This window comes from Euleptes europaea, chromosome 3 (assembly GCF_029931775.1).
Source record: "Euleptes europaea isolate rEulEur1 chromosome 3, rEulEur1.hap1, whole genome shotgun sequence".
NCBI classification, from domain to species: domain Eukaryota; kingdom Metazoa; phylum Chordata; class Lepidosauria; order Squamata; family Sphaerodactylidae; genus Euleptes; species Euleptes europaea.
This window is the reverse complement of record NC_079314.1, coordinates 54,771,590-55,059,947: the sequence shown is the minus strand read 5'-3', so window position 1 is coordinate 55,059,947 and position 288,358 is coordinate 54,771,590. Positions and strand designations below refer to the sequence as shown.

Here is a 288,358-nt window from a genome sequence, read left to right as displayed (position 1 = left end):
CTTTATGATTTATCTATTGCTATGTTTTAAAATGTTGTGTTTGGTTAATGAATTGTGTGCTACCTTGGCTGAGTGGTTTGGCATTGGGCTATCCTTAACCTAAGTATACCTTCTCCTGAACAATAGCTGTTAGAATCCAGCACTGTACTCCACTGATCTTGGAAAGCACAGACTTCAGGATTTAACTAACCCAAATTAAGTGATTGATTGAGGCACTGTGCATATTGTGTGTGTGTACACGCGCTTGCATCGTCAAGTCACAGCTGACTTATGGCGACCCTGTAGGGTTTTCAAGGCAAGATGTTCGGAGGTGGTTTGCCATTGCCTGCCTCTGTGTCATAATACACTATACTACATGTGTGGTAAATGTAGAAATGATATAAGCCTAGGAAATAGAAAGCACAGAAAGATATGAGTGGCTACAGAGAATAGCGTGGGAATTAATAGTGAACACACAAACCTGTTACAAGCTCTCAGAGGGCATGGTGGGACAGTGAAAGAAATACATGTGAAGTGTTCTGTGTTGCAAAGACAATGATAAAATAGTACAAGCAGTTTAAAAATAAGAGTAAGGGTAACATCCATTCACCGGGACTCAGTAGGAATCCATTTTGTTTAAAGATGAAGAACTGAACTCAGGGCAATTTGGGGATTTGTGAGGCCAGATTCACAATAGCTGTCGCATCCTGAAATGGCTGCCAATATGTTTTTTTTAAAAAAAACCTGCAAAGGCCAAAGCGTCCCCTAATTTGGCTGCTGCATCACCACAGAGCTAGCAATCATCAAAATGTCTTCCCTACTGACAGGCCTGTCATTAGGCCACAAACATGCTTCAAAGTAGCTGCCGCCTCCACAGTGCCAGGTAGTCCTCACCTGAGAACTGGCCAAATGGCCACTTCACCCAGCCAGACATCAGTAGTGGCGCTCACTTGTACCTCGCTTGGTTGGTTTTGCAAAGCAAAGGTTGGCCAGAAGCAGTTAGAACAAAGCCTCACCCTAGGCTGCCCACCCACAGGGCTCAGAGTTATACAGAAGCTTGAATGTTTCTTGTGGAGGGGGAGACCCTGCAAAGGGATCTGAAGACCCTTGGGGTTGTTCAGCCAACAGGCTAGGCAGTAATCAAGCATGACAGCTGCTGCTAGTGGCAAGTAAAGAGAGCTTCTCTTTTTCAGATATTCATAAAATATGCATAGTTTTACAATATGTATACATATAGTATACATGTGTGTTTTATCTCATGTGCATCACAGATAACAAGTGCCTGAAGAAAACTCTGTTATCTCTGTTTACCCTATTTCTCATCAGTTTACTAGTCTATAGGAGAATGTTTTCTTCTAAAAAGCTTTTGGTTGGAGTGCACGAAGTATATCCAGCGTGATGTAGTGGTTAAGAGCTAGTGTGGTGTAGTGGTTAAGAGTGGTGGTTTGGAGCAGTGGACTCTAATCTGGAGAACTGGGTTTGATTCCCCCCTCTTCCACATGAGCGGCGGACACTGATCTGGTGAACTGGGTTGGTTTCCCCATTTCTACACATGACGCCAGCTGGGTGACCTTGGGCTAGTCACATTCTCTCAGCCTGTCCTACCTCACAGGGTGTCTGTTGTGGGAAAGGGAAGGGGATTGTAAGCTGTTTTGATTTTTCCCTAAGTGGTAGAGAAAGTCAGCATATAAAAACCAACTCTTCTTCTTCTACATGATTTGTGTGTGTGTGAATGTTTTAAGTACGCTGCGTCACCCACAGTTATATGCTTGCAAACCCTCTTTAAGTGTGTTTATATTTCTTTCTAACATATCTGTGATTCGATTATCTGTGAACCAATGCTACATACAATCTTAAATGCAGTAATAAATGGAATCAAAGCAGTCATGGTTAAAGCTTAATAGATACATGGCAAGAGGGAGACCCCGATCTCGTCAGATCTCAGAAGCTAAGCAGGGTCAGCCCTGGTTAGTATTTGGATGGGAGACCACCAAGGAATACCAGAGCTGATATGCAGAGGAAGGCACTGGCAAACCACCTCTGTTCGTCTCTTGCCTTGAAAACCCCTTAAGGGGTCGCCATAAGTCGGCTGTGACTTGACGGCACTTTACACACACACAAGAGGGAGAATGCTTGCCCTCTTTACCTCAGAGTAGAAGGGAACTTCATGGCAAGTAATCAAGGTTGTGCTCTAATAGCTCCGAGAGGGCAACTTTAGCTCAGTAATTCATCCTAAGGCTTCCCTTTCCCAAAACAAAGCTTTTCTATTCATTGAGCTATTTCTGTGGTGCCCTCCCAGGGAGGTGTCTTCCTTTTTGAAATAAGAATCTGTAGCATACAGCAAGCATCCTCAATAGCCTGATCTCATAGGAGCTTGGAACCTAAGCAGAATCAGCCATGGTTAGTACTTGGATTGAAGACCACCAAGGAAGATTGGGGTTGCTGTGCAGTCAAAAACAATGGCAAACCACCTCTACTGATCTCTTGTCTTGAAACCCCTAAGGGGTCACCATAAATCAGTTGCAACTGGATGGCAAAAAAGCAAAATAAAATAAAAACTTGCCCTTAATTTTCAGATTTATATAACCACCAAATTTATATCATCACCTAATCAACAGGATATTGGACAAGTCTGAATGATAGTTCCAGGTAGTTAACAAAGCTCAAAACTGGATATTCAAGCTGGAAAAAATGTCTTCTCAAAACTGCCTACCTTGCAGTAGTGGTTATATATTTGAACTAGATTTTGGGAACCCCGGTTGAAATCGCCACTCTGCCATGGAAGTTTGCTGGGTGGCCTTGGGTCAGTCCCATGCTTTTATCTATATCCCACCTTTCTGTCCAGTCAGGGCCACCAATACGTATAGCAATGGCCACAAGTCTTCTTAACAAACCTGGGTTTTCCATGCCTCTGTGTTTATTTTGTTGATTTCACGAGTCAGAAGAAGCTAACAAATTTACTTCCTTAATGTTACTCCCAGTCTTGGAAGTTAATTTATTTTTGTATTGGCTATCCTGACCTGCCTCCAGAATTCTTGGCACATATCATCTCTCACTAAAGGATATGGTTGTCATCTCCCCCAGCACTGTTACTTAGATCAAAGGATGTAGTGGTTATTCATGAACATTGTATATATTCTTCATAGTCAAGCTCTTGGCTGCTAGGTTGGCTGCGACTTGACGGCACTTTACACACACACACACACAGACTTATAATTATCACTTAACTGTTTCATCTGAAAGAATGTTTTATGTATCTAGCGCAGAGTTTTGCGCAGTTTATTAGATGGTTGAAGGCAGTACATTAATCCTGTGCAGATGGTTCATGGCTGCAGATACTTTGGAAGAGTAAGAGAACATTTTTCGTAGGCTGGAAATACTTGCAGAAAGATGAGGTCATCCTTGGGTTTCAAGGATGCTAAACCTTTAGTGCTAGCACTAACACTGTGATCCAAAATTGTTACTTTGGGGGAATTAGTTGGTTGCTGAGGAAATCCTTTGTACAATTAATGCAGAAATAACAGCTTTCACTTATGTAAGTGTTGCTGGCAAGCTACGTAGTGTCATGTTGAAGTACAGGTGGTAGTCGTGAGTATCAGCAATAAAAAGAATAGTGAGTGAGCGGATTTTGGGTACAATTAATGAAGTATGTTGAAAATTTAACGTAGGTTCAGCCAATAAGCCATATCAACATGAGACATTCTTGATATATGACGGCTCATAAACTGAATACAATTTAAAATGTCAGCTTCCACTGGTTCTCAAAAATGCAACTGGGTATCAGTGATTTTCCCCCCACATGTGGTGGCTTTGCCCCACATTACAAAGTTTTTTAAAGGAAGTTTTCAGTGAAATTAATAAAACGTTAGGTTGTGAGCTGCCTACAATTTTAAAAATTAATTTTTTTGGGGGGGATTCAGTGTTATCAGATCTGTTGAAATCGGGGGGGGGGGGGAGATTATCACAAGCAGTTGGCATTAAAGAATGAATAAACAACATCTGGCAAAACTTAGCATTGCCAGTTGTGAGATACATCTAGCAAAATTGAAAGTTATCAGTTAAGTAAGACACGGGAAAGGCTTTGTTATCCGGCAGTATCCAGAAAATTCAGTCAAGTGGCATCACCCAAAGGACAAGCTCCCCCTTCCAGCCTCATGTCTTTAGCCAAGCATTCCCTGCCTCTGTTGGCTGACATTCATTCTCAAGCCACTTCCTTTCCCCTAAGCCTGACTTGAGCTGTCAGGAGCTGGCTCTACCAGAGGACCACGAGCAACTGGCTTGGTCATCTGCCTAATCAAACCAACGTTAGGGTAACAATAATTGTACATATAAATGAAAGAGCTGTATTCTGTACAGAAATAAACTGTTAAAAATTAAGCTGTATATTTCTCATGCTCTTTCTCTTTAACTTATTCTGTCTCCAGCTGAGTTTTAAGCATATTAAGCGTTTAGTTTAAGAAAACAGTATTGCCCTTGATTATACTGCAGTGCCATCAAAATGCTGCTTCAATAAAACAAATGGGATATATTTGTATATATCTCACATGTGCCGTGAGCCGTGGATTTTAATTACTTATGTTGGCTTATTGTGAGAGCTGGATTTGGTGCAATGCATTTCTTCTTGTTGCTAAAAATGTTGGACCTGTTTCCACAGGTGTGTTGAATTTGTTCTTCAGAGGTACTTAGCTCATTCCAGTCATTTGAGTATTGGGAGATGTTGGTGGGCTTTAGAAGGAAATACAAGATCAATTTCCGCATGCCATTGAGAGCCCCAGAATGAGATGAATGCTGCATTGGGCAGCCTGGGAAATCAAGCATGTGCATAAGTATAGTATAAAGGCTTGTCATCTGTCAAGAGGAAAAGAACAGTTCTGCAACTGGGCTTGTGATTTGAATGCTTACTGTATCTGCATTCTTATTTGAAGTATGATCTAAATGGTGTGAAGTAGCCATGAACCAAATAGAATAAAAGCTATATGCACAGACCTTCTGGCGTCATCTTATTTCTGTCTTGCGCATAAGCTTGTGTGACATTTTAATTGACAAATCTTGTGTATCAGTTTTTTGTCTGCGTCTGTAAGTGGAGGTGCTAATAAATATATTCTCCACTTCCAGTATAGAAAGACACCCCTATAATATTACCTATTTAAATCTGTGTAAAAGGTATTAAAATCCTGCTCCATGCTATTGGAACCCATGCATAGCATCATTAATACCTAATTTGTTGACGACACAAGGTTATTTCTCAGACATGGTGTTCTCTTACATGGATGGGATCAGCAGGGAAGGACATATTTCTTAAGTGGCATGGTATAAAATATTTATGCTCATCATGATGGTTATGGAGCCCTAACTTCATATCAGGCTTCTCTCTGTAAAGTGGCCCTTGAAACATTGATTCAGCCAGCAGCTTTCACAATAATGCACTGAGGAATATTGATTCTTACATTTCTGCCTTTCCTCCCACTCCCTCCATATTATGTTTGAATCATGGCTAGTCTCTTTAGGCATGCATATTTTAAATCTTGCTTTTAATCTAGCACCCTCTTTCGCTCAAGCTTTTTTTAGTTGATTTAGAGAGAAAGTTTCACCTGTTCAGTGGGTATTAGATCCCCCTCCCTCTGTTGAATTCCTGAATAGAGCTTTAGGAAGCAGAACTATCTAGTGACCTTTTCTTTAACTAGCTTCTGTGGTTCATTGCATTAAACGTATTTTAAGATATGTTTTAATTTAGTTAGTAGGTAAAGCTTTCTGGGTGTGTGAATCTATAGAGATGTATCTTGGTCTCCTAAAGATGGTACATTGGAAAATTAAGTTGGTATGTCATTATGATTTAATATTAGAAATTTTTAGAGTACCTGTTTCATAAAGAATGTTATATGACATCAGGGCTGATCTACACACTAAACTCCTCACTGTGCTTGTGGACTGAGCCAACCGCAATGTTTGCATATAACAGAGCCACAGAGAAGTCATCTTGGCCTCATGGCTAAACATAGCCTTGGGGTCCTAGTCCTGTGTGTGTGCACACTTGCGCACGCACGCTGTCTATAGATTGCAAAATATGTAAATTTGTGGACTTACTATGTAGCTACTTGGTAGGCAAGCAGGCCTTCCATTGACTCTTTAAGCCATGGCTCTGGAGGTCAAATATTCATTTGATTAAAACATGTTATCCTACTTTTCTCCTGCATAGTGACACTCTGACCGATTCCCCAGAATGCAAGCAAGCAAAGGACAAATGTCTGACAAGTGTTTCCTTTCTCCCCACTGTACAGTACATTAGGGACTCTCAGCTTTATGGGGGGCCCAAGGCATTTTGTCCTTTTTTTGTCCCCCTGCTACTCTGGTATGTACCTGAAAGCCTCATAGACGACATACTGTGTCATCTGGCAGGGCCCAAGATACAGCTGTAGTTTACTGGGTTTAAGTGCTATAACTGACAGAATGCTTCCAAGTGGCTACATGTTCATTTGGGGATATGTCCGGTCACACAAGGCCCACGCCTGTTTTTCCCCTTGGAGTTGAGAAGCTTAGACCAATTCATATGGTTTATAATTACTAGAGAATTGCAGTGAGGGCTGCTTCTTTATTGTAAGCTTGAAGTTCTTTTCCTTACTATCCCATAAGAATACAGAACAGTTGGGAGAAAATGTATTCTGCCAACTAATTTGGCTATCAGCAGGGGATATGCAATAGGTTTTTGTTTTGTTGCTTTATATAAGTGATCACATAAAAGCAGACACATCTCTTGTAAAGTCAGCCTAATTTCACCTTGAAATTACCTGACTGAACATGGCCCCTGACGGGCATAAAGTAGTATGCCACCTTTGTTGTTTTTGTGTTGCACTCATTATGTCGAACCACTGAAAACAGTATTGATCTTCCGAAACTGCTTCTTTTTCATCAACTGGGAAGTTTCTCATTAAGACTTTTAAAAGAAGGAGCCTCTTTCATAGGATTAATTTCACTTTATGAACTAATTTTAATCATAAAGTTTAGTTTAGGGATTCATGGAATCATAGAGTTGGAAGGGACCACTAGGGACATCTAATCCAACTCCCTGCACAATGCAGGAGATTCAGAACTATCTCTCCCCCACACCTCCAGTACTCCATGCCCAGAAAATGGCCATCCCTCTCATGATCTGTCTAAGGTCATTGAATCATAAATTCCAAACCTGTTTTCTGTTGAGGCTGCAGTGTAAAAGTGGAACATGAAGCTCCTCAAAGCTATTGACAGTGTTCCCCCCCCCATTGACCTCTCTTGCCCTTGAGACAAAACCCAGCCCCTTGGTTTACCACAGAGCGGAATGATGTGAAAATGGTTGGGAGGTGTCTAGAAAGGTGCTGGCAGAGAACTCCTACTGAATGTGACAGATCATGCTATAGAGCTCACTGTAAGTCCTATGAAGTGATGATGATGGTGGCAAAGAGAGATTATTTCTCTTCTATTATAGCATCAGCTAGTTCACAGTCATCCCAATTGTTCAAGGCAGCTCAGCATTTTCTGATGCCTAAATCTGGACCTCTAATGTCCCAGGAACAGACAGTTAGCTATGATACTTTTGCCATGGTTTTGCTGGTAAAATATCGAAAATATGTTCTGTTCAGGATGTCAGTTATAACATAGGTATACCTGAAAAAAGGTCTAATATACTGCCTGGGCAATTTTTGGATCATTTTGACCCAGTTTCCATGATGGATGTTGACATGATCCTGGGATCTGTGAAGGCCACCCCTTGTACTCTGGATCTTTGCCCATCCTGGCTGCTAAAATCATGTAAGGGCCATATCAGCAAACCCTTAGTATCTATTAGAAATCACTCACTAACTCATAGCACCTTCCCTCAGCCACTCAAAGTGGTGGTTTTCCACATGCTACTTAAAAAACCATCCCTACATAAAAATGATGTGGCCAATTATTGCCTGGTCTCTAACCTGCCCCTTCCTGGCAAATGATTTAAGAGAACAGTAGCAGACCAACTCAAGGTCTTCTTGGATAACTCTTCTGCTCTAGACCCTTTTAAGTCTGACTTCAGTCCAGGCTATGGCACAGAGACAGCTCTGCTAGCTTTAGTTGATGGCCTCTGTCTGAGTGTAGACAAAGGCCAAGCCTCTCTGTTGCTCTTGTTGGATTTATCTGCAGCCTTTGATCATGCCATCTTGAGGTGCCTGGAGGCAGAAGTAGGTATCAGGATGTGTGTGTGTGTTGAACAGGTTCAAATCATTCCTCATGGATCGGACTCAAAGGATTGTTGTTGGAAACCAGTTATCATTGGTGTGGGACCTATCTGGTGGGATTCCAAAGAGTGCATTTCTATCCCCCATGGTTTTTAATCTCTATGTAAAGCCCTTAGGACAAATCATTCATAGTTTTGGGGTTGGTAATCATCAATATGCTGATGATACTCAGCTCTGCATGTTCTTATCCAAATCTCCTGGTGATGTGGTAGAGGTTCTGAATAGCTGCTTGGCTGTGGTGATTAACTGGTAAAAGTGAACAAATTGAAATGAAACCCTGAAAAGGCAGAGGTAATGCTGGTTGGGAAGGAGGAGGTCTTGAAGTACATTGTTCTCCCCACTTTTGACTGAGTTCAATGGACCCTTGCTGACAGTTAAAAGGCCTTGGGGTCGTACTGGGTTCAGCTTTCTACCAACTCAGCCTAGCCCATAAGATAGCCCCTTAACCTTGATACAGCTGTCCAGCGTGGTGTAGTCTGATCTGGAGAACCGGGTTTGATTCCCCGCTCCTCCACATGAGCGGTGGAGGCTAATCTAGTGAACTGGATTTGTTTCCCACTCCTACACATGAAGCTAGCTGGGTGACCTTGGGCTAGTCACACTCTCTCAGCCTCACCTACCTCACAAGGTGTCTGTTGTGGGGAGGGGAAGGGAAGGTGATTGTAAGCTAGTTTGATTATCCCTTAAGTGGCAGAGAAAGTTGGCATATAAAAACCAACTCTTCTTCTTCTTCTTTGTCACCTGGATCCGCATCATAGTAACATCGAAACTAGACTACTGTAATGCACTGTACCTTGGTCTCCCCTCAAAATCAACTCAGATACTCCAACTAGTCTATAATGATGCAGCTCAGCTATTAACAAAAGCTAGATGGAGCATGCATATTACTCCCGTTACGCATATTACTGCCATTATGCAAATGCTCCATTGGCTGCCCATCTGTTACTGGGCTCAGTTTAAGGTACTGGCTATCGCATACAAAGCACTTCATGGCCTTGGCCCCTATTATGTGCTTTCTTCTTTTGGCTCCCGCCTTGTAGAATGGCCTCTGCCCAAAGAGGTCAGGAAAGCTCCCACTCGCCTGGTTTTCTGCAAACTATGCAAAACTGAACTATTCCAGAGGGCTTTTCTGCACAGGTAATAGGGTTACACTGCACAAAATGGTTAGCAAACTTACTTGGATAAATGATTGGGATTGTGGTCAATACCAAAGCTTCTTAAACTGTGGTTCGCAACCCCATATGGGGTCACGTAACTGATTGTGGGGGTGGCGAAAAATTTGGCAACAGTAAAAGGTTTCTTTATGATCAGTAAATGTTTGATTTGTATACCTATATACCTGGGTCACATAAAAATTTCTTGGGTGAAAAAGGATTGCGAGTGGAAAAAGTTTAAGAAGCCCTGGTCTATACTGCTGTGCATAGCTTATTGTAAGTAGGATCCTATTATGTAATCTCTGTACCGCTTAATGTGTCAGGTCAATACTTTATGCTATGCTTCGGTTCTATCTGGTGGTTCCAGACTTCTAAAATCCTAATGCCTTGGTTATTGAATGTCCCATTTTGTTGATTGTACTGACTCACTATGTGTAATCCTCCTTGAGTCCAAATGAGAAAGGCAGACTTTAAATAATGTAAACTAAACAAACAAATAAATAAAAATAATACAGTCTTGCATAAGAAATGTTCTATGTAAAATAGGAGTGGGGCATCCTTTGTCTCCTGTTACTCAAAGGTTGTTTACAGAGGCTCTAGAAATGTTGAAGCATATCTTTAGTAAAGAAACATGCACTTGGTGGTTAACCCACAAGATCAAATTGGGGTTATGAATCATCCTTTTGGTTAGCATCAATCATGGTTAACATGGGTTCAGACATAGTCGGAACCTTAGTTGAAAGTATTGGTGTATGTGAGGTGGAGATGTACGGTAAATTTTGTTTCAAAAAACTACCATTTAAACTCATACACTGTATCCTTTAAATGTTAAAAAGGGCACACCTGTCACTTCCAGTGGTTCCCAACTATAGTGGATATTTTGTCCTGAGTTTCCACATAGCTTCATTGCCCATCTGCTTTGTGTGTGTGGTACCACAAAATTAAAATAAATCATACTTAGGCTTCGTAGAAGTTCAGAAATAATCTGCTGCAGTTGGAAGCCCAAACCAGAGCAAAAAGCCATATGGCACTGATCAATCTGTCTAGCCCTCCCTCATACATATTGTTATGGGAGGGGGGGAGAAAGAGAAGTAAATCCATAATAATCCAAGGACACCAGCTAAATATGAATCAAGTTAACTTAATTATTTTAGGATATTTCAAAACTTGCATTGATTTATTGATCTCATTCTTAGCCACTGGCATTCAATGCACATTTGTTTGGAAGGAAGTACAATGGAAATCTGGAACTTAATTCCATATAAACACATCAACAACAGACTTGTGGACGGGGAGGAGAAGATAATTCACAAACACCCAAGGAACCCTAATGGAAATTCATTGGATTTATTTTTGTGTAAACATGGTTTACCTTCAGCAACAGACTAGGGAAGGGAAGAAACAGACTCCTCTTTTCTTATGCTTGCTGAGAATGAGAGAGCGGCATGCTGCTGTGCTCTGAGCAAGCCATTGCGAGCAAGTGCCCATGCTGCAGCCGCAACTATTTCCCTTTCCTTTCCATGAAGAGAACAGCTGGGGACAGGTAACATGCTTCACTGATTGTCTACATTTCCTTTCACTGTGAGGGGTAATCTCTGATAATTTCATCCCAATTGGATGGAGAAATACCTAGAATTTGAAATGAATCTCCTGTCTAAACTAGTGGGGGAGAAATTACGAATCTGAGCATGTGTAATAACAAAACAACAAGAATGAGTAAAATCATTAATTAATAAAAAACACCGGAATAGTTTGGAGCATGACCTGATTGATTGTGTGTTGAATTTTAACTTCATTGCAAGTTGCACTCAGAATGGTATTAAGTTATTAGAAGTTCTTCTGGGGTGAAAGAAGGGGAGGGTTCTGCCTCCCCATTGGTGCTTCATATTTTGTTCTCCATATTAGGGTCGCCAGCTCTGTCTTTGGGAATTCCTAGAGATTTGGGGGTGGTATCTGAGGAAGGTTGAGTTTGGGGAAGGGAGGGAGCTCAGTGGAGATGTAATGACATAAATTCTACTTTCCAAAGCTGCCATTTCTTTGGGGATCTCTGGAGATTGGCTGTAATTCCCGGAGAACTCTAGACCCCCACCTAGAAGTTGGTAACCCTACTTCAGCTAATGATACACTTGAAGAAATAATGTGGTTTATGAGGAGTAACTGAATATAAGGAATAACTGAAAAAACAGCAGGATTTATAAGGAAACTCAATAAGGCAATATTGTCATAGGAAATGCAGTTAATGGGTTAAAAAGTTGACTACTGGCTATCTTCATTTCAAAGTCTTTTTTCCATATATTATTGTGGGAATCATAATAGCCCTTACAGATATTGTTCCAATGTCTGGCTTCCTCCTACCCTTCTCTTCCCGTGTTTTCAATTGAGTAATTTACTGCTTTTTCAAGTTGAAAATAATAATTTTCTTGTATTTTCATATGATAGACAAGAGACTCTCTGAAGTGGGTTCAGACATAAACAACAAATTATGGTTTACCACTCTGCGAATGAGCTTGTGAGATAGTTGTGATTACCTTCTTCCTCTCCCCTACCCTTTTCCCTTCAATGCGTATCTCATGCATAGCAAGGTAAACAGCTGTCTCTGCATTTGTAGCATACACTGCCATTTGTATCCACTGACAAATTATAACTTAAGCTTGTCCAGCAAACCTAGACTCTGTGATGAGAACAAACCACTATGGTTTACTGGTTTGCTGGTAGAACACTATAGCCATACTTTTATGCTAATTTGTGAACTGAAAGTACCTGTAAGAGGGAAAGAAGGCAAAAGTCACTATCTTCAAGCATGCTGGAAAGTAAGTTCAAATAAGCAATTGCAGAAGTTTAAGTATACCATTAATCTGACCTGGCTAGCCCTGAGTAGCGCTATCCTGTCAGATCTCAGTGGCTAAGCAGGGTCAGCCATGGTTAGTATTTGGATGGGAGGCCACCATGCAGAGGTGGACAACGACAAACCACCTCAGAACATTTCTTGCCTTGAAAACCCCACCGGGTTGCCGTAAGTCGGCTGCGACTTGATGGCCAAAAATAAAATAAAATAAAAATTACCAGTTGGGAAAGATCCACATGAATTGCAGTTGCATAATTTATTCTTGAGACTAGATCTTGTGTTCATTGATGAGCTGCAAAGTAACACTTTGGTTTTCCGGACCTTTTGGCCTCACTCTGTAATAACCCCCCCCCCCATATTTGCACATATCCTTTTGCTCTCTGCAAAGTGGGCTCTTGCTCATAAAAGCTTATGTTATAGAAAGTTTCAGAGGGTAGCTGTATTGGTCTGCAGTAGAACATCTAGATTTGAGTCCAGTAGCACCTTAGAAACCAACAACATTTTGGGGGTACAAGTTTTAGAGAGTCAAAGTTCCTTTCATCATATATGAGTGGAATCTGAGTCCTTATATCACAGCCAGAAGGTGGAAGGGGTGTTGCAAAGAAGGAACATAGGATGCAGAGGTACAATGTGCCAAGTGATTAGCTTGATTAGAGCACATTTTCTAGTTGGGGCAGAAAATAACATCTCCCCCACTTGAAGCTTCTCTGTTTGAGGACTCCCACTCTTAGGTCAGATTAAAATGTTGACCCATTAATGTAGGAGGCTATCCCTTGGTATCATTCTGGTTTTAATGAAAGTCAGAAAGGGCCACAAGACTTGTTTGGTTTGACTGCAACAGACTGACATGGACACCCCTCTGAAAGAGAGAGAGGTTTTTCTTCCTAGTTTTATACACAGAAAAAAGCTTATAAAACTCAGATATGAGGCCATGTAACATTCCACCTTCCTAAATGCCGAGTGGTGTTTCTCTTTCAGCCCATAAATACTTGCTTTCCTTGTGTGTGACACTGTACAACTTAATAGTCTCCATAGTGTGTTCGCTTACAGCTTTTATGGCTTTCCCCACATTAGGCTCTCTGTTGGAGTGTGAACTCATTTTCCCAGTGATTTGCAAGTTATATTGATTAAATTTAAAGTGGGTGCACTTATCCAAATCAGCATTATTATTATTAATAATAATAATGCTTAGTTACTTGCACAGCTTTCAGATATTCACAGTCGTTTGCAGGGTTTAATTTGTTAGCACGGTCTCCCAGCTGCATGATAGAAGACTACATTGTTTTACTGAAAAGTGTGGGGAAACATGGTTAGCATTAAAAATACAAAAGTTAAAGGTGGTGAAAATAGAAACCTTTCCCCTCTGTGTGGTTAGGCTGGAATAACTTCGTGAGAAAGCTGGAATTTGAAAATGTTGTGTAGGGCATCATTTTGAGGAGTAACAAATGCAAAGAAAGCCACATGCTACATTGAATTGACTGGGACTGTCAAGTATGTACAGTGGGAAGGGAATGAGTGTTCTGCCTATTATGAACTTGGAGGACCAGACTGAAGGTGCTATTGCTATGCTAGTAACTCTACGTATGCTTTGTTCCTGAGATCCTACTTCCACCAGTTATTTTTTTAGAACACCAGTTTTAAAGAATTCAAACACATTATTTTCATCTTATGTGCATGACATCAAAGTGGTTTTTCTCATTATTTTTAAAAATAATCTAGTGCAAACTTTACTCTGGAAACAAATGGATTTCTAGTAATTAATCAGTGCACAGCTGCAATAAAATGGTACACTAGCCATATTTATATAGCTTTTGTTCCCTGAGAGCCAAGCACTTCACAAATATTCCTCGGTAACATTATCAAACACTGTACAGGAAGGCAAAATTGGGGCCAGCTGGGTTGAACCTGAGAGAGAAGTATGGTCAAAATCCAAGCAGTGAGCTATTCAGCTAAGCTGTGAGTTGAACTAAGGAGTTCTGACTCATCTATATAACAGCTGTGGTGATGAGTCTATCCCAAGAAACTCCAAACGTTGTCATGTGAGAACAAGGGGGAACATAACCTGAGAATTCTCAGCAGCTGCATACAGCCAATCCCTGCCATTGTCCATTCTTTGAAGAAGCTACTGATGAGCAGATGTTAGTGTACATGTACCCACAGTTGAGAGCCCGCTTTGACTGTAGGAGATTTTTCTTCTACAGTTGACCTGTGTAGACATGATCAAATAATCCTTCTCAAACTAGCTGAGAACCAGTGTAAGGAAGTGTGAAGAACAATGGATTTGTGAACACACTTTCTTGCTTGAAAATGCTGTGTAATCATGATAACGGGTCTCCTTATGTGAAGCAACCAGTAGAACACACCATGTTAAAACCATTGTTAAAATAAAGTCTCTTTATTCTGAACATTTTAAAAATTTTGTTCTGCTTATTGCTGTTTTTGTTTTTAAATTTTCTTATATGGTGTCCACTTTAGCCGTGCTGTGAGAAAATTGATAGCTAAATTTTCAAACAGCACTGTGTTGCACTATAAACAACATACTCTTTTGAGTTAGATGACATTGCCTGTCCTACTGTGCCACTTCATTGTGAGTTTTAAATGGCCAATGGCTTTGATAAATGTCAAAGTGTCATCGATGGTTCTGCTCAGGAGGTAGATCAATCCATGGCCTTTTCGATGGCTGCTGTAGTTTAGTAAAGGTGAGCCTCCCAGAGTCTCAAACAAGGAAGAGAGAACTACCCACAGGAAATGTTGTGGTCTGTGAAAGTAATTCACCAAATGACAGCTTGCCTACCTCTTTATAGCAGGGCTGAACAAAATGCCTCTTCAGTTAAATACATTCCAAAGAAGAGTTCTCTGCCTAAGCAAATGTTACCTTGCAAGTGCTTGCTCTTAAACTTCAGTTTTAGCAAACAGAGCTGTCCCATAAAAATGTGAAATATGTGGAGGCAGGATTTCCCTTGCAATATACACTTGAATATAGAATTACTGTGGCATGAGGTACGAAAGTAACGCCTGCCCACTGCCTTCATACTTTGTCCAACAGTCAGCCTGTAATCTGCTGTCCATACCATACCTGCTTGTGTAGGTTTATGCCAATTGTCCTTCGTTACAGTTTATGCTTACTGCACTGGACACCACCTCCAGCCAGGAGATAGAATCCATTTTTTTTCTAGAAAAGTCAAGCCAAACTTAATAGGTAGAAAGCCAAGGTAAGGCACCTCAGATTCAGGCTTGGAATCTTAATAAAGGCAAAAGCATCACACACAAGACTTAGAAGCATTTAAGGAAATTTAATTCATAACAAGAATTGCAAATCAATAATACCTTGGCAAAGTGGAGAGATTCCCAAAACAAAACTAATCAAAAAGGCTAACTCAGTCAACCAAAGACACATAGGCAAGGTTTAACAAAATGCAGAGATTTGTTACCAAAGTCCATAGGTTCAGGCTGCAAAACAAAATTCTAGCTTTAGCCTTTCTTCGCCAAGGAAACCGAAACCAACAAAAATGAGCAGAGCCTCTCTCAGACTGCCTGGGAGAGGTTGCTAATTCCTAGAATGGAAAAGCAGATTTTATACACTTAATTTCCAGCAGGTGTGGCCAGTACCTAATTAGGAAGCTAAGATAGGTTTAGTGGTTAACTACCAACATCTGAAACACTAACCAAAAAGGTCACTCTAATCTACTCCAGGAGATTATCTGCAGCCAGGCATCTCCTAAGTAAAGCAGTCAACAACCTCAACTAATTAACCAGTTGGAATGCCCACCCAATAAGGCACAAAATTCTTAAAAGGACCCAGAATCTTAAAACAGCAATTCATGGTTATTAAAACAAAAGAATTCAACACTCTTCTTTACACTTACTTTCATTTTGAATTTGCTTTTTATTTTTGTATCCTCCTTACTGCTGTTTGAATGTTTTCTGTTGACACATATCTCCTCATTTTGGAGCTGCAGGCTGTTGTGTTGATTCAGATTTATGTTTAAAATCACTGGATGTATGCCAGTAGATGTGTGAGCACTTACGTGCATAGTGTGCTTACTGTCCCTGTGTATATCCCTCTCATGGTTTCACATTCCAAGCACCTTTCTCACTACTAGCTTCACGGGAATGTGATGAGAAGGTAACTTCTTGAGAGCCAGCATGGTGTTGTGGTTAAGAACGGTGGTTTGGAGTGGTGGAGTCTGATCTGGAGAACCAGGTTTGATTCCGCACTCCTCCACGTGAGCGGCGGAGGCTAATCTGGTGAACTGGATTTGTTTCCCCACTGCTATACATGAAGCCAGCTGGGTGACCTTGGGCTAATCACACTCTCTCAGCCCCACCTAAATCACAGGGTGTCTGTTGTGGGGGAGGGGAAGGTGATCGAAAGCCGGTTTGATTCTTCCTTAAGTGGTAGAGAAAGTCGGCATATAAAAACCAACTCTTCTTCTCCTCCTCTTTACAAAGAGGTGGAACTGAAGCCCCAAACTGAAAATTACTTGGCTTTTGCTGGAAATGAATGAATAAACAACATTGTGTATAATCAGCATGAGTGTAAACAACACATTCTCCCTGAGGTGAAGGGCATCTTGTGGATAGATGGGTGTTTCCGTTCCTGGTGCATAGATAGGCAGGAAGTACAAAAAGATTGATCCCACTTCCTGTCCCCTGGTTGGAAATGCCCCTTCGTCTCCACTTTCTTTCCTGCCTCGCTCAGATAGGCAGCTTCTCCGGTTGCTCTGTTAGCAACTGACTGCATCAAAAATTTTCCTGTTTTTCAGGGCCTCGTTCTTTTTATTCCTTTTATTCTTTTGGCATCCCGGGCAACCCCTAAGCCTTGAGGATGGCTTCACAGCCCGGCACCAGGGTGGATGGGTTCCTCCGGCCGAACACCAGGCAGGGGACCTCGGGCACCCGAGCTCCCGCGGATGCGGTTGAGCAGGGCAGCAGTAAGGCGGCCGGCAGGACGTCCGCGGAGGCGGCACAGCCCACGAACAAGGACTCCGGCGGACTCCCTGCGGCGGCGGAGTCCAGCGATGGCATGGCGCACGACCCGCTCCCCGCGGAAGCGGCGGATCCTCCAAACCAGCTGGCAAGCGGGCGCGCAAGGCGGAGCCGCCCGGGACGAACTCCTCAGCCGGCAAGACCGGCACTGGCAGCAGGCGCAAAAGGAAGCATGCCGACAAGGAGGAGACGGTGAAGACGTCCCACCAGCGCGGCTCGAAGGCGCCCAAGGCCCCTCTCGGCCCGAGAAGCCGTATGAGGACCGGGGCAGGGAGCAACGCTCCCCGGAGCGGCGGCAGCACGAATTGGCTCCTTGCGAGGAATCCCTATTGGCCCACGCTTCCAGCAGGAGTCCACACCAGGCCCCGCAGCACGCGGCTCCCTCTTCATACCACCAACAGACCCTTCGACTACCGAGTGAGCTACAAGGGCCCTATTTGTCGGGGGGGGGCAGAGGGCGGAAGGCCTAATGGCCCTTATGAGGCAGGTTCTCCGGGAGGAGTTCCCGTTTTTGCAGGCAGCTTCCCTCAACCCCTCCACGCGGGGGAGGCTCTGAGGCCTCGCATCGTGAGCCCTCCCCAGAATCAGAGAGCCCCGGGAACGAGAGCCATGCCCGCCGCCCCGTGGAAATCCCGCCCCCCTGGCCCACCAAGGCTGCGAGGAAGGCCTGGCCCCCTCGGAGCCCTAGTCACAGGGAGGAATCCCCAGACCCCTCGAGTGACTCAGACCCAGAGGGAAGGGAGGAGGGGGAGCTCTCCAATGAGGAAGAGACCCAAACCCCTACTGAGCATAACTCCAGGCTCTTTGCCGGGGGAGGACTTCCAGCACCTCCTCTCCAAGGCCATCATGGCTCTGGACCTTACTGATAATGAGCCAGCTGAAGAGGGCAAGGCCCACGCTCGCCCCAGGGGGCCCCAAGACCTCTTTCCCAGGTCCCAACCATCCACCAGGTCCGTCCCATTCCCCGAATTCTTCGAAGACATAGTCAAGCGGGAATGGGAAAGACCGACCTTACATAAGCAGCTTCCAAGAAACGTGAGGGCCTTATACAACCTGGCCCCCCATGCCATGGACTTGCTCAAGCCCCCACTGGTGGATGCACCAGTGGGAGCTCTACATTCCTCAGGGCTTCTATCCGAGGATGGCATGGGCTCCCTGAAGGATCCCCTAGACAGACAAGTGGACCAAACCGCCAAGAAGGCGTACGAGACTCTCACCATGGCCATACAGGCCTCCGCCACTGCATCCCTTATCTCCAGAGCAGCCATAGTCTGGGCTAGAAAATGGGCAACCTTCATCCCTCCTGATAACAAGCAAGCCACGGAGGGCATGAACAGGGTGCAGAGGGCAATCACCTTCTTGGCAGACGCTACCTTAGACTCCCTGACCCTCAGCGCCAGGGCAGCGGCGGCTACTACGGTCACCAGGCGGGCACTGTGGATACGCCCATGGGCTGCAGATTTTTCATCCAAGGCCATGCTCCTAGCCTACCCCTGCCAGGGAGGCCGGCTGTTTGGGGAAAGGCTGAACCAGATCCTCATCGAGACAAAGGATAAAAAGAAAGCGCTGCCTCATAATTTCAGAAAGGACAACAGAGGACGACCCTCCTCTTCCTACCCCTCCTTTCAGTCCTTTCATTCCCTGCCACGCCCAAGACAAGAGGGCAGGCGCCAAGCGTGGCAGAGCAACAGGGGCGCAGCAAGGGGAGGCAGCAGGCCCAGCAGAGGTTTCCAGACCTACAGAGGCGACAGTACGGGTCGCTTCAACAAACCAAAAAGGCAGTGACTCCAGGCACGCCCCAGTGGGGGGAAGTCTGAGCCAATTCAGTCACCAGTGGGCTCTAGCCTACCCTGACCGCTGGGTGGAGCAGATAATCCGCAAGGGTTATCTGATCGAATTCCGACTTCTCTCTCCCGACCGGTTCATTCAATCACCAAGGTCGTCCAACCGCGACAAGCACACAAGGACCCGGGCGGCCATCAATCACCTACTACACATCGAGGCTATCAAAACCGTGCCGGCTCCAGAGAGATCCTCCGGAGTCTATTACATCTTCTTCACCGTTCCCAAAAGGAACGTAGACTGGCGAGCCATTCTGGACTTAAAACATGTCAACAGATTCATCTGAGCCAAACGATTACGGATGGAGACTCTCCACTCCATCATGGAGGTGCTCCGGCCAAACGACTTCATGTCCTTCATAGACCTGACGGAAGCGTATCTACACATACCCATTTGTGACGCCCACCGACACTTCCTGCGCTTCAACTACATGGACCGCCACTTCCAATTCAGGGTGCTCCAATGGTTTCTCAAGCCATACCAGCAGCTCATCCTGAAGAAGAGGAACATTCGCTTGACCCTGTCTCAAGAGGTAAAACACAGCTTCCGATGGTGGCTGAACCCCGACAACCTGCAGAAGGGCCATCAGTATTGGCACCAGACAACCTTACAGATCTTCACCGACGCCAGCCTGGAGGGTTGAGGCACCACAGTGAACCACCAGGTGGCACAGGGCACCTGGACGGAGAGGGAACGGTCCCTCCACATCAATCAGCTCGAGCTCCGAGCCATCTACCGAGCACTCAGATCCTTCAAGCAGACAATATCCTCTCGCCACATCCTCATCTGGACAGACAACATGGCTGCAAAGGCCCACCTGAACAAACAAGGTGGGTCCAGATCATCAGCTCTTCACCAGGAAGCCAGCTGGATCCTACGGTGGGTGGTGAGGCACCTGCGTTCCCTTAAGGCAGAACACATCCAGGGCAAGCTGAACACACAGGCAGATTGGTTGAGCAGAAAGAAGGTGGGCGAGGGGGAATAGTCACTGCAGCCACGAGTATTCCACACGCTCTCCGCTTGCTTCGGCCGACCGACAGTAGACCTTTTCGCGTCGCCGTCCAACAGTCAGCTACCTTGATTCTTCTCACGCTACTTGCATCCTCAGGCAGAGCAGATGGATGCCCTGCTGGCCCCTTGGCCGCCGGGGCTACTCTATGCCTTCCCTCCTCTTCCCATCATCCCAAAAGCCCTGCGGAGGCTACGACAAGAGGGGGCAACAGTCTTGTTCGTGGCTCCAGACTGGCCACGCAGGCCCTGATACCCCACTCTCCAGGAGCTGTCCATTCAGCCGCCATGGAGGATACCAGTATCCAGGGACTTGCTACACCAGGGGCCGATTCTACATCTGGATCCAGATTGGTTTTGCTTGACCGTCTGGGTATTGAGAGGAGAAGGCTCCTCGATCTAGGCTACACTCCTGAGATGGTCACCACTATGCTGGCTGCCAGACAGCCTTCTACCCAGCGCATCTACAATTCCGCATGGAAGGCGTTCGTATGTTGGTGTAGGCGCAAGGGATTCGAACTGCTGCAACCTACCACGGCCGCACTACTGACCTTACTGCAGGAGGGGGCACAACAGGGATTACGGCCCTCCACCTTGCATAAACAACTAGCAGCCATCACCACCGTAGTTCCCCACTTGGGAGACTACACCACCTCCAGACATCCGCACGTTCTCACCTTCCTGAGGGGCCTTTCACTGCTTTCACCCCCTGTCGTCCACAGATTTCCAACCTGGCGACTGCATGTGGTACTCACAGCACTCACCCAGTCGCCCTTTGAGCCTCTGGCCGAGGCACCCCTGAAGTCCCTTCTCATGAAAACTCTCTTCCTCACGGCGGTCACATCAGCCCGCAGGGTCTCTGAGCTCGCCGCCCTGTCCTCCCGCCCAGGTCTCTGCATCTTTCACAAGGACAAGGTGGTCCTAAGGCCGGACCCCACCTTCATTCCAAAAGTCAATACGATCTTCCACAGGCAGCAGGAGATTCACCTTCCCTCCTTTGCACTACGCCCGCAACACCGACGGGAGAAGGAATGGCACACCCTTGACCTACGGCGAGCCCTACACATATACATCACTTGCACTGCGCCATTCCGGCAGGTCGACCCTCTGTTAGTCTCCGTGGTCGCTCCCAACAAGGGAAGACCGCTCTCTAAGCCTGCCATCAGCAGGACACTGCATAAGTGCATTGAGGAAGCATACAGGCTCAGCGACAGGCCTGTCCCGCCTGGCATCACTGCACACTCAATCCGCAGCACTGCCACCTCAGCGGTGTTCGACAACAGGGCATCCGTCGAGGAGATCTGCAAGGTAGCCACCTGGTCATCAGTTTCGACCTTCGTGCGTCACTTCCGGCTGAACCAGTTTTCCTCGGCGGATGCTGCCTTCGGACGTCGGGTGCTCCAACACGTTCTTTCAGAAGATGACTCCCACCCTTCGACAGCTTAGCTCTTGGACATCTCGTCTATCCGCAAGATGCCCTTCACCTCAGGGAGAACGGGACCTTGATTACTTACCGAGAAGTTTCCTTCTCCTCTGAGGTACGAAGGGCATCTTGGCCCCACCCTGGGGCAGAGACTGGAGCACCTTGACGCTACCTGTTCGACGATTGACACGTGAAATGCGTGAACAAAAATAGATAAGACTAAATAGAAATACAAGTTTAAGGTTTGTTTGATAGCGGACCCAAGTTCAGGGTACCGCCGGCTACTCCAGTTTTAATCCTCATTAAAGTTTACAACATTCCAGCGCCTGAAAATTTGCCTGTGTTGTCCTTTCCTAATTACCCTTACAGCTTCCTGTCCACGGATACTCCTGGAATACGACATAGCTCTGGAAGTCTCAAGTGAAGACGAAGGGGCGTTTCCGGCCAGGGGACAGGAAGTGGGATCAATCTTTTTGTACTTCCTGCCTATCTATGCACCAGGAACGGAAACACCCGTCTAGCTGCAAGATGCCCTTTGTACCTCAGAGGAGAAGGAACCTTCTCGGTAAGTAATCAAGGTCCCGGTTTAATGCTGCTTGGTTTTAACTTTGGTAAAATTTGTATGAGAAATTGATATTTCTCTGTCTGCAAGGAAAATTGTGGACTCCCATTTATTTTCACCTGTGTAGATGCTTGTATGTTGAGGAGATGAGCCTGAAAGCACACTTCTTTGATGACTTGCATCCTGCTCTTACACAGTGGGCCAGATTGCCTTCTTTCCATATGCACTTAGTGTGAGTGGAGATCCCAGACAATGCCTACTCAGTGCGGCTGCCGTACAGATCCTCCCTTCTTAGATTCCAGTAGCAGCCAGCCATTCTGCAGCTCAGTAGAATCACAGAGTTGGAAGGGACCACCAGGGTCATCTATTCCAACCCCCTGCACAATGCAGGAAAAAAGAAGTTGAGGAGGGAACAAGACTGCCTTCCCCTGGCTTGCCTGATCCAGGTGCCAATCAACCGTAGTCTAGAGATGGAAAGGGGTCTTACAGGCCTCCTAGTTCAACTCCTTCCTCAGTACAGGAAATTCAAAGGTAGAGCATTCCTGACAGATGACTGTCCAGCCTCTGCTTGAAAATAAGTAATTGGTTCAATTGTCAAACTGCTCTTACTGTTAAGAAGTTTCTCCTAATGTTCTGTAGAGATTTACCCTCCTGTAACTTTAGCCCATTTGGTCTAGTTTTGCTTTCTGGAGCAGCAGAGAACAAATCTTTGCTCTCTTCCATGTAACAGCCCTTAAAGTAGTTTTCATTTAAAATTTTATACTCCCACCTTTTCAACACTCAAGGCAGGTATAAAAGGCATTAAAATGGTTAGGAACAATCACAGTTTTTAATAGAATAAAAAAGAATCTGCATTACCACTTATCACTGAAAGCTCTGCAAAACAACACAGTCATTCCATGCAGTGTGAAATGCTAATGGAGTAGGTACTTTCCATACCTCTTCCAGATGGTCTTTCCACAAAATGACATAGACAGAAGGCACAACTGAGAATGTGTGACATTGAAATACAGATGAGGGGAATTGAGTGTGTTGTCAGAAGAGACTATGGATATGCCAGTCAGGCATGTTGGTACCAAGTCATGAAGGCCCTTGAGGTTAGGAAGAACCAGCACATTGAAGTGAACATGTAAACAAATTGACATCAGGTTGCAGTTGTTTCAAAATGGGCGGAATCTCTATGCGTTGCCCAGCTAACAAACAGGGAGCTTTTGCACTTGAAGCTTCCACGTCATTTACGAGGGAAGCCCCGCACAGAGTATGTTGCAGTAGTCTAACGAGGAAGTTACAATGATTTGGATCCACATGGCCAGATCAGCTGAGTCTAGAAAGGAGGGAAATTTGAGCCAAGTCCAGTAGATAGGGGAACTTTTAGCAACACAGCTGACTTCTCCAGTAGTAAGGCTTGGTCCAAGAGAGAAGCTCCAAGCCGTTTGCAATTTTGACTGAAGCACTTACATTTTGAGAAATATAATCAATAACTGTAACTTTGTTAGCTCTGTTTCCTTCTTGCCTCCCTTTCCTCCTCCCATTCAATCTCATTCGCTTGCCACTTTCTTTCTCTCCTGTCTATATTTCTTGTGCTTATCCGAACATAACTCTTTCATTTACTTCTTGGTGTGTCAGCATCGCTCAAGCTCTTAATGCAATCTATGGTAGATTCATTTAATGCAGCGTATATAATGGATGGAATGGGAAGCTTGTCTTCTAAAAGGACTGTGAAATTAATAGTGGGTCATTTTCTGCTGTCTCTGGATGACGGATAACAGGCTGTTTAATCAAACAGTCACCTAATTTATGTTTCAAGTCCAGGTGCTATAGTTTTCTCAAGTTTTGACTATGGAAAGAGGGAACGTGGACTTGATTTTTGGGGATGACACCAGCTTTGATAACTGCATATATTATTTTGTTGAAGTAAACAAATATATGTAAAAACGCACAGTTAATCTCTCACCTTATTGATGTTGCTGTGTAATAAGCATGGGTGACTATGCAGGAGCTGAATGGATGGGTTAATTTGGAACCAGGCAATTTCATGGTTTGTTCACTTGTTTACGGAGTGGAAGAAGGGAATGAAAGAGGGTGAAAACAGCATTGATGTGCTTCAAAATAGTTTTTAACTTTCCCTTTAAATAATGTTGTGAAGGCATTATGTTGGAATAGAAATGCATGAAGCTAGTTAAGTTAAGACATGGGAATTATGTGTTGTATTGTTTGAGACATTTGGGACCCAGTTTGTTTACCTTGTTTTTGGAAGGTGCATATTTGTTTTTGTAGTTATGCACAGTGCTCAACAAATAACACTAAAACTTTGCTTTCAAATATGTTTCCAATCAGTGTGTGCGTGCGTGCGCGCGCGCATGTGTTTAGGTTTATAAGAAAAATGGTGGAACTATAATTTGTATATATTTTTGTCAAGGTTTAGTTAAGGTTCCTTACAAAAGAGATTTATTTATGAACAATAATTGCCCAGTACCTCAGCATTTTATTTAGTGTTAAAGTTGGACTCAAAGTAAACAATGCTTGTTTATAAAATTGTGAATGGTCTCCCCTCTCAGAATTCTAGAACAGTGGAACATCCAGTGACATTAATTTGATGTAGACTTAATGCAAGCATAAGGCAGTATTTATCACCTGATACTGTGATGACTGCTAACACAGATGGATTCTAGAAGAATGAGGGAAATTCCAGAGGGTAGATTTATCAGTGGTAAAACCTTCCTGTTCAGAGGCAGGGTGTATCTGATTACCACATGCTGGAGTCAGGTCAGTTGGGTATCTTGATCATGCCCTGCCTGCAGAGTGACAAGGGTCATCTAGGCAACTAAGGTTCAACAGAGAGTGCTGGACTAGACTGAGCTTTGCTTTGATCCAGCCAGTGTAATTCGTAAGCTGTTCTATTTACCAAGCATCCATAACACATTATGACATGTTCTTGGAGAATAGCCAGTCTATTCAAGTGGCAAATATTAAGCTAGGGACTTGGGTAGATTAGTAGTAGCTATATCATCCCAAAGCAACTTTTATTTTGAGGAACAAAGCGCTAGTGTGGTTAAAAAAAAAAACTTGTTCCCAGCAGCATTCCGATTCAAGTGTAAAATGACCTTTCAAGCCCTTGGTGACCTGGGGACCAGACCCACATATCTGAAGAGCTTATCCCTTGCATGTCCCCAATGCAGCAGTGTCACTCATTCCAGCAGCATCTGTTATCTGTGTGTCTTTGACCGGGGGCTTATTTTGCAGCCTTGTTTGCTGGCTGACCCACAGCTGCTGAACAGCCTCCTGGAGGCTTCTACCCTCATGGCTTTTTCACAAGGATGTAAATGGAAGTGTTCCATATTGCTTTTGGTACTGCGTGAATCTGGGCAAAAAGGGAGAATGTCTTCCAGGCTGTGAAAATGGTGCTCCTATATTGGTTGTTTTAATACATTTGCTGTTTATTGATATTTTGTTATCTGGTTAACCACCTTGGGTCCTGAATTGTCAGGAGAAAGGCATGTTTGTATTTTAAATAACCTGATTTAGATTAATGTTTTTTATTGTTTTATCTTGCTTCATTTCTGCTCTTAGGCCATCCTATAAGTGTTGAATAGACTCAACATAGCAATTCCTGCTGCAATCCCACGCCCCCTACAAATATCGGGCATATATTTATTGAAGGATGCAGCATTCCTTCCTTATCTGAACCCATTTCCTATCAAAACAGATGTTTTCAGTAATAAGTTTTTTAATTGTCAGTAGCAACATAAAATATAAATACGAAGTAATAGAGCCAAGACTAATCTCCCAATCATGCATTTCATCTGCATTCCATTATGATCATATGACCTGCACATATGCCTCAGTGACAGATAATTAACTTCCTAGCAAGTGTAAAAATACTACATTGTATGGGCACAGAGGTTTTCAGCAGTCAACTTTGGCAAGATCCTTACAAGGGATTACTGTCATTAGGCTCAGCATCTTACCGTCAAAATGCTTTTGCACAAACTTGACTGGTTACAATCTAAACACTGTTTTTAACATAACCAATTCAGTCATTCACATAGCCAAACATAGTGACACTAGGGAAGCTGCATCAGTAGCTTCTCCGTGATCTTAATTCCCGATATAGGCAATAAGGGAGGAATTATGAAGGTTAGTTTATTTTTCCTGCCTCATCTATACCTCCACTACACATTATCGTAGGCCCCCTCTCATATATTGAGTGGGTGCCTCACGCTGGGATTATTTTTAAAAAATAAATGATTTTATTCTTTTGTGGGTTGTTGTTTTTTTGTTTGTTTGTTTTCACTCTTGCTTTCATATGCATAAAAGATTTACACAACAGTTTCAGAAAGGAAGCTTTTCCTCTTTGGAACCATATGCCAAGAAAGCTTTAAATGAACATACAGAGGATTTGTGATCTGTGTTCAGGATTACAGCCGTGAGCGGCTTTATCTGGCCAAAGAGGAGGAAACACAAATCTGACAGTTTTCTAAACAACCTGAACAAACTTGTTTGGCTGCTTAAGAACTGCATTGCGCTGCCCATCCTTCAGATTGAAAAGACAGCATGTAAATTCACAGAGAAATTCATTTCTCAACAGAAAGATGGGCTATCTTCAGCTATCTTCTTTTGTCCTGCCAGGACTGATAGATTTAATAAAGGAGGTAAGTCAATAACATTGATTTATAATATCTCTCTTGCCATTTCTTGTATGCTTACCTTTTTGCTCACTTTGCATTCTGGTGGTGTTGGAAACGTTTGTGCAGTGATTCATAAGAGATGTGTTTTTCTTCCAGTCACCATTGTGTTCAACCAAGTGATGGACATGTAAGTTGGAATGCACCAGGGCTAGGTCTTGTCCACTCTTGGTAATGAAAGTGAAATAGACAAATTGAAATTTCTCTAAGGTTAGATCGCTATCCAGATATTGACAGGTAACCATATTAATGGTGAATGCTTTGTTCAACACCCTTTAAAGCTGAAGCAAAAAAAAAAAAAGAGCCCTTGGTTAATTCAGTGGGTTTTAATTTATTTAGAATATTTCTATGCCACCTCTTCAGGGTCCTGCTCGTTCACTGACCAGGGCTTGAATCACCTTTGTTTCCTTTCTGGAGTAATGACTGTGCAAACAATTGGAATGTGTGTTGGTGGGTATTTAAGAGAAGAAGAGTTGGTTTTTTATATGCCGACTTTCTCTACCTCTTAAGGGAGAAATAAACTGGTTTACAATCACTTTCCCTTCCCCTCCCCACAACAGACACCCTGTAAGGTAGGTGGGGCTGAGAGAGCTCTAAGAGATGTGTGACTAGCCCAAGGTCACTAAGCTGGCCTTATGTGCAGGAGTGGGGAAACCAACCCGGTTCACCAGATTAGCGTCCGCCGTTCATGTGGAGGAGTGGGGAATCAAATCCGGTTCTCCAGATCAGACTCCACTGCTCCAAACCACCGCTCTTAACTACTACACTGTCTGGTTTTACAGAGGTGAACAGGAACTGCATAAATAACTTAAAGCAGTCTGTCTTGACCTAGGTCATCTAGCTACCTTTATGGCAGAATGACCTCTCTGGCCTTCTCATCACCACGCCAAACTGGCTGTCCTCTGGAAGTGATGGGCAGTGGCAAGTGGTTTAAATACACTGGAATTTGCTGGCCGTGTAGGAAAAGGTTACGTTGGGAAAACAACTCTGAACTCTAGCAATCTGTAAAACCATTTCAGGTATCCTCAGTTGTATAAGCCAACCCCCTCAAAGGAAGCCAGTATATCCAGACAGGCGACAGGTTTAATCAGCTGAGCCAGCTACTGCCTTTTTTGAAAAACTAGCCCAACTGCCTTGTAACAATAATTCCCCTCCCGAGCATTCTCATATTGTGAGTGAACAGATTTCCCCACCCCAAACTTGTTGCGACACATCTGTTTTATATTGTGCATGCCGGTTTTGCTCTAAACCCTCCAGCACCAAGCAGTCTCAGTTTCTCCCTCTCTGAATCATTTATTCTGCATTCCAGAGCTGAGTTATGTGCTAGGGGAAGAGAAGAATAGTGTGCTCCAGTACTTTGGGCATTAAAAGCTGCTTTTAAAGAAGCACATGTGAAATCTGCAAGATGTAAGTATGACTGTGAAGCTAGTTAGAAACTGGAGGCAGCACATGGCAGTTTGATCGATAAAAACTTTCCAAGGGTTTCCCCCCCTTTCTTATTGCTGAGGGCTTTTCATTGATTGTAGCTGGCTAACTTGGAGCACAGACTTCCTAGGTTATCTTCAGTAAGGTATAGCCCGTGCCTGCAATAGATGGCTTTGTGTGTGTTTTAATATGATAATGATGGATGATCGCATAATTTGCTTTCGAAAGGGTGAGTGTAGTTCTGTAGGAGTGTAAACTTTTAATGTGGAAAGCTTGCATTGATCAGTCTTGCTCAGTGTTCCTCATAAATCATTTGCAAACGAATGGCAATATATTTTATAAATGATACAAGCTTACTGCTTTGTAAAATAAAATGTAATCTTAGCAATTCTAGCATTGATCAATATCAGAGCAGGAAATTCTCCCCCATCCCTGTTGCTTTTTTTCATCCTCCAGTACTATTGTGCTTCCCACTGCATCAAACACGTTGCTCTTTGGAAAACACTTTGGGCACTGATTTGAAAATTTTGAATTGCAGTGCAGCTAAAATGATTGCAAATTCTTTTTAAAAATGTATAATTCTAAGAAACCCTGAAGATACCAGTGCAACATAAGCAGAGGAGAGTAAATGTTCAGTTTGAATTCTCTGAAACAAATTATAATTTGTTGTACTATGCACTAAATTAGCTCGGTTAACATTGCTTGCTTCATATGTGTGTTCTCCCACTGAGCTCGGAGGACATTCAGTTTAATTTAAGCTTTTTTTTTTAATCCCTTTAATTTACTTTGTTTCAGTTTAGTGGCAAATATACCAAAATATAAATGACACCTTCCTGCCTTACGTAATTAGTTTTGCTTGAAACTGGGAGACACAAACAATGTTGTATGCTTGTGAAATATTTATCCATGTGTTTCTTGATCATGAAAGTATAACTTCAGCAGTAAAAGGCAACACTGCTAGAGTGCCCGACATGAAAGATCAGAAGTGGGTTGCTTTTAACTCTGTCAAAAGAACTTGTGTGCTCTTGTGTTTTTTCTAAATTGTGTTTTGTTTAATGAAAGCCACAGAGGCTTATTTGCCTGTGTAAACGATCTGTAGAATGTAACAGCAGCAGGGAGGCCTCAGTGAGAGTGCCTGCTGATCACATGTGTGAGCAGCACTGAGTCGTCCCCCCCCCACCGGTTCCCCCATTGATTCTCTACTGAGGGCTTTAGGGATCCTTTGTGATATCTTTGCAAGCGTCCATGTTGTTGAGTAAGGTTGATTCTGCCTTCAGTGACGGTTTTTAAAAATCCTCTTAGGTGGTTATAACTTTTCCTTTGATGTCAGTTGATATTTCCAGTTTTTCGCTTTTACAGAAGCAAGCACCATTTGTTTACATGAATGCACTCTGTTTGGAGCGGCCCTTGAAGAGTGTCTAGAAACTACAGTTGGTGCAGAATGCTGTAGCAAGAATGCTAGGTGGAGTGGGTCATAGGGACCATATAACTCGAGTCCTGTTCCATCTGTACTAGCATCCAGTGCATGTAGGGACCTGCTTTGTTTTCCTTGAGAGTTTAAGGTCTCCCCCCCACACACACTGATGCAATGAAGTAGTGCATAGTGTGCTCAGAGTATCCTGTGCATATTATTTATTTATATATTGGTACCCTGTTTTTCTCCTCAGGGAGTACGAAGACAGCTTACATCATTCTCCCGTCCTCCATTTATCTTCATAACAGCAATCCTGTGAGATAGGTTTGGCTGAGATTGTGTGCGACTGGCTCAAGGTCACCCATCAAGCATCCATGTAGGGTTGCCTGATTCCTCATGGCAACCGGTGGGATCTTTTAGAGAAGCAGGTTTGGGGGCGGCAATGTGCGTCCCCTGTATGTTGGCATCACTTCTGGTTTGATGCGGAAGCTCTGGCATTGCACCAGAGGGATGCTGTAGCACTTGCCTCAAACGCTATAGTTTCCATAGAGTTTTTGGGGAGAGTGCTCGAGTGTCCCCTCAGTGCGATGCCAGCTCTTCCGCATCAAACCATGATGTCATCTCGCAGGGGACACAGATCACTCCCCTTCTTCCGCCACTGCCCATTAGTGATCTTTCTTATAACAAGAAGGAACATGGAGGTAGGTACTTAAATTTGTAATTCAGATCCCTCTTCTGTAGCAAAAACCCTCCTCTGAAATAACTGGAAACCATTTAATTTATCCGTTCACTGAAGCTTGTTAGTATGCATAAAGTAATAGTCAGAGGTAGTCCATATTATCTCCTTTTAAAAATAAGCATCCAGAAAGGTCTGTTGAGTTCATGTGTGCTAATATTAGGTGTTGAATGTCACTGTGAGAATACTAGACAATGCAGCTCTATCCAAGTAAAATTTGAATTTCTTTCAGTAGAAGCAGTTGACCGTTGTAAACATGGCTGAGATGTGGTGTTCTCTGCAACTATTATAAAAATTTAAGCAGGGCTGAGTTTGGGTGAAGCTAGATTCTGACAAATGAGGTGCATAAAATTTATATCTAGATTTGTTCCATTGCCAGCTGTAGATGTTCATTTTGACATTCCTCCAAAAATGTTGTTTGACTTCATTGATCAATAATTCTTTTTCTGAAAGCATCTCCCCCCCCCCCACTTTGGTCTACTAGAAATATTCAAATGCACTCTGACCGGGAGGACTTTGCAATATTGAAAAACTCATTATTTTTACATTTAGAGCAATGCTGACATGTTTCCAATATGCTCTAGAATCACTCAAAATTTGTTAAAAATGAGGAGATGGCTGTAATATAATCTATTAATGTATCTCTTTGAGATGTTATATTGGTAACTGGTCCCATGTAGTTGGAAATGAGCTAGTTCCTTCCTGTGGTGACTACAGTGCAGTAATGCAGGTAAGCTGAAAGAATTATGCTTGGTGACCTTCCCAGGGCATCACTTCAAAGTTCTCTATAATGTTCCTCAGACAAGTATCTTGGGGCTAATGTGTCTGTGGAGATTGGGACCAGAGCTCCTCTCTGGTCTGCCATGATCCATGACCTTGACTAGAGATAAAAATCTCATGTCAAACATCTGTTTAGTTTTTGGAAAGGAGGAGCCTTAATAGTGTGGAAGATGATTCAGAGGCTCTGATTTTAAGGATACTCAAGACGAGGAGAGCTCACTCTTACATCCCACTAACTTAACGGGTCGGAAACCTTTCTGAGCTCTCAGATACCTTCGTAATTTTGAGGGGGTGGTGGGTACCAACCCAAATGGTTGCCACAGAAGGTAGAGACAAACACTATACCTTCCAAAGAACTGCATAGCAACCACACTAAACACATGAAGCTGCCTTATTCAGAGTCTGGCCATTGTTCTGTCAAGGTTAAAATTTGTACTTTGGCTAGAAGCATGGTCCAGCCGCTGGGAGGACAGCAAGCTTGGAGAAAGAAGGAGTGCGCTTCTACTCCTAAACACCTATCTCCCTTCAGCTTGGTGTAGTGGTTAAATGCAGTGGCTTGGAGGGGTGGACTCTGATCTGGAGAACCGGGTTTGATTCCCCACTCCTCCACATGAGCGGCGGAGGCTAATCTGGTGAACTGGATTTGTTTCCCCACTTCTACACCTGAAGCCAGCCTGGTAACCTTAGGCTAGTCATAGCTCTTAGAGCTCTCTCAGCCCCACCTACCTCACAGGGTGTCTGTTGTGGAGAGGGAAGGAAAGATTATTGTAAGCTGGTTTGATTCTTCCTTAAGTGGTAGAGAAAATAGACATATAAAAACCAACAATTCTTCTTCTTCCTCCTCCTCCTCCTTGCAACAACCCAGCTTCCTGGACTTGAAGACGAAAACAAAGCTCCCTCTCTGCTTTGCAAAAGGAGCTCTATTGGTCAGGCATCAAAGGGGAATGGAACCGCTCAAGAAAGCCCAGGTGCTTACTTGTTGTCCTTATCCTCCCATGGTTACAGCTCTGCTTTTTCAGCCATGGAAAACCCTTTCATTTGAATGAGGGCAGCCAAAAACACACACAGACTTACAGTGGCCCTACTCACTTTCTGAAAAGCTTGGCATGTGCCAAGAAAGTATTGGCAGGTACCAAGGCAGCCAATGGATGCCACATTGGGACATGCTGCATTAACTGTGCAATACTGAGGAGAGTTACTCCAGTCTAAGCCCATTCATTTCCTTGAGCTTAGACTGGAGTAACTCTGCATAGAATTGCACTGTAAGTTATTACTGATTTGTACTGAAGCTGAATTATTCATTATACTGCTTATCCCAAATCCTTTGTATTTAATAAAGTTGTAGCCCATTAATCATGAAGAAACCAGCGTCAACTTTCTTTATTCTGTGTCAGTTTGCAATTAGTTTGCTTACTGTCATATTGGCCCATCTTGTCACACAAGTTTTAAACAAAAAAACCTTGAGCATCTTTACATAGCTAAGAAAAAGCTGTATTGATTTTGGAAATTTAGTTGAACTTTGTGACCTGCCTATCTACTTTTCCACTTGAGTATTTCTAGTTCTCAGAAGGTATTATTTCTTATTTATATCTATGTTGTCCAGATGGGAATAGAATAGAGAGGCTTTCCTTGGTCTTGCATGAAAAGTTGACATCTGTTGCACTTTAAAGCAGATTTCTAAGTGAATCTGTAATCCTAATAAGAGGATGAACTTGGAATAATGACTTCATTTTTTAAAAATAAGCATTTTTCAATTTATTTTGAAACAAGTTAGGGAAAGGAGGCTTACATAGGTAAGGAAAGAGTAAGCATAGCTTAGTGGCCTGTTAATTTTCTTCTCTGTAACATGCTAGGAATTTTTTAGTATTGTGAAACCACATTTTGTACAAATTGTGGCATGCTTTGGAGCGTGAGTTTCACTGAAACATTCTGGGAGTTTCCTGTAGCTAATGAAGTTTGAGAAAATTGAAACTTTCAAAGGTGACATTTCTTTTGAATGTGTTTTGTTTTGAAGGGGAAAATGAATACTAGTTCTTGTTTATGTCTGAGGATAGCAATTGACAGCTGGCAAAAAGCAATTATTGGTAGTGATACGGAAAAGAAAAAGGAATGGTGGTAGACATTTCCCACATCTTAGTAACAGACCTTTAATCAAACAAAATTTTGGATCCTAAGTAGCATGAGCAGAGTTGTGTTAGATGGAAGCCACTTCCTTTACCTTGCCTTTGCCACTGCAGCTTTCTCCTGAAGGTCACTGGAGTCCCAGGAACAGTGGGTGGCACAAAGTGGGAGCCTGCAGTGGGAGGGGAGGACATCCTAAATAGCCCATGCCTCCTTTGACAAGAGAAATGCTATTCTACTGCTCTGATGCTTATGGTTGCCAGGTCCCTCTTTGAAACTGGCGGGAGATTTTTGGGGGCAGAGCCTAAGGAGGGTGGGGTTTGGGGAGGGGAGGGACTTCAATGCCATAGAGTCCAATCTCCAGAGTGACCATTTTCTCCAGGGGAACTGATCTCTATCGGCTGGCGATCCATTGTAATAGCAGGAGATCTCCAGTTACTACCTGGAGGTTAGCAACCCTACTGATGCTGCTGGAATGAAAACTTATAATGCAACCCAACGTGGCTTCGTACCTTCTACCTGTGTCCAGCCTTTTGCATTTTTTAAAAAAAGCCAAGCAACAGCTAATGTTGGGAACTATCCCTATGGAGTTTATGCAACATGATCGCCTTCGATTTTTTTCAGACCAGGTAATCATGTGCATTTTTGCAATTTTTAGGGAAGCAGTATTGAAACAAATGTACTATGCTACATGAAATGGTCATAAGAACATAAGAGAAGCCATGCTAGATCAGACTAAGGGCCATCGAGCCCACCAGTCTGTTCACACAGTGGCCAACCAGGTCCATACTCTGAACTCTCCGAAAAGACTTTATGTAACAGTATTTTCCAGCTCCATTATAATGAACATACTTGCTTGCATTAGTAAAAGTTACACATCTCAGGAATATGCAGTTGGAAATTTATTAATTAAGGTCTGACCCAGTTTCCAGTTATAAGTATAGCAAATGTTTGTATGTGAACAGAAATATTTCTGATATTCAGGAGTGGTCAGACCTCTAGACCTGACCATTTATTTTAGTGCCCCACAGTCTGATTTCAGTTCCCAGGGCAGTGGAAGGAGCTGGGGCAGTTAGGGGAGAGAGAAAGATTTGGCATGAGCAGATACATGCATGACAGGGACATCAATGAATTAGATGAGTGACTATCAAATAGGATCATTTTCCAAGCTGCGCTACAAGTAACTTTGGGAAGGCTTTGAACGTTGACATTAAGTTCCTGTGATAACATGATTTTTCTTTCCCCCCCCCCACTGCTGCTACGCTTATTACGTATTCACTTAGTACAGGTTCTAGAGCTTGCTTGGATTAACACAATTGCTGGTGACTGAACTATGTGCGTGTGAGAGAAAGCGAAAGAGATCAGACTGATTGTGCGATTTTCTTTTGCTTCTCCTTTCTCCTTACTGTTATTGCTACTAATTCTAGTATAATTTGTGTTGCACTGTTCAATTATTTGTAATTAATGTGGTACAGTATGATATACGTGTGTTCCTTTCACAGAACCTGAGTGGTGTGTGCGCACATTAGCTTTGGGGTAATGGGTCCAAGTTCTGAGAATTCTGTCCCAAAGAGGTAGGAAAAAGAGGTTAAACTTGAAAGTGTTTGCTGTTGAGACCTATGGAAACAATACCAAGTAAAAAATAATAATGGAAGATAGTAATTTAAAAATTATTTTTCACACTTATCTGAACTTTTATAAGCTATGAAGATATTAAGCATACAAAATACAGATTGCCAATTAACAAATGGAATTTTGAGCGGATTCCCAAATATATATGCACATTTGTGAATTGTCGCTACTTAGAGAAATCATACCTTTTAAGTGCAACATACCTATGTGTTTTGTTCTCGGTCATGATTGGCAAGGTTTTCCAGCCTCGATTTGGAACAGAAGCTAAAGAGAGCTAACAGGCTCCTTTTTGGTGGCCAAAGCTACCTAATTTTAGGCTCTGACCCATTTCCCAAGAGTCCAAGCACCCAGTGTGCCACTGTCAAGTGAAGGCTGGAACAGTTGTTTTCTGAAGCCACACCAGGAAAGTTTCAGCTGGAATGGCAAAGAGTGGTTATGATGGGAAGGACCGAGGCTGTGTTAGGGTCAGGTTTATTGCAGTTTCTTCATGAGTAAGGGGTTAAGAGTAAACACATTCTGAGCGTGTTCTCACAGGACAGCTGCCTTTCAAGACAGGCACAGAATCTAATTTTCTGTTCTCAGCCAGAATGTATCTGACCAGTACAGGCTGAAAGAACTCATCTGTCAAGATTGGTATTCTGAATTTTGCCAGTTTCTGGTTCCTAAGCATTGGTTCCAGAATACATAATGAACCTTACAATCCGAGTGGCACCTACAATTTTTATGTTGTAGTAAAATACTCACTGGAGGTGAGTGGGTTCTTCAAACTGTGGACATGCCGGTCCAGTTTGGTTACATTTTATCTAGGTCCTGTACTTTCAAAATCACTTGGCTAAATACAGCTCTAAGACTTGTATTCCTTTTGTATCTTAAAATAAAAAGGGTGGGGAACTGTTTCATATTTCAGGCATGCACTTTTCTGCTTTGTTTTCTCTAAAAACAATACATAAATAAAGGGCCTATCACCATTTTTACAAAAGGGATCAGATGGTGATATTCACTAAACATGTTTCTTGGGGAGACAACTGGGACAAGTCTTTTAATTAGCTGTTTCCCCCTCCCAAACACTAGCTGTCACTTTCTGCATTACATTTCCAAGCAGAACATGTATCGTTTAGTAAACTGCTTGCTTGAATGAGTTGCTTTGTCATTAGTTATTCCCATCTTTTACATATGTCTCATAATATCTTATTTGATTATGTTTGGGGCACCACCATCTTCCTACAATTGTTAGCTATGCATGGAAAGATCCAATAAACAGACAATTTAATTGATTGAAAGCATCACTCATAAGTAGTTTTGAGTTCTTGGGCTTTCTGGGTATACTTTTGCTGGGAATTACTTGGGACTGGAGGGTAAGGGTTGGAGGGTGGGAGAAAATGAAACTGCGAATGGCACCAGGACTGCCTGTTTCTGTACCCCTTTCATTTAATTTCAGCCTATTCATTTGTAGATACCTTTTAAAAACAATGTATACATAGTTGTTCCACCCTCCAGAATCCGTTCTGAAAAACATTCCCTAAACATCCCAACATTTACAATATAGTATCTCCAGGTACACCAAAGAACCAGAAGTATAACCAAAGGTCAACACATCCTGTGTATGAGCATAGCATAAATAATGGGGAGACCAAACAAGACTCACTAGAAAAGACAATAATGCTTGGAAATGTTGAAGACTAGGAAAAGAGGAAGACCCAACATGAGATGGATTGACTCAATAAAGGAAGTCATGGCCTTCAGTTTGCAAGACTGGACAAGGGTGTCAATGGTAGGGTGTTTTGGAGGTCATTCATCTAGAGGGTTGCCATATGTCACAAGGGAGTTGATGGCACATAACACACAAAGGAGAAGTGCAGCGGGGACAAACATCAGAGATTGTTGCAAAAGACTGATGGGATGACAGAAAAATGGTGACTTTGATCAAGGTATAATACTGTTTCTTATCACATCTCTTGCAATTAGAATCTTTAACTACTTCTGTTGTAGTAGCAGTCATGATTTTTAGATAGTTTTGTGTTCAGAAAGCTGATACTGTATAGACAGAATGCCTATTGGCTTAAAGGCCCTACTGGATCAGACCAAGGCCCATCAAGTCCAGCAGTCTGTTCACACAGTGGCCAACTAGGTGCCTCTAGGAAGCCCACAAACAAGACAACTGCAGCAGCATTATCTTGCCTGTGTTCCACAGCACCCAATATAAGAGGCATGCTCCTCTGATACTAGAGAGAATAGGTATGCAGCATGACTAGTATCCATTTTAACTAATAGCCATGAATACCCCTTTCCTCCATGAATATGTCTACTCCCCTCTTAAAGCCTTCCTAGTTGGCAGCCATCACCACATCCTGGGGCAGGGAGTTCCACAATTTAACTATGTGTTGTGTGAAAAAATACTTTTATCTGTTTTGAATCTCTCACCCTCCAGCTTCAACAGATGACCTCGTGTTCTAGTATTATGGGACACTCTCTCCAAACCATGCATAATTTTATAGACCTCTATCATATCACCCCTTAGCCACCTTCTTTCTAAGCTAAACAGCCCTAAGGGTCTTAACCGCTCCCCATAGGACAGTTGCTCTAGTCCCCTAATCATTTTGGTTGCTCTTTTCTGCACCTTCTCACGCTCTGTAATATCCTTTTTTAGGTGCGGTGACCAGAACTGTACACAGTATTCCAAGTGTGTTATCACCATAGATTTGTACAAGGGCAGTATGATATCAGCAGTTTTATTCTCTATTCCTCGTCTAATTATGGCCAGCATGGAATTTGCCTTTTTTACAGCAGCTGCACACTGGGTTGACATCTTCATTGAGCTATCCACTACCACCCCAAGATCCCTTTCTTGGTCTGTTGTTGTTAGCACAGATCCCATCAGTGTATATGGGAAGTTGGGATTTTTTGTCCCAATGTGTATCACTTTACACTTGCTCACATTGAATCTCGTTTGCCATTTTAATGCCCATTCTTCCAGTATGTAGAGATCCTTCTGGAGCTCTTCACAGTCCGATTTTGTTTTAACCACCCTAAATAATTTGGTGTCATTTGCAAACTTGGCTACTTCACTGTTTAAACCCAACTCCAGGTCATTGATGAACAGGTTGAAAAGCACCGGTCCCAACACAGATCCCTGAGGGATCCCATTGCTCACATCCCGCCATTGTGAGAACTGACCATTGATTCCTACTCTCTGCTTCCTATTTTTCAGCCAGCTCTCAATCCATAAGAGGACTTGTCCTCTTATCCCATGACTATGAAGTTTGCTTAGTAGTCTTTGGCCTTCTAGTGCATCTTATAGGCATCTACATGATGCTTGCCAAATAAGCAGATTTGCAAAATGCTTGAAGGTGTTCTTGGTTCTGGTTTAAAATTAGCTAAAGGTGTGGTGGCATAATCTTTTCATTTCACTTCATTCCAAGGCATCATATATCAGCATAAACTCCTGATTCTGACTTTCCCATCCTATACCGAATTATGTATTTCTCTCTGTGTGTGTGAGTGAGTGAAGTGGAATGGTATCTAGTTTAATGAAGTTTGTAATTATACATTATTTGTCCTCAGAGAATATCCTGAGTGTTGCCACCACAGGTTTAGCTCCTCCTTACCCCTGGTATGGAATAAGCTTAAAAGATGAAAAGTAGAATTACAAGTTTTTTATTACAACAAATAGACTGCTGTTGGTGCAAGCAGTGAGTTTCTTAATGGAAGCATAGTCAGGCCAAGACCAAACATTTGGAGCTTTAGACTGGATTATAAGTGGCTACTTGCCCATTTGCCTTTGAGTAAGAAAGGCCGAGGAGCTATTTTCCTTTCATCTGAGGACAGAATTGCCTCTAGGAGACAGGGAAGGACATTTTTGAAAACTGGGCAGGGTTTATGTCTTTTATTTTTGTTTCAAGCAATTCTTGTGCCACAAATGACTAACAAGTATTTGTGTGCACGTGAATAAGATGATGCCCTGGTCTTCCCAAGGCTTCAGCCCTAGAGGCACAGTTAACAAGGGTGCAAGCCCGAATTGGCATGGCTGGAGCATTGCATTTGCCCAACTGCAAAGATTGCAGCCTTTTATCAATAAGCGTGCATGACAGGATTGGCGTTAATTGAACAATTTACCATTCTGTCATTTTTAATTGCTTTCAAGGGGGATGACTCTTCTTGATTTAATGAGTGGATGCTTGTTGCACTTTTTGCCTTGTTGAATAGATAATTAAGACCTATTGAATATTCATGCCTGTTCATTGACTGCAGCATCCTACAGTATCAGTGAAGTGGGAGCACCAAACCACTATCATCTTACAAATTGGAAAGAATGGTGGAATGAAGCTGTCGCTTGCTATTTGGTCCTAATACTTTTTTCTGATTGTTGTGTTTACTTTTAACTAGGCACAGAAGAACAGGTGTTCTTAATAAGAGGTATACATTGTTCTATATGAGGAAAGATAACCGGTTGTAATAACACAACTTAAGTCTATATTTTCCCATTCACTGTGTCAGCGAAAAACTGCAGGCTTCTGAAGTTTTATGAACACCATGGGGTATAATGGATTTTGCTAAAAAAAAAAAAAATGGTTCTGTGGAGGGTTAAATGACAGTTTCTACTGTCATTGTCCGCCAGTGGTGAAAATAAATGTAATATGTTTGTAGTACTTGGGACAAAATCCAAGAAGTCTGTTCAATCACACACCAATTAACATTCTAACAGAACTTTGATTTTATTGGTAAATGATTTATCATCATTTGATAAAATTCAACTTAATGTGTAAAAATAATCCATAGAAATGCTCATAGTGACCCAGAGTAATCAGATGATTTATTATGTAGCAGACCTAGTGATCCCAAGCTGCTATCATGTGCAGAAACGCAAGTAATAATGCCAGCTGCTAAAGAATATCAGAAAAGCTCAATTTGCTATTCTGCTTTTTAATTTCTGGTACTGTTTTTTGCCCTATTGTTTGAGGACAAACTAGGCTTAGCAACTGAATCTACAAATACAAATACAAAAACCTTTAATGAGATAAATACAGTGTTTCTACTTAAAATTCCTAAACAGTAGGTAGCAAAAGCCAAAATATATCTTCATCCAGTGCTGCATGTAAAGTGCAGGGTACCATTTAGTGCGGCATGCTTAGCGAGGTTACAAGGAATACAACTGAATCTTCTCTTGATCATCACTGTCTGGACTAAGTGGGAATACCAAGCACCTAACCAAATGCAGCAGATTTCTTGAAGAGCTGATGACAAATTAAAATGTGTTGAACAGTACAGTCCCACGTAAAGGTTGGAGAAAATCTGCGTTTGTAGCACTGTAAATCTGTATACAGTTTAATCTGTATAGTTTGACAACTGCTTGCTGAAGTAGACATGGGCCAGTGTGGTTACATGGTTCTTTTGATTGCTTTCTTTCTTTCTAGTTGCTTTGAGTAGATATAATACTAGCCAGTTAGCTAACTGGGAATCTGTGGGCTCATGTATATTCCTTTTCTCAGAAGGGTATTCCTGACTTTAAGTTTCGGAGTTAACTTTGATGGGTGCTATGTCTGGACTGGTCTTAATGCACAGACAGAAACACAGTCTGTGACTGATGTATATGTAAGGGTGAAAGGGAGGAAAGAATGCTCATACAGAAGGGGCCTGTAAATTGCTTCTGATAGCCTAGCCATGGTTAAAGCATTCAGGCAAAGTTACATCCCAGTAGCAGCATTTGTGTCACTTAAAATGCAAGTGCAAAACAGATAAGCTGTTCTCTTGGTACCTGGGTTTTATATATTAATAGAAATTTGAGTGCAGTTGCTAACTGTGCTACTAGTAGGCAGAAGGTCTGACCTGGGATTTAATGTGTCATCTGTTCTAGATGGGGTTACACTCTCCTTGAAGAAACAGGTCCGTAATCGGTGTGTGTGTGTTCTTGTACAAAGGCCTACTGCTGGACCAGCTGGTGGCAGCTGTACCTTTTACCAGCTTTGAATAGCTAGCCAGCTGGGCAGGAAAGATCTGCCCACTGTGCTGCATGCCCTGGGTTAGATTAGATTACTGCAATGAGCTCTACATGGAGATTCTCTTGAGAAGTGTATGGAAACTTCAATTGGTACAGAATGCTGCACCCAGGATATTGACTGGAGTGGGTTATAAAGACCATATCAGTCCAGTCTTGGCCCACCTACATTGCCTCCCAGTTTGTTTCTGGCCCCATCTGAAGGAGCTCGTTTTGACCTTCAAAGCCCTGTATGGCTTGGGACCAGCATACCTGAAGGGTTGCCTACTTCCTTATGAACCCGCCTGACCATTACAATCATCTTTGCAAGCCCTGTTTTGCATGCCCCCAGTTTCTGAGGGTGGATGATTGACAACCCAGGAAACGCCCTTCTTGGTCATGGTACCAAAGCTCTGGAACTCTCTCCCCGGGGAGATTTGTCTCTCCCCTGTTGCCATCTTCTGTCAGCAGGCGAAGCCTTTTTTGTTTCGCTTGGCACTCTCTCCGTGATCCCTTCTTCCTGATCAATGTTTAAATTGCTGCTTTTATGTCTTTGGAAGTATTTCAAGTTTTTAATTTGTTTCAATGATATGTTTTGAAACATATCATTGAAAAGGTTGATTTTAATATTTTTAAAATGTGATTTTATCAGGTGTGTTTCAAATGGTTAGCTGCTGTGGCGGCCCCTGTCAAGGCAGAAAGGTGGGATGAAAAATAGGAAATAAATAATAGAAGCAAAATAATGTAAGGCTGCTTTATGGACTTACCCCAGCTGAGCACCTCATATGCATCAAAGCAGAGCAGGGTCATAAACATACACAAGGGAGCATGCCCGACCCTATTGTACATAAAGGCTTTGCATGCAGGAGCTAAACATTGGGAACATTTCAGAAATAAGGCCTAAATATGTATGATCACCTATATTGCCTTCAAATGTACATTGCTCATAATGCAAAGAATGCATCCTGAACCAAATGTTCATATCATGATTTGCCTCTTATACCTGAAAAAGTGAGTTTGTGGGAGTACATCTGCTATAACAAGACCAATTTTACATTTTTGTTTTACTGCATTTGGTACAAAGTGAAAGCAATAACATTTATACTTTGCAATTGAGTTAGGGTAGTTTGCTTTGTCAAGTTTTATTTGTCGTTACTTGGTATTGTAAGTAGCCCATCAAACTCAGATGGAAGAACATCACAAGAGCAAAAGCAAGAAGGCAATGTAATGGTGCTGTGTGCAGGAAACAGCTTGAATCAAAGGACAAGTCAGCAGAAAAGCCTGAAGATGGTGGAGCTAGGAGAGATGGAAGTGGGCTGTAATTCATAGGCTCAAATCAGCGTAGCAAACCTCCAAACTATAGTTTCAAAGGCTAGGAACGTGCTGGAGCCTTGTACATATATCCTTCCTGCTCCTCCTGTCGGCCTCTTCCACACAGATTCCCTCTTCTCTTTTGAATCATAGATTTGGAAGGGACAGCCAGGGTCATCTAGTCCAACCCCCTGCACAATGCAGGAAATTCACCACTACCTTCCCCCCACACCCCCAGTGACCCCTACTCCACACCCAGAAGATGTTAAAAAAAAATAATAACCCTCCAGGATCTCTGCCCAATTTGGCCTGGAGGAAAATTGCTTCCAGACTAAAGTGGCGTGCAAGAAAGGGTCCTGAGAGCCAAACACTGATTCAAACCTTCCTGCCCTCCCTCATATGATCTGCCTAAGGTCAGCATTGCTGACAGATGGTCATCTAGCATCTGCTTAAAAACCTCCAGTGAAGGGCTGTGGCCCTTCCCTAATGTTGCCTCCAGAATTGATAACTGCTTCTTCCCACCACCCTCCAAAACGCCTTCAAGTGGAGATTCACCAGGGCTTGAAAAGCTAAAAGCATTTGGTCACTCACTGCTTACATTCCAGGCCATTGTCCTTACTCTGATTTGTCATCTTAGGTTGCATCCAAACTCTGCAGCTTGGAATCTGGAAGTAATCTTGGGGAAGGGGAGAGCTACCTCATTCTTATGACCAGCCTACCTGCAAAGGATATTGTGGTCAGTAGTCTCAAAAGCCATTGAGAGGTGCAGGAGAAGCAAAAGGAGCACACTCCCACTGTCAATTTGCTGGCAAAGGTAATCAATCAGGGCAACCAAGGCCATTTCCATCCCAAACCTAGGCCTGAATCTGGGCTGAAATGATTTGGAAAGTCTTTTGTGGAACAAAATCTCTGGGCAAGGCTTTATTTTGTTTATGCAGCTTGCTATCACAAATCACTCAGGTAAAGACAAGGCCTTAGCATCACTTCTCTGACTATGGAATCATTTTTAATATGGATCTCTCTCACACATATTTACACTTCTGTGGGGGGAAAAACTTATTTCATTTCTGAAATGACAATGATGGACTATACGGCCTGAACTAGGGTACTCTTGGATTCCAGGACCCCCACTCCCCATGCTCGAGCCCTGTAAAAATCCCATCAGTAGTAGATACTTACTACAACCACAGTTGGGACCCGGCTACTTTGGAAATGCAGCCTTACCTAAGTTATGTCTAAGAACCATTTAAGAAAGGTATAAAGTGATGAAAATTTGATGAGTATGCAGCAGCTGAGGAAGACTTGTCTGCTTCTTAAATACAAAGTTCCCAGCCTTATAAGTGTGCATAGGTATCCTGGATGCCACACCAAAACTGCTGCTATATTTGGTACATAGGACAGCTCTGCCCTGCTGCGCTTATCTCATTTATTTTGGGATTATTGTTTTCATAATGAGGTTGTCTGTTGGTGAAACTAGATATGGTTATGGGTGGGGAGAAAACTAAGTGATTAGCAAGATTTATTTAATGAGTTATTCTTAGCTATACAGACTTTGGGTATGAAACTTGTCAAAAAGTTGCTAATCCCTGTACAGAAAGCTGGGTACTGTCAGGCTTCCATACCAGTTTTGTGGGCATGAAAGATCCATGTGACCACTATACTTTTGCAACACAGTAAGACACATGGCTGCTTCTATATTAGCAGTAAATCTATGAGATTGATCCAGCGCGTTCATGAGGCCACCGGGCATGCCTTCGTGCCCATGATTGGACATTAGTGCACAAGGATCTGAACACCAGGGCTCACTTAGCTGCTCATAGTTCAGCATCGGGAGTTTTGCAACAAAGAGAAATTATTTGGGCACATTTCTTCTACAAGTGAAACTCCACAGAACAGTCTAGGTATCTGTAATTTAAGGGGTGGGAAATGGTGTTAATTCTTACATAAGGGAATGCATATATTTTGTTTCTGACAACTGTAAAGCTAGTTTGGGGTGATGATTAACTCATATTAACTCTGACAGTAAAAGGTATTATACTGACATGTAACATTTTGAAGAGTGTTCAAAGAAAATGAAGACGCAGCACAATTGTCAAGTTGCAAGGAACTGACAGAGCTGTTAGGAGTTTGATGCCTGCTCTGCTTATTAGCAGCACCTCGTTCTACTTGTTTCATAGTCCTCTCAAAATGAAAGCATGAAATAATCATCATCCCAAACACATTGTATGTCTTTTTTTTTCCACACAAAACTAAACCCTCAAGGGTTTCCCCCACATTTTGGGTAGACTACTTTGAGCAGATTAACTGATTATGAGTCCAGCCAGAATTATCTAAATCTCGCAAATGTATCCAAGAACCATAAAACAGGATTGAAAGCTGTTTTGGTGGTCAAGAAGCCATTCAGTCTTGCTTTAAATTATCCTGTTTTGAGATGGAAAACAGGATTAATATTAACTTTAGAAATCTTATAACATTTCAGTCGCTTGCTCCCCCTCCCCACTTTTAGAGGAAGACGAGGCATTAAATTTAAGTCTCTCTGTAGGACATAGAATTTCAAAGACATAGAGTTCCGAAAGAAGGAAAAATCAACTCTGAATTTTAAGATGTCTAAAACTTGTGATTACAGCTGAAATTTTGATTTTAGTCCTATTGTCCTTGCCATGTGACATGTTTCTGCCAGTGTGCCAGCTTCAAAGTCTCTTAGCATTATGTAAGTGAAATGGAAACCATGGGAATGAACAGTCTTAGTGTATTATGTGCCTATAGCCATTAGACAAGGGTAATTTAGCTTGAGCATTATTTGGTGTCAAAATACTGTATCTGAATGGATTATTTTATTACACAAAAACATCTGTAGTTAATATAATCCCCAGGGTTGATCATGTGATGTGATCTGTGGGGGGGGGGGAATGTGCCAGTTTTGGGAGGCTTATTCAGAAGAAATCGTATTTTTGTGCTTCTGTCATGTCATAGTCTTGGAATTTTCTCTAGTGCATGGCTCTGAAAATTAATGAAGTGTAGTGGTAGGAATTAAGTGAATTGAAGTCAGGTATTTTCTGTAGACTAGAGTTTGGCTGTTTGCAGCCTTTAGGCGAAGCCTAGTTTCCGTACGGGCATTCAGCTTCCCCAGTTACCAAATGTGTATGACAAAGAGTGCTGGCTGTGGCACTGGGGCTTAACAGCAATTCTCTTTGATGCCTACCTGTGCCTCACTTCTGGTTTCAAACAGGAAGTGACATAGATGTGCCAGCGTGATGCCAGCATGCCAGGCCCTGCCCCTAATTGTTCCAGGGGTGTTGAGGGTGCAGCCTGTCAGCCCTAGTGTTTGTGGAGAACTGGGCTGCACCTCTTTCCCTCCTCTTTGAAGTGGCCTGCTGAATATACCACTGAAATATCAGCAACTAAAGGCATGGCTGAGTCAAATTTCCTATGTTGGAAAGAGAGTTCTAGTAACTTACCTAGATCTTCTGCTAATGTGTCCAAACCAAGGAAGTGGCTAAACTGAGTATTTCTTGCTGACTTAAGAACAAAATGCCTGTGTTTTGATTCTAGTTCGTTCTCCTTCCTTGCCACCTTTAGCACAAACCTATGGCTATGCCCCTCCAGGCCTCTATCTAGTGAAGCTGTTGTGGGCTTTCTAATATTCACAGGACTTTTCTCTCTTCCCCTTCCCCAACCTTGCAATTTGTATTAGAACTGCCAGATCCCAGGGAATGGAGCCTGGGGGGGGGGGGTGAAGGGTATGATTTAGCAAGTCAAGGAATGGAACCTGTTGGGATATGACTAAACCCAGTGGACAAAGAGGATGGCATTTGTGTTGGGGGAACAGTCTGTCTTTTCCTAGTGCCTTGGTGTAGAGCCTGATGGACACAGGGACCAAAGCAAATAACTGAAGTCTTAGAATGTTCTCTAGTCCATGGCTCTGAAAATAAATAAATTGTAGTGGTAGGAATTACATTTCTTGAAGTCAGGTTTATTCTTACTGATGGATAGGGGATACACTTCTGGGTAACAGTGTGTGTGAACAAGATCTTGGGGTATGGGTGGACTGTAAGTTAAATATGAGCAGCCAGTGTGATACAGCGACAAAAAAAGCTAATGTGATCTTGGAGTGCATCAACAGAGGCATAACATCCAAATCGCAAGATGTCATAGTTCTGCTGTATACAGTATTGGTGAGGCCACACCTGGAATATTGTGTGCAGTTCTGGAGGCCTCACTTCAAAAATGATGTGGACAAAATGGTCCAGAGGAGAGCGACAAGGATGATCAGGGTTCTGGAAACCAAGCCCTATGAGGAAAGGCTGAGGGAATGTTGAGAATGTTTAGTCTGAAGAAAAGGAGGTTGAGGGGGAAACGTAATTGCTCTCTTTAAGAATTTGAAGGGCTGTCACTTAGAGGAGGGAAGGGAGCTGTTCCTGTTGGCATAGAAGATAGGACTCGCAATAATGGTTTAAATTACAAGCTGTCACAGGAAGGCAGGGAGCTGTTTCTGCTGGCAGCAGAGGGTAGGACTTGAAATAATGGGTTTAAATTGCGGGCGGAGAGGTACTGTCAGGATATTAGGGAATTTTTTTTACAGTAAGAATTGTTTAACAGTGGAATCAGCTATTTAGGGAGGTGGCAAGCTCCCCCTCACTGGCAGCCTTTAAGCAGAGGCCTGGACAAACACTTTTCAGGGATGCTTTAGGCTGATCCTGCATTGAGCAGGGGGTTGGACAAGATGGCCTGTATGGCCCCTTCCAACTCTATGATTCTATTCTATGAAAGACAACATATAGTTTAAAAAATAATATAATAAATAACAGCAGAGCTTTGTTGAATGCTGCCAGACATGAGGGTGGAAGGGATTTATAAAAAGGTTTTTCTGGTGATTTCCCCCTTGTTGTGAAACTTCCTTCCTATAGAGTTGTCTTCCTTGATAGCCTTCAGTAGAAATTTTCAAACTCATTCATTTGAGAAGGCCTTTGAAATTGACTGATCATTTTATATTACCCTGGTGTTCTTGTCCTGTACACCTGTTATGAATTTTAATCTGCAGCTGTTTGGAAACTCTGGGATTATGAACATTTTTATAGATGCGTTCTCTTTTAAAGTTTTAATTTGTTAATGTTCTTTTATCTTAGTGTTTTATATTTTATATTGAGATCATTTAAATTTCATTTGGGCTTTTTTCTTCCTGTCTTCATGTTTTTGTGATGTAGGGTGTTTTGAATGCCGAGTATATTCTTAAATAGGAAAGCAGGATCTAACAGTGCAATCCTGAAAACACGTTCCTGGGGCAAGCCCCATTGAATAGTCCTGAGGAGATCCACTTACAATTGCTCTCTTAAAGTCTCCAGAATGTGACTACAGTAGTCTTGATCAGTAAGAATTGCACTGGCTTTGTTTGAAACACAAACTTGTTTTAGTCAAGTAAGCATGGGTCAGATATGACATGTAAAAATGTACTGTGCTTCTGACTATAACTCTTTGAGAATGTACAAGGCTGGATCTATTTAACTTCAATAAATATTCCATTAATGGAAGAATGTCTCTTTGCAGTTTCTCATTCATCTTCATTAGCACAACAAGGAACTCGGAAAGGAGAATTCATATGTCACCCCACTTTAAGGGTAGTGTACGTGAAAACAAGATACTCTTAAAAGGAGGCATAGAGAATTCTAGTTGTATGCAATTATTTAGCTGCATATGGGAAGTAGTAGTTGGGTGTTTTAGGCATGGTTTATGCTGTTCTCATAATTTGGTATGTATTTTGTGCAACTGTTAGTCCCCCCAGAGTATTGATTGTCTGTCTTCAAGGCCTAACTTGCATTTTGTCCTGTGCCCTTTCAGAGTGCAGATTGCGGGAGGGGGATTATGTATACCATCATGCGGCCTCATATAAAACATTAGAAACAGAACATGACAAGAATGAGACACTGGCTGCACTGCCATTGCCCTATTACTTCCAGATTGTCTTGTCCACACAGTGAAATCCAGTTATGACCAATTGGAATAGTGCAACAGTGTGTTGATGCAGTTTTGCCTGATGTTCAGTTCTGTGTAAAGGGTTTTTCTTTTAATTTTAGGGCAGAGCATTTCCTCATGTGAGCCCCTCTCTGTAGTCTGAAGTGGTACATTCCTGACAGGTTAGCCTCCTCAGCTGCTCCTTATGAAAACTAGGTCTTAGAGACAAACTGTACAGTCAGAGTAGGTTTTTCTGGGCTGTACCATTTTAAACTGCATGTTGATTTACAAAACTGGCATGCCAGGTAGAAAGCTCCTTCCTGCTTCCTGGCACACTTGTTTTTGTATGTTTGTGTGGGTCTGTTTGTTTTGCTGCATTGAAACACATTTCTGCCTTCTGGATAGGGTTGCCAACTTCCAGGTACTAGCTGGAGATCTCCTGCTATTACAACTGATCTCCAGCCAATAGAGATCAGTTCACCTGGAGAAAATGGCTGCTTTGGTAATTGGACTCTATGACATTGAAGTCCCACCCCTCCCCAAACTCTGCCCTCTTCAGGCTCTGCCCCAAAAACCTCTCGCCAGTGGCGAAGAAGAACCTGGCAACCCTACTTCTGGACGGTGCATCTTAGAAAGTAGTACGGCAGTTGAGGTTGCTGATTGTTTATTTTGCTTAGTTGATATATTCCCAGGCTGCTGAAAGATAGAACACTCCCCTGCCCTCCAACTAACCTTGTCCTGTAACATGTGAAGATGGGGGCTTTGAGCATAAATCCATTAGTACAGCAGCTCGATTTTTGTGGTTGCTACCTCCAAAGGGTGTGATTGCACAATAGCCATCTCACATATTATGGTATGTGCATTGTAAAGATGAGTGCTGTGGTCAAGCGGCTGTGGGAAAACAAGTTGAAGCTGAATCCTGGTAAGATAAATGCGGTGCTGACTGATAAGGCAGATGTGGTGGAGGGGTTTGTGCTGTCCACTCTGGGCTGCCCTTCAAGACAACTCAGCTGCTGCAGTTGGTCCATAATGTGGCAACCCAATTACCAATTAGGACTAGTAACTTTGTGTGTGTTACACTTTGGAGTTTTTACATTGGCTCGCTGCTGAACTCCTAGGAGTACAGTTCAAAGTGCTGGTTCTTCCCTTGTATAAGACTCTCATGACATGACTTGTCACTCTATTACCTGAAAGACCATCTTTCCCTGTATGAACCTTGTGATTTTACTGTAGCTACTCCATAATACAGAGTTTTTAGATAGAGGTGGAAAATGGAACTATTCAAGAGGGCATTTTACAGCACAACATTAATTTTATTTGGTACATGTCAGCAAGAAAAAAATCATGACACAAAAGAGGTTGATTTTATCTTGTTATGGTAATTTTAAGTGTTTGTAATTTGAACCAGAATTTTTCTTTTGTAAGCCATTTTGAATCCTTTCAAGAACAAAAATGGTATAAACTTTTTAAAATAAATAAAATAAAAAATATGAAAATACAGTCATTCTAAAAAGTCAAAAATCCAGATTCCCAGTTTTTTTAAAAAAAGCCTGGCAATAAAAACTGGTTTCATGCTAATGCTCTGGTGAAACAACATTTTTTTTAGGCTTTGCAAATATTTGGTGAAACAGAATAGTTTTGTAGGCTCTGCAATGCCACACATCCTTTGGAAACCCATTCCTAGTACTGGAAAATAACACATCAGGACATTTCTGCAGAAATTATGGCTTTTTGGAGATGCTCTCTGACTTTCTGTCTGTGCTATGATAACCATTTTACCTCTGTATTAACTGTGCAGTGCCTTTCATTCAGGAGCTCATATTATTCTCTTCTCCTATTCAGGAGCTTATATTATACTGACAGGAGAAACAAGATGTTGCCTCTACAGAATATTAGTCAAAATATGTAATTTTTTTCCGTTTGAGGCAGGAGGTGGTACAAAAAATTGATAGCTTATTGCTCCTATTTCTTGAGGTAAAATGACTATTGACATTTTGAGAATCTGCGTTAATGCTTTCAGTTGCCGTTTTACACTCAGAGATGAATTGCCAGCTATGCAAAACACTTGGCCTTCTATTTTGCTTTTGGGCACTGGCAAGGCTTAGAATCAGAGGAAACTGTACAATCTGATAAAGATGTGGAGATGAACTAAATCGTAGAATTAACTCTGCTTATCCAGATCAACCATGTGCACAATTAAGTATAATTTTTGTTGACCTTTCATAATCACACCTTTATGGAATTCAAAACAGAAAAAAAATGCATATTTACCAATGATTTTGTTAAGGCAGGTAGAAATTGTTCGCTGGTTTGAACTTTTTCATCTGTATGTAAAATGTTTCCTAGTCATATCAGGCTGTATTCTAAACGGTTACATCTTAGGAGGAGTGGTCATTTTTTGCTGTGCCGGTTCATGTTGCTGACAGAACCATGTCATTTTGGTATGCCTATTTGTATCTGAAATTTTTTCTGAATCAAGATGAAGGGAGTATCAAGATACAGGCTTTGCTTGCTGAGAGGCGCATCTTGAAAGCTTATTCATAAATCTCCATTCATGTATTATATCTTTGCCTTCATCGTCTGCAGCATGGGGAACGTGGCGTTACAATCTGCAGGCAATCATTACTTGACTGAGAAACTTAATGTACAACTTCAATTTGTTTTTGCTCCACTGAGATAAGTAGGACTGATGATTCAAACTCACATGTACGTGAAACCTGCATTACACTACAAATAGTTTCATTTACTACAAACCACTACACATTTGTATTTTTGTGAAAGGAAATTGGGAAGATTAAACATGTTTACAAGTAAAAGGTCATGTTTTTGTTGATGGGGAATCCTCCAAAACTGTCCATCTTTTCTATGCTTTCATAGTCTAGAATCTTATCCTAACATTCCCAAATTCTGCCTTTGCAGTAATGTTACTCAAAAATCCTGTTTTGTGAGCAGTTATACAAGCTTGAATCATTGAAACCTTAGTTTTGAGACAGAAAAGTCCTGGGGAAAAGGTCTATAATCACAAAGAAAAATGAATTGAAGACTGAAGGGGGATGTCTGAGGAGGTAAGGCAGGGTATAAATATTTTGTCCAGGGTCGATGCCTCTGCCCCCATACTTAACTCCAGGGGACTGCAACTTGGCAGAGTCTACTTGGGAGTCAGCCAGCTTGAAGGAGCCGTGCTGGCTATCAGCAGCATGCTCAGCAGCAGAAGCTCACCCACCTGAGTTCCTACCAGAGAAGACCCTGGCACTGAGACCCAGGGGAGCTCTTACAAAGGGGCAGGGAGAACAGGCAGCACTGACCTTCTTAGAGGAGGTCAGGTGGGACAGCCTTCCAGGGGGAAGGGCCAGTGAGCTCACCACTCCAATGCCAGTATCCGTTGGCCCAGGGGCTTGTCACTCCCTACAGCTGAATTGGGGAGGGAGGACTGGCTGAGCCCAAGGTTGGCCCTCCCTTGTGGAAGCGTGTGAAGGGCATGCCTAGAAGCAGCCAGGGAATAGGTATATGGCAGAGCAGAGTGGGGAAATTGGATGAAAAGAGGAACCCCATCCTCTTGCTTTTCTTTGTACAATGTGTATTTATTTATCGATTTTATTTTACAAAATGTATACTCCTTGCTGCCTTCATAAGGCCCACCAATGTGGCTAGCAAATTAAAGCATACATTATAAAACTACATCTTAAAAACCATTAAAAAAATTAAAACCAGAGCTAAAATACATACAAAAATATTGAAACAAAACATTGGCAGGAAGGAGGGGGTCACAAAACATGTTCACCTGCTGCTAGAAGATGGCAGCAGAGGGGACATATGAGCTTCACTGGGGAGAGAGTTCCAGGGTTTGGGTGCTATGACTGAGAAGGCCCGGGGCTGGGCTGCCACCTGCCTAATTTCAGATGGCAGGGGCACCCAGGAGCAGGGCCTCAGAAGATGACCACAGTGGTTGGGTAGGTTCATGTGTGTAAGAAAGGATTAATTTTTCATTGCTTCAAAAACTAGTGGGGGACAGTGTGCCAATTTTTCTCAGTGGTGCAGGCTACACTTGAGGAGAATTCCTTTAGTGAGTTAAAGTTCAGAGTGATGGTAGAAACAAGCCTCACTGTGAAAACTGCCAAATTTTCTTTATGGTTTGAAAAAAAGAAAGTAACAAAACCTGGGGGGTGGGGGCTAGAATGGAGTTGTTGTTTTTTTCATCCATATAGTTTGAGGTATCCTTCACATGGGAAAATCATGTTACCGCACTGGTGAGAAAGAAAATCCAATTACAATGCCAGTTTAGCATTACAATGCAACTAATTATACTCCTTGTGCTTGTTTTCATAATGGGAGTCACCTTGGTCACCTGGGCAACTGTTCAGAATAGGTGCATGAAATCTCCCAATCCAACCTGAGTGTTCCAAATAAACTAAACTTGAAGGGACTATTAGACAGACTCCTAGAAATTAATGATTTCATTAATTTCATTAATTCCAATGATGTGGAGATCAAATTATGATTTCTATTGTAGTACTGTTTTCTAAATTAATTTTCTAAAATAAATAAATATTCGTTAGTGAAATCTTTTGCAGCCTTTCTGGCTTCTCAGCAGCATCTTTTCTGTTCTTGCAAGTAAAGTGTTTTTTCATTAACAGGGTAAGAAAGAAATATTTATGAAAATGAATATTTATACATCTTGCTCTGTTTAAAAACCACACAATGTGAGCAACATCCTGAAATATAATGTTGCTCTCTATGAGAAATAACAACCAGGCTTTGTCCAATATTGGTAACTGTTGATATATAACAAACACAGTTTACTGTAACTAGTGTGTGTGTGCACACATGCACATAATTTTGTGCATGAGTTGGCAACACAGTGAAATTATGTCACTGCTGGCAATTCACATTTTCACAAATTGTTTATCCAATTTGATATTAGAGCTGAAAAAATAGTGACACTCCATTATATTTAAGATGTCTTCTACTTTCCACTGTAAGCCATTCTTATGGCCATAATTTGTGAAGGTTTCTCACATCTGTTGTTTGCAGCTGCCCTTTCAGTGCCAAGAAAGCCCTGGGGTAAAATATGCCTTCCCCATTCTTTCACTTGTATTCCTGATGGTTTTGGAAGGAAGCCAAGAAAAAAATATCCTGAGGCACAGTCCAGGGAATCAAGCCTTCTCTTTCCCTTAGCACCTGCAAAGCAGGAATAGTAGCTGCGGCTGAGAAATACTGATCATAAGTAGAAGTTTAAAAAAAGAAAAGATTTGGTGGACAAGGACCATTGTTGATTTTGGACTTTACCTTCTGAATAAGGAAGACACATGGCAAAGTAAGTCTTCATTCGTCAGTCCCAGGAGGTTTACAGTCAACTGAGTGGAAAGACAGAAAAGGAATGTGTCATTTTCACACACATTCCTTGGACTTGAGAGACCTATCAGCTTGTTCCCTTCCCGGCCTCACTGGCAGACTTTTCTGTTGATGATATAGGCTGCAAATCCCAATTATCTGTAGTCTTGGTTATTCTTATTCCTACCTTCCTTTCTTTGGTGAAGGTAAAAGCAACCAGAAAGGTGGAGTTGTGAAATAACCCCATTTTGCTCAGTGACCATTAAATGTATCTAATTATGACATTTATGCGAAGCAAGAAATAATTGGTGAAGCTGTCTTGGATTATTCCAGTTGTTCCTCTTGCAAGATAGTTTGATATTATTATTATTATTATAGTTTGATAGTTTGACATAGTGAAGGGTTTTGAGAAACAGGGTAACTGCCTTCTCATACCAAAACAAGCCTTGATGTAAGGCAAATTTTTCAGTAACAGGATGTCTTTCCCCTAGCTTTGCATATTTTATCTAAGCTTCTTAAAGCAGCCTTCAAAAATAATGTAAAGGAATTGACCTTCTCTGTTAATTAGATTCTAGCTGTCACCTTTGAAAGTTGGCAATTGCCTGCCAAAATGAATCCTAGAGTCAGTGTTTCATTATACTACCATCCTATCAATTATAGCATGTACTTTAGCACATAGAAAAGGGAATGGATTAAAACAATAACTGTCTGTTTCCTCTGGCTTTGTAACTCGGCTAAGTTTTGTAAAAAAAAAAAAAAAATTACATCAATATATCTAATTCTCAACAGGGCCAGATTGTGAATGTTTAAATGTGGAAACTGGAGCAATGAACAAACATGACAAAACTTTCTACTAAGAAAGAAAAAAGCCCCGGGTTTGCAAAAAAAAATCTGAAATTTAAAAAACAATAAAGGAGGGGGGTATTAAACTCTCCAAAATGATAGAAGCAGCTCCTATAGCTTTAAAAAACAAATGCCATCAGTGGCTTTCGCTAAGCAACCACACAGCCTTCAAGTTTTGGTTTCTGTCAGTAAAAGGTATGGGAGAGGGGGCAGGGCCATATCCTAGGCTGTTTTGTCCTTTGAGGGAGGACTTATTGGGCCAGGCCTGGCAACAACCACTGCTACAACTAAACTTCCATGACTCACCCAGGCCCAGCTGCTTGCTGCTGTTCAACTGCAGGCACCCCATAATAGCCAGTGTGGTGTAGTGCTTAGAGTTTCAGATTAGGATCTGGGAGAACCCAGGTTTGAATCCCTACTCTGCCATGGAAGATGGCTGGGTGCGTTTAGGCCAGTCACACTCTCTCAGCCTAATTGATCACACAAGGCTGTTGTAAAGTGGAAGGAAGAATGCTTTGAGTCCCCATTGGGGAGAAAGGTGGGGCACAAGTAAAGTAAATAAATAATAAATATAGCTGAAGATGGGGGTCAGAATAGGGTTGTAACCAATTCTGCTAGCCATCGTTGCAAAGAGCTTTTCCGTGGGTAGTCTAAGATCCAGTATGGTGTAGTAAGGAGAATACTGAACTAGAAGTCCCCAGCATGGTGCCCATGACCACCATGATACTCGCCGACACCTTTTCTGGTGCCTGCTAAGTGTTTTTAGGAAGAAGGTGGGGCTAGGTAGGGTTTTTGTCCAGCAAGACTTCTGGTTGACTATTGTGGCCTTGCAGATTTTTTAAAATGTCGCTTTGGCAGCAGCTGCCACCACAGCACAAGTATCTGCACTGTGTTACTGAAGTTAGGCAGTGGCAATCATTTTGTGGCTGGCTCCGCCTCCTGCAGCAGCCATTTTGTTGCTGCTCTCACCATGCTGTGTCAGAATTCCAAATGTGCCCACAGGCACAAAAAGGTTGGAGACCCCTGAACTATAATATGAGAGACCTGTTTCCAGATTTCTACCGTAGAGACATAGAATTACTACAGAATTCTAGTGAAACAGCAAAATGCAGTTGCTAACTAGATCTACTTACAATGTCTAAACTTCTGTTCCTTCTTTAGAAAGGCCAAAGTTCTGCACCTTGTTGGAAATTTTTATGAGACTTGTATGAGGAGTTGCTGGAGACTTGACAAAAAACTTTATCCCAGCCTTCCCTACCTCTGGGATTCCCTCTAGTTTGGGAGCTCCCTTCCTGAGCCAATCAGAACTTGGTGTACAGATTCAGAATTCCATCCAAGAAGACTTTTGACCACTCAGTTCAAAAGTACAGATTAAAGAAGTTTTGTGCCCCTCACAAAAATTAGTGTTTTGTGCAAAATTGGAGTGCAAGATACAGCAAAATGTAGACCAGCAGTACTTTATCAGTAGCCAAATGGGTAGAATGCAGCTTGGGATCTTATCGCCCACTTCAAACAGATACATCTGTATTATCCTAAAATTATATTAATCCATCTGTAACAAGCCCCTCCCCCAGACTTTAAATCTGCATGAAAGTTTAAGATTTGTATAAGGGATTATGGCATTTCCTAACTGTCCTCTCAGATATAGTTAAATTGTGTTTTGAAAATATTTGTGTGTTAATTTGTTGTTACCTATATTATGGAGAAAGAGGGGCTTACAAATATTTTAATAAAAAATAAATTGCTTTGAAATCTCATTATAATTTCCTCCTAGAGATGAGACATCCTAGGGTAAGCATGGCATAAAGATGGGTGTGCATGTTTTTTTAATGGAATCTTACTCACTGAACTAGTTGGCTGCTTTGTTTGTGTTCTTGGTGCTACGTTTTAGGCTTGGGCTCAGCTCACATGTCACGCAAAGCCATTACTTACTTAAACTAACTATGGGTAGTGTGATTGTTCAGATATGGGCCACTCCTCTAGAAGTGGTAGCTAAGGTGTGCGAAACCAGAATGGTCTGAAACCAAGGTTTGACGTAGATTTGTCAGCTATACCTGTCCTCCGTATGGCTTCATGTGATGTAACATCACAAACAAACAGACTTAATTCTGGTTTCTTCTCTGGCACTGCCTTTGTTGCAGTGGAGACTGAGGTACCAGCCAGGTCTCTCCAAGGGGTACTGGGAACAGGGATGAAACCAGCATTTATTTTTTGGGGGGAGATGGTGGCCCTGTGGAAGTTTTGTCCATTTTTAGTTTTATTTTAAAAATGAAATTAGTCAATTGTTGAGTTCTTGTCCTGTAAATTTTAAAACTTTTGTTGCCCTTCTGCTATTTAAATTGTTGTGGCATGACTTTATTTTGAATCCAATGCGTTTTTGCATTTATGCATACATAGTAGAGTTTACTTTTTCCTTAGGTAATTAATGGTAGCTTCATAGTCTAGCTGTTTGACACTGTGTTCATATGGTAGCTAATCTACATGATTGTCCACTTTGTTAGTACCCAAATGCCATGAGATTGGCCTCCACTGTGTGTTGTGTCTAGATTGCCACAAAGAACATCACTGCGGACAGGGGTGCTTAGTGAACATGAGTGCTCATGAAATGGCTTGCTATATGGTACAACCACCACGTGAAGTCAATTTTGAGTAGATTACACATCAAGGTATTTAGGGAATTTCCTAATATAATTCTTGTGTCGGGAAGTAACTGGTCTTTCCACTGGCTGCCTTAAAAAGAAGGAAAACAAACCTTGGTTAGAGTATAAACATAAGACCTGTCAGTTTCCTTGAATTGCTTTGAACTTCCTGTAGGTCCTTGATGAAACTGGAGTTCTTTGCTTTGATCTTTTTGCTTCATTAAAAAGATAGTGACATAAGATCAGAAACTATGCAATATGCGTAAGCTATTAATAACACTTTCGGTACCTGTAACTCTGAGGTAGAGGAGAGAGCTATAGTTACTCTGAAAACTCCAGGCCAAGGCCAAACAAGCCTAAAACAGATATTGAATTGCCTTTTCCTGTTCCTTCTGGTACAGATTCCTGTTGTTGTTTGGTCAACTTGTGGCTTACCAAAACAATTTTTTGTTGCAGATGGGAGTACTTTTATTACATATCATTGGTGCCAAAGCATCTTTAATGTATAAATAATGAGAAGCAACAGTAGCTTGCAAGGAATGGCATGCATGGAGAGCTATTATTAGTTGCCAGTGATTTTTCCAGCATTGCTCATCTTTGAAACCCTTCAGACACTAGTGGGGGTGGAATTAATTGTGTTACAGGTTGCCTTTCCATGAGTGAGGCTTGCTGAAAATCTCGGTTAAGAATTCTCCAAACCATCTGGCCTTCTTGTCCTACTGACAGTGAGATATGATGTCGGGGTGCTGGGGTGCACGGGGAGTTGTTGGGATTGATGCTATTCAGCACTGTCAATCTCCCTTGTGAACAGAGGTGTGGCACAGTAGCTGAATAAAGGCACAGCCCCTTTTAAAACATGTTACTTGGACAGAAACTGCACTAATGTGAACTATCCCTACAGGGCAGACGTTTGTAATACTTCCGTGGGGCTCTGTTGTCATAGTTAGAGATGAGAAGGTCACCTTTTGCCTGAATTATACTATTTTCATCCAACAAATAGAAACTCATATGACTGATGTTCTTCTATGTACATACATGGTCTGCAGTCACGTATCATTGCCTACTGTGTTATCTTAATCATTTACCTCCCGACTGTCTTTTCCACACAGGAAAATCCAGGAGGTGAATTATTAGAATAGTACAATGATAGTGCAGTATTTAGCAGTTTGTGGATCAAGACATATATATACATTCACATTCTCCCCACCCCCCAATACTGGCATATAGAAAACAGTAATCTTGGGGAGAAGGCTGTCCTGTCTTATGGGAATTCATTATCTAGGGCCCATTCAGTGATATGGGTTCCCACTGGCAGTTTGAAATGCTGCAGTTGGAAGAAGGCTTTACTGCCTTATTTGCTATTTGAGTACCGGGTCTATAATTCCTGTCCATACCCTTCAAGACTATCATTCTACGCTTGTTATTTCATCAGTTTCTTAAATGTTAAAACTAAAATCTTTATGTAGAACACACACACATAACTTATTTGTAAATTGCCAGCCTAGGAAACTGGGAATTTCTACTGCACTTTGGTTATGTTTTGTCATATATGTTGCACTTGGCTCAAGCATTTTGGGTTTGTGTGTCCTTTCAATCCTCCTGCTACACACACTATGAAAAGCTATGGATCAGGTTTTATTATGTGGGTTTGGCAAGTTTATAGACCTGTGTCACAGGACAGAAAGATTTCTTCTCCGGAGCCTTTCAATGCAATAACTGCTGGCTCTGTAAATTGCATATAATGCTGTTCCAGTTGATTTTCGGTAGTAGTAAATTGATGACTAATGTGTTCCTTGTTAGCTGCTAAACGTTATGCAGAGAAGCACAGTGTGAACAAAAAAGGACTTGTGAACTGAAAGTGGAAAATCGGGAAGTAAAGAATGAAATACAAGTCTGCAAGGAAGAAGAGTTCTCAGCGTTTCGGTGGAGCCACTTTTTGGAACTGTTTTTATTGTTTGTGGTTTGGATCACTTTGGTTGGCCATGAACATCCATTTCACAAAGGACATCATTGAAATGAGTAAGGAATGTCTGTGGCCACTGTGGATTTCCTTCATGCCTACAGGAAGACTGAATTAGTTACGAGAATTTGACAAGCTGTTCCCAGTGAGTTAATCCTTTGCTCTGAGGAACCATCTCATCCTTGTCCTTTCTCTTTTGGGCAGGAAACGGTGCCAAAGTGCTGTTTTTTTTCCCCTGAGGAGTTATTCATGTAAGTGAGGGAAGAAAAATAGGAATGCTTGGCTGGTACATGAAAGGAATTTAAGGGCAATTGCATGATTGGATTTTTTTCTATTCTTAATTCTAATAGTCAAAACTTGATACTGCAAAGTCAAACTAGCTATTTAAAAGCTTGCACTTTTTCAAGCGGTGTCTATAATTTCTCTTGGAAAATAATGAACGGCAGTTCAAAAAGTGTTCTTTGCCTGTGGTTGCTTTTGTATCATTGCACAAACCCAAAAGTGTTCTTTGCCTGTGGTTCCTATTGCACAAACCCAAACAGTACTGGGCTAGAGCACCATCTGAGTGGTAATATTCAATTACATAAAGGATCTCGACTTCTTTTAAATAAGGAACAGCTTACTTGTGAGCTAGGGTTACCAACCTCCTGCTATTACAAGTGATCTCCAGCCGATAGAGATCAGTTCCCCTGGAGAAAATGTCTTCTTTGGCCACTGGACTCTATGGCATTGAAGTCCCACCCCTCCCCAAACCCCGCCCACCTCAGGTTCCACCCCAAAAACCTCCCACCGGTGGCAGAGAGGGACCTGGCAACCCTATTTGTTAGCCCATGTCCTAAAATGAGGATATTCCTTTTTTATGAGAAGTATATGCAAAGAGAGGCCTATCAGATACTAGCACAGGTAAAATTCTGAATTATGCCAAGAAAAAAAGGCCAGCAGTTGTTTCTGGCATAGTGTATATTTAAACATGTGTACTGCTGCATAATAGAACTGACAATCTACCCAAAACTGGCAAGACCTAAAATTAGTAACAGCCAAGCAGGTTTTATCATTATAGGAACAAACCCAGGACAGCCTGTGGGATTCTGCACTCTCTCCCTTCATGTTCATCTCAATAAAGGAAGAGTTCTGATTTCACAGGAAAACATTGGGGGTTACCGCACTAGGTATTCCCAGCGATGTATTAAGAGTTTGAAAATGTTATAAAAAATACTGTTCGCACTTTCTATGTATTCCCACCAATGTATTAAGAGTTTGAAAACGTTATTAAAAATAATGTTTGCACTTTGTTTGGCCCCTTTAGCTGTGAAGACGTCTTCCAACCATTTTTTAGCTGTGGTATCCAAAAACACTTTTAAAGCGATGTTTTTAATAACATTTTTAAACTCCTAATACATCGCTGGGAATACAAAGTGCGGTAACCCCCATTGTTTGTGTTAGGTTCAGACCAAGAATGGTGGTTTGTTCTTCTCCCTACAAGCCAGCATTCAACTTTGTGTGTAGTTCAGAAGTAATGACAAGCTATGATGGTTTGCAACAAGAGCAGAAGTCTTCAGGACTTCCGGTGGCCGAGCTGATCCCGGCGCTTGTCTCTTGAGAAGCTCTCAAGAGAATCCAAGATACGCTCTAATTGGAGTGATTTATTTCACTCCAACCCAGCCCTAATTAGTGGATTGGGATACAGGAATTCCTCTGCAGCCCGAAGATAGCAATTTGACGCCCATACTCTCCGAGGGAGTTTTTTAAGTCCCCCGGAGGTGTGGAGACTGTCCTGCTTGGCATTGAGAGGAGAAGCATCACTGTGAGCGTTTTCTTTGGCATCTGGCCAGGATCTCCACCACCTATTACCAACTTATCAACTGATTAATGAACAAATACCTCACTATCTGAAGTCTATGTGAGTAACAAGAATACTTTCGCTTTTACTGGGAATAGAAGAGCAGCCTGGCTGTTAGAAATAACTGGGAACTTCGCACTCTCGCCCCCCCCCAATCAAAAACTGACTGGCTGAGATAAGACATTGGATAAAGCAGTAAAGAAGTTATAAATTTGGGTAGACTAAACAATTGACTTTTTGATGGACATGACAAATACAAATTAGACTCTGTGACGTTTGAGGGAAAGGGAGCACTAAAACCCTCCCTTCCCTTGATCACAATACCTTTCCGGGTTAGGAAGATCAGCCTGCCACGTACTCAAAATTGAAATGTCTGTCGACTCTGCAGAAGGGAAGTAGAGAACTACGCATGACCAGAAACTCCCCCGGTGCATCCAATAAAAGGCTTATACTAAAAACTACGATGAAGGGAAAGAAGGAAGGTCCGTAGCTGCATCATATCTGGCTGACTTCCTGTTCACAGTGAGTTATTAGTCTACCCATATCCTGGAGAAAATGGAAAAAATCTAAGATCTGTTCACCCAGCAGTACGAGGCCTCTGCCAGATGGTATGAACAAATGTTAAAAAAAAACAGGAGCATCTGGCAAAGCAGATAGAATGGATGGCTGTTACAATGAATGTTGATATCCAGTCACCTACCCAAAAAAATAAATGAGGAAGACCTTAACGGATCTATAGAATTGCCACTTGATGACAAGAAAGAAGAAACACAGAGGAAATACTCGGATGAAATGGGAAATTTCAATAAGCAAAGTGTGATAATCCTGCTACCAACAATGGATTTGACAGTGAAGGACTTGGATTTGTGTCTCTATAACCTGCCTGAGGAAATCTTTAATATACGTTTGGAGTACCTAATGAGCAAGACAAGTGGAACAGACACATCAAGAACCACCTCTGTGATGGGAAAAAGTGGATGAAGGGGAGTTTAATGAAGCGACAGCTTACTAAAAAGGTGGAGACACCTTTTATTTGAATGTGGGATGGAACAGACTACAACCTGGATTTACTATGAAGACCATCAGTATGCAGAAGAGACTTCAATAATGACTTCCAAGGATGATTTTCGATGCCTATTGCTATTGGAGGCAAGAAGGAAATGCTGGAAATTCCGAGAGAAGAGACTAATATAAAAGAGGGGTCTTTCTTGGTGACATGATTAAAGGGAATGGGTTAAAGGGACTGGTTTAAATGGAAAGAGAATCATAATTGATATTGAATTATTAGAATATTAATGCTTAAAATAAAGAATGGGCGAATCTTGTTGGAAATTATATACTTTTAATGAATAGAAAGAGATGTTGGGTAATTTATTATTATTGTTGTTGTTGTTGTTATATAAACACCTAGTGATAATCTATAATTTTTGGGGGGTAAGGAGGTGTGGAGAACTTATTGTGAAAATTATTTTCTGATGGATCAACTTAAAGGATAAATTTTGATTTAATCCCATGTATGTATTTTGTATAATGGCTAACTAGGATATCATAACATTTGTATTAGATAAAACAGGAAAAGGATAATTTTTTTATATAGATGGGGATTACGCTGTTAGCAAAAGTACTTACAATTTATTTTCAGACGGAAGAAAGTGAAGGGGGAGTCATTTTTATTTGTATTAGACATTCTATTAGACTTTAATTTACATTTACTATTTTTTTAACACTTAGTAGTGATGTATGTATGTGGTATTAAATGAGAAAATAATAAAAAATCTTTAAAAAAAAAGAGCAGAAGTCTTTAGTAGGTTCACCACGTGTAGGAAGGAAGGAACACTGAAGTAGCAAAATTTCAATGTTTACTTCCATCTTCAAAAAGAATGTGTGATACAAAATCACAGGTGTCTCCACCTCTTTAGTAAGCTGTCGCTTCATTAAACTCCCCTTCATCCACTTTTTCCCATCACAGAGGTGGTTCTTGATGTGTCTGTCACTGACTGTCATTTTACCCATTATTTGAACTTTATCTCCTTTTCACAGTGTTCGTTACTATAAATCACTCTTTTCCTCTCTTCCGTGAATGCTGTCCTTAAATGGTCCCTATATACCCTTCCTCTCTACCCTTTGCTGTCCTGTATTACATACCACAAATTTTTGAATGCACAAATGTTTCTAATGCTTTGACACTGGAATTGGAACTTTGCCATTAACAGCTTCAGATCTTTAAAAAAACAATACTGTAACCAGAATATAATATTCTCAATACATAAATCTTACAGTGTTCAGTTGTATGTAGAAATAAGCCCAAAGGTTGGTACAGAAGTGGCTGCAGAGACCTGGGTGCATAGTGCATTATGCTGTTCTCCCACCATTCTATTAAGGAGCTTTGGAAAGCCTATCTGGTCTCCCATGCTCTATTTTATCCTCATAACAACCATGTGAAGTAGGTTAGTCTCTGTGTATTTTTTATGTGTTTGGAGAGTATTTGTTATGTTTAGATCCTGGTGGGAATTGTTGCAGAGCGACCCCCACTGATCTGCTTGATTGGTCTTGGCCAGCTAAAGAAATTTACATCACTAAACATCACTTGAAAGTAGTTAATTAGATGGAGGAAAAAACGATTCCTCTCCTTTTGCTTGCTGCTTGTGACAGTAGAACTTTTAAAACCAGTTTGCAGCTCCAAACATCCAAATTTTGGGGCAAACCTTTGAGCATTTTTTCACAGGGACAGTATGGCAGTTCTCATGTATGTGCATGCCAAGTCCCTATTCTACTGCATGCACAACAAAGAGAAAAATACAGGGATTGGCTCTGTGACACCACTGATGACAACAAAACCCTAGCTCCAAATTCCTAATTTTTAAAGCATGATTGTAAGAAAATAAACTGACGTAGCAACAGGAAGACTGCAGAGGAAGGGAAGATGTGTGGAACCCCTGTGCTCAATGTGATTCCAGTGTTAGCAGATTTACTGCTAAGAAAAGCAGGAGTAAGTGGCATGTATGGAAAACCCTTTAGTTGCCATGATGTTAATGGAGTAGACCGGTTTGATCATATAACACTAACTTTGGGGAAATGTGACTGGTTTCCAGTTCATAGTATTGGTTTTGACATTTAAATCTCTAAATTATTTGGATCTAAGGTATCTCAAGGACTACACTCTCATACAAACCTACTGTTATTCTTAAGTTTCCAACAGTGGCTGTGTTGTATCCTGCAATTAGACACGTGGCAGTCATACAGGGCAGAACATTATTGATAGTGGCATAAAGAATTTTGTTTCAAGGTAGGTTGTTCTTGTTCTATCCTTGGTGGCTGGTAAAATATTGCTAAAACGGCTATGTGTTTTTGAGAAATTTTGAGATCAATTGCTATTTTGTCTGAAATGATAGTTTTAATATTGGTTGGTTGTATCAGAAAAATCCTAAACAGGTCTATTCAGAATCCTTTTCAACTCTAGTCAATAAGACTTACTCCCAGGGAAGTGTCCTTAGTATTGCACTATTTGTTCACCTCTTATTCTATTGTGAAATTTAGGATACTGGTTTTATCTTTTGTTGATGGCCACTTTGGGTCAAAAAACAGGATAAAATATGTTGAATAAAGCAATTAAAATGAAAGTAAGAAGAAAATGTGGTTGGTATATTAAGTCTCAGAAAGTCATCTTAGAATTCCTAAATGACCAAAATGTGGGTTGACAGAAATGGCGCTCTGCAGTGCAATTACTCCTAACAGAAAAATGTTCAGTTCTCCAAAATTGTGAGAATAATTTGATGTGAAGAGTGACTCAGAGATATATGGCTCAAGGCAGTAATGGGACTGACATTTCAGCAAATCAGGAGTCAATTTCCCTGATAAAAAAGGACATACATCTTTAGACTAGGAGAGCATGCATGCCACCAGCACATATAAGTGGAAGAAACAGATGTCTGTTTAAACCTCTTAATTTCATGTGAGACACAAGTGCTTATTTTATTTGATGTTGGTTGATGTTTCATTTATCCCCCAAAGTTCCATCCTGATAGTTCCCCAGGATAGCTTACGACATCTTTAAAACAGTATAAAGCAAATAATGCTAAAAGCATCGTATGAACAAATCCTAAATACAAGAACCGGCCAGAAAGTAGCCTTTTCCTAAACCCTGAAATCACACCAAAAAATCCCTAATCAGCAATTAAAACTAAACAACAAATGAACAAAAGCTATTACAAAGCAGCTGCTGGTCAAAAAGCCCCACCCAATTAAAAAGAAATACTGGGTGAGTGCCAGGAAAGGTGGATGCCGTGGCGGCTGCCATGTTGGAGACCACTGAAACAGCTGGTGCTTTTATGAAACCAGATTTTCTACTGTGCAAATAAATGGGGAGAATGTTCAGCAAAAGAGTAAACAAAAATTAATTATTTTTCTCTAATATTTTCAACGTATTGTATAAGTAGTTTGTATAAGTAGATTGTATAAGTAGTTTGCTGTGCCAGCTGCTCTTGCAGTTCTTCTGTGAAGACAGGGCCATTATTCTTCTTGAACAGAAACTGGTTGGGCCAAATAAGAAACTACTTTTAAAACTCAGAGGTGTGTTTTTTTCCTCCAAAAGAAGCGTATTGTGAAAGAAGCTAAACGTGTTAAAACAAACAAAAATCAAAACACAAATTGGGCAGGCCCATATGCTTCACAGACAGTAGTAGTGAGTAGAAACGAGCAAGAGTCCAGTAGCACCTTAAAGACAAAATATCTGGCAGGGTATAAGGTTTCGTGAATCACAGCTCACTTCTTCAGTATACTTGCTCTTTTCTACTGCTACGGACAAACAGTGCATTCCTAAGGAGAGTTACTCCAGTCTAAGCCCATTCATTTCAATTGGCTTAGACTGGAGTAACTCTCCTTAGGAATGTACTGTAACACAGCTACCCATTGTGAGACAGTAGGGAGGGAAGCCATTTGCTTGTGAGAATCAGCCCTAAATACACACAGAAAATGAGGAATTTTCTGGGCAGTTCTATAGAACATGGTCCATGTCCTTAAGAATATAGGGTGTGCTGTATGTTCCTGTTGTGCTTAGTTACATGATGAAATGCTTGGGAAGGTTCATATGTCATGTAAAAGACCCTGTGAAGCTATATCCTCCAGCCTGCTCACTTAAAAAAAGAAAAAAAGGCAGATGCTATTCAGCTTCCAGTAAAGCTTGAACATGTCTGGGACTGCAATGATACCATTTCACTTTGGATCCTTTTTCAAATCCCAACTCTCCCAGATAGATTTTTTTTTGAGGGGCGAGAATCCGGGATTAATATTATTCTTGTGATAACCTTTCACCTTCAGGAAGATGAAAGTGAGTATAATAAAGTAAATGCCAGTATCCTTTCAGGTAAAAGCTCTCAAACACTACCTGTGATCTGAAAATAATGATCATAGCACAGTTTTGGTATGGATTCTATCTCTCAGGTAGAAGTTAATGGTTCTAGTTTTATATTTTAAAAAATTGCAGGAGCTGGAAAATATTTCATAAAAGGAACAGATGCTTGTAAGTCAGAAGAGAGATTTCTGCGGATGTCTGCAATCTCTCAAGTGCGTGTATGAAGTGATTTTATCATTTTTGCAACATTCAATGTAAACTTGCCTGCATTTTGATTCATACTAATATCTGTTCCTTTATGTGCTGATGTGAAATTTTTGGGCAGCACCAGCTTTCAACAGTGCCTTTAGTTAAAGTCACACAATAATGCAGAATTGCTTTTGTAGACTTCCCAGAGAAAAACAGAACTTGCATATTAAGCTCTTCTCCATATAGAATGACCATTTGTGCCTCCCCATTACGCATCAAGATTTCTTAACACTGGCTACATTCTGACATCATAGTAAAATGGTTTGCTTAAGCCATAGTTTCCTGCAAAATCCTTGTTAATCAACCAGATTTACTTTACAGATTACAGTTTGGTCATAGAGAGCCCAATTAGTCTGCTCCTTATCACCTTTTCCCATCATCAACCAGATTCCTCTGATACTACCCCAGGTTCTTTTATACTGTCTGATTTGCTGGCAAAGCGTCATCACATATGTAGCCTGCTTGATATTGGCCAGCTGCAGTAAATAGGAGGAGAGGAACTATGAACTCTTAATTAAGTATCATCAGTCTCCCCATCCTCTGTCACTGGTCACTTCATTGCATTTCTAAACTTCTTTTTACTAGGACACAAAATTAATCTTTTTACAACCTCCATTCTTGCTAGCCACCAGCCCCTTCTCTCTTCGTATCCAGCCACTTAACTGGATTCCCTAAAATGATGAGCAGTAGATTCAGGACAGACAACAGGAAATATTTTGTTACTCAAAGAGTAACTCATTGCCACTGGGTATTGTGATGGCCAGTAGGGTAGTAGGCAGTTAGTGGAGAATAGGGCCATCAGTAGCTATTTAGACACAGTGAAAGGATTGAACATCAAATTTTGGGAACAGTGACATACTTGGGGATTAGCAGTGGGGGAGGACTTGGTATCTGTGCCCTTTTTGTAGGCCTTACAGGAGCACCTAGTTGTTTATTTTGTGAAATGGGATGCAGGACTAGAGGGACCATTTGTTTGATCCAGTACGGCTGTATGTATGTTCTTGGTTTCCAAGTGTTTTTACACTAATGCCCTTAGATTTTGTCAGGAGTTTACAAGTGTGCTGTATCACGAATTCATGGAACTTGATCAGATGACAATGAAAACTCAAAGCTGTATGACTGCATGATTCCTTATGTTTTCTGTTTGAGTTTGCATTCCTAGTGTGCAACTTGACTTTATCCATCATCAATTCCTTCAGAGGCAGAAATTTTTTTTATTAAGAGAATTATAGAATGTTTAACTGGCTTGATTCCTTACATGCTTCCTTACATTCTCATATTGAAAGCAAACTGAACATAGTCATCTGAAACAGAATTTAAATAGTGTAAGTCTCACTAGAAGTCACAGAAGCAACAGATTACAAGGACTTGAGAAAATGGCTTTGCTGACACCTTTAGAATTACCCAGTAGGCCAAAAATTATCTGAACACAAAATTATGAGGCTTCCGTATTTGAAGAAGCTTGGCAAACTAATGTATAGCCCTAAGAGGATAAGAGCATTCAGATATTGCTCGTCAAGGTTCTGTGTTACTCGCTCATTCACGTAATTAAGCTGAATATATTGCTTGCCTTTGCAAAGCCCTTTCACCAGAATTAGACTGTGAACCCTTGTGTGAGGCTTCCCCTTATGCTGTACTGGCTCGCTCAATCTCTGCCAGCCTCAGAATGGGAAGGAGAGGGAGTTCAGGCACCCTGATTCTCGTCCTTCCCTCCAAGTGAGTATACCTTTGTCTCTCTCTTACTCTCTGGCCCTGTGTACTCCACCTGGTTTTTCCTGGTTTTTTGGGGAGGGGCTCAGTGGTAGAGCATCTGCTTAGCATGCAGATATCCAGGTTCAATCCCTGATACCTCCAGTTAAAGGGATTAGGCAAGTAGGTGATGTGAAAGACTTCTGCCTGAGACCCTGGAGAGCTGCTACAGGTCTGAGTAGGCAATACTGACTTTGATGGACCAAGGGTCTGATTCAGCATAAGGCAGCTTCATGTGTTCATGTGTTCCTCTTTGGCTTGGAAGACTCCCTTGGTCCCACCCCTGGGCCTTGGCTTCAATCAGGGTTTGGCCCCACCTCTTCCTGGAAGTGATAAATGGAGGGTGGATACCCACTCTCGGGGCTATCTATCCTTTCTGGGCTTTAAAGGTATGAGGCCCAGCCTCCCTCCTCCATCTTCTAATTACCCCAGCCCTTCCTGGCTATCAGCCTTTACCCCTACAGTCTGCCACTGGGCTATCCAGGTCTCCAGTGAGAGCTACTGCCTGGTTGGGACCTGGCACTACCTAGTCATCCACTGCTCCTTGGTTCCCTGCAGCCTTCCTCTCTGGGTAAAGGGCTTCAGGGCATTGGGTTGTTCATGGCATACTTGGTGGGAGGGAGGTTAACTTGGGAATGGGAATCAGTCCCTGGCATGTTGTGCAACCATGTGAGCTTTATATAAAAATGTGCATCTCTTAAAAAAATCACCCACCCCAACTTTAAAAAACAACAACACTTGGCCTTTAATTGAGGGCTGACTCTCACTTGACGTGTTAATCATGTTTTGACACCTGCATGGGTAAATGGCAATATGGATGGAAAATGCAAATATATAAAGTTTAAGAACATACAGTGCACATTTGGGGGACCCATGGTTGCCTGTGATTCCCTGGCAGACGTGTGTCCATGCATTTGTTGTATGTGGCTAGAAAAATGCAGCTGCTGCTTAGTGAAAAGCGGCTATGAAGCAATCTGACTTCACTGTGCCTTAAAAAAAAATACTACATCTCTTCTCCTAGAATGTATCTAAGTATTGGTAATGCCCAAATCCTGCATGTAGCACCTACATAAAAACTAAAACCAAAATCTCATAAGCAGAATTCCATTAGGCTTTTGAAATCAATTAGTTGCTCTTCTTTTGGAGATGTCTTTGGAAAAGCCATCTGTGATTTGACAGTCCAGCAGCTTAATTTTGGCTGATTTGTGTCTCCCACTGATGGAATGAAATACTCTTGGCCATAGTGTATGCCTTGTACCTTACAACAAGAAATAACTTCGAAGTCATTTGCCGAGTGCAAGCGTTTCAGCTACCAAGGTCCTTGAAACTTGCTGGGCTGCTTGTACATTTAAATTTTCCTTATTATAGTGTCGTCTGTGTTTTTGCTCTCAAGAAATCTATAATGAAAGAATGTGATGGTGCTCTCTAAAACATAGTGTTTTGAATATTTGAATATGTCAGTGCAGCTGGCTTGACTGTCGCTCTTGTATAGTAAGGTCAAGCTTGTGCTGAGCTACATGGAAAGACCTCTCAGTCAAGGTTGTTCACTCCATTCTGAAGGCCCGGAGACAGAAGAGAGCCCTGTGCTATCACTGTCACATCACTTAGCTGAGTGCAGACATAACTGCACCTCCGATAACCCTCTAGCTTGAAGTAAAACAAGAGCTATTGTGACCAAACCCAGAAGTATTCAAACATGTACATTCAATTGCTTATAGAGAGTGGAATATATGGAAGGAACTAGGATGGGGATGGACCATGGCTCAGTGGCATAACATCTGCTTTGCATTAAGACAGTACCAAGTTCAATCCCTGGCATCTCCAGTTAAAAGGACCAGGCAGTAGGTGATGTGAAAGCAGAGACGGATCTACTGCGAAACTAATGAAGCTTAAGCTTCAGGGCCCCTAATCCCAGAGGGCCCCCCCGAAAGCAACTTTTTTTAATGAGTGAATTTCTCAACACAATCGGTGGAGTTTTTTAGTGATAGAATCATAAGCCAATGGGTTGAAGTACTCTATATTGACTTTAGAATATGCTCTAATACCCATTTCACAGGGCCTCAAAATGTCCCTGTAATTGGTCAAATTTCAAAACTTTCTCGGGGGCTTGCAGCACACCAACCCCCAGCTGTAACGGCTCACTGAGCTCACCAGAATCTATTCACAGCCTACATTTGGGCAGCTGGATCCTCAAATCCTTTGTTGGTGCAAGGCCCTTTGGACTTTGTTGGATGTTGCCCTATTGTTGCTGGTTGCAAAGGGGCCCCCATAACAGTTCGAGCTTCAGTGCCCCAAAAATGTAGGTCCGCCACTGTGTAAAAGACCTCTGCTCAAGATCCTGGAGTAGACAATACTGATTGTGATGAACCAAGGGTCTGATTCAGTATAAGGCAGCTTTGTTTGTGTACTAGATGCTGGGTAAATAATTGTGGCTTAAGCACCAAGTCTGTTATGACTCAAATATCTTTCTCAGGAAGGTATTATCAGATTATGTGTTTTCTTAACATTTGTAGTAGTTAATCCAGCACTCCACATGAGTAACAGTCTAAAGTTATACTTGCATGCCTCATGGAAAGCAACGCAGGATAATTATGTGTGTGTTTAGGACCAGGGAGTAAAAGTTCAAAACACTGACTTTCCCTATATAGCAGTTCAAAATAAATGGTTTCCTAAAGGTTGTATAATTATTTTCCCCCCAATAAGTGTCTGATGCATGATTTAATGCTTTTGTTATTACTCTTTTTTTTTCTTTAATAGGTAAACAGCAGAAAAGAGGTCTGTGGAAACTTAGTGAAGTGAAGGAAGAACAAGTGAACGTATGTATTTCTACTACAGAAAACTTAGATTGGTTCACTTAATGTCATGTTTATTTTTAAAAACTGAAAACAGTGGAGAAACATTTTTTGTTGTAGATGGTTCTAAATTGCCTAGGCAAAACAGTTTGGCAAAAGTACTCCAGGCATCTTTAGGGTTTTACTGAAATGCTAGGAATGTATTGATTTTTTAAAACATCTAAGAATCCAATTGAAATAGGTAAAAACGCTCTGGTGTGCCAGATTTCTTGGCTCTTTCTGTTACCGATGTGTAAGAGACCTCTGCTAAAAACCACACAGCAAATCTTTTGGAGTATGAAGACTAGATATTAAGTTTGGTTTTCTGTTCAGGGAGGGATCCCAACCGTGTATGCAGTGGGCCTGTTAATCCAAGTTTTGCAGTTTCTGTTTTTTGTTTGTTTTAAATCAAGACAACCCAAATTCTGTACTAGATTAAAAATAAATTCTGAGACCAGAGTAAACTATAAAATTAAGCAGGTATACTTATGGGCTTACTTTGCAGAATTCTGCAGTTTATAATGTATCACAGGGCATATCTATGAGAGTGCCTTCTCTCTCACAGAAAAACTATATAATCAGGACTGCTAAAAAAAGGTTAGAACAACTGTGTGCTCCTTTCTGTAGTAATTTAATGCTATTGTCCCAGATACATGATCATAGGGAGCACAGCGCCTTTATTTTTCAGTAACTATTAGCTATGGAGTCTACATAGCTCATTAATTCTGTCTTTGTACTTATTTTACCATGGTTCTCTGCCATTTTATATTCCGCTGGCATTTTGCATCATCCTTTCAATAAGCATCAAATTGCCCATTCCATACTCTGGCATTCATTAATTTGACTATACAAACTTCCAGCTGTAAACCCAGGAGAATTTGAGTCCCTGCCTCTAAAGTGCAGGTAGGAGCCATCTCTGCAGAGGGCCACAGCTAACTTGATATCATGTTTGGGTTCCTGCCGTTTGCTTGAATTGCATAGAAATCCAAATGGTGAAAACACACACACAGTGGCTTGGATTCAACAGCGGATTTCTGTGCTTGGGAGGAGAGGGTGGTTTTTATTTTTTGTGTGTGCTGATCTCTCCTTCCCACTGCATGTTGGCGTATGTTAGGAAGCGTTGCAGCTCAACAGACGAGTAAGCACAGAAGACTCAGCACATATAAATAAGTGCTCTTTTATTCACAGTGTCAAAATGCTCCGCTTGGTCACCAATTCTCCACAACCCACATCTATACAAGTACTGTACAATATATATACACTTCTGGCCCTGTCCAGCAGCCAATCATCAGTTAGCCACCCAGTGGTCAGATACCATCCTGCTAGAACCAGTTCAGTCCAGCTTTTCTGCCAAGTCATAAGCAGTCATGTGACTCCAGCTGTCATCTGGCTGTCACTTAGATTACAGCAATCTACCTGCTTGCTATGTTCAGTCTTAAGTTCCAACACTGCATACTTCCTATTTTCCCTCATGATGTTCTGAGGGTTCTCTGTCCACAAGGAGCTGCATTTTGGGCAGCAGCCAGGAGGAGGCAAGGAAGCAATAGTCTCTAAATGGAAACCCTTTCTATCGAAATTACCAGTGGATCCCTCACATTAATTCTTGTAGGTTATCCGGGCTGTGTGACCGTGGTCTTGGTATTTTCTTTCCTGACGTTTCGCCAGCAGCTGTGGCAGGCATCTTCAGAGGAGTAACTCCTCTGAAGATGCCTGCCACAGCTGCTGGCGAAACGTCAGGAAAGAAAATACCAAGACCACGGTCACGCAGCCCGGATAACCTACAAGAACCAATGAACTCTGACCATGAAAGCCTTCGACAATATTTTGAACCCCTCACATTAACTTTGCAAATATGTAATTGAGTTGTGCCATAGCACAAGATTTCTAGGCAACATACATGACTGCCTTGGAGCCGTCGATCACAGGGCTCACTAGAGGTATAGTGACTCTGGATTTGGTTCTCAGAGGGGCTCAAGACTTGGTGCCAGATGTAGATGCTGTTGTACCAATTGGGAACAGAGACCATAGTGCTATTACGTTTAGTATTCATGTCTCTGGCAAGTTGCCACCAAGTTTAAAACAGTCACATTTGATTTCAAAAGAATGAACTTTACATAAATGCAGGGACTAATCCAAAGTATGTTAAATGGGAGAATTAAGAGAGTCCTATCCCTCCAGGATGTCTGGAAACTATTTAAAATTACACTAGTTAGGCCCAGATATTATGCATCTCTCAGGTTATGAAACGTACCACCTAGTCTAAAAAGATCCTTGCATGGTTAACAACCCAAGTCGATGACAAAGGAGTGAAAGACTTGCTTAAGAAAGAGGGGACATGACATAAATTCTGTGTTTCTTTTCACTGTGGAAAATGTAGGGCATGAACCCACGCAGGAGCAGTTTTTTTCAGGAAGGGTGTCTAAAGAATTGAGTCAAATTGTGTTGATGAGAGATGAAGATTTAGGTCTACTAGGCAAACTGAAAACTAGTAAGTCTCCATGACCAGATGGCATACCCGGGAGGGTTCTTAAGGAACTCACATGTGGAATTGTGGATCTGCTAACTGTGTAACTATGTAATATGTAACACTAAAATCAGCCTCTGTGCCAGAGGACTGGAAGGTAGCAAATGTCACACCAATTTTTAAAATGGGTTCCAGAGGGGATCCAGGAAATTACAAGCCAGTTATCCTAATATCTGTTCCTATTAGAAATTGTTACGAAGGAAGGAATTATTAAGCACATAGAGGAGGAACAAAGCTTCTGCAAAGGGATGTCCTGCCTCACCAACCTTTTGGCATTCTTTGTGCAGATTAACAAGCATGTGGATAAGAGTGATCTGGTAGACATTATATACTTGGGACTTCCAAAAGGTTTTTGACGAGGTTCTCTTGCAAAGACTCTTGAATAAGTTTAGTAGTTATGGGATGATTAGGAAAGGGAATGAAAATAAAACAGCCTTGTATAGAGCTGAGGTGCGGCTCCTTTTGGAATACTGTGTATAGTTCTGATAGCTTTATCTCAAAAAGAATATTGCAAAGCTGGAAAAAGTGCAGAAGAGGACAACCAAAATGATAAAGAGGTTGGAACTCCTTCCTACCGTATATACCCGTGTATAAGCCGACCCGCGTATAAGCCGAGGTGCCTAATTTCTCCCCAAAAATGGGGAAAAATTAGGCACCCGCGTATAAGCCGAGGGTCGGCTTATAACCCCTCCCCCCCCCCCGCAGACTTACCTGATGGGCTCCCGGGAGCAAGCGGTGCGGCCCTGGTGGCGGCGGTGGTGCACCCGGCAGGGGCTGGGGCAGCCTCCCTGCAGTTGCAGGAAGCGGCGGCGCGGCCAGGCGGGGGCCGGGGCAGCCTCTGCGCCGCCGCAGGAGGCCGCTCCCGGCCCCAGGAAGCGGCGGCGCGGCCGGGTGGGGGCCGGGGCAGCCTCTGCGCCGCCGCAGGAGGCCGCTCCTGGCCCCAGGAAGCGGCGGTGCGGCCGGGCGGGGGCCGGGGCAGCCTCTGCACCGCCGCAGGAGGTCGCCCCCGGCCCCAGGAAGCAGCGGCGCGGCCGGGCGGGGGCCGGGGCAGCCTCCGCGCAGCTGCAGGAGGCCGCTCCCGGCGGCAGGAAACGACGCGGGCCCAGCTGCGGCGGCGGCGGTAAGTTCCCTCCTCCCTCCCTCCTCCCTCCCTCCCTCCCCCGTCTACCGTATTGACCCGCGTATAAGCCGAGGCCGGCTTTTTCAGCCCTTTTTTTGGGCTGAAAAACTCGGCTTATACGTGAGTATATACGGTATACAGAATCTGGGACTTTTCCCTTTAGAACAAAGTTACTAAGGGGGGAAGTTTATCAAATTATGCATGGGGTGGAGAAAAGAGAGCTTGTCCTCCCTTTTCCATAATACTAGAACTTCCGGGCACCCAATTAAGTTGATGGATAGCAGATTCAGGACAGACAAAAATTAGTAGTTAGATTTCGAATTCACTGTCAGTGGATGTAGTGATGGTAACAAGCATAGATGGCTTTAAGAGGGAATTAGATTCATGGAGAATAGGTCTGTCAGTGGCTGCTAGCCATGGTGAATAAAGAAAACCTCCATATACAGAGGCAGTAAACCGCTGAATACCATTGTTAGGAGGCAGCAGGAGAAGGCCTTGGCCTTTACGTTGTGTTTGGCCCTCCAGGGTAACTGGTTGGCCACAATGTGAAACAGGATGTTAGGCTAGATCAGGGGTGTCCAAACTTTTTTCAAAGAGAGCCAGATTTGATGAAGTGAACATGCGCGAGGGCCAACCATTTTGCCTGACATTCTTAATTAAATTAATTAAATGCAAATTAACTATTTTATGCAAACGGCATACTTATTATGACCATAACTACAGACTGCACCACAAAAACCATGGCTACATTCCTTCCTTTCCCCAAAGCCCCTTTCAGCTCACCGGAAGCCCCCCAGCTTCTAAATCTCCAACCTTCCTTCTGTAGGGAGGGAGCAGGAACTCTTTTTCCCCCCTCTCCCCCCCACTCATGTGCCTCTTTGGGACTGTCGACTCTCTCTCTTCAACCATGCTGGGGGTATTCTGTCCTCCCCTCATCTGAGCCAGGAAATACACTGGTTTTCATTCTCATGGAGTCCAAGATTCAAACACTCTGACATCTCCCGTGCAGGGAGGAATGTGGAGTTTTTCTCCCCATGGGAGCCAGCGTGGTGTAATGGTTAAGAGCGGTGGTTTGGAGCGGTGGAGTCTGATCTGGAGAACCGGGTCTGATTCCCCCACTCCTCCACATGAGCGGTGGAGGCTAATCTGGTGAGCTGGATTTGTTTCTCCCACTCCTACACACGAAGCCAGCTGGGTGAACTTGGGCTAGTCACAGCTCTCTTAGCCTTACCTACCTCACAGGGTATCTGTTTTGGGGAGGGGAAGGCGATTGTAAGCCACCCTTAAGTGGTAGAGAAAGTGGGCATATAAAAACCAACTCTTCCCTTCTTCTTTCCTTCTGACCTCTTTGCTCTCTGCTCAGGGCTTTGACCTCCGGAATGAACACGGGTGTCCTCTGCAGACTCGGCCCCTTCTGAACGCACCTCATTTCCAAACACGATACATGCCAGGAGTCATTTATTTCCCCCACCCCATCCCTTCTTTCGAAGCAGCCACTTGCCTTGGAGAGAACCTGCTGGGGGGTCTGACTCGAAACACTCCCCGCCCCCAAATCCAGCCCCCTCTCCCCCTGCTTTTCCTTGACTCACAATCCCCCCACTCAAGACCCATCCAATCTCTCCCCTCCTCCCTCCCACCCACCCTGCAAATCTGGATCCCTCGCGAGGCCTCTGAAATGCAGGGAAGGGGCTGCATCTCCCCCCACCCCATCCTTCTGCAGAGAGGAAGGAGGAAAGAGGAGAGCCAGACGGAGCAGCCCCCCCACTCCCAGGCTTTTCGGTGTTTGTGTGTGTGTGTGTGGGGGGGTGTCTTTCCTCTCCCGGATTGGGGCCAGCCTCTGACCTCCTTTGCATTTCCCTTCCCCCCCGCCACCACCTTTCCCACCCTCGAGTCCCCCCTAACCCATCCTCAGGATCCCCCTTGACCCACTCAGGAGGAGCTGCTGCTGCTTTTCCATGCGTCAGAACAACAAAGGCCACGTCCCCCCGCGCGGGCTCTGGGTAAGAAGGAAGTGGCCTCTCTAGGGTTTCAGACTCGCTGGCCTTCATTCCGGGGGGTGGGGCTGAGACAGCCAATCGAGGCGACCCTCCGCCCAAGCATTGCCCCCTCGTCGGGGATGCAAAGCACAGGCGCAGCCCCCACGCGCCCCCTTTTCTCTCTCTGCAAAACAGGCTGGGGGCCGTATTAAACCGGCCCAGGGGCCGCAATTGGCCCCCGGGCTGGACTTTGGACATGACTGGGCTAGATGGACCATTGATCAGATCCAGCAGGGCTGATCTTATTTTCTTACGATCCAAGCCACTGTTATACAACCCAGTGCCGTCTTATTTTCTGTTTCTGCTTCGGCCTCTTCTGGATGTTATCAATGCCACAATAGAGAAGGTGGGAAGCTACTAACCATGGTTGTCCTAAATCTGTAATTAACATCTTCACGATATTGGGGGAGGGGAAGACAAGTAATGAATTAACCCTTTTTGATAAATGAGAGGAAGCTATCCGAGCTTTATTTATTTATCTGGGTTTTTTGCTTCCTTCTCTGTTCACAGTGTTCACCATTATATTTACTAATATATTCCATCCACTACCATGAAGCTATGTCCCACATACACTAAAATGGCTTTCCTGGGAACTTGTAGTGCATGAAAGTGACTTGGTACCATATGGTGTCTGCTGCATTCTAAAGCATATCAAGCTCAGTATACAAGCTTGCATAAAGACTCAGTAAAAATTCTATTGTTGTCATTGGCAGTTTTGAAAAGCATTGCCTCACTATTGTTCTTACAATGATTGGGACTGGTTATCAAGATGCCTTCAGCCAAAGTTATACCAAAACAAAAATCATATCTATGGGGAGGAATACTTGCTAGGTTTTGCACAGAGTCACAGTTATGTGAATTGGAAAAATCCAATTGAGCTATATTAAATATTGTTAGCTGTGTATTCTGACTCTTCAAAGCCTTTTGAGAATAGGAAGAAGAGAAGGAACCTCAGTGTGCACATATTTTGATCCTATTTCCAGCAACATGATGCATGGCTGATTGAATTTTTAATCGTGTTTATCACGTTGCTGCACTGTTTTTATATAACAACAGAGATGATTTTGAACCATAGCACCTTGTTTGATTTTCTAGTTTCTTTTTGACATGTTCACACAAGTAAAGTCTTTCAAGGTAGACAATTTGATTGGGAAGGGGTTTTTAATTTTAAGCTGGTTTGAAGAGCTGTCATATTGCAAGATCTGTTTTTTATTGTAACTTGTATTTAGGTATGGCCAGAAAAACTGTAAGCCTCACTTATGCGGTTTTCACAGATTCCTGATGAATCTACATCAGGTCTAGGCCAAACACACGCACAGGCGAACTAATATATATTAACTTCTTTTGTTCGCATTGTTGAAGAATTAATAGATATGTTCCTTGCAGTTGTCTTAGCTAGGGCTAGCCCCCAAATGGAAAGTGTTTTCAAGCTGTGTGTCTTAATACATTAAAACTTAATGTTTTTTCTTCTTGAAAGCATAATAATTAAGCAATTCTGTAATGTGTTTAAACAAGATTTTAATGCCACAGCAACAGTAAGATGGTGACTTCTTGAATCAACTGTCTTTGTTGTTCCTTTGAGTTATAGAAACTGACAAGCTCTGTTGTATTATGGAAGGCATACATGCGTACACTCACTCACTCTCCACTGAAGATCTTATGTTCTCTGTAGAAAAACTGTGAGAAGGTGAAGTGCCTAATGGCTATCTGGTCCAAAGTTACATAGTTCAGAAGCCATAACCTTGGTCTCTTCTTGCATGTCTGTAATTTGGTGTCTCAGGAAGGTGTAACTGGCATGTTAATTTAACATTCAGATACTGCCCTATCCTGCCAGTCATCCTGTATATATCTGTGGTTATCTGGACTGCTGGTCATTTGCCGTGGCGCAGAGTGGTAAAGCTGCAGTACTGCAGTCAAAAGCTCTGCTCACGACCTGAGTTCGATCCCAGTGGAAGTTGGTTTCAGGTAGCCGGCTCAAGGTTGACTCAGCCTTCCATCCTTCCGAGGTCGGTAAAATGAGTACCCAGCTTGCTGGGGGTAAAGGGAAGATGACTGGGGAAGGCACTGGCAAACCACCCCGCAAAAAGTCTGCCTAGAAAACGTCGGGATGTGACGTCGCCCCATGGGTCAGGAATGACCTGGTGCTTGCACAGGGGACCTTTACCTTTTTAATGTTTGTGCTCAGATCAAAATCTTAGGATAGACAAAATTAGTTTTCAGTAGTGCATCCAGGATAAAATGAGGTTCCTTAGGCTAGAGCATTGTTTCCTAAAGTGGGCAGTATCGTCCCCTGGAGGGCGGTGAGATTACCTAGGGGGGCACTAAGAGGCAAGGGGGCTGCAGGGGGGTGCTAGAGGTAGGCCCCTTCAACTGTGTTGTTGGATAGGGTAGGGGGCGCTGGGATTGAGTTTGTGGAACTAAGGGGGTGGTGGCCCAAAAAGTTTGGGAACCACTGGGTTAGAGGAAGGCTTTGGACTTTACTGAGCAGAGTGGCTGTACAGACCATTACTTTCAACCTTAGAACCCTAATCCAGTACTCGGTCCATCCTGTCGGTATTTCAATGTCACTGAGCAGCTGTACACTCATGTTAAAGAGGTATCTGTGCTTATCCCTCTGCCTGTACAGAGCACAGACCCTGTCTTAAAGGATCTTTCAGTGGTTCTGTCATCCCTTCAATTTCATTGTACATTTGTCAGTGTACAAAGGGTCAGAACTTTGAAACCAGTCTAGTTTTTCAGATGCGTAAATGCTGGAATTCATTTTATTTACACAATTTTTGTTCAGCGATAGAATATGTAAATATGGGTCATATTTTGTGAACTTATCCGTAGCGCTATAAAGACTATGGCGAACAGTGCTGAAATATAGTTTCACTTTCAAGGTTAAGAGAGCAGGTGAAAAGAACTGCAGCTAAAAACCTAAGAGGGCTTTTAAAAAACGTGGTGGCGTTCAAGTCCCTGGAGCACACCCTTCAATATCTGTGGGCAGGAAATGATTTCTTGTCGGTATAGCAAAGAGGCATGATGGCTGCTAATATAGACAGGACCTGAAAAGACCTTCTGTGGAGAGTTTTTTGGCAATGAGATGTGTGTATGTAAAGAGAGCTTAGAAGACAAAAATAGATATATTGACAGATCATTTATCTATCTCATACTGTTGGCAACAGTTATAAATGCTAGCTGTTACCTTGCAGTTTCTGCTGCATTTCCTGCCCTCTCAGCACAGTTCAATTGCGTCGTCAGCACAATCCGGCTGGATGTAGGTGGCTTTTTTATTTTACCTTTTTTGCTTTGCTGTATTGCTTTAGCAAATCTAACGAGTTGTGATATTTATTAAGTAATTGGGCACGTTCAATATGCAGTTTACTAAAATGGCCTGTAGTAACGTATTAAATGTGTGTCTCTAAAAGTACCCTGATGCCTTGTAAATAGGAATTGTAGCCTGCTTTTCGAGATGAAATTGGGCTGTTGGTTTTTCATGCTGTGCTCACCGCTGTATGGCTCTTCGAAATGAAAGAGGAGCAGGTGGGAAACGGTAAACAAAATTGAAGCGGAAAAGTATTTTGGCTGAACGGGCTGCCACTTTTGACAAGGGGGGAAACTTGGATACAAAAGGCATCTCAGCTTAATTGAATGGTGCAGCTGAAGTAGTGGTTGAGATTTGTCTGGATTTCAAATTTAGAGGCATCTCATGGCGCTCCATCCCATCTTGGAATGAATCAGGTTTAGAGCTGGTAACAAAGACGCAAACCAGAGGGGAGGAGGAAAGAAAAGACTGAGGATGAGAAAGTGATGATTCAACACAATCCAGTCCTCAATTAGCTGATGTGTTAACCACAGCTCTAGTAGGAAATGGAATTTTGTTCTCGCTCTGGAAGAGGAGGTCATCTGTAAAGTGGGTGTTTCCGTTCCTCTTGCTTCTGGGAGGCAGGACTAAAAACTTTAACTTCCTGTCTCTGGGGAAACGCCCCCTCATTTCCAGTTCTTTCCTGCCTCGCTTTGGGAGAGCAGGCTTTATCAGCAGCTCTCTGCTAACTCTTCTTAGAAGGCTAGTTTTCTAACTTTTCTTGCTCTTTCTTTTCTCAGGTCTATTTTCTAATCTGTACTATTTCTCTTTCTGTCCTCCTGCTGCACAGTATAGACCCTTTTTTAGTCAGGTTGTGGCTTTCCTGCCAAATCAAAATGGCGGACGCCCCTCCTGATGCCTTTATCGCACAGGAAGATTTGGACCCCGGCTTGCTTGTTCCAGCCCCACAAGCCCAACTAAAACCCCCTGGCAGCCACTCCGGTGGTTCTAAGGGGAAGAGCAAGAAGAAGCGGGGAGACGGTTCCATTAAGAGGAAGGGAACCGATGCAGCCCATGTTAAAGGTAACAAAAGGGCTCGCGCAACTTCTGTTCCCCGCTCTCTTGCCGTGCCGCGCAGGCTCCCGCCCGCGGCGACAGGGACGGAAAACCAGACGGCTACAGCTGCGCCACAAGCCACAACCTCGGAGAACCCTCCAGATGGTAAGGCGCCGACTCCCTCCTCGGAGGGTAACGCGCCCCCTCCCCTAGCCGCCATAGAAGCGATGGGACTGCTTTCTCTTAAGGCGGAACTCTCGGCACTAATTAAGGAGGCCTTTGCAGAAGGCATCAGGGCGGTGCAGCTCGCTTCCCCTACCTCCTCAGTCCATGGTTCCTCAGAACTTAGCGACCCGGGGGAGGGCCCCAGTTCCCAACCACCCCAAAGGAAGGAGGGAGCCAGTGGCCTACCAAGGCAGCCCTTAAGGCCCCTCCGACCAAGTCAGTCACCACCACGGTCACCTTTTCCCCTGCCTCCTCTGATGATGAGAGGGAAGAAGGCGAGTTCTCCTCCGAAGGAGAGGACCTCGCTCCAGAGGAAAAGCAACTCAGGTTGTTTAGTCCCGATGACTATCAATCACTACTTTCCAAGACCCTAGCAGCCCTTGACTTGAATGCAGCCCCTGACTCCCATCCTCAAGAAAAGCAGTTAGGGACCAAAGAGTTCTTCCATATGCACCACGCTACCCCACGTGTCGCCCCCGTCCCTGATTATTTTTTAACCCTTATTAATGCAGAGTGGGATAAACCCCTGGCTTCTCGCCAACCTCCAGCAGTAGTTAAGAAGCTTTATAACATAGCCAATAGCTCTGCTGATATATTCAAGGTCTCCCTAGTGGAACCCGCAGTTACTGCTCTCCATACCTCTGACCTAGTCACAGAGGAGGGCCAGGGCCTCATTAGGGATCCCGTTGACCGCAAAGCCGACTTGGCCTGCAAAAAGTCCCACGATGCAGCAGCCTGGGCCATCCAAGCTTCTTTTAAGTCGATGGATGTGAGCAAGTCCTGTGGTCGTAGAGCCTCTGTGATTGAACGCAGGGTTTCCATCCTGAAGCGTCTTCTGAGGATGTGTCTGTTGAGGAACTTGAGGTCGAGGATAGCCCTCCAATCTCCGTTTCTCTTTGGCACTGTAAAGAAATAGGAGTAGACTCCCGATGAGTGCTCCTGTGGATTGACTGCTTCGATGGCTTGGATGTCGAGTAGGTGGCGGATGGCTTCTGCTGTTCTGAACTGCTTTTCTTTGTTTAAGGGGCAAGTTGATGCTACCAGACGGTCTGGGGGAGTGGAAACCAATGTGGCAGCGAAAGCGCACATCAACAAACAGGGGGGTTCTCGGTCCTTGAACCTGCACAGAGAGGCCAAGCTCATTCTGTCATGGGAGGAAATCCATCTCGCCTCCATTTCAGCGGAACACATACAGGGGACAGTCAACACCCAAGCGGACTGGCTGAGCAGGCGGACTCTGGACGAGTCAGAATGGTCCCTACATCCGGAAACCTTCCTTCTCCTCTCCCAGCACCTGGGCTTCCCGCAGGTAGACCTTTTCGCGTCAGCTTCAAACCACCTGCTCCCAAGATTCTTTACCCGTTACCATCATCCTCAGGCGGAAATGACGGGCGCCTTACTGTCTCCGTGGCCGAAGGTTCTTCTCTACGCCTTCCCTCCTCTTCCACTCATCCCCAGAGTTCTGAGACGGGTAAGGACCCTGAAAGCGTCAATCATTCTAATCGCACCTTTTTGGCCGAGACGCCCCTGGTTTCCAACCCTGGTGGAGATGTCAATCTGCGATCCCTGGAGACTCCCAGTGCGACACGATCTACTCAAACAGGGCCCTATTTGCCACCCAGACCCGGGGTGGTACCGCTTGACCGCATGGCTGTTGAAAGGGACCGGCTCTTAGCCTTAGGCTACAATCCAGACATCGCGGACACCATCGTTGCGTCCCGGCGCCCTTCCACGCGTCGCATCTACGGCACGACCTGGAAGACCTTCGCGAGGTGGTGCACCCGCAAACACGTGAACCCGTTAAAACCTCGAGTTTCTCACCTGCTGTCCTTTCTCCAGGATGGACGACTCAAGGGTCTCAAGCCAGCCACCCTTCGCCGACAACTTGCCGCAATAGCCACCTTGGTCCCAAAGATCTCAGGCTTCCAGATAACTAAACATCCTCATATAAAGGCCTTCCTTAGAGGGGTCAGTCTTTCCTCCCCAGCAGTAGCCCATAGATTCCCCACATGGAGTCTCCATACAGTTTTGTCCGCCCTCACCAAGGCACCTTTCGAACCTTTACGCTCTACCGACCTAAGACACCTGAGAATGAAGGTTTTGTTCCTAACGGCCGTTACCTCAGCTCGAAGGGTCTCAGAGTTGGGGGTCCTTTCGGTCAGACCAGAACTATGTACCTTTCACAGGGATAAGGTAGTCCTCCGCCCAGACCCGTCCTTCCTCCCTAAGGTTAACACCAAATTCCATAGGGACCAGGAGTTAGTGCTCCCCTCCTTCTTCCCCAACCCACAGCATCCCAAGGAGAGAGAATGGCACACTTTAGACCTCAGGAGGGCTCTCAAGATCTACATCTCACGCACCGAGGGCATCAGGACCTCTGAAGCTTTGTTTATCAATTTGTCAGCCCCGAATAAAGGCAAGCCCATGTCTCGCACGGCAATAAGCCGCACCATCAGATCTTGCATTTCCCAGGCCTATAGCTCCAGCAAGTTGGTCGTGCCACAAGGCATCATGGCCCATTCTGTCAGGAGTGCTGCTACCACAGGCGCCCTCCACCGACAGGCTTCCCTAGAGGAAATCTGCAAGGCGGCGACCTGGTCTTCCATCTCCATCTTTATCCGTCATTATAAATTGAATCTGTTCGCTTCTGCGGACGCTGCCTTTGGCCGCAGAGTCCTCCAGAGCGTTCTGCAAAATTCTTAACCCACCCGGGCCAGGGACAGCTCTTGTAAGTCCCACTTTACAGATGACCTCCTCTTCCAGAGCGAGAACGAGCCTTGGATACTCACTGTGAAGGCTCCTTCTGCTCTGGAATACGGAGGTCATCTGGCCCACCTCTCAGGAATTTAGCATTTGTTCGGGATTAGCTAGTTCGTTTGGGGATCTAGCAAATTCCTGCCTTATCCACAACGGAGCCATGGCTCTTAATTGAGTTGCTGTTACTAACACTTGTTGTTTCTTCTCACAGTTACTGTTGTTCTTTCTATTTACACCTTCCTGTTCCAAAAAATAAATAAATAAGGGGGCGGAATCTAAGTGTTCTTGTGCCCTATAGCTCGGAAAGTTTTCAAACTGGAAATGAGGGGGCGTTTCCCCAGAGACAGGAAGTTAAAGTTTTTAGTCCTGCCTCCCAGAAGCAAGAGGAACGGAAACACCCACTTTACAGATGACCTCCGTATTCCAGAGCAGAAGGAGCCTTCACAGTGAGTATCCAAGGCTCGTTTCCTTTTGCTCTGTGTTACAGTCAATGGGAATAAAATGGACATATACTGTAGAGTGAAACTGTATAAATGTAAGGTCAGAGGCAGCATCTGAAATGCATTTTTTTGTTGGTCAAGAAGGCAAAGGTCTGTGGAGAGTAATCAGCCAGGAATAAAGGCCAAATTAAATCTTCTGAGTCTGAAAACCTGTAGGTGGTGGCAAGAATCCAGGTTATCCGGTTTAAAGGAAAGGTGAGAAGTGGTTTTCACACTTTTTTAATGAGGTCCCTGAGGTGTGTTCTCTACCTTGAACTGCTGGATTGTTCCTGGCAAACATCCTGTTGTGTCTCATTAGGCTTCTTCATCTAGTTAGATGTGAGGCTTTGTAAAGGTTTACCTTTTAGAGCCATTTTGATAGTTAGAATGCCAGATTGGATGTCTACAAACCCACTTCTGATCTAATATGTACAGTGCAAACTTTTGTGTTTCTCTTGCAGTGAAAATATGAGCACCCTCCATAATCCCAGGCTAGCCTTGATTTAAACATGATGCCAGTTGTGTGAAATAATGTATCTGTGTTGAATTTCATGTGGCTGGTTTTGTGTTAAAACGTAGTCACTAGCCTGTATTTATGACGAGTTAACTCACCAGTACACTATTTGTTTATACGTTTTGAACATGAAGCTGACCATGCGGAGTGAAGTGCTCGTGTGGGCATTAATGCAAGCTGTGTCATGATTTAATCAGGCCTTATATCACATTCTATAGGAATCTTTCAGATGTTTCTTCAAATGAAACATATTACTTTTATTGGCCAGAAAAAAATTTTGGTTGGTATTGCTTCCATTGATTCTGTTTTTTTAAGCTCTACCAGTGGGGTGATCATTTGCTGACCCTTTTATGCAGAGAGAGCGAGAGCTGATAACGGTTCAAGAGGTTGGATTAGACTGCTTCAAAGTGCCTCCTACTGCACAATTTTTATGGACATGGTAGGCTCTCTCTTGTGGGCCATGAGCCTTTTGATTTCTTCTTTGATGGAGCCATTTAATCTGTTGTTTGATGTGAGCAGGTGTGGACTTGAAGCATTCTAGAGCAAAAGGATCAGAATGGATTATATTAACGTGTTAGTTTGTTTTGAATGTACCACCTCCTCATTTCCTTTCCTTTTGCTTCAGCTTGCTGTTAAATAAGAAAAATGCCTAGGGCTTAAAACTGTCGCTTTTATGCTGTCCTGATGAACAACATTTTACAAAAGAAAAAATGTCTTGTTTTTACTTGATGAGCATTTCAAGATTAATGTGTGTACTAAACTGACAACGCAAACTAGAGGCATATGCAATACCCCCCCCCCCCGATTAGGATAAAAATGTTTAATGAATAATTTACATGTTATCATTGCAAAGCTTTCTTTGGGGAAAGTGTGTTTATAATGATGTCCCAGAATCCAGTGAATTTTTCTTCCTTCACTACTTAAACTGTTTGGCTAATTCAGACAAAAATTTACCACCTGAAACATAAGGTGTAAAAAAATCAAGAGGCAGTATTTGTGTGTGTAAGGTGCCATCAAGTCACAGCTGACTTATGGTGACCCCTTATGGCATTTTCAAGGCAAGAGACTAATAGAGGTGGTTTGCCAATCTCTTCCTCTGCATGGCAACCCTGGTATTCCTTGGTGGTCTTCCATCCAAATCCTAATGAGGACTGGCCCTGCTTAGCTTCCAGGAGCTGGCAAAACTGGGCTGGCCTGGGCCATCCAGGTCAGGGAGGTACCTTCAATCTGTCATCCCTGAAAGAAGCCCCACAAATTACCCTTTCTCTGGATCTGCACTGGGTAACATCACTGCTTTTCCCTCCTCTACAGAGGCATCAGTCTGCTTCTGACCTCAGCAGCCTCTGTCTCAGTAGCCACCTCAGATTTCATTGCATGCCTTGCAGCTGCCCCCTTTCCTGAGTAATAAATACTGCCATATTAAACAGTGCTAGGGGTAAACACTTAAGAATAAAATGGGTGCATAAGGATGAGCAATTTACAGCATGGCCCACTATCCTGAAACAAAACATAGCGAAAATTCAGCGCTTAAGCAAAGCAGAGACCCATTTTCTGAGATTCCAGGAAGCAAAATAAAAACAAAAAATAAATTTTGCTTCTTATGCAAGTATGCAGTTATCTCTAGGACATATTTCTATATGCATTCCTGCCACAGTTTGCTGTGTTCATTTCCTAAGAGGAATTCTGGGAACATAATACAGTATTTTTGCCTGCTTGTTTGCTGTAAGATGAGAAATCTGTTCCATTTATAGTTAGATGAGTGCCAAGTTGAGTAATAGTCTACAAGAACATTTCTGGTTTCAGGGTTATGTTATGCACTGTTTATGAAACATTTTTTAAAAAACCATACCAAAGTGTAAAGCACTGTTCAGTCAGATGGCTGAAAAATATTGTGTCCCCGTTTGTGCCAGGCTATTCTTGAATCTAGCAGGAGAAATGTGTGTTTGGTGCAGGAATAGTAAAAAACGATTGACTGTGATTTTATTTTTGGTCTTACAAATGGCTAGTCCAATTCAACATACTTTCTCTTTTCCAAAAGAATGTAAAATGTATGTTGAGTCATGCTGAGCAGCAGAGGGAGAACAAATTAAAATGCTTTGTGTCAGACTATGTTTCCATTTCCTATTCCTACTTTTCCCCTGTTGCTTTTGTGTGTTGCTTCTTTTCTGTCAGTTTTCTACTTTCACGGCCCCCCATTCCAGTTTGTGATGTAGGAATGCTGCTTCTACTTAGAGATCAGTTTTGAAAGGATGGAATACAGAATTAGAATTGACCACATGGCCTCTTGTTTTGGAACTTCCCTTGAGAAATAATATACCCTTTAACCTTTAGGTTCTGATTTCTAATTGTGTTTGGTTGGTAAATCCACATGGTGTCTTTATAGACTTTCACAGTACGGCTCTTCAGCTTGCATATTAAAACAGGTAGTCTTTTAAGAATGTTGGAAATATGTCTGAATGTGATATGGAAACTGGTAGTCCAAATGGTTCAAACATTTGGATGTGGTTATGTACAACCTGTCAGAGGGTTTTCAGTTGCTAAATTCATTCATGATCTAGAACTGTGTTGGTGAGACCTCTCTGTGGGCACGCACAGACCCGTCGCGTCTGCCTAGGGCTGTGCCGTGTTGCCGTGGTGAGGGCGCTGAGGACGGTGCTCCTTCTCCTCAAGCCCATGCTCCCCAAGCCTGCGCTGGCGCCCTCCCTCTCCTTGCACCCCTCAGCTGTTTGTCGGGGCCCCCGCCCATCTTCAGTTTGTCTGGGGGCCCGCCCTACTAAAAAAGCATTTAGAAAATTCTACAACATTTGCAGACAATCCTACCAGCCATCAGGAAATCTACAAGGAATTTTCTAGCATTGTAGCAGCTGCAAAGGTGAATTTTAGTAACAGATTTTTACAGTTCCATAAGATGGAGACAACCCTGTGTTTTCTTACTTCTCCAGATAAAGCCAAATTTGAAGAACTTGATCTTTCCTGCCTACACTGGTTAGATTTAGAAAATCTGGAAATGGAGCTAATAGAATTTCAAGAAAGCTCTATCTGGAAAAATAAATTCTATGACCTGCGTGAAACACTTGAGAAGATAGAAGGGATGCCAAAGGACAGCACAGTTAGTTCTGAAAATGAAATCCTTAAAGTGTGGAATTCTCTGCCAAATAATTTTAAGTCAATGAAAGCACTTGGGATTGCTTTCCTTACTTTGTTTGGATCATCTTATGCTTGTGAGCAGCTGTTTTCAGCTTTGAATTATATCAAATCTGACACCAGAAACAGGCTAACAGATGACCTGAGTGCTGCATGTGTTGCTCTCAAACTTACAAAGTATGAGCCAAGGGTAGACAAATTATCAGCATGTACACAACAGCAAAAATCACATTAATTGTCCTCAAAGATGTCACAAAAACGGTGAATTACATCATGGCTCATGCTCTGAATTGTCGACAGTTTCAAGCACTTCTTGAGGAGGTTCAGGCACGGTATAATTGTTTACTTATGTACAATAATGTCCGGTGGCTGAGCAGAGGACGAGTCCTGGAGAGATGCATGCCAAATGCAAACTTTTACCTTTCAATAAAAAGTTGTTTGTATCATTGAAAGCTCTGTTATTGTGTTTTTCTTTTAACGCAAAATATGTGAATGTATGAGTTGTTTTTTCTAAACTAAAACCTCAGTATTCAGGTTAAATTGCCGTATTGGTACTTGGCGATAAATAAGTGGGTTTTGGGTTGCAGTTTGGGCACTCGGTGTCTAAAAGGTTCGCCATCACTGATCTAGAACTACTGTCAGGGTCCATTTCTAAGCGTACCATACAAGTAGTACCAGGATATGCAAATAGAAATAAACATTGAAGAATCCTTTTGGGCTGATATAGTTGCTAGTGATTTTGATAAATGTTGATGCTAACAGAATGCAATCATCTATTTTGGCTCGTTCATTTCATAGAATCATACCGGCAGATAACTTTATGAAACTCATGCTTGTGGCTTGGAATGTGGAGAGTGATATGGGAATGCTCCTCTGCAAGTTCTCATGATCTTTCCCTACTCTCTGACTTATTACACAGATAGTATTTTTCTTAAGCCATGGAGGGTGGTTCCCTTCCCCCCAAAAAAGGTTAACTTTCTGGCATTCTGCATTATTTGGTATGAACTGATGCTGTGGATGACAACACGTGTGTGGGGGGGAGGTTTGCTACCATAATTGCACTCCATTGCTGAGGTTGTAGAGAAGAGTGAAGAATAAACTGCTATTGTTTGAGGTAAAAACCCTGCAGAATGTATGAGGTGCCGATACAGCTCAACCTACGGAATGTGGCTAAACTTTTTTCCTGCCTTGCTGTGCATACTTCCCTGGAAAGTGGAGTTACTTCCATGAGGTGTAAATTAGTCTTAAAATTGCAAATCAACTGCAAATTGCATTAAAATGTATTTCTGTTCACTACACCCTTCAAATTAGGTTACCCAATAATTTTGTGCTCAACATTTTCCCCTTATGTTTAAATGAATGAGAGATTATTTTTGTGTGCCTTAATGAAGACCCATTCTAAAGAAGTTAAATGCACCTGCCAAGAATGATCACACCCTCCACAACTTGTGCATCATCTTGAAGGCTTTCTAACATTCTTCATAAATAAAACAGATTTCTGAAAGACACAGGAATGCAAGTGCCATAATATTATTCCTGACTTCCTCCATCCTTGTCAACATAGAGAGCTAGGGCTTTCAATAATAAATGTGTTGCTAGTCTGTGATAAAGACGGAAAGAGAGCCAGTGTGGTACAGTGGTTAAGAGTGTTGGATTAGTATCTGGGAGATCTGGGTTTGCATCCCCACTAGTGCCATGGAAGCTTGCTGAGTGACCTTGGGCCAGTTACACTCTCTCACCCTGACCTACCTCATAGGGTTGTTGTGAGGATAAATTGGAGGAGAGAAGAACAGTGTAATCGCTTTGGGTCCCCACTGGGGAGAAAAGTGAGGTACAAATGAAATAATGGATAAATATATAAGTGGGGCCAGCTGAACTAAGGGTGTCCTGGGTTGGCAGCTCTCTTGTTTCAAAGATAGTGAGTAGTTTCAAGCAAGCCTGCCCCATGGAAGTGACATTTACCCCATAGGGTGGTTGATAGGCCCTTGAGAATATCTCTTTCCCACATTGTCGCTCAAAATCCCAACAGAGGGTTTGGCATTCCTTGATGGGATGCTGATTACCAGTGTTGAGAGTGCTGACAGTTGAGGCATAGACTTTCAAATCACAGGAGTAGTATGGAGGAAACGTGAAGCTCCCAAAGAAAGATGGAATTCTACTGGTGAATCTCCTAACGGGTTGGGAGATGCTGGATTATAAAATGCTAGTCATCAGAAAGCTCAGGAAAAAGTGGTTGGCCTGTTCCCATGTGACTGGGACTACCCCGGGTATTGTTGAAAATGTTAATTTTTTAATTGCGGAAGGGGGGGAGGGCAACTTTAGTCTGATCAATTTAATGCGGCAGGCATTGAGAGAGGAGTTTGCCCAAATTAGCGACAATTGTTATGGGGATGTCACAAGATCCAGAGCCTCATCCCCGGGTTCCAGGGCTTCCATCCACTCTGAGTCAGAACGTGGGGAATGCTCCAGCGACACACGGCATGCCTGGCCAACTAAGGCAGCTAGGAAGGCACCATTGTCCTCTTCCAGCAGGAACAGATCCCCTTCTCCCTCTTCTAGCTATAGAGAAGAGAGTGAGTTCTTCTCAGGAGAAGACAAGGAGGGGGAGGAGACTCAAAATCAGGAACAACAATCCCAGTTATTTGCCGAGGAAGATTATCAGGCGTTCCTGAGCAAGGTATTGGCAGCCTTAGATCTTCATGAGGATGAGGACTCAGAGGCTTCCAAAAGTAAGGCTAAGTTTAGGGGCATGAAGGAATTCTTCACCAGACTGACGCGAGAGCTGGCGGATTGTGCCAACGTCCAGGAATGACCACCAGAACCACTAGAGCTTATAGAAATGCAGTTGTTTATTTACAATGCTGTATACACACTCTCTCCACCTTAACTCCCGACACAGACTCACAGTCTTACACTTATACACAATGCCACCACCAGGCATTGATTAGCAGTACATGCTTAGTCACTTTCCAGGTGCAACACCACACCTCAGCCTCTGGCCTTAACTGGATCTGGCCAGTATAATCAGGCCTCCTAGGGGTTTTCCAGGCCATTGCATCAGCCTATGGTTGACAGCTAGATCTCTTCCATCTAAGTCTGCCTGTCACAGCTAATATGACAGCCTTGCATATTCCAACACTCCTTCTCAAGTATGTCATATTAGTTTGGACAGTTGCAAGAATCTGTTATGATCCACCACCTTGGTGAACACATCTGCTATATTAGTTTCACCTGCACACTTTATTACAGTTATCTGGCAATTTGTTACTGCAGCTGACACATTTTGGTACTTTATTTTAACATGTTGATCTTGCCTCTAAAAGATTGCTCATTGGCAAGAGTTTTTGCTGCTTCATTGTCAGAAAACACATTCACTGGCAGAGATACCTGTACACCCAATTCTTTTAACAAGAACACAAACCATTCTACTTGTCCCACACACTCGCTAATGGCGCTATACTCCACTTCTCATGAGCTAGTAGCCACGAATGATTGTTTTTGGGACTTCCAATGAATTGGTGCCTTTCCTAGATACAAAATATACCCACTAGTAGACCCTGAATCTTTCTCGTCTGCCCAGGAACCATCCGCATACGCTGTCAAGCTTCCCTCCTCTGCTCTTAAGTGCAACTGCTTATCCACGGTGCCCTTCAAGTACCTAAGAACCCGCTTAGCAGCCTTCCAGTCTCTTTGCTTTGGAGACATATTTTGCTTTGTGAGACAGTGTACAGCTTGATAGATATCAGGTCTTGCCCAGCAAGCTAGATAGAGAAGGCTACCGACTAGAGATTGATACAGTTCTCTGTCACACTCTTCTTGCCCTTCTGTCTCATCTTTCCCATACCCTGTGACCATTGCGTATTCCACAGCATTTGCATTTGCCAAATTAAACCTTTCCAGCAATTGCTGTATTTTGCTTGGTTGAGATAAGGAATAAAACCCTTCCTTGTCTCTAGTCACTTGCACCCCCAAATAACTTTGAATGGGTCCCAAACATTTCAGTTTGAACTTGGTACTCAACTCCTTCTGAAACTGTATCTGTTCTTGTGTTGTATTAGTTACCATACAAATATCATCTACAAACACAATCAAGTAAGACACACCTTGCCCCGTGCTTCTTGAATACAGACAGGAGTCAGCCACACTTTGTTTAAATCTCAATTGCTTTATGGCTTTGTCAAAGCAATTGTACCATTCCCTTGCTGACTGATGGAGACCATAAAGAGCTTTGTTAAGACGTAACACCTGGGCTCCCTTTGTCAGTTTAAACCCGGGAATTTGCTCCATGAAAATTGTTTCTTTCAGGGGAGCATTGAGGTATGCAGTTTTGATATCATAGTGCCATACCTCTAACTTCTTTAACCCTGCAACTGCTAGAACAGGCCGTACTGATTCAGCCCGAATCGTGGGGCTAAAGGTTTCATCATAGCTCAGGTATTTTCTTTGGCTATATCCCTTGCAAACCAGCCTGGCTTTTCTTTGCACAGCACCATTTGCAAGCCTCTTTACCTTGAAAATCCACCTGCAGCCTGTTACCGGTTGCCCACTTGGCAGTGATGTGGGAGTGAACACCTTATGCTCCTTCAGAGCTTCAATTTCTAAATTCATCGCCTCAAGCCATAAATCTCTCTCCTTCTCTCCCAGAGAAAGCATTTCTTGATAATTAGCCGGTTCATGCACTGACACATAATTCACACAGTCACAGTACCCAAACCTTATAGGAGCTTTTCCTTTTGTAACTCTTTCAGAGCGTCTGACCACCATTTCCCCCGCCTCCCCTCCTTCTGAATCCTCAGAGCTCGCAGCTTCCCTGCTGGGAGTTCTCTGCGGGGAAATGTTTATCTCTTGGGTTTCTGCCTGCTCGCTTAAAGGCAACTGCATTATCTCCAGCTCCTTTTCCTCCCCATGCAGCCTTGACCAGTTAAAAGATTCACCAAATGTAGCAGACCTGCTGAAGGTAATCTTATTCAGGGTATCTGCAAACCTGTAAGATTTGGCTGCATTCTGATAACCTAGGAAAAGTAATGGCTTGGACTTTTTACCTCCCTTTCTCCTTTGATGCAAAGGAACATTTACCCATTGCAATCAATGATGCAAGCTCTGCTGGAAGACTCACAGCTCAAACCTAGATTTTGGGGTGAGGCTATAAAGGTATCGGCGTTGACTGTCTGGGTGGTCCCTCTCTGGGGTGTACTCCCAACTGCGGGGCTGCTGTCTGCTGCGACGATTGATGAGCTGCTCTTATCTCCTGATGCGGTCTCGCCTGGGCTGCGGCCATCTGGTCCTGGTTCTCCCACCGTCTTACTTCGTCTTCAAGGATCCGACCCGACACATATTCAGACATTAACTGTGCCGCGTCCATACACTCCAGGGATGTTATTAACACATGGTAGCTGTCATCCAATGACCCCAATATGATATGCATTCTGTCCTCTGGAGAGTAATTCTTCCCCCTCAGCTCTAGCTGTCTGAAAATCTCTGCTAGATTCCTGAGGTGCTCGGCTGCAGGCGTGTAGGGTGATTTATGGCTTCTGTACAGCCTCCTCGTTAATGAGAGGATAGTCCCGGCTGAAGTCCAAAGATGTATGGTCTTCAGAGCTTCCCACGCTTCGCGAGCATTTGGCTTCCCTGCCATGTAGACTAACTGGCTATTGTCTACTGACAGAATTATGTTTGCTAGAGCCTTACAGTCCCGTTCCCGCTCTACCGCAGTTACAGGCACCTGCTCTATGGCTGCCCACTGAGCCTCCCGCTTGAGATAATGTTCCAGTCTCACCGACCATGTAGCATAGTTGTCTGAGGTCAGCTTTTCCACGGGTAACTGAGATTGAGCCATAACTCCACTCAACCTCCCACTGCTTCCTTAGCTGCTATGGCTTCTGGAATCCTGGATGCTGCTGTGCTACTCCCACTAGTCCCGTGAGGCATAGCAGACTGGGCCCATAACCCTGTCGCGAGAGCTGGCGGATTGTGCCAACGTCCAGGAATGACCACCAGAACCACTAGAGCTTATAGAAATGCAGTTGTTTATTTACAGTGCTATATACACACTCTCTCCACCTTAACTCTCGACACAGACTCACAGAGTCTTGCACTTATATACAATGCCACCACCAGGCATTAATTAGCAGTACATGCTTAGTCACTTCCAGGTGCAACACCACACCTCAGCCTCTGGCCTCAACTGGATCTGGCCAGTATAATCAGGCCTCCTAGGGGTTTTCCAGGCCATTGCATCAGCCTATGGTTGACAGTTAGATCTCTTCCATCTAAGTGTGCCTGTCACAGCTAATATGACAGCCTTGCATATTCCAACACAGACAGGACCCATACCCGGGCTGTGCCTTTTCCTGAATCCTTTGAGGACCTTTTCAAAAATGAATGGGAGAAGCCTCTCTCTAACAGACAGCTCCCCATTGCTGTTAGAAGAATGTATAATCTAGAGTCCCGAGCTTCTAACCTCCTTCAGGTTCTCTTAGTTGAAGCACCAGTTGCTGCTCTGCAATCCACCGGCTTACTTTCTGAGGATGGGGCTGGCAACATCAGGGACCCTCTAGATTGAAAAGCTGATTATGCTATCAAAAAGGCCCATGAGGCTTCGGCCGTATCCATACAAGCATCAGCTACGGCAGCATTGGTGGCTCGGGCATCCATCATGTAGATCAGAAAAATAATTGACCTGAGTCCGCAAGATAATAAAAGGGTTCTGAGTGGTCTTAACAGAGTTCTGAAAGCAGTAAATTTTATGGCAGACGCCATTCTTGATTCCATGACTATGTCGGCCAGGGCACTGGCAGTTTCCTCTATTTCTAGGAGGGCACTTTGGCTCCGGTCCTGGTCAGCTGACTTGATTCCAAATCCATCCTGTTGGGATACCCATTCGAGGGTGATTGGCTCTTCGGCTCTAAACTAGAGGACATACTAGTCGAGACGAAAGACAAGAAAAAGGCCTTGCCAAAATACATAACGAAAGAAAGTAAGACCTCTTACTCTTCTTCCTTTCGTCCCTTCCGAACCTCTCACACCCTGGCAAGGGGCAGAGTGGACAACAGAAGGAACAACTGGAATTCTGGAGGAGATCCTTTCGCAAGGGCCCCAGGTTTAACAAGGGATTCCAGCCACAACAACACTTGGACAAGTCCACAGATTTAGTGAGAAACCCGGGAAACAATGACTGCTGGGATAGTCCTGTGGGGGGAAGACTCCAGCTTTTTGCCAATACCTGGGACTCCCTTCACCCAGACACTTGGGTGCAGAAAATTATTCACGAGGGATACAGCCTAGAACTACGCAAATCCCCCCCAAACCGCTTCTTTCTCTCCCCCTCCTCTTCCAAACCGGACAAGATAGCCCGCAATCAAGCAGCCATAGACCACCTGCTTCAAATCAGGGCAATCGAACCAGTCCCCCAGACAGAACGGTGCGCCGGGGTATACTCCGTTTTCTTTACCGTTCTGCAGAGAAACTGAGATTGGCGCGCAATCCTAAATCTAAAGCACGTCAACAAATTTATCCGGCTCAAACGTTTCAGGATGGAGACACTCAGGTTCATCATAGAGGCACTCTGTCCCCAAGCATTTCTGACGTTGATAGACCTGATGGAAGCATATTTACACATCCCCATATATCCCGAGCACCGAAGGTTTCTCCGCTTTGCGTACAACCTCGATCACTATCAGTTTCGGGCCCTCCCGTTTGGTCTCTTATCGCCCCCGAGGGTCTTTACCAAGGTCCTGGTGACATTGGTGGCTCACCTGAGAGAGGTAGGGATCCACGTCTTCCCATATTTATTTATTTTTAATTATTTTTATTATTTTCTACAATTCAACTAAAATAAACATATCTCAACAATATATTCAGTTGTAACTGCTTGTAACAAAAAAAGTTCATTGCTATTACTGAGAATATGTTATCTATAATATTCTATGCTATCTGCTATATGTGACTTCCCCGCATCTTCTTCAGTCACTAATTCTACTGGTTAACACTTTTGCATTTCAAATTAATTTCTAATCCTTATTTTCTCTCATACAGACTTGCTTTAAGCTATCTATACTACTTCTATAAGCAATTTCAAGTCCTACCTAGTTATATTATCATCATTGTCTCTATATAACATTCTATTATTCTAAATTAAAGGGATTAGATCAATACATAAACAAATTTTCCCATTAAAAATTCATCAAAGTAAATCCACCGTGGCTCCCTTACACCCCAAAAATAAGCATCATTTTAGCCATTATCTTGTTTTGGGAGGGGATCTGCCAGTCCTTCTTTATTTCCCAATCCCCACCCCCCGTTTTTCAATATAGTAGCTGCAATTCTGGCCTCTGAAAATGTAAAAGAAGATCCCAGTGATTGTATCCATTGGCTTCTTGTTAAAATTTCCAGCATCTTCTTGGTAAAATCCTTCGTCATGTCTCCCTCCATCGCTGGCTGCCAGGAAGTGTTTTCTTGGGATAATAATGCTCCTCCTGTCAGCAGTAACTCAGACAAGTAGATTGTAGAGGTATTGAGTTCTCTCATGTTGCTCTCTCTCATTGCCAGCTGGTCACTTGCAGCTACCTCTTTAAAATCTTGGGTCTTGATATCGTGGATCTCCTCAATAATTGTGTCCAGTTTTCCATTAATTGATTTAAATAGGATATTCATCACCTCAGCTAGTTGAAATACTTGATGTGAGAGCGCTTGTTGTTTTTCAAAGACTAAATCTTGTTGCACTGCAAACATGTCCATTTGTTTGAGTAACATCTCTTCCATCCTCTTGTTTGACATATCTGCTTGTATTCTTATATAGAAGCAGGCTTTGTAATTTTCAAGATATCCTCAATTATGCTTCAAAGCAGCACAGATAAAGAAAAGAAAGTAGACAGGAAACTGCAGTATCATAGACCCTGCGTCATCTCCTCTCGGTGGTTAAGTGGTAGGAACGATTTGATGGTTACACCGGGGAGATTCACTTCAAGTCTTCCAATCTGCCCTGTCTTTTCGATGGTAACAAAGCCCTTCTTATTATCTTCTGGTCTTAAGAGGCGACGTGGCTGGACATTGAATCAAAGAGAGCCGGAAGTGGGGGGGGGAAGGTTTTCGTCTCCCTCCCTCCCCTCAAAGCATTTAATTGGTAGTTGTAAAGTCATTCAAAAGTCCCTTTTATTGCGTCTACTCACTGATCAAGTTGATAAGGTCTTAGTCAGTTCATTTAATGGCATTTGTTTATTTTAAAAGTCTCGTTAGGCTGGGCAGGGAGTCGCCGGTTTTCGTAGGTGTTTGTATCGTCATTCAGGTCTTCTCAATCAAGATAAAGGCAAAAAGTGTCTTTTTACTCACTCTGACTTCCAAAGGTGAGGCTTCTTGTTCTTTTCATAGATTATTTGATGTTGATGTATAGAGGAGGTCAAAGCCTATAATCCAAAGAGTCGTCCGTGGCAATGGTAGCCCCTATGCCGGCGGGGACAACTTCCAACTCTACGGGAGGCTTAATAAAAGCTCTCTCAGAGAATATGGGAGTCCAAACCGCTCTTGAAGGCTGCAGGGGAATTTCCTGCTTCCCGATCCACTATTTAGGACCGAGTTGGAGTGCTTTTTGCACTCCAAATCTAAACGACTCTTGGTGTTTCCTGGGAGCCCCCAGGAAACAATGGCGCTCGGACCAAACGCTCTACAGGAAGTCTCGTCTTCCCATATTTAGATGATATCCTGGTGAGCGCTCCTTCAGAACACCTATCCTTACAGCACACAGAGACAGTCCTCTGGGCTCTAGAACTCCATAGTTTCCTGGTAAACTGGATCAAGAGCACCCTCTCTCCGTCCCAGTTCATCCATCACCCGGGGGTGTTCATAGACACGAACCAGAATGCTGTCCTCCTTCCGCCAGACAAGATTTCCTCCATTGTCAAGTTGACAAGGACAGTAATTCTTTCCAAATCCTCCGGCCTGTCGTCCTTAGTCAGACTGCAGAGGAAAATGGTGGCATGCATAGGGATTGTGCCATGGGCTTGCCTCCACATGAGGGTCCTGCAATGGCTTCTCAAGCCATTTCAACTGCAGATAACTCGAAAGAGGAACCCATGCCTCACCGTCCCGAGACAAGTGAAGGACAGCTTAAGGTGGTGGACCAGGTCCCACAACCTAGCCAAGGGCCAGAACTATCTCCCGATCTCCACAATCCAGATTTTCACCGATGCCAGCTTGGAAGGCTGGGGGCAATTCTGCAGCAACAAGTAGCACAGAGTCATTGAACACCAGAAGAGAGTCACCTCCACATAAATTGGCTGGAGTTACGGGCAATCCAGAAAGCCTTGATAGAGTTTCAGCCAAGAATCGAGAACAGTCACGTCCTGCTGAGAACGGACAATGTCTCAGCAAAAGCTTACATAAACAAGCAAGGCGGGTCTCGTTCCTCCTCCCTTCCCGCAGAAGCCATAACAATTATGAATTAGGCAGAGGCACACTTGGTGTCCATCAGGGCAGAGCACATAAAAGGAGTACTAAATGAGCAGGCAGATTGGCTCAGCCGACAGCAGGTGGACGAGGGGGAGTGGTCCTTGAAGAGAGAGACCTTCCTTCAAATAACGGAAAAATTCGGAAGACCCATGACGGACCTCTTCGCAACAGGCGAAAATCACCAGCTCCCAAGGTTCCTGTCAAGATTTATACATCCAAGGGCAGAGGGAATAGACACACTGTTGTCCCCGTGGCCACGGGGTCTCCTTTATGCATTTCCACCTCTACCAGTGATCTCCAAAGCTCTATGAAAAATCAGACAAGAGAGGGCCCTGGTCATCTTCATAGCCCCTCGATGGCCCCGACGACCTTGGTTCGCGACACTGAGAGAGCTATCGATCCAGAAGCCATGGTCCCTACCTCCAGTCTAGGACCTTATCCAACAGGGCCCCTTAGTACACCCAGATCCAGCCTGGTTAAAGCTGACCGCCTGGCTCTTGAAAGGTCAAGGTTGCTAGAGATGGGCTATACTTCAGAGGTCGTCGACACCATGTTGGAAGTCAGGAAACAATCCACCAGGCGCATATATGATTTTTCCTGGAAGGCCTTCTCTAGATGGTGCGGGAGAAAACATACTGATCCAGTGACCATTTCCACTGGCAACTTGCTTGACTTTCTCCAGGAGGGATTAGCTCAAGGGCTGAAGGCATCTACTCTCAAACGACAGGTGACAGCAATCACAATGGTTGTTCCCCGACTGGATGGCTACCCAACGTCAAGGCATCCCCACATAGTCACTTTCTTGAAAGGAGCCTCGGCCATCTCCAACAATTCATAGATTTCTGACTTGGAGACTTCACGTGGTACTCCAGGCTCTGACTCGACACCCATTTGAACCCTTACGGGAGGCTTCCCTGGGTCACCTTAGGATGAAAGTTCTCTTCCTCACGACTGTTACATCAGCTAGAAGGGTGTCGGAACTGGCGGCTTTGTCATCTAGAAAAAGCCCCTGGGTCTTCCGCGAGGATAAAGTAGTACTACGTCCAGATCCGGCCTTTATCCCGAAGGTAAATTCTAAGTTCCATAGACAACAGGAACTCCATCTTCCATCCTTTTACCCTCACCCTTCTCATCCAAAGGAAAAGAACTGGCACACTCTGGACGTGAAAAAGGCTTTACATGTCTTTTTGAGAAGGACGGAACCTTTCCGGCGCTCGGAGTCTTTATTCGTTTCTATTTCATCACCCAATACAGGTTGCAAAATGTCAAAGGCGGCTATCAGCCAGTGCATCAAACAGTGTATCCAGCTGTGCTATCAACTTAGCAACATACCAGTGTTGTTAGGAATTACCACTCACTCAGTCCGCAGCGCCGCTACTTCAGCAGCATTTGATGGCCATGCATCCGTGGAAGAAATCTGTAAGGCTGCCACCTGGTCAAGCCCTTCTACGTTCATAAGACACTACAAGCTAAATGCCTATTCTTCATCCGACGCGACATTCAGCAGGAGAGTCCTCCAGAATGTTGTATCAAATGATCAATGAAGATTCCCTCCCAGTGAACATCAGCTTTTGAAGATCCCGCTGATGAAGATGTACTCCAAACTCAGTGGGAGAACGGAACCTTGGCTTACCTGTGAAGGTTCCTTCTACACTGAGGGAAGAGTACATCTTGCCCACCCAGGGTGAAGAATGGATCAAGATGAAGAATGTCAAGCGTCCAGATAAAGATGAATTTTTTAAAAAATGGGAAAACAATGCGTTATATATAGGAATAATAAATAAGGGGAATGAGAATAAAGTATTTTCATGTTCTACTTGTTACTAATTCTTGGTTTTAAGCTGTGTTTTTTGCACTGGCTGCTCCTTGTTCTTTTGGGTACACATCTGTCTTTCTGTTTTTAAAAATTCTGCTATGGAAGTCCTCGAACTGGATATCAGAGGGCGGTCCTAGCACATGTGACAGGAAGCAAAGGTTTTTTGGATCCTGACTCCCTGAGCATAGGAACAACAAAACCTGCTGATGAAGATGTACTCCTCCCTCAGTGTAGAAGGAACCTTCACAGGTAAGCCAAGGTTCCGTTTTCTAGTATATTAACTAATAATAACCACTTGGCAAGCACTGGAGCTATCCTTCTTGTATGAATAAAGTTTACCTTGTTTTAAATTAAGTGTTGCTATAATACCTACATTGCATGCAGAGTTATTTATTTTCTGCATCCATACTCTCTCGCTCCCTCTCTCTTTCTCTCTGTGGAGGCTTGCAATATCAAAGCAGTTTATAATTAAAAGTATTAAATGATGAAACAATTTTTTAAAAAATTATCCTGGGCCATTCATTAATGGTCTCTTCAAGAGGCGATGGCATTAACATCTTCTCTTCTGCTGTCCCTTCAGGGCATATAGGTATTTCAGTGGCTACTGGAAACATTGGGGGGGGGATTAGTAAAAAGGCTAGCAAAGATTTATATTTCTTTATATAAAGAAAATACATCCCTGTATTTTGAGCTGAGGGGACATATGGTGTCCTCACTAATGTTTGAGAAGAAGCGTGTAAAGATTCAGGATTTTATACTGAGCTGGAAATAGAGGGTCCGTGCATTCTGGATGTCCTTCCCTTCTTGACTTTACATTTCTACAATTTAGGGAGGTAAGGTCTAACGTTGCACTGAGCTTTGGAGACATGCAATAAGGCCCCGCTACTCCCCCTTTTCCACCACTTGAAGGCAGGCAGGAGCTTCATCCTCGCTTCTCAACTTTTGGAAGTGTTCTGAGTGCTTTAAAGCCCAGCATGACTGCAGAAGTATATTCCACCTGTCTTTGAATTGGTAAAGGGCTCAAGCATGCTGTACATTCTGAAATCAGTGAGACCCCTTGCTGTTTTTCGCATGAGGCTTTGGGGGGCCCCTGCCCTTCACTGGTCTCTGGAGAAAGGCAGGGCTCTCAACACACACATATATATAACCCTTGTAACAAATGCACTTAGTGACAAGCTAGGAAGCGCAATTTTGGCCACCTGCTGAAGCATGCTGCCCCGTGGCAAAATGTTTGTGTTTGACTGACAGGCTACACTGCTGTTGGGTTACACCTCAGTGTGGTGTAGTGCAAATCAAATTTATTAGTACAGTCAATCAGACCAGTAAAAGCTATACAACAATGAACCAGACGTGGTGTAGTGTTTAAGAGTGGTGGTTTGGAGGTGTGGCCTCTGATGTGGAAAACCGGGTTTGATTCCCCCACTCCTCCACATGAGTGGAAGAGGCTAACCTGGTGAACTGAATTTGTTTCCCCACTCCTCCACATGAAGCTAGCTGGGTGACCTTGGGCTAGTCACTCTATCAGCCCCACCTACCTCACAGGGTGTCTGTTGTGGGAAGGGGAAAGGAAGGTGATTCTTCCTTAAGTGGTAGAGAAAGTTAGCATATAAAAACCAATTCTTATTCCTCCTCCTCCTCCTCCTCCTCTTCCTCCTCCTCCTCGAAACTCAGAGTGGCTGACAATACGCTTCTCAAGTGGCTTCCTTCAACCACTTCCTTCAACCATAGCCACTCTGAGCCCAGTTATTACATTTAAATAATAAAATAAATAAATAGGTTAGGCAGCAGACAGTCTGCTTGTTGTTCTAGTTTTGATGGTTGGTTTCTTTTCAATTTTCATAAACCTTTTTGCACAGCAAGTTGAAAGAAGTGAAGTAGCTTTCTCCCCAGATTAATTTGGAAATGTGTTAACTCATCATTTGTCAGCAAGGGTGTGTGTTTGAACAGACATTTTTAATTCCCTGGTGGTTTCCCCCCCCCCCACTCTTGAGGCACATGTTTAAGAGAAGCTTGGTTGCCAGAGGGCAAAGCTGTACTGTTGCAAGTTCTTGAACAGATTGCAGTGTTATGGATGTGTTGACTAGGTCCCCCTGCATTTCATAGGAACCATCCAAATTGTCTGAAGTGTGTAAAAATGAATACGGCTGCAGTACTCTTATGGCTTAACTGCTGCATGCAGATAACTGCGCAACCTTTTGCAAGCATTCTGTAGGGACTGATGGCCATGTTAGTCCGTCTCTGTAAAATGAAACAAAAATCTAGTGGCGCCTTAAAGACTAACGTTTATGATCTTTTGTGGGCCACAGCCTGTTTGTCAGACAGATATGTGATGGAAAACCTTGCTGGGGGATTTTTGTGGAGTGGGATGGTGGAGAGGAGTCGTCTCAGCGTGAACTACGCTATGAGCCTCTCAAGTATAAATCTCAATGTAGGGGGAAAGCGAGGAGTTCATGCAGAAAGGGTGAGTATGAGTCCTGTCATAAATCAGCAGAGTTAGCTGTTGCACTTTCTAGATGGATGCTGAGGGAGGTCAAGGGTTCAAGCAGATAAGCAAACAGTTCAAGTGAAAATTAACGGTTATTGGCACAATGTTATAGTCTGATAAAACATGTTAAAAGTAGCGGTCCTATGCTGAGACAGCATGTAGGGACTGAGTCAGTGCAGTGTAAGATGGGGTGTCAGACATCTGGCCTGGGGGCCCTATGCGGCCCCTTGAGAGCTCTTATCCTGCCCACGAGCCAGCCAAGGCAGCCACCACCACCCCAGTCTTGATCTGGGCTGTCGAGGCATGGCCCTGCCCGACCAAGTGACAGTTATGTCATATCCAACCCTCTTAACAAATGAGTTCGACACCCCTGGCGTAAGAAGCCTTGGAATGTCGGAAATCCCTGTGTTGAAATCCCTGCTCTGCTGGTGAACATAATTAGGTAACCTTGGACAAGTCACTGTCTCTCAACCTTGCCTATTTCCTTGGATTAAACGGAACAGCTCCACATATGCTTCCCTGAGGCTTTTGGGAGAAAATGTTATAAATAAAACTGAGGCAAACTGAGGAGGCCATTAAATGACTAATTTTAAGCCTGCAAATGTGAAATATCGGACCTCCATCTTCACCATTAGCCTAGCATTGATCTACTAGATTGCAGTTCTGTGATGTCTTTGCTGTTCGTGTTTACATTCTTAATGTTGCTGTTATTTCATGTAGCCACTCAGTTTCTTAGCCATACATTTCTTTCCCCCAAGTATAATGTCTTCCTGGGTTGCTTTTTGCATTGGTGTAATTTATCTGCCCTGCCCCAGTTTGCTCTGAATTTTGAGTTGATTTCTCAGGGGATCAACATTCTGGAGATCACCATGGCAACATTTAGAAAAATGTATGCTGCAGACTTGAAGCTTCCTTGCTGTTATCCCTGTGAGAGCTCTTGATTATCTGTGGGCTAATGGAGGTGGGAAAGGAGGAAGAGGGGGTAAAAGGTAAGCAAAGCGTGGCTTGCATATTTGCATGTAAATCTGGGAGATTCTGCTACTGGTGGTATCTGAGCTGCATAGCAGAAATCTTCCTATACACGATGATTTATGGCTACCTGCTCTGGAGGTTTACTTCTGAAAGCTTCATCAGCACAATTGTGATTGTGGCCAGTGTTTCATCAAAATGTACTTGGAGCACTGAGCACTCCAATTTGATATTAAATTAACTCAAAATAATTAAGGTGTGAAAATGTTTATGTAAAACAAATACATTTACAAACTGTGTGTGTAAAGTGCCGTCAAGTCACAGCTGACTTATGGCGACCCCTTTTGGGGTTTTCATGGCAAGAGACTAACAGAGGTGGTTTGCCTGTGCCTTCCCAGTGGAAATGTTTAAAAAACTGTACCCAGTGGAAATGTTTTTTTTTTTTAAAAAAATTATCTGAAAGTTAAATGCTGAATGTTATAGATTTGGCTGTTACATTGAGTTACACTGGAGGATCTAAATTATGAAAGGAACAGGCAGTTCAGTGAAGGCCTTAGTGAGCGTGCTAAAACAGTTGATAAAGGCTGCAATCTTGCATGCTTTTAAGAGTGCACAGGTCTCTTCGATTTCATCCCTGTGCTATAGATTCACAATTGTGCAACTGAATAAATCATGCAGATATGGCAGCTTTGCAGAAACATTTCAGAAATGCTTACTTTATTTGGGCTGTAAAACTTGTTGTTACATGGTCTCTTTTTGCCCGTCTTGAAACCCCTTCTCTAATGCTCTGTCACAAATTAGCAAAGGAGGGATTTCAACATTGGATGACAACAATCAGAACTGTATGAGAGTATATCAACAGTCGGGTAGAAAGGTCTGGCAAAATGTTGTAAAGTGCTTGCAAAATGTCAACACACATATAATTAAACTTAGAATGCTGGTATAGTTATGGGAGTTCCAGATATCTCTGTAATGACTATCAACACCTAGAGCAGGGGTCAGCATTCTTTTATAATTAAAAAGGCAAACTACGTCAATATACAGAGCAAGAAATCAAGGGGAAAAGACAGTCTAGGAAAAGCCCATTTGTGGAACTTAAACAGTACAGTTTAACATTACTGATAATTAACATGGTGATTAATAATCCATAAAGTTTCTGCAGCCTAAACACTGGTTGTTGCAGGCCCTTTATTAGGAAGTGGCACAGACAATAAGTAATCAATGTACATAGGAGAAACCTGCACAACTATTGTAGTGCATTGGCCTAAATCTGAGCATGGTTAATACTTGGGTTGCTGGCAGCTGTTCCACTCTATCATTTCCCTTTCTATAAAGCATCTCTAAGAAGCCCTTTGGTCCAGTAAAAATCATTGCCTACCAATTCCTTCACCTACTAGCTATTCTAGCATCCCATCTACCCCCCACCCCAGTATTCTTTAAGTCAGAACATTTCCTTTTTTAAACAGCTACATCTTTAGCAGTGTTTTGTGTTTTGTTTAATCGTTGTTTATAATTGTTATAATATGCACCTTTAAAAGCTTGTTTAATGGTTTTCATTATTTGCCACCTTGGGAATCTTAAATTGGGTGGAAAGGCGGCATAAATGTCTTTTAAATAAACAAATAAATAAAACATTTGATGCTAGAGTCATAGGTGGCAGACCCCTGACCTACTGCCAGACTGTCAGCTATTAGGAGTGTTGTGGATGGGTCTTAGGTTCCTTTTAGCTACTGGAAATCCCACCAGATTGGCCTTCAGTTTCCAGTCATTTAGCAGAAGACCTCTACACATTTTTCAGCCGTGTTCATCACAATCACAAGGGTTACAGCCACTAAGAGCAGGAGGAGGTTAGGGCTTTGTCATCGCAGCCATGGATACCCAGTGCCTAATTCACAAGCAAGCCTCCCCAACGGATTAACAGTCACTATGTGTATGTGCAGTGATGTTTTCCAGGATGTAATGTGTTCGTCTCCAGCCTAGCTGGATTATGTGAATTGCAAGTCTGTTTCAGTATACTGGATCAGGTAATCTGTGTTATAAACTATGAAAGTTAGTTAGATGTTCTTGTAAAAATAACTAATAAAGCGCTTAAATCCAAGGGATTCTCTTCATAAGTAAAAATTACTGCCCGAGTAGTCAGTGAATACTTCATTTTATAGATTGATGCATGGATTGTTCTATGTAATGTAAAAAGGCAACAATATCACTGGATTTCTTCCAGAATGGGAATAGACTTGAAAGACAGAGTTGTCAGATGTTTCAAAGTCCAGACATCTTTCAGGGGAGAAAAAAATGATATAGACCCCTAGATGTTTGTCAAATTCAGAGTATAGTGTCTATTTTAAAAGAGGTCTATAAATATCGAAATGAAAAAATAAGCCCCAAAATTGGAACATTATTTTGAAATCAGGTTGTCTGATAATCTTAGCACTAACCCTTCTGAACGTTAGAATTCTACTCTGATTTGGTCCAGTGTTGATATTGTAGTCAAGGAAATGTAGAATTAAAAAAAAAATGTAATGATTATTTCAAGATATGTTAACTTCGGAAGTTTGGAAAGGAAATGGTGTGCTTTCTTGTTTACCACACTGCTAAGAGGAACTAGCTGTTGCCATCTCACAAATGTATAAATTGGCCTTAACGCTTTCTTAAAATGGTATTATGAAGAGTTTATTTTACTTTACAAAATACTCTTTCTTCCCCACTCCTTCCATCCAGCATCTAGCAGGACGGTACAATTCTAGGTCCCCCCCTCCAGTGGCTGCCTCTGCTGACTTGGCATTGGAAGGGTAGACCCAGCAAAAAAGTAGGCAATGTTTTTAAGCATAATGGAGAGTAACTGGGTATCCTGCTGTGTACAAAAAAGGTAGGGAAAGTAAAAGAAATTTCTCCTAAAATTGGTCTTACTCATGGGGCTTTTATAGTGCCACAATCACACATTTAAAAATAATTGTTCCATAATTGTGCCTCATTTCAGCTACATGAAATGTCAAACTCGACACAGAAATCAATTTCCAGCCTCCTGTGTGAAAAGCGAAAGCCAGTGTACTGTTAGTAAACTGCTAAAAGTGAGATTTCCTTCAATAGAAGAAAATAGTGGTTGGATAATTTCACAAATTAATGGGAGGGAGAAGCAGACCTTTTCAGGATCACAAGTTAAGGGAGAAACTCTCTCTTTTCAGAAAGGCGCCTTTATTAATACACTGTGAGGAAAAGTAGGAAGGTAACCAGATTGGATCCTGGTGTCATTGTGTTGTGTTTGGCAGCTGCTAAGCAATGGTGTGACGAAATTAAGCAACCCTCAAATATAGCTTGCTAATCATAAGTGGTGAGAGGTAGTTTAGAAGTTCATGATGCGAGTTGGAGTAAGGGGGTGGGCGGGATAGTATTAAAGAACTAAGAATCACCTAAGAATTATTGAGCTCAAGGCTGTGAAGTTGTTGGGGCTGATCTAGCAACTGCGGCTTCCATTGGTGATATTGGCGAGAATCCTTTTATTCAAACAAGCCTAAACCAAAATGGGGTTCTTGGATTTTGTTGCTTGGCTTTTCCTTTCCTTGTTCACTTTGCCAACCCTTCCATCGTGCATTTAGTTTGATGGCATTAGACTGGAGCAGCTGTTGTACAGAAGACGAGGAGGCTCCTTTCTATGGGCAATTGTGGGAGAAGTGATCTTTACTTCCTTTTGTGTTCACTTGGGCTTTCTGGAAGATATATGAAGTACATATACAGCTTCAGGATTTGTATTAACTTGCAATCTTGTTATAGTGAAATATGCATCTGTTACTGTGTAATAGGCATCCCCTTAATGGAAATGGTTACAAGCTAATTAACAATAAGCTTACTAACAGTTAAATAAGAAAATGAGTACATATTAGTTGTTTAACTTAGCTGGCATAGTGAAAGATAAGAATTTTTTTTGCTAGTAATGGAGGAAGTAAACTTGAGCCGCTGAGATATTTTGCAGAGTCAAGTTTTCCTATAGCACTGATTTATCTGGAATTGAAGGGCTTGGCCTTCTGCATTCTTTTTAGAGAGCAGTTGTGGCCTTTAACAGAGAAGGAAATAAAAAGAACTTTCAGAGGATTTGGTATGTCAAGGCCCTTATCTGTCAAACCTTGAAGCTTTATAGCAGTGGCCTGGGAGGGTCCCAGCAGCTAGTATGGCTGTTGATTTTAGCCTGCAAATGTATTGTTTGACAAAACTGGAAAAGAATAAGTATGTTTTGATTAGAGACCCATTTGTCGAAGGCTTTCACGGTCAGAGTTCATTGGTTCTTGTAGGTTATCCGGGCTGTGTAACCGTGGTCTTGGAATTTTCTTTCCTGACGTTTCGCCAGCAACTGTGGCAGGCATCTTCAGAGTAGTAACACTGAAGGACAGTGGAGAGACACTGTCCTTCAGTGTTACTACTCTGAAGATGCCTGCCACAGTTGCTGGCGAAACGTCAGGAAAGAAAATTCCAAGACCACGGTTACACAGCCCGGATAACCTACAAGAACCAAAGAGACCCATTTGTTTGTTCACTTTCTAAAAAGCATTCCAGTTTGAAGTTCTGCACCTTCAGTACATCTGCACTGTTGAGAAAATTTAGTAGTCTTCCTTGGCAAAGAAAAGGAAGTGAAGTTTGAATGACTCTTGCTCAAAGAGTAAAAACTAAATTAGCCTCAGACAATGCTAACCCTGAGCATTGGACTAGCCCTTTGGTTCTTCTCTTCCCAAGTCAGACATTGAGCAGAAGAACCAAGCATACAATTGATGCCTCACTATGTGTACGCTCTCTTGCCCTGCTCATTTGTTGGAGCCAGTTGAATTTACTGTACTAAATTGATTTGTTCATCCCACCTCTCTTCTGTCATGGAATATCTTCCTTCCTCTAGCTCTCTGTTTATGGCATGTATAAAATCTGGTTAGTGCAGCTGTAGGTTTGAGTGATGGACATGGAGAATCATACTAAGAGTTTATTTTAGGTTGTGATTAGTTGGCTTCTAAATTTTGGGGAGCTACTCTTTTTCTAAGCAGTGGCTCGAGGGATCAAGAACATGTTTTTGTGACATAAACTGACTTCCTCAGATGTTCAGGCTGAGTTTGGCACATGTAATTCCAACATAGATGAGTCATTGCAAACAAAATCTATATATAGAGTGGGAAAATTAAATATTATGTTCTCTCTATCCTTGACAAAAAGATTTTAAAATCTTGTTTTATTTATATACCTCTTTCACCTGTGTTTACTTTGACCCATTTTACACTATAAAGTAATAGCTTATACTCTAATATACATGAAACATCCCTGAGAGGGAATAAACGAATTCAGGTACCAACTCTTATAAAATTCTTTTGTTAGATACACTGTGCGTTATAGACCGTATATTGTCCTTTAATTATAGTAGGACCAGAGAGCCAGGGGAAAAAAATGCTTTGAAGGCAGATGTGCTGCCTGTTTCTAGATGACCTAGCTGTACCGTTTTATTTCAGGTGATCATGTGATTGTTCAAATGCATGCAGTAGTGAGAGCCACTAATAAGATCTGTACCTTTGTTTCAAAGCAAAAGTATTGTAATTAATTGTATGCACCAAACTCTTCCCATTTTTGTGGAAACCAAAAGTTAGTTTAGTTTTAAGTCTTCAGTGGAAAATGCGGGTCAAGCTATTGATTGGGATTTTAACAAAAAGATCCTGAAAGTTTCTAATTAATTAAAGAGCCCATTTAACTTCCTAAAAATATGTTTGTACTTCAGTGACTGGGCCAGGAGCCAGCTGTGGTAATTACCTTCTGCCTATCGAAAACCTTCTCTTTTGCTCCTAATTGGATAAGGCTCTGGACCCAAAAGTGCTCTGCAGGTTTACTAAGAGCAGGAACAAACATCATGGGTGTTTTGCACTGCCCTGTACTTTGAGTGCAGTGAAATTATTTCTGAATGGTATATCACAGTTTGTAATTCTTTCATTTGCCATCAGAGAATATTAATCACATTAAGGGAACACTGGGGTTTTAAAAAGTGATTAATACAAGTGCTGATACTTCTCAGACTAACCAAGACCACTATGGAAGCTTGTTCATCATGTACAATCAAGCAGATTAATATGCATGGAACTCCATTCTGTGTTTTTTTTTTCTTGTTTAAACCAGTTCTTTGTATGGATAATTGTTTGGTTTTGTACTTAAGCCTTCATAAGAAGCTCAGGAGGGAAAATATGGTGCGACAAATGAGTATTAATCTAAACGAACTTGCATTCAAATTCCCTTTTGGCTGTGAATTCACTGGGTGACCTTGAGCTCCTTGAAGGGTGCTATTAAAAGGGGGACACTGTGGCTTCTTACAAAATGTTACTTTCCCCTTTGGATTTTCATTCTGTTGACTATAAACAGAATGTGTTAATCTGACACTACATACATTAGCCCTGTAACTAAAATTTGAAAGAAACTCATATTATATTTGGGTATATTTCTGCCCCAAGTAAAATTCCAGTGTATCTTTAGGTAGAAAAATTCCTTACAAAACAGAAATTTGCAGTGGCAGAAGTCATTGTGTTTCACAGCACTGTGTTCCATCCTGAGCTTGAGAACACATACTGAGGTAGAATATTTCTTTTCAGTAGATTGCCCTCGCCCCGGTATGGTTCCTTTATAAACCTGTATTTTAAAAAAAACCAACACAATTTGAGTCAGTATAATTAAAACCTGTGAATAACAATAGTGCAGCATATTGTCTTCCACAGATGTAGACCTCATTTAAATACTATGTCCAGTGCATGGGTGCAGGACAGACATATTTCAGGATAGTGGGAAGCACAGTCACACTCCACTACCTTGCAGATACATTGAACTAAGTATATTACCGTATTTTTCGCTCCATAAGGCGCACTTTTTTCCTCCTCAAAAGTGAGGGGAAATGTCCATGTGTCTTATGGAGCGAATGCCGGCTGGCGTTCCCTGCCCCGACGGCCAGCTGGGAGGCGGGCGGGGCCGCACAGAGCGAGCCGGCGCACGCGCCCAGCCGGCTCTGTGTGGCCCCGCCCCCCTCCCAGCAGGCCATCGGGGCGGGGAATGCCGGCTCGCGCCGTCCCGACGCGCACGCGCCCAGCTGGCTCTGTGTGCCCCGCCCGCCTCCCAGCTGGCTGTCGGGTTGGGGAATGCCTGCTCGAGCCGTCCGGAGATGCACGCGCCCAGCCGGCTCTGTGCGCCCCGCCAGCTGGCATTCGCTCCATAAGACAAGTTTTTAGAGGAGGAAAACAAGATTTTTTCTTGTTTTCCTCCTCTAAAAATTAGGTGCGTCTTATGGAAAGGTGCGTCCTATGGAGCGAAAAATACGGTAAATGTTTTGGTAGCCAGCGTGGTATAGTGGACTCTAATCTGGAGAACCGGGCTGGATTCCCCGCTCCTCCACATGAAGCCTGCTGGGTGACCTTGGGCTAGTCACAGTTTTCCCAGAACTCTCCCTCAGCCCCACCTACCTCACAAGGTGTCTGTTGGGGGTGAAGGGAAGGCAATTGTAAGCCACTATGAGACTCCTTAAAGGTAGAGAAAAGCGGGGTATAAAAACCAACTCTTCTTCTTCACAGAGCTAAAATGATGTATGAATATGAGAGCCATTATGGATAGAGTGTTGGACCAGGCCTAGAGAGGTGCTGGTTCAGTCTTAAAACTTGGCCACTTGTAGCAATTATACTGTTTCTGAGAACTAGTAGAAACCACGTGTTTGTAGTAAGCATTTATGGTAGGAATGCATTCTAAAAGAATGTGTGAGAGCTAGGAATAAATCTTAGCTTTTCAACACTGAGTTCTAATTAGGAGTGCCAACCTAGCACTGGCAGTTAGCAGGAGCCTTGAGGGGGCAGAGAGCAATGTCATAATGTCACATCCAATATGTACCTGAAAGTGATGTCACAACGCACTAAGGAGTCGCTCATGTCTGTGGTTTTTGCCAAAGAGATGAGTGACTTTGTAGAGTGCTGTGACATCACTTCTAGGTATATATTGGAAGTGATATCACAATGTGTCATGTCATTATGCAACGTTGCTCCCTGCCCCTGGTTCCTTCTGGAGTGAAGAGACCCAGTGGGGCCTGGCGTCTGAGAACAGGAACTTGCTTGCTACCCCTGAGAAAATGGCAACCCTACTTCTAATGTATTTCTAGACATCCTTTTTATTACAGTGTGTTGAATCTGTTGCAAAAAGAAGACCTTAAAATATAGACCATAAATGTATTGTACACAAGTACTCCAAATGCAACCTAATTCGTTTGAGGGGAAATGGCTAAAATTATATTTTCATAGATAGGAAACTTGCATGGCTCTCATTTGGCTGGACAAGGCCACATTAGGGTTTTTGGGCAAAGGAACTGTTGGAAAGCTGTGTTCCAACTAATCAGAGCTATATTTAATCTGGATAAAACGTTTAATTACTTAATTGTCCATTTACATTCTGCTCCCCCCTCCCCAAATATGTTCATCTCTAATAATGGCTTCTCAGTTTAATATCCCTAAATTTCCTCCTTCTTTTTAACTGCAGAAACAGATGCTGCCTTCTCTTTTGGTGACTTTTGCACTATCAAGAGACTCTGCTGTGCAGAATTACCAGACTGAGCAAGGTGACCTTGCTTTGGCTTGAGTGATAACATTTAATCAGAAGGCTGCCCTTATTTAATATTAAACCACACATTGTGTAACTCAGTGCATTGTGTAATAGGAATGCGCAGTTTGGAAAACCACTCAGGAAAACATGCTCGATAAGTCTAATCTAATAGAAGTCCTAATTAGTAGGGCTGCTGTCTTTACCAGGATCTGATTATTGCACGTTTCCCCCCCAAGAAATACAAGACCCACATAAAAACCATTCCCTGTTTCTCTCTATCCAACAGGCTGTTCCTAGATAGATATAATTTCCTTATCTTTTATTTTGGAGACTAGAAACATTCGCAAGCCTGTTGAGCAGCCCATTCATTTCGTTTCATTTTTCTTTACACTTTGCTCTTTGAATCGGTGATATGTCTGTCTTCATTATCTGTTCTTCATTTGTTCTCACATTAAGTAACATACTTTGCTGTGACAATTAAGGTCATATCAGGCCATTCTGCAAGAATTAACATGAAGTATTGGTTTATTTTCTAGGGAACCTAGCAAGTAGGGGAACCTAGAATGTTAAGGGAACCTAGAATGTAGGGGAAATGATATTCTTGCCATACATTCATGATGGCTAGTTTAGAATTTTGTTTACCACTGTGTTACATTTTTGTTGGCAACTAGGTCTAGTTCATCTGGTAACAGAAGACTGGTGTAAAAACTCCTGCCACATCTGCATTTGGTTAGAAACACAGTATCTAAGGGCTATAAAAACCGGCTAGTATGCAGCCAATAACACACTGAATGTTTACTTTGGGTTATGAAAGAGGAGCCACCCCTCATAAAGCAAAGCAATGCAGCAACCCAACATATGTTTTCAATAAACACATGGGGAGGGCCCGTGGTTCAGTGGTGGAATACCTGCTTGACATGCAAAAGGTCCAAGGTTCAATCCCTAGCATCTCCACCTAAAAGGATTGGGTAGTAGATGATATGATATGCCTCTACCTGAGACCCTGGAGAGCAACTGCCAGCCTGAGTAAACAGTACTTACCTTGATGGACAAGTGGTCTGATTTAGTATAAGGCAGTTTCATGTGTTCATAGTTGTGATCCCACTGTTCCTCAAAGAAGCTCAGTGATACATAGAGATGTCCCATTTTATCCTTACAACAATGAAGACCACCCCAAAATGTTGTGTGTGAGGAAGTTGCTTTTTTGTAATGTGTTTTGTATTTGAGTCTTAATTGGATTTATAAATCACAACAAAAGATGGGGTCTGTGATGCTTATGTATCATGAGGAGGAAGCTGCACACAGGTAACTTTGTCGTATCCTCAAAAATACATGAAAAAAACTGAACTAGCTGCTGGGATGAGCCAAACTGAATTGGGCTGGAATATGAACTTGCTCTTGCTAAGCAGATGAATTCCAGCACTTCCTAGTGTGGCAAGATGGAGGCCCAATACACTACAGTGACATACATTAAAACAGAAGGCATATTTGGGTGGGGGGGCCTATCATATGGGTCTGAAAGCAAAGTCTTGTGACCCACAAACAAATTGATTCTTTAGCCGTATAGAGTACAATTTCAGAAAAAGTATTTTTTACCTCTATTGAGTTTCTCTGCGTTCGAATGAACAGGATATATCCATTTCTGGTTTGTTTGGGGTTTTTTTTGCCATCAAGTCACAGCTGACTTATGGTGACCCCAGTGGGATTTTCAAGGCAATAGACATTCAGAGATGTCTGCCATTGCCTACCTCTGTGTTGTGACCCTGGTATTCCTTGGTGGTCTTCCATCCAAAAACTGGCGGAAAAACTTAGCTTCAAGATCTGATAAGATCGGTCTAGCCTGGGCTATACAAGTCAGGGCATCTATTTCTGTTACATTACTAATGTTAAAATCACCAGTTACACTGAATTAAATCCTGTGGATTACAGATGTTAGTGGGAGTAGTAATCTGGAAATCAAACCACAGGTATTGGCAGCTAGCTCACAAGGACTTCCCAGAGCAATTGTGGCAGCAAACGTTTCACGCTTGCAGACAGAATGATCTTTACTATGTCACGCATACATTCATTTAGGGAAGCTGATGCTGCTCTCTGGACATTTCAGTGGTTCAGTATCTGGATCACACACTCTCATTTATTTCCTTCCCACTGTACGCTCAAGAAGGAATAACTATTCATGTTCTGTGCCAGAACTTACTATGAGGCCCCTGCCTTGCTTGTTATTAGCATTGCATTCTGGACCCTAACCTGTCCTTGGATTCAGATGTGTGGCTTCCACATCAGCAGGGGTGGGTGCAATTTAAATAAAACATGTACAGCTCCAGAGGCGGGCACGTCACTTTCTAGCTCACAGAAAGTCGACAATAGCAATCTGTCTTGTGTCAAGATATCTACTGCACTGAAAAATAAGTGCAAGTTACTGAAATGTAAATTCAGCTCTTGCCTGGCCTGCAGCCTAGTTTCCAACTTCTTCATGTGAATCACTTCCTGCCAGGGAGACATTCCAGGTTTCTCTGTTGTTCATTAGAGCCCTCAGACACTTAATAACACATGAAATATATATATAGATATATAGATAAAAGTAACTGATTGAAAAACATCATGTTGCTTGGTTTAATATATTTTTTCATTTGTTGATTGTATTCTGGTTGATTGGTGCTGATTATCACAATTGTAGTGATGTTATTAGGATTGCCAGGTCCCCCCTCCCGATCAGCGAGAGGTTTTAGGGAGCGGGGCTGGTGTGCAGTGTGTGCGCACGCGGTAAGGTCATTTCCGGTTTTATTTCTGAAAGCGCCGCATCGCCACAGCTGATTTGACACTCAAACCCCCAGAGCAGCTGGGTGGATTGGTGGGCAATTACCCGCCAAAACCAACCACTTGACAATCCTAGATGTTATAGAGCATTGATCTATGCAGCATGTAGTCAGCCTTTTAAATTAGCAGTGTGTGTACGTACTTTTGTGTTGAGTGCAGAATTCATATCCTGAAAAATTACTGCTAGGGCTTAATTTGTTTTGAAAAAGCAAGTTTCTGGCTCTCAGTGCCTGTGAAAATAGGCCTGCAAATTAACAAGTACCCATGATGAAGTCTCAAAACTGAAGGGAGAAATAGGAATTTTAGTGGTCAAAGGATGGGATTTTGATGCATAGCTTTCTGCCCCACAGAATTGTATTCAAAACAAGAACAGATTCATTTTATTTAATTAGCATAATTTACAGAGGTCACAGACATTGGGCTTCATAAATTCTTAGTTTGTTTTTCCCTAATGCAGAGTACTTTATTTAAATATGTAGAATATAAATTAAGTCTACTTTTAATAAACTTCATTAATTTTGAGTATGAGTGTTGGCATAATGCATATGGGTTTATGTGGTGCTTACTCATGTAATGTAAATGTTTGTGGACTTCATGTAAAGTGTTGAGGCTATTTTTTTATGTCTTCACAAACTCATGGTAACATACAATATTCAAAGTGGACTAATCATATGTGTACAAATTTGGGAAATATTACATTGGCTTAGTTTTGTAAAACATGTAATTGTTTGAAGACATTCTTGAAATTCTTCAGCATAGCTGCCAAGTGGCATTCCAAGACCTACTTTCTGTAGAAGGCATGGTTGCCAGCCCCCCTCCTCCTGTGGTACAGGGGGTCCCCGGCACCTAACTTCCATTTCCTCCTACTGCAGTAGCAGGAAAATATAAAAAGAGGCTGTAGGGCTGACTGTGTGACATCACTTCTGGGTCCGCCAGTCCTCTCTAGCAATTCCTAGAGAGAACCGACAACCCGTCTGGTTTTTCCTGGAAGTGGTACTACACAGTCACCAATGGCTCGCCCTCCTTACCACCCCCTGGAAAGTTGGATCCATTGTTTATGAAGCAAGAAACACCAAATGATATCTAGAAACAGATTACTTGTGAATAGCTACTTTTTTTTGGCGAAATAATTTGAAACTCACCCTAATCAGATTTGGGTCTTAAATAAAGGCTCCAGATCAATTCTGCATGAGCCACAGTTAATTTGAATTCCACTATTCATAGTGATGCACTTGATGCTTCCTCACAGTGAGAAATAACATTCATTGACCCATTAAAAAAGTAGGGCGTACAGCAGTCCGATCCACTTAACTTCTCATCTCCAGTGAAAAATGCTTCTCAAAATGAGCTCATGTCTTCAGTGATATCGTCTGATACAATTCTTAAACCCATCTGCTTGTGCCTTCATTGTGATCTCGCTTTTTGTCTTTCAAACACAAAACATGACAGCAGCCTCATATGAGCGTGGGTTTTAGGAAAGCCGATGAAACTAAGTTCTGCAGGCTTCACCTTCCCTTCCCCTCCCCACAACAGACAGCCTGTGAGGTGGGTGGGGCTGAGAGAGCTCTAACAGAGCTGTAACTTGCCTAAGGTCACCCAGCTGGCTTTGTGTGTAGCAGTGGGGAAACAAATCCCGTTCACCAGATTAGCCTCAGCTGCTCATGTGGAGGAGTGGGGAATCAAACCAGGTCAGAGTCCACTACTCCAAACCACCTCTCTTAACCACTACACCACGCTGGCTCTTCCCCAATGCCTTAGAGGGGTATTTTTCCCCTGCTTTCAGCCCTCTCTGCTACTAGAGACAGGATTGTCTGACCTTAGCAAGATGAGCTTCCAAATAACCTTTGTCAATTGGTTCTTGTAGGTTATTCCGGGCTGTGTGACCGTGGTCTTGGTATTTTCTTTCCTGACGTTTCGCCAGCAGCTGCGGCAAGCATCTTCAGAGGAGTAACACTGAAGGACAGTGTCTCTCCTTCAGTGTTACTCCTCTGAAAGATGCCTGCCGCAGCTGCTGGCGAAACGTCAGGAAAGAAAATGCCAAGACCACAGTCACACAGCCCAGATAACCTACAAGAACCAATGAACTCTGACCGTGAAAGCCTTCGACAACCTTTGTCAAATTTGTCCCCTTGGAAAAACGGAAATGCTCCTTGAGGATAACAGTATTGCTGCCTCTACTGTGTGCATCTTTTGTTAGAACTCATGCTTGCTGTGTTTCTAGGTACAGAACACTGGGATTTGTAGAACCAATCTGTTCCAAGGTTTATATAATTGTTGGTGAATATATTCTGGGTGATGGTGGTGGTCAAGCATATTCCAAGATAGACAAAGCATATTCCAAGATAGGTCAGCAAGCAAGCATATTAGTGTAATTGATATGAAAAAGCAGCAGATCGAACGTATGTGTTCCTCTCGCCCTGGGAAAGAAGCACAATGTTCTAAGCCACGTGACAAGTGGGAATAAGTCAGGTTAAGGTTACATGACTGCTTTTGTTCAGAGAAATGTTTCCATGAGGTGACAGCCCCATGTCTCCTACATGGTGACTGTGGAATAGCCACTGCTGCATAGTGCAGCACCCAGTTTCCTTTAACAATGGTTTATTCCTTAACACAAACTTGAGGGCAGACCACTTAGCTTGAATAAGGAGATGTAACAATATACTTAACTAAAAGCTGACTCTTGTGCACTAGGCCCAGAATTGTCCTGCCCTGGTTCTGAACAGTTTGTGTAGGCCTAGCATTCCTTCAGGTTACTAGCTAGGGTTGCCAACCTCCAGGTACTAGTGAGAGATCTCCTGCTATTACAGCTGATCTCCAGCCGATAGAGATCAGTTCGCCTGGAGAAAATGGCCACTTTGGCAATTGGACTCTGTGGCGTTGAAGTCCCTCCCCTGCCCAAACCCTGCCCTTCTCAGGCTCTGCCTGAAAAACCTCCCAGCAGTGGCAAAGAGGGACGTGGCAACCCTATTACTAGCAGGGGAGTGAAACTGTGCCCCCCTCCTACTCTCGCTTGCACTGAGCCTTCTGGGTTCGCATCAGGCGGTAGACATCAGCCTTGTGAGCATAACGCCAACCACAGCTTCCCAGTTCAGATGCACTTCCATATTTCATAGCCATAAACCTATACTGGAGCCTTTGATATCTAACTACTTCTTACAGAGGCTGGTAGTTTTTAATATTTCTCCGCTATTGGCAAGAGATCGTTTTGCTTTGGCTTTCGTTCTATTTAGGAATGTGCAGTGTTTGTTGAGATTCAATGCTTGAAGTGTGCAGAAATTAAAAGTTGAGCGTGCATCTGCTTTCTTTTTGTAGCAGTTGAACGTGTTACAAAGGCATTTTTTGAGCACCAGGAGAATTTGTTAGCAATACTGCTCCTGTGTAATAGGATTTAAATAAGTGCTGGTCACTTTATTAGCTTCTATGAATTTTGACATTTGTTGAGTCTTGCTGAAATTTTTAAAAATCACTCATTTTAAAACCATACAGGTAAATTGTGGCAGTATTTATACATTAAAATATACATGAATGTTTTGGGGTTCTAACAAGTATAAATTCACAGACCCTTCAATCATTTGTAAGGTGTACACACACTGATTGTGTTGTGGAGTACTTCCTAAAACTCTCCTTTGCTGTTATAATGAACTTTAACTGGGTTTGTAAACAGAAAATCTCCCATCAACCCTGATCAGAAACTTAAGGTTTGTAGTTGTGTGCTTTGATATGCTATGCGGACACTTAGAAGAAGCATTAAAATAATATCCCTCTCCCCCCACACACACCGCACACTGAGCGTCATAAGACAAGCATGCAAGTAGCCCAAGATGGGAAGGGTTGTCCGTGACTAAAGCTGCATACCAGAAAACATTTGAAGATTGTGTCAGTAATCAGGCATGCTGGAGAGAACTAGTTATGCAGACAGCTGCATTTTTTGCATTGCTTATTTTTGAAGTTGTTCATATTGTGGCTAGGGATTTTCCTTCTTGATTATGCTAAATTAGTGTTGCGGTGTGTGCGCGCAGCACTGCAGCTGTTGATCAGCCTACTCTGTGGGGTCCAGATTTGTTCCGCAAAGCTTGTGAAAGCCTGCCAATATTTAGGGCTTTGTGACCGTCACAGGCTCCCATGACTTCCTCTACAACATCCCATCTTCCCATCCCCTCCCCTTCTGATCCATTCAGTTAAGAGGAAGTGGTGTTCATTTCATGCCTACTTGCATAAACTTTGGATGTAGACAGTAGGGTTGCCAATCTCCAGGTGGTAGCTGGAGATCTCCTGGAAATACAACTGATCTCCAGGTGACAGAGATCAGTTACCCTGGAGAAAATGGCCGCTTTGGAAGGTAGACTCTATGGCATTATACCCTGCTGAGATTCCCTCCCTTCCCCAAACCCCGCCTTCCCCAAGGATCCACCCCCCAGTCCTCAGGAATTTCCCAACCTGAGCTTGGCAACTGTAGTAGAAGGAAACCTGTGATTTGCAGGCAAACACAGAGCCTCTAAATTGCCTTTGAAATAGCTAATGTCTCTTCCTTTAGTTAACCTGGAGACCGCAGAAGTCATCCCCCCCCCCATTCTCATGAAAACTGGCCATCATGAGCTGAAGCATTCAACTAGCATGCCATTTGCCTTAGGATTAGTCTTCTCCAATGCAAGAGTCTAGAAACTTGCATTTATGCATCTTGACCTTTATAACTTTTCGCCATCACAATTGCAAACAAAACATCTGTGAGATATTTAGGAACTGGAAGAGTTCGCAGATACCTGTTTCAATTAGGGTTGCCACCTCTGGGTTGGGAAATGCCTGGAGATTTTGGGGGTGGAGCCTGGGGAGGGGAGGGACTTCAATGGGGTAGAGTTCACCTTCCAAAGAGGCCATTTTCTCCAAGACCTGTTCTCTGTCACCGGGAGATCAGTTGTAATAGTGGGAGATCTCTAGTCACCATCTGGAGGTTGGAAACCCTAGTTTCAATACTATGGGAGTATTTTTCTCAATTTTTGTGTCCCTCTCCCTATCTACCCATTTGTTGTTTCTTTACAGATTTCTTTGCTTCTTTTTAACTCATGTTTTTGTTACAGTCTGTGGCAGAAACATAGAAGCAAAAAGCATCTCAAACTTTGAAAGGGGATACTCAGTTAAGAATACCTAACCAAATTGCTCTAATGTGCATAATTTAGTTAACTTGCAGAATGTTGGTTTTCAAAACTTCAGATTGGGGTGGCTGGAGATCTCCTGGGATTAAACTGATCTCCAGCTGATAGAGATGAGCTCACCTGGAGAAAATGGCCACTTTGGAAGGTGAACTCTATGGCATTATACCCCATTGAAGTCCCTCCCCAAACCCCGCCCTCCTCAGGCTCCACCCCCAAAATCTCCAGGACTTTTCCAACTCAGAGCAGGCAACTCTAGCTTTTAGCAAAGAATTTCCAGACCACCAAGTTCCTGTTTCTCCAAGTTATATTTTGTCATAGTCAGAATTTACTTCTTTATTTCATTTTGGATCTTCAGTTAAGAAATTAGCTTGGGGGAGGGAAGCAGGGGGGAGTGACATCAAACATAAGCCCACATAGCTTTGTATGAAAACATGGAAGTCTATGACTTTATGCAGTTTTGCTGTAAGGCCTAGTTCAGCTCATTGGTATCAGCCGAATTTCAAGTTTTGTTCATATATTCTTTAGTTTAAGAAATCAAAGCACACATCAGGGTAGTTGAGAAGAGAAGATTAAACAAGAAAGCTGTCCTTGTGAAACTCTGATGTGAAGCCACAAAGGATTTAGATACATGTTTGCCTCTGAGCTTATACATTTTAAATTGTGGATTTACAAAGTGGAATTTCAACGTCACAAAACCTATTGCTTAACTTGTCATTCACACAGTAGTAAAAGTTGACATGAAACTTTAGGTCTCTCTGTATACTACTTTGAGATGATGAGACAAGTAATACATTTTTGATAATTGCAAATGTAAATCTGTGGATAGCCTTTTTTTTTTAATTGTGGTCTTTCAGACTTTTTGTGCTAGACACAGGAATGTTACATGGACATGATATGCAGGCAGTGGGATAAAACTTAGCTCTATTAAAATACTTCTATTTGAGTTGCCCCAAATGATAGATAAATCAGCATGCAATGCTGTCTCTTATCTGCGAGCTAGGCATATTTAATCAAAAAGGGAAGGATCAAGACTATTGATTTGCTTCAATCTATTTAAAATATTATCTTCCCAGAGGTTTGGCATAGGGGACTGCCTAAAAAATAAAATACTAGCACTAACAGTACAATCCTAAACAGGTCTACTGAAGTCTACTCAATGGGGCTAACTCCCAGGAAAGTGTTCTTAGGATTGCACTAATAGTTTTGGTGTGTGTGGAATATGTAGAATCCACAACTTAAAATCCACAACTTAAATATTAAAATGACCATAAAATAAATATCCCCTGAGAAATGTCTGGAACAAAGGCATCTTTTTCACACTCTTGTCACTGTTGAGTATGGAGATTCAGAGTGAGCTGCTTTGCAGCGTGACTCTGCCTTGCAGCATGGAGGTTGAAGCCTCCATCAAATTTTTGTGCAACAATGAGAAGATTTTCGTTATGCAAAGAAATAAAGTCTGCAGTCTGTTTAACTAAAGGGCTCCCGCATGGGCAGATTTAGATCATCGTGAGCTGCTGCCAGTCAGTTGGGTCCAAGAACATTCCATTCATTTCCCTGTGTTTAGAGACAAAAGTGCAACTCAGAAAGCTGCTGCAGTTCTCCTGCGCTCTTGTACTAGAAATAGTTGGGGAAAATAGATGTTTAAAGAAAGATGGGCATCATGGGCTAATGTATGGGATTTTGGGTTGCAAAGAAAATGTGTCAAAATCTTTCTGTTGTTTTTCTTCACGGCAACTACTCATGCGCCTCCAGCAGCTTGGGGAGATGATTAACTTCTGCTTCATTTCACATTGCTGAGCACATTGTCCGGGGTATTATTTAGGGAAAAAAAAAACTCTGGGAGTCCCTCTGTCATGCCCAGTCGAGGTTGGGTCATCTCAGTGGGAGCTGCGGCTGAGTGCTGAAAAGCCTTCTGCACCTTGTGCGTACTCCAACACACCTGGCTGGGAAGACTTGGAATACAATCTGTTGTGTGATCAAACTTCCTATTCTTGGTAGAGAAGCATCTACATCTAGATCTTCCCCCTGAAATAACTGTGTAATAGTATAGAAAGGTCTGGTGGGCACATAAGTAGTTTGTCAGGACTGATGCATTACTGTTTAGTTGTGTCTCACCCTCATGTTCAAGGTAAAGAAACTGTGGGATACGTTAGGGGTTTAGTCATATGAGGCACAGACCAAAGTAAATGTAATAGTTTATTGCCAAACAAACACTTTATTCTCCAAGCTTCCCTGAATATCTCTTACTGCCTGTGGTTCCTCCACTCTGACCAGCAGGGATTCTCTATAAACTCCCATCCTCTATGTTTCTTATAAGGATGTGTCTCTGAATCACTACAAACGTGTGCTTTTTAAAAAAAAGAAAAAGAAAAGAATCTGCCTTGTGAGCAGGTCATTTTGTTGAAAGGCTAAATCCAATCTTGTATAAGAGAACATCTGTAGCTCACAGTGACACACAATCTCTCTATGAATGTCCTAGGTAACTTAACAGTTGGTGCCAGTGCCATTTAAGTTTTCAGTTGAAAGTAGGGCTGTTGATTCGGTTCGGCCCGAACTGAAAATCAGCCGAATTTCCCTTGATTTGGTGGTTTTTAGTTCGGGACGAACCGAACTCAAAAATGGTGGGCAACCGGGGGGGCGGGCGAATTCAGTGAGTTCGGGAGTTCACGAATAAATCCGGCCAATTTGGGGCCGTCAGTAAGCAGCATAACCTTCAGTAAGCAGCATTCTGCTCCCCCGGCCAATCGGTGGCCAAGCTGGGTCTTCTTCTAGCCAATCAGTCAGGATTGAGTACTGGAGGATTCAGCTGATGTGCGGCCCCGCCGGGGAAAGAGAGAGAGAGGGAAATCCTCGTGTGTGTGTGCGGGGGTGCTTGTGCACATTCGCTCCTTTCTGTGGCTGCAGGGGGCGCATTTTTGGGGGTACAAACCCCAAACTTTCAGGGGATATTCAGACAAACCTTCTTAAGAGACCACCCAAGTTTTGTAAACATTGGGTCAAGGGGTCCCGAGATATGGGCTCCCCCCTTTTTCTTTCCATGGCTGCAGGGGGCGCATTGTTGGGTGTGCCGACCCCAAACTTTCAGAGGAGCATCAGACAAGGCTTCTTACGAGACCCCCCACATTTTGTAAACATTGGGTCAGGGGGTCCCGAGATATGGGCTCCACCCCTTTTTCCTCTCCCCCCTTTTCCATTTCCGTGGCTGCAGGGGGTGCTTTTTGGGGGGTGCAGCTCCCAAACTTTTATCATAGCTTCAAACAATCCTTTTTAAGAGACCACCCAAGTTTTGTAAAGATGGGTTCAGTGGGGGCAGAAATATCGGCTCCCCCCTTTTCTCTTTCCGTGGCTGCAGGGGGCGCATTTTTGGGTGTGCCGACCCCAAACTTTCAGCACAGCTTCAGACAAGGCTTCTTAAGAGACCACCCAAGTTTTGTAAACATCGGGTCAAGGGCCCCCGAGATATGGGCTTTCCCCTTTTCCCTATTGGGATGAGTGGATCACCCTCGAGAGATGCATACATATGGATCTCATATTGGATACAAATGGAATCATATTGGATTACCCAGCCTCCCAGCCCCTCCTGATGGAACAGAAGACAGCCACAGTAAGACCCCTTTGGGGGCTTTAATCTATAATTTTTCTTTTCTGTGTGTGTGTGTGGGGGGGAAGCAGAATCTGTGTGTGTGTGGGGAGGGAGCAGTTTCTGTGGGTGGGGGGGAGCCAAAGGGGGCTTTTGCTGGTTCTGCCTGGGGTGTGTGTTCCCCCTCCAGTCTCTCTCTCCCTGGTTTGAGGGGGGGCTTCATTTTTATGTCTTCAGGTTTTCCCTCATTCATAAGATCAGTTAGGTTATTTTGATGCTTGCTCAAAACTGGTTTTCAAATGGTGACTTAAAGAATGCATCTGCCTGGTCCCAAGTCCAATGCAAAAGGAGAAATTCCACCCCCTCCTGCTCATTATGCATAGCTAGCTGCCTCTGTCCCTTTCCATGGTTTGCAAACTCCCAGGTGTCAGGTGTTGCTTTGCACTGTTGCAAAGGTGTTGCATTGCATGCTTGTGTTGCTTTGCAGTTGTATTGTTTTGCAAAATTCTTCACACCTGCCCCGCCCTTTGCATGTTTGCAAAGGTGTTGCTTTGCAGTTGTGTTGCTTTGCAAAGTTCTTAGCACCTGCCCCGCCCTTGCTCTCATCAGCTGTTTGTCGGGGCTGGGAGCTTTGTGCGTGGGGGCAAGCTCTGCTCAGAGATGCACATTAAGGGTGGAGGACCCCTTTCGGGGCCCATATCTCAGCCCCCCCTGACCCAATCTTTACAAAACTTGGGGGGTCTGGCAAGAAGAGTCCTTTGAAGCTCCTCTGAAAGTTTGGGACCTCTACCCCCAAAAATGCCCCCCCCAGAGCCGCGGAAAGGCGCGGTTGTGTTTTTAATGGCTTTATTCGGCCGAATTTTTTTCCCGAACTTTGAATTCCCGCCGAATTACACAGACCCGAAGTGGGGGAGTTCGGACTTCGGCATATCCCGAATCTAAACGGGCCGAATTCAGCCGAATCCGAACTATACCGAATTTTTTTTAATTCAACAGCCCTAGTTGAAAGAACCAGAATCAGTAGAGCATATTCTCCTATATTGTCCCCTGTACTATAAACAACGTCTAGAACTAATTAACCCTCACCTCATGTCCTTAAAAGATTTCACATATGATGGCATCAAACTTTTATTAGCGGATAGGATACCTGCTGTTTCCGAACATGTGGCAGAGCTTCTGGCGATTGTTATTAAAAATAAAAATAAGAGAATAAGGAAATAAATAAATAAATAAATGATAAAACCAACTGAGGCAATCTACAGACATTGGGAAATAATACATAAAAGGGTACTGGTATAAGCTGTGCTTTGCGATAGATCCTGGCTCTCATTTGTTGTTTCGGAGAACGTATTATTACAGCATTCAAAACTGAAGAGTTCTAAATTGATGGTTAAGTTTTGGTTATATCATTGTATGGGAGACTCTGAGCAAGTATGGCGTTTTATGTAATTCTGTTACTATTATTACTATTATCATGCCAATAAAGGTGACTGAAACTGGGGGGGGGGGACACAAGCTTGAAGAAAATCCAGGACATAAGTTGTGTTGGGGAAGATGCTTGAAATCTGAGTGATCCTGGACAAAGATGGCTGTCTTCAGAAAGCTGAGATGAAATTATTGTTGGAGATGATTAAAAAATAAATGAAAAGTAAAGCAGAGAGCCCTTCCTGGGGCTTTCTTTCCAAATGTTGAGAACAGCCTGATGTTCTGGATCTCTCTTGTCTGCCTATTCAGTCTCCATAAATACCCATCTTTCCCTCTCAAGCACGAAACATAGTGAGCAGCACAAAAGGGTCTGTAATAGGAAGCCAAGACTTCAAAAGAATAGCTAAAGAAGTCAGGAAGAAGGTAGGCTTTACAACAGAAAATTAGCTAGGGGAAAATATATCCTTCACAAAGAGAAAAAAATTCTGGCAGACACAGTAAGGAAATGAAAAGTTGTAATGAGTGACAGGCCAGACAAAATAGGACATTTTTAGAATAGAAAAAAAAATTCCCCTTTATTCCACAAGTATATCCTGCTTGGTTGTAACTTTTAGCCAGAGACTATTTTTTCCCCCACCAACAACCTTTCTGTGCCCACCTACATAGTTTTCACTTACTATAAGTTGACTGAGCCCAGCATGGTGAGGTTGTCAGTCTCTGGTTGAATAATGACTGTATATAGCTCTTTTAAAATGATCTAATGATCTCTGCTTTACATAGATGAGCTCTGTGAGCCTTACAACTCTGCCTTGTATCATAACTCAGTACTATTCCCTTCCAGACAGGGCAACCGAGATGGGGCAATCAAGGCCACAAAATTCCAAAGGCCCTGGTCACTGTGGGGCCCATAGAGAAGTAATGTGATTTACTTTCATATGATCTTTCAGTTGGATCCCCATCCTGGGTATGGTAAAGGGGGCCTGAGGGCATCTTTGTCTGGGGGCCTGTAGCGCCTCTTGGTACCCTTGCTCATATACTGCAGTTATGGCTGAAGGGCTTAAAGGCTAATACTTATCTGAGCTCAACAAATAAGTTAATGACTAATCCTGAAAGGGGGGGCTGCTAAGGAGGTGGCCTGACCCCTGTGCCAGCGTAAGTGCCGCTTGTGCTGGCTAAGTAGTCATGGACGCTGACGCGGTGTAGGGTCGCTGCACGGAAGCATGAGGCTCAGGCACTGGCGCTGCCTCGCTGGCAGTATTTTTCCAGCGCAAGTCCTCGCACCAGCATCCGGGGGGGCGTTCCTTTCATGCCGGGAAAGCGCCTTTTTGCAGGCATCAAGTTACACCTGCAAAAATGTGGCATAGCCCTGTGGAACTCTCTGGGGTGTTCCATGAGGGTTTCCTCTAAATTGCCTTTTTTGACTTGCTGCACTATCCCCAGGTACCTTCCAACTTCAGGATTGCTCTGCCCATTGAGATTTAACTAAACAGCTTCCTAGTATCACAGCCCATATACTTAGCCCCTATGCTATATCAGGAGTCTAGTGGTACATTATAACCTCACAAAATTTTGTTCTAGCCAAGAAGTGGCCTCTAGTCCATGAAAGCTTATAGGAGGGGAGGGAAGGTGAGTCTTTAAAGTGCAACTGGACTGTCATATGTTTTTGTTGCAATAGACCAATGTGACCACTCTCCGGGATTGTGATTTAACAGTCTTATCCCCACTGTAAGAATTTCTCAGCTAAGTGACAGTACCTAGGTACAAAAAAGCAAGAGTCTCTGTATAGCTTTTTGTTGTTGTTAAAAAATGTGACAGTAAACAGCCCAGTTCTAAAACTCACAAAAGTAAAGAAGTTGCTATGCAACTTCAAGGTAGCCTTATCTTGGAAGCTAAGCAGGGTTGGCCCTGGTTTTTATTTGGATGGGAGACCACCAAGGAATACCAGGGTCACGATGCAGATGCAGACAATGTCAAACCACCTCTGAACGTCTCTTGCCTTGAAAACCCTACGGGGTGGCCATAAGTCAGCTGTGACTTGATGGCAAAAAGAAAAAAAGCAACTTCGAACAGTAGGCTCAGTTCTGCAAATACTGATACAACATCTCTGTGCGTTTCAGATTGGCAAATACACTAGTTTAGGAGTGAAGTGGAAATGTAATAGCCAGACAAGGAAATGAAATCATGTGAGTTTTAAATTTGTAAGGACAAAGTACAAGACTTCTGAACCAAGTTCTGTCTGCAGATCAAAGTGTTCAAGACTCGATTAAAATGTATTAAATTTATGTGGACTTATGAGTGAATCAACGTACAAACCTTTTCATTCAAGATGAATGGGTAGATTGGAATTACAGGTTTGCATGGTGCCAAATTGCCACTTACCTTGGAATGCTGGACTGTACTGTAGTTTTGCACAGCTGTATCAAAAGGCGTCATTCCTCCCTTTCTCTCAAAATAGTTCATTCATCCTAACTAGGGCGGCAGTGCTATGCTTGCTTGGAAAGTTGATGACATTAAAATCAATGATATCTGCTTCTAAGTAAATATGCTTATGATCTGGGTGTCTGTCAACTTGGTTGAATGCCATCCTAAAATGGATTTATCCCATTTATTTAAATATCAGATACACTTTCTAACTTTGTATTATGCCTTGTAAATGCATCACTAGGCAAAATAACATTGATTGCTATAATTTTGCATTTCTCAATGCTATCTTTCACTGGTTTGGTACAGTCAGAATCCCAGGAAAAATAACTTTTTAATTTAAGTAATGGCTAGGGTTGCCAGCACCAGGTTGGGAAATAACAGGAGATTTTGGGAGGGGGAACCCGAAGTGGGCAGGGCTTTGGGAGGGATTTCAGTGGGGTATATTGCCATACAGTCCACCTCCCAAAGCGGCTATTTTCTCCAGGGGAACTGATCTCTGTCACCTGGAGTTCAGTTGTAATCCCAGGAGATCTCCAGCCACCACCTGGAGTTTATACGAATAACTCTACTGTAAGTAGTGTTGGTCAAACAAGACAGTAGTAGGCAAAAATAAACGAGCAATAGACAAGGATAGCAGTTAATGTAGACAGCAAGGCTATCACTGTAATACAATGATTGCAACAAAATTAAGCAAACGAAGCTAAGCAACCGAGTTTACAAAGCGAAATAGCAAAAACAATGTGGCAGAAGCTGATAATAAATATACAAAAGTTCATGTAAGGCATGGAGTTGCGTTCTAGTCAATTTCAATTTCTTCAGGCAACGGAGATATAGGTGGTAACGCGGCTCCGGAAGTATTCCAGCGTTTTCACTACAAAAAGTAGCTTCATCAGCCTGATACAAAAATATATACATGAGGATACAAAAATGTCTAAAAACCTTTATAACAAACTACAAACGTTTCAAAAAATGTTATAACTCACCACAAGGGCTTAATTGTACAATTCCTATAATAAGGTTGGAGCTCCCAAAACGGGCTGCTATCAGAAGAGTTCATACGTGGAAAAGACTGTGAAAAAATCAGGCTCAAATAGAAAGGATACAAAGTTCAAATGAGAACAGCTGCAAGATGGAGCATGGCTCTTAAAGGGAAAGTCAGATGAAACAGGATAAATCGAATTCTGTATTTAATCCGTTTGGGGTAAGAGTATTAAACAAAAAAATGAAGCGCATTTCATTCTGCAATAGAAACTTTTGAACATCACTGGTGTTATGAGGATGGTCCTTGTAAACCCAGAGGACGAAGAAACGTAAATCGTTTTCAGAGTGTTTCTTTGCCACAAAATGGCTTGTGAGCGGTGCCTCAAAATTTCGTGCCCTGATCCGGGACCTGTGCTCACCTATGCGTAGGCGAATTTGTCTCATTGTGGAGCCAATATAAAGCAAAGAGCACCCACAAGAGACGGCATACACGACTCGGCTCGTAGAGCAGTTTGAAAAATGTTTTAACTGAAAACGAAAGTTAGAAGAAGGAGAGTGGAATTCCTTGACGTAATGAGAGAGGGCAAACGGAACAGCCACTACATTTGTAGTGTCCAACTATTGTGGGACGTCTATATGTTGTAAGACGATCAGATCGTATCAAGGTATCTTTTAAAGAAGCTGTGCATCGTAAGCCAAATGTAGGAGGCTCACTACATCCCGGAATTGTATGCAACAACTTGAGAAAGATTTGAATGCATATGTTTCAAATATTAAAACCTTTAAACTGCATAAATACAATAGAGTTAAAGAAGACTATTGCAGAACGGAGCCGCGTTACCACCTATATCTCCGTTGCCTGAAGAAATTGAAATTGACTAGAACGCAACTGCGTGCCTTACATGAACTTTTGTATATTTATTATCGGCTTCAGCCACATTGTTTTTGCTATTTCGCTTTGTAACCTCAGTTGCTTAGCTTCGTTTGCTTAATTTTGTTGCAATCATTGTATTACAGTGATAGCCTTGCTGTCTACATTAACTGCTATCCTTGTCTATTGCTCGTTTATTTTTGCCTACTACTGTCTTGTTTGACCACCACCTGGAGTTTGGCAACCCTAGTAATGGTGAGTTTAAAAACTAAGAGGTCTGGTCTAGAGAAGTACTGTGCTGCAAGTTCCTTTTTCTGTTGTGATACTCACATTCATTACATTGGGGGGAAACTTTGCCTTCCTTGTTTGCTCTTGGAGGAGGGCCAAATGCTTTCCTTGACTTCAGGACTGCAAACCAGCAAGACATTATTTCACTGACATGTAGCCAACTCCGTGCCCCCAGCCATTGTTATAAATGAGAGGTAGAGCATTTAAGTTGGTTTTGTTCTCTCTTTTCAGAAAGAGAAATTGGCTTTAGAGTTCAATGCTAAACACTTTTGATCAAAGTACATGTATCTGAGGTTACTTAAAGGGTACTGATGTCTTTTTTTAAAAACTCAGAAGGAGCTGGTGACTTCCCAGCTGATGTGTGTATTTTTAAAAGAGATGCTTGTTTAATTTCACATTCCTTTTGAGCTTGATGGCCATGCAGGACCAAGCATACACTAGACAAATCCCACCACTGAGCATTTTTATTTACTAGCGTGGTTGTTTCATAGTTACTGGTTCATCTTCCATGCCCTAAGAAGCACCTCTAATTTCCCTTTGTTTTTAAGCTGTTTCCTCATCACAGTTGGCACCATATGGTTGAATGTGGCCCGACTTATTACCAAAACCGGTGTGGTAGACATTAATGCTTAAAGCAGCACCTTCAAAGTGCCTACTCCTTAAAAAGTTTGAATTAGAAATCAATTTGCTTCATAGAATTTTGGTGCATGTATTTTCCTCATGTTTTGTCCATTAAATAAATTTGCAGTAGTTGCTAGAGCTATGGAAGATATATTTCAGTGTATGTGTGTTTAAAGCAAAATATTTTTCCACACACTACTAAAACAAGGCTCATAGTTAGTGCCTCTTCCTGTTTTCCCCTCAGTAGACTTCATAAAGAGTGTATATGAGGTTTGCTTGAGCTCATATACTTTCTTCCTGTTCTCTCCTCTGGAGACTTAAAAAAGTCTATAAAAGACTTGGAGGATGTCCAGAACTTAATCCATACCACTGTTCTGGGTGGTCTTTCTGATGCCACCATTTGATTTGATCAGACTTCCTGCTTTACCCTTTTGGAGAGTCCTTAATGCAGTGGTTTGGTGATGAGAGAGGACTTTTTAAACTTCTGCCTAGGTGGTGAGTACCAGTTTTCAACATAACTGCCTTAGACTTTTAGTTAACTCTGTTTCACGGCACTAAATGAATGGTTGTGGACATGAAAAGCCATCATCTAACGTTCTTCTGAAAATATGTATGAAACAGCAAAATATTTATTTGATTTTTATCCTATGATAACCAAAGTCCTGTTAAATGAGAATTGGAAGGGTTGCCTCCTTTCCTTCATGGTATCAAAAAATCCATAATTGTAAATTTGTTTTAACTAAAGCAAATATAATGTCTAATACAAAAGGAGTTATATATTTTATCTCTAAACACTGCATAAGCTATTGTATTTTACTAGCCATGATGAGTAAAGGGAACTTCCATATACAGAAGCAGCAAACCACTGAATACCAGTGCTCATAGACAGTATCAGGAAAAGGCCTTGGCATCTATGTCCTTTTTCCTGGCCCTCCAGGCCAACTGTTTCGATTGCTGTGTGAAACAGGATGCTTGACTAGATGGACCAATTGTCTGATCCAGCAGGACTTTTTAATGTAGTGTTAGTCAACAGGAGAAGGTAAAGGAATGCTGCCAAACATTTAGAGTCAAAGAGGGCAATCCTAAGAAGGTCTACTCAGAAATAAGTCTCATTTTATTCAGTGGAGCTTATTTCCAGCAAAGTGTTCTTAGGATTGCAGTGCAATTTTTTTAGGGCAGCTGATCAAGATGTGTCAATTATTGACTAATTACTTGGTGATACAAAAATCTGAGAGATTAATGGAAAAAAGACACGAAAGGAGTATATATGGGAATATATATATATATATATATATATATATATATATATATATATATATATATATATATATATATATATATATATATATATATATATATATAGTAGTAGTAGTCAAGAATGCAGGAGCCCCGTGGCACAGAGTGGTAAGCTGCAGTACTGCAGTCCAAGCTCTGCTCACAACCTGAATTCGATCCTGACGGAAGTTGGTTTCAGGTAGCCGGCTCAAGGTTGACTCAGCCTTCCATCCTCCTGGGGTCGGTAAAATGAGTACCCAGCTTGCTGGGGATAAAGGGAAGATGACTGGGAAAGGCACTGGCAAACCACCCTATAAACAAAGTCTGCCTAGTAAACGTCGGGATGTGACATCACCCCATGGGTCAGGAATGCCCCGGTGCTTGCACAGGGGACCTTTACCTTTAATAGTCAAGAAATCTCTTAACAGAATACCAATGTAAACTTTGAAACAGGTTTGATATTAACTAATTTTAAAACAATGAATTATGGTTTGGGATCTAAACAAAAAAGCAGAAGAAATAACTACATTAGTTTCCCATTGACTCCGAAGTATTCTTTATTGAGCAGATTCCTACATGTGCTCTTATTTTATATGCTAAGGTAATTATATAGTCTTCTCTGATGAATATCTCAAGGTGGCCCTGATGTCTACACAAATGTATTGTGCAGATGAGCTGCTTCCCAATTCAGGATATACTTCATGGCTGAATTAATCAAATTTAAATAACCTTAATAGGAGTCTAATAATGTGGCAAACCACTAATGATTTCCAGTCACAGTGTAGAAGAACTATTCTGGACAAAATATGAGTCCAGAAACCTTATTCAGAGTAAATGTAACAACATTTACCCTGTCATGAGACAGTGAATTAAAGGCTGTTCAGGAATATTATAATATGTCAAGGTCTTTTACTGTAGCAAAAAGGAATGTGTTAAGACTCTTGGGAAGATGTGGTAATAATAAAGTCGTCTTTTATGGTTGTGACGTGCATGTATAAGTTACTTGGGTTTACTTACTTTGTGGGAAAGCGTTCATCCTGGTCCTGCTCCAGTTGTGCATTTTTACATGTTGCTGATTGTGTCAGAATGTTGATGGAAGATGCACATTCTGTAGGAAATAGTAAAGTGTACGGTCTGCCATGTGCATCCGATTGATGTCTATGGCTCCTGATTGTGAAAATTTTGCTTTCACATGCAGAGCGCCTTCTCTGGGTTAAGAAATCTGTAAGTTTCGGTTGGTGGGGGGGGGCTCTTCTGTATTTTACTGAATTCACTTTCTTGCTAATAAAAAATTTAAAAGTACCTTTTATTGTTCATGAGCACAAATCTGCTTTCTCTCACATATGGAAAGAATGGTCTGTGGACCTCAAGAATCCCCTTGCAACCATGCTTTCACTTTCAGTTCAGCTTGCTCAGTTGGGATGTGTTGACAATCATAGGCATTTGATGCCAACAATACAAAATGGAAGTACGGTAGTCTAACCATTTCTTCAGGTTAATTGCAAAAATAATGCATAACAAAGTCAAATAATTTATGGCCTTTAAAATTCCTAACAATTGTATCCCAGTAACAGGGCAACTTACAGGAAAAGGCTGGAGAATGAAACATACAGAAATTCTTCCCGTAGAATGCTGTGGAATTCACACTTTTTCTTTAAGTGACTGCTAGTAATCTATGCCTTGGGATTTGCAGTATAAATAGGCTTAACTGTAGATATGAGACAATATCAAGTTTGTCTGGAATGCTGGTAACATTAGGACTTGAATGATTAATGTCCTCAACGTTAGAAATGGTACACTGGGAGAATAGCTGTGCTCAGAGGTTTATTTTTGTTGGCTATGATTTGTAGAATCCCCCACACTAACTTTTTTTTTTGTGAAAACCTCTTTTGGAATTTTTTACATTTTTATGGAACAGATTGGAGAACTACAACTGACTTGCCTGCCTAAGTGTAGAAGCCACAGACTGTGTAGTTCAGACATCATGGCAATCCATTAACTGTACATTATTGTAATGTCTGAATTGACAAACCATAGGTTGCAATTGATATCAAATAAAAAAGACTATTTGTTGTCTTGCAAAGGGTTTAATATAGTGTCTGGATTCACAGTCTGAAATTAAACTCACCACCTCTCTTTCACCTGACTATTCAGAAGACAGAACATGAAAGTGTGATTGCCCCATGTTTGGAAGCTCAGACCAATAATTATGTACTAAACATACTTTGGTGTGATATCTAAACTTATCCTACAGCACAAGTACAGGTAGTCCTAAAAGGCTGGTTTGACTAGTGCTGATGTCCAGCAAGTATCCTGAAACTGAAGATATTATGTATGCATGGGTGATACACAAGACCGGAGATGGGAGTTCCAACAACAACCGCTTTATTAACTCTCTAGAACTGAACTGTACTGAACTCTATAGAACTAACCTAAACCCAACTGTAAGTGCACAACACCCCGGTTTATATGCCAATCCAAACCACCTGGAGCCACACACCCCAAGTCCACAATTGGCCGGTTGTAGTCCATATTCCAATAGGAATGCAGGCGAAGCCAGGCCCATAATTGGGCGGCTATAGTCCATTGTCCAATAGAAGTCGCAGGCGAAGGAATCTGGAGAAGATAGCAAGCTCAATATGAGCCTTTCTTCCCTCTGCATACATAACAGAACACATTAAGGCACAACCAAGTAGAGAGGCGGTCTTCGATCCACCAATCATGGATCCTCACCGTGCAGGTTGTGCAGCTGCTATTTAGGCACCATTTTTGGTGTGTTTTGGAAAGACTTGCTTGTGTCTGTGCATAGACGGGCAAGGGTACAACACCTCCTGTGCATCTGTGCACGCATGTTAAGAGGAAGACCAAGACTAAGTCTCATGCTGCTATCTGTGGGATCCAGGTCTAGAAAGGTTAAGACCACCAGGATAGAGTGAGTTGGGATTCGTCGGTACAGATAAAAGCTTTAATATAGCTCTCAAATGTTTTGTGGCCATATAATGGCCAGGTGGAGAAACAGGCACATCTGCAGATCTAATTGCAATAGTAAAGTTGTTCAGTGCCGTAATGACTTTATGATCATGCTTGAATAGTTTCAGAGTGAGGAAAAACCACTAATGGGTGTATTTGGGAAGGGTTTTGACAACTGTAACTGTCTGGCTTCATATTGGAAGAAACCTATTATTTGACACATCATCATTAATTTAGACATAAAGGCAGAAGATGGAATACAAATTGTTACCAGAGAGATCTAAATAAATGAATAGGTATGGTCAGGTTTTTCTTGTTCTGTTTACACTGATATAAGCAGAATAGGAGGTTAGGCAGGCAGCAACTAGAGGAAAAAATCTGAGTAGGCAAATGCTATACTTTAGAAATATCTGTTGCCTCTTTTAATTATATTTCTGGCCTGGTTCCAATAGTAAATTTCCATGAATTGAAGAGGTGCAATTTTCATCAATTTCATCCTCCCAATGTACATATATATGTACATATGAAGCTGCCTTATGCTAAATCAGACCATTAGTCCATCATGGTCAGTATTGTCTTCTCAGACTGGCAGCAGCTCTCCAGGGTCTCTGGTAGAGCTCTCCTACCTGTTCTTTTTAACTGGAGATGCCTAGGACTGAACCTGGGACCTTCTGCATGCCAAGCAGATGCCCTACCACCAAGCCACAGACTCCAATTTCTTCATCATTAAGTACCTTGGGGTTCATCCCCACCCCAAGAACCAAATTTCAGGGAGAATTTCTGCCTGCAGCAGGAGGTACAGAGGTCCTGTTGTACTGTTAGAAGTTACTTCTGTTAGAGGAGGCTTGATGTGGGATCCAACCCATTATTTGTTGTTGTTTTGCAAGTAGCGGGGATGCTTTAATTTCTCTTACCTTGTTGTTTTGGCAAAAGAAAAATACTGCAGATCTGCTTTTAAACCTATTTTTAAAAATAATATTTTAAGTTCACTTTAAAATACAGATGGTTTGTTTGTCCCGTAACTGGATAATGAAGCGGGGGTACTATTAATGTGACCACTAGTTGACAACCAATTTGTACTGTGTTTTTCCATTCCAGGGTTGTGGAATCTGGATTCAAGGCCAAATCACCACCTGGCTGTGATGATATCAGACAGCTATACTATTGTATAATCATGTAATAAAGGGAAAAAATAGGGAGATGTGAATAAGCTTGTATCAAGATGGTTTAAGTTGACATTGGTATGACTGCATGCATTGCATGACTGTAGGAATGCAATGCAGAAAAAAAATCAACTGATAAAATGAATAAGCAGGAGTTATATGATTTGTATCCAGTGGGTCAAAGATTTTCACGCATACAGAATGACTCTGTTGCAACTTACCCATTGTCCAAATCTGTGGGGGAATATCTTCCTAAAAGGGAACCTTGTCAGTCCATATTGACATCCTCTGCATACCCACACACAGGCACATCATGTTTTAAGATATTTTGGGGAGGGGCCATGGGTGGTAGAACATCTGTATTGCATACAAAAGGTCCCAGGTTCAATCCATGGCTTCTCCATTTAAAACAATTAGTTGGCAGTTAAAAGACCTCTACCTGAGACCCTGGAAAGTTGGTGAGTAGACAGTACTGACCTTGATAGACCAATGATCTGATTCAGTATAAGTCAGCTTAAGGGTATTCATAATTATTGGTCGATATCCATGCTGAGAAAATGACTCTCTTATATTACCACCACACCTGGTATAAGCTTTAGTCGTTACTTTCCTTTTCTCCTGATGCTGCTGGGTTAGAGTTCCAATTTACTATAATATATGGCACAGTATCTCAGAGAGCAAATAGCATCACTAAGAATGACACTGACCATCAGGAAAAGGGTTAAATTCTTTCTTGACCAGCACCAGATCCTCTGCCCTAATCACATTTTTAAGTGGCTACTATTCATAAAAATATCAAGAGAGCACAGATCTCTAATGTCTCAATTAATTTGACCCTAACTTTCTTTTCAGTGAATGCAACCCAGCTTATTTTAAAAAACAACAACTCTGAATTGTTTTGGTTCCAAAAATTGGAAGATTTTTATTTAGGCACTTATTGAACCCCAGATTTCCATCCCCTCCTGTCAGTCTCAAAGTGATTTTTCCCCCTTCTCTCTGTTTCTGAAAATAAAGTACAAACATTCAGTTTTATGAATTACCATTTCGTAAACATGTCATTATGTTCCTGGATGTTAAAATAGGCCCAGTCGTGAAAAGAAAAGGTGCTGCTACTTTGCCATATGGAAACAATTGACTCATCTATTTTGACTCACCATTTCTTCTCAGTTAAAGTGGGCTGCTTACTTACGTAACCCCCCTGCATCCTTTATTTTTGAAGCAGAAAATGAAACTTTATGCACTGAAACAAAATGTTTGTGATACCCAGCAATTTTGTCTGTCCCGACAAACAATAGTTTGCATCCAAGTATTACATCACTTTCCTTTAAATCTGTGCATTTCTGTTGTCAGGGCAAAGATACTTGGCAGTGCACTTGTCGGTGTATCCTATTTTGAAAATGTTGTTCTCCTTGCAATGTATGTAAAGTGCTTCATGAATAATTTTTTTTATTATTCTGTAACTTGATGTTGCCATCCTAGCAGTATAGATCCTTGGAAATAACTCGAAGGGTTTTCTTCCTATACAAAAAGATTGAATGTAAACTGAATTTTAAATGAGTAACAGCAGCCCCTGCAGGGTGTAAATGGAGGGGGGGGGGTTAGGAAGAGAACAGGTTTCTCAGGAAAGAGTGCTTTGCAATTCAATGAATCCCAACAGATGTACTGGACAAGTGAGGGGGCTTGGTAGTTTTGGAGACAGGAAGAAAGAATGAGCACAGCTTGAGTTCGGTGCTGAAAAGGACTGAATAGCTAATAAGGTGCTGTGTCAAAGGCTCTTTATAGTTCACAATTCCTGTAAGATTTCTGAGAGTGAGCCTGAACTTGCACTGCTGTGGGACTGGGCATTTAAATATGGGTGGAGAACCAAGACTGGCATAGGGCATCAAGGCAAGGCATAACAAAACCTAGCTTTAGTCTCAGATTCCATGGAAGGTTTCCCTCTGAGCAAATGTCTCAGTTCTTCCTCTTGCATCTCAGCTTAAACAAATGGGTGGCCACCTGCTGCATCTGAAGGTGCAGGGTAACGCTAGGGATGATGATGATAAAGTTTATTGTTTGTGGCCGAAGGCCATCACAGTCTATCATACAAAATTGGTTTTTGTACGTTATCCGGGCTGTGTGACTGTGGCCTGGTATTTTCTTTCCTGACGTTTCGCCAGCAGCTGTGGCAGGCATCTTCAGAGGAGTAAAACTTAAGGACAGTGTCTCTCAGTGTCAAGTGTGTAGGAAGAGTAATATATAGTCAGAAAGGGGTTGGGTTTGAGCTGAATCATTGTCCTGCAAAAAGTATCAAAGGTAACACATTACCTTTGATACTTTTTGCAGGACAATGATTCAGCTCAAACCCAACCCCTTTCTGACTATATATTACTCTTCCTACACACTTGACACAGAGACACTGTCCTTCAGTATTACTCCTCTGAAGATGCCTGCCACAGCTGCTGGCGAAACGTCAGGAAAGAAAATACCAAGACCACGGTCACACAGCCCGGATAACCTACAAGAACCAATGAACTCTGACCATGAAAGCCTTCGACAATATCATACAAAACATTAAAATAACATTGAAATAACATTAAAACAGTCTGAAAGGAAACGCTAGTGTGGAAACTGACCTGTGCAGTCTCCCAAGAGAAGATGGCAGGTTTCCAGGACCTTCCGTGCACTTGGAAAAAGAAAGTACAAGTGGGGACATGCAAGAAACTTGCAGGAGTAGCTATCCCATTCCCCCCACCTTTGCTTCCTCCCCTTTTCCCCTATTTCTCTCTGTCTCTCACTCTTTCTCCCTGTTGCAACCCCTTTTCTTACTCTCTCTCTTCTCCATGCCTTCCTCTCTCTTTCTGCCTCCCACCCCATCACTCTTTCTCTCTCTTTTTGCCATCCCAAACCATCACTTTCTCTTTCTGCCCCCATCACCCTCCTGGCCTCTCACCTGCTTCCTCTCCCTCTACCATAGCAGCAGCATTGGTGGCGGCTCTTCCAGCCACCCACCTGCTTCCTTCCTCCCTTTTACTCACAGAAACTGCCTTTTTACCCACAGAAACTGAAGCCTTGGAAAGCCGCGGTTGCCTAGCAATAGCCACTGAGGCAATCCATTGCTTAAAGCTACAGGCACTAGGGCTGTTGAAAAAAAAATCGGTAAAATTTGCATTTGGCAAAATTCAGCCCATTTTTATTCAGGAAATGCTGAAGTCCAAACTCCCCCACTTCGGGTCTGTGCAATTCTGCATGAGATCTGGAGTTCGGGGAAAAATTTGGCCGAATAAAGCCATTAAAAACACAATTGCACCTTTCCGTGACTCCGAGGGGGCATTTTTGGGGGTAGAGGTCCTAAACTTTCAGGGTAGCTTGAGGGGACCCTTCTTGCAAGAACCCCCAAGTTTTGTGAAGATTGGGTCAGGGGGGCTGAGATATGGGCCCCGAAAGGGGTCCCCCCTCCTTAATGTGCATCTCTGACAATGGGGGTTTGCAATTAGCAGAGCTTGCCGCCCACTCGCTCCCAGCCCCGACAAACAGCTGAGCTGGGGGGGAGCAAGGGCGGGGCAGGTGCGAAGAAGTTTGCATACCATGCAAAGCAACACATTTGCAACCATGCAAAGCAACACATTTGCAACCATGCAAAGCAACACGTGATGCCTGGGAGTTTGCAAACCATGGAAAGGGATAGAGGCACGCTAGCTATGCATAAGGAGCAGGAGGGGGTGGAATTTCCCCTTTTGCATTGGACTCGGGACCAGGAAAATGCATTCTTTAAGTCACAATTTGAAAACCAGTTTTGAGCAAGCATCAAAATAGACCTAACCGATCTTATGAATGAGGGAAAACCTGAGGACACACAACTGAAGCCCCCCCCCTCAAACCAGGGAGAGAGAGACTTGAGGGGGCACACACCCCCTGGCAGAATGGGCGAAAGCCCCCTTTGGCTTCCCCCCCCACCCACAGAAACTGCTTCCTCCCCCCACACACAGAGAGACTCTGCTTCCCCCCCCACACACACACACAGGAGAAAAATTATAGAGAAAAGCCCCAAAATGGGTCTTACTGGGGATGCCTTGTGTTCTATCTTCTTCGCACCTGCCCCGCCCTTGCTCCCCGCAGCTCAGCTGTTTGTTGGGGCTGGGAGCTTTGGGCGTGGGAGGCAAGCTCTGCTAATTGCAAACCCCCATTGTCAGAGATGCACATTAAGGAGGGGGATCCCTTTCGGGGCCCATATCTCAGCCCCCCTGACCCAATCTTTACAAAACTTGGGGGTTCTTGCAAGAAGGGTCCTCTGAAGCTATGCTGAAAGTTTGGGGGCTCTACCCCCATAAATGTGCCCCCTGCAGCCATGGAATGGCTCGAATGTGCACACGCACCCCCCCCCCCAAGGGGGATCTCTCTCACACACAAACAGATACTCTCTCTTTCTCTCCCCGGGCCGCGCAGCAGCTGGACTCATGCACTCAATCGCGACTGATTGGCCAGAAGAAGACTCAGCTTGGCCACCAATTGGCTATGGGAGAATGCTGCTTACTAACTGACGGTTATGCTGCTGCGCCGAACCCCAAATTTGCCTAATTTATTCAGGGAACACCCCGAACTCGCTGAATTCGGCTCCCCGTTTTCCCGCCTTTTTTGAGCTTGGTTCCATCTGAACTAAAAACCGCCGAATCAGGGGAAATTCGGCTGTTTTTCGGTTCGGGATGAACCGAATCGACAGCCCTAACAGGCACTCCTTTTATCATGTTCATTTTTTTTAAACACCCATTGTATTTTTTAAAGATTTCAGATTTTTCTGCAAATCTGCAGTGTTGTTCAGGTTTATAGAAAGGTCTGTCTTACACATTCACAGATTGGCCAACTTTGGTATTAGAACATATGAACTACTGTGATTCACACATTATTTTTGTAGATAGTCCCAAATACAGGATTAGCAAAAGGAGAAGTATTTTGCAATGGGCTTGAGTGTTAAACGTTTACTGTAATGTTTACTAGAAGATTTTGGACAGGGGCCGTGGCTCAGAGGTAGAGCATCTGCTCGCCATGCAGAAGATCCCAAGTTCAAACCCTGGCATCTCCAGTTGAAAGGACCAGGAAGTAGGTGATGTGAAAGACCTCAGCCTGATACCCTGGAGAGCCTCGTCAGTCAGAATAGACAATACGGACCTTGATGGACCAAGAGTCTGATTCAGTATAAGGCAGCTTCCTGTGTTCAATGTGTCAGGTGAACATATGGTGTCCTGGATTGCTGTGGTCCTTTCACCTGCCTATTGATTTGTTTGTTTGTTTGCAGAATCATAAATCCTTGTTGTATGTTAATCAATAGCTGGAGGACTCATGCACTTGGTCTACCAAATGAAAGTTTAGACATTTCCCACAGCTTTTGTTTTAATGGGGTGGTCTACCTTGGCATTGGTTGTGACAGATAGTGGACACTGAATAATAATAATATAAACTTTGAACATTGTATATAACAAGGAATATAAAGACCCATGTACTTCTGTGGAAATCCAGTGAGATCAGAGCCATTGGCAAGGTCATCCTGAAACCTCTAGTGGCAGGGATGAATCTTTGCCTACCCATATCAGTGTTCTGTTCAGAATTACTGGACCATAGTCACATCTGGCATCTCTTCCTGCTATATTGCATGATGTGGCTGTTATGCTCCAGCAGATTGGTTGAAGATCTCAAGGGAACTTAAGGAGTGCCACGACTGATTTTCCATTACATCCTAAAAGTGCAAAAGCTGCTGCTAAAAAGGAGCAGAGTCAGCAGGGGTTAAGAACTGTCAACACGGTCTCTGGTTATGAGCACACAGTTCCCCTTTTCTTGGCTAAAACTGCTCTGCTGATTGGATATTGCCCTTTCTTCTTCTTTTTTGGTCCCATTAGCTGGTGGAACTGATGAGTCAGGCAGTTCTTGCCTACCAGCCAACTTTGACTTCTGTTCTGGCGCAGATGACCGGGTTCTTTTCCCCCTGTCCTTCCGTCAGTCCTCTGTTTTTCTTTTGGCATTTCATGCTGCTTGCACGTTCCCCCATGGCAGTTCCTGCTCTGCTCAGATATGTTTTCTTGTTTAAAATTGTTGTTTCTGGAGGCCTGGCATTTGTCTTTGCTGATCTGGAGCTTTTTGAGACTGGCTTGCACTTCCTTTGAGCTTTCCAAATCCTTTCCACATGTCAGCTGTAGATGTTTGTGTGATTAATGTTTAGAAGGAGGCTGTAGGATCCTTTAGAAGGAGGCTGTAGGAGGCTGTAGGATCCTGATTTTCTCTTAGAATGATAGTTTGTGTTTTGCAGGACTATTTTTATTTGTTTCTTTCCCAGGAGATGGGATGTCTGCCCTTAAGAAGGCACTGAGGTTATAACACTCACATACACAAAGTTCCTTGGCATAGTCTGAGGCTAGATTTGCCAGATAAACATTTTTTTTAAATAAAAAACTTTGGACTGGGATTTTCAAAATATCTGAATTTTTGTTTGTTTGTTTTTGTTTTGTTTTTTAGGGGAAAGGGCCACAGTTTGTATTACATGTTAGCTTTGTTCTGGAGAAATCCTGAAAGTGAATACTAATTCATTTAACAATCCAGATAGCTCATTCTTCTGAACATAAAATTTTTTAAGATCATTTCAAAATAATGCCTGTCAAGCAGTATGCTTGCAAAAATACAATTATATTAGGCACTGAGAGTGAATCCACTAGATTCCTTCCAGCTTTCTTGCTCGTAGATCTTTCCTGAAAAATCCACATAGATTTTCATTTCCAAAGTTTGTGATTTCTTTATGGGAATCATTTCAAAATTCGCTTCTGTGGCCTGTTACGTTATGTTGAAGAAAAGTGCTCAGAAATCCCTGAATTAATTAATGTTCATGAAATTCCATTGTGAAGCTCTGCACTTACTCTAGTTTGGGCACTTCCATTTTATGGAAATAGGACTAGTTCTTTCTTGTCCCTCCACCCAGTCCTCGCTCTTCCCCCCACCCTTACCATTGGGCCCAGATGCCCTGCATCCCATCTGCCAGATTGCATGAATATTGAATTAATGTTCTCTAATAGCTGGTAGAGTATTGGTTGCTCCTGAAGGTGCAAGTACTCCACTGTATGCTATTCTGGGGAGTTCATTAATCGGGCTTATTGATTGTATATTAGAGCTCAGGCACACACACACGAACAACGAGCTGTGTTTCAAAGTAATTATTGATGCAGGAAGGCATTAGAATCAGAGAAGCAGACATCAAAGCCGAAGTAGACAGAAAGGAAGGGGGTTAAAGCTTGTATTTCTTAATGAAATTAATTGTAATGAAGGATTCCTGCAATCACAAGTCTTGAGAAGTAAATAAAACCATGTGATGGAAGTAGAAATGTCAGTGATAGCCGAAATAGTGGGTGACTCTCCCAGCCCAGCGGACCTACTTTGGAATTATGCACGGTAACCTACAAAGTGTCAGGTTTGGTTGCTTTTCTGCAACTGCAGAAAGAATACATAAAATAATATGTGAGTATGGCATTCTTGCATTCCAGGTTCAGTGCTAATGTGAAAAGCTTAAAGAAAAGTATTGGGCCCTAAGAACAAATGAAAAATTCTGATTCACTGTTAATTCAGACTGGCAGGGCTTGATGGACAGTCATAAAGGGAGCACCAAGAAGCTTTTCTGATCCCCAAAACAATAATATTGATTGGTTGGTTGGTTGGTTGGTTGATTGGTTGGTTGACTGATTGGATTTTTAGGCTGCTCTTTCCTGACCAAGTCAGACTCAGAGCGGCATACAACCATGTAAAACAATTAAAACCTAATCACACTTTGCAATAAAATTATACACATAATAAAAATCCAAGTGCCTTAAACCATAGTAGCAAAAAATACACCACTGACAATAATAACAATAACAGTAAGACAATAGTGGGAAACCATAACAGAGGTGGGGGAGGGGAGGCCAGCCAGATGGAAACCATAACTGTCCTCAACCAGATGCCTGGTGGAACAGCTCAGACTTACAATTTAATAGTGTTTATATATTACTTTATTATGAATGCTTCACTTACAGAATCTCAGTGAGCCTTAACCCAGGTGGGCCACTGGTTCTCAAACTGTGGGTCAAGACCCCAAAGTGACTTTCTTGCAAGTAGTTCAGAAGGAAGGAGGCAAATTAGCATAGTCAATGGCAAATTGGGTTTTGCCCCTGTAAAATGGTCATGGAGTCACTAGCACATATACAGGTTGCAAGAAACAAAAAAAAATGTTCACCTTTACAGTTCTGAAAAAAAAATGTAATGAAGGGAGGATGAAGTGATGGTTAGATCAGTTTTTCTGTTCTATAATTAAAGACATCAACTTTTTAAAAGTTATAATGTTGTTTTTTAGTTTGTAGTCAAGCTAAATGTGGCAGCAACATGCACCATGCACATACGATCCCTCCCTGGTGTTGGGTCTGGCAGGGATAAAGGAAGATGTTGGACTCCCTTCAGGTGTGTGGCTTCCCCAGAGGCCTCTATGACACAACAGAGACCTTTGGAGCAAACAGTTGTTTGCTGATGGGGGCACTGGATCCTCAACTCATTCTCAGTCCATACTTGGACACTCACATCTAGTCTGCGCCCTATTCGCAGAACCAGGAACCCCCCCAAAAATAATTCCAGACATTTCTCAAGCTGTATTTTGTTTTGCTGTCTAGAATGAATTGACATGAAAACAGTGTCTCCTATGGATTACTAAATTTTGAGCTGGGCCTCTGGGGAGAGATAGTGAAAGTTGCGGGCACTTAGGTATCAGTTTGTGGCTTCAGTTAATGACATTTGGAAGCAAGGTATGGGCAAACTATGCAAGGCAGGATGCAAATGACATTAGTGAAACAGAGCTTCTGGCAAAAATGAGGAGCCTGTGTAAAAAAAAATACTCCCTTGTAATGTATACCTGATGTTCTGATATTGTCAAGTACAGGGACAGTGACAGCATGATGATGAGGAAGGCTTTACTATATGTTACAGAGGAAAGGTGGACACAAGCCTGCCATTTTCCATGGTTGCATTGTCCATCTCATATTGTGCAGTTCTGACTTAAATGTCAAACTCCCACCTAGTAGATCTGGGTGAAATGGGATAACTCTCTTTTTTTTTCACATGCACAGTTGTTCTGTTGTCATAGGGAGACAGTCTACTACAAATCTTGCCTCAAAGAAAAAAATGCTGTTGCCAGTAAAGTAGTTTCTAATTGTGTGAGATAAGCAAGACAATGAAGTGAGATATTCTATTCATCTTTTTGCTTTTATATATACAGTTAACATATATTTTAAAAAAGAATATTAATGGGGTTGTTTATTCTGTAAAAAACTGTCTTATATATACGAAGCTTAAGCTTTCATTTAAAATGGACTTTATTAAAGTTGTTACAGCTTTTAGGTTTTATAATGAAGGCTGAAATCTGTTTGAATATTACTACACATAGTAAGAGCATCTTCCTTATTGGTACATGTCACAAATGAAAACACCACTAGTTCCTCACTGAGTAGCCTCTCCTAGAAGAAAATCTGTAAATGATACTATCTCCAATGGGGCTGTGTGTTTGTATTGTGTATTTTGGCTATGCATAATACATATTTTATCTTTGCTTGTCAGGTATCACACAGAAATGGCTGTATGGATTTTGGCACTGAGCATTCTGAGCTACTCCTGTGTTACCTGTGCATTAAGGCATAAGACATTTGATTCGTTCACAAGCAGGACGGAGCTGAGCCATCTGGCAGTGAACCACGAGACGGGGACTGTTTACTTGGGAGCTGTGAATTTCTTGCATCAGCTTACAAAAGACTTGAAATCGTATCCCTCAATAGGTGATGTAACAACTGGACCGCACAATGATAACAAAATGTGCACTCCTCCCATTGATGAAAGCCAGTGCACTGAAGCAAAGTTAACTGACAATTACAACAAGATTCTTTTGCTGGACACGCTGGAGAAAAAAATTGTCGTTTGTGGTAGTCTGTTTAAAGGCATTTGTTCCATTAGGGAGCTTGAGAACATTTCAAACAGAACTTATTATGAGAATGGCAGTGGAGAAAAATCATTTGTTGCCAGTAACGATGAGAATGTAGCCACGGTAGGGCTTATAACTTCTTTGGAAAAAGGTAGAATGATGTTTGTGGGTAAGGGGAACGGGCTAAGTGACAATGGGATCATAATTAGCACCCGGCAGCTTTTTAATAAGGAGGGGAGAGAGATTTTTGAATTATATGCAGATCCTGCAGTTATTAAATCAGCCTACCCTTCCTCAAGCACACAAGAGTTTCTGTACATCTTCGAAGACAACCGATACGTGTACTTTATTTTCAATGAACATTTGAAACAGCCCCTTAAAAACCGGACAATCGTTGCACGGCTCTGCAAGGAAGACGAACACTATCATTCCTACTTTGAAATGGACCTGGAATGTAAAGATGAGAGTGGCCCTTATAACCAATGTAATGCAGTCTATGCTGCTGTGCCTGGGCAGATTCTTTTGGACAGTATCACGCTGTCAAGACAAGATAATGTCACCCTATCAGAAAAAATACTGATTGCCCTTTTCCAAAGGATCAACAAAGATAAAAATTCCTTGGAATCTGCTTTGTGTATGTTTTCCTTGAGACAGATCAATCAAAAAATGGAAGAAGAAAGGGATAAATGCTACATGATGCGTGGACTGGGTGTTTTTTACAAACCGTTTGTAGCAGATAGTGAGTTATGTACTAGTAAAACTCAGCAGGTAATGTGAAAATTTTGCTTTAAGGACAGGTTGAATACACTTAATGCTTTGTAAACATAATTTCAGTCTGAACCACAAGAATGAGACCTACTAACTTGATGTTAAAATATTTCTGTGTGTGTGTGTTAAGTGCCGTCAAGTCGCTTCCGACTCATGGCAACCCTATGAATGAAAGTCCTGTACTTGAAGTTAAAATGAGAAATTTCCATCCCAAGTGAAGCATGCGTAGGTCCCATTGCAATTTATGGGATTTAAAAGTGTTTGACTTTCTCTGTCTGTGTGTCCAGTTGTAATACATATCAGAAAGGAAGCCCAGCATTACAGTTTTACATGATTGCCACTACTGATCAGGACTTTATTTCAACATGAAAGATGGGTTTTCTGCATGACAAACCTGGATGTCCCATTGCCCAACCTCGGGGGGGGGGGGTATTGAATTTCCTAACCTTGTACTTCTTGGGGCAGAATGCAATATCCCCAAAGTACAGGCGCTTACAGGGGGGAAATCTATTGATTTTGCTATTAGGGTGCTTTTTTCTTTAATCCCTGCTCAAAATTATATCAGATGAGTTCCCCCCCCCCCCGAAAACACTGTTTCAGGGATGCATTTTGTGGATAGATATCTCCATTTCTGATAACTTGGACAAGGTTTGCCTCATGAGATATGTTCCTATGGTACAAAAATACCCCAGATACAAACAGTGTTATTGTTCACATATTTATTTCTCACCTCCTTTGAAAGTGCGTGTTCGGGATCTTTTGAGGACTGTGAAACTCAAAAATGGGAGGGGTTTACCCCCAGATACATGGGAATTTGGCTTGGGGTATGAATAAAACCCAGAATGCAATATGTGTAAAAAAGAACATCACAGATTTCCCAAAGATGTTTATTAGCAGTTTTGTTTTTAACTCCTTTGGGGAGAACAACTAAAATAGAAAACAAACCTATTTCTATAGCCAGTCTCTCTTGGTTAGAGCAAAGGCTCAGTTGTCAGAGTAATATGTCATACAAGAACATAAGCTGTACCAGACCCCACAATGGCCTCTCTCACTCAGTACTCTCTACTCTGACAGCAAGTCTCTAGGGTCTCACACAATGTAATGTCTTTCTGAAAACTTACTACCTGAGATATTGTAACTGGAAGTACCTGGAACTGAACCTGCAACTTCCTGCATGTAAAGCATGTCCTCTTCCACTGATGGTCCTTTCCGGCTTGTACATGCGATTTCCATTGCTAGATAACTTTCATCACAAACAAAGCCTGATTTTATGTATGACCTTTAAAAACAAAATTGCTTAATACCCCTGCGGCTTGCTTTGCTGATCTCTGCAGACAGGTGCCAATTGTCCTTTCTCCCATGTTTTCCCGATTAGAGTAAATAGGAGCACAACATGATTTTAGCAGCTAATCATATGCAGTTATGCTCTTGCTACTTAAAGATTACTTGAGGCAAATCATTTTAGAATTAAAAATATCCCTCAAGCTTTCAAAACAGAAGCGAGATCCAAAGCTCTGCAGGGCTGCAGTGCAAATGCAAAGCTCCCATGTGAACAAGGGCTTAGCATTTAGGGTTGGAAAGCTTTATGCATGATATGTAGAAAGAAGGGGGCACACATGCAAAGCTTTTATTAATACTGAAGTGCTTGGCTTACATGGAACCATCTGTGTGTGCATTGGAGAGACTCCACTTCAGATGTTCAGCATTTGTCTCTCATTTTCCTCCTTCAATTTGATTATTTATTTCAATCTGTCAAAATGATGGAATAGTCTGTGTCATGGGGAATTGGACCCTAAATATTTGAAAAAGAAATTAGGAAAGAAATGGCAGGAATTAAAGCTCCTAATGAATTCAGCAGCCATTGCTTGTGTGTGTGTATCATGTGCCATCAAATTATTTCCAATTTATGACGACCCTATGGATTAATGACCTCCAAAATGTCCTATCATTAACAGCCTTGCTCAGGTTTTGCAAACTGAAGGCTGTCTCTTCCATTATAGAGTCAATCTGTTTTCTACTGCCCTCAACTTTTCCAGTGAGTCTTGTCTTTTCATTACAGTTCTTAATGTAGGAACTGGGAATTTCAGACATGTAGCTTTGCTATAACCCTGCATCAGTTGCTGACTGTGGGTCAAGGTGAGGGCAGAGGTTTGCAGACCCCACTGGCTTAGAGAAGGCTGAGACAATTTTGCTTTCACTAGCATAGAGTAACCTCTCTGCTTGTGACAACCAACAAATGGCTTGTGTGCTCTTATTGGGTCATGCAATCAAATCTTATCTCTTTCTCTTCAAAGTCTTCCAATTAAGGTTCCTTGAGATTCTTATCCTTTCCTTGAGCAGCAGACTGGTCCATTAGCTGAGGCCTATATTGCTAGACTCAAGTTATGAAAGAGCTCTCTCTATTGCAATCCCCACAGCACAACTAACTGCACAGGTATACATTTTCTAACCCCCAGACTGTGCATACCTCTATCTTATTCCCCAGACAGAGATGCGTCTGCACTTTCCTTCACCACAACAGCAAACATCCACTGACTAATTTCAGCTCTATTTAGGACCAGATATAGAACCAATAGTTTGCTAGATGCAGTGCACAGCATAAAGCACATTATTTTCAACAAAGCTGAGCAAATATTTGTGATTTTTCAATTTCCTCCCCTTGAAATATATATTTTCGGTGGGGTAGAATTTTCAGCAAACAGGACTCTAATTATTTCAGATTAGCATTTTTTCCATTACCTTTTCTGCTATCCCAAGCAGTGACTTTCTCAAATACGATCACAAGGGTCTACAGTACACTACCATCCCACACTAAATGAGTGCTTCCACTGAAATAAGCATCTTTTTATAGACCAAAAGATCAATGGCAATCAACCAGCAGCAGCCACTAGATAAGAAATATTGAAGTTGCCCCACAGAGAATCTTCACTACTCTGCTACCCACTGCCATGAGATGGGCCTGGCTGGATATATAGACCCATATGATCCAAGATAGCAGCACCCACAAAGTGTGTGTTCAACAACTTAAATACTCTTTGCAGAGTGCCATTGTAAAAATGATCTAATTGCTTGAAAAGAGTGGCAGAATTGTTGAAAATAAAGGGGGAGGTATTTCTGCCAAGCCACAGGATCAGAGTCGGAAGCTATCTGTCTAAACCTTTGTTTCTGTTTCTTTACCTCATTTCTTAGGTTCTTCCTAGCACAATGTTTCCATGTGGTTCTGAACATTTGCCGTACCCTCTGGGAAGCAAAGAGGGAATTACAACTGAACCTCTGTTGAAAAAGGAAGGTGTTAAGCTAACTGCGGTGACCTTTGCGATAGAGAATGATCACACCGTGGCATTTGTAGGAACCTCCGATGGCAGAATACTAAAGGCAATTTTTGAAATGTTTAAAAGTTCGAATATTTTTAAAATATAGAATGTTATGGTCATAAACAATCATCACCCTGGCCAGCATCCCCTCCCCCATAACGCTCTAATTGAAGCTGGTACCAATCCTCCTGGAAGTCTTAGCAATAGTTCTCCCAGATGGGTGTTTACACTAAACTGTGGTTAAAACAAACCTCTTTGAAAGGGGGGAATTAACAGGGGAGCATGTGGCCCTATGACTTGTTTCTGATCACTTAACTATAATGTGGAGATTGGGAATGTTAATTTAGTGTCAGATCAGAAGTTACATAAAGCTATGATAGAATGCCTCTAGATTGATTCTGGAGTCCAAGTTCTTAATAAGCACCTGAAATGTAATGTAGAGATCAGAAACTTCAAAACTATGCTGAGACTGCAAATGAATTTGGTAATACATTTGTAACTTGGGGCGGCCTGGAGATTTTCTGTTGGAGGAAGGCTCCTTGGAGGATGGTTGGATCTACACTATTTGTATTATAACACATGGGGAAAATGGGAAAACTATTGGCCTGCAAGGCATGGCCAATAGAAACTGGGAATCTTGTTTGGATAACATTTTGAAAAACCAGTAATGTTATGAAAAGCAGTGACCTCAATCCACACAGATCATTTCTAGAAATGGCTGGTTTTTAAATTAATGTATCAAAGCAAGACATCTTCATTCCTGTTCAATATATAAGCAGTTAAAATGACAATTACCTATGCTTTCAGATATTTCTGGCTAATCCTGCAAAAGAGTATGGTGGTGGTGTGCTTGAAAAAAACCAAGCGATTAAGAAGGATCTTGTCCTTGATGCTCTCCAAGAGCACTTGTATGTGATGACTGCAAACAAGGTACAATTTTCTTTTTTTATTTATTTTGTTCTAACTGTAACAAAGCTAATGGTATTACCTTTTTGAACTATCAACTTAGCATCATGGTCACCAATACATGAGCCATGTCAGACTTCTCCAGGAAAGGTCACAGGTGGCATATCAGCACATTAGCATTCTAGAAGGGCAACTAGACAGTACACCTGGATCTTCAGTGGTATTATTACCCCATCCAACTCATATTATATACCACTTCTAGGATTACCTTAGATCCAGTGTTAACCCGTTGTCCTGCACTGTGTGCACACCTCTCCCAATTCCAAAAGATAAAAATAATTGTGTGGCGGTACACTAGAGAAAATTATCTACCATGGAGCAAGGCTTACCTGTCCATCACTGGGATATTCCCTTTCTGATTCAGAGGCCTCCTAAGAGAAAATTGATTTTTTTTTTCTGGCAAAACTCTTACTCTGCAATATGTATTATTTTCAGCTATGGCAGAAACATTTTAGTTGAGAAGCAGGATTAAAGTATAAAAATAAATAAAATGATAGTTTTTTTATTCTGAAGCTAACCATATAATGGAGATATTCAGGAGAGTGATAGCTACTTTCCAACAATCAGGATGATCTGATATTTGAACTCATGCTTTCTGAATCCAGTGTGCTGAACCTCACTGTGCAGTTGCCAATAATTATGCAATTTGAGTTCTGATTGCTCATCTGTCAGTGTCAGTTACTACTTGAAGATGAGTTGCTTGTTGCAGCTAAGATTGTGGTAGCAAGAGCAATAAGAATACTGTGTACAGCAGCAAGTCCTGTTGCTAGGAAAGAGGGCTGGATAAAAAGACTGTGGAGCTGGTGGGCAAACAGAGATTGCAAGGAGAGTTTTACTTGTTCCTTCTCTAGCTTTTCCCTTTGTGTCTTCTTCTGTTGAGTAAGCAAGCAATGGGTTGCCTGGAGCAAATGTCTTTTGAAGTTCACTCCCCTCTTAACTGGTTCCCAGATATCATGCAGAGATCAGGAAATATCCCCCTGAAGCATCTGTCATTTCTGTACCAAGAATGCATAAGCGGACGTATGGCAGCTCTAAAAGTTAGCATTATTCCCATTTGTAAATAAAATATCACACAGTAGCCACTGTTCTTGCTTGCTTTTGTTGATGAGATTTCTTCCCCTGCCTTCTTACCCAAATTCAGAACGTCATTTAAGGAGCTTGTTGTGTGTTGGTGTGTGCTTCATCTGATTTGGTTAGGATTGCCAGAATAATGAAATGAGCGCTTTGTTTTAAGACAGAGAGCCATCCTTTTGATATTTAATTACTTATGAGTGTATTCCCACTGAAGTAGGAAAATATTACAAGGATTTAATGGTGTTCAGTAGTTATGAAAGAATGTTACTGTCTGTATTTTTAGGATTGCATGCTTTATGGGATATAAACATATCTGTATTTGAGCATGTACGGGCAAGAGCATGTCTTGGATATACTGTTTTGGGTGTTTTCAGGCATTGATTGAATGGTATAGTTACTATAGTCCTCCTGGGGAAAACGTGTAGTTATAGCATTGTAGTGGCCCTTAAGCTAATCCTAGCAGTAATGAGATTCAGCATTGCAATATAAGCCAGTGAGTTCAAAATATTATACCTGTGAGAAATCTTATCCTGAAGTTTCTGTCTTTTGGAAATGTGAAAAATTTCTGGTCTTTCCCATCTTGTGATATACAAGGATCATGCATAATCTTCACAAGTAGTCACAAGTCTCAGCTCTTCCAGTCATCCATCATGCATGACTCTCAAAATCCTGCATCAAAGGACATTTGAGTTGTATATTAGGGTGTGGCAAAGCAGTTAAAAATGTAGCATTATGTTATACCTGTTATAAAACATAAATTATCTGCACTATATAGCACAAATAATATGTATTGCATGTGACTTGCATGCACGCAATTAAGGGCTCACAGGAGCAGTTCTGACCTGTGGTAGTTCTACTTGAAGAGGAATGATTTATTGTGTTCCTGACAAGGAGCAAGAGTGGGGAAGACATAGCTCAATGACAATGCACATGGTTTATATGCACAGACCCCTGGTTCAATTTATGATATTAGTTAAAGGAGCTTGAGCTAGCTCAGCTGGGAAAGACCTCTGCCTGAGACCCTGGAGAGCTGCTACCATATTGTGAATTTCCTACATTGTGCAGGGGTTGGACAAGAGGACGCTGGAGGTCCCTTCCAATTCTGTTTCTATGATTCTGTGCTGTCTTAGGTGGATCAGTGGTATGATTGTATGAGACGGTTTAATATGTTGTCATATATAAGGTCTGTGGCTCAGTGGTTCAGTCCCTGGCATTTCTGGGTGAAAGATCTTAGATAATTGTTAGGATCTCTCTCTGTCTGGTACCCTAGAGAGCAGTTGCATGGTGCTTGTTGGAGTAAACAGTGTAGAGCTGTGTCAACCAATATTGACATAAGCTAACTTGATATTTTGGCTACTTATGGTTGTTGTTGTTTTCTTACTAGGTGTTTCGATTGCCTGTCCAGGAATGTGATATTTATTCTACCTGTAATCAATGTATTAACGCTCAGGATCCTTATTGTGGTTGGTGTGTGACAGAGGGAAAGTAAGTATTGCACATAACATTGTAGAGGGGTATATTATGCAAGTTAATTCTTTTCATGATACTGTTACTGAATAATTTCTTCAAAGCATTTATACCAGAACTGGAATAATTCTTCATCACCAATTACCACAGTATAAACATATAATGAGCAGCAGGGAAGAAACTAATTTGCATATTTTATCTGTATAGTTTGTGTATAATTTGCATTAAAATGGTGGTTGCCAAGCCGCAGCTGGTGAACATCTAGCATTTATCTGGTGGTAGTCTTAGTCTAGCATTGTTAACCCTAAAAAATCCTGAATGCAGCCCTTCCAGTTGGAAAAGGGGCTTAGTAACAATTGGGTGGGAAAGCTATTCTTCCTTTTTTTCTTCATTAGAGTTTCTAAGGTTATGCAGGCACAGTGTGTGCTGATTGCTGAGGACTGCATTGGTGGGCTATAGAATGGACTGTAGAAAATGGTACTCTTCTGTTGGCACTAAATGCAGTTTCCATGAACATGGGCATGTCAATTTTACAAGACCCTTTTGACCCTAATAAAAAAAAAATACCTTTTTGACCAGCTGCTTCAGCCATTTAGTTCAGCAGTTCAGCCTAACAGTCCAAATCCTGAAGTAGACATTTCCTGGAAGTAGAAACTACTTGTACTTTTTTAAAACAAAAAAATTGAATAGTGCTTTTGTTTGCTTATCTGGCCCACTCAATTGCTTACATGCAGCCACATTTTCAAGCATATCTTGGCACCTATTTGAGCTAGATATTAAGTTTTTAAAAGTGGTTAAGTCATAAACTTGAGTACATTGAAACACTTCCTGCTGTTCAAATCCATCCATCTTTTAGAGCAGGCTTGCATACTAAAGTAAAATCTGTTCATTTTTTTTATTTTCAATATGCCACAAAAATTATAGTGCCTTTTAGGGTAACAGATTTCTAACAGAACATCATGAAACTACAAGTCCAAGGGCATCTTATGGAAGACTTTGCTGGAATTTTTTACATTGGATCTGAAACCAACGTTTCAAACACACTTTATTTCAACAGTTAAATAAATGGTAAAAATAAATGGCAAAAATATTAATCCAAAAATATTAATCCAAAAGATTTTCTTCATTTGTGTTTGAAGCAATTTGCCTGTGATTTTGAATTGGCAGTTTGGAATTACAAGGATTTCCAATCTGGGCTCCTCTTTCTCATTGGACCATTCGTAGCTTAGTGCTGAGCTGTGCATGCTTTTCTGTAGTTCTCAAAAACAGTTCCCCCTCATGTCAGAGGGGAAGAGACTGGGTACACTTCCCTACAAAACTCACAGCCTTACAGAAGACACAATGAAAGGTCTAGCCTCACCTGAGTTTTCTGTGAAGCGTTCTGGAGCCACAGTTGCCACTTGGTTATCTTGTTAACTAAATTATACCTCAGGAAAAAAAGCTTTAAAATCTGCTGAAACAAACCTTTTGAATGTCTCCAGGCTTATTTTTTTAATGAGGAATGAGGAATAGGTATGTCAGACAACATTCTTCTGACTTTTAACTTAATTAACCCCATGGCGGAAGCATATGGGATTTGGTGGTATGAAATGTATTCTATTGTGTAATAGGTTTTATTTAATTATAGGGAGCAGATGGATTCCACAGATCTTTCTTCCTCTCTTAGACATTAGAACTGTTGCAGTAAAATTATCTAGAAGTCTGACATGAAGCCGAAAATGGAATACCGCTCCCCCCTAGGTAGACCAGCTTCAAAAATAGGGCTAATGTGTGGCTCCAAATTGCAGAGTTTGAATGTATGCCAAAGAGGGCTTAGGTAGATGTTTGAATCTGAATGTGTCACATACTGGGGGGGGGGGGGGGGAATCAACTTTTTCCTGAAGGGTTTCTACTGGTATCTCCTCTCCCTAGCAGTTTAAAAATCTTACAGTCCTTTGCAGTCAAATGCTCTTTTTTGATATTTTCTAATTTCATGATATGTCAAAGAAAAATTAATACAGATGCATTTTCTAGAAGAGTTATTAATTTTGTTGTTAGAGGTTGGCAGGAGGGGGGATACTTTCAAGTTTAATAACACATAAGCCCTATTCTGATTATATATCCCCGGAGAAAATGCCACACATGGAGGAGAAGCAGAAAAAAAATATGGTGGTGCTACCCCTTTCCACTTGATTGCTGAAATATGAGAATGGTGCCTGCATACTTAGCTTTCATCCATGTGATCAGAGAAAACTCTATACAGAGTTGTTATGCTCATAGATGGCACCATGTTTAACTTCCAGCAGTAGCACATAAGCAGTAGGTAGATTCATCCCACGTTCCCACCCACTCCCCTGAACACCTTATCTCCTACCTGGATATGCTTCCTGAGAGGGCTGCATGATGAAGCCTTACTATACTACTTATCCACTTATCCGTTTTCCTGTGACTTGGTGCATGTGGGACTCTACCTGCATGCCTGGAAATAGAAAGGATATGGCTTGTGCCATCACTATTGAAAGGTGAGGACAACAGCACTGTGTTTGAGCTAAGGGGACCGCATTGCAAAGGAAGGCACAGTCCTGTACATTGGACACTTTAACATAAGTTTTGCCACATATCTGTAGCTCATGCAGGGTTATATTCTCCTTGCTACTCCATAGAGTGATGTAAATGACTAAGCTACTTCCTAGCAAAAGAGCTCTTCCGGGATAGTTTGGTTGCCTTTACAGGCTCAAAGTCTTCATAGTAGAGCTGCAAGCCAGCATATGCTGCTTTCCTGGATTCTCCCAAAGAGAACTGAAAAGGCCTGCACCTATGGAACATCAGCATTTGTTTGAACTCTTAAAGAAACAGAGGGCTTAGTCATTTTTAAACTGGGATCACCTGCATCAGAACTTGAGAATTCTTGCAGTGATAAACATGCAGAACCAAAAGACTTTGGGGAAAGGGGGAGTCTGTAGTTCTTACCCTTTCACTGTGGCATGTTCCACTGTCCACAAATGTAAAAATATGCCTGAGGGGACATTATAGAGGTTTATAAAATTATGCATGTGTGAATAAAGTATATAGAGAGAGTTTTTCCCTTCATGACATATAACAATCGAATGTGGGGTTACCCCATTAAATTAATTGGCAGTAGACACAAGTTAGACAAAAGAAAGTTCTTCAAAGCATAAGTAACTCAGGGAATAATAATTTTTGATGGCTTAGATAACTTAGAATGGTGTTAGGGAAATTCATGGAAGCTAGCAGTGCAATTCTACGCAGGCTTACTCCAGAGTCCAGTAGGATTGCCAACCTCCAGGTACTAGCTGGAGATCTCCTGCTATTACAGCTGATCTCCAGCAGATAGAGATCAATTCACCTGGAGAAAATGGTTGCATTGGCAATTGGACTCTATGGTATTGAAATCCCTCCCCAAACCCCGCCCTCCTTAGGCTCCAACCCAAAAATCTCCCACCGATTGCCAAGAGAGACCTGGCAACCCTAGGGTCCAGTCTAAGCCCACTGAAGTCTATTGTTGGTCTATAAAGTACATATGTTAGTTTAAAGATTCTCCATGTTCAGATGCAACAGCAAACTAGGACAGTTTGTGGTGAAGAGTGGGCATTGTTTTGAGAACAGGCAAAAATAATCCACAATTCATGGATGTAATATCACGTCTTAATGATAAAACTAGTTTTCTATTACATGATTTTTTTTTAGTATTAGGTCAGGTTTTCACTGGTGTATAGTAAATTTCATTCAAAGTACATATTTGTGCATTTAAAGTTGCCATTTGAACATGCTCCCAGGTAATTATCCTGTCATAAGGAACAATAAGTAAACCGAAGGGAGGAAATGAAATATTAAACACACATTCCCTTTCATCTTTCCTATGTTGATTCTTATGTGTTTGAACTCTTGTTGCATTTTGATTAATGAGCATCGATTAACATTTTTTTTAATGCTTGGAATAATTTTAATTTGTACAATTATTTCAGGTGCTCAAGGAAAAAAGACTGTGAAAGATCGGGTAGGGTAAATAATTGGCTCTGGAGCCCAGATGGCACTTGCTTGACTATTACAAGAGCTCAGCCTCAAAATAGGAGCCGCAGAATCCCAGGCAAGGTAATCAGAATTTTGTAAAAATAAACAGGAGTCTTGTGGCACCTTAAAGATTAATAAATTTGTATTGTAGCATACATTTTCATGGTCTAGAGCTTGCAGAGTTTTTACATGGATAATGGATATTTATTTATTTTTAAATGAGTAATTTGGTATAGTCATGTACATAGCTACTTCAAAATAATTTAAAGAAAATGTTTCCATGTAATGATTACTTCATTTTCTGCTTTTTTAAAGGAAAATTAATTACTTTATTTTTATTTATTTAAAACATTTATTAGCCACCTTTCTTCCTTATGTAACTCAGATTACAGCATAGATAAAACATATAAAATAAAATACATTAAAAACATAAAAACCAAAAATAAAATACATTAAAAACATAAAAACCAGCATTTAAAATCACAACTCAGGACTGCTAATAAACTTAACCAAATGCAGTCCTAAATAAAACTGTCTTCAACTGCCTCCTAAAGATTGAAAGTGATGGGCCAGGCACACTTCCCTCAGGAGGTTGTTCCATAATTGTGAGGCTGCCACTGAAAAGGCCCTCTCTCAGGTGCCCACCAAACAAGATTCTTTGGTTGATGGGATGGTCAGGAGAGCACCTCCCTGTGCTCTTAATTCCCAGGCAGAAACATATGGGAGAAGATGGTCCTTCAGATACCCCAAGCCCAAGCTGCGTAGGGCTTTACAGGTCAAAACCAACCCCTTGCATTGGGCTAGGGAGTGGATTGATAGTTAATCCCATAGTTCTGCACAGAATTTAAAAGTTCTTTTCAAGATGACTGGTTAGATGTGGGTATACTGTGACTATATAGAAATGAATTCATATGGCAAGTAGGGATGCCTACATTAGGGTTGCCAGGTCCTCCCTGGACATCAGTGGGGGATGGGGGGTAGGTTTTCCAGATCCAGGCTGGGAAACTCCTGGAGATTTAGGGATGGAGCCTGGGGAGGACAGGGACCTCGGGGTGGGGAGTGTAAAATGCCATAGAGTCCACCCTCCAAAGTCTTCATTTTCTCCAAGGGAACTGTGGTGATGAGCTGTAATTCTGGGGGATCCCCAGGTCCCACCTGGAGGCTGGCATTCCTAGCCTGCATACATGTAGATTTACTTACAGATGGGTGCTCCATCCTGAAGTATCAAGGTTTTAAGAGGACATTATTCTCATCAAACTTGTTCAGATCCTGTAAAAACAGCTCAGTAAATGTTATGCCACTTTATTGAGGAACTCTGAATAAAGAAGTCTTCTAGACTTGGTAATATAGAATAAGGTGCACTTGTTACGGTTAGGACATATCTTGACCAGTAATTGGAGTGGTGGTGGGGAGGCCTGTGACGCAGACATGTCCAACAGGAGGGAACATACCCTTAGTAGTTGTGTTCATCTTACAGAAGGAGAAAAAGAGAATAATTAAAATAATGAGACAAAAGAAGCCTTCAGAAGTATAAACAATTCTTCTTTCATATTATGTGATCAAAGCACTTAAAATTTGTGTCCATAAAATAAAACACTGATGTGAGAAATGCATGCAAATATACATGAGTACTTTACAGTGATTTACTACTTGAAGTCTATATGTTTAAGATACATACCACAAGACATACAAAATGTTAAGACCCCTCCATATATCTCGAAGGAACTCTTGAGACTTCAGGTATACAACTTAAGGAAAATATTGATTGTCCAGACCAGTTATATGGGTATGTAAATGTGTGAAGCATATTGTTGTTCAAATAAAGAAAATAATGTTCTATTTTGGGGGAAAAGAGCCCATCTGAGAAAGACAAGTAGGGTTTTTTGTTCCTGGGAAAAGAAAATGGTGTACACTATACCTTCTAGTTCTAGTGTGCTCTGTCTGGTGGCTTGCTGTTCAGTGTGGTTCATAAATTCACCACAGGCATGTTGCATTTTCTAAAGGCAAACTGTCTCGGTTTGGAAAATGGGCCACACGGTTGCTACAGACACACCATAGAAGACTGCTGGGAGCAAAAAACACTAACAAACCCAAAATAAAGAGCAGTTGCAAAAACAAAGCATGCAAGATAACTCAGGATGTTCATTCAATTCAAAAAACCTGTGGTATTTTGGCTTTCCCCCCCTCACCTTCTTCTGGCTGCTTGTTGCCCTATATCGGAGCAGTCATCAAACAATTGAGCGCTCAGCTGGCATAGCTTCCTAAGGCTTAGGAAGCCACCAGACATCATTCTTTTGTCATCCGACTTAAGTCTGTCGCCTGGCAGCCAAAGCATTGCTTCATCTCTCCAACTCTGAATAGGTATTTTGAGGAAACTTTGTCTTTGTTGTCCCTAACGAAACAAGCCTCTTCATTCTTTCCAGGCCTGACTCATGACTCCTGCTGTGACTTCTGGCCATTGTAGTTGCTTGGCTAACATGTTTTAATTATGTTGGAAAAGTTTAAATAACTTCTGTGCTCAATAGCTGTTGTGCTTGGGCTGGAAACAAGACCCGCAGAGAAAAGAGAATGGTCGAAGCACAGTCAAGTCATTATTTCTTTTTTTCAAATCGATTTTAGGGCAAGATAATAAAATCCTGTCTATGGGGTATTCTTCACGGAGATTTGCTGCTGTTTCGATGCTGATTTGCATCGGAGTCAAATTTTGGTTATTCACTGCAGATCCGTGGTTTCCCCCCCTTAGCAAAATAAGCCGAGTTAAAAGAGAGGCAATCCAAACCACTTTTGAAACGATCTTTCCTGTGGACACGTGTTTTCTTGCGCGGATGCCCATGAAAAAATGTTTGCTTCGCTCCCCGGGACGTCTCCTTTCTCCTCCCCCAAGAACGGTGATTGGCTGGGGGGAGTTTTGCGCTCGGACAAGAATACCGCCCCTTTGGCTGCCTGCCTGCCTAGAATCCTGGCACTTCTCTCCCTCCGTCCCCGCACGCCTTCCCCGCCCCTCGCCCGGGATGGGTCTTGGAGCTGGGCCCACACCTCCAAGCCCAGGGGGACGTTGGACGGACGGCTCCAGGGGGAGACTGTGCTCCTCGCACAGCTGGGGGTGGTGGTGGTGGCAGCTCAGTCTAGGGCAGTGGGGGGGATCTTCAAGAGAAGGGGCTGTTGGCCCTTCTGCCCCAAAGGGGAGGGGGGATTTTTGAGAAATCGGATGGGGAAAATGTGCATCCTGAGAGCGGAAAACCCAAGTCAAAACTCCCATCACTTTTCTGAAGAGGGGCGGCCAGCCTCCTCTTATCTCCCTCCTCTCTCTCGATGCACTGTGGCCGGATCATGGCCAGCGCGCAATCCAGGGGCCTTCTTTCCTCTCCCCTCCTAGCCATGCACACTGGCTGGATCGGGGCTGGTACGCAAGCTAGGAGCCCTCCTGTTTCTCACGATGCATTGTGGCCGGATCATGGCCAGCGCACAATCCAGGGGCCTTCTTTCCTCTCCCCCCCTCGCCACGCACACTGGCTGGATCGGGGCTGGCACACAAGCTAGGAGCCCTCCTGTCTCTCACGATGCAATGTGGCCGGATCATGGCCAGCGCGCAATCCAGGGGCCTTCTTTCCTCTCCCCCCCCCCTCGCCATGCACACTGGCTGGATCGGGGCTGGCACGCAAGCTAGGAGCCCTCCTGTCTCTCACGATGCAATGTGGCCGGATCATAGCCAGCGCACAATCCAAGGGCCTTCTTTCCTCTCCCCCTCTCGCCATGCACACTGGCTGGATCGGGGCTGGCATGCAAGCTAGGAGCCCTCCTGTCTTTCACGATGCAATGTGGCTGGATCATGGCCAGCGCGCAATCCAGGGGCCTTCTTTCCTCTCCCCCCACCCCCCATTCCCACTTTCAGCTAAACACTTCTCTGGGCACATGGATTCTCTGCCCCCCCCCCAATCCTGTCTATCATTAAAGGGCAATGGGTTCCACACCTATAGAAAATAGAGGGAAGCTTTGAGGAAAGCGCTGCCTCCCCCCCCCCCAATTTGGAATCTGACTGTTCCCAAAGCAGAACAGAGCGAGAGTGGAAGAAAAATGGAGGAGACCAGAGGGACTGGTGCTTGCTTTTTGCGCTGGGGCTGGTGAACCGCACGAGGTATTCTGCTGGGCGGAGTTGGGGCGGAGCTGGGGGCAGGAATAAACAATGAGCCTGTTGGAAGGGGAGGGCTCCTGCAAAAGGGACAGACCAAACCGTTGTCAAATACAGCGTGCTTTGTTCCCATGAAAAACCAAAACTACAGATAATTGATGGGGATAAATCGCGGCCATGAAAAAAACATTTAAATCATGTTTTTCTTTAGTCCGTGGCAAAACAGAAGCAAAATCTACCGTGAAGAATGCTCCTATGTGTCTGCCATGTTTATCATACATTCCGTCCACAGGGGAAAAGGTTTCTGTTAAATGTCTAACGTTGACAGGTGATATGGTATAGGCAGCTCTATTCCTACTGCAGGCTTCATGCAACATGGCAACTCTAGGCACTCTCAGAATACTGGGGGCTCTTGCTGAAGGTCTACATTTGTCAGCAGCTCTGTTTTGTCATTGCCAGATCCTGTTGTCCAGTCTTCAGCTCATGCTGCTGGTCCAAGAACAGGCTGTACAGCCCACATTGTTAGATCTCAAAATAAAAGAGCCAGGGTTATGTCTGTAGAACAAAGCACTGTCCTGAGTTTAAAACCATCCATCACCTTTGACACTGCCATTGTGTGAGCGAGTCTGCCCTTTGGTCTCTTGATTTCTAGCAGTCTCTTTTTACATTTGTTGGTCTTTTCAGGTAGAATTGACTCTAAGCCCTATGCCAGACTTAAATGAAGATGACCAGCTACAGTGTCACTTTGGCGAAACGAGTCATCAGGCTGAGTTAATAGATGAAGCTATTATCTGTCGTCCTCCAGAGGTAATCCCTCCAACACCTAAAGGCCAAGGTAAAGCAACAGTAGTTCCTCTTGTTTAGTGTACACCCATCCTTGTCCAAGTCCTTTAAATAAGATTTTAAGTATATTTATTTACTTACTATATTTTATTTTATTTAAAACATTGATTAGCAGTCTTTCTCCCTTGCGGAATTAAAGGCAGCTTATAATATAAATAAAACGATGATAAAAAAACAATAATAACAATTATAAAATCCATTAAAAGTCATATTTTTAAAACTCCAATTAGGACTGCCAGTATTAAAAGCTAAATCAATCAAATGCAGTCCTAAATAAAACTGTCTTCAACTGTCTTCTGAAACTTGATAATGGAGATCAGGCCTTCCTAAAAGATGCTCCTTTGTGATATTTTCCAAGACAAAGGCATTAGACTAGTTTGTGCCCTTGATTCATAATTACTGAAGACTTCGCACAAATCTGTTTATATATGCCCATTTTAAGCATGTTGCCAGTCTTCCTATTTCATTAGCAAGTTAAAAGCACACACTTTGTTATTCCCATGATGCTGTCTCTTGTAGACTGCTGTAAGTACAAGAGGCATTGGTTCAAAGTGCAGTGTAACACAACTCCCATGCACGCCCATTTCCTCCAAAGAGCCCCGTCAAATGTAAATAATCTTATGCTGTTAGTAAATATCAATTTTAAAATGATGGAGTGCTGAATTAACTTGCACTTTCCCCCCCCCCTTTTTTTTGTGCTATCTAATTTTACGCTTGACCCCAGAGTAAGGATTGAAGTGAAAAAAAAACCTGGAATTTCCTACAGAATTCTTCACAAAGTGGGCTTAAATCTAAACTGTCAACATTCTTTCAAAAAGCTGTTAAAAGGAAAGCTGAGTTTGAAATTGCTCAATAGCTTGTGAAATAGGTTGTCACAGAGGCTTGATGATTTCCATAACAGGAATAGTTGGAAGCCTCATTGAGGGAAGTCCAAATTTCTATATATAGACTTCTGTCTTTAGTTTCCTAATTATATAGAATCCAAACCCATTAAAAGAGGAAGTAGGCACAACAGACCAGCTTCCCAAAAATGCTAGGGTTAATTTATTATGTTGTGTACATATTGCTTGTTTCAGTAACATCTGAAGTCATCCGTTTTATTCATAGTGTAGAATTCATAAATGTTAAAGGGCACAACCTATCTGACGTGAAAAATAATTATTTTTAAAATACCTTTTTTCTGACCATGCATCTTATTTTCCTTGATACTTTTGGCTTGCATTTTAAAGTAATAGGATAATTATCCCTTTCAAGGAGGCACTTACCCATTATAAGAATAATCTAAAAAAAAAAAATCATATTGTTGAAGGCTTTCACTGTCAGAGTTCATTGGTTCTTGTAGGTTATCCGGGCTGTGTGACCGTGGTCTTGGTATTTTCTTTCCTGACGTTTCGCCAGCAGCTGTGGCAGGCATCTTCAGAGGAGTAACACTGAAGGACAGTGTCTCTGTGTCAAGTGTGAAGGAAGAGTAATATATAGTCAGAAAGGGGTTGGGTTTGAGCTGAATCATTGTCCTGCAAAAAGTATCAAAGGTAACACATTACCTTTGATACTTTTTGCAGGACAATGATTCAGCTCAAACCCAACCCCTTTCTGACTATATATTACTCTTCCTACACACTTGACACAGAGACACTGTCCTTCAGTGTTACTCCTCTGAAGATGCCTGCCACAGCTGCTGGCGAAACGTCAGGAAAGAAAATACCAAGACCACGGTCACACAGCCCGGATAACCTACAAGAACCAATTTATCATATTTCTTCTATCCCTCCCCAGTTAGCTTTTGTCCTTTCAGTTATTAAAGACCTAACACAGTTTCATTCAGAGTGAATGTAAAGTTGCTAAGATCCATGATTTCAACAAATTCTTCTGAAGGATATTTATATTATGACTTGAAAGGGGGTTATTGCAATTGTACCTGTTCATTATCAATCTTTTATTTATTTATTTATTGATAGACCATGTCTTAGTTCCACTACATCTGACCTTTGGTGATGATATATTTTTTGCATCAAGTACATATCCTTTTTATGACTGTGGAGAAGCTATAAATCTTTCAACGAACGAACCGTAAGTTTGTAGCTGCTCAATACCCTATCCCCCTATATATTCCATGCTAAATGCATTCAAATATTACAAGAATTTAGCAAATGCCATTGAATTCAGGTATGTGTGTGTGTGTGTGTGTGTGTGTGTGTGTGTGTGTGTGTGTGTGTGTGTGTGTGTGTGTGTGTGTGTGTGTGTGTGTGTGTGTGTGTGTGTGTGTGTGTGAAGTGCCATCAAGTCGCAGCTGACTTATGATGAACCCAGCAAGGGATTGTCAAGGCTATTAAAAAGTGGAGGTGGTTTTTAATTCCTTCCTTGGCAGAGTCTTCCTTGGTGGTCTCCCATCCAAGTATTGACCCTGCTTAACTTCTGAGATCTGATGAGATAGGGCTATACCATGCTGCCTTCCCTCCCCAAATTTAATCTCAAAATACAAGGCTGACTTTCTTGTGAGGGGGCATGAGTAGATTCCAGGAATGGTGTAAACTGCTTTTTTGACTCACAACATAACTCACAACAATTGAACATGAATGGGCCATTGACCAGACAAATGGTGTTTTCACATATGCAGAATAATGCACTTGAATCCACTTTTGGTGCACTTTGCAACTGGGAGATGGCAACCAGTTAAAAAGATCACTAAAATGCATTGAAATTGGGTTGCATTACTCAATGTGTATGAAAGCTATGGTTCCAGGCCCCCTCCCCCAGCGGGTGTTCCCCGCTGCCACTTACCTGGCCAAAGGGGGGTGGCACCAAAATAGGGGGGCATCAGCAACATCCTAATGTGCTGATTTCACTCCCTGTCTGCCTGGAAGTGACACCAGCACATCCCTGGAGGACACTGGGGATTCTCTTCTATTTGAGTAAAACTCTGTGGTTATACCATAGAGTTTTGCCCAAATGCCAGAGCTTTCCCAGCAATGCACTGACGTTATTTCTAGTATGCACAGAAGTGATATCAGTGAGTCGCCAGCAAGGACACCCCCCCTTGCTAAGTCCTCCACTCACCCCCCACTTGTTTCCCAGGTTGGGGGGACCTGGCAACTCTAGTGAAAGCACCTGTAGTATGTGTTGTGGACCTCTCTGTACTTTTGTGAAAGTGATGGAGTTCGGCTTCAATGGAGTCACTTCCCTATTTTTCATAAACCTTTAGCCTCACTGACCCACTCACCAGGCTGACAAGATATACTGTTTACTTCATTCTCTTGTTCTTGAAGTTTGGCTGTCTGTGGAATGAGACAGCTCTAATTATCTCTGTCTGTCTTTGCTTTGTCAATTGTTGGACAAACAAATTATTTTATTGACTGAGGTAGGTTCATCCGTAACATAAGACGTCTGGTACATTGTAAACATTTGCTAATGCCTACAAGTGCATCAGATATCAGGCCTCAATCAAACTTGTCAGAGTTTAACAATACTTCTTTCTTCTGCCTTGGGTGGCATTTCCATGATAGCATCTCCATTTCAAGACTTGTTTCCTTTTGAATTTCTGAATTTCAGATTTACTACAAGGCTTTTGAGTCCTGGAAACAACACACATTTCTCTTTGTGTGTGGGTACTGTGTACCTAGCTTCAGGGTGGGGTGGGGTGTTGGCCAGCAATGAGACAAGAAGTATCCAAGCTAATTTTTGTTCTGAAATTTAATAAACCTCTTATCTGGTTGATACTGGTATGCACACCTTTTATGGAAGGCTTACGCAGCCCAGAAAAGAACAAGCAGAAAGTATTCCACAATGGTGTGCTCTTTAATTTTATAAATTTTATAGAATATGTTTTCCACAGAGTCAAACTGGAATACATCCTTACATACATACCTGGGTTGTGGTTATTATTCCACTATAATACTGTTATACGTGTTGTATTATGTATTGGTGTGCATTATAAGTGATGTTATTAGACCACTGATGATGGCCAGGGGGCTGAAACACATTTTCATTGTGGTTTTAGTTTATCAACCTGTATTTGTTGCCATTTATGCTTTCTTTTAATATAATTTTAAATATAGATATTAGCGCCTTTAAATAAATATATTTCTATACATAATTGAGTCTTTTTCCACCCAACCTTTGGGTACCCAGCTTTGGTTTTAGGTTGGGTCTTTCCTTCCCCCTTTTGTTTTTTGCCATTAAATTGTAATGACAAGGAAGAAAGGAGGGATTGAAAACTAAAACTGTGCTAACTTTTGTATATCCATACAGATGCTTCTCCTGTGCAAGCAGTAGATGGATGTGTGAGTGGGACTGGCATAATCATAATTGTGAGGACTCATCCTCAAAAGAAGATGTGATTAAACAAAATATGGTAAACTTCAGATTAGCACATATTCTTGTAAACGATTTGGAGTAATATATTCTCCATTGATATGGACATGAAATAATATTTGGATTGCATAGCTTTGTCTAGGGAAAATTTTAATGTTTGCCTTACTGTCTGTTTTACTGTTCTACTTAATGGGAGGACAGAGATTTTAAGAATGGGGATGAGAGCTTTGACATGTGCTGCCGTCATTTTCAGCACGTCTTAATTTGAAAGGCTGCAATCAAATCTGTCACTCTGTGCTACTCATAAAACTCTTAAGAACAAAAATAATTCCTGTGTCCAAAATCTGTTGAGATTTGTAGTGATGGATATTTAATTGAATATTAAATGTTTGTTTCTATAGGAGGAAGAATGCCCACAATTTCTAAATCCCAACCCTAAAATGATACCTATGGATTATATAACGGAAGTACATTTTGAAGGGAAGAATCTAGACAATTATCAGGTATATTCCAGCAAATACTCAAATATACTTTTATGCTTATAACCTATTTGTTCCCAGATAGGTTTACAGGTATTTCCACTACTGGTGATTTCCTCCTGTTGAAAATATGGATGTGGTTTCTGTAGCCATTGAGTAATTGCATTTCTACAAGACTGGGGATTTCTGCTTTCAAAGTACATTTGTAAATAATTTTTGATAATGAGATTTGTATATTTCATTCAATCCACACTTACAGTATGCTGTAGTGCAGCTGTCCTTAACCTTGTTGAGCCTGTGGGCACTGTTGGGATTTTGGGGAAGGGTGGTGGATGCCATCACAAAATGAGTGCCCTGGAAGGTGGTACCAGCCATGAAATAGCTGCCATGGGGACTGGGGTCAATCGCAAAATGTTGTCAAGTTCCAAGCCAAGCAGTTTACGATGATGGAGGCAGCTATTTCCAAAAGGGTGCTCCTGGCAAACCCTAAGGTGAGTCCTTCATGGGGTCTTCCAAAGCCTTCCCTGTTCCAGTGTGGATTGGTTCTTTGCTTTGCAGAAGCACTGTTTTGGGCAAGAAGCAAGTGGGCACCAGGATACATATCAGTGAGCACCATGGCACCCATGGGGATCACTGCTTTCATGACTTGTGGGTGCTCTTGTACACATGAGCTGCCCCAACAGAGGAAGCAGTACACAATGGATTTTATTGAATGATCTAGTTCCTCTGCTGAAGAAAGTGTCAAAGGTCTTGTGAACAGGGAAGCTCCACTGCTGCATCAGAGTTCCAACACCTGAATAAGAACTAACAATTAGAAACCAGTTTCATACTGTATTAGGGTAATAAAATATCAAACAATTATGTACATGAAAAATTGTTTTTATTTATGTAGGAGATTTTTATGCTTTCTACTAAAAATAGTACTTAAAGCAGATTACAAATAAAATATAAACTACTAAAACCATGCAAGCATAACCCATAGCAGTGGCATGATAGCAGTAAACAGCAATCCAAGGAAATAAAATCAGTGATAAAGATCAATAAAAATCAGGAGAAAGAAAATGAATCAGCACTATGTCAAGGGATCAGTTCAATTCATATATTACCAAAGGCCTTCTGGAATAAAAAATGTTCTTTGTAAGGCAGAAAGTGAAGGGTCAAACTGAGTATTCTGGATCTTGATGCTCCATTGTTTGGGGCCACAACTAAAAAAGCCTTGCCACATGTATCCTCCTTCCCCCTAGTCTCACCTCACTTAACATGGGTGTACAGAATAGTTGATCTTAGATCAGGTGTCCTGATCTTAAATAATTGATGATTTTGGACTTGGTATTGGACACAGAAAACAAATCCGATATCAGTGCACTTAGTACAGTACTGGTGAACGTGATCAATACAGTCATCATGTTAAGACCCTTGTAGCCCCATTTTGGGCAAGTTTCATTTACAATTCTCCCCTTTTGCAGGCAGATTCAGACAAGCTAATCACACATGTGCACACAAAATATTTGGTGATCAAGACTAGTTGTTCTTCTTTGTGTATGTTGTTATGTTGGCTTTAATATTTGGGATGATTAAGAACATAAGAACATAAGAAAAGCCATGCTTGGTCAGACTGGCCCATCAAGTCCAACAATCTGTTCACACAGTGACCAACCAGGTATTATCATTTAGATAACCTGGCACATATCCAGCCGTGCAATTCTGAACACTTATGGCAACTTCAGTCTTTGGAAGAAGAAGCAGTGATTTCCACAACTCCCACCTTCTACTACAGACCCTAACTTTGTTCCTGATGCTGTTCCTGAGGGTCTCTTGAACCCCAGGAACTAAATTTTAGGGAGCTCAGTAGACTACAGCAGGAGACAGAAATAGGAAGGTCCTAGTCTGCAAAGTCTGGATAGTTGGCTATACCCCAGTATCTAACACATTGTAATAAACTTAAATATGATGTTGCTCACTCCATAACAGTTGAGGGAGGCTTAAGGAAAATGGAGATTGCATGGGTTGCTGCTTTATCTTTAGTATTTATTGTATTGGACCTAACATTGTGATGAACAGAGGAACATGTTTGTCTGAAGGCTGTATATTTTGTTTAAATGTCTATTATATTTCATAGGCTTTTACTTGTTGTCTAGCCAATATAATTTCTCTAAAATTTATTTGAGGGGATAAAACTGTCATTAATATTTTTTTAACATTCCTTTGGTAAGCAAAAATGTGATGGTATATAAAAACAGTTCTTTGCTGTACCATGTGTTATGGAAAATAAATTATATAAACTGCAAGTCAAGCAATAAGTAAAGTCTCACCCTGGCCACTATATTTCTTGGGCCATTATATTTGCTCATGTCTGAGACCCTGGGACAGGCTGAAAGAGTACTGTGGCTTTTCCACTGATAGTCCCCCTCACTGGAGACTGATCGACTTGTATGAAGAAAATAAATTGGCCTGATACACTTCCTGGCTTGTTTTTCAACAGCAGCATTCACCAAGTGAATGTTGAAATGAAACATATTCAATTAAAACAATAAAAAACACAATTTACAATTATATAAAATCAGCATTTTTTTAAAAAAAAAACCTCAATATCTCATTGATCTATATTACGTCTGGCAGAATTACAATGCCTTTACCCATTTCTGGAAAGAAACCCAAGAAGAACAGTGGAAGCAAATTCCTGAACTCTGAGGCCACAACCCGGACCCTCTTTTACCAGTGTGGGGCTATATTAAGGAGGGACTTAGGTGTTCAAATCATGCTTCTGTTGCAGCTATATCATCTGTTGTTCCTGCAGCTTTTTGCCTAGTTTCTTCAAGCCTCGTTTCTTCCAGCCAAGGCTCCTGAGGACCCCTCCATACAAAGATTTGCTCTGAGGCTGCACCTACTTTAAACACCATATGGAAGCTTGGTTCCATCGCCCCCCAGGGTGACCAGGGCTCTTTAGTCCCCTGCCCTCCCAGCAACCCAGCTTCCACCTCTATAGCTCAGTGACCATGTATGTCTTACATGGGAAAAGCCACAAATAAACTGTGTATGGGGATAGCGTGAGATTTGTATGTGAATGCAGGCTGAGCAAAGGTTGATAACAAGAGTTTACTCTTTCCCACCAAAGGCACTGGGATATGGGGTGTTTACAGTTCAGTCTAGACCTAGCATTTAATACTTGGCAGAATTTTAATTGCAACACAGAGAGATAGGACTACAATAGGGAAAAATAAGCCTGTGTATTTGCGTGGGAGTATGCAGCTGTGTTAAGCTATAAACAGGATTACATGTGTAATTGTGTTCTCTCAGCCCACACACAGCCTGGAAGTAACTGATGCAAGGATGCAGTATGAGTAATTATTGAACATGTTTGGGGTGTTTTAACAGAAGTGTTGCAAAAGAAAGGCAAAATGATAGTAATGAAGTCCAGGGCAGAAAATTTGCTGCTTCTCTGCCTTTGAATTACATTATTGTTGTTCGTGAGGTCTTGGACATTTTGGAATTTAAGTAATACTGGTAAATCAGGTTCCCAAGACGACCTTCCACTTTTCCATTTGGCTTTCAAGGTACCTCCTCAGGATTTTACTCCTTTAAGTCTAGTCTGTTAGTACAGTGGCAAGAGCTGTGGGAAGTCCAGAACAACATCTTGAGATCCAAACAATGCTTCAGGCATGACCAAATGAATCCCTCAGGAACCTTAAAAAGGAAGCTGGCTTGGCTCAACTAAGAGTGAGACACAGGGTTGTACTCACTAGTATTTGCTTGTCCCACCAGTATGTGTGTAACTCATAGCGCTCCCATCACTGTTGGACTTTTGCTCACGTGCCCATATTTTTCAGCCGCCTGCAAATCTTTCTGTACTCTCACCATTTGATCTGCTCCATGTGGATTTACCTTTGTTTCGTGTTAAAGGTGTTAACTTCCATGATTCCTTCCTGCTTTAAAAAAATAATAATTGGCTGGCTGTCATTTTTTGAATGTTTTGTGAACAGTTGGAACCTAATTGCCAACAACCAAAAGGGGGCAAGGGGACCACTGAATTGAAACACGTTGTATTACTGTGCAATATGGCCTAGAGATATGCTGTAATCTGCCTACCAGTACAGGGTAGGATTGCCAGCAGGCCTGGAATTCTGTACCTTTAATCAAGGGTTAATGTGTGGAAATGGGCAGTTGAAACCTCTCGTGGCAGGAAGGTAAATATCACATGGTAAATAGCATCCCATTAGGCCACCTTTATGCAGACAGAACATTTTTTTTCCTCCTGGCAGTTGGCAACCCAATTCAGGGCCATACAATGTAAAAATTTAGTTGAGCGTTGGATTTTGTTAAAATTAGCACCTGCCTTTCCTAAGAGCTCTCTCTTATTTTACAAAGTCCATGCTTGAGGCAGCTTTCTGGAACCACCTAACTTTTGTAGTCCTTTTCAAAAGCAGTTTTTCTTATTAAAAATAATCTGGCTTGTGTTGCCGTTGCCGTTACCTTTGTGCTATGGGAAAGAACTAGCCAGCTCCTGAAAAATATAAAATATAGTACAGAAGCATGCTGGGATATTGCCTATGCCCTTCTGTGTAGTCAGCATAGTGCCTTCCTCGGCCCCATTTCCAATTAGTGAGGTGAGGAAGACAAGGCACAGAAACTACTCAGGAACAATCCAGGTCTTTCTGCAGCAATACCTCAGCAAGCTATCATTTTAATGACTATCTAAATGCTGTCGCTGCTTGTTCATGAACTGTTTCAGTAACATCACTGCAAAGTTGGAATTTCTCATTTGGTAGTTCAGTGTTGGAAGATATGATCATAACATTTGAGATTGTATCACTGAAAGTTCTCTTTCTTCATCTGTTAGATCTTACGTAGGCCATTACTCGGGCAGTTCCTGAGCTGGGCTGCTTCTTTGTGGGTCATATTCTGTACTAATTCATCCCTGGCTAACCTTTAGTACTTCTGCCATTTTTTCTAGGCTTTCTCTACTGTCCTGTACAGTCTCGCAACCCTGTCAGCTGCTTCATTTTGGAACTGCTTTTCTGAAAACTAGTTCTTGGTGGGTGGGTGTTATGTACACTCTTTTGAGTGAACATTACTAGGAAGAATCTTTTTTAGTTCTTTAGTAAATGTTGTAAAGTCCTGTTTCATGAGCGGAGTGGCCATCGCGGTCCGGCTGGGAGCCGAGGAAGGAAGGAGGGGAGGACGCGCCGCCGCCCGCCCAGGTCCCTGCAGTTGCAGCGCGATGGCGTCGCGCATCATCCACCGCCTGTGGCACACGCTGACTGGGGAAGGTGAGCAGGAGGGCCTGCCCAATTGCAGCTCAGAAGCGGAGGAGTTTCCAGAAAGCTCTGAGCTGGAGGATGACATGGAGGGCCTCTCCACATGCCTCAGCGGCACCCTGAGATTCACCAGCAGCTATGAGGACAAGGAGGCAGAGGAAGGAGCAGTACCTGGTGGGACCAGACAGGACCTGGGAGAAGCCCTGGGGCCAGAATTGCTGGGCGTCGCTCCAGAGAACAGAGAGCATGCCCCCCCCCATGGCCGAGCGCCAGGGCAGCAACATGCTCACTCAGCAGCTGCAGGAGCTCTGGCAGAAATCGCGGGGCAGCCTCGTGTCCCAGCGCCTCCTCTTTGAGGTGACCAGCACTAATGTGGTCAACGGGTGCAGCTCCAAGTACGTGAAGAGCCTCAGCTCTACACCATCTACTTGATCCGTGGGGGCCAGTTCAACAAGGCCCCCGCCACCATCGCCCGGCGCTACTCGAACTTTGAGCGGCTGAACCGGCACCTGTGCCGCCGCTTCGGCAGCAACATGGCCAACGTGTCCTTCCCACGGAAGCGGCTGCGGCACAACTTCGCGGCCAAGACGATCACCAAGCGCAGCCGGGCATTCAAGCAGTTCCTGTCCCACCTGCACTCCAGCACTCCGCCAAGTTCCTGGAGTTCTTCTACTTGGACGATCTGCGGGTCGCCCAGCGCTCAACTTGTGTGGGAACATATTGCGAGGCCCTGGTGGCATGGACCAACGCCCACCGGCTCCAGGACAAGCTGGGCGCCTACCGCTCACGTCACTTCCTGCTGATCTTGGTGGGGCTGGCCATCTGCCACCAGGAGCTGGGCCAGCTGGCCGAGGCCAACGCCCACAGCGAGCAGGCCCTGCGGCTCCTGGAGGCCCAGAACAGCCACCTACTGCTGGCCCCCTTCCTGCAGGCACACGTCCACCTGGCCTGGATGCTGGGCAGGGACAAGCGGCAGGCAGAAGCCCGTCTGCAAGGCCTCCAGGATGCCGGCCTGGCCGCAGCCCCCCACCCTGAAGGAACTGCTCATCAAACAGCCGCTGCCCTGAGTCCAAAGGGAGGGCGCCCTGGCCGGCATCACCAGGGACAGGAGTTGGACAGCCCCCCTTGCTTCAGCCGTCGGCAGCCATCTCTGCTGAGGAAGGAAGGCACGCTTGGGATTTGACCCGGGACTTGGTCGTTTAGTCCAGGGATTCGCTGCCTCTGGCAGGGGTTTTTAACACTACTTGAATGCTCGAGGGGACAAGGGACGGCAGCATCTGCCTCACAGGATGACACTAACCCCTGCCCAGCACAGGCAGGAAAGCAGTCGGGCAGGTAGGGGAGCCACTTCTGCCAGCCCCTGCTGCCGGTTTGGGAGGGAGGGAGGAACGATAGAGGTGCTGCTGCCAGGGAACCAACAAAGGGAAGTCCAGAGGGGGGGCTGCGCTGGAACTTCCTTTCCCCTGACCACATGAGCCCCCAGTAGTAGTGGTTTCTCCAGGAAAGGGGGGGGGAAATTGTCTCATTGTTGCCACCAGCACCCCCCTCAATAATGGTGCAGTAGGAAAGGGGTGGAGGCTTGGCCCTTTCTTGGCACAGGAGACTGGAGCCTCATGAGACATTAGCCATAGGAACAGTAAACAATAAAAGCCCAATAAAATAAAAAATAAGTCCTGTTTCATCTCTTACCTCTCTGCTTTTGCATGGAAGTTATGTGGCTGATAACTTCAATATACTGGTGCAATGATTCCACAACATGGCACCCACCTGCTTCTGGTGTCGGCTTGCTTCTTCTCTAAGGCAAACAGCCAGTCCTTGCTTTCATTTACCTCGTTGGGGCAGGAGAACCCAAGTCTGCAGTAAGCACCCATTCAGAAGTAGCTGCTCATGTCATAGAAGGATGCTTGGCATGAAACCTCCCAAAATTTGGACATTGCCCCCCCACACACACACACACACACACAAACACAAAAGCAGCTATTTTGTGGTTGCAATGACTACCGTTTCTTGACATTCCCAAAGTGTCCACAGGCTCAGCAAGTTTGTGGACCCTCATACTAGTAGATTAGGCAGAGGTGCCCAGCCTCTATTGTGTTTGAAATAGTTATCGATCTGTGTTTAAGGTTTTCTCTGTTACGTATATTGCTCAATGACATGCCTCCTGGTTTGTGACGTTGTAAAATTCTAACATTCTTCTTTACAGGGTCATTCTTTCTTTATTGGGAATGAGGAATTTGACTTTGAGAGCACCGTGGAACACTCATCTGATGTAACTTTCTCCTTTAAAAGTCGAAAGGTACATATTAGATATTCTTTTGATTGTTTTTTTTTTTTAATTATCCCTTTTTTGCATTCTTACAAAAGAATGAATTATTTTGAGGTTCAGCACTCTCATAAGAACATAAGAAAAGCCCTGCTGGATCAGACTAAGGCCCATCAAGTCCAGCAGTCTGTTCACACAGTGGCCAACCAGGTGCCTCTAGGAAGCCCCAAAAGAAGATGACTGCAACAGCACCATCCTGCCTCTGTTCCACAGCACCTAAGATAATAGGCATGCTCCTCTGATCCTGGAGAGAATAGGTATGCAGCATGACTAGTAACCATTTTAACTAGTAGCCATGAATACCCCTTTCCTCCATGAACATGTCCACTCCCCTCTTAGAGCCTTCCAAGTTGGCAGCCATCACCACATTTTGGGGCAGGGAGTTCCACAGTTTAACTATGTGTTGTGTGAAAAAATACTTCCTTTTATCTGTTTTGAATCTCTCACCCTCCAGCTTCAGCAGATGATCCCATATTCTAGTATTATGAGAGAGGGAAAAAAATTCTCCCTGTCCACTCTCTCCAAATTATGCATAATTTAATAGACCTCTATCGTGTCTTCCCTCAGCCGCCTTCTTTCCAAGCTAAACAGCCCTAAGCGTTTTAACTGCTCCTCATAGGGCGGTTGCTCTAGTTCCCTAATCATTTTGGTTGCTCACCACCCTACACAGGTTGATTTCATGACTATAAAACCATACAGGCCTACTATCAGCTACAATCTTATCTTACTGTCTTTCATATGAATAAAATATTGTACAAAGGCAGTATAGTTTGTGAAAGCCATTGTATGGGGCATTTTGTGTTCCATTACAAATACTGATCTACAATAGCTGTGTCCATCAACATACTTTAGGCCCCAAATCACAAGAAAACTCTGTCTCCCTTTCTGTGATTTGTTTTATGTGTCTATGTATATGCAATGAATAGTGTGTAAAACTGGAGCTTGTTGACACTGATGAAAATTGTAAGAGAAAAATTATTGAGAATCATTGCTAGAGGAACTGTGGACATTTGCTAATGTTCATAATCTTCCATTTTTATATTAATATTTTTAGGATAGGCCAAGTACATAACTGTGTTTGGGACCAACCACATATGTGACTCAATAGAGCAGTATGCAGGTTCTCATTTTTTTACATGTAAAAGTCATTCATTTATCTGTCCTTGCACAGTTCAAGCTGTGTTTACATGAATGTTTGCTTTTTTCTCATTCACTTGAAAATACACTTCTTGTAGAAGCAAAACTTTTGAAGTTCTGTCTTCTAATTTTTTAAAAAATTGAATAAACAAATATTATTCCACACAGTATGTTTGAGGCAGTGCTAATGCACTTATAAGATTTTGCTGTACATTGATCTGTACATTGATCTGTTTACTTTCTTAAGTGTTGTTATGATATAGATCTGCTCAAAATAATCAAGGGGTTGGAAAACCTTCCCTGTGAGGAAACACTGAGGAATTTAGGGATTTTTTACTTTAGAGAATATATAGCTAAGAGGAGATGCAATAGACATAGCTAAATTTTTACTTGGGGTAGAGAAAGTAGAAGAAGATAACTTGTTCTTAACTCAGAATGCTAGAACTTACAGACATCCAAGGTTGATGAGCAAATAGATTCAGGACAGACAAAAGGAAGTACTGGTTCACTCAGTGAGTAAATAAATTGTGGTATTCACTGCCAGTGGGTGGAATGACGACCACTCGTTTAAATGGCTTTAAAGGATGATTAGAATCTTGTCAGATCTCAGAAGCTAAGCAGGGTCAGCCCTGGTTAGTATTGGGATGGGAGACCTCCAGGGAATACCAGGGTTACTGTGCAGAGGAAGGCACTGGCAAACCACCTCTGTTAGTCTCTTGCCATGCAAACCCCAAAAAGGGTCACCATAAGTCGGCTGCGACTTGACGGCACTTTACACACACAGAACAAGTCATGGAGGAAAGGTCTATTAGTAGCCACAATAATTAAATGTACCCAGGGCTGATGAACAACAACAAAATGTTGATTTTGGGCTCTCTGCCCAAGAGGCTGCTGGGTTAGACAGACTATTGGTCTGATCTGTCATAGCTTTTCTTGATCTAGTAGGAGCCACTAGAGCCTTGATGCAGCAGTGACCATGGTAGCAACAGGCCCTTAATATCTGTTATTTTAATCTACAGTAGCAACAGGCCCTTAATATCTGTTAATTTAATCTAGTAACACAGAACATCTTTTTTTTCCAGTTTTCCCATGCAAGTGAAACTCTGCAGCTTAATTTATACATAAAAACAAATCATGTCAAGATTGACAGCAAGCTGATGGGTAAGTATGGGGGTAGAAATGAAATTTATTTTACCAAAAGTCTCAGACTGGCACTTGTAAAACTGATTTTAAGTATAGTGCATTATCAAGTGTATCCTATATCAAAAGTATGTTAATTATATTACTTTAAATAGGTGTTTTGCCCCAGAAAATAATACGTTATTACTTCAATAAGTAACATTCAATCTTAGTGTTTGGTCTAAACGTGTTCTTGATAGTTGCTTGCTTGAGTATGAAAAGTACAATTTTTCTAGCCGCCTATCATCAAATCTCATGATAGAAATCATATAGCACCTTCCAACATCTGCATCATACACCATGATGAATCTTGGCAAGAGTGGCTAGATCTGAGTAATTTTAATCAAAAGTTCTTAATCATATGCTGCAGCCATGCATACAAATAAAAAAGCACACTTTTGCTAGATTTGAAAACTTGCCACAGCATGTTGCCATGACTTGCTTCTCTCTGCCACTGTCGCTGCCTGCTTTAGATCAACGAGCTTGGAACTGTTTCTGACGATACAGTCCCAGTCTTGCAAGATTCCCCCCCCCCTCCTTTGTGAACAGCATACTTCCTGGCTGTCATAGAGTTCCATCCACAATGAGTAATTATGCTAGGCGAAATCCCAGGAATTAACCCTCTCATGTTTTTTAATAAACATTTTGCTCTTACTACTAACATAAACTACTCTTGCTACTAACGTAAAGGTAAAAGTAGTCCCCTGTGCAAGCATCGGGTCATTACTGACCCATGGGGTGACGTCACATCACGACGTTTACTAGGCAGCCTATGTTTACGGGGTGGTTTGCCATTGCCTTCCCCAGTCATTTACACTAATTACTAATGTACTCATGCTGATAAATCCTATCGAGCTGCAAATATAGCTATTTTGATAGATTTACTTTTTTGATACATGTTGCAGACCAAAAAAAATCAGTTAGAGCAGGGGTGTAGCCCACAGGCCTTACGTTTGGCACCCCTGAGTTAGAGAATAGCTCTATACTATTACAGTTCTAATGCCATTATCTCATCTAATACAAGGTTGCTGTGAGCCACTAATGGAATGCGACCACATAATAGGCAAAATGAAATTCTAGGATTCGTTTGGTACAATACTGCAGAGGATTTTTACCACTGTATAACAAACACACTGGTAGTATTATGCTTGGTCCAGTTTTGAACAACCATGTCCAGGAAGAAATAATAATATATAGAATAAATGTAAAGAATTACTGTTGGGATGACCAGGAAACTAGATCTTATGTGATAACCATCCTTTCCCTTCCATCCTCACAATTCAGTGGTTCTCTGTTCACTAAATTATTTGTATATAACTTTTATTACAATGTATAATTAGTTTAAGAGAGGCTGTTAGAAACAGCAGAATACTGTAAATGTGCCTGTTCCCATAGACATCTATAATAAACATAAAAGGAAGACAGAGAAGAACTGGAAAAGGTTTGTGTATGTGACAGAGAGTACTAAGCTACCCAGGCTTTCCCTTTATATCCTTACCCTTAGCATACATGAATTTAGTTACTGTGACTCATAGGGAAATTATTGCATTTCCCAATCTAAATGAATCCATTCTTTCTATAACACATTTAGAGAGTACCAAATAACACTCACATCTAATGTCGCTTTATAGTCACTGGAGACCCTGAGCAGTATGAAATCCAATATATCTTTTTTATCCTTTGTCCTGTTTTATCAATGGTTTTCCAGCTGCTATCTAAAGATGATGGATAAAAATTGAATCTAATGGCTGGCTTGCTGCTGGTACATTTAACGAGCTGATCAGTGTGTAAGAAAGCTTATGATTAACACTATAAGCTCTGTCTAGCCAGTGAGTGCTTTCAACAATATTATGGACCTAATTTAGAGACATTTCAGATGCTGGTTTTTACAGACATAGGGCTAATTTCCCAGTGAAATGCCGACTGCCACTTCAAGGTCAGGAATCAATTTTCCTCCAGTCCAGTTTGGCCAGGGATCCTGGAAGGTTTTTTTTGCCATCTTCTGGGCATGGAGCAGGGGTCACTGGGGGTGTGGGGGGGGGAGGTAGTTGTGAATTTCCTGAATTGTGCGGGGGTTTGGACTAGATGACCTTGGAGGTCTTTTCCAACTCTTTGATTCCTTCGTGCATACACAGATGAAAAAAGAAGCAATGAAGGCCCTACTTGGTAGGACGTGAAGATCCAGCTAGCTAACAGATTTACAAATCCAGACCTCTGAAGGGTTCCATTAGCCATTCATACCAATTGTATCTCAATATTCACATGGGGGAATTCATGAATGCACTTCTCTGAAAAAGAACTATGACATGCAAAATAACTTTCATGCATTCTCCGTAAGGCTTATAACTATATCATCTAATTGGGAGGGAGACAGTGTGGTATAGATGTTAAAGTGGTGGACTAGGATCTGGGAAACCCAGGTTCCGATCCCCACTTGTGCCATGGACGTTTTCTGGGTGACCTTGGGCCAATCACACACACACAGCCTAGCCTACCTCATAGGATTGCTGTGAGGATAAAACAGAGGAGAAGAGAATAATGTAAGCTGATATGGGTTCCCACTGAGGATAAAGGTGGGATATAAATAAAGTAAATAAATAAATAGAGAGAATCAGATTCCTAATCAGATTATTGCCAGAGCTGCAGCTAGATTAATGGCCCCTGAATCGCAGAAGCTGATGATCCAATAAATCACATTCACATATTTAATCATATTTGCGTTTGAACTGTAGCTCCTTGTGTAAATGGGGATCAGTCATACCTACCCCCCATGTTTGTACCACAGCCTCATACGTACCAACTTGAAAAAATAAGCCTCCTCCTTCCTCACCACATATTGGGAGCAGATAAAGGCATATGAAAAGAGCCCTGCAGGATTATAGACCAAGTCCAACTGGTTCAGCTTCCTGTTTCCCTTAATAACCAACAAAGAGCAAACCACTTCTGTGTATTTTTCATGGCAAACCAGCTCATCTATGTGGCAAAGGCTAGTGGTAGACACCTGTTGTACATTTCAGAACCACAGCGATGATGATCATCAAAATTAGACTAGGCCAGATATCTAGCTGCTAATAGGAAGGGGAAGTGTTTTTTCCCCCCTGCTTCCATCTGATACCGCGGTCAAGAGGTAGTACTTGTACTGGAAGTTGGCAGTTCTGCTAAACTCTTTGGAAACTGTGGGTTTCTGTGTTTGCTTTTAAATTTTCAGATCTAAATGCCTTCTTTGGCCAATACTGTGAAGTTTTCATTCCATTCCCACTTCCTTCCAATGCCGGCCTTGCATTTCCAATTTAACCAGGCCTATTAGTCAGGTCTGCCCATTAGCTCTCCATTCAGTCAGGCATCAATCACAGGGGAACACAGTCCAGTTCAGCTGTTCCATGTCAGCATGCAACCATGTCACCTTTACAGGTTTGCAAGGATACAGTTACAAGCTACCACCACCCCAAAAGGGAACCATAATTCGAGTCTCCTGTTCCTCAGAAACAAATAAAACTTTATTCAACTTGCACTTTTATTTTGCTTTGAATAAACTCTGTAAAAATATGTTTAGTAAGAATATGCCATTTTAAATCGTTTCAGAACAGAGAGATACAACGTAACAGTCCTTTGACCATAATGTGAGTTGCCTAGGAAGTGTAGCCATACTGAGGATTGTTTTTCCCGTGCCAAGGTTAATGATAGCTCTACTGAGCCAAGTAATCAGAGGGTTTTCACTTGTATTTAGTGTCTTTTTCACAAAGCAGCCACTTAGAATTAAAATATTGTCGTTAGTAAACCTTCATGCTAATTGCTTTCAATTAGGTGACTATCACCTGTCTTTTAAAGTATTAGAGTATGCTAAAATGTTGGTGACTGGGATGCGTCGTTTTTTAACCAATGGTGTGGCCCTGAGCCCTAGTTATCCAGCATCTGTGTTTACTCCACATGTTCTGGAAGTAGCCCGTTGTTCTCTCCAATTGGGCCAAGTGCTGTTGTATTTCACCACACTTTTGTGCAATTTCATCTCCAGTTAGCCATACCCTTCAACAAATATAAAACAGTTATGGTCTTAAGAGGCCACTCTGTCTTCCTCCGTGATTCATGGTTGTGGTAACCAAAACTGGCAGAGCATTCTTTATTAAGATTCTAGTGCTCTGCATTGCCCTCCCACCCCGATCGCCAACCCAGTTTGTCAGCTTCTTGCACATGCTGCGGGACTCTTTAGGTTCCCTTGGCCTTAGAATTAACTATAAAATGCTACAGAAATAGGTTAAAACGTGTTGTAGTACACAAAAGTATATCTATGAAAGTCCCTGTTTGGCTATCCTGTCTGAACTTTGATTTTTTGTTACACAGTTTTCAATTGTTAATAGAACTTTGGAAACCTTTAGTGAGGCACTTTTATTTCAGATTTGTGAAATAACTACCTGATCCTCTTTAACTGTCTTGGATTGAAAAGAACCCTCCCCAGGTTTGGGCCGTGACATCTCCTGCAACAACTAGTCAATGCTGTCCAATTTGGCTTCTGTTTACTCACTACTGAAAGCCTCCTTTGAAATTGTTCTCTGTGTTTGTTTATATGAAGACTGCCTTTTTGCTGCTCTCTGCCTTACAAGGCAGTGTTCTAAAAAGAGTGTGGGGAATGTTGTACTAACTGCTGCTTCTGTGGGTTGGATTCTGTGACCTCTTTCCACTAAGTTGGATCCCATGACTCCTTTCTCCTAAGTCTACCTTAAAAGAAAAAAGATTTCTTCCAATGAAGTTTTTTTTCCTAATGGAGGAAGGCTTTTACTATTGTCGGAAGACTTGGTAGAAGGGAATTGTGTGTATATATACATACACACACCCTATATTTTTCATACTGAAAATCAACAACAACAAAAAGTTTCTCCATCCCAGGAGTTGCTGGTGCATCTTATGATATGTTTTGTACCCAGTACCCTGGACTTCCTTTAAACTTCGACTTCCTTTAAACATAACTTGTGACATGAAAACAAATGTAAAATATATACAATTTGTCTTTATAGTGACTTTATACAGCTGTTCCTTTGGTCGGAATGATTGCAGCTTGTGTCTTGCGGCTGATCCCAAGTATGAATGTGTCTGGTGTGAAAATAGCTGTGTTTACACAAAAGTGTGCCTAACTCCTACTGCCATCTGTCCTCCTCCAGTCATTACTCAGGTAAGTTTGACCCATTTGACCCATATCATCCATGTCTCTGAAAATACTATAAATGAATACAGGGTACTGTTAGAAAAAAATAGTCAAATCCCTAAGCAAGATTCTCCTTATGTCTTCTTTAAGAGCAGTAGATACCGTATATACTCGCGTATAAGCCGAGTTTTTCAGCCCAAAAAAAGGGCTGAAAAAAGCCAACTCGGCTTATATGCGGGTCAATACGGTGGGGTAGGGGAGGAGGGAGGAGGAAAACTTACCATTGCCGCCATCCTTCGCTGCCGGCCCGCTCGCCTTCCCGCGGCCTGGGAGCGGCCAGCGGGGCCTGCCTGGGAGCAGGCAGGCCTCGCGGCCGCCCCCCCACACCCCCCGCCGCCTCGCCGCCGCCGGCCCGCTCGCCTGGGAGCGGCCAGCGGGGCCTGCCTGGGAGCAGGCAGGCCTCGCCGCCGCCCCCGCCCCCCCGCCGCCCCCCCCCCCGCCGCCGGCCCGCTCGCCTGGGAGCAGCCAGCGGGGCCTGCCTGGGAGCAGGCAGGCCTCGCCGCCGCCCCTGCCCCCCCGCCGCCCCCCCCGCCGCTGGCCCGCTCGCCTGGGAGCGGCCAGCGGGGCCTGCCTGGGAGCAGGCAGGCCTCGCCGCCGCCCCGCCGCCTCCCCGCTCGCCTTCCTGCAGCCTGGGAGCGGCCAGCGGGGCCTGCCTGGGAGCAGGCAGTTTGGGGGGGTCGGCTTATACTCGGGTCGGCTTATACCCGAGTATATACGGTAATGGATATTCTTGGTATTTGACAGGGAGTTAGAAATGGTTCATTGGTCAAAAACTTGACAGACACAGTGCTTCCACATCCCAAGTAGTCACTGCCAACAGTACCTTACTGTTGTTGGAACTGCTTTAATTCATGTCCTCCTTGCCGTTCTGAGGTAGATAAGAAGAAAGATGTGATGGGGAAAGTATTCACAACATTGTTTCTTCCCTTATTAGAACTGGTACAGGGAAAGGGTAGCACAAGAAAGAAAAGTAGCCATATCACCAAAGCAGTACAGGAAGGAGTCCTACAGTAGGGCTCCCAGACCTCTTAGGTATAACTAGGATTTGTGAGAGGAAATGGATCCACCACCTTTCCATGTGTGCTGGCCCACTAGGCCCCTTTTTCATCTCATCTGGTTTAACTGAATGTGTGACATTATATCATTATACTGATCACTGCCATGCTTCAGTCTCACTGCCCAGACAGGAGAGCAAGGCAGTGCCTTAGACAGGTTTTTTGTTGCTATTTGCATTGTTTTCAAATTCTGTAATCCTAGTTCTATTGCATTGTCCAATGGGTGTCTCGCTGTGTCTGATTGAACTGTCCTTTGTATTTTGTAATTCCCGTTCAGTCTCGGTGAGAAAGGCAGGCTGTATATGAAGTAAATAAATGAAATCATGTCACATACTGTATGAACTACCTAATACAATGTTGTGCAGGAAGGGCAGATAGTGGCAGCACCTATTTCAGCTCTAATACTTGAAAAGATGTTTTCACAACTTCTGAAACCCTGTACACAACCAAAATACATAGTAGCACAATGTTGGAAGTGGGTATATATTTCTGATGTAAATTCTTCAGCCTGTTTTTGCAGGGAGGATGGTTTACCACATACCAATTTTAATTGCTCTTTTCTATCCCTTTTGCAACTCTGTTTTTGTCAGATGCGGTAATGAGCACATCTATTCTTTCAAAATAACCCTGTGCATATGCAGTTTCCATGCATATCACCCCCTCTGTTCCCAGATTTCCAAAACAGCTACTTTCGATACAAGTGTTTGCACTCACCCGACAGCATTTTAAACCTTCCCCCACCAATAACACAGCTGCCTCGCAAATGTAATAATTCCATTGGGTAGCCATTTAGTTAGTTGCAGCAAAATAAAACTGAAGGCCAGTGGCACTTTACAGACTGACCGGATTTATTCCAGCCTAAGCTTCCCTGAGTCAGTGTTCATGTCATCAGGGGTATCTCTCAACTCAAAAGCAGTTATGCTGGAGTAAATATTGTTAGTCTGTAAGATACTCCTGGACTTTGGTTTCCAAAGCAGCTTGTCATGTGACTTGAAGAGCTGCAGTCTGATAAATGCAAGCTCCAGCCCCTTCTGAACAGCTCTTTGGTCCACCATTTTATCAGGACCTTTCCAAACAAGAACGAGTGCTTGCTGACCCAGGGTTAATTAAAAGGAACGTCGCTGTTCAATAAATCCAAACATTTTAAAAGTTAACATTTTATTAAAACACAACTTTATTAAACAACAACATTATAAACATTTAATTGTAAGGAATTGGATTGATTTTGGAATAAATTGGCCACAGCTTGGAATTGGCAAACAGCTGCGACCCTTGTGGCTCAGCATGCGTGATGTGTCAAGCGCCCAGGCCGTGTCCACCACGGCCATGAAGTAACCTCCGCCCACAGCGCTCCCGCTGTGGGCAACTGGGATGGCAGTACCAGGATGACACCAGGACGAACGCCACTGGGTGTTATCCCCCACCACTTGGGAAGAGGCGGACACCTGCCCTGCCGCCAGGGAATGTCCCTGAAGCCTCTCCCAAAACCAGGGAAGCGACCAATTCCTATGAAGCGTCCCCCCCAAAATGACACATCCACATGCTAAACCGCAACAAGCTGCAAGGAGACCGAACTCACTCACGGGCCCCTGCAGCCACAGGGAAACCGAACTCAACTCTCGGACCCGAACTCAACTCTCGGACCCTTGCAGCTTCCGCCACACTTCACAGCTGAAGCCAATTCCTTAAGCCTCCCCGAACATTGTGCAGCCAGAGGTCCATGCCCCAGCTGGTGAGGTGCACGCCATCCCGGCGATAAAGTGACGCTATGCGGAAAGAAATGTCCCATTGTCGTATGATCATTCCGCCTAGTCTGATCACTGCCCTCCCAACAGCGTTGGTGACTTTCCCCCTTGCCACGTCTACCCTTTGCACATTGCGGGCACCTCTCCAGCACCTCCTTTCTAGGAGATCCGACCAGCAGATCACCGTTGCTGGGCATAACGATGCCAATGTCGAAAGATCACGACAAATCTCAGTAGCAAAGTCTTTGCCTTGAGTATGTACTAAGTCGTTCTCACCCAGTTGGAGGACCAGTGCATGAGGAGCTCCAAACCTTTCAAGCAAGTGATGAAGGACCGGCATCAGCGAACGCCAACGCATGCCTCGTTGGCCGAACCATCGCACCCGGACTGCTTGCTCCAGTCCCAAATGCTGTCCCCATCCAGATGCAGCCGCATAACGTCCATTCCAGAAAACGATGCTGTGGCCCACGACCCACACAGTCCGCCACGGTCCTAAAACTTTGAGCACAATTAAAAGAAAATGCGGTCAGGCCTGACCTAAGACTTATACGATGCAGAACGCCATCGGCCGATGGCTTGTATCTGGCTGACAGCCATGCCCTCCCCAGCCGCCTGTGTGGCTGCTCCTATACGAAAGGAATGGCCACTAAAATCAGACGTGGGGAAGCCCATGGAGCTGACCGAAGCCTTAAAAATACTGATAAATTGATAGCGGGTCAGCGGTGTGCAATCAGCATGAATCAATAAGCATCCTTTTATGCGTGGCCGTATGGCTAGAAACCTTTTTAAAGCTCTGACAGGCCAAGGCCGAACAGTGGTGGCCTTGTGCAGCCGGACTCATCCCTTTTCCAGCCTGATCAGTCTTAGACCGACGAATGACGATCGTCAGTGCTGAGCTGTGAAGGCATATGTCACCCAAAAGTAAAGCCCTGCTGGTCAAATCATGACGGGATTGAGCCACAAGTTTGCTAAGACGGAACGCCCCAAAGAAGGCTAAAGAAAATGCCGCCTCAAATAAGGTGGCCTCATAGCTAGAAGTGCACAAGGAGGGCAGTAGCCGTACAATCCTTTTTAGCATAGCCAAAGTGACTGGCCTCCTGACATCCCTGATGGACGGTGCCTCGCGTTGCCAGCCCTTGACAGCCTTTCTGGCTCGAAAGGATGCACAAGGATCATTGAAACCATGTGCTTTTGAAAAGAAAGAAATAGCCGCCATGTGAACCCCGATAGTCCTAGCAGCGTAACCAATGTCTTTTAAATGGGCTAAGTAATGTAGAGCCAAAGTTTCTGTGACAGGCCACAGACCATCCCGACCCATAATGGACAAAAAACTCTCAAAGTGGTGCACAGCTCTATCATATGCCCGAATGGTGGCAGGGGCCATTGAGCTCCGGATGCCGGTCATAATGACGTTTCCCCAAGAGCCCATAGCTCTGCTGGAAAAGGTTGTGGTAACCGGTCCGCTTCTGGTGCCAGGAGACGGAATCTGTCCATCTGAAAACGAGACAGAGCATCCGCTAAGCAATTGTCTAGGCCCGGGACATGTTGGGCTGTCATAGAAATGTTATTGGCCAAAGATGTTAACACAAGGAAGCGCACAAGGCGCATGACCCTGACTGATCTGGAAGTTTGCCTGTTAACCACCCTGACCACAGCCTGGTTGTCGCACCAGAAGCGAACTCTTGTATTCTGAAAACGGTCAGCCCAGATGCAAACGGCAACCACGATGGGGAATAATTCTAAGAATGTTAAATCCCGGCATACGCCTGACCCCTGCCAACCCACAGGCCAACACTGTGCACACCATTGTCCATTAAAATAAACCCCAAAACCGATGCTGCCTGCAGCATCAGACTGGACCTGCAGATCCCGTCCTAAATCAAGGCTGTGTTGCCAGAGGGATATGCCATTGTATTGCTCAAGAAACTGAAGCCACGTTTTTATATCCTCTTTCATGCCCGTGGAGACCCTGATACGATGGTGTGGGGCTCTAACGCCCCTCGTGGCTTGGTTAAAACGAGCACAGAAAGCCCTGCCCGGGGAGATAACCCGGCAAGCAAAATTTAGATGGCCGATAAGAGACTGTAACTCTTTCAAGGTGCATTTTGCTTTATTAGCAACTAAAGATAGCAAAGCCCTTAAGGCCAGGAGTTTTTCTTCAGGCAAGCTGGAAGTCCCATTGATGGTATCGATCTGAATGCCCAGAAATGTAAGGACTGGTGAGGGTCCCTCTGTCTTTTCTGCTGCCAGTGGCACCCCTAATTCCTCGGCCAGAGCGGCAAATGCTGTCAAAAGGTTGCCACATAAGGGGTCACCACGACGTCTGATAAATAAAAAATCATCTAAATAATGAGTTACTGTGGACGACCCTGTACGCCAACGTATTGCCCATTCCAAAAAGGAACTGAAGGCTTCGAATGCAGCACATGCTACAGAGCAACCCATTGGCATGGCCTTATCTACGTAGAAGGACCCCCCAAATTTAAAACCAAGTAAACAAAAATCTTCCGGGTGTACTGGAAGCAACCTGAAAGCTGATTGAATGTCGCATTTTGCTAACAAAGCTGAATGCCCACAAGATCTTACCAAACCCAACGCATGATCGAATGAGGAATATTTTTACTGTTGACAGCTCAGGTGGAATCCCATCATTAACAGATATCCCTTTTGGGTAGGACAGGTGATGTATCAGCCTGAACTCCCCAGGTGTCTTTTTGGGCACTACTCCCAGAGGAGATACTCTCAGATTGGGGATAGGTGGGCAGTTAAAGGGGCCTGCAATTCTGCCAAGGTCTAACTCTTTGTTGATTTTTAGAGCTATTACGTCAGGCATATCTATGACTGATTTTAGGTTGCCCGATGACATAGGTGGTCTAGCATTAAAGAATGGAATGCGGAAACCCACAGAGAAGCCCTTTAACAGATATAAAGCTCCAGCCCTATTTGGATAACGAGTCAACATAGATCTTAAATTGTCCAGTTTAATTGGTGTGCAGGCCAGACCCTGTAGACGCCCACGTCTACTTGGTAGCAGATGTGGTGGTATTGGTGGAACTGCTATCTTTCTTGCTACCTGAAGGGCCTGACCTGCCACCCCGAAAGGGCTGACGACCAGAAGTGCCGCCCCGTGGGCACGTGGAACGAGGGTGGGGGCCAAAGCACAACTCACAAGAGTGGTCATATCTGCATGCTTTTCGTTGACATTTACCAAACCCATAATCCCAGCAGAAACGTCTATCGGGATCCCTACGAGGTTTTATAGGCCATGCGGCTTTGCTGACCTCGACTCTGGGCTTCATAATACATGGACCAACTTTGAGTGGCCATAAATTGCTATTGATGAGGTCCCAGCGAGTCCTCTGATTCTTAGACGCCCGTTTTCGGAAGGCTTCATCGTACTCTAAGGCAGCAGAATCACCTGCCAAAGACCTAGCCTTGAGCACATTACTCTGATAATTTAAGAGGTGCCATGCCCTTTCAGGGTAAGAAGAAGCAATGACACTCGCAAAGATAGTAAAACCGGCCATCCATTTATCAAATGACCTGTCCTCAACAAACGCTTTTTCTTTCCGCTTATCTTTTGAGGATGGCCTGGACTTACGGCCGTCTTCCTCCTCGGGCTTTATGAGGGAGAAGACATCTATATAATAGCCATTGAGAATATCCTCCCTCAACCTCCTGGGAAGGTGAATACCAGGAGGATCCTCGTCATCCTTAAATGCAGGAGTGAGGATGAAACCCCTGTTAAGTGGCATAGGTTCCCACGTCTCCCTGGCCTCCCCCTGACTTGGCTGTTTTGGTTGCTTCTTTAGACGCCTTAATGCCCAAGGAGGTAAACCAGGCACAGACACAGCTGAAAGCCAATAATCATCTGCCCCATCAAGTGAGTCGGTAGAAGTGGAAGACTCACCGTCGGAAGAGGAAGAAGACGAGTCTACCGTTCGCCTCCGTTTCTCTGTCCTCCGCCTGCGCCGTTTTTTAACAGCTTTCCCGCCTTTCTTGGGACGTCTCTGTTCAGGACTACTCGAGGATGAGCTAGAATGGTCAGAAGAAGGAGAGTCCCCGCCACTCCTAGTGCGCTTTTCTAGGCGACCCCTATAAGTGTTGAGGCCACTGGGGCCAGGCACAGCATCGTCCTCCATTTGACATGCATTCCACTCATTTATCTTATTAGAAAGCTGTTGAACAGCATAAGAAAGGTCCCGTAAGCCAGTGGCGTTTGATTGAGCTTGTGCTTTAGACTTAGCCATTTGGCTTGTTGCTTTGGCCCTTCGAGTAGTGCTCCCAGTACGAGGAGATTGTACTGTGCTAGCTCTGGTTGTGCCTATACCAGTGGCCCTAGGGCTTATGCGTCTGGTTTGAGTGTGAGACGGCATCTCATTTGTTGAAGCAGGACCAGCACGGCGTCTAGTAGAAGCTAATGCGGCCCAGGAGCGTCTAGTCGCCCCGGCCCTCCCCCTAGTCATTGGGATAGAGCCGTGTTGTTCAAAAGTAGCCTTGCGTTTTGGAGCCATGTTACAATGCAGCTGTATACAACCACTCTGAGTCAGAAGTTATAGGGGATAATGTCTGACAGGAAACAACAAGCTGTCAGCAGATTTAATTACAGGTCACTAAGATAGCAAGCAGGATGTAATGCAGCTGTATATGCTTGAATGCCAAGACTGCAATGCAGCAGGTATGATAATTACAGATTACTGAGATAGCAAACAGAATGTAAATGCAGCTGTATGTGCTTGAATGCCAAGGCTGCAATGCAGCAGGTATGATAGTATATAGCCTAAATCCGCCTCCAATAGGAGGAGCGGTGACCCTCAACTGCCTCCAATAGGAGGAGCAGACAGTTAACCTATCCCCAAATAATCAACGGGGGGGGGGGTAAAATAAATGCGCGATGACAGACGTGTGGCTAATCGCAAGATTGCCAGGCAGCCACTCTAACTACTTAGAATAAGTAGGAAAAAAAGGGGGGGTAGTGATGCTTACAGCAAAGAAAGCATTAATTTCCACAATAAGCAGTGAAAAGTCCCGCCTGTTGTTGCCTCAGGCGCGCTGGGCTAGCGGCCCAGAAAGCTCCAGCCAGCCCCCCCCCCTTCTATCGAAATGTCTATCTGGGCTTGTCCGCTCAATTTAAACGTCTCTCTGTGCTTGTCCGCTCCCGTGCCAACTCGCCTCCACCCTTGGCGATAAGTTCTCTCTCGGCTTGTCCGCTCAGCAGCACCACAGCACTGTGCTCCAATACCAACCGTTCCGTTTCACAAAGAAAACGGAGTGAGCTGTGGGCGGGCCCGTTCCCCTGTTATATGCTGAGGGGGCGAGGCTAGCCACGCCCCCACCCAGCTCCCGCCTTTCGCCCCCATTGGCCGGAGCCCTTCCTTGCCCCAGCCAATGAGAAGGCTGTATCTGGGCAGATCGGGTCAGGCACGAGCCTCCGTGCGCGCGCAAACGCACATGTTGGCCGGCCGGACCCGATCTCCCTCCCCCTCTGCCGCGATCGCTCCTTCCTCCCCCCGGGGCAGCAAACATGGCTCCTGAGAAGGCGGGAACCCGAGCTTGTGAACAGGATGCCTGTCTGCTGGAAGGAAGCCTCAGCTGTAGGACTTTTCGACCAAAGAGAGGTTTCAGTACATTTGGTTGTCAATGAGGAGAATATCAGATGCTTTAAATGGCTGCAAGAAAGGTGCAAACTGAATGAAATGCAAGGCAGACATTTTAGATATAATAGTCATAGCCTGTCGAGCAGCTGTGTTGTAATAAACTGTAATAGAATTCTATTTCTGTTGGGTGTTTGAAGTGTAACAGCTTATTATTGATTTTGTGCTATTTAGGAAAGCATTTAACTTGAGATTTTATGGTAGAAATTTGTTAGCTTTTTTTAAAAGAAAGTAATTAATATCTCTGAGGAGTTAGACAACCAGATAATTCAGGAGACTGCATAAAAATCAGTGATCGTATGGCTGAGTCTCAAACTTCTAAGAGTCTGATCCCTGTTTTATTTCTTCTGCATTAGGAATGGAGCAGGGTTTTTTTATACCTGCAGTATCATAAACTTTAAAACTAATTGTTTGGGAGCTGGGTACAATTGCATGATTATAGGTAAAGGAGGTAAGACACATGAAATTAAAACATATCACAGAGACCTCTGGCAGACATTATCACTAAGAGAGGGAGGGATGCCATACAGATAATATTCAGTACTCAAATCTGCTAGGTATGTGTTGGGAAGCCCTACTCCCCATGAGTTGCACGCTTGCAGTTGGTCCTCCCTGGTATACTAATACCCCACTGCGTTGCCACACTTCTGTTAGCAGCTATAGTTCTGTCGCAATCTATGGTGGTTAAGTTTGCAAATAAAAATCCTTACTTTGTTGGAGGAAAATATACTGTAAACCTGCCAACGGAAAAGAATTATCAGTGGGATTCTGTGGTACAATGCTAGATTACAAAGCAATTCTTATACAGCAGGTATTGTTCCTGGCCTCTTCCACCTTTCTAGTCACACAGGCAATATATCAATCTACAGCACAGTCCTTACAATTGTTTTTTTTTTAAAGGTGAGTTACAATTTTAGAGTAGTTGTTCCCAACTGCATATCATTGTTGCAAGGAAGTGCCTAAAGGCATTCATGTACATGTGAACTCAGGGAATTTTTACCCTAGAATATAACAGCACAGCTTGAGAGCAAAAAAATCATCTTGTCAGAGTGCAAAATGATCCCATCCACATCCCCTCAGGGCTCAAAATATACCTCTTGGTGTTTGGTTATAGTTTAACCTCAGAAATCTCCTATGATTTGTCTTGGAATTAAATAGAAGTCTAGTGAATTGACATTAAAGTCAAAGGGTTGGATCCTATGACCCTCTTTCCCAAAGTCTTCCTTCAAGAGAGAAGGTCTTCCTTCAAGAGAGTTTAATGCAGCATGACTTTTTCAGATGAAGAAAAATCTTTCTTTGAAGGAAGTTGGGTAGAATGGAGTTATAGGATTAAATCCTAACAAATTTTAATCCAGAACAAGCTTTTGTGAGTCAGGGCTCACTGCATCAGCTCTGACTCTTGAAATTGTGTTAGTCTTGCCGCCGGACTTCTGCTTAGTTTTACTGCAACAGACTAATATGACTACCCACAAGGTTTTTCTCAGGAAGATCTAAGTCCTTACATGGGGGAGGGGGAGAAAAATTGTGTTCGTAGGTACTTCATGTAAATGCTGGAGAGGGTATTAGAGCAACACAAGAATCTTTCTGGGTTTTGGACAACTGCTAACCATCCAGAGGCAAACACTAAGATGGCAGAGACAGATGACCTAATAACACACTATGTCACATGAACACATGAAACTGCCTTATACTGAATGAGACCCTTGGTCCATCAAAGTCAGTATTATCTAGTCAGACTCGCAGCAGCTCTCCAGCATCTCAGGTAGAGGTCTTTCACATCACCTACTTGCTTAGTCCCTTTAACTGGAGATGCTGGGGACTGAACCTGGGACTTTCTGCATGCCAAGCAGATGTTCTACCACTGAGCCACGCCCCCTCCCCATGTCAACCCGAGCTCATAGAGTGGGGGACCATTTCTAAAACTGGACTGACAGAATATATCCAGATGTGCAGTTCTCCAACACATACAGCTGTAAATCATAACCATGCAGTTCTAATGAGAAATGTATATTATTCTTAGAGAAGATAAGGAGAAAATAAATGTGTGTCACAACAGGTTTCTGTTCTATTCTTGTGCTACCATCAAAATGTTTCAGGCTTCTGTGTGGTCTTGAGATTCCTGCTGGTCTTATTTTCTCACACCATGGCTGTGGTTATTCAGCAGTAAGAAAATAAATGTCAGAGGGGGTGTTCAGAGGCATTTTCCTGCCTGAAGACTTGCAGGAAATGTTAATGCAGCTTCTTAGTTAACTAGAGATAAGTATGGCTGTGGTTATTCACTGGGAACTAGAGATGGGCATGTCAGTGGTTATCCACAAAGCAAAAATGCATACATGTGTTGTAATGTTACACACTACATGTACAAATGAAGAGTGTGAACTTAACATGCATGCATCTTTGGTAAAGTTGTACAAATATGAAATTCCTCTCATATCCCTGTGCAGTTCCAAATATTCCTGAGGAGCTCTCTGCAACAAAGGGGTAGAAATGTGAAGCTGCCCCTTTCCCCTCCAAAACTGGATTGTCAGGTGCCCTAATTTCAGAGCCTGCATATTATCTCCGCCGTCCAAAACCAGAATGAGATTCCGAGGCTTGTGTCAAGAAATCCATCCACTCCATATTATTGAAGCCCTTTCCAGTCTGAGATCCTCCTGTTGAAACTATAATTTGATATTTTAAATTACTACTGTAATTTATCAAAAGGATGTCTTCCTGTCTTCAGATTGAACCAAAGAACGGACCACTAAATGGTGGAATTTTGTTGACAATAATGGGATCTAATTTGGGCATAAGAGCTGAAGATGTCACAAGTATAATGGTGGCAGGCACTAACTGTATATTTAAAGAAGAATTCTACTCTGTTTCTACCAAGTAAGTAATTTTCCGATGTTTTGACTGTCATAGAATTGAAAAATGATGTCATTGTATGTAAACGAACTACACAAATATGAAATACGGGAGTTAAAGGCTTTTAAATGTATAATTTGCTTGGCATTTGTATATGGAAATGAGTTGTAATTCTTTTAATAAGTTTTCGCTGTAAATTTCAAAGTGTAATTCCTTAATTCCCTTCAGTTTGTAATTGTGATTGAGCAAGACACTTGTAATAACCACCTATCTTTATGATCCTAAGGTTCCCACTTCAGTTTGTTTCTTCAGTTTGTTTCACATTCAGTGACTCCCTAATTTACTTTGAAATGAGATGCATTAGTAATAGTTATCACATGCAGTTCACATTTTGTTAAGACTTACAATTCCAGATGGTGTCACTTCAGGAAAGTTGTAAATGTTGCATACTAAACATGTACAACCTTGCAAACATAGACAGAAAAACCTGCTGTACATGAAAACTTGTACCTGGTTACTTCTATTAAGGATACTTTTATTATATTCGCTTTTCACTATGAGAGTGGAAAACTTTCAATTTTGCACAGCTAACATTATTATAAAACAGTGAAAGCATGGTGTGGCTCAAGATTTAGAAATTTCTTTGAAAAAATAACTCGTAAGCTCATTTTGAGTCACGATGAAGTAAATGATATGACTATTTTAATTGGCTGTGTGTTATGAAGTCCTGGACTTCATCTTGTTCAATCAAGGTAATGAAAGCAGAGACACCGAGGGACATTTTGTATGGCTCATTATGTTTTATTTGATGTTTCGTGCTTTTGAGGCTTCTTAAGAAGGCACTTTCTCTTTTCTAGGCTTGCTTAGAAAAATAAAAGAATGAATATTTGTAAAGATGTACATTTAGATTTTGACATATAAAATTGCCTTGTATCCAACTAGGGTTGTATGTAAAGTTGAAGGTGTGCAGGAAGCAAGGAAAGGTGAAATTGTAGTTGATGTCAATGGACAGCAAGGCAGATCTACAAGTGAAGTGCAGTTTACCTATCAGGTGAGTACATTTGTCAATACCTTTCCTTACCCAAGAAAAAAAAAGTATTGTATTTGCATTTCCCCTGGGGAAAATGGCTTTGTGTTGGCCTTTATTCCGTGAGCATATTGAGAAATATTTTGTTCATATTACAGTGAAAAGCCAGAAGAATTCTCCCTAAGCAATCCTCCAAATATAATAATGGCGTTTGCATTTTTAAAATATGAGGTAGTAAAGAAAAAAAATCTATTGCAAATGAACATGGCTGTTGCATTATTTTTTGAAAAAGAAAATAAATCAGCTTTGAAACAGACTGTCCTTTCGAAATAGCTCCTGATTGCCTCCTGAACCAGTAAATGGCAGGAATGAATTCAAAGCCACTGAGGAATATCTAATGATCCTACAGGTCTTAATCTCATAATATTTTCAGTGGGTTGTTTGACTCCAAATGGAAATAATCTGTGGTACCGTGTGTGCAATCACAATAGGCATACAATTACCCATGCTGTCACCATGGCAAAAGATGGCCTTAATTGTGTCCTAATTTCTGTAAGGCAGGTGTGATGCTTCAGTTGCAGAAGCCTGTAATGCCTGCAAGACACAGCTGAGCGGCCTCTGGAACAAAAACGGGTTCTCAGTTAACAAAGTAAACTTTTAGACGAATTTACCTGCCGCTTTCAGAATGAGAAAATAGAACGAGTGAGTTTTGTCGTGTTATTGGAAGCATGGGTTCTGCTCTTCTCTAGAGCACTAGTTTGCCTGCGGGCACGGTTTTAACTTTCCTGCTAAGTAAAGGCACAAAGGAAATGTATGTAGCTCGATCACAAGTTGAAGAGGCTGGCTAAATATATAATATGAGGCTACAATGATAAAGCAAGGGAGATGCCAGAGCTGTGGATTCTGTCCATAGCAAGCAAGGATAACTTTGCAGCTTTTGTTGCAAAATCTTTGCTGACCACCACTCTTAACCCTTCCGCCTCCCAAACCTGCCATCTCAACACAAGATTGTCTTAAAAAAAAAAAGCACTGACAAAGAGATCCAGGGTCTTCACACAACAGGAGATGAGCAAGCATTTCCACTGACCCTTTTGGGACCAGTAAAATGTTACAATTCTTGAAATAATAATGAATTTTAATTACTTTAATTAATCATATCAGCCTTCTTCAAACAGTTACTTATTGGTTTCTGGACCCCCATCCTCACTTGTTCAGGTTTGCCAGATTTTTTTAGATAGCCTGTGTAGGTTCTTTTTTAATTTTAATTATAGCAAACCTTATCCTGAGGAATCAGGGTTAGGTAGATTAATCTCAGTCTTTCGGCCACTCCACCAGTTACAGTGATCTTTGCTTAGGCCAGGTATACTAGAAACAAAGCGTTCTCCTAAATTCCCAATGTCCAGCCATTATATGCCTGTTTGAATATTGAGAGCTGCACTCATCTTTGCCAAATGATGCATCAAATCATGTGTAACCAAAAAGCAAACCAGCTCCCTACTGTTAATGACTTACATTGTGTGAGAATACAGAGAGCTGCCTCTCATACAGGAGTTGATCAGGATAGCTTTTGCCTAAAACATAAGCTTCCCAAAATGAGTCAATAATTAAAAGTAAATAGATTTTAAAGCTTTGAACATTCCAGAAGCTCACTCTTAGAACAATCCCAATAGAAAAAGGATATAACATGTAACCAGGATTTCTATACCTGTTAGCTGGATGTTTGGGCTCAAAAACGACAAAACATGGGGAGATTGGGGTTCTGTCTATGTTTTAAAATTGTTTAGAGAAGGCACTGCAAGGACCCACTTGGAATTGTGGCTATACTTGTAGGGGCAGCCAGTTTCTTCCCTCACATACTGTGGTAAGCCCTTGGATTGGTGAACTCTGATCTGAAGAACCGGGTTTGATTCCCCACTCCTCCACATGAGCGGCGGAGGCTAATCTGGTGTACTAGATTTGTTTCTCCACTCCTACACACGAAGCCAGCTGGGTGACCTTGGGCTAGTCACAGTTCTCATAGAGCTCTCTCAGCCTCACCTACCTCACAGGGTGTATGTTGTGGGGAGGGGAAGGGAAGGTGATTGTAAGCCAGTTTGAGTCTCCCTTAAGTGGTAGAGAAAGTCGGCATATAAAAACCAACTCTTATTTATTTTTTAAATGGCAAGCTTAGCTTTTTTTCCCTCTGTGTGTCTTTCTCTTTACTTGAAATCTAATAGCCTAAAGGGGAAAACCTACCTTCCACCCCTTGATAGGAGAAACCTCTGCATGACCTCAATTCGATCCCCCCACACACACACACAGACAGCCTCTGTTGCCATTTTTAAAATGCTGGAAGTATCCTGTCATTTTTAAAATGCTGGAAGTATCCAGCATCTCATCTGATTTGAGCTACAGCAATAGCTAACTGAACAAACACCTGCATGCTGTTGACTCTAGGGGTAAAGCTATTCAGTGTTTGGAGAATGTTTTGCATAATATGATGTTACTGTGATGATACTATAAGGCATAACTTGAGTTCTCAAACTAAGAATAGCTAGTTCAGAATGAGAGTATATCCTTGTTTCTTCACCAAATAGAGGTTTTCACTGCAATCCTAAACAGAGTTACTGCATTCTGAGACCATTGGTTTTAATGTGTTTAGGCTGGAGTGAATCTGCCTAAGATTGCTCTGGTAGAATCTCACATGCGATCCTATTGTGCACAGTTTCCTTCTGAAAAGTGCCTTTCATTAAATTTATAGCACTAAAAAGGTTTATGGCTTTCTTTATTGGCCCATTAAGGAAAACATTAGGTGTGCTGAGGCAGCTTTCTTGAGCACTGAATGATTATATTAAAAGAACAAGAAACTCTGTGTGTTCTCCCTTTTATGTTGCAAAGAGGGGTCTTCAAAATTAAAAATCGTGTGCATAACTGAAGAGTGTTGTTACTGTGCACCAAGGTTCTCGGCATAGACAATAAAAATATGTAAGAGAAGGAGGCGAAAAAAGAGTTGGAAAATATTTTCTTTCCTTTTCAATGTATTGAAAAATGCCCCAGAGTATAGACACAATCCCATAAAAAAGGGTACTTTTAAATTCCAGTAGTATCAGTGGGGAAGTTAAACACATGTTTAAATCTCTCTTACTAAAATCAATAGGACTTTAGAATACTTAAATTTGTTTGAATGCTGCCCAGTAAAATGTTATGTAATTAGGCCACATATTCATGTACAAGAAGCCACAAACATTCGTTCCTGCATAGCATTTTTGTGTGCATGGTAGAAATCCAGTGCCCACATAGAACTCAAGTGTGAATGGATCATTCCTCTTCACCGTAATAAGAGAGAATCAATTTCCTTTGTGAAAGGATTGTTAACCTCTAGGTGGGACCTGGAGATCTCCCAGAATTTTAACTCATCTCCTCACTACACAGACAGTTTCCCTGGAGAAAATGGCAGCTTTGGAGCGTGGACTGTATGGTATTATACCCTGCCTTTCCTAGGCTCCACCCCCAGGTCTCCAGGAATTTCTCAACCCAGAGTTGGGAACTTTAATATGTGAGCATGTATACATTATAATGAATGAGGAAAGGGATGTTCAGAGGTACTTTGTACCTGTGTGTGAAGCTGCCTGTGTTAAGGACAACTTCTGGATTTTCCATCCTGCTTCCACCACTCAAACGACAGATCAATGCACTTGAAATAGTAATGTCATTATGTAATGAAATAGTTCCCTTTGAACAGAATTTATGGACCTACTGCCCTGAGTTGACAGAGAATTCCTGCTGTCTGTAGCAATGCCTTTATCTGGGATCTGTTTCACCCAAAGCCCCAGTGCTTTCTCAGGTGGGCATGTCTGTGATTTGACAAGATTTGCCAGGTCTCCCTCTAGCAAGTTTCATTGCCCACCATTGGTTTTGTTGTTGTCTTCCCCCTCCCCTTTTGGCTTAACATAGAAGCATGCACAACACAGGCCTCTCGTTTGGGAGTAAAAACCATCTGACATAAAATTAGAAGGAAAACAATATCAATATCTTAAATATCAAAGCAGAACTTTCATAATTGCATTTGAGCTCCACTATGTTGAGTTCTGTTCAAGGGTGAGCCTACTGAACATTAAGTATTTGCTGCAGAGAAGTCTGCTCTTGCAAAAAACGAACAAAATCCCCCAATGATATAAGAATGAGGAAGGAACTGCTATTTGTTGCTCCCTATACCTTTTTTTCTTCCCCTTCTCAAAATAGAATAGTCTCCAGCATATGATTGATGCCTTTCATGCAGACAGCACTAATATAACTTAGCCTAACAGATTTCATGTGGCCATGTTTAGCCAAAGCCCAATATGATGGATTACTGTATGCCAACTGAATTTTCCGGATAATTCAGGTCAGTCCTCGTGTCAGTATCCATTTATATCCTATGAACCTGACCCTCCTAATATCAGCCCATGCCAATTTATTTATTTTATGCCATTTATTTATTTATTTTCGGCATATTTATTTACTGTATTCATGAAAGCATATATGAAACATCACAGCCAGGACTAGAGCCCCTTTTCAGGCATTACATTGGACCATGTACTGCAACTTTGAAATATGCATACCAGAACCCTAATTTTCCAGGGTTCTGCTTCATGTGTACTGAGGCTGAAAATATATCCTTTGCCCATTTCAGACAAAATATCAATTGTATGTGTTCTCAGGCTTGCATGTAGTGTGTTCTCCCCATATGCATGGGCAAACGTCTGAAAAATACTTCGGTTTCTAGCTGCTGGTAGGACTAATATGAAATGGAGTAAAAGCTGTTATATTGGGAGGGGAAGTGTTAATTGGCATGTGGGGGGGATTGGGCCTGATACAAACTTTAGAGGACATATGAACACATGAAGCTGCCTTCTACTAGATCAGACCCTTGGTCCATCAAAGTCGGTATTGTCTACTCAGTCAGGCAGCGGCTCTCCAGGGTCTCAGTCGGAGGTCTTTCACATCACCTACTTGCCTAGTCCCTTTAACTGGAGATGCCGGGGATTGAACCTGGGACTTTCTGCATGCCAAGCAGATGCTCTACCACTGAGCCACAACCCATCCCCAAGATGGCTTCAGTACCCAAATTAGGACTGCCAGTCAGTGCATGGCAAATGATGGGAGGATTGTGGGCAGGGATATGGGGGCTGCGACTCTCCAGCTTTGGCACCACGTCATTTTCAGTGAAAAACTGGAAGTGGCACAGATAGCTAGGAATCGCCAGAAATTCTGACAGTCCCTAAAGCTATTCTATGTCACTTCCGTTTTTTTTACCTGAAGTGACATAGTGCTGCAGTCAGCACTGTAGATCATTGTTGATTCCCCCCCTTTTTTCTTTCAGCGACAGTCAATGGGCGTGACAGTCAATGGGAGTGGGAGCAGGGGATTCGTCACTGGAGAAATGGGACCCCTAACCCAAATTAATCTTTAAAGGAAGCAAAATGTGCCAATAATATGTTTTTGTTGTAATCTCTCAAATTATATTTTGTGCCGGGTGCAAACGTGTGTGTGCAATACCTGCCCTATTTAACCCCATGGATTTTCTGTTTCTGTAGGGAGATAAAAGGCAGTTGCTGCTCAGTACACAGCATACCCTATAATAAATATGCCTGAATTGCTGTTAGAAGCCAAGACTAGCCCAGCAAAGCCAATTTTATGTATCCTGTAAAGTCAGGCCCAGGCCATTAAGTTTTGTCAGGAATCCATCTAAATCCATCTGTAACAGTGCCTTTATCCTTGTTGCTCTTAAGTTGATATACTCCACATGAGAGTATGCCTGAGTAGAAGATTAATTGCAGTTGTTTTGCTGAGTAAGGAGATATACTCTGTGGTATAGGTAAAACCCGGATTCATTATATATCTTTTAGCAAGTAATCTAAGCAATAAAGCACAACAAAGTGTGCATTATATCCAAAACAAAAGCTAATGAATTGTGAATACCAGGGAAGAAGGTAATGAGAACTTCCCACCAGTCAGGGTGTGTATGTGTGTGAGAGAGTTAGAAAGGACAAGACTTGGTGCTAACAGGTTTGGGTTGTTTCTGTTTACAGGGAATAGAATGGAACACTTCTCACAAACCCATGTAGCCATGTCCCAAATATTTCAAATGTTCTTTCACTATCAGGATGATTACTTTGCTAATTTCTTTAGCACTTTTTGTTATATAGTTAACAACACTTACATTTATAATCTCAGCATCCTGTGAGGGACAGTCAGTGAGCCTCATTTTTTAGCAGGGATTTGGATCTGGGTCTTCCACAGTCAGAACCAATTCAGGAGGAAGAAGGTTCCTCACCCAGCAGGATGGAATCAGGGAATCCAACTCCTGTAGAGGTTCCAATCCAGATTTCTTTTGTTTTGAACCCCTTTAAAATGCTACTTCTGATTCAATAATAGTATACTACACACCTTTTCCCCCAAGTTCTTTGGATATGTTGGTGGAAAGTGCCATCAAGTTGCAGCCTACTTATGGCGACCCCATAGGGTTTTCAAGGCAAGAGACGAACAAAGATGGTTTGCCATTGCCTTCCTCTGCATAGCAACCCTGGACTTCCTTGGTGAGTTCTCATCCACGTACTATCTGGGACCGACCCCGCTTAGCATCTGAGATCTGACAACATTGGGCTAGCTTCGGCCATCTAGGTAAGGGCTCTTTGGACATAGGGCATATTAATTGGTTCAACTATCTCTACTTCAAAAACATTTAAAAGGAATATATTATACACATTATATATTTCAAACTTGGATCATCCTTACCTCTGGCTGAACAGTGTGGGTTTTGGGGTATTAATACTTTTGCCAAAATGAATTGGAATTCTAGATTTTAGATGCTGCATCCATTTCTTAAATCCAAGTCTCCTCTAAATTCTGAAGAATATACATTCTTCCAGTTCTGAATTGAAAGACGTGTTCACCAAGCATCTGGATTTGGAAATGAAATTTTATTCTGACTGTTGATGAATGGCTTAGTAGGTATGATGCAAAGCAGAGCTAAAGAAACTGAAATTACAATATTTTTTTCTTTAAAAAATAAACAAATAGACAAATTCTGTTAGACTTCATTCAAATTTTCTGACTCAATTAGGCTGGCTTGTAAAAAAAAGGAAAATGAATGATAAATTTGTATTATACATCATTTTCAGAGGATAAGATCTCCGACTGATTAATACTTTGCTGACATTGTAAACTAGAGGGGAGAATTCAGTTTACAAGGCTTTTGTACTGTAAAAATACACTCTGATTTTTACAAATTGTGCCTATTTTTGTGCTCATGGAAGGGGCTGATCATTAGTTATGCCAGAAATCCCTCTCCACTGGAGAGTTTTTAACCCTTTTTTTCTCTTGAAACTACATCCTGCTGTCTCTGCCCTTTGCCATCTGTGCTCAGTGAAACCTGGAAGAATAAATAGTGGAAGTGTTTACATTTCCCATTGTTCCCTTTTGGTATGAATAGAAATTTCGATGACATCTTTGCACAAGAGGTTTGAATTCAAATGCAAGTGGTTAGTTCCAGAGTAAAAGTCTCCTACTAGATCAGCACATTGCAGCAAGTTTTGGATAGTCCCAAAATACATTTCGGTTGGGTCCTTCCATAGAGAAAGATTCCTCACTCATTAGAAAGGCACTGTGACCAGCACAGCACCGGTCTCCTTACAGTCGCAGGAAAGGCGTGATTTAACGTTTGTGGTTATAAGTAGGCTTTCACAGCCTAGTCACCAGGTTGGATCCTTTCATGCACACCCAGGACACCACCCACACCAGCCTGCCCTTTCTGAAGAGACAATGGTGCCTGGTCTGCTCATCACCACATACAGGTCTCATACCCAGAGGTAGAGTTAAACTACTTTGCCACCCTACCAGGCAGAGCTACCCATCAAACTGTCTGCTGTCTTGCTCAGGCAGACCCAAAGTGACTGCTGCTGTCCCTCCAACGTCCCATCACCCCATAGTCTTGGGTGCAAGACAACTGTTTGGTTTTCAGTGGCAGGGCAGCTTCCTGTCCGTCACAGGAACCAAGGTGGCTCCCCCTCCCAGGAGCAGCATTTGGGGAACATTGGGGGCGGCAGTGGGAGCGGGGAGGCAAGAAAGTAGCATTCTGTGGGTAGAAATGCTTGGCTGGTTCAAGCCATTATATGTTTACAGAATTTTCGCATCATTCTTAGATCTTCTTATTTGTATAGATCTTCTTATTTGTAAAGCCAAAAGCCTTGCTTCTGTTCTGTAGTGAATATCGTTACACTCCAGAAAAATGTGAAGGGAACTGGAAAAGAAGCACTGGATCTCAAACTGAAAACAGTAAGCCCAAAAGGTCACCTTCAAAGACAGAACCAACATTTAATCCAGTATGTTGAAGCGAGGGCCTTGAAATCAATAACAGCTTGCAATCTTGTAAGCTTTGAATATGAATCTGTTCACAATCTTTCATTTATTCTTAATGATCTGTTGTTTTGGTGAAATTCTTATTAACAGGAAAGAGAAAGAGCAAAAACTGAATTTAACTGGTTTGTGACTGTTTCTTCCACACAGGATCCAAACCCTACAGGAATACATCCCACAAGAGGTCCCCAAGCTGGAGGGACTGTCCTAACTATCACTGGCACAAACTTGGACACTGGCTCAAGACAAGATGTTAATATTTCCCTTGGCGGAGTGCCCTGTGAAGTGTGAGTATGAGGCACACATTCACTGCAACTATACCTTTGTTTTTCACTCTCTGGTGTGGTTCTAACACAGCATTTCTCAAACTGCAGTCTGGGAAGATCCCTAGGTATCCTTGAGGGTACTCCAGGAGATCCACAAGTCATATGTAAGGACAGAGAGTGAGGCCTTCTCAGGCCCAGTCATCTAACATGAAAATTGAGTACTCTCGGTTTTCTAGGAATGGAGACTGGGACTCTTGGCTTCAGGGGCAGGAGACGGAATTGGTATTCCTTCAGTTGAAATGCAGAAGTTGATGGAGTTACTGCCGCTCAGCTTCCAGATCACCTCAGAGTACTTGCCAGAAAACAAGCTGATTGGTTGTTCGTGTCCAATAGTCCAGTGCTAGCTGAGTGGTAGAGTCCAAATACAATCCTCATAGTTACTTCAGGTATAGTTGAACTGGTTTTCACTCTGTTTTACAGTGCAGACAATTTTGCCCTAAAGCAAGAGAGATGCCATTCTGCATCCCTACACAATTATAGCCAGGGGCAGGTTTCAGTTGAATAATGAAAGTTCAGGTTTTGCACAAGGCACGTTTTCAGATGGCCTCTATCTATAACTAATAAGAAAGGTCCTTTCTGTCTCCAACGAAAGTCTTTTCCAAGCAAGGGGTGAGATTGATTAGATCTTGGGTCATACCTTTTGAGCTGTGACTCTGTAGAATTATATCAGATACCTGACATGACCTTGTAGGCCATGTACAGACAATAAAAACATTGTAAACTTGTTGTAAGTGTAGCTGATGTGATGTTCACAGTATTGTTTTGAAGAGGTTAAAGGACTCCAAAAGTCAAGTTTATTACTTAGTTGAAACCTCTAACGTCTTCCTCTAGCTATCTTTTGTGATGGTGGTTCACATGTGCATGTTCAGTAGTCGTTGGCTCCAAAATCGATTGAAGACTTACACACTTCGTCCATCCATCCAGCCATTCATTCATAACATTTACTAGCCACCTTTCTCCCTTGCGGAACTCAAGGCAATTTACAATATAAATAAAGCAATTATTTTTTTTAAAACACCTTTGTGAATAAAACACACTAAAGGCCACAATTTAAAACCTCCAATTAGGACTGCCAATAAATTAAAACTGAATCAGTCAAATGCAGTTGTAATTAAAACTATCTTCAACTGCCTCCTGAAGATTGACAGTAAGTGGGCCCCCTGCCCTTCTTTTTAGTTATTTCCAAACAAAAAAACAACTACAAGAAAGCATGAATAAAAGCAAGCTGGAGTTTTACAATAACCAATGGGAACAATTATATCAGGCTACGGTCCTGAACAACTCTAAGACGTTTTGGGCCATAGTTTCAGGTTCCTTCCGGGAGGAGTCTTTTTCCACGGTTACTATCTCCCCCCAGGACTGGTTTCGCTACTTTTTCACCTTATTCCAGCAGACCCGAGATAATTCTGTTAATTTAATTGACTTTGATGAAGAGGGCCTGTCTGAATGGCCCCCAGTGACCTCTGAAGAAATAGTGGAGCTAATTGGCCAAATGAAGTCTGGAAAAGCCACTGGTCCTGATTTGATCCCTGCTGAACTCTTAAAGTTGGATAAGGAAGGTTGGGCATCCCCTCTTGCTTCCTTTTTTACTATGATTGATCTAACGGGACTTATTCCAGAAGCCTGGCAGAATACAATTATAGTCCCGATTTATAAGAAGGGCAATCGCTCTAACCCTTCCAATTACAGGCCAATCAGCCTCCTATCTATTTTGGGCAAATTATATGCCAAACACCTACTCCTTAAATTAACTCTGTGGATGTCTGGAAAAAATATCTTAGGCCCTGAACAACTTGGGTTCTGTAAGGGCAAATCCACTTTAGATCATTGCATTACCTTAGTGCACTTGGCTGAAAAGTATACTAAATCTGGGAAATCTAAACTCTACGCAGCCTTACTTGATCTCAAAGGTGCATTTGACTCAATAGATAGAGACCTATTGTGGGCAAAACTGCATCAGTTGGGTATGGACAAGAGGTTACTCAAATTAATTATCTCACTATACTCTTTTACTACCTGCCAAATAAAATGCCTAATCTCAGGAGACATAACACCTAAAATCCCCTTTACCAAAGGAGTTAAGCAAGGATGTATTCTTGCCCCTTTTTTATTTAATCTCTTTCTTAACGATTTAGCTCCTTTCTTAGCATTAGAAGACTGTCATTCCCCTAAACTTGGCACTACCCATGTATCCATTTTACTTTACACGGATGATGCAGTATTACTTTCTCGCACAAGAGTGGGCCTTAGACACTTGATGAATAGATGCCTAAATTATTTCTCTACTAATAAGTTACAACTGAATTATGAGAAATCCAAAATACTAGTATTTGCCAAGTCCTGCAAAATCCAAAAATGGATATTTGCGGGAAAAGAAATAGAGCAGGTAAAGCAATTTAAATACCTAGGTCTCTATTTTGCCTATAATATGTCTTGGTCAAGTCATCGTAAATCAGCAGTTAATATTGCCACCACTAGTGCATTGGCTATCTCACGCTTTTTCTTCAGCAGGGGCAATCAATTTGTTCCAACTGTGTTGAAAGTTTTTATGTCCAAAGTAATCCCACAATTACTGTATACCATTCCAATATGGATTAATTTCTTTGATATCTGTGTTGAAAGGGTACAATCCAAGTTTGTCCAGAAAATCATGGGTTTCCCATGGTGTGTCCCTTATGTAGCCCTATGCTTAGAAACTGGCCTTACCATGGTAGAAACAAGAGCCTGGCTTATGTCAATCAAGTATTAGCTGCGGATACACTTCCAAGCCGATCCCAGGAGCTTTTTACACCATATGCTGTCCGAATTCAACATCTCTAACTGGTCCTTTGGTATAATGGATAAAATAAATCTAATGGGTCTTTCCATTGATTCTCTGATTACACTTCCCTCCCTAAGTGCATATCAAATGGTCAAACTTAGAATTCTGGACATTGAATTGCAAACCCTTGATAGCCTTGCCAAAAAAAATTTGCTCCCCTTTGAGTTTTGAAATCCCCCTAAATACCGGTCGACTGGCTCCTTATTTGTCTGCCCTACATGCTCCGCAAATGCGTAGAGCATTTACACTTGCTAGGTGCAATGCTCTCCCTTCAGCTGTTACTTTTGGACGATATAACCAAACCAATCATTTGGCAAGGCTATGTTCCTGCAACTCAAATTCAGTTGAGTTAGTTTTCCATATCCTTCTTTATTGTCCTCATTTTGATGTTATTCGTCACAATCTACTTGATCCTATTTTAACTAATATGTCAGGACACTCGGAGGCCCTGAAAGTTTATTGTCTTCTCAATGACTTGTCAACCGACATACCTGAAAAAGTAGCTGTTTTTTTTAAGTAATCAATAACAGATTGGATAAGGTTAATGATTGATGGTGTCCAATATTCCTTGTTTTCCTATAGTTATTCATAATTTGTATGGATCACTTATTGTACTGAATGCCAATAAAGGTCTTGGATTGAGTAAGTGGGCCAGGTACACCTCCCTGGGGAGATTGTCCATAATTGTGGGGCAGCCACTGAAAAGGCCCTCTCTCACATGCTCACCAGATGAGTTTTTTTGATTGGTGGGGTAGTCAGGGGGCCTCTCACTGCAATCTTAATTTCCAGGCAGGAACGTATGGGAGAAGACAGTCCTTCAGGTACCCTACTCCCAACCCCTGTAGGGGTCATATGCTCCCAGTAGCTGGCCCTGACCACAACATAGAGCACTAGCTGCAGCTTCTGAACACTCTTCAAGGGTAGCCCCAAGCAGAACACATTGTAGCAGTCCAGTCTAGATGTAACTAAGACATGAATCACTGTGGCTAGATCTGAGTAGAATTGCCAGTTCTCAGTTGGGAAATTCCTGGAGATTTTGAGGCTGGAGCTTGGAGAGGGCATGGCTTGGGTAGGGAAAGGACCTCAACAGGGTACAATGCCATAGAATCCACCCTCCAAAGCAGCCATTTTCTCCACAGGCATCGATCTATGTAGCCTGGAGATGATAATTCCAGGAGATCTTCAGCCACCACCTGGAGGTTGGCAACCCTAGATCTGACTGAACCAGGAACGGGCGCAGTTGATGTACCAGCCAAAGCTGGCCAAAAGCATTCCAAGCTCCCACAACCACTTGGTTTTCTAAGGTGACCACTCCCAAGCTGCAAATCTGGCTTTTCAATGGGAGTATAACCCCATCCAGTCCTTGGTCTCCCTTTAAACTAACCCAGAGAACCACAGAGAGGCTGTTTTAGCACCATTTCCTCTGGCGACCTAACGTATTCTCTTGCCTTAATTAAACAATGCATATGATTGTAAGAAACAGTCTTTAGTGTCTCTTATTATTTGGTGGCACACATGAGGATAGCCCTGTAATGAGGACTTCAGATTCTCTTGACGCATGATCATATTAGCATTGTGCCCTTTGTATAGTCAATGCCTCGTCAGTGTCAGTTATTTTTAACTCAGTTAAAAATAAAAAGTCTGAGTAGTAGCTTTTGCAGAAGAGAAACTGCATGTGATTCACTTCTTATGTAGCAGTTTATTGAGTTACCATTAGAATGCCAGCAGCCTGTCAGGGAGGATGTCAATAGTTATTAGGGATATACGTTCAGACATCAACTAATGAAACCTCACTGTGATTTTCATTATTGTCAGCATCAGAACACATCTAATAGGTAGAAATAACAACACCAGTTATCTTTGGAAGTGTCCATTGTAACTTGTAGTACCTGCACAATATCTTTTTTCACAGTTGTGGGAGAGAGATGGTGAGAGCAAGACACAGTGAGAGCAGGAGAGAGCAGTAGACAGAGGCAGCAGATAATGTAAGTGACAGGCATTTGATCCAACCAGTAGAATTAGCAGACATTCCCACCAAAATGGGTTGTAATTATATGGCTGTCTGATCAGCATTCCACCGATCATTAACTGTCACAGTGGGTTAGATAAGGGCTCTGGGTTCTGTATAAACTAGCAGCTAGGCACCATTTCTCTCATTGAAAGTGTGCATTTGCAGGTTTGTATTCTGTAGCTTCTTTTGATATTAGCAGTACTTTGCTGCTGTACTGGATTATGTTGTGTGAGTGACTATTGGTTGTATTTTATGACTCCCTTCCTTTGATGGAATTAGATTTTTGTCCAGTGAAAGAGACCTTCTTTGGTAGAGGAGGATTTGGTGAGAGGATCATAGGTTCCAGCTTAGAAGTAGGGAGCTGCAGTCTACTGGGACTTGCTATAGTGTATGTATATTTATACAGTATTTGAGGTTTCTTTTCACCTGTTCTTTTCACTTTTAGTGCCAGTCCTACTGCAGTCCTTATGTATGTGTTTTATGTTATTTATAGTCCACCTTTCTCACTGAGACTCAAGGTGTATTACATTGCAGTCAATGGAATGATACATCTAATAAGCAGTGTAATGGGACAGGGATTGCAGATTGTGGGAGGAAAGCAGAAATCTGAACAAAGCATAAGTTTTAAACATAACTATGAGGGATTTTTTTGTCTTATTTTCCCCCCACCAATCACCACTATCACTCCAGAGACTTATCAAGTGTCTCTTGTTGTTTTCTTGCCCCACACTTAAGATGAATGAGGGACCCACCGATATTTCTATCTTTATATATGTTAGAATATGGCACATGAGAGGCTTAATGAAATGAAAACTCAAAACTGTTTTATTTGTCTCTTTCGAGGAAAAGGAAAAGTTAAGTTTTCAGGGAGGTTTCAGGAAATAAACATGGCAGGCTAAACAACAGCAGAAAAGAGGAAATTTAGGATATTTATTAAACAATAGCTATTTTGTAATCAAGATGTATCTGATGTGTTTCATAGACGTGTGTTGATACTTTGAGATAGATAGAGAACACTTGGCAGTCACTGCTTAGTTGAACAGACATAATCTTCTTGGAAACAATATTTCTAATGTTGATGGAGTCAGGAACAAAACACACAGTTTCCCAGTTTTCTTCCTTAAAACTGGTTAGGAATCACCCTCTTTACTATTTCTCTTAGGGAAGGACATTAAGCTAGCTTTTTAACATTCAAATTTTAATTTCAGCTTTTGTATATTCCTTTAAACTTATTGTGCCAATAAAGGTATTTGTATTGTATTGCATATTTTTTCGGATTCATCGCAAACTTAAGTTTTAATATCTTTTGAATTTCATCCAGTATTTTCTTGCTTTCTTGCAATATGATAAAATGTTGCATCTGTGTTCTGACATTTCTAACACCTCCCTTTGTAATCTTTGTTAGCTTTTGCTACATTTTTAGGTGCTATGTACCATCTGAAGAACATTTTATACCAGTTCTCTCTTAACATTTGACATTCTGTGAACTTAATTTCTTTAGTCCAGAGATTTTCCCATTGACTCATGTGAATATTTTCTCCAAAAAATTTCATCTATTTTATCATATCGCAATAGCATTTTAAAGATTTTTCCTAATAAATATCTTGAATCTCCAGGGATTAGTTGTTCAAAAGTTGTCTTCCTTCTTAATTGACCACCTTCTTTGGCTATTTGTTCACTCAATGTTGATACCGTTTGATGAACCATGGAATAGTCTTTCCTTTATCTTTGGCTGTTTGCCAAGGTTTTATTTTTCCTAGATCATCCATCATAGTCTCATAAGTTTTGTAATCAATTTTCTTCCTTGTACGGTTATCACAATGAACATCAACTGGAAATGTCAGTGGTGAAGTTGATGGACCTATTCTCATTCTTAACAAACCTTCTCTCAAAATATATCTTCCATCTTGAGTTTGAATTGTTTTTAATGACTTCTTAATCCATAAATAGTTATGTATTCCTTCTTTAATGTCAATTTTATCCAGTTTTACATTCCTGAGCCTTGGGGAAGCCAGGGACAGCATAGTCAAGGTGCCTCCAAAGAGGTTCCCTGGCCACTGAAGGCTTTAAAAAGTCTTTTTAGAAGTTTTTTAAAAATGGGGCTTTTCCCCCCATAGAGAACAGCAATGTTGTGTAAGGTAAAATCTGGCACAGCAATGCTGTTGTTGGAGGGGGCGTTCCTGGGCTGGAGGGGCTTTGGAAACTGACTGCCATCAGCTCCGCCCCTGGGAAGCCCCCCCCCCCCACCGGTGCTGCATATCTCTTCCAGGATTTAGGGCCTGGAGAGACTGCGGCATTGGGGGGCAGCATGCAGCTTCATGGCACCCAGGTGCCGACGGAACTGCCCCCGCCACCAGTATAAGTGCCTCTTATTCTGTGATAATGACCCTGCAGCCTCCAGAAAACTTTCAGCCCCCCATCTCAGGAATGCACTGATTGTCTGACACCCAGACCAGTGCGGCACAATTTAATATTTGGTACAGCTAAACCTGAGAGGAGGTCAGAGGAATTGGTTGACTGGACTGGACACTCTGCAGCTGTGCCCAGCCCCTTCAGCAAAGGCTCTCTCCCACTAACTGATCTCAGGCTTAGATGGAATGCACTTTCCCAGCTCTGGCATCCTTGGAGCTGATGACGCTTGATGGTGCTGCACCTGGTTCTCATTCCCTTATCTAAGTTTCTGCAAGTCAACAACGCCTGAACCAGTGTTTGGTTAAAACAAGAAACAACATTAAGAGACCAGTTTCTTGACAAAAGCTGAAGAAAATGCAAGGAAATATGCACGGGTGAAGACAGCACTTTCTATATTTTATTGAATTTCTTTACTCTTATTTCATATAATAAATCCATGGACAGGAAGCCCCACAGGATCACCTTAGCTAGCACAAAACAGACAAGCATCCATTAAAATTATATTGTCCCGCAACAAAGTTAGTGGACTCCTGAAAAACTGAATTTGTTTATCACGCATTCCTGGAAAAAGACTCTGCTTTCAGTGGGCAGTTGCTTGCAGGGTACACACCATATAGTTTAAATGAGTGCCTAAAAATGGTAATTTTCATTCTCTGTGGATCAAAACTCAGTGGATTAAAACTCTGTGGATCAAAACTCTGTGGATTAAAACTCAACCAGAGTTTTAATTCTCAGGTTCTCCTGATTATCTGAGTTCATTTTTTTAACGCATCCCTATTCCATTTTTATCCCATTTAATCCTAATGTCAATTTAACCAGGCAGTGGTTGATATAATGTATTATTTTGGTGTGTGTTTTTAGTTGTGCTATCTGTGTAATTTATACAATAAGAGGATAATATCATCAGTATTACTTTTTCTTTGTTTCCTCAGTACCCAATTTGGTGAAGAAATAGTTTGTGTTACTGGGCCAAATATCAGGGTTGGAAATGCTATTGTAACAGTACAGCATGGAAGTACTGGAAAACAAATAGAATATGAACCCTTTACCTATACAGAGAATCCTAAAATTGATGGCATCCAACCCAAAACAAGCATACGCAGGTAATACAATGTTTTTGCTCTAAAGCTGTGTTCCACTTTTGTGAGCTGAGATTTAGATTTTATTCGGGTGTAATTATTAGATTGCTTAGACCCAAGGTAGCCATTCTCACAGGATAATGAAATACAATTATAGCTATCATATCACATAGAAATCATCACCTTCAGGGAAAAAGAAAACTTCATTATCTGAGACTGAAGATCAAATGGATCAGATATTGTTCATTGTTATGGTACCTCTGCACTCCCACATGGGTGACTGTGCACGTGCAGGCCTACTGCGAAGACATTTTGAAACTCAAAAACTCCAGAGGGCACTCCTTCCCCTCTTCCACACTGTTTTCCTACATTTTCCGGTGTAAAAAGAAGAGGAGAAAATTTCTTTCCTTCAAAGCTCATATGAGGAAAAATTGTGGGCTTTGGGGCTTCTTCTCAGACTGATTGTGCATAAATCCTCAAATCAATGTCCCCCGTCTGACCCCTATTTCTTAATGGAGTCTATTACTGGTGCTGCCTAGGGTTGCCAGGTCCCACCTCGCAACCGCCGGGAGTTTTAGGGAGACGGGGTTGGGGGTGGCAACCAGCGTCATCTACGCGATGACATCACTTACAGAGTAACCGGAAATGCCGACGTGAGGCTTTCCCTGCCCCCTCCTGTTCCTATCTTAAGTTTCCAACCAGCTGGTTTCAGTCACCCCGCCCTACCGCCACTCAGCTGTTTGGTGGGAGTGTGGGATTTCTTTTTGGTTTTGCTGAATCTCTGCAGCTTCTCCTATCCAAGCACTGCCTCGCTAAGGTTGGAGCCTCATGTGCTTTCCATTTACAAATAACTAATAAAAAATTGCCTTCATTTGTTTTTGAGCAGAAACAAAAATTTCTTCTTCATTGCTTTATTTTGTGTGTTTGAATTTCAGTGGAGGGCGAAATATTACTGTGACCGGGAGTGGTTTTGACATCATTCAGTGGTTTTCTGTGGAAGTCTTAGTTGAACCTTATGGGGATTTCTTATCAAAGAAGAGGAGAAGAAGGCAGATACAGGAACCACAAATGGTAACAGTTATTACTTTATAAAGAAGCATTCGCTTTTGCATCTGGGAAATCCAAAAGTCAATGACATATTTCCATTGGCTTTAATTCATTCATAAGCCTGCTGAAGGAATCTCAGGAATGTTAAAGTAATCGTTGAATAATGGTGTGGAAACTAGTTCCCCTCCTGGAATCCACTGATCTGGCCATACTGATCCATGCTTCAAGGTTGAATTACTGCAGTCCACTCTTATGTGGAGTTGCCACAGTAAATTATTTGAAAGCTTCAGTTGGTACAAAATATGGTTTTTCTCCTGTTGGGAAAAACCTGGAAGTGGAATCACCTTACTTCCATCATGAAACAGTTTCATTGGTCACCCATTTGCTTCTATGTCCAACTTTAAGAGGGTGTTGATCTTTGACCTGGGGCTTAGTTGAAGGGCTCCTTCTCCCTTTATGAATGTGCTCATCACCTCAGATCATCTGAGTCTCCCCCTGTTTGAAACCCTCTATCAAAATCATCAGATGTCCAGGCCATTGACCACCACTCATCAAAATTATTTATTTGTTTGTTTTGTTTGTTTATAGTCTACCTTTGCGGACCCAGGGCTAATTGGGAGGGAATGCCGATGCGCTAACAAAGTTATAAGACATTTCTCTTAAATAACATTTTTTATTACAATCATAACTTTATTAAACAATAAACTTTAATAATTAATTGTAAAGATTGGAATGAAAGTTGGATTAAATTAGGCCACAACTTGGAATTGGCAACAGCTGCGACCCCCGTGGCACAGCATGTACGATGTGTCAGGTAACAGGGCCGGCCCCAATGCGGCCCTGTGTAACCACCGGCCAGCAGCAAGCCCGCTGTGAGCAACCGGGGCGACAGGCCCTCCAAGACACCAGGACGAACGCCACTGGGTGTTTTGCCCGTCGCTTGGGATGAGGCAGACAACCTACCCTCCCTTTAGGGCATGTTCTTGAAGCCTCTCCTAAAAAACCCCTTATTGGGATTCCCGTAGCTCAGAAAGCGACCATCCCCGGCCGGTTTCCCCCAAACTGACACATCTCCATGCCTATCCGCCAGAAAGCTGCATTGGGCCCATTTCCCACACGGACCAGAGCAGCTTCTGCCACATCTCACAGCTGAAGCCAATTCCCCAGGCCTCCGTGAATGTTCTGCAGCCATAAATCCATGCCTCAGCTGGAGAGGTGCTTCCGACCCAACTGTATAGTGCAGCCGTACAGAAGGAAATGTCCCCTTGACGTATTACCGTGCCGCCCAGTCTGCCTACAGTTCTGCCATCTGCGTTGGTGACTTTCCTCCATGCCACCTTTATGTGCTTGACGTTGCGGGCACCTTTCCAAGGCCTCCTTCCAGCCAAACCGACCAGCAGATTACCATGCCCGGGCATGCCACTGCCAAAGCCGCCAAGCCCCCCAGCCGGCTTACTGTGCTGCTAAGGTCATTCTCCCCAATTGGAGAACCAAAGCGTGATGGGCCCCATGTTCCTTTACCAGTTGCAGCAACACCAGCATTAACGAATGCCACCGCATGCCCCGTTGGCCCCGCCAGCTCCGGACTGCACGTTCCAGGCCACGCATGCCCCGTTGGGCCCGCCAGTAACTCCGGACTGCACGTTCCAGGCCAAAATGCTGTCTCCATCCAGCTGCCATGGCCTACCGTCTGTTTCGACCCACGCCGTCCGACAGCATCCTGAAACTCATAAACACAATTAAAAGAAACCTGGTCAGGCCGCACATACTTTTTTGTACGCCGCTGACCGCCAGCGACCACTGGTCATAACCGTTGACGCTATGGCATACCGACCATTCCAAAAGACTATGTTGTGTCCCACAGTCCAGTGTCCTGAAATTCATAAACACAAATAAGAGAAAATCCGGTCAAGCCAGATGGAATCTTTGTATGCTGAGGAACGACAAGGCCAATAGCTTATATGCGTTCTGTTGACCGACCGGACCCGGCTGCCCGACGATCCACACTGTCCAGCAGCATCCTGAAAGACATAAACACCATTAAGAGAGACCCCGGTCAGGCCCGATGTGATCTTTGTATGTCGCTGAACACCAAGGCCCAATGGCTTGCACACATTCTGTTGACTGACCGGCCCACATCATCCGGCTGTGTCCTGAAACTCATAAACACAATTAAAAGAGATCCCGGTCAGGCCGGACATAATCTTTTTATGCCGATGAACGTCAACGCCCGATGGCTTGTATGCGTTCTGTTGACAGACCGGCCCTGGCCGGCAGCCTGTTCGCTCCTATGCGGAAAGAGTATCACCCATATTCTGCCGCAGGAAACTCCATGCTGCTGATAGTGGCTTGGAACACGGCCCCTGTTTCCCTTTGCATGCAGCTAAAGAGTGTCAACCATATTCTGCTGCAGGAAAGTCCATGCTGCTGATAGTGGCATGCAGCTGAAACGATGCCCCATTTCCATACTGGTCCGTTTTGGACTTTCGTATCGCCAGCATTATTGCCATGGAGGAAATGCTCGTGTTCCCCCCCCCCAGTCTAAGAAGGCGATGGTCCTTGCTGCCTTAAACAAATTGGCATCGTGGGTGACCTGCATGCCTACGGGAAACAGGAAATAATCTCGGCCGGCATGGCTAAAGTAACCGGCCTTCTGCCATCTTCAACGGCTGGTGTGTTTCGTAGCCGGCCCCTGACGGCCACCTTTCCCTGAATGACTTGCTCGCCTTGCCCTGAATGACGTGCATGCCTGTGTGCCTTTTAGACAGCCCCTGACGGCCCGCCTTGCCCTGAATGACGTGCATGGGTCAGGAACCCGTGTGCACTGGCAAAGAACGAAATGGCCATTGTGTGAGCTCTGATGGTCCTGGAGGCGTACCCTGAATCTTTCAGGTGGGCGGCATGCCCTAAATCTTTAGGTGGGCTAAAAATTGAAGTGCATTACTTCTGTGATTGCCCATTGCTGGTCCCCCTGCATGGAGCAGAAAGCCCTTGACTTGTGGGCAGCTCAGTCAAATACCTGGACCGTGGCAGGGGAAATAGAACCCCGTATGCCGGTCATAAAAATGTGTCCCCAAGCGCCCACGGCACTGCCAACCTTGAAAGCGTGCTGCCAAAGGGAAATTCCATTGTAATTCTCAAGGAACTGTAACCAAATTTTAGTATCTTCCTTAATGTTTTGGACTCTCTGATGCGATGGTGTGGTGCTTAGCCCATCTGGTGGCACAATTCAGCTGGGCGCAATGCACTGCCCGGAGCCATGCCAATGGTACTCCTAGCTCCGCGGCCGATTGCTCGAAGGCTGTTAACAGATTGCCACCTATCGGGCTGTTCTGTGGCCCTACTCGCAGGAAATCGACTAAGTAAAAGGTGACGGAGCCGTTCCTTGAAACTGGAGACCCAATAGCCGGAAATAATCCGGGTGTGCAGGAAGTAATCTGAGAGCCGACTTAGTGTCGCATTTTGCTGGCTGGGCAGCATGGCCGCTCACACGCACCATACCTAGAGCGTGGTCAAAAGAGGCACATCTCACAGTAGTGAGCACAGTCTGTAACCCATAATTGACGGAAGCCCCTTTCGAATAGGAAAGGTGATGTATCTACCTTACTCCCCCAGGGGCATTCTTTGGCACAACCCACAACGGGAAAACCGTAACTTGGTAATAGGTGGACTGGAGAATTGGCCCACTAAACTGCCCAGTTCCGACCGCTACTTGATTTTTGTGGCTACCCCAGACAGCATTTCCGTGGCTGAGTACAGAAAAGACAGAGTGGGCTGGAGGTGGGACCTCCTCCCCGTTTTATACCTCCAGGGGAGGGCTCACCCCTCCCACCTCAAGCTCCCGCACAAGGCCACCATTGGCTCAAAGCCCCTGGCCCCAGGCAATGGGAGAGTTGTTGCGGGGCAGACAGGAGCTGGCACGAGCCTCCGAGCACAAGCAAATGCACGTGTCAGCCGGCCGTCTCTCCAGTCTTCCAGTTCCGCGCTCCGGCTTCCCTCCAGCCTGGGGCAGCAAACATGGCTCCCGTTGAGGCGGGAACCAGCGCTTCTCACTGAGACTCAAGGTGTAAGTCAATTTAGTCAGTAGGATGGGACATCCAATAAGCAATGCAATAGGATTAGGATGTTGAAGTTAAAACCAAGTAAAAAATCTTGAACAAGACTGAAACTAAGCATATTAAATGATGCAGAAATTACCTAACAGGATAATACATATAGCAACAGATAGTACAGTAGTATAGTCCACAGTTGCTTTGCCTTTATTAAAGCATTCAATTCTGTGACAATAACGCCCTGTCACCTTTGTAAAAATGCATTGCTGAATTATTCAAGTTTGCAGGAGAGTGGAAGCCTTCCTGACCTCAGCAGGCAGGCCATTCCATAATGTGGGGGCACAACAGAAAATGCACACGTACAGGCAGTTGATGATCTTGCCCATTTGCTCAGTGACGCTGCCAGATGTCCCTGCTCAGTTGAGCAAAGCTGTCACAACTCAAAAAGAAACTGTGGCTATGGGGAAAAACAACAACCCAAGCTTACGCTTCATGGTGTCCTTACTGAGTCAACAACATATAGCTAGCATTCAGAAATATGATGTTAGAACTCCTGTTGGTACACTGGAATGTATCGACCTTTCATAAGCTATCAGAAATAAGGTATTCATTTATATTTAGACTGCACAGGTTGCTTTGCAGGTTGAGAAACTAAAATGTTCTGTGCTCAGTAATTTCACAAGCAGAAAGGAGAGATTATCAGATAACACCCCAAAATATAAAAAACTAGCAGAGTGTTGGCTTGCATTGTTGCATTTGCTTCATTAAGTAACAAATGATATATTTTCTATATTAAATGATATATTCTAACCAAAATCCAATATTCTATTTTGTTTTTTAGTTTGAAGGAAACGTTATCTCAAAATTGAATGACACTGCGATAGTCTTCTTGTCTCCACCAGTTGTGGAAGATCCAGAAAGGTATAAAATTGCTACACTTATTAAAATGGATGGGTACGAGGAGTTGTTACAAGAGCCATTGCAATATTTTCCCGATCCAACCTTTGAAAACTTCACAGATGGTGTCAAGAAGCAAGTCAACAAGCTGATTCATGCAAAGGTAAATGTGTCAAGAAGAAGGACCCAAGAGCCCTGCTTTTTGCTTAGCTTTTTCCTATTTTTAATTGCATGTTGCTCTGTATAAACTTAGTTTGATGCATAAGGAGCTACGGTCATGTAATGAGTAAAGGGTTGGACTGGGATCTGGGAAACTCAGGCTCAGATCCCTGGTCTGCCAGGGATGACCTTGGGGCAGTCACACCCTCTCAGCTCAACCTACTTCTCAGGATTGTTATGAGGATAAATGGAGATGGGGAGAATGTTGTAAGCTGCTTTAGGTGGCCATTGTGGAGAAAACTGTGTATAAATGAACTGAGTAAATAACGGAAAGAGGTGATAATTTTGATTGTTTGGGAAATGGGATGTGTGAAAGAATTAAAGAAAAAAACTGTCTGTTTAAATCTGAAGTTTGGTGTCTTTCCAGCTTGATTTTCAGACAAGTTGAGGGTTGCTTTGTACCGCCCAATGCCCCAGAGAAAAGATGTTGGGCATTGTAAATGAAGACCCTCTCCTTGTCTTGCAACAATAGCTTGTATAAATAAAACAAGAGTTTATCTTTTTTTATGTCAACTACCTGAAAGCATTTCTTCCCTTTTACATGCTGATACCAAGCCTAGCTCTAGCCATTTAAGATAAAATTGTGTACAAGATTAATGTACTAATCATAAAGTTTCTAAGCTGCCTTCCCCCTCCAGTACCCATGCACCGAGAAAAATGGCTTATTGTTCTATTTTGTTTTTCCTGTCTAGGGCAGTAATCTGAACAAAGCCATGACCATCGAAGAGGCTCAAGCATTTGTGGGAGAGCAACCCTGCATCATAAAAACCCTGACTGAGAAGGATTTATACTGTGAACCACCCGAAGTGCAGCCCCCTCCAAAGAGAAGGCAGAAGAGAGATACAGTTAATAACCTGCCAGAATTCAGCGTATGTCACATTTTTCTGTGTTTGAAGCAACAGATATAAAGGGCTATCTTGCTTTAAGTGGCCCTAATAAAGAGCCCTCCTTTCCACATGATTGATGCTTCCGCAGAGCATTTGTGGAAGAAAACCATCCTGCCACTGGCCAGTTCTTACCTTAGAGCAGGATGCATTCAGACAAGCAGGCTTTTCCTTTTTGCCAAGAACCGCGCAATGCAGGCCCCTTTTATATGATTCTTTTATATTCAAGGCCAGAGCAACTGCTCAAGCAACTCCAAGAGGAAGCAGTAGTCTTAGGACAGGGGTAGGCAACTCCATGGGCCAACAGCAGCACACCGGATCATTTGACTTGGCACCCAGGCCAAGCGACCAAGGCACTCGCAGCACCATGCAGGGCAGCGGTATGGGGAAGGTGTTGCTTGTAATTGTCATAATCTCAGCCCCATTCAGGCCAGAACTAGCATCCATCTCTGCCCTCCTTTCCCTTCTGTTGGTTATTCTTAATTCTTCTGCAGTAATCAATAATGACTGAATGAAATGACTAGTCATCCATAGCCCTGGGACTATTCCAGAAAATAATTGTCCTGTTTACTCTAGGTTTGGAATTGGGTTGCATGTGGGAACTAGGAATTTGATTGGCTATTTTTATACATATGAAGAAAAGAAAGGGGGCCGCCAAGGCAAAACCAGGCAAGGAATCAAATGTTGCAAAGGGAAATGAATTCTTTAATCACTTTTGCAGCTCCTACACAGTTCACTTGCAGCTTCAGCAAAAAGCATGTGTTAATGCATGTATGGGGGCATTACTAAAAAGAATCCGAAAGATTCCCCCTGACGAAACGCATAGGAGTTACAAAAATTATTAAAGAATTTGTTTCCCTCTGCACCATTTGTTTCCTTGTCTTCGTTTTCTTTTTATATATAGCCACCTGCTATCATATGATCCTACCTGTCCACTCTGGTGATCTGCAGAGGCCCAGCTTTGGGTGTCCCCACCATCTGAGTGGATGGGTGGCATCCCAAGAAAGAGGCTTCTTGGCCATGGCACCAAACCTTTGAAACTCCCTTCCCAGGGAGATTCATCTGCCTTCCTCTATTGTGGTCTTCTGACAGCAGATGAAGATTTTTGTTTGTTGTTTGCTGTTCCCTCATTAACTGTTGGGAGGGAAGGCAGCCTGGTATTGTCCAATCTTGTCAGATGTCAGAAGCTAAGCACAGTCAGCCCTGGTTAGTATTTGGATGGGAGACCACCAAGAAATACCAGCGTTGCCATGCAGAGGAAGGCACTGCAAACTGCCTCTGTTATTCTCTTGTCTTGAAAACACCATAAGGTATCGCTGTAAGTCAGCACTTTGCGCGCACACACACACACACACACACACACTAACTGTTATTGGCCTTTCCCCCTGGTTTTGTTGTGTTTGTGTGTTGATATGTTTTACTGAATTGTTTAAATATTTTATATACACTTATAGTTCAAAAGCTGTTTTAATGTGTTGATGTTTTAATGTTTTAGTGCTTTGATATTCACTGCCTCGGGGACTTTACTTGAGTGGAAAGGCAGTATAGAAGTGTTTTAAATGAATGAATAAATATAAAGTTGGGGAGAGAGAATTCCTAAAACTTAAGCATTGTAATATCTAGTAAACTCTCTTTTAGTACAATTGTAAGAACACTTTCCTAGGAATAAGCCCTGTTGAAGAGCTGAGTAGGAACCTGAGTAAACCTGCTTAGGATTGCTTTCGTTGTCTGATCTGATTGTGTTAGCGTTCTAAAGTTCAAATATTTATCTAGGTGAAATTTGGCTTCAAAGAATGGGTCCTAGGAAGAGTGGAATATACCCAAGTGACTGACATACCGCTGAGCCTGATTTTGCCATTAGTAATTATTCCCATGGTGGCTATTATCATCATCTCGATCTATTGCTACAGGTAAGATGTGATTTTCCATCGTCAGATCTTTCTAAAACCGTGTAGTTGAAAACTGTTTTGTTTGGAGATCAGCAAGAGGAGAATTACTGTGATACCTGTGCTTTCTCCTTTGGGCACCGGCACTTGCTTGAAAACAGAATATTATATCTAGTAGCTTCAAAATATTTCTAGCATAATTTTCTCATCCTGTGGCTTGGAGCGATGTATATTTTTGTGCAAACAGAGTTATATGCTAAACTAAAAAGAAGGCTGCATGGGTGAATGCGCTTAGCATTTCTGCCTAAGTGCCTTTGAAGTGGTAAAATATTGAACTATGTGGCTTAATATGCATTTCATGCTGGAGGGTGTATGTGTATATGGTATTGTGTACCAGAAGGAAAGAGCATCTACTACTCACTAACACTAACAAGGGCCAATTCTGGTTTAGAGTTTTCCTCCACAGAACAAGTGGGTAGCATTACATTGAATACAAAACACATGTAAGTGTTGCAGAAAAGAATTAAACAAGCAAAGGACCCGCAAAGACTTGCAGGAGGAATCTCATTTCCCCTTCCCCCACTATTTCCTCTTTCCTTTCCCTGAAAGCCCCCATACCTCTCTCCTTTTCCTACTCCCTTCCTTCCCACCCACCAGCTCAACCTACCTTTATCTGCCTCCACTTGGGAAAATTATTGGCCAGTATCATGCCAGGCTGGGCCCTGTGTCCCCTTCCCACACTATTTCCTCTTTTCCTCCTCCTGGCAACCCTGCTATCCTCATCTTTCACTGCTTCCTTCTCACCTACTAACCAGTCTACCTTTTCTCTGCCCCGCCCCCAGCATCTTCTGCTATAATTATTATTTAATTATTTCATTTATACCTCAAAGCAGGGGATCCAAGGCAGCTTACATAATTCTCCTCCATTTTATCCTCACAACAACCCTGTAAGGTAGGTTAGGCCATGTCTGAGGCCACCCACAGTTCCCGACTCCCCTGCCCCATTCCCAGCTGACTCGGAAGACTTACTTAGGGGGAAAGATGCTGGAGCGACATGGCACCTAAACAGAACCATATGCTCTGGATTGCTTCAAATGTAACAACGGCAGGAGACCAATGTGTTGAAACAGGTGCCAGTTAACTCCTAGAAACACCCAGTGAGGAAAAAAAATGCCAAGAGTGAACTCACTGGTTGTTGTAGTAGTAGTAGTGAAACCAAGGCTTTTTTGTTGTGGCGCTTACCGGTACTGAGTAGTGGCACCTTTTGCGATTGGGGGCTTTCCCAAGTCCTGAAAGGGGAATTGGTAGAAATCAGTGTAGCCTTATATATGAGTAGGCACCTTTTTTAAAAAGAACAAAAAAGCACTGAGTGAAACTAACACTAAATTACATTTCTCGCAATTGGAAAGCGTAACCCGGTCATTAAGAACCATATTGATAAAAAGTAATCTCTGTCAGTCTGAGTTAATAAACAACTGTGAAAAAGGCCAGTGGCAATTACAAATCAACTTCATTCTCCAGCTGGTAGTTCCTTCGCATAAACAGCGTTCCTGAACATTAACACATCCACTTCTTTGGGGCAGATTTTTCAGGCAGTCTTTGATTCAATGAAAAGGACTGAGCCATGCTGATTTTGTGCCACCTTAAACATTTGGCCTGTTTTCTTGTTTCCTCTGTTTTTCTTTGGCATTAAAGATCAAGAGGAAAAAAGACAATGCTTCTAAAGATCCCTCTGGCTTTTTGTACAGCTCTGTTGTAAAATGATTTATTTTTGCAGGCCATAACTTTTCTGTACTCGCTGTTTCTATTCCTTATAGACGGAAAAGTCAACAAGCAGAACGAGAATACGAAAAAATTAAATCACAGCTTGAAGGCTTGGAGGAAAGTGTCAGAGACCGGTGCAAAAAGGAATTTACAGGTATGAGTGATGCCTGATTTCTTGCGGGCCCTCCAGAGAAATTACAAGATGTGCCGGAGCTCTGCCGTTGTCTGCTTAAACTGTCTACTGAGAATATTCAGGAGGCACAACTGTTCTTGATTACAGCATACCAACATATGCAGTGCATAGGCTTCAAGCAATTAGATGCAAAGGCCATCGATAAAAAGAGAGTGCATAAAAGAATCTGATGGGATTTTCAATGTGAAAAGAAAAATAAGTACCAGCAACTAAATTGGCAGTAGGGAAATACTTGTGTGACTTGAAGTGCTTCTGCTAGTGCCGTAAACTAATCATACTGCAGTAAGGAAATCACACTGTTAATTTTTTAATCTGGTCCTCATACTTTTAGAAAAGTTCAAATACAGTTAAATTTTTATGTAAGTAATAAGCTTGTGTAGGCAGATATTACGTGCAGAAATCTGGTAAAATGCAAAAAAAGAGATACATTCCTCTTTTATGCAATTTTTGGAATGAGAGCTCGTGATCATATTGATTTCAGTGCCTTATAAGCAAACTTAATTGTGTGCTGGATCCCAATCTGGTTGCTTTTTATATTTAAGGTAGAAGAGCGCTTGTGCAGATTGTTCAGATGATTTGTCTGAATCATTAATACCCGAACATAGTTCTGACAGCAATGCTATAAGGCTATCATTAAGGTTCACAATATCCCTTCTTGGTTGCCGCTAGTTATGTTTATTAAGCACTCATACTGGATATCTTCAGACATTGAACTAACTTGCAGAAACAAAAGGAGAGACTTGTGGCATTGGAAAATTCTAAAATATAAGCTTCTGTGGGCTTGAGCCCACTTCATCAGATAAATAAAGTGAATTCTTGGTTGGCAAGATGTAATGGAACAACCTCCCCAGGGAGGTGTCCCAGCCCCACTTTCAATCTTCAGGAGGCTATTGAAGACAGTTTTATTTAGGATTGCATTTGACTAATTTACTTTTATTTATTGGCCGTCCTAATTGAGATTTTAAAGTGTAGTCTTCTATGAGTTTTTTTTAATAATCGCTGTTTTATTTACATTGTAAGCTGCCTTGAATTCTGCAAGGCAGAAAGGTAGCTAATAAATGTTTTAAATAAATAAATGCACAGAGAGAAGAGACCAAAAAGATTTTGTCACTTTGTGACATTTCTGTTCAAAACTCAAAGTACACATGTAAACCCAGTGATCATTCATAATAGTTGTAACAGGTGACAACACAGACTTCTTAGTTAAGTACTTTATCAGGCCTTTTTAGCTTTTGTTTAATACCATCATATGATTAATTCTAATTCAGCAGTGTCCCACTGGGTTCTCCCTTTGAGAAGATTGAGAAGAAGATTCTCCTCTTTGTTGAAGAATGTTGACTTCCACCATTCTCAAAGACTGAAATGCATTCCCATTGTTCTTTGAATGTTGATGTTGTCAAATGTGTGTCCGTTTATTATTCTTTTGTGTAGTTACTGACCCATTTGTCCTATGTAAGCTACAGAAGGCCATTGTTGACAGTTGATATGCATACTGTGTTGGATGATGAGAAGATGAATGAGTCCCTAATGGGATGGCTGACATTTAAATTGTGTCATGTGTTTCCTGACTAGATACAGGGACAGAGTTGGCATTTGAGCTTGCTACAGAGTTTGATCTGTGCACTCATCTGTGTTAGGTGGACATAGCTGATGATAAGATATCGTGTAAACAAAGACATGTGAGAAAGGAGTTACCATAGTCCAGAATGGCCCATGGATCATGGATGATACACTGAAGCAGATTTAGGTGGGAGCTACCAATGACGTTGAGCAGTATCGTTGCTCTCTCTTTTGTTGAAGCTGTATATGGCAGCAACCCCCATGAAGATAAGCAGCAGGTCATTAGGAATAGTATGCCTGCAGTACACCTGGCCACTTGGTATTTACACCACAATTGCGTCAGATTTGGAGGAAGCTGGCAGCTGCAAGTGAATGGCTCTACACATGCCAATCTATTCATATTCAGTTCAGAGCAATACTTGCTCAGCTCCTATCCCCTTATAATTTTACTCATCTTGAGGTTCACTGGTAACATTTTTATGAACTGTACCAAAAAGAGGCACTTAAAAAATTTCACCAGCATTTCAGTTACTTCCGGCCCACCATGAATCTGATCCTGGAAGAGCCCTCCCAAGTGATAACCTGCAAGGTAAATCCTGGCTCTCAAGGAGACTGGTGGACCAGAGAGCTTGAGGCCAAAACACTACCAGGGGATCATTCACCTGCTCATCTTCCATTGTGATGGTACGTAATCAGCTGATAACAATGCTTTTCTGCTGTCTACTCATTACAAATGGTTCAGTCTTTATACAAATGAATGAGAGCACAAAAATTTGGTATTAAATGACATTAAAAAAACTGGTTGGAGAACATTTCAGTATTCTCGGATACTCTGTTCTTGACCTGAAAGTCAGCATTCTTCAGCAAAGTAACTTCAAAGATGTACTCCGACAGGAAATACTTAATTAGTATTCAATAGGGTTAAATATGCCTTGGCCTGGATGGCCCATGATAGCCATAAGATCTCGTCAGATCTTGGAAGCTAAGCAGGGGCAGCCCTGGTTAGTATGTGGATGGGCGACCACCAAGGAATCCCAGGGTCACTATGCAGAGGAAGGGAATGGCAAACCACCTGTGTACTTCTCTTGTCTTGAAAACCCTATGGGATTGCCATAAATTGGCTGTGACTTGATGACACTTCACACACACACATGGTTAAATATATTATCCAGAGACTCAGCAGGTTTGTCAGCTTACTCCATATCTTACTTGGTATTAAGTTGTTTAATGTAACTAAGGAGTCAGTATTATCACCAATTACAGTTGTTCAGTTTTCTGCAGAAAGGTCATAAACCAGTCCTTTTAACCTGTTGCTCACAGTTCCTCTAAATATTGCAGACTGAGAATTCACTTCATGCATCTGATAAAGTGGGATCAAACCCACAGAAGCTTTTGTTACAATAACTTGTTGCTAGTTTTTACGATGCTGCAAGACCGTTTTTGCCAAAACCAACTAATGCAGCCACCCTGCTGAATTGGTATAAATTGCAGGAGTGTTCCTTGTAATACAAGATGTTAGTAAGACTTTACATAAATTATTCTGCTGAACAGCCATGTTCTTGTCTAGATGACCTCTGTATTATGTGAGCTTATGCAGAATTGATGGTACTCAAATTCTTTTTTCTCCCAATTTTTAAAGAGAAGTTCTTGCTTTTGCGAGGTAGTTCCCTTCTGTCCACATGAGCAGATTTTTTTTCAGTAGATTTCAGTAGATTTTTTTTCAGCAAGGCTATTTCAATTCCAGCAAGCATTTTCTCATAAAAGCCGACGAAGGTATTTTCAAAGAATCAAATGAGAATGACTTCAAAAAAATAGAAAGAAAGTATAATTAATAAGAAGCTTAGCAAATAGGGCAGTGTGCTGCTCATAAGAGAATAAAGTATGTAGAATGAAGGTGGGCAGACACAGATCGTGTTCTTGTTCTACAGCAGATCTCCTAACTCCTGCAGAACTTCGAAAGATGGATGCGGCCAATGCGAATATTGGTGAAAGCTGTTTGTAAAAGTTGTCCTTCTTCCATTGTGTAGGCCAGTCACATGAGCCTTCATGCACATGCTGTAGGTGCTGAGGAAGCATGGTAGAATACTTCTGCCTTTCAACACTGCAAATTTAATGAAGTATTCAGTATAAAATCATGGAATTTTCATACCATATGATACGACTCTGTGTGTGTAAAGTGCCGTCACGTCACAGCCGACTTATGGCGACCCCTTTTGGGGTTTTCATGGCAAGAGACTAACAGAGGTGGTTTGCCAGTGCCTTCCTCTGCACAGCAACCCTGGTATTCCTTGGTGGTCTCCCATCCAAATACTAACCAGGGCTGACCCTGCTTAGCTTCTGAGATCTGATGAGATCAGGCTAGCCTGGGCCATCCAGGTCAGGGCTGATAGGACTCTAGGGTGATAGAAATCTTGGATCATTCTTGTCTCCCACTACTGTGTCTCCTAGGATTTCCAGGTCCCCTTCAAACTCATCTGTTTCTTGCTTTCCCCTCTCTTATACAGTGTGTGGTTGGCCTTTATTGCTCTTAAGTTGTAACTTCCCACCTGCAGCCTTTGTCCAATGCAGAGCAACTCCTATGTTACTGTTAGATTCTGCCTCCTATCTGCTTCCTGTCCTAAGCCTGCTTCTTCTGCTTTGGTTCTGCTCCTGCACAAAGACCACTTAGTCTTGACCCTTGGCCTATCCATAGGGTTGCAAACCTCCACGTGATAGCTGGAGATCTCCTGCTATTATGACTGATCGCTAGGTGACAGAGATCAGTTCACCTGGAGAAAATGGCCACTTTGGCAGGTGGACTCTATGGTATTATACTCCATTGAAGTCCCTCCCCTCTCCAAATCCCACCCTCCTCAGGCTCTACCTCCAAAATCTCCAGGTATTTCCCAACCCAGAGATGGCAACCCTACCTGTTCAACAGAACGGAAGCTTGCTCAGCTCCTTGAGTTTTATCCTGGTAGGCAGCCTGTGCTTGTCAGAAGGTACCTATCTGCAGACTGGGACAGCTTGCTGTAGGAGACTTTTTTTAGAGAAAAAGAACCTAAGTAAATGATACAGTCAGTGGAAATTGCTGAGATGACAGACCATTAGATTGATTAACTATGTCTATCATGCCAACAAAGGTGACTGAAACTGATTAACTAGGTATTCTTAGTTGGCCAGGAAACCAGAAACTCTGTCACTCATATGGCTTGGTAGGTGACAAAGTAATAGTCTCCTGTGTCAAAAGCGTAAAAGCTCTTGGATCAACTTGAGGTGTTCTCGGTGAGATCAGACGAACTATTTAACCTTCTTCCTTCCTGCCAATAGAACGGTTATGTTTTGTATTTGCCATTGATCTTTGCTCCTTCATACACTTGTCTACATAGCATTGATATTTTAAAACAATGAAAAGGATATAGCAGACTCACTGGAAAAGCCAATGTTGTATACCACCATTCCTCCCCCCCCCACACACACACACACACACAGGGAAAATAGCTTAGCCACAGTTTTCTTAGATTGTGCTTGTTTAACTGTCTGTAGCATTTTAGGTAGGAGTTTTCTTTGTGAATGTACAGTCTTAAATTGTGGTTATTTTTGCATAATCCACATCTTTAAAAAATGTATGTAAAATGGAATTTGAGTCATTCTGTTGTTCTGAAAAGATGGAATCTTTCAAAAACCAAACAAAAAAAGCTGCTAGCAGCCATACCAAAATCTACCACAGTTTCTTCTTCAAATCTGTCATATGTTTATACTGGAACAAACCAGGAACTATCATTATTCTTGCCTAACTAGGTAATTATGACTTCATGTCATATTTACATCTAGATAGATTTGAAACTGTTTACCTCGGTGCTCAAAATGAATGTTTGTGCGTGTAACAAAAGTAACGTGCAAAATAACTGATCCCAAGTTCCTGAAAAACTCTAATTGTATGGTTCCAGATCAGCAGAGTTCGAGCTGTTTATTTAAATATTCATATGATATCTCTTCTGCCATTCCCATGGCACTCCAACCAGTTTACAACAACAACAAAAATGAAACAGTATCAATGAAATTGTAACATCTCTGCACAATAAACAGCAATAAAACAGCCAGCTAAAAACCTCACACTTAATGCAGATCCTCCTGCAGGAAAAGCCAGGCTTATACCTGGCAACAAAAATTAATCAGCAAAGGAGCCGCTCTTGCTCCACCACTTCAGAGCAAGCCTGGCCCCGAGCCTTTATATTCTTCCCCTCTGTTAGGGTTGCCAGGTCCCTCTTCACCACAGGCGGGATGTTTTTGGGTGGAGCCTGAGGAGGGCGGAACTTGGGGAGGACTTCAACGCCATAGTGTCCAATTGCCCAAACGTCCATTTTCTCCTGGTGAACTGATCTCTATCAGCTGGAGATCAGTTGTAATAGCAGGAGATCTCCAGCTAGTACCTGGAGGTTGGCAACCCTACCCTCTGTAAAGAATGAGATGTGGAGTGGATCTTCTCTTGCAGGTTTAAATGCATGGGGAGAAATGCAGAACGGAGGGTGCTCCTTCCTTAAAGCTTAGAGATCTTGTACTGTTTAGAAGGCTTAATCCAGCCTTATCAAGACATTACTGCAGAATGCATTGCAGTAGTCCACGCAGGTGGTTACTAAAGCAGTGAAGCCTAATCCTTCAAAGCATATTTTTTCCCTTGAAGGGATCAGAAACACCTCCGCCGTACCCATGACCATTTTCTAGCATTCCGTCACATTCTTTCCACATTGTATTACCAGTCCAGCATGAACCAGAAATAGACCTAGCTATGCTGATAATAGTAAGCTTGATTCATAAAGGTCATTGGAGGCAGCCCGGGAGGGATACAAGAAAACTGACCATCACCTCTGATAGGATGAGGCCAAAGTATGCAGGGTATATAACATATAACAGGGTATGCTAGGTGTCTGGGTGTGAGAGAGTGCGAAGATCAGTTCCTCTGCATAAAATGGCAGCTTCAGTGGGGGGAGCTCTATGACATCACATCCCGGCCCTGTCCTCCCCAGGCTTTGGCCCCAGGAATTTTCCAGCCTACAGTTGGGAACCCTACTTATGGGTATATCTGGGTTAAGGGATATGCTCAAAGACAATTTTTAAAGAATGGGACTGATCCTACTCCTTGTTCCATCTATAGCAATTTCACTTGTCTCTTTGCATACCTCCCATCAATCCCGATGGGCCTTTTGCTAGTGGATATGGATAATAACCATGTAGGTCATAGGTAAAGTTATAACCTGTGTGCTATAACTGATAGAATGTTGGACTCTTAGGAGACCCAAGTTCAAATCCCCATTTAGCCATGAAGCTCACTGTGTGAGCCACTGTCACACCTGTGTACCATCCTAAGCTCCTTGAATGAAGGGCAAGATAAAAAAAAAATTATTTGCCACTTGTGAAGAGGCTGGAGCTGCTCACAAAGTAAAATATGATAATGAATAAGCATAGAATTGTCAATAAAAGTAACCATATGAAACAGCTAGAGTATAAAAACTGCATAAAGCATTTACCAGCCTAAAATCATATTCGTAAAACATCCCTTGGCCTAGAATCAAATCATAAAAATAACTTTAAAAGATAGTAGCCCTGAGTTAAAAACCCAGTACTTAGGCTTGGCACCTAAAGGAGAGTAAAGGAGGGGCTAGTCAAACCTCAAAGGGAAGGAAATTTTATAGGCGAGGTGATACCACTAAAAAATCCCTGTCTCTGGTTGCCACCCAGTTCACCTCTGCAAGCAAGGAGGGTCTTCATTGATCGGCTGGAGGAGGTGGTGCTTCAAGTACCCTGGCTCCAAGAGGGATAGGGTTGCCATGTCCCTCTTTGCCACCGGCAGGAGGTTTTTGGGGCAGAGCCTGAGGAGGGTGGGGTTTGGGGAGGGGAGGGACTTCAATGCCATAGAGTCCAATTGCCAAAGCAGCCATTTTCTCCAGGGGAACTGATCTCTATCGGCTGGAAATCAGTTGTCATACAGAAGATCTCCACCTAGTACCTGGAGGTTGGAAACTCTAGTTAGGTCTTTAAAGGTAAGAATCAGCACTATTAATTGTGCCCGGATGGGCAGCTAGTTGGATACTTGAAACTTGGGTTCAAGTGCAACATCTACTATGATATCTCAGCAAGACAACCTCTCAGCCATATATAGAATAAGAATAATAGGCAAAGGGAGAGGGGTTGAGCACAGCAAATTGTAAATTGCATTGTTTTAAGCATGATAAGTGGTGAGATAATATATTAATAATACCATGGCCGGTCTTTGTGCTATGCCATCGCAGGACACAATATTACTGTTCCTTGGCCGGGAAATAGGGCAGGATATAAATTGAATTATAAATTAATAAATTTACTGACAAGTAGGTGTAGTTAAAGTCAATTGCAGATGTGTTCAGAATCAAAGCTCATATGATTGTTTTTCTATACAACTGACTCTGAAAAGGAAACAATTGCACTGAATGAGCTACTGCTGGGGAAATGAGCTTTATTGGAAGATGCAAATTCTACTAAATGACCAAAAATGGTACAGAAAAGAAAGCTGAAAAAACGTACTAATGAAAAGATTAGGCTACTTGATTGTTTTTTCAATATAGTGAAAATTGAATCATTACCATGTTTTTAGCTAAAGCTCTAAAAGTGTTGTTTTCTTATAGATCTAATGATAGAAATGGAAGATCAGACAAATGATATCAACGAAGCAAGAATTCCTGTGCTGGACTACAAGACCTACACAGACAGAGTCTTCTTTCTGCCATCCAAGGATGGAGAAAAAGATGTAATGATCACAGGGAAGCTGGACATTCCTGAAGCGAGGAGGGCTACTGTAGAACAGGCTCTGAATCAGTTCTCCAATCTCCTTAACAGTAAATCATTTCTCATTAACGTGAGTAGAAAACTAAGTCACCTTTCATTTTCCTGGAAAGCAGAAATATATTTATAGCGAAAACAGTCACTCAGAGATGGGAAAAGTTCCTTGTCAGCATTGGGCAGCTTGAAAATTCCCTCCTGATCTACAAAAGCTCTTCCCCTATCCAGCACAGCTTGGCAACCCCCATCGGTTGGACTTCCAGTGCTACACTGCACACAGGTGGTTGTGGTGCAGAGGTCCCCTCTGCAAAAAAGCTCAGTCTTACTTTCTGCCCAGACCGGCAACTGTCCGCTCCCTCGAGTCAGGCGCCTTAAAGAGCTGATCTCCACACCACAAAGACAGGCTAGATGAGGGACAGGGAAGAGAAGGGGTGTCTATGGAAATGCCTACGCTGGCCTGTTCCTCACTAAAGTACACTTCCTGATGTTTGTTTTATGTTTCCCATCCCCAGCTTTCTTGTTCTACTGCCCACACTCAGAGACAGTTCTTGGTCCAAGCAGCCATTTGAGGTGGCATGATAAAGGAGGTGACACTTGAGACACTCCCAACTTCTTGGCCAACACGTCATTCCCTGGCCAGCCATCCTCTCTCCATCCCTTCTTCCTTTGTTGGACCATACGATACCTCCTCCTGTTCTCTGCAGTCCACTGCACCACCCAAAAAATCTGTTGTTGAGGGCTGCACCCTTAAAAACAGTTTGGCCTGCAGCTGAGGGAAGACGCATAATTTGTGGAACCCCTCCCCCACTTTCCACAAGGTCAGCTTTAGACCCAAACCATAGAAATATGTCCTGAACACATGTAACAAATTGCATTCTGATTTCTCAGTATCCAAGAATTACATGGAAGCATCAAGTAATGTGTCAGATGGGCTAGTAAATACGTGATTATATTTAGGTGATTTAAACAAATGTAATCAGTAGAGCTGGAGTGCATTTTGCCTTGATCTTGTGTGTTTTGGGGAACTATTTATGCAAAATTAACAAAATTCTTCTGCAGTTAGTGGCAGCTCAATCACATATGTATTTTGGTTTGTTTTAGTTCATTCACACACTGGAAAAGCAAAGGGAATTCTCAGCACGTGCAAAAGTGTACTTTGCATCTCTGTTGACTGTAGCTTTACATGGAAAATTAGAGTACTATACTGACATCATGAGGACGTTGTTCTTGGAGCTGATGGAGCAGTATGTGGTGGCCAAAAACCCTAAGCTGATGCTCAGAAGGTAGGAATGACTCTTCCAGTAGTCCAGTAGTATTGGAAGTTTCCTTTTTTCCATTGAATTAAATGGTAAAAGTCCCATTGTTTTTAACAGACATGGATTACACTTGTTTATAGCTTGTGGAGGGAGGAGGGCAGGTTTTCCTCAACTTCGTATCATCTACATATGGAGATCAAAATAGAGGAGCTGTGTCTCAGTGGTAGAGCATCTGCTTGGCATGCAGAAGGTCCCAGCTTCAATCCCCGGCATCTCCAGTTAAAGGGACTAGGCAAGTAGGTGACGTAAAAGACCTCTGCCTGAGACCCTGGAGAGCCACTGCCAGTCTGAGTAGACAACACTGACTTCAATGGACTAAGGATCTGATTCAGTATAAGGCAGCTTCATGTGTTCAATGATGATTTGCTTTAGAATTCTAAAAAGATTAGCAAAAAAAATTGGTCAAAATTTTGGTCATTGAGCATTTACCAAAAAGTTATATTGTGGGATCTTGGAAGTAGATCCTACCCCTGTCCTCCCATTCACTGAGCAAAATTTGAAGCCCTTTCTCTAGCCTACAGAGCCTTCCTCCAATTTAAGTGGCTCTTCCTCCAGCAGAAGGCTGGAGGAAGGCTCCTTAGAGGACGGTTGGGTCCACTCCGCTGTCTTCCAAGAATTAATCCCAGTGTTCACATACCAAACATTTCTACTTTTCACTGTTCATCTGATGTCAGTGACCAACTTATCTTTGCAGTTACTTTGATTAAATGTTGTCTGGTTTGGTATTGATCTTATTCTAAGAAACACCAGAGCATTGATTTGTTTTGATATTTTATTTCACATTTGAAAGTGCAGTACTCTTGTTTCCTAATAATTAAAGTATTGTATTTTTCTACTCTTACCATGTAATACAGACTCAGTAGATTTAAGAATGCAGCATTCAAAGTGAATCTCTGCATTCTATTAATATTTAAAGCAGAAAAACACTTTTGTTCTAGTACTGAGATCAATATAACTAAGGATGTTGGTTAAGGTGAAAGTAAACTAATTGTTATGCTCTATATGCTACAGAGTGAATTCCCAGTCCAAATGGACCATTATTACAGAGTTATTAAGTGAGAGAGGTTCAGTGAAAAGAAAGCACACTGTGTTCTCTGTGCAGTACAGCTTCAAAATTTCCCTTTTTTTTTTAAATTTAATATCATTTTTATATCCTGCTCTTCCTGGCAAAGCTGGGCTCAGAGCAGCATACAACAAATCAATACAATATATAATAGATGTACATAAAACACATTAAAACAATTCATGTAATAATAAAATCCAGCCCCATAAATATCATCAATCGATAAAATCAGCAATAAATATAAATACATAAGTGCATAAAATGGTGCTCCTTGCATGCCTTCGTTGTTTGTATGTCACACTACTGAAAAATGATTGCCACAATGTGAGGACATTTTCTATATTGTAAAGTCACAAAACATGAGATCATGGTGCCATTATTAGCTGTTTTGCATCTAGCAAATGTATGTGTGCGGGAAGTAGGACATGAAAAAGATGCTGGCAGTGATTTTAGGTGCTCCTGCTGTGAAGGCTATAGAAATTGTATATGTGCTTCAGCTCAAAATTGTTAACATTTGCTATATGATTGTTTATTTTAGATCAGAAACAGTTGTGGAGAGGATGCTTTCTAACTGGATGTCCATTTGTCTGTATCAGTATCTTAAGGTAAAGTGTGAAGTGCATGCATAGTCTGCACTGTTTGGCAATATTTAGATGTCCGATTCATGTTTTATTATAGTGCCAAGTTACCAGAATCTGGAACAATTCCAGACCAGGTTTCAATTAAGGCTCAGGGGAAACTGGCCAGGAAAACTGCTATGAAGGACTCTTTTAGGCATTGTGTTCTTTTCTTTGTCCATTGTGAATAAAGTTATACTGTGTTTCCTTAAGAAGACCCTCTGCATCTTCCTGAGTGGTTGCATCATCTTACATGTTTCTTTCAAAATGTAGTCAATATTATTGACATAGCCTTCCATTATTAATGTTAACAGGACAATGCTGGAGAACCTCTTTATAAGTTGTTCAAGGCCATCAAACATCAAGTGGAAAAAGGTCCTGTAGATGCTGTGCAAATGAAAGCCAAATATACACTGAATGACACTGGTTTATTGGGAGATGACGTAGAATATTCACAACTGGTAAGGACCTCTTCTCAAAGTAAATCGGAGGGTCTCAATGTCTCTTTATGAATGAGGATCAATAGTATTGAATGTTTATACTTCCAGAGAGGTAGTTGTGTGAGTCTGTTGCAGTGAGAATAAAACAGAAGTATAGGGTTGACAGGCCACAGCCAGCCACCCCTGGGAGGAATTGTGGGGCAGAGCCTGCTGTGCTGGCATCATGCCAGCATGCTTATGTCACTTCCCGTAAAAACTGGAAGGGCCATATTTAGAAGCTCTAGCATTTACAGTAAAATACTAGAGCATCCACGTGTGACTTCTGTTTTTTACCGGAAGTGACTAAGCACACCAGTGTGATGCTGGTACACACTCCTTCCGCCTGGTAGTTCTTCCTATCAAAGTCTTATGCACCAGTAGGCAACAAACTAGTCCAGTAACATGTTGAGGACTAACAAAATTTATTCCAGCATAAGGTTTTGTGATTAAGAAATAACCCCTGCTTTCTGTTGTTTGTAGCTTAAAGTATAAATCAGTGGTTGGCAAACCATGGCTCACGAACCGCATGCGGCTCTTTGGCCCCTTGAGTGCAGCTCTGCCCGGTCGGTCGGGTGACGGGAGACGTGGGGCAGGCGGGCCGCTGGGTACGCAGCGCGGGGGAGGCACGCACGACTCATGCCTCTGTTCCTTAAAGATAAAACTACAAGCCCCATGATGCGTCTGTATCCTCCCTGGCGGTTCCCTCTCTCCCCGCCTCTTATCCTCTCAGCCAGCGAGGATCCTCCCTCAACCCCGCCCTCTACCCGGAAGCTCCCCAAATTCACTGGGAGGATGATGCCTCCGCGCCCGCCCTGCCTCGCGCTGCCAGGCGTGGGCGCGGTCATGCTGGCTCCGGGCTCGCTCGCCGGTCAACTGTTGGGTGGGGACGATGCCTCAGTGCCTGCCCCGCCTCGCGCTGCCGGGCTGGGGGCGCGGTCATGCCGGCTCCGGGCTTACCCGCCAGTCAGCTGTTGGGCGGGGCGGACTTCCTCTGCCCACGCCTCCCGTGAGTCGGCTGCGAGGCCCGGCGCCGCTCTGTGTGCTGCGGGGGTGTCAGCACGCGTCCTCCGTCCTCCTCGTCGCCGGGGCCCTGGAAGAGAAGAGGTACATGTGGGGATGCGGTTGCATGCCGTCGGGTAGGTGGAGAGTGGGAGGGAAGGTCCAGGGAGTGGGGTTGGACCCCCGTCCCAGGACAAAGAGGAAGGGAGAACCTCCCTGGACAGGCAGCAAGCGAGAGTGAGTGGCTGGAAGGAGGAGGAGTTTCCGCCCCTTCCCAACAAGAGGTTATGGGGGGGAAGGGTTAGGCTTCTCCCTGGCTCTCAAAAGAAATCTCAGTCGTGCTGTTGATATTTGGCTCTGTTGACTAATGAGTTTGCCGGCCACTGGTATAAATGCATCTACCCAATGAATGTACACTTCATGCACCTGAGGAAGTGAGCACTGACTCACGAGAGCTTATGCTGGAATAAATATTGCTAGTCTTTAAGGTATCACAGCAAAGGTATCACAGGACTCGTTTTAACCAAGTTTTGTTCCAGTTTACAATTAGTGTTTGTAAGGACTGATCTGTTGTCCCTGAGTGTTAATCTTCTTCCTTTTGCTCTTTAGTTGTTTTGTTTGTGTCTTGCTTGCAAAGTCTGTAGCAAAAGTACATATTTAATCTTTACTATGTCACATGGTCAAAGGTTTTCACTGAATATATTTGGGTGGGGGACCACATAGGGACCTTGAGTGCAAAGATCGGCTTCATATCGGTAATGGGAGTCAGAGCACAGTGAGCTGGCACCCAGGCCTGCATAGAATTAACAGACTGGCCATTCACACCTCCTTGTTTAAATGTGAATTACTGAATCTGTCAGATACCTTTAGTCCTTCAGGAGTAAGTAACAAGAATGGCTTATTAGGAGAGGTTTCTGAGTAGCTATTAACCATAATGTTATAATTGACCTTCAGTGTTAATTAGCAGTATGCTTGGAATAACAGCTACTAGGAACAGAATAGAAGAGCTGTCGTCTTCATGCCTTGTGTGTGGGCCTGAAGAGGCATCTATTAGAATTAGGATGCTGGTCTAATGGTGTTGATTTCATCCATTGGAAACCACTGTGATAGAGTGATTAGAATGCTGGGAAAGGATTAGGGAGACCCCCAGTACAGAGTTGCACTATGCCACGGACAGTTGCTGGGTGTTGTTGGGACAGTCACACAGACTTAGCCTAATCTACCTCACAGAGTGGTTGTGAAGATAAGATGGAGGAGAGGAGAGTGCTGTAAGCTGCTTTGGGTCCCCACTGGGGGAAAAGGCGGGCCATGCATGAAGTAAATTAATAAATTCGTAACTCTCAACTTGATGTGAATTCTGTAGCCTTCTGGCTTCAGAATCTATCCTCACCTCATCCTATTGTGAATCCAGATCAACTTGCTTATGAAGAATGGGGAAAATATAGTGACTATGGATGGTTTTTAAAGACTGGGTTCTGCAGAACTGTACTGCCTTGTCCTTTGTCTACAAAATCCCTCCACTATGAGATTCTTCTAAGTTTATTGACATTGCTAGAAGCCATTTCATTTTGCTTGACAGCAAATTGTGTAATGGAACGTCTGCAGCTTCTGATAAAATGTAATAAAACTCCTACGAAGTGATAGTTAAGTGATGTCTCCCAAGCACATTTAGTATATTTTAGGGAAATAGTTAGTGAGGGAGTGTGAGAAGAGTGAGGAGCTAGTAGTGGTTTTGCACACAGCTTACAGCTGTTCATATCTAGATAACTTTGAGAGCAAAGGGGAGAAATAAACTTAATAAAAGAGAGATTAGTGTTTGAACTGTGGAGTGTGACAAAAAAATTCTTGATTAATCACTCTCTAACTCCTCCTTGTGTATTTGGTTGGCAACCAATAAGTGTTCTGCGAAAGCTGTCTTCTAGCTCCCTTGCTTCCATCCCTACTCTTGCACCACAATTCTGTGCTGATAAGTCCCAAAGAAACGGGGCTGTGGTTCAGTGGTAGAGCATCTGCTTGGCATGCAGAAGGTCCCAGGTTCTGTCTCCAGCATCTCCAGTTAAAGGGACTAGGCAAGTAGGTGATGTGAAAGACCCCTGTCTGAGACCCTGGAGAGCTGCTGTAGATACTGACTTTGATGGACCAAGGGTCTGATTCAGTGTAAGGCAGCTTCATATGTTCAATGTGTATCTAACAGCTGATTTAAATAAAAATCAGCTCATATATTTTCATTTTGTCATGGGAGAACAGATTATTAGAACTGTGTGCTTTCCCATTCTGAATACATGAGCAACCTGATTGTGTGTGTGTGTATGGGGCTGGATTATGGGCAAAGTTAATTACTAACTTTAATCTTCTACACCCTTTTGAATTGAGTATGTAGAAATGCTGCCTCTGTTGTCTGAATGGTAAGGTGATATGATGACCAGCAGCATACCCTTATTAGACATTTGTGACTCCAACTTCCATATTTGGGGTCATCTGTAGGCTAGTTCAGTCTAACTGGAATGCTAAATATAGAGGTGCTCTATTGCAGTGTTAAAGCATAGAAGTGAATGGGAGGGATCATATATATGTATAAGATGAAAAAATGCATCAAATTAGTCAAAGCTTTTTAATGTCATGTGATACATCTGTAGTCCTGACCTTTTCCTGCAACGCTGACCTTGATAGCCCAGGCTAGCCTGAACTCATCTGATTGCAGAAGCTATGCAGAATCTGCCCTGGTCAGTATTTGGATGGGAGACCACCAAGGAAGTCCAGGGTTGCGAAGGAGAGGCAGGCAGTGGCAAACTACCTCTGAATGTCTCTTGCCTTGAAAATCCTATGGGTCACCAAAAGTCAACTGCAACTTAACAGCGAAAAAAAATTGTACCACTGCAGCAGACTGAAGCTATTCCAAGAAGTGCTTTTGCTGTTGCATGTTTGTCAGAGCAGTAAATAATAAACTGAACTTTCAACTCTTTGAGTACTTAGTTAATTGATTACCCTAAAAAGCACTATGGTAGATAGTCCAATTATTTTGATCACTTGTCTCTGTTTAAAACCAGCCTTTATTATGTCCTCAAGATCCACCACTGATGGCACAGAAATATATTTAAGAAGAAAATCTATTGTTTGTATTCTCAATAAGGAGGGGAAAACTGGAACCCAAAATAGCTATTTCAGTGAAGATCTCTTTATATGACCCACGTTTCTGTCAAAAGACTATGACAAGGTGTAGTAATGAGAACACACAAGGAATTGTTGGGGCTGTCTGCATTTCAGTCATTGCAAATAAAAGAAAGCTCTTGCATAAATACCACACTGATTTTTCTTTTCCAGTTTTTAATAACCATGAAATCTTTCACCTTCCAGACTGTGAATGTAATTGTCCAAGATGAAGGTTCAGAGTCAGTGCCTGTAAAAGTACTCAACTGTGATACTATTTCTCAAGTAAAGGAGAAGATAATAGACCAAGTCTACCGGAATTTACCTTACTCACAATGGCCAAAGCCTGACAGTGTAGTTCTTGGTAGGTGCCTGTTTTTGTTGTTTTCTTAACCGTGTTTAATAAAGGCATTGATGTCCAACAGAATGCTAGGCAAGGTGAACGGATTCATAAAGGATGTTCTATACCAGGTGTCTGCAACCCATGGCTGTGCAACCAAATGTGGCTCAATACAGAACCAAATATGGCTCTTAAAAAATAAATATTTGGATTAAGTTATATTGGAGGGGTAGGTGGGGTGCTAAAATAACCAGTATGTGAAGGGAATGACAGGCAAAGGTTTTAATGGAGTTAAAGAGCTTGTTAGAAATGCTTTACAGAAAGGGAAATGATAGAAGTGAACAGTTGTCAGTAACCAAAGTACAAACCATGCACAAATTTATGCCAGTGCACTGAAACAATTGTGGAGGTGTTCCTGTGTATATTTATGACTTCATGTGTGCCACTTCCTAATAAATGTCTCACAACAATAATTGTTTGGGCTGTAGAAACCTTATATATTATTAATCAACATGTCACCTGTCAATAATGGTAAGTTTTACAGTTTCAGCAGTTCAGATGGGCTTTCTTATACTGGCTGGTTGTCGATCCCTTACTTTGAATTTTGACAGTGGTAGGCTCTTCAACTGTAAAAGATTGCAGACCCTTATTCTGTACTCTTACACTCATATTTATTAACTTTTTCCCCTATACAGAAAGCATTTGCTTTAGAATAGCTATATCTATTCACAAATAATGCACTCCAGTGACATAGTCTACAATTACGTAAGAATGATTTTGAGATTCAAATAGATGCATTTTAAGGGGAACTCATCTGCTCAAAAATGCCACATTATGTGTCCTCTGAAAATCTGGATCCTTCAAGAAGCTTCTCACTTGCTAGATGCTTCATGAGTCACTGCTGAAGGTTTGGGGTTTTTTAAAAATATAAAAAACACATATTGTGAAGCAATTATTGCAAGTAGTCTTTTTTCATTTTTCACATTAGTTTAGAAGAGAGAATGTTTTTTTCTTTTTAAAGCAATTGCAGTTGGGGGTGAGAGAAACAGATGTTACAGATAGCAGGATGCTTGAGTGGTTTGCTAAATGGAAGCTCATTCTTGGTACATATTGTTTTCTTAGTTGCATATGAATCAAGTGTGTGTTTCTTGTAATTGCTTCTTAGAGTGGCGTCCAGGTTCTACTGCACAGATACTCTCAGACTTGGACTTAACATCCCAAAGAGATGGCAGGTGGAAACGTATCAATACCCTGATGCACTATAATGTAAGGAAGCAGTTGGGAACATCGATTGTTTTTTCAGTAACACCCAGCTTCAGTAACACCCAGCTTTTGGGGAGTGTCTGTTCCTTTTTCCTAACAAATATGAGTTGATCCCCCTTTTTTGCTTTTTAAAGGTTGGTTTGGAGACGTAAAAGTCTCCAAAATTATGTTGACATTTGCTGCAAGTAGTCCCATTGTAGAGAAAGGAAGGCAAGTTACAGCCTTTGTGGAAACCAGGCATATTCTTTGCTCAGGACAAAAGTCATCTTGTACCCAGCAAAGCACACTAGTCTGACTGTCGGCTATGCCTGAGACAAGTCGTGCTTCCAAGAACACTTAAAACTTGAAGAACGCAAGACATCTTTAGTATTTAATGAGTGACAGATGCCTTTATACTTACAAGAATTTTGAAGACTTGAATATTGAGTTGGCTGATGGAAAAAAACTTTCAGTAGTCAGTAGCACCATTAGAAACTCTGACAGATGTATCCGTCCTTCTGCTTCAAAGGATGGCACAGCTCCATGCACACAAAGGAGATTGTATTTAGAGCAAAGTCCACTGAAACTAGGAGGGCACATTTTCATGTTCAGGAGCTCCATGAGCATGTCTGAATGACAATTTAGTAAACCATAGGGAAGGGAGGGTTTTTACACTGCATGTGCTGCTTCTGCCAGAAATGGAAGTGTCACAGAAGTAAGAGATGTATTTCTGCTACTCCAAACAAACTCCTATGTGTTTTCTTGAAGGTACGGGATGGGGCTACTCTCATCTTGTCTAAAATGGGGGTCTCCCAACAGCCAGAGGATCACCAGCAAGACATGCCAGAGGAAAGTAAGTACAGCATATGGTTCTTGTTCAAGGTAACAAAAATAAAAACACCAATAATACATCACCAATGGGTAACCAGACTGTTGTTGCACTATTGGGCAAAGGGTGCAGTGGACACTCATATGGACAAGAGCCACCAAAGCTGCGGAGCCCAGATGCTTCCTGAATACATTTAGATTGGGTCCCACTTGTTCCTAGTGATGGTGACCTTGATATGTCTCCACTGGTGCTAAGTTGGTGGGCTTCTGTACTCCTGAAGGCATTTGAAGCCCAGTTGGAACAAAGACTGTCATTCACTGCCCTGGGACCTGGAAATACCATCAAGGGGAAAGAAAGAGAATAAATAGTCCTAGTGCTCAAAACAGATAAAAGGAAGTATTGCTTTACACACCACATAGTTAAATTGTGGAACTCCCTGCCCCAGGATGTGGCGATGGCTGCCAACTTGGAAGGATTTAAAAGGGGGATGGACTTGTTCATGAAGGAGAGGGATATTCATGGCTACTAGTAAAAGTGGATACTAGTCATGATGCATACCTATTCTCTCCAGGCTCAGAGGAGCATGGCTAATATATTAGGTGTTTTGGAACACAGGCAGGACAATGCTGAAGCAGTTGTCTTGTTTGTGGGCTTCCTAGAGGCACCTGGTTGGCCAGTGTGTGAACAGACTGCTGGACTCGATGGACCTTGTTCTGATCCAGCATGGCCTTTCTTATGTTCTTATGTTATGTTCTTATGTGCTCTCCACAGGAATATTACTAGCTTTCTTGGTTCATATAAGGATGTACTCCCAGGGGCAAAGGTGGTCTCCCTGAAGTCTATCTCACCGCCAGTTCCACTGGGTTTGGAAACCTAGATATTCAAGGCTGAGCTAAACTGCTCCCTGGGCTTGTGTGGTGTAGTGGTTAAGATCGGTGGTTTGGAGCGGTGGACTCTGACCTGGAGAACCGGGTTTGATTCCCCACTCCTCCACATGAGCGGCAGAGGCTAATTTGGTGAACCGGATTGGTGTCCCCACTCCTACACACAAAGCCATCTGGGTGACCTCGGGCAAGTTACAGTTCTATTAAGAGCTCTCTCAGCCCCACCTACTTCACAGGGTGTCCTTTGTGGGGAGGGGAAGGGAAGGCAATTGTAAGCCGGTTTGGGTCTCCCTTAAGTGGTAGAGAAAAAGTCGGCATACAAAAACCAGCTCTTCTTCTTACTCTGAATCTATAGGTAGGTAGTAGGATAGGAGGGCTTGCCTTGCCACCTGCCCTTTGGCTACCTGACTTCATACCACTGACCCTCACTTCAGGCAGGACTGGCTGGCAGCAGCCACTGCTGCAGCTTCTGCTTCTTATTTCCTCTTAGCTTCTTTTTCACTCATGGGGATATCCAGGCAACCACTGCCTGTTGCTCTGTTCCAGAGTTGACCACCATCCATTTCTCAGGCAACAGAGGTAGTGGCATGGCTTCCAATATGGCCATGCTGCATCCCATACTCCCATTGGCCCTGCGGCTAAAGTGGTTGTCAGCATGTCATTGACTTGAGTGGTTTCATTTTGAATTGTTCAGGGGGGTGGGGGGAATTGCCAAAAGGATCTTTGCTAAGAGCTAATTCCCATTACCTAAAGAACCATACTTTTAAGATGATTCTTGATAATTTACTTAAACTTTCCCTTTGTTCCAGCTATAACCATACTTACAGAGTTATTGTGAGGAAGGGAGATTCATCCTTGGAATGTGAGCATGCTAAAAATAAGAGACAGTATGAGACTGTTTCGTAAACAATAAAAAACAGCTCTAGCCTTGTGAACTACAGCTGTCAGAAATGTGCATGCTATGCTATTCTCCTACTTTTTCCTTCTCAGCAATCATATAGATGATGAGGGTTTTTGAAGTCCTATTATCCTAGTTTCTGGGGATGTGGATGTGGATTTTTTTTTACAAATAAATATCCCTTTGTATCCCTTGTTTTTCTAACCTTAGATCTCATTTACTAAGATGCTGCCATTTCTCATAACTGCGGTAATTTTAATCTGTACTGAGGACTGTTGACAAAGCATGCTTTTTCAAGGAGTTGGATGCCCCCATGATTAATTGAAGTTTTTGACATAGTATTCTTGTGACATAACAGGAACTGAAAACTGGCACTCAGAGCTGTGTTGTCTCTGACAGCCTCTTATGCTGAGCGCTTCGTTGAGGCTCAGGTTTTGCAACTGTTGGTTTATCCTGTTCAGTTATGCCAAGTCTGGTATAGAGTTAATATGGCAACACAGTATTAATCCTTGACCACAGACATCACTGCAAACCAACAGGTTCTACTTAGTGATAGATTAAAAGCAGGGCCTTATGAATGGCATATATGCTGAGAGCTCTGTGAGGTAAGAAAAGCAATCTAGTGTGCCCCCAAGATGGCAATTTCTGCATCTTTCCAGCCACCCATTGGTCTCCCCCACACACACTGGCAAAGGAAAGAGCTTGCAGGGGAATTCTGGAACAGCAATGTTTCATCTATGGCTAATTTTTTTCCATGAGTGTTTAGTTCTTTTAGAATTATCCAGTGCCAGCTTGATTATTTAGAAAGCTATAAAATATTAGAGAGCCAGGGCATAGCTACAGCTTACGCTGACAATGATTTGTGGGATTCTGTGTTGCATAAAAAGAAGAGAAATGTTTTCCCCCCTAAGGGAAAAAAAACAGGTTGATATGAGGCCTGAATACAGAATCCACCCCTGCCACATTTTATAGATACATACAAACACAAAGGTGTCTTGAAAGATTTTGGGGGGGTTGGTTTGGCTGTGTTTTGTTGTTTTGTTCAAATCATTTTATATGAGTCTGGGCAGTTTAAGAAATTGGTTTCCGTTAATAATTTACATCTCATTCCAGGGGGAAAAAAGAATGAAGAGTAAATGGTTTGGCTTTCCAAAGGGATGTTGGTTGATTATAGGGTCTAGATGCAGTAATATTTCACGTTTCACCATTGTTTGTTGGAATGAATGGGAATTATTTAAGAGTTTTGCTTCGATAGCATTTTCCTTCATTTCAGTGGGACCTTCTGAGCAAAGATTAATTTGATTGTTCCCATTGTTTGTATCCCAACTAAGAAGTTATTCACAGAATTTCTCATTCACACAAGGTTATCTGTCTCTTTGTTTGATTACAATGCTGATGATGATAATAGTAAGTATTTATGATGTACTCCTAAGTGCTTCACATACACTTCTTGTTTATGAGTTTATTCACTTAGAATGGTTTGTTGCATAAAATCAATTAAAATAGCTCTATAAAGCAAATCTGACAACACCCCCCCCCAAAAAAAAAACCTAAGCAAAACAGTAAAATGATAGTGCTGAGCCCACTAGTCAAAAGACCTGCAGTACAATCTGGTTTGACAAACCTTGCAAAATGACCATAGGAAGGAGATGTTGCACTCCTCGTTGAGTGATCCATACCAGCAGATCAGCATGTGCCACCAAGAAGGCTTGTACCCTCACTGTTGCTGGTAGATGGGTAGATGGCACTATTTACATTTCAGTTGGCCTGTGGGTTTGCATAAGATGCTTCTTTCGGTATGCGTGTCAAGTTTAGAAAGGCTCTGTAAGTCAGAACATCACTGTGAACTGAACCTGGAAGTAGATTGGCAGCCAATGCAGCTCTCTAAAAAAGATGCCACTGAATACCAGATGACAAACAGGTAGCTGCTTTCTGAATCAATTGATGCTTCCAAAAACTGTTTTCATGTAGAGTATTAGAGCATAGTTCAACATGGAAGTTATAGAAACATGAATCAATGTGGCTGAATCATTTGAGTCTTGAAAGGGAAAAGAGTCTATAATCAGATGTAAGTGAAAAAAGGCATTTTTGGCAACTGACTCACCTACTGTTTTTATAATAGTAAGGCTGGATCCAAAAGCACATTCAGGCTACTTATTTGGTTGGAAAGGGGAGGTGGCTCCCATTGAGTAGGCCTGTTCATTCCAGAACATCAGCATTACCTACCAGAATCACCTCCAAACCATCCTTGAGATTTCCATCAGATGCTGACAATGATCCAGCTATAATTGGCATGGTATCCAAAGCCAGTGAAAGATTTAACGGAATCAGCAGGGAAGAATTGATCTGTAGCTGCCATCCACTGCTGCATCATTCCAGAGCCAAGTCTGAAGACAGACGGGAGTGAGTCAATGAAAGATGCACCACTCCAACACCTAAACTTGTTCTGTGATTTATTTTGCACCCCAAAAGGAGAAACCAATCAATAATTGACCAGGTCTTTCTGCTTTAAGTGTCTGAGGAAATGCCCTCAAGGAAGGAGGTGTTAATTATCTTGGTTGGTGACTCCCAGTTCCCCCTTGCAAGATTTAATCAGCCATGATGAGCAAGGATCTAATTTGCCGTTGGTGGCCTTCACATCTCTATAAGGTTGCCAACCTCCAGGTCCTACCCAAACAAAAACCTATGCTGAAATAATTAGTTTATAATAGGAACAACAGCATGAAGGCTCCTTGTATAAATATCAATTTACTGTGATAGAATATTATGGAGACATGTTATGACAAATTGGCCCACCGTCCAAGAATGGTATATTTCAAACATACCAAATAAATCAAAATCATAAATATACAGGTTACTCCACCATAAACATGATTATACAGGTTAATTCTTTCACAGCAATAAGACGACACCTCTAGAAACACTTCATGATTATAAATAATGTTTCATATGAGAACCCAGTGGGTCGGTTTTCTTCATATCAGGAGGCAATTTTGCCCTGCGGACTGTAGAATTTCTGTTGAATTGAACTTAACATTATTTATAATCATGAAGCTGAGGCATGTATGCCCTTAACACACAACTGAAGAAGCTATTATTTAGCGAAACGTTCACCAATCTAGAGGTGTCGTCTTGTTGCTGTGAAAGAATATCTGTTGTTGCTGAGGAAGAATACTTATTTTTGTTGACTGTAGAAGAATACTTACTGTGGAAAAACACGTTGTTTATTGGTGAATTAACCTGTATAATCGTGTTTATGGTGGAGTAACCTGTATATTTATGATTTTGATGTTCAACCGCTTATGATTTCATTTATTTGGTATGTTTGAAATATACCATTCTTGGACGGTGGGCCAATTTGTCATGACATGTCTGCATAATATTCTATCACAGTAAATTGATATTTATACAAGGAGCCTTCGTGCTGTTGTTCCTATTATAAACCTCCAAGTCCTAGCTGGAGATCTCCTGCTGTTACAACTCCAGCCGATAGAGATCAGTTCACCTGGAGAAAATGGCCACTTTGGCAATCGGACTCTATGGCATTGAAATCCCTCCCCAAACCCCTCCCTCCTCAGGCTCCGCCACAAAAACCTCCTGCAGGTGGCGAAGAGAGTCCTGGCAACCCTACATCTCTATCTAGTCTGTCAGCATTGTGATGCTAGGGGAAAAGTATCCAAGCAGTTGCAACAAAAAATTGTTTCTGATAGTTCCATGATAGATGCTCTGTATCTAAACTTGCCTTTTCTGTTGTACTAAATGCAAGTGATGTTGTCAACAGAGAACCTAGCAGAAGTATCACAGCACGCTATCGATATTTTTTTATTAATCAACTATAACGCATTTGTGAAATAGGTTAGAGTTACACCTGTATTTCATCTGGGGAGGTGAGTCTGAAAGATGGCACTTTCCCCACTGCTACCTGGTGAGTGTGTAGCTGAGAGACAAGCTAAATGATCCATGGGGGGAGAAACTAATAGGAGCTGCAGGCCATGAATCAAATAATTATTATGGTGTTAAGGGGAGGCTTGTTCAATCCCCTCTCCTGGGTGTTGTTTGCAGTATAAGAGAAAGCATATAATCTCTACAGATACCACTACATTGGTCCTGTGGACATACAAGAGCTGTGGGCAGAAAGAGGACAAACTGAATCTGGAAAATTGGCACAGAGGCAAAATATTTGTTTTAAAGGTCCCCAATGTTGCTGTACAAATCTGATTTTGGGGACCCTTTAGACTTGCTATAAGCTTAAAAAATCTCTAACATAGGAGGTCTCATCACTGTGTGCTGTCTCATTTAGTTATGTCCCAAGATAAGATTTTAAATGAGGTGTTCCCAGCTCATATTCCACCACTACATCAGTTCATTGTAACCATCAAGCCGCTTGCAAACATGATGTCTAGATCTCTTTGCAGACAAAATAAAAATTATTCCAGAATTGCATATGGTATCAACAAAAGACACCAAACAAAAACTCTTCCATATCCTGCATTTTTGCAACATGTGGACTTCATTTCCATTGGGGATTATTGAGTTAGGAAAGTTGCAAGAAGACTACTATTTTAAAATCATCTGATAGACACGATGCTGCTAATGTTAAGCATTTAAAACTCCCACCCATTTCAGTGGGAAAGCTCAGCTGAGCATGTGCCTAGAGTAGTAACACAAATCTAAATCTGCATGGAATTATGAAAGCAAATCTGCCCAACAGCTCTTCTGATTTGACATGTTTATATCTAGCATTTTTATCTCAGTTTTCTCAGTTTCTGTGGACCTACAGTTATGGTAATTTTCAGTTTCAATGTTAGGATTATACCGTCTCAGTACTGGCGTAGACATTGTTTTAACAATCGCTCACACATTCTTACATGATATCCACCCCTCTTTGCTCACATATAGCATTTTCAGCTTCAAATTCAGGTTGAAAGCTAGCCATTGATCTCACTGTGAGGTATAAGGCTCCAGCACAGCAAAAGAGAAGCAGAATTCATGTGAGGAAGAGAGATTGTGTGAACCATGTTGCCTGTCTCTTATCCATGGTCTCCATGTAAGAGGTTGGGACATTGTACGTGATACACAGGTGATGGACAATTCTTTGAGTCAACCAACAAGATACATTTCCTGGAAAGCCACATTGCATTTTCTGCTTGTTGGTCTTTTGAAGCTATCCCTCAGTAAAATCAGCATAAATTTACTACTTTTAGCTGTGTTGTGGAATTTTTGCTTTGCAACAAAGCAAAATGAGGTAGTAGATACTGTTTTTGTTCTGAACATTTAACGTCATGGAAGTTTTAAGAAATTTCAGTGTGTCAATCAAAGTCTACAATTTTGCTTCCAATACAAAGGCTATTTTGCACTGTTATGCTTTGGCCTGAGCTGATGTATATGCACAATGACTGAGTTACAGTTGTTTTGGGGAGCTTAACATTGGAATTGCAACATGCCTCTTGTGTAATTCACCCTCTGCCAGGATAGTGCCTTTATCAGTTTCATAGACTGAACATTTTATATTTGAAATTCGAAATGGTAATTGCTTGCATGTTGACATAATTGCACTGTGCCCATTAACATGCTGCTCTCAAGCATATTCTGTAACTAAATTCAAGGAGCACACCCATGCCTTTCAGTAAATCTGAAAGCAGTGCTTAGTGGCCTTGGCAGGGAGGTCTCCTAATAGCCCAGCCTTCTATTTTATCTTTTGTGTAGCTTTCTCTCTTTATTTCCTGTTTGAGTAATGTGGAACTACACTGGTTGGATCCAGCCAGTTTTTCCACTGGTGAAAAAGTGAGGAGTCATCCCATTTGACTATGCAAAAAGGCTTTGCTGGGGCTCCTGAGACCTGCATGGACAAAAGTCGTTTGGGACAGAGGGGAACTGGCAAGATTGAGTAAAAAACCGGGCTGGATCCAACCAATTGTAGAGTTTATGGAAGTATACCAATAAACAGAGTTCCACATCTGTACGAGTTTGCAAAAACATATGCTCTGATTGGAAGAAAAATAAAATGGTGGAAGCAACAGAAAGGGATTTGTTCAAAACGGTCTTGCTCGTGAAAAATGAAATGTATTTTGGGTCAAGGTAGGGTAATGAGCCAGGCCACAATCTGGGATTGCTCAAAGGCGTATATGAGGGGAATATTCATCGCTATTAACTCTAAGAATAAAAAGGAGAGAGAAAAACAATTGGTAGAGCTACAAACAAAGATTAGACAACTTGAGAGATCCCATCAATTAACGGGTAACAAAAAGGTTCTAAAAGAAATTACAGAAGTTAATCATCAAATTGATCTCTTCTACACAGAGGAAATGGCAAAAAAACTCAAGTTTATGATGCAAAAACATTTCGCACATGCAGATAAGCCGGGTAAATGTTTAGCATCCTTGCTTAATAAAGAAAAGCAGAAAAGAGCAATACTATCTGCTAAAGTAGACGGACAAATAACATACAAAGAAGAAATATCCCAATGCTTTTCAAATTATTATAAAGAACTTTACAAGGAAAATACACAGAATGCACGAACAGAAGAAATTAAGAAATATATTACACAAATCATTTGACCTATCTATCTAACGAAGAAAAAAAATATTAAACCAAGAAATGTCTTTCTTTTTTTTGAAAATTTTATTGGTTTTTATAATATAAATTTTCCATGTTGACAAACAACAATAAAAGTAATATAAAAAATTAAATCATAAGTAATGTTGTTATAGTTATTTAAGTACTTAATAAAAATAAAAAATAAAGGAAAATTTGTTGACTTCCCCATCACCTCCGTCCGCCTCTTAATAAAGTATTCTATCCCATCGTGATATGATCTGATCTTAATTATTCTTATATCTCAGTTAGGTTTCAATCACAATATGCTATTAATATAATTAATTACACTTCTTTATGTTAGCAATGTCATCTAGATCAGATTAAAAGGTACTCTTCCATTTTCCCCAGTCCTAGTTCATATTCACAATATTTCATCCAAGCCTCCCATTCCCCCATAAATAAATCAAGAAATTTCAACGGAAGAAATACAACTGGGAATCAACAATTTAAAAACGGGAAAGACACCAGGACCAGATGGGCTGACAGCTAAATATTATAAATGCTTCAAGGAAGAGCTAACTCCTAAACTGTTAAATGTAATGAACGAGATACATAAAACCTGTAAGGTACCTAATACTTGGAAGGAAGCTTATATAACCCTCATTACCCTCCTCTTACAGGCTGATTTCTTTGCTTAATATTGACTACAAGCTGTTTACCTCAATAATTGCACAGAGGATTCTTGCGAACATTGATAAATTAATCAACGAAGACCAAACAGGATTTATTCCAAAAACGACACATGAACGAGAATATAAGATTTTTGATTAATGCAAGAGAAATGGTCAAATGCAGAAAAGAAAAATGTGCCTTCATCTTTTTAGATGCAGAGAAAGCCTTCGATAATGTTTCTTGGGAATTCATATTACAAGTAATACGTAGCATAACCGATAAAGGAAACTTTTTCAAATGGATTACCAGCATTTACTCGGAACAGGAAGCCAAGCTACTTATAAATGGAAATTTGACGCAGAATAGCAACATCGGAAAAGAAACTAGACAAGGCTGCCCCTTATCCCCAATACTGTTCAATTTAACACTGGAAACATTAGCCAATAGAATTAGATCAAATCAAAAAATTATAGTTACTACTCTGAAGATGCCTGCCACAGCTGCTGGCAAAACGTCAGGAAAGAAAATTCCAAGACCACGGTTACACAGCCCGGATAACCTACAAGAACCAATGAACTCTGACCGTGAAAGCCTTGGACAATATTTTAAAAGGAGAAGAGTTTAAAATAAGAGGATATGCAGATGATGTCCTATTAACAATTGCTCAGCCACAATTAGGTATATTAGAATTAATGGACAATATACAAAAATATGGTGAAATGGCAGGTTATAAGCTTAATAAATCAAAACCAAAAATTTTCCTAGAAAATACAACACAAGAAGAAGAGGCAAATATTGTGGCACAAACCAGCTGTATCATATCCAAAAAACCGATAAAATACCTGGGAGTATTTATACCAAAAAACAATCAAGATTTATTTAAATACAATTACGAAGCGGTCTGGAACAAAATAGAAAAAAATATCTTCATGTGGTCAAAACTAAGAGTCTCTTGGCTGGGTAAAATTGCTATTGTAAAAATGAATGTGTTACCAAGGTTAAATTTCCTAGTTCAAATGATTCCAATAAAAATTACTGATAAATTACTATCCGCCTGGCAACAAAAAATCAACAAATTTATTTGGGATAAAAATCGTCCAAGAATTATGTGTGGGACCACATCAAATTTTATGGGGGGAAAATCCCAAGAAACAGCTGGAAGAAATGAAAGATCACCTGATTGTGGACAACATGATTACTGTGTGGAAGAAATTAAAATCAAGACTAAGTCCCAATCCCCCGTTAATGATGGCTCCATTCAGTGTTTATGGTTCTGTAATGGATAGAAAAAAGTATGGATCCATTAGATATGGAGACATAATAAAAAAAAGATGGAACATTTAAAAAATTAACGGAAATTCAGGAAGACCACCCACAGATGTCTTGGATGACATATCATCAACTAATGTCGAGATTCAAGGAGGACTGTACAGTCAGAGGTAAAAGCAGAAAAGAGACAGATTTGAACAACTAATGAGCAAACCAGTACGACATCTTTTAGGAAAGATCTATAAACTAATATCGTTCGATACAGAGGAAGAAGTTAAAGTCTGCCAAATCAAATGGATGGAGAACTTAAATGAAACAATAACAATAGAAAAATGGGAACACATCTTTCAGAAAAATTCTAAGTTTACTTTGTGTCAAAGTATTCAGGAAAATTGCCTTAAGATGCTGCACAGATGGTATATAACTCCTAGCGATATTCAGAATATGAACAGCAAATCTTTGGGACTCTGTTGGAAATGTCATAAAATCAGAGGCACTTTTTTCCACTGTTGGTGGACATGTGAAGTCGTGCAGAAATGTTGGGAAAAAATTCATAAGAATCTCGAAGGCATCGTAGGACAGAGCATAAAATATGATCCCAAACTCTTTCTTCTGAATAAATCACCAGATACCATGAATGAGGACCAACAGATCATATTAAAATATCTTGTAACAGCGGCAAGAGTAGTCCTGGCATCACTTTGGAAAACAAATAAGATCCCAAAACTTCAAACATGGCTAGATAAGTCCCTAGAATATATGACTATGGCACAATTAACAGAATATATGAAAGATAATACACGAGAACAGAATCATGAGAGATGGAAATCCTTTTATGAATATATTAAAAGCACCAGATAAAAGATTTAGTCAAATCAAATTACTATTATGTTAAGAAAATATGGAAGACAGTATTATAAAGAGGGGCAGAGATAGTTAGATATCAACGAAATGATATGTAAATAATATTGTCTTCCATTTCCCTATTTTTCCCCTCTGTATATCTACTTATTAATGAAAAATTAAAAAATATTCAATTTAAAAAAAGGTAGGGTAACATTGTAGTCTGCGAGTTGTTTCTTGAAGGGCACAAAGACGGTGAACATTTAAAATAATTAGCCGTCACTTTTTTATTACAAAAAATACTTCTAGCCCTTATGTTTACAGAAATGCATTTGAAAATATGACAGCAATCCTACTGAACAGTAAGACAAGAGTTTTTAAAAATACTGCTGGTCCTAATAATTCAAGCAGGGGCTCTGCAGATACATGGATGATGGAGCTTTGAGCAAGCAGGAACTTGTTGCGCCTCTCCTTCAGTGTCTAAGACGACCCCCAACTCAAAATCCGACTGCAAGATCAGTGTCGTCAACTGCAGCGAATGGAAAACCAGTTTGGTGCAGTAGTTTCAGATACAGGCTTGTATCCAACCATGTCCCCAAACCTCTTAAGGGACAATGTTATCTTCAGAGGGGGTGGTGATTTCTGCTGATTCCCTTCTCCCACTACAGCCCAATGAGCCCCTTCCAATTTTATTCCTGGGGGTCAGCAGAGCCCAGTGGGAGTTGGGGGAAATTGCCACCCCCTCTTAAGGAAACTTAATGGTGCTTAGTTTTTGGAACTGTGTGATTGGATACAGGTCGGTGATTTTAGGAGAAGGCCCAGGAGCAGAGCATCCTGCATTTGCTTGGAATTTATGTATTTATTATTTTGTTTCATTGCATAATTTTATTTATTAAATAATATTATTAATCCATTCATTTGTACCCAGTGGGTACTCGAAGCAGCTTGCATCATTTTCCTCTCCTCCATTTAATCCTCACACCAACCCTGTGAAGTAGGTTAGGATGAGGAAGTGTGACTAGCCCAGGGTCATCCAGGGAGCTTCCATGGCGCAAGTGGGGATTCGAACCTGGGTCTTCCAGTTATTAGTCCAACGCTCTTAACCACTACACTGTATTGGTGTATACATGCACAAGGTCCCCAATTCAGCCCCCAGCAGATCTAGCTAAAGATATCTGGTACTGGGGAAAGCTTTATGTGAGGGTCTCTGTTTATGTGTCTCTGCTTCCCATCACCTGCTATCAGTGAACTCGTAAAAGCAGTTCACACCTTCTGGTCTCAGGCGCCAGGCCTGATTGCCCCAAGTATCTTCCCCCCCCCGCTGTTCTTCCTGTCAGTACTCCCTCAGGCCGATGCGGCCTTGGAAGTGTGATAGCTTCACCAGACTTCCTGGGACTCGTCTGATGTTTTGTATTATGCCAAGCTTGTAACTTCCCATAACAATAAGTGTGAACCCCAGTGCCCCAGTGCCCTGGAGTCAATATATTCTGTAAACCCGATTAGCCCCTCACTTGCAACTTGCTACCTGTGCCTGTCTCATCTCCTGATGTCTTCAATAAATCCTTTGTTTCTTTATCAACGTCTGAACATTTGATTTGGAGAAGTAAACTCAGAGAGAGGGGATCTCTCACATTAAGTTGCAAGTCTTTGCCTCTCGAACTGCTGCTGTACCTTTTGGGACAGAATGTCAGGCGACGAGGAAAACACCCCTACTACCCCTGACGCACCGGACGGACCGGTGGTACCGGAGAAACCGGACCCCAAGGAGGAGGGTGCCAAGCCAAAGAAGCCTAGGGATCCCATCCCCGACCAAGGCCGGGACGGACGTCCCCGAGGACTTTTTAACAATTGGCTGGACTCTCCCAAGGGTTGGTCTCTCTCCCGAACCGCGGCGAAGGATCGCCGTTTGGCCTTCCCCAGCACGGGACTTGAGGGGGACCCGGCGCGCAAGGAGGCCCTGATGGAAGAGGAATGCAGGCAGTGGCTGGAGGATCCATGCGGCTTGTGATGGGTGAGATGGCAGCGGCCCTGGACGCGCTGAAAGTGCAACCGCCTGCCGGCAACCCTCCGGACGGAACACCGGCAGCCCCTCCCGCGCCTCCTAGCCTCCCGTCCCGTCGGGACCTGAAAGTCACGTATGACGGTTCAGGGGACCAGTTGACCTTTTTCATGGTCCAAGTGGACATTTTTATGCGAGAACAAGGCCGAACCTTCACTTCCGAGGAGTCCCGGGTGCAGTACGTGGCTTCCTTACTGCAAGGGGAGGCGGCCGCCTGGATGGTGTTGCAGTATGAACTCCGCTCGCCGGTGCTGCGAACCCTGGACGAGTTTATGGTGGCACTCCGAAACCGCTTTGAGGACCCGACTCTGGGTGAGCGGGCTAAAGCCTCCCTGATGCAACTGCGCCAAGGAACCAAGTCGGTGGCGCAGTATGCAAGTGAGTTCCAGTCACTGGCCAGCCGAATCCTGGACTGGAGTGAGGCCACTTTAGTACAGTGTTTCAGGGAGGGCCTCAACCCGGACCTCCAACATTGGGCTTTTATGCAAGGGAACCCCCCGGATGTGGAAGGTTGGGTTCGCCACGCTGCCGATATCGAGAATCGCAAACAACTCCTGACCTTGTCCAAACAACGCGTTGGACGAGACCCGAGACCCCGGAGTGACCGGGGCCGAGACTTCCGACCGGGAGGGAGTGGGGGTCCCTCGGCCGCTGAACGCCGCAAGCGTTTTGAGACCGGTGTCTGCCTGACCTGCGGGGGAAAGGGACACTTTGCGTCGCAATGCCCCTCTCGTTCCGGTCGTCCCAACCCCCCTCGCCAAGCCCCGACCGAACCGCAGAAGGCGGCCGCTGAGGACCAACCCCGCCGCAGGAGCGGACCACCGGGCCGGCGTTCCGGCGCACCCTCCGCTCTCCATGCGCGCCCCCAGGATGTGATCTCCACCTCTACAGGCCCAACGGGGTCCCGGATTACAAATACTACTTTTGATTCGGACGGATCCCCGAACGCCACCACTCCGTCCCCCTCTTCCAGCGAGGAGGAAGAGTGGGAACAGCCGGCAAAAAACGCCGTCGGTCTGCTGTAGAGGGGGCTCCGCAGCAGACCGCCCCTGTCGTTGTGCAAGGAGCTCCGCCGATGGTAAGCGCCCAAGAGGACAATGTGTATGTGCGTGTTCACCTGTCCCTACCCAAAGGGGGTCCCAGTTTAGAATTCCCCGCCTTGGTTGACTCGGGGTGTGCCCGCACCATGATTAGTGAGGAAGCTGCCAAGAAACTGGGAGTCCGGCGCAAGCGGCTTCCGGGACCCCTCCGCTTTTCCCAGATGGACGGAAGCGATTTTAAACGGGGCCCAGTGACCCACCGAACTGCAGCCGTGATTATGTCTGTGGGAGAACATTGGGAACGCTTGTATTTTACCATCGCCCCTATTGTAACCCCAGTGGTGTTAGGGATGAACTGGCTACGGGGACACAACCCCTCCATCGACTGGGTTAAACGGGTGCTCTCGTTTCCCGAAAGCCCCTGTGGGTTGCATGACAAGGAACGGGTACTCAGGACTCCGGCCGCCGCATTGGTAGGGTCCCCCACCCCAACCTCCGTTCCTCATCAACTGCCCACAGAATACTCGCAGTTTGCGGATGTCTTTGATGTTAGAGAATGTGACGAACTACCTCCCCACAGAGAGACGGACTGTGCCATCGAAATTGTGGGGGAAGGCAAGCTGTCTAAAGGGAAGGTCTATCCCATGAGCCCTAGTGAGAAGGCGGTGTTACGGGACTATCTGGATGCCAACTTGGCGAGGGGTTTCATACGCCCTTCCAAAGCTCCTTATTCGGCCCCAGCCTTCTTTGTGAAGAAAAAGACGGGAGATCTAAGACTGTGTATTGACTTTCGTAGGCTAAACGCGGTCACCCAGTCTAACGCTTACCCTCTTCCTCTTATTCCTGACCTTCTAGCACAATTGAAGGAGGGCCGAATCTTCACCAAACTGGACTTGGTGGAAGCATACCACCGCATTCGCATTAAAGAAGGAGACGAACCCAAAACGGCCTTTTCCAGCTGTTTTGGAATGTTTGAATACCTAGTCATGCCGTTCGGACTTTCGGGGGCTCCCAGTGTGTTTATGCAATTGATTAATGAGGTTTTACATGATTTCCTGTTTCGGGGGGTGGTGGTATTTCTCGATGACATCCTTATTTACTCTGAAACCATGGAAGAACATGTGCGCCTAGTGCGAGAAGTGCTCCAGCGGCTGCGGGAGCACAAACTGTATGCTAAGGTATCCAAATGTGAGTTCCACCAACCTTCCATTACATTTCTTGGGTACGTGATTTCCCACCAAGGGTTAGAAATGGACCCCGCAAAGGTCCAGGCGGTGCGAGATTGGGAACCCCCCACTACCCGCCGCCAGCTTCAGCAGTTTTTGGGGTTCGCTAACTTTTACCGAAACTTCATTCCCAACTTTGCCCAAGTTGCGCTTCCTCTCACTGCCCTGTTGCGTACCAAGGACAAGGGCGCTAGCGCCGCGCTTCCCTCAGCCCGTTTGCAATGGTCCCCCCAGTGCCAGCAGGCTTTTGAACGTTTAAAGCTACTTTTTTCATCCGAACCCGTTTTGGCTCACCCGGATTGCACCAAGCCTTTCGTGGTGCAGGTGGATGCCTCGGATGTGGCCATGGGCGGGGCCCTATTGCAGAGGGATGAAGGGGGGCGGTTGAGACCATGCGCCTACTTCTCCAAAAAGTTTTCCCAGTCCGAAATCAACTGGGCTATTTGGGAGAAGGAGGCGGCGGCGGTCAAACATGCCCTCACCATATGGAGACACTTCTTAGAAGGTGCCGAACTGCCGTTTGAAGTGTGTACCGATCACAAGAATCTCGAGGCTCTCAAGGGAGCTAGAAAGCTCAACGCCAAACAAATTCGGTGGGCCCAATTTTTCGCCAAATTCCGGTTCACTCTCAAACATGTCCCGGGCAAGGAAAATGCCCTAGCCGACGCTTTGTCACGACTTCCCCAGTATCGCAACGATTTCGATCGCCCTGTCGACTCCCTGTTCACTCCCGAACAGCGTGGGGAGGTCCCCAGCTTAGCCGTCACTACCCGGTCCCAAGCCCATCGACCGGAGACCCCCCCTATGCTCAAAGGTATCCCGGAAGCCTTCCAACAGCGGCTCCGGGACGCTTCCTTACAGGAGGAGGAGCACCATCTCCTCCCTACTGGCCTGGAACGAACCAACACTTGGTGGATGCAAGGGGGAAAACTGTATGTCCCATCCTCCCTTCGCAAAGAGGTATTGGGACTTGTACATGGTGCCAGGTTGGCAGGTCATTTTGGTTTCATAAAAACACTTCACCTGGTACGGAGGCAGTTCTGGTGGCCCGGTATGAGAGCCGATGTGGAGCTGTATGTGCGCAGTTGCCCCACTTGCGCCACAGCTAAGAAACGAATGGGTAAACCCCCAGGGCTTCTCAAACCGCTGGAGAACCCCTCCCGCCCCTGGGAAGTCATAGCCATGGATTTTATCACCGACCTACCTCCTAGCCGGGGAAAAACGGTTCTCTGGGTAATCACGGACCTTTTTTCCAAACAGGTCCATTTTGTTCCATGTGCAGGTCTTCCTTCAGCCCAGGGTTTGGCTAAACTATTTGTTACACATGTCCTCAGGCTACACTCGGTCCCGAGGAAGGTCCTCTCCGACCGGGGGGTCCAGTTTGTTGCCAAATTCTGGCGAGCCTTCCTAAAACTCATGGGGGTGGAGGAACAGGGTTTGTCTTCCGCCTATCACCCCCAGACGGATGGTCAAACGGAACGAGTAAACGCGGTGGTAGAATGTTATTTGCGTTGCTATGTAAATTTCCACCAGGATGACTGGGTCGACCTGCTGCCATTCGCCGAATAGGCGTACAACAATGCGCCTCATTCCTCTACCGGCTTTAGTCCCTTCCAAGTAATATACGGGACGGAATTCGGTCCTTTCGGTTCCGCCCCCGTCACGCCAGAACTCCAAACCACCCCTGATCTTCAGGAGTGGATTCAGGCAGTTAAATCTACCTGGCCATGGCTGCTCAAAAATCTTGAGAAGGCAAAAAGCAAGTACAAGGAACAGGCAGACAAACACCGGTCTCCGGGATGGGAACTAAAGGTGGGGGAGCAAGTGTATCTGTCCACCAAAAACCTCCGCTCTCTTCGTCCCTGCAAAAAACTGAGCGACCGTTATGTGGGACCTTTCCCCATTACCAGAGTAATCAATGAGGTTACCGTGGAACTGAAACTCCCAAAGACCCTCAAGGGAGTCCATCCCGTATTTCATATTAGTCTCCTCAAACCTTATGTGGCAGCTCCCCAGTTCCACCCCCCTCCCGACCATGAGATTCCTACTGTGGTAGGAGGGGATACCCATCTGGAAATATCCAAGGTCTTAGATTCCAAATGGAAGAAGGGGAAACTGTTTTACTTTGTTCGTTGGAAAAACCTTGGGTCCGCTCACGACGAGTGGGTGGCCGCACCCCACATGGCGGCCCCTCGCTTGGTCCGAGAATTCCACCTCGCTTATCCCGATAAGCCTTGCCCTCTCGAGGACCCCGGAGGGGGGCCTTAAGGGGGGCAGAATGTGAGGGTCTCTGTTTATGTGTCTCTGCTTCCCATCACCTGCTATCAGTGAACTCGTAAAAGCAGTTCACACCTTCTGGTCTCAGGCGCCAGGCCTGATTGCCCCAAGTATCTTTCCCCCCCCCGCTGTTCTTCCTGTCAGTACTCCCTCAGGCCGATGCGGCCTTGGAAGTGTGATAGCTTCACCAGACTTCCTGGGACTCGTCTGATGTTTTGTATTATGCCAAGCTTGTAACTTCCCATAACAATAAGTGTGAACCCCAGTGCCCCAGTGCCCTGGAGTCAATATATTCTGTAAACCCGATTAGCCCCTCACTTGCAACTTGCTACCTGTGCCTGTCTCATCTCCTGATGTCTTCAATAAATCCTTTGTTTCTTTATCAACGTCTGAACATTTGATTTGGAGAAGTAAACTCAGAGAGAGGGGATCTCTCACAGCTTTCCTCTGCCTAAGATCCTGCAGAGCTTCTGCCATTAACAGTACACAAGAATGAGCTTGAAGGATTAGGAGTCAGAGTTGATAGAAGGTAGCTTCCCAAATGACACCTGCTTTGTTGGGAGGGACTTACTGTTTAAAAAGGATTAGAAATTTTTGTAAAGTTATCTCATTATTTTCATGTTGGAAAATAGAACGAGAATGTTATAGAAATAAGTGCAGCATATTCAGGGACCTCAATTTGTTTATGATATGCAAATAAAATTAATTACAGGCAAGTAAATATGCATGTTAGTCACAGCCTTCTGGCACATTATCTGAGATAATGCTATCAGTGCTACATTTTATTCATACAGTTGCTTTAAAATTTGTCACTTTTGCTATTTTGAGGGCATGCCTTGTTAGAAGAGGAAAATAAGATCTGGCATCTAGTTCGGCCAGTAGACGAAGTTGATGAGGGGAAATCGAAAAGAGGGAGCATGAAGGAGAAGGAGAGAACCAAAGCTATTACAGAAATCTACCTGACAAGACTTCTCTCTGTGAAGGTAAGATTGAAACATCAAGTTAATAGGCATCATCCCCAGGGAAGACTGTTAATTTCCTGTGTTAGGTATAAATGAATGAAGTAATAAGTTACCATGTGGAATCCTACTTTAAGTCTGAGGTTTAGAATAGCAGTAATGGCTTTATCTTTGGCTTCTGAGTCTGCATTTCACATTCCCAGAAATGTGACCCTAGTACGGCAAAAATAACGCTGAGATAAGAGGCAAAAAATAGTTTTGCCTGATAGTTGGGAGCACATAGTTGAAATAAGACCATCCCTGAAGCACTTAAAGGCTAGCTGGTTTGGTACAACTTTTCCTAGTATGTACATGTCATAATATTCCTGTTAGTCTCTTAGGCAGGGTTCCCCTCCTGGACTTCCCTTGGCACCTGCTAAGCTTTTCAGAAAGTGAGGAGGTCAATTGTATGTCCGGGCTTGTTATCAACTGCCTTCTTTCAAATGAAAGGGGTTTTCACTGAAGGATCAGGAGGACTGGTAAGCACCTGGGTTTTGCTTACTCCACGTGTAGCTTCATTCTCCTTCTTAGAAGGTGTGAGGAGGAAGGTATTTTGTTTGGCTCCACCTCTTGTGGCAGCCATTTTGGGGTGGTGCTCACCCCCCTCTCTCAAAATTTCCTTTTGCATTCACAAAAAGGTTGGGACCCCTACTCTTAGGCAGATATATTTAAGGGGATGGTCACCAACCTTGCCTGCACTGTTCCTTTTCGTCACTGCCATGTTTTGTCAGCTCTTCTGTGAGAACCTCTGCTTCTCCTTCTGCTGGCATTAAGTGATCTATTGGCTCTTGAGTAGGGTTGCCAGCTCCGGGTGGCAAAATACCTGAAGATTTTTGGGGCGGATCCTGGGGAAGGCAGGGTTTGGGGAGGGGAGGGACTTCAGTGCCATAGAGTCCAATTGCCAAAGTGGCCATGTACTCCAGATGAACTGATCTCTATCGGCTGGAGATCAATGGTAATAGCAGAGCTCCAGCCAGTACCTGGAGGTTGGCAACCCTACTCTTGAGCCAAGAACTGTGAATCTACATTAAGCATGTAGCTGGCTGAGCGCTGCCATTTTGTTTCCGGACAGCACTAAGCCCACTGCGCATTTATTAAGTTATTTGAAATATTTATATCCTGCCTTTCCACAATACCCAAGGCAGCTTACAAAATATAAAAACAGTCAAAATATGGTTAAAACACATAAATCATGTTAAAACTGCTTCAAATACATCAGGTTCAAACTGCATCTCCTACAACAAGTATCATCACCAGCGTGGGGTCAGAGACATTCATTAATTGCTTCTGCCAAAGGCACATGGAGATCATCCACACTGCACCTTTTGCAGAAGGAAAAGAGAGAGTGGGGGAGATTTCTCTGCCATATCCAGCAGGCTACTCCAAGGTGTGGGTGCAGCCACTAAAAAGTAGCATGCACGGGCTGGAAATGAGCAGACGTCCCAAATAGAGGGGACTGCCAGAAATGAGGTGCCTATTTACCTTACTTGGGTGCAGCGGCTTATGATCAAAGCTGCTCTGTGCTTTCCTTTAAGACTATTTGGGCCTGCCTATATATCGACTTAACAGTGCTCCTAAAAACAGCTTGCATGTGAAACCGGCTCCCAGAAGAGGTCAGGGGGAAGTGCTACCCTCCTGGCTTTCTGGCATGGCTATAGATTGGAACTATTGCGGCAACCTTTGGGGGCAATCTGAGTCCAGGCAAAAGGGATTTTTTTCCCCTGGATGTACACAAGGGTGTCCTTAAACTGGTTATTTTAGTGTCATTTTTAATATGTTTAAAGTTTTAAACTTTCGAATGTGTGCAGTTTGAACACACATAACATTTATTATTGTTTACTGCCTTCAGTCCTGAGCTTTCAAGAGAAAGGCAGGCATATAAATATTATAATTAAAAAGATTGTCCTGAACAGTTGTCCTGAACTTGCTTTTTACAGAGCTGAGGATGTTCAATCAGATTTATTATTGTTCGCTCCGTGAAGCTTGTGGGGTAGTGAAACCATAACATGGGCCACCCATGCGCACCTTCTCAGTAGTATCTGCAGAGTATATGATATTGCAGATGGGACCCACCAGTCTGGCCAGGTTCTCTGAGGAAACGCCTGCAACCATGGAGGCAATATTCCTCTGTGGCTTCGACACATCACAATTACAATTGTGTGTGGGTATTCTGTCCTAAAATCACCTCTTCTTATAATACTTCCCCACACACACACACACACACAATCAATAGCCATTATAAACCCAGAAGCTGTGTTATAATTTAATAAATTGTATAGAGCACAAACAGGACAAAAGCACAAAAGGTTCACAGAGGTATTGACATAATGCTTTGGGGAAATATGATTATAAATGCATTGATTCACTATCCATTCCCTCTTTTGCTTGTCTGGCTGTTTCAGAACATGCCCTTCTATGTTCCCTGAGCTAAAGTGCTGAAATCCCCACCTTTTTAAACAGAAGGCAGTATTATTTTCCCCTGAGCTCCCTGGATCATTTCTTATGGCCTGTTCTTTTCATGGTGTTAATAAGAACATTTACTATACATTTAGAGATGAAAAATGCTTCACTTCAAACTGTTCTGATCCTGTCATCATTTGGGACAAGAACCCTGAAGAGCTGCCTATAAATCAGTTGAGAAAGCATTCTTGTAAATTTGAAGGAATATTTTGGAAAAATGCTACACTTGCACTATAGCCTACATTTTTAATGATTTTGGTTTTTTTATATATTTTAATTCTCTCAGGGTACGCTTCAGCAGTTTGTAGATAACTTTTTCCATAGTGTTCTTGACTCAAACCATGTTGTGCCACCAGCTGTGAAATACTTCTTTGATTTCCTTGATGAGCAAGCCGAAAAGCACGAGATCAAAGATGAGGATACAATCCACATCTGGAAAACAAATAGGTAAGTGGCTGGGATTCATGAGGAGAAGAGATGAAAACAGTTGAAAAAGCCAGTGTGGTTGCATCGGTACTCTTAAATATACAGAAGAAAACAGGAATGGCACCAGTTTGCGCTCTCCTGTTCTTGGCTATGGGCAGGGGGCTAGAGACACCTTTAACTCCTAGCTCCACATCACATATTTGGTAAGAGAAACATCATGAAAGAGGTCCCAAAGGGGTAGCCGTGTCAGCATCGGTTCCATGAGGAACTGATGTCAGGTGGGTAGCTGTGTTGATTTGCAATAGAAGAGCAAGATTCGAGTCCAGTAGCTCCTTAAAGACGGACAAGATTTCCAGGGTATACGTTTTCAAGAGTCAAAGCTCCCTTTGTCAGATACCCATGAATATGGGTGGCTGTGATTCAAACAGAATCCCGGACTGCCGTGAAGTGTACTTGCTTTGTTCTTTCTTTCTTTGATGTGCACTATTTTATTTATGCATTTTTCTTGCATTTTTTCTTGCATTTTTCTTTCAAAAAGGACTTTAAGCTCTTTTTGGAGGAAAAGAAGCATATAAGTACTTGAGTAAATAAATAAATAACTTCAGGGGTCTATAAATGAGAGCAAAAGTAGCTTTACAAAAGCCACTGTTGAAATGAGAAAAAAACTTAAAAGTTATAATTGGAGCATAATCTAGGCTGATCCTGCATTGAGCAGGGGGCTAGACTAGATAGCCTGTATGGCCCCTTCCAACTCTATGATTCAGAATATGCAGAAGAGCAGTTCTGCATCTGCAAACATTCCCCTTTGACATTTACCAGGAGAACTTCCCTATACTTGCTAAAGCTGAACTTTCACATTTGAGCTGATGCTCCACCAGCAGGCTACACAATCTGTGCTTATAGGAAATAGTGGCAACCTAATGATTGCATACACTTGCTCAGCATTAAAAAGTGATAGAGCTTCCATAAATAAACTAGCTTCCATTCACTGAATCTTGACAGTTCAAGACCCATGTAGCAGTGGAATTGCCTTTCTGAGTCTATCAAATAAAACCCATTAAATGATTTTGGTATAAGGTACAGAAGCATGTGCATGCATACTTATTCCTTTAGTAATTTAAGAGTATCATAAACGTGGTAGAGAAGTTTTAAATGGGTAGTTAAATATGTGTTGCTTCCAAGGGCTTCATTTTCTACATGTCCTTAATAAGGGCTTGGCGTCTTTCTTTGTTTCCTTCCCAGCTTGCCACTTAGGTTTTGGGTGAACATATTGAAAAACCCTCATTTCATTTTTGATGTTCATGTTCATGAAGTAGTGGATGCTTCCTTGTCAGTCATTGCACAGACTTTCATGGATGCTTGCACAAGAACGGAGCACAAATTAAGCAGGGTAAGTGTTTTACATTCTGCTCTGCATCTGCCTGTGCCAAAAAGGATGTTAAAGTACATTATGATAGACAACTCTGTAATCATAGAAGATGGTGCATAGATCAGTTCATTTTGCCTGTTCTTATTAGGATGCTTAAACTGTTTTGTGGGTTCAAGGGGAGTCCACTGCTTAATCTCCAGTGACATTTACAAAACAGCTATTGTCTAATGCTTTTAGAACACATCTAATTGCAGTTTAATATGTCTTCTATTATGAAACATTGCTATCACTATTCGTTATGTTAATGAAGGTAAGGAGAAATTGGCTGAGGCTTAAAGTTCCAGAACAAATCCAGCAATGCTTATTAAGAGTGACTTCAGTATATATTAGCAAGCGAGTGACAGTCCTGTGAGGAAGGCCAGTGATGAGGAGAGGTGGAGGTTGGGGAAGGGAAATGAAGAGGTACCTTGAGTACCTGTGTAAAAGCCAGAGGCAAAGGGCCGGTTTGCACATTAATCCAATCAAGGATCCTTTTTGGGTGATGATGAAGAGAGGACACTCAAATACCAATAGAGGTAATGTTCAATACAGGCTCTTCCCACATAGGTTTAGAATTGGTGTGAATTGCCTTGATGTCTCTATAGTACACTTTCTACCAGGATAGGAAGAAGGGAGACCGTGGTACATTCCCACACAACTGGCATAGATGGTACATATGATTTCTTCCATTAAGTTCTTCAAATGCTTGTGGAGTTTGTCCTTTGGTGCAGAGCAACATATGTCTGCTTTCCATTTAGGAAAAAGGCTCAGTGGCAGAGCTCCTGCTTTGCATGTAGAAGGTCTCAGTTTTAGACCCTGGTTTTTCCAGGAATCAAGTAGGAAGTGATATGAAAGAGCTTCACCTGAGACCCTGCAGAGTTACTGTTGGAGTAGATAATGGAGTAGTAGATAATGGACTGATCTGGTATAAGGACAGCTTGTGAATGGATATTCTAGCAACACGTATCTTCACATTTGTAGTTATTTCTTTGCCTTAAAAAAAAAAAAACATTGTCTGTCTCCCATTTTTAGGATTCTCCGAGTAATAAGTTGCTCTATGCAAAAGAGATCTCTACATATAAAAAGATGGTGGAAGAGTAAGTACAAAGAGTACCATTTTGTGACTGTTTCCCTGATGATGAAGGCCCAATTCTTGTTCTGACCAGTTAGGGAATGGTTATATACTGGAAATATTCACTACAATGAAGTGATTGGGTAAAAATCATTTCATGATGGCGTTACTGCATCATAAATGAACATGGGAAATGGTTGGACAATGGAAAAGTGTACTGTCTGTGAATAGTCATGCTATCCTTTACAAAGTCTATTTTGAAATAGAAGTTCGTATTTTTATTTTACTTCATTTATACTCCTCCTTTCTCCCTGATGGGGACCCAAAGCAGCTTACATTGTTCTCCCTTTTATGGCTATGGCTGGAGATACATGTTCTCACATGGCGTAAAAGTGATCTGAACACATTCAAGTCATTTTAAGATTTTTGTTTGTCCAAGTTACTTGGATGAAACCAGACAATCTAAGAGGTGATTTTGATGTGACATTTAGCTTCAGAGAAATGCTTTTGGAATGACTTCTGAGGAGGAATGTACATTGAAAATAGTACAGCATAATTTAAAACCACCAAGAATTTTTATTTAAATCCTTATAAGCTGCTTTTCTCCCTAGCTGGAATATTCAAAGCAGCTTACAAAGTGAACACTAATATGAAAGTCCCACATGCTGCCAGCTAAGAAGCAAGAGCCAAGAGCCCTTTAGCTTTCTCTTTTCAATTCACATCAAAATGTTTCTGTCTCCAGCCATGTCTAGACTTTAAGACTTGGAAAACGAAGGGAAGCAGAAGCTCAGCCTTGATTTTGTACAGTTGGCAGACAGGTTTCCAAGACACCCTCCGTTCTCCATACACAGTTTTATCCATGCATTATTGCACAGATTCCTCCTAGGTTTTATCAAATGTGTATAATGCGGTAAATGTTTTTAAGCTGTTATAGCCCAAATGTATTCTATTTTAATTGGGGGGAAAACATTATTTTTTTAAACAGGCTCTGTGGCAAACTTTGAGATTGTTTCTCTGGAATGTGTAAAACAGCCTCAGTCGGCAAGGGTTTTTCCCTTCCCATCTGTAAACAAGAAGCTTGTGCCTTTCAGTCCTACAAAATCAGCACTTTGAAACTTGCATAAACACCTTTATACTGTTCATGGGGGATTTACTACATTTAGAGCTACTGGCTTTGATCCAGCACAGCATTTCCATGGGTGGTTTTATGCCTGCAGAGCACAACATTCTTGTTTCCCACCTCCAGCTGCAGCCTGAAATGTCATTCCTGGGGGTTTCCTGTCCCCAGGAGCAACATTTCAGTGGGCATTTTGGGATGCACTAGAGCGGGAGAGAGAAAGTCACATTCTGCATGCAGAAATCCATCCACCTATGGAAATGCTGCACTAGATCCAAGTCGTAGTAGCTCATCTCCAAAATCTAGATGTAGGTTTTAAACTGTCCCATGCAATGGGAACTCTTCATCACCGCTGATGTTATCATGTGTGTCCAGAAACTGCATCGTTCTTCGCTGGGTGCTTTTCACTTATTAAACGCTACCCTGACTTCTGGATATGGGGAACAGTTTTAATGCAGCCAGTCATCAAACCCCTGGCCAATGGATTTCGTTCATACTGGTTGATCATTGGGGAAATGATATTTAGACTTGGTTTTTTTTTCTTTTCTTTTTTGGGTAAGCTCTTGATGGTTTCTTCTCTGCTATTGTATATTTGGTATAGAATGTGCAAGAATAAGAATATACCCAGTCATGTAAATGGACATGACATCTTGTAGGAATTAAAAACTCATCTAATCTTTTCTAATAGATTCTGAAGAGTGTTTGATTACTTGGTGCTTAGATACAATGGATGCTGCCCTTAGCAACAGGGCACGGCCCTGTTGAACTGAAATGGATCGTGCCATTCTGTGTTTAACTAAAGAAGAAACAAAAACTGGCATTTAGCTCTCAAAGGTGTTTCTGATAGGGAAGCCTGTGATCTGTTACAGTAGGGGCAATCAAATTGTCTTATCAAGAAAAAGTAAAAAAAAAAACTGCACATGCCCGAGTGCATAAAAATGAATGTTGTGTCACTTCAACTAACTGGGTCCTTTGGTTTGTTTGTAGTTATTACAAAGGTATTCGGCAAATGATACAAGTAAGCGACCAGGATATGAATACACATTTAGCAGAGATTTCTAGGGTAAGTATCCCAATGAAATTATTTCCCAGGAAATAGGAGCAAGAAGACGTTGTGGCTTCTGATTCTGTAGCTCATTCTTTCTGATGGGTAGTTGTATTTTTGTGTGTGCTGAAGTTCAGTGAAGGGGTCTGCATGTCTCTGGAATTCTTTGGATTAATTGTACATATCATTACATTGCTTGTGAATTACTAATTGTAAAGGATATGCAAAACATCTCTTTGAGGTTGGTTGTCCTTATTCGTTTTAATGTTTTCAGGATATTTGTGCATCTGTGTTTTCATGTACACCATGCAAGAAGAAGAAGAATTGGTTTCTCTATGCCGACTTTCTCTACCACTCTAAACATCTATTTTCACTTTTTGTTTCCATGGGTTTCAGATGCCTAATAGCTGATTTCATTGTAATGGCACACAGGAAAAAAATGCATTCTTACTGTGTGTTAAGGGTCATAGAAAAAAGACTAGTTTTAAAAACAACTTTATTTAGCAACTTGCATATGCCACATTCTTAAGATTAACGTTTAGAAACTCACTGGATGTATTTATTGTGAAGTTTGTGTTTTATGCCAAAGTATGTTGGAGAGAGTGGACAGGGAGAAGTTTTTCTCCCTCTCCCATAATACTAGAACACGGGGTCATCTGCTAAAGCTGGAGGGTGAGAGATTCAAAACAGATAAAAGGAAGTATTTTTTCACACAACGCATAGTTAAATTGTGGAACTCCCTGCCCCAGGATGTGGTGATGGCTGCCAGCCTGGAGGGCTTTAAGAGGGGAGTGGACATATTCATGGAGGAGAGGGGTATTCATGGCTGTTAGTTAGAATGGATACTAGTCATGCTGCATACCTATTCTCTCTAGTATCAGAGGAGCATGCCTATTATTTTGGGTGCGGTGGAACACAGGCAGGATGGTACTGCTGCAGTCATCTTGTTTGTGGCTTCCTAGTTGGTTGGCCACTGTGTGAACAGACTGCTGTATTTGATGGGCCTTGGTCTGATCCAGCAGGGCCTTTTTTATGTTCTTATGTTGACTCACATAAAGGACTGCAAATGGATGTAACTCAGGTGAAACCAGTTTGAACCTAAGGAGTTTGCACTGATGTCATATGTGCCCATACAGCCTGTAGACAGGTCAGGAGCCAAATCTGTGATTAGACAAATACCGCTGCTCACCCTATATATACATTTTCATTCACTGCATTCTCTGCGATGAGGAAAGCGGTGTTGTAGCTGTAACAGATCCAGCAAGAAACTTTGACGTGGGGATGCTGAAAATGGTTGGTTTCACTTCCTCTCTGATCCAGACGCCTGTTAAAAGATTTAAGAACCAAAGGGGAAATATGGAAAAAGGATTTGCATCATACCTGGCACTCCTTTATGTGTTTCATGAAAGGTTTTAGCCGAGGACTGTGTCCTGACGGATTCTTTTTCTCCCTGTTTAATTTTAATAGGCACACACAGACTCATTAAACACACTTGTGGCTTTACACCAGCTCTATCAGTATACGAACAAATACTATGACGAGGTAAGTTTCCACTGCCAAGCTTTCTTTACCACGCTATAAAGGCGTTACCAGCATGCAGAATGTTTCAGAGACCAAGAATAGCCTTCAGGTCTGGGAATTACCTGATGCTTGGAATGTACAGTTCAAGAAGATTGGAGCCACTCACTTTGGTATCTTTCATGCATGCTCAGAAGAAATCACAATGTTGATGCCCATAAAAAACATGGCAGCTCCCTTGGGTGCATGTTCATTATTGCCAGTTGAGGAATAAAGATGGAGAATTTTCGCATAGGAGAGATTAATGGAGCAATAGGTGGTTACAGACCACAATCTTTTTGTTCCATGTGCTGGATTAAATTCAAACTTGAGGAGGTTGTACTCATCAGGTTTTATCAAAAGTTTGCTAACAGCATGCCAACAGAAGTATAAGCTAAGATACAGTTTTTCTTTTAAACTTTATAGTAATAATATCAATTGATAAAGCTAATAATCTGTTTAGCCAAATATGAGGCTTCTAGAGATCATCATATAGCTTGACTTTATTTGTTTACTTACCACATTTATAGCCTGCCTTTTCCACTGAGACTCAAAGTGGATTACACAGTGCAAAACAATGCAATCAAATAGCATGAGACATCCAACAAATAATGCATTAGGACTAGGATTACAAAAATTAGAAATAATGCCCAAAAAGTTATCAGACATGATATGTCATAAACAATGCAAAAATGTAATTACAAAAGTAAGAGACAGTACAGTAAAAATAAGATAATACATACAATAAACAGTGGAATAGACTATAGCCCTGTTGTTATTTATATTGTCATCTATCTTGACTTGAAACTATGGAAATCTCTAAGACAAATTTTGCATCTTCTATTTCTGCTGCACCTTTTAAATTTATTGCAACTGGCAACCCTAATTCAGAGGCACGTTTAGCTTTGCCTCTACAGTGTGTGATAGGGTTGCCAACCTCCAGGTAGTAGCTGGAGATCTCCTGCTATTACAGCTGATCTCCAGCTCATAGAGATCAGTTCAGCTGGAGAAAATGGCCACTTTGGCAATTGGACTCTAGGCATTGAAGTCCCTCCCCAAACCCTGCCCTCCTCAGGCTCTGCCCCGGAAACTTCCTGTTGGTGACAAAGAGGGACCTGGCAACTCTAGTGTGTGAGATAATGGCTTTTGTGAAAGGCAGCTTTGGCTGCCATTCTAAATATGATTCGGAATTAGATCTTTTGAAACCTAAGGGGGGTTGCCTCTAAGCAAATGTGTATAGGATCAGGAAGTAATTCTGCAAACCAAAGCCCTGGAGTCAAATAGTGGCAAACCTTGCCCTGAATCCCACTTGTTTATTTTCTTCCAGATCATAAATGCACTTGAAGAGGACCCAGCTGCACAGAAGATGCAGCTTGCTTTTCGATTACAACAGATAGCGGCTGCGTTAGAGAATAAAGTGACTGACCTTTGATTTGAAAGCTGCAATAAAGAAGTCTGATCTGAAGATGTGTAAATTCATTCTTCCTGATAAGGAAATAGTGTTCTATTTTTTAATGTGTAATTACATCTTTAAATGGGGGGAAATCATTTTTTTATAGCAAAGCTGTAATGTAAAGAGTTTTTACTGTAAATTATGCTTCTAATTAAAATCTTGTGTTGTGTGTGAATGAATTTCCATTTGGAAGTGAGGGGAAGTCCTTAGGGGGTTGGGGGGAGGAGGTAAAGTTATAGCTCATTTAATCAACTAGTACAATCCTGAAGCATCAGCATTCTTAGAATTCATTATTCTAGTAAATTCACTACCTATAGTGTTCTTTATACTTTAAGCAATATTTGTACTAGAAAAGTGCTAGCATATTGGAAAAATAAATGCAATAGCCCCCTTTTGATTTCAAGAATTGGAAATAGATTTTTTAAAAATCTTTTTGAATTCCCATTGTCTGTATTCTGCTCATAATGAGTAGGATAAAAGACACATTTGCTATGACTTTTCTGTTACGACATTATGCTGGATTTTAGTACCATACGTCTTTACGGACATGATAATTAAGTGCTTAAAACAATCGTGGTAGTGACTGCAGCTCGTACACTCAATTTTCTGAGATGACAGTGGATACACTGTGGATGTACTGGAATAGTTTGATCCTTGTCTATGTGTCCCTAATGCCATCTAAACACTTCAGGGGGGAAAAAAACCCTGGGTGTTTCAGCATAGAATTTGAAGGATTCTCAATATGACCAATATCACCAAGTGCTTCCAAACAGCCAACACTGATCCGATGTGCCACTGGCAAAAATGAGAAGGGATACTCTTGTCTCTCCAGATTTTTTTTAGAGGGATCCTTCACATTTCTCCACCAATCTATGTCTCTTTTGCTCTGGTTTTGCCATAAAGGTGCCGAATTACACTCTGAGGGAAAAAGTCTTTGTTCAGCCAAAACAAATGAAGTTTTTGCTGTATAAAAGTACAGCATGATCATATGGAACTGCAATAGCGATTGTGAGGAAATGGCAGTAAAGGTCCCTTACCCAGAACAAGGTTTGGTGAGTTACTGGTCTGCCCTGAAGAGAGGGTCTTTCATCACCGGTGAGGGAACGTACTGAGGACAAAGTCTAATTTGGTTCTTGTAGGTTATCCGGGCTGTGTGACCGTGGTCTTGGTATTTTATTTCCTGATGTTTCGCCAGCAGCTGTGGCAGGCATCTTCAGAGGAGTAACACTGAAGAGGCCTGCCACAGCTGCTGGCGAAATGTCAGGAAAGAAAATACCAAGATCACGGACACACAGCCCAGATAACCTACAAGAACCAACGAACTCTGACCGTGAAAGCCTTCGACAAAGTCTAATTTGGTTCAGCAATCATGGCAAATGGTCAGCCTTTCAAAGGTTTGTGTTTTGTTCTTTTTAAAAAATGGTTACTTTTATTATATATGCTAATGTGCCTTACTTGTACTAATTATGTGAATCTGAATGGTTTTTTTTGTAAAGAGAATCATATCAAAAATATTTATGTGTGGGTTGACGATTTTTGTGAGAAACATGACCAGCAGAATGCCTGTAATTAGCTTCTTGCCAATTGTGTGCTGTTCAACATGATTCAAATATGTATATCTTTTATTGGAATGGTTCATAGGATTTTTTTAAAAAAACAGTCCTGCATCTTCACACCATCCTAGGAGATTCACTATCTGGTTGGGGGGGAGGGTTGCCCTAAAACAAACAAAACTGTATTAATAATGTAAAATATTCGTTGAGAAGGGGGTAAAAATCCCACGCTCCATTTAACCGAAACACCACTTGAGCCTTGGAATGCTGCAATGGAGTAATCACCATTAACATAATTATGTGGAAATTAAAATAACTTGTCAAAAAATGTAATGTGTGTTTACAATCGAAGTCGGCTTCCGGGCAATTTGATAAAGCTTGGTACGTTATCTGAAATTGCTGTGTTGCACAAAAGAAAGCAATCTTTGTTACATTATTTTCTCACCGTAGTTTTTGGCAGTTGAGTAGCATTTTCATGTAGCGCTGCCATAGAAAGCTCTTTGCCTTTTGCCATTGCTCTGTGTTTTCTGTCCTGCTGTGTCTCAAAAACTCACTTGACTCTTAACACAGTAACAGAGTTTCAATTGCTACCTCGCCCTGTACTGGAGTCACTAACTTTCCCCCTTTTGTTCATCTTCAAATGTATTGGTGTTGTTCTTGATTTCCATGGAGCCAACTCATTGGCCACTGACTTCAACTCAAGTGAACCATGAGTTGGCTTAGAAGTAAAAAAGGGAGAAGCAGGGTGTAACATCCAATGTCTTTCCTTGAATATTTATGCTGTTGCTTTCATCTGCATACCCAACTGAACATGTCTGGAATGTAAGGAACTATGAACTGTTTGGATCCATTTTCCTAAGAGTTGTGTGTCAAACTAAGCCTTTATACTTGCCTTCTGTCTGATCAACATACATATCCAAACTTGCTAATCTGTTTTATTTTGTCATTATTTGTAAATCCTGTTAATTGTAAATCAAATACAGTTTTTCCACAAAGTGTTATACCTGAATTGTTTGAATCTCTTCTTTGTTCTTTTCAAGGCTGATCTGGGTGGATCCGTGAAAGGATATCTGGTGAGCTTTTCCATGAGTTCCCCCTTTGTAATTTTCGGTCATAGTCTTACCACGTTTTTCCTGCCCTTTCTCCAATGAGTTTAGGGCAGTATATGGAGTTTTCCATCTTGTTCTAACAACGACCTTTGTGATGGGCCCAAGATCAGCCATTGAGCTCCATGGCATGAACCTTATTCTCCCCAGTCCTAGTACAACACTGTGCAACACTGACCATAAACCTAAGTATATCCTAGATTTCTTCTCCTAGCCTGATTCTTTTGTCCACAACATCATAGATGGAAAATGTAGAATGAAGGTAATGGATGAGGGTCTTGTGGATAATCAGAGAAGAACAGACTGTTGGCTTGGGAAACCTTGTTTGTGCAACCAGTTTCCAGTTTTCCGTTCTTGGTATATGGAGGAAGGGAAATATTGTATAAATTAAGGATATGCTACAAGGTCCTGTACCAATGCTTGGGGGGACTAGGTTCATAAGTGGTTGTTAATACAAGCAGATTCAGAGGATGAAAGCCACAGGTGTCCAGGTAACAGTTGCCTAAAGCTTGAGCAGGAGCCCCGTGGCGCAGAGTGGTAAGCTGCAAAACTGCAGTCCAAGGTATGCTCACGACCTGAGTTCGATCCCGATGGAAGTTGGTTTCAGGTAGCTGGCTTAAGGTTGACTCAGCCTTCCATCCTTCCAAGGTCGATAAAATGAGTACCCAGCTTGCTGGGGGTAAAGGGAAGATGACTGGGGAAGGCAATGGCAAACCACACTGTAAACAAAGTCTGACTAGTCCATTTCCATTTATTTACTAGCTCCTTTGACCAAAGGTCTTGAGCTTAACCATAACAATAATACATAATACAACAACACATAATCAATTTACAACACCCAACATATACTTAAGGTTAAAACACAGTAGAAACAATTACTAAACATAGCATCACTAATACCATAACAATATATTCCCCCTGAACCAGTCTCATTGAAATCACAAAATCTGTTTCAACATTCAACTCGTAGTTTACGTGCTTGTTTTGTTTTGACGTTTGAGCGACATCACCTCCGCCAAAAATCTTGCAACAGAACTAGTGATATCAGGATGAATATCTCCCATTATGTGGGATATCACCCAGGACTCCAAGGGAAGTTTGTATTTAGACAATATTGGGGTGATCCAACGCAACCGAGGAGCTGACCAGTGCTGACAAAACAATAAGAGATGGTGTAAAGTCCCAATATCTCCAGATTTACATTCACAAACTCGATCTGAGTATGGAGTTTTCGCAAAACGACCTGACATCTCTGCAGTTGGGTAAGCATTTAATCTGGCAAGCATAAAGGCACGTCTATGGCTTGGGATTGTCAGCAAGCTCACATAAGAGGGCACAAACTCAGGAGGGGGAATCCCCAATGCAAGGGTAGAACATACGCGCCTAGCGCGGAATGTAGTGCTAACACACTCAAGATTTCTCACCCTTGACCTTACTAATTTAAGTGCTTCAGAAAAGTTTAAGTTGTTAAGAACTAATGGTGGAAGGTCAAGCAGTACCAGTTTACTATCTGTATGTCTTCCCCACGTCCCTCTGTAGTTATCTTCCTTTAATCTATGTAACAGGCCCCCTTGGAGTCTGACTAGTAAATATTGAGATATGACGTCACCCCATGGGTCAGGAATGCCCCGGTGCTTGCACAGGGGACCTTTACCTTTAAAGCTTGAGCATCTGAAATAATGCCTTAGCAAAACAAGCTTTAGTCCTTTGCTCTGAAATCTAATCTTGCAGATGTCCCCAAACAAGACACAATTTGTTCATGATCTGAATCAGAACCATGATAAAAGACTATCCTGGTTTAGGAGCCATCAAAGATAACTTGGATTTATTGTGACAGTTAAATTCTCAGGCATCATAACAATTTGTTGTTCATTTCTGCAGTGTTACATAGTTATCTTCCCATGTAATTGAAAATGATGCCAAAGACTCTATCTCAGCCAACTAGTCTTACTGAGTAGCTGTACTTGATGTACACCATCAGAGTCACTGCATGGTCTTTCCTGGCTTTTGGCTAAGCAATTGGGAGGGAAAGATATTGCTTTGTGAGCTGCACAGTAACTTATCAGCCCTTGCTGGTTAAGACAGAAACAGCCCAAATCTGTATTACCCTTATGTAAATGTATTTAAATTATGTTCACATTTTAATGAGGTCTATTTTTATGTTAATTTGCAAATTTGAACTATATTATGATTGGAAGCAGGTGTGGGACCAAGTCAATGCCTGCATGGGTGATCTCATGGGAACCCTTAGTATGCTTCCCTGAGTTGCATAGTGGAAGGCAAGTGAGATATAAATGCTATATATTTGAAGAGGTCTTCATTGGCTAAAAGTGGTTTTACAAATGTGAAAACAAACTTAGGTGACTGTATCTAGGATGGGTCATTTCCATGAAGGGCTTTTCTCATCCAAGGACCACTTTGAGCAGTGCTGTTCAATAAAGAAGCACAGAGCACGCGATATAGAAGTGTAAAGCATAAGCCGCCTACAGTCTTAAGAAATGAATCCCAACAGAAATGTGAAGGTTCAGGCAAAACATCCTATGGTCTTGTTGCTAATTGTGTGTACATTAGAACCAGCAACTTAGCGGATACAGCAGTGGGACTGAAAGGGATAAGGGAAGCTGACAAATCTTTAGAGCAAGCAAAGACCTGGAAATCCAGCCCATGAGGGGATACTGTTTGTGATGCCAAACAATTTTAGACTTATGCATATAGGTAATAGCCAAGGGTGGGGCTACATGCTGATCAAAAAAATCCTCACAATACGCCTATCCCTAGCTGGCTTTGTACAACCATCTGATCTGGTTCAAAGGGGTGGGGGTGGAAAACCCAGAATGCCTGTGCATGCTGAGATATTAAAAAGCCTGGAATTCTGACAGGATTAAAAATGTCACCCATAGGAGGAGACAGCGAGGCCAGTAGCACAAGAGCTGGAGGGGAATGAAGGGACCAGCTGGAGGGAGGGAAGGAAAGGATAGCCAGAGCTAGAAGGGGGGGACACCTGAGGGAAGTGAAGCCATTTCAGGTGGATTCCATGCCCTTTTTTGTTTGACCGTTGCCCAGTGTGTGAAACAGTACGCTGGACTAGGATGACCAGTGGTCTGATCCAGCAGTAGGGTTGCCAAGTCCCTCTTTGCCACTGGTGGGAGGTTTTTGGGGCGGAGCCTGAGGAGGGGTTTGGGGAAGGACTTCAATGCCATAGAGGCCAATTGCCAATGCGGCCATTTTCTCCAGGTGAACTGATCTCTATCGGCTAAAGATCAGTTGTAATAGCAGGAGATCTCCAGCTAGTACCTGGAGGTTGGCAACTCTATCCAGTAGGCTCTGTTTTTGTTCTTATGGGGAGCGGAAGAACCCCTAGAAGGAAAACAGCTGGTGGGTTAGAATGAAGTAAAGATGAACCCCTGGGATTCCTTTCCCCAACGAATGCTGGCAGGTTTCCCTCTTGCGTTTGTATAATTATTTTTTAAATCCCTGTGTTCAGTATTACTCTTTGTTAACTACATGTAGGAGTAGAAAAAACAGACTGGCTTGGTTGCTATGCACACTGCAGTGGTTTACCATTCCCACATTGTCTATGGCAATCAGAGATTCAACTGGAGACTGATGCTTTGAAATAAGGGTTGTTACGTTAGACAATGCTATGATCGTGAACAAGGAGCAGAATTTCAAATAAAAGGAATACATGTCAATTGTATTATATAGCTGTAACCCGGCATTGCTGATGGCCAAAATGGCTAATCTCAAAGGGAAAGCCCAGCAATGCTTTAACAGAATTAAATGATTCAGCTGACATCTTTCTATACGATCTGTGTGATAAATTGCTTTCTGAGTCAGGAAAGCTTTCTTTAAAAAAACAAAACCTCAAAAGTACTTATCAGAAGAAGTGCGAAAACTGATTCATTGGTTGGGTAGAGTACAATAATAGCTCTTTTAAAGCTTTCTATAGTTTGGTTTTGACGGGGGGGGGAGGGAATACCTCCAAGCCACACACTGTGTTTCTGAAATCCCCTTTTCGCTCTTCTAATTCCAAACAATGTTTCAGGCTAATTTAATTCTCCTCAAAATTGAACATTGAGCAAAATGGCTCCGTCCCCCCCCCCCCGATTTTTTTTTTTTTAATCCTGTGCATTACAAGAAAGAAGCAAAACCAGGGAGGGGGGGTATCCCTTTGATACTTCTAATCTCTTCTCTCCTGTGGCCTGGTCCTATTCAGAACAAGATCGCACTTGCTGGTTACATGGCTGGAGTGCCAGTCCTCGGGATATTATTAGAAAGAAGTCTTTCCTGCAGCTGCGTCTGGGCTTGTGGCGGCAGTGCCAATTGTAAGGCTGCCTTGAGGGTGTTTCTTGGAATCTGGTCGTGATTGGCCTTGGCTCGTTTCCTTGCTCCTCTCCTGCTGTTCTATTCTGCTGTGACATGCACCTTTTACAATTTGGTGGCACCTGCCATAAAAGCAACATTCTCCTGAAGCCTGTGAGCAAAGCTCATTCTCGGGAGAAAAGAGGAAATTAGGGTCTTTTCAGGCTGCCACAAATTGGAGGTAATTAGTGTCACACTAGTTGGGATTGTGTGCTGGTGGTGAACAGTCCATCCCTACATTGGGGCAATGAGAACAGCCTTGATACCAGGGAGCCCATTTCACTATTTTTTAATATTGAAGGAAGCTTGCCTTGTTGCATGGGAACTGGGGAAGAGTACTGTCTCCTCAAACGAGTTTTTATTTAATCTGCAAAGTGCATTTCTGGATGTGTGAAAAGACCTTAATCATACAGGAGGCTTTTAAAATATGTTTACATGCCCATGTCATAAATGTCTGGATATACCTGCCTCCCCCTATATGTACCTGTGCACCAACTATGGTCTTCAAGTTGCTACCTGTTGCTTATTACCCCACTTGAGGTAGCCCACCTGGCATCTTCATGCTTCTTCTATAATAAGAAAAGCCGTGCTAAATCAGACTAAGGTCCATTAAGTCCAGCCATCTGTTCACACAGTGGCCAACCTGGTGCCTCTAGGAAGCCCCCAAACAAGACAACTGCAGCAGCACCATCCCACCCTAAGGGCTCCCAGAAGGGTTGGGGGGGAGCCACCCTTAGAAGTTTTTAGGTGGTACTGCAAGGCCATTTTATTAGGTGAGACTTTTAATGGGGTATAAACCAGGCATTTTCTTGGGGACAACGGATTAATTGGAATTTTACTGTACTTCATATGCTCTTGTGCCATTGGGCTGGAGAGGACGCCAAAGTTGGAGAAGGGTCAGCGCCCTTCCCTGCCCACCTAATCAACTACAGCTTTTAGGCTGAGAACTGAAGGCAGTCGTAGAGGGGAGCTGGGAGAACTAAAAATAGGTGGACTCAGAAGGGAAGGAACCAGGTGGCTGTAGCAAGGAGTGCAGGAACTTGTCTGCGAAAAATGGCTGTACGGGCATTCCAATAAAGAAGCTGTGAACTGTACTTACCTGGTTTGCTCCTCATTGCCAGAGGGGGGGATGGGTGACCCCTGCCCAGCCTTCTATGCAACCCCACCAATTCCTCCCCCCTCCCCCGGTGGGCCAAGAAAGGCACAGAGAATACACATGGCCTTTAAAAATATAAAGGGAACTTCTTGCTTGACTGAAACTTGCTTTGTTTCAAACTGGGCTTCCAGATGATCATGCTCTCCTATCCAGACAGGAAGCCCAGCATTCTCTGATGTTTCTGAGTGGCATACCAGAAAGCCACTGCTTGTTCTCAGTGCCTAGGAAATGCATGTAATCTGGGAATGGAGCTTCTGTATTGAATGTGACCATCACGAGAGGAACTGGGTTTTGGAACTAAACTCTTCCTTGAACAGTAGGCATGTGAGAGCTGGTGTCTATTCCCTTGAGCCATGATTATCTCTCTAACCGTCTGTTATGCAAATGTTTCAGCTAAGCCAGCAAGCGCCCAGAAAGCACAGGCAGAGTTAGTGCAAAGCGTCGCCAGTCCAGGAGCTCTAATCCTTGCTGTGTTTCAGCAAACCAAGCCACCGCTAACAGACAAGTGTTTTTGTCCACCCACATGCAGCATCGGTGAATAAGACTATCAGAGTAGCCTTAGGCCGAAAACGCACGGGCACTTACTCCGGTCTCCGCCCAGTCTCCTCCCATTTTATTTCCAGTTCCAACCAGGACCAAATTCTCGCAAACGAATGACCCCTCAGATGCTGCTGGCTGAGCGTTGTCTCGACCCAAAATGAACCCGGCTTTGTGAATGAAGACCCCAACCGTTAACCCTGGCTTGCCTCAGATGAACAGGAGCCTATTCTTCCGCCGTCACGACTTCCCGCATGCCTCCAAACCCCTCCCTGCGCATCCTCACCCTCTTTTGTTTCCAAATTTTTTGAAAAGTGGGAGCGCAGGGCTGTCATTGGTCAGTGAGTCAGTGAGTCGGCCAATCACCACCGGGAGTGTGCTTTGCTGAATGGCCAGGAAGTGCGTGTCTCCGGCATTTTCTGTTTTGACGGGCAGATCAGCATGCTGACTCGCCACGGATCAAGAGAGGTTCTGCGCACAGATTGTCCCCCCGCCTGATTTGAACTGATCCTGGCTGGAACGGGGAGGACACTGGGAAGAAACCGGAGTAAGTGCCCGTGCGTTTTCGACCTTAGACCTTCCAAGAAGCCAAAACAAAGAGATTCCAGCCTTCATTGTTTTTTGAGCCCTGTGTATGACCAAACGCTGTCTTGTGGGGACACCTAATGGCTGGGTTAGAAGGTTCTTGGACCTTTTGCATTTATGCCACAGTTGCCCCTTGACATTCTGCCTGATATGTAAAACTGTGCTTGCTCTTTCCTTTTTTTTTTTTTTTTAAAGAGTTTGTTTTTCATTCTGAAGTATTTGGCTTGCATTTTCCTAGGTCTGTACTCCTGCTTTGCGATACTTGGCAAGTCAAGGGCTATGGCTGAACCTGCCATTCTTTCCAAAGCTTTATCTCTGTGTTACAGAACTGACTGCTTAATAGGAAGAAATGACTTTGTCTACAAGCCCTAATTTCTGCACTGCATTCATTTGCCTGAGATTTCTCTGTATTTCATGAGGTCCCTGCTTCATTCCATTGACTAAACAGGAGTTTGTTCCATTAAACAAACTTACCCCTGGTTAACTACCACTGTAGCCTTCAACCAAGATTATTATGGCTATGTAGAGTACAGAAGAATAATGTTGTGAGGTGGTGAATTATTAATAATGTATAATGAGCATTTCTTGGTAAGTCCTGTTGAAATTAATGTGGCCTGCAAGGAGAGGAGTGTTCCGTTTCAATTCGACAACGTGGAAAACCAGTTTGTATTGATTGTGGCCTATCTTTGGGGAGTGCCATGTTTCAGAGGTCTACTTTAAGCAGACTGTTCATTGTGATTAGCACAAAACTGAGGTCACTACCTGTGGTATGACAGGAATCTGAATAACAGTTCTGAGGGAGAAAACTAAGCGTGAAAATAAGAACTGAAGGAACTTGAGTGAAGAAAACATGTAAGATATCTCTCTGAAGTAATCTTATGTAGATAAACCTGACTTTGAGTTTTCCCTCCAATTTCTGCATTTTCCTTAAAAATCAATCGCTGTGAGTTCTGTTCAATAAACTTCCCTGTTTTGTCTGTTTAAGTTAAAAAGCCTCTTGTGTCATATTTCTCTCTGAGGTAAATACTGTTGTGGGACTGGAGGAGAAGGAAAATAATCTCACAAATATTCTCAGGCCAACGCTTTTCCCTCAGCATATACAGTCTGGCTGAGAGAATGGGATATTGAAGTAGTTGAAAGGGGTGTGTGTCATAGCTGTCATTACAGAGTATTGGTGGTGGTCACAGTTGATCATTGGCAGTTTGATATTCTTCACTGGTGAATGCAGGAATCTCCTGAATACTCATTGAGAGAAAATGCATGGTTGCTTTAGCCTCCTTTATTCCCTGTTTCAGCCAGGATTCAGCCAGGATCGAACGAACGTTCGGCAAAACGCATGCGTTCGATCCTGGTTGAATCCTGGCTGAAACAGGGAATAAAGGAGGCTAAAGTGACCATGTGTTTTTGCCCGTTCGTTTCAGTGTGCCGAGCTGATTCCTGTGTACAAAATGACAGCTACAGGGATTGGTTCCTTCACTTAAAAATCAATGGGGAAAGCATTCTAGGATCACAACACCAAGTCTGTACCAAAGACCCCCATACATACAACAGATGGCTGAGTCAAGAGGCAAGATTTTCTCCAGCGCTTTCCTTGCTGTTAGATCTTCAAGCCTGGCCAATACCAATCAGGCTCGTCAGGCCCTATTTCTGTCAGAATGATTTGTTTTCCTAATGCTGTAAGCTTAAATTGTGTGTTTTAAAGTGGACATTATGAAGTCATTCAGTTTACGCTGGGTATCATGTTGGACCCTTTCATTAACATTTCCTATAAGCTGTTTAGGTTTTCTTTTCAACTGCAATGGATTAATCTAAGATGAAACACGCTAATCTTTAAAATTAGCTATACGGCTGAGTTTCTCAACAAATGTTAGCTGAAGTGTTCGTGATTAAGATCTCTTGACTACAAACAGTATTTATTGCAGTACAGCTGTACGGAATGTACAATATGGAGATTGAAATGAAGGCATGTTCTATTAAGTGCAAAATCAATTCTGGCAGGACTTTAATCTGCATCCTAATGAAATGTTGATCAGGGACATAGGTGTTTTGGTTCAAGTATTATTAGTTAGAAATGTGTATACATCAAACCCACTGAAACTCAGAATTTTAAATTTAGAAAGAGCTACTTTAGTGCCAGAAGCCTTGTGGGAATGTAAGCTGACATCCTGTCTAACCCAAGTCATTCATCAAGAGAACAAGAAATTGCCATGCTGGGGTGGACCAAAAACTCATTTAGCACACTATCCAACAGGTGCTACTTGGGATTGCCACAACCTGCCAACAGGGGCAACTTGCAGTTGGAGCCCATCTTGCTGTCAATTGGCAGTGCTGTGGGAGGAGACGATGAGTGCATCTAGTACCCTTCATCTTTTTCAAGACTCCTACTGCTCCAGAGGCATTGCTAATTCTCCAGTCCAAGTCACTGTATTATTCTCCTCAATAGCTGCTTTCATTCTATCCAGATTCTGGTAGTGGCATCATGCCCCTTTGACAATGGATCTCTTAATAGTGTTGTGTGGGTCCCTGCCCAGGTTGGGGGTGTTCCTTTAAAGTAGGTGTAGAAGATAAGCCGCCCTGACCTGGATGGCCCAGGCTAGCCTGATCTTGTCAGATCTCAGAAGCTAAGCAGGGTCAGCCCTGGTTAGTATTTGGATGGGAGACCACCAAGGAATACCAGAGTTGCTATGCAGAGGAAGGCATTGGCAAACCACCTCTGATAGTCTCTTGCCATGAAAACCCCAAAAAGGGGTCGCCATAAGTCGGCTACGACTTGACGGCACTTTACACACACACACACACACACACACACACACAGAAGATAAGCCATCAGTCCTTGAGTCTCAGAGAGAAAGGTTGCTAGAAGAGAGGCTTCTTGCATATGCTCAGGCTATTTTAGAGTAGAAAGTGGGCTGCATTGATACTATACCATACATGGTAACAATGAGAACCAGCATGTTGGACTAAGATCTGGGAGATCCAGGTTCGAATCCCCACTCTGCCATGAAAGCTTGCTGGATGACCTTGGGCTAGTCATTCTCTCTCTATCTCTCTCTCTCTCTCTCTCTCTCTCTCTCTCTCTCTCTCTCTCTCTCTCTCTCTCTCTCTGTCACCCAGCTTACCTCACAGGACATTGTTGGGTTGCCAGCTACAGGTTGGGAAATTCCTGGAGATTGTGCCTGCCTTCCAGTGCTCTGACCCATATGTGCAAGGACTCTTGGATGCTTGAGAAGCAATTCAATTCTAAACTGATTACAAATATTTAATGAATAAATTTGCATTTGGCTGGCCTTCTAGGGTCAGTGTACCTTTCAGTCCAACTACTCACATGACATATCTTACATGCCTTCAAAAGAATCTGAGGGGTATACAGACCAAATGAAGTCAACAGCAATTTCCGCTATTTAATTATTTGTGCCATGCCTTTCTCCCCAATGAGAACCCAAAGCAGCTTATATCCTTCTCCTCCATTGTATTGTGTCTGACTCCCAAAGTGGATCATGTCCAAGCAAATAATAGGCATTGACATTTTGGACAATTGTGGCTGAAGCATTGACATGGTCTTAAGTAGCATGCTGATTGCCATCGGTGCCCAAAATGTACTTGAGACCCCGTTATGCTGCTGCTATTACCCACCCCCATTTCTTTCAGTAAAACTGAAAGTTTTAGTAAAGCAAACCTGAGAAAGCTTTTCTTTAAACCATCAGTCTGGTTTCCTGAACATTATATTCATGCACAAAATGTGAAGTAACCATGTGATATTAAATCTTTAAGTCACCTGGTAGAGATTTCTAAACTACTGAAGAGCCATAGATGGATTTTATTATGGAGAAAAATTAGATTTTCTCTGGAACTTAAATGAATTCAATCCACTCTAGGACCTGAAAGCAACAGCTTTAGGAGGCGATTACCGGTATATTAACTTAGCAGGCAATGTACAAATTGCTGGTGTAAGGAAGAACTTGGGGATGTAACGATAGCACGTTTGCTCTGAAATGTTGAAATGAAAAGGCAACATGTGTTCGAAAACAGATGCTCTCTTAATAGGGTTGATAAGCTCATTACTGTGTTTTCTTGAAAAAACCCTCTCTGTGTATGTCTGGTGATCCAGTTAAAACTATTATGTGCTTGAGAATAGGAGCCCTTTCCAAAAAAAAGGAATCATCCATATTTGCATAGGGACCTTAGTAAATCAAGCATTTGTTTAAACAAATCAGCATGACCCTTGCAGGGTTTTTTTTTTAAAGAAAGCAACATTGATGGGCACAAAAGACTACTACAGTTGTCACTGACTCTAGGTCTGCCTTGCTTTGGGTTTGACAAGGGGCTCCTTGATGCTGGCAGCATCGGAATGACATGGACAATTTTGCAGATACCAGACAGGTCCACTTCTATATGATGGCAGGGGTCTAGTAGAAGGAAAGCATAGAAAGAAGGAAGCCTTTCACACTCTGTGTCATACAGGGGACTCTGCACTCATGCAAATAATGCACGGTTAGGTAATGTTGGTTACTTTTCTCCATGTTGTGATCAACTTACATTGTCCAGCTCCATAAGTCTTTATATAATCACAGAGCCTACCATCTGATGTTAGATAATGTCCAAAGCTGTTGTCATACTACAGGCATATCTATATCACTGTATCAAAGTCTAATTCCCCTCCCCCCCCCCAAAGAATCCTGGGAATTACAGTCTGGTGAGAATCATGAGGCTCCTTGGCTAGAAAACTGCAGTTTCCAGATTGTCCCAAGAAAAGGGAACTGCTGGTAATGCCGCTGTGCCCCAAGAGGTACATCTGAAATTCTCACATCTCCCATTAATGTTGTTTGTGCAGGAGAGATAGTTGAAAGGAAAAAGTCAAAGGTACATTCCAACCAGTAGAAGTTTTTTTCATTCATATGAGGAGACAATTTAAATCAAAACCAATTTAAGCCTCACATCTGGACACTAATGAAAAACTCCATTTGCCTAAGATGTGCTCATGCAGAGAAAGCTGAACTCTCTCTTAGAAGGTTCAACTGTCCTCCTTATTTCTGAGATGTAGGATATTTTTAGCCTTGAATTTTGATAAGCAGACGTTTCTCACTCACTTTGGCTTTTTTTTATGTGAGCTCTTCTATACCTCCTCCTCTTCATTATCATATCAGTGACCTAATTCAACAGTGGGAAGAACTGAATCAGCCTGTGATGTGTAGGTGACATTTTGGAGGGCGTTTCATTGTATAACACCAGTATCATATCCTGAAATGCCAGAGTTACCTCTTGGTTTGGGATCTGGGACTGTCGTAGCTAACAGTGCTCTTGATTCTAGGCATTTGGGTTGCTACACAGTACCCACAATTGCATACAAGTAAGAAAGTCACATTAATTTGAGAGTCAGTTAAACATGCCTATCTGGCCCCAGAATTACATGCATTCCTGATGCAGTGAAGTTCACATATTGGGATGCTCAGGCATAGCCATCTATGACCGATGCTCTTTTTTGTTTATATAAAGGTTAGAAATATTTGGCACAGGAGAGACTTTTTGAAGTAAAACTTAAAATAGTTTATATGTCTCCTTTGAGGGGAATGTAAAGGTCAGGTTAACAACATGTCATAACATGAATGTGGCTTGTAACAGAAAAAAAAGATGAGGAATTTATGATGGTTATATACAAGTGATATTTTGTAATTCAAGATATATTTTTATTATGCAATGAGATAGGTTTCTCTTGGCAGTCACTGCTTTGTTTCATAAACATAAGCTTCTTCCAACAATAGTTCTTAAGTTGGAAGAGTTAGGAACATCTATACAACTTCCCAGTTTTCTTTAAACTGGCCTGGGACCACTCTTTTCACTAGAGCTATCTCCCATTAAACCAGGGGTGTCGAACTCATTCATTACGAGGGCCGGACATGACAAAAACGTCACTTGGTTGGGCCAGGCCATGCCTCGCCAGCCAAGATTGGGAGGGGTGGGATGGGGGCTGCCTCAGATGGTGAGCCTGCATCGAGCTCACCAGCCCAGATCAGTGAAGGGGGGGTGGCTGCCTTGGCTGGCTTGCAGGCCAGATAAAAGCTCTAAAGGGGCTGGATCTGGCCCACAGGCCAATTCTGTCCATTAACAGCTCTTCCTCAACTGTCAGTTCCCAACTGTCAGTTTTCTAACTGCCATCCTTAGAATTTCCTTCAAATTCCGTGTCAATCAAATTCCATGTCAATTCTGTGACCAGGACAACTCCTCAGAATGCAGCTGTATGTCACACCATCTTATGGAAAATGACTCCCTAACCTGGGGAAAAATATCCGAAAGGAGAGACACTTTCCTTCAGTGTTACTCCTCTGAAGATGCCTGCCACAGCTAGCTGGCGAAACGTCAGGAAAGAAAATACCAAGACCACGGTTACACAGCCCGGATAACCCACAAGAACCAACATCCGAAAGTAAGTTTTTGTACCTGCCTGTGTCAACCAAAGTGAGTTCTTTCCAGTACCAAGGCTTTAAACTTTCTCCATTCTCTCTTTTAGGAATTCAGTGTGTTTCCTGTTAAAAAATAATGGGAACTATTTGACAATGGAAAGTCGTTAGCCATTTACAACAAAACCAAGAGGCGTCTTCTGGCACCTTGGTCTTTTATTGTGGCTTAAGCTTTTGTGGACTAGAGTCCGCTTCACCACATGCATGGCATGTGGGCACTCAGTTGGCAAATATACATTGGACAGAGGGAATTAACTATGGGCCAAGAGGCAATGAAATGAAAGGCATATCATCTTTGATATTGCCATGCCAGACACAATTGTGTAGTTACAAAGTCCATTTACAAAGTCAGTAATAGGTGATAACACCATCTATCTAGCCCTGTTGAGCTAATTTAATAGAGTGTAATAGGAATCTTTCCTGCATTCTAAGGCTTAATAAAATAGTATCAAGCTTCCTGATAAATCCTAATTCTGCAATTCCATGGTAGAATCTCTCTAAGAAGTAATTTTTTTGAAGAACAATGACTGTCTAGTCAGCAGCAGTCTTTCCTAAGCTTGTTACCTGAGTTCCTTTAACTGGCAATCCCAGGGATGGAAACTTCTGTATCCAAGCCAGGTGCTGCATCACTGTGTCATGGCCCTTGCCTAGATCAGTCAGTCACGGAGGTATGTTCTGCTACTGCTACAATTCTGCTACTGTTCTGCTCTTGCAAACACAGCTTTTTCCAGGTAAGCAACACTCTGATGCTCATCTTGAATGGCAGCATGCTGAACCTTCTTGCTTGGCATGGCAGCTCCAATGCTTCCACCCAAAAAGTATACTTGTTCACAGCTTATATAAAGGCCATGCTGGATAAGACCAAGGTCCATCAAGTCCAGCAGTCTGTTCACACAGTGGCCAACCAGGTGCCTCTAGGAAGCCCACAAAGAAGACAACTTCAGCACTATTATCCTGCCTGTGTTCCAAAGCACCTAATATAATAGGCATACTAGAGAGAATAGGTATGCATCATGACTAGTATTCATATTGACTAGTAGCCATGGATAGCCCTATCCTCCATGAACATGTCCCATCTTAAAGCCTTCCAAGTTGGCAGCCATCACCACATCCTGGGGCAGGGAGTTTCACAATTTAACTATGCATTGTGTGAAGAAATACTTCTTTTTATCTGTCTTGAATCTGTCACTCTCCAGCTTCAGCAGGAGCTTGCTTTCCAAATATTATTTCTTTCAGCTTTCAGTCATTCTATTGGAAGGGAAAATATTTTGTCTAACCTACTGATCCAGGTGGACACAGAGATATTTGAAATATCTCAGGGAGCAAACTGAAACATATCAGGAGCTGTTGATGGCTCAAAGAGGGAGTAGTGAAATTTAATGACAGATTGATATATAGTAGATTATAGGTTTGGGAGCCCCATTTCTAACCGTAGAGTGGAGGAGGAGATACATCGCAGAATACCCAACACGTTTCTAAAAAAGTTTAACCTGAAGACTATCAAGATATTCTACATGGCTAGTGTACCAAACTGGAGCAGTATATCTAACAATAGAATGTATGATTGCTCTATACAGGATCATAAGGGCTGGAACAAATTGCTCTCCTTTGCAAAAATAGAACTTAAAGTTTACATGTAATTTGGTGGGACTAAGACAGAGAGCAGCTTTGGGACTTTGCTTGGACATTATCCATTGCCACTCCTTCTGGCTTTGCCTCCATACATTCTAACCCACATTAACAGCTGATGCTGTACTTGGCAGGTACACAGCATTGCTGCTCGGAGGAGGAGGTTGTTGGCTGCATTTATGGAGCAGAAGCTGGTGCTGCCCATCTCAAATGGTATGTATGATGGTGTCGTGGTGCAGGCGAGGAGTGAGGGCTGTAAGCGTAGTCTGGAGAACAGTCCAAGGTCATTCACAGTGAAGGCAGAGTCCGAGATAGCAATACAGGCAAGGGAAGTCCAAGGCGTTAGTCAGAGCCAGTCCGAGAAGTCAGGATACCAGGAATCCAAAGGATAGCAGGGAAACAAGGCTGGTACACAAAGAGGTTGGTGACAAGTTGCTTGCACAACAGCCAAGCCTAACTGATGGCTTAAATCCCTTCCCCTGCTGCTGTAGCAGAGCCAGCTGATGCTGATGAGGCTGAGTTCACAGGTGGTGCTTCAACCCTGCTCTTCCTCATCACTGCTACTGGGGAGGTTCCTCTGTAAAGCCTTCAGTCCAGCACTCTGCCGTCTCTGCTGCATTGCCAGACGAACCTGTTTTCTTCTCTGCTCCAGTGGCCTTGGCGAGGCCTCTGGAGACACTGCATGTTGCAAGGTGTCAGGTCCAACTGGAGTCCTTGAGCTGGCAGGCTGCAGGCATGGTGAGTCATCTCCTGACTTTGGCTGATCCTCTACTCTGGCAGGCTGTAGGCCCTG

At 42.6% G+C, this 288,358-nt stretch overlaps 1 protein-coding gene and 1 pseudogene across 1 annotated transcript; both read left to right on the top strand.

Moving 5' to 3' along the window:
• Positions 1-70,825: 70,825 nt before the first annotated feature.
• PLXNB2 (plexin B2) lies at positions 70,826-270,357 on the top strand. The gene is made up of 36 exons (XM_056845867.1): positions 70,826-70,846; positions 145,449-146,574; positions 149,764-149,949; positions 150,696-150,818; positions 153,313-153,413; positions 157,361-157,487; positions 162,220-162,370; positions 164,337-164,448; positions 166,627-166,729; positions 167,091-167,192; positions 174,627-174,719; positions 176,966-177,044; positions 182,072-182,226; positions 193,436-193,584; positions 194,503-194,611; positions 203,114-203,250; positions 211,466-211,636; positions 212,548-212,683; positions 217,553-217,771; positions 218,520-218,696; positions 220,485-220,621; positions 222,415-222,515; positions 230,756-230,985; positions 232,011-232,192; positions 233,827-233,893; positions 234,220-234,366; positions 238,738-238,894; positions 240,036-240,136; positions 240,881-240,965; positions 259,475-259,629; positions 262,391-262,551; positions 263,773-263,920; positions 264,971-265,035; positions 267,115-267,190; positions 268,640-268,714; positions 270,057-270,357. Exons 2-36 carry the CDS (start codon positions 145,462-145,464, stop codon positions 270,159-270,161), a joined length of 5,535 nt encoding a protein of 1,844 aa, XP_056701845.1. The 5' UTR covers positions 70,826-70,846; positions 145,449-145,461; the 3' UTR covers positions 270,162-270,357.
• On the top strand, positions 172,387-172,986 carry LOC130474313 (sorting nexin-21-like; annotated as a pseudogene).
• Positions 270,358-288,358: the final 18,001 nt, after the last annotated feature.

Coding starts and splice junctions, on each gene's coding strand:
- PLXNB2 (XM_056845867.1), top strand. CDS start 145,462: ATGGCTGTATGGATTTTGGCACTGAGCATTCTGAGCTACTCCTGTGTT. Junction 193,585..194,502: donor TTCTACTCTGTTTCTACCAA/GTAAGTAATTTT, acceptor GTATCCAACTAG/GGTTGTATGTAAAGTTGAAG. Junction 265,036..267,114: donor TATAAAAAGATGGTGGAAGA/GTAAGTACAAAG, acceptor GTTTGTTTGTAG/TTATTACAAAGGTATTCGGC.